General features: G+C 45.3%; 5 protein-coding genes and 1 non-coding gene across 10 annotated transcripts; 4 read left to right on the top strand and 2 right to left on the bottom strand.

The window, feature by feature from the left end:
* Positions 1-16304: 16304 nt before the first annotated feature.
* Tmem61 (transmembrane protein 61) lies at positions 16305-27100 on the top strand. The gene is made up of 3 exons (XM_028888036.2): positions 16305-17998; positions 21485-21840; positions 26670-27100. Exons 1-3 carry the CDS (start codon positions 17984-17986, stop codon positions 26905-26907), a joined length of 609 nt encoding a protein of 202 aa, XP_028743869.1. The 5' UTR covers positions 16305-17983; the 3' UTR covers positions 26908-27100.
* Positions 27101-37170: 10070 nt separating this feature from the next.
* Positions 37171-46343, top strand: Bsnd (barttin CLCNK type accessory subunit beta). Its single transcript, XM_028890254.2, has 4 exons — positions 37171-37627; positions 41693-41784; positions 43244-43501; positions 44413-46343. Exons 1-4 carry the CDS (start codon positions 37451-37453, stop codon positions 44819-44821), a joined length of 936 nt encoding a protein of 311 aa, XP_028746087.1. The 5' UTR covers positions 37171-37450; the 3' UTR covers positions 44822-46343.
* Positions 46344-68885: 22542 nt separating this feature from the next.
* Positions 68886-88471, top strand: Pcsk9 (proprotein convertase subtilisin/kexin type 9). Of its 2 annotated transcripts, none has more exons than XM_028888024.2 (12): positions 68886-69372; positions 73893-74084; positions 76178-76301; positions 77599-77732; positions 77926-78067; positions 80795-80991; positions 81797-81980; positions 82785-82958; positions 83186-83334; positions 83897-84074; positions 85550-85731; positions 87062-88471. In XM_028888024.2, the coding sequence occupies exons 1-12, from the start codon at positions 69169-69171 to the stop codon at positions 87275-87277; spliced, it is 2076 nt and encodes a 691-aa protein (XP_028743857.1). In that variant the 5' UTR covers positions 68886-69168; the 3' UTR covers positions 87278-88471. The 2 variants fall into 2 exon arrangements, with proteins under 2 accessions (XP_028743857.1, XP_037058664.1); XM_037202769.1 differs by having other exon boundaries at positions 76178-76313.
* Positions 88472-89321: 850 nt separating this feature from the next.
* On the bottom strand, positions 89322-232230 carry Usp24 (ubiquitin specific peptidase 24). Of its 4 annotated transcripts, none has more exons than XM_028887991.2 (69): positions 231654-232021; positions 201764-201929; positions 200476-200543; positions 193671-193814; positions 192950-193072; positions 187953-187988; positions 187202-187267; positions 183391-183456; positions 180416-180490; positions 179715-179873; positions 178614-178728; positions 178332-178435; positions 176264-176371; positions 176023-176118; positions 175772-175933; positions 175526-175573; positions 173804-173863; positions 169954-170061; positions 168977-169126; positions 167686-167817; positions 166785-166896; positions 161598-161674; positions 160514-160654; positions 160102-160155; positions 158568-158683; positions 156266-156332; positions 156033-156143; positions 154910-155008; positions 154643-154816; positions 151261-151346; positions 151070-151163; positions 148982-149140; positions 145531-145628; positions 143127-143222; positions 142809-143037; positions 142045-142204; positions 139648-139803; positions 137297-137367; positions 136313-136473; positions 130844-130905; positions 128968-129159; positions 127933-128050; positions 125911-126055; positions 123207-123326; positions 122494-122619; positions 121634-121732; positions 120696-120778; positions 120157-120298; positions 119850-119969; positions 119278-119498; positions 118718-118842; positions 117362-117503; positions 116732-116882; positions 115337-115432; positions 114564-114667; positions 112583-112696; positions 108689-108785; positions 106285-106401; positions 105802-105894; positions 104344-104446; positions 102494-102615; positions 101528-101641; positions 99550-99615; positions 97746-97812; positions 96503-96581; positions 94603-94678; positions 92931-93017; positions 92505-92615; positions 89322-91927 (listed from the first exon to the last, which is right to left on the bottom strand). In XM_028887991.2, the coding sequence occupies exons 1-69, from the start codon at positions 231966-231968 to the stop codon at positions 91865-91867; spliced, it is 7917 nt and encodes a 2638-aa protein (XP_028743824.1). In that variant the 5' UTR covers positions 231969-232021; the 3' UTR covers positions 89322-91864. The 4 variants fall into 4 exon arrangements, with proteins under 4 accessions (XP_028743824.1, XP_028743834.1, XP_028743845.1 ...); XM_028888001.2 differs by having other exon boundaries at positions 201764-201926; XM_028888012.2 differs by lacking the exon at positions 173804-173863 and having other exon boundaries at positions 90873-91927; positions 231654-232230.
* Positions 215918-216024, top strand: LOC114707717. Its single transcript, XR_003736694.1, has one exon. It is a non-coding gene; the product is annotated as a U6 spliceosomal RNA (small nuclear RNA).
* A 29891-nt stretch (positions 232231-262121) lies between the features above and the next one.
* LOC119087428 lies at positions 262122-263416 on the bottom strand. Its single transcript, XM_037202766.1, has one exon. It carries the CDS (start codon positions 263293-263295, stop codon positions 262210-262212), a length of 1086 nt encoding a protein of 361 aa, XP_037058661.1. The 5' UTR covers positions 263296-263416; the 3' UTR covers positions 262122-262209.
* Between the last annotated feature and the right edge of the window lie 24942 nt (positions 263417-288358).

Here is a 288358-nt window from a genome sequence, read left to right as displayed (position 1 = left end):
AGCTAGGCCCCTAATTTTGCCTGGAAAAGGAAATGAAGTAAGTGGTCACCAAAAAATAAAAAAATAAAAAAAAAAATTAAAAAAAAGGATCCCCTGAGTGGTATCTTATAGCAAATAAGATTCTCTGGATAAAGAAAAGGGGAAGGATACATGCAAAGACTCATCAGGTAAGGACCTGGAATTAGGCGCCAGTGTGGCAGGATTATGGAGTACAAGGTAGAAGACAGGTAAAGTGGAGAGACTGGAGAGGGAACCAGATCTGGAATTAGAATGTTCTTGTTATGGTCTGAGTATGGCTCATGTACTGTGGACTGTAGACAGACTTTTATTTTGGGGCTACCAGCTCACAAAAAAGTGACATGGAGACTTATTATTAATTATGAAAGCTCAGTCATAGCTTAGGCTTGTTTCTAACTAGCTCTTATAACTTAAATTAACTCATATTTTTAAAATCTACATTCTTCCACATGCTCATTACCTCATCTCCATTATGCCCATTCTGGTTATTTCACATCTGACTGATGACTCTGCCTTCTTCCCAGAGTTCTCTTTCTCTGGAAGTCCCTGCTATACAACCCGCCTAGCTATTGGCCCTTTAGCTTTTTATTAAACCAGTCACAGTGACACATCTTCACACAGTGTAAAGGAATATTCCGTAACAGTGGACTTGGTTGCTAGCTGTTGGACTTTGGGGGAGTGGCTGGATCATACAGGCTCCGATTTCATGACTGGATTCATCCGTGGCGTGGTTGAGAGTGACGGAGAGGTTAGCAGGCAAGGCGTGGTTGTGGAAACAGGTTACCAGAGGCATCCTCTGAAGGATGGCTCTTTGTCCTTCCACTGTCTTTCCCTGCTTCTTGGGCATCGTGAGGTGGACTCTGCTCTGCCTCCACCTCATGCTCCCTGCTGCGATCTTCTGCCTCACTCTCTCCTGAAACAACAGAACCAACCAACCATGGATGCGAATCTCTGAAACCACAAGCCAATGAACCCTTCCTCCTTTTGAGTTCACTCAGATATTTGTCACAGTGATGCATGTCTTACTAAGAGTTCTTGTTCCTCTGTCTCTGCCTCGGGCCCTCTCCCCAGGATCCCAACACCTTCTGTCCTTGTAAGCACTGATATTCAGAACATGTTAGCCCAGACTCATCCGATCTGACCTTTATAACCACCTGCCAATGTGGGAAGGGGCTATAGATAATTTAGTCTCCATTATTTTAATTTTCTGATTATTGCTGATTTATTTTTAAAATTTAACTCTTGTTTATTTAACTTGCTAAAGTCATCTGTAGTGGATTTTTTCATATTTGCTTTGATGGTATTTTTTATTTCTTATTTTTAGTTCCTTTCCACACCATATTGCATTGGCTAGGATCTCTAATAAAACATCAATAAGCCAGGCAGTGATGGTGTACAGCATTAATTCCAGCTTGGGAGGCAGAGGCAGGTGGATCTCTGTGAGTTCAAGGCCAGCCTGGTCTACAGAGTGAGTTCCAGGATAGGCAGGATTACACCCAGAAGCCCTGTCTCAAAAAACAAAAAAACAGCAAAAACAACAACAAAAACATCAATATTAGCAAATAGCCTTCACTCACTTTTTCTCATCTCTTGGGATTTTTTTTTTTAGCATTTTACCTTTAATTATAACATTTATTATTATTCCATTCTTTTTGTGGATATCCAATTTGATTTCTTTTAAACATATTTTATTTGTCCGTTTTTTGAGACAGGGCCTCACTATGTAGAACAGGCTAGCCTTGAACTCATAGAGATTCATCTGCCTCAGTATCCCAAGCACTGGGATTAAAGGTATGCGCCACCATGACTGGATAAAGTATATACGTTTAAATCAAATTAAGTCTCCTTTTATTCATGTTTTCTAACATTTTAAAAAATTCATCAACTAGTATTATATTTTGATTAAATGTTTCCTCCATACATATAATTTTATGGATTTTTTTCTACTTATTATGTTGTTGGGCTGTTTTATCAGTGATTCTTTGTTTTGTTTTGTTTTTTCAAGACAGGGTTTCACTATGTGGCTCTGGCTGTCTTGGAACTCACATTGTAGATCAGGCTGGCCTTGAACTTACAGAGATCCGCCTGCCTCTACCTCCTGAGTGCTGATATTAGTGGTTCTTGATTGAGGGTAAATCTTGCTCCTAAGAGCATATTGGCAATGTCTGGGGACCCTTATGATGGACTCAGTTATGGGTGACTGTTGTAGAATATTAATTTAAGATGTGTTAGTTTCGATTATGCTGTGGAATATTTGTTTAATGATGCAAAGATGTGTTACATTTGTTTGACTGAATAAAATTAACCTAGAGAGTCAGCAGGCTGAGTCAGCAACTAGCTGACAGGAAGTGGTAGGGAGGAACCATGTGTAGCTAGGGTTCTTAAGTAGGGACTGAGCAGAGGGACGCCCTCATTTTTGGGCAGACACGAGCTCGGAGAGGAGGTTAGCTACTGGCTATTTAGCCTCTGTGAGCGAGCAGGATTGCGCCTCAACCTTTGAGTCCTGAGTTCTATAGAGAGATGGGGATCTAGGTCAAGTTCCCTTTAGCGACGGTGATAGAGCGGAGCCAGAGCCTGAGGGCACAGAATTCCACCTGGCTGTGGCCTGTGTCGCCCAATCTCTACTGGGAGCTGCGGAGCTGCAACTGCCGATTAGGACAGCAGTTGACGAAGGGGCGGCTACTGACTTCAATGAAAAACAACAGGTGACTGTGTGCTACTGGCATCTGTGGGCAGACACCATAATGCTGCTAACCTTACAGTGCACAGAACCGCGCTCTACAGCAAAAACTGTCAATCTCAGTGCCTGAGATTATAAACCCTGGTTTCTTTTTCAAAAGTGTTTTCCGCCCCTCTCTGGGACAGAATTTCTGGCTATCCAGAAACTCTATATGTAGACCAGGCTGGTGTTGAACTCACAGATATCCTCTTGCCTCTGCCTCCTTAGTGCTGGATTAAGGGTATGTGCCATCACACCCAAGCAAGTTTCTTTTCTTTTTCTTTCTTTTTTTTTTTTAAAAGCATACAATTTTTCTAAAACTTAATGGACTTCAATATGACATTTTCACACATGCTTATCATGTACTTTTGTGAGAGCCTAAGTTACGTTTTAAGCTTTAATTACTATGCCTAAGAGATCTAAGAAACAAAAATGCCTCTGATCTGCAAGCCCTTTGCCCAAGAACAGACAGTTAGTTTGCCGGGCGGTGGTGGCACACGCCTTTAATCCCAGCACTCGGGAGACAGAGCCAGGCGGATCTCTGTGAGTTCGAGGCCAGCCTGGTCTACAAAGTGAGATCCAGGACAGGCACCAAAACTACACAGAGAAACCCTGTCTTGGAAAAACAAACAAATAAACAAAAAACAAACAAACAAAAAAACAAAAAAAAGAGTTAAAAGAACAGACAGTTCCTGAAATGCGGAAGGCTATTGTTTATGGAGATAACAAGTCACATTTTTTTTTCCACTCCCCTAAACAAGTTTGTTTGACCCATCTGTACCAGATGTACTTGACCACATGTGGGTGGGAGATTCACAGGCAGGAAACACATCAGGATGTATACTTGCCCCTGATTGGATATAGGCTGGAGGTACAGGATATATACTTGCCCCTGATTGGACCTGATGGGAAATGCAATGGATTATGGATTTTCCTTCTTAAGCTGCTGTAAATTGTGACTTGGAACCATTTCCCAGGAACCTGGGTATGGACCTGGCCAGAACCCATCCACCAAGCTTTAATTAAAGCTTGCTTCAAATTTGGCTTTAAACTGTGGTAGTGGTCTTGTTCTCAATTGGTGGGATTAACACTTCGATCATATTTATCCCCAAGGCATCCATTGCTCCCTCCTCTACTTCCTGGTCCCCTCCCTCTTCCCTAATGTCTCCCTTCCATTCCACTTTCATGTCTGTGTCCGTGTGTGTCTGTCTGTCTGTGCACGTATATAGATAGTCTTCATATGAGAAGGTTATACTTTTCCTTTTGAGTCTGCTCATTTTACCCAATATTGTGATCTCCAGTTGCAATTTTTCTTCCAAATTTCATAGTGTTCTTCTTCTGAGTGTCAGAACAAAACTCCATTGTATGTAGAGCTATGTCTTCATCCGTTTGTCTGCTGATGGAAACTTCTAGACTGATGCCGTGACTTGGAGACTGGTAATAGTGCTGCCTGTGTGGGTGGCCCCGTGGTGAGGTGACTTAGAGCCCATTAGACGTGTCCTCGGAGGGGTTTAGCTGGGTCATACAGTGGATCTGTTTTTAAGTTTTCTTTGAGGAGCCTCCACACTGATTTCCACAGTGGCTGTATTAATATATATTCCCACCGGCAGTGTACACGGCCTCTCTCTTCCTGCATGTCCTCAAGATCATTTGGTATTGTTTGTTTCCTTAGTGAGAGCCATTCTGACTAGAACAAGATTTAAGAATGTCGAGGATTTCCCCAAATATTTGTATATCTGTCAGTTTAGAGTTGGCAATTATTTTTCCCTAGTCTGGCTCTCTCTCTTTCTCTCTCTCCTTCCTTCTTTCCTCCCTCTCTCCTTTCTTTTCTTCTCCCTCTTTGTTCTCATCTCCCATAGCCCAGATGGGCCTTTCGTTCACTACACAGCTGAAGTTAACCTTGAACTCCAGATCCTCCCCTCTGCCTCAAGTGCTGGGATTACAGACATGACCACCACACCCAGCTTGCAGGCTGCTTCTTCGATCCTCCCTGTGCCGTGGAAAGCAGCAAGAGCAGAGGAAGCTGAATTTACTTTTATAGCAAAGCCCCTCCCATTATAACAAAGCCATTCTCGTGATAAACACCCGCCATCCATCGTGATGGTGCCTTGTGACGTCATCTTCTAGGAAAGCCCCATCTCAGAACCATCCTGGTGGTAATTGCGTTTCCGCACGAGTTTTGGAAGAAGACGTCAAACCACAAGGGAGTGGCCCTCAGCAGTCATTTACCTGCTATATAATCTCACTGCTTGGCCTCAAGTGACTGGTCCAGGGGTGGGCACCTCACTCAAGTGATTATCCTTGGGATTACCTTTTAGAACCCAGGGTGTTAGCTGCTCCTGGGAGATAGTTAGACAAAGCCAGGAAATAATACAGCTTGGGAGTGCTCAGCGGACAAGGTTGCAGTCTTAGGTTTCTATTGTTGTGATAAACATCATGACCAAAAGCAACTTTGGGGGAAAGGGTTTAGAAATAAAGCTGAAACGCTTACAGTCTATAGTCTACCATGAGGGAAGTCAGGACAGGAACCGGAGGGCAGGAACTCAGCAGGGGCCATGGAGGACGGCAGATTACTGACTTACTCTCCTGGCTTGCTCAGCATGCTTTTTTTTTTTTTTTTTACATGCCAGGACCACTTGCCCAGGAAAGGCACCGCATGTAGTGTGTGGGCCCTGCCACATCAGTCACCAATCAAGGAGATGCTCCACAGGCTTGCCTATAGGCCAACCTGATGGAGGCATTTTCTCAGTTGAACTTCTCTCTGACGTTGGTGATTATAGTTTGCATAAAGTTGACAAAACCAACCAACCAAACAGTTGCCCATACTGTTGGTTGTTTGCGGCGAGGAAACGTCACGAAACACGACAGAATCCACTAACAAGAGTTTTATTAAGATAAGGGAGAGAGACAGATGTGCACAGGCCTGTGGAAAGACACGTGAGTCAAGAAGGAGCCGGGAATCATGGCGCCGGCTTATAAAGGCTGAGCCGCGCCTGCGCACACAGGCCCATGTGGCTATTCCACGCATGCGCGTAGATCACATGGTTGCACTGTGCACTTTGCGCAACCACACAAAGCCAACGGGTCCTGGTCACACGAGACGTTTTGACCCGGAAATGACTAGGTGGAGGTGACTAGGTTCTACTGGGCATGTGCAACCATGCCCAACCGTGGGGGTGTGTTGTGAATCCATGTCACATACCCTGGAGAAAACTGGTGTAAATTAGGAGATAATTAACTCAGTACTTCATGGTAAATAAAAACAAAGTCTCTAGTGCAGGCGGGAGGGGGTAGCTGGGTGGTAGAATGCTCGTTATGGTTCGAGCATAAAATGTCTCCCTCAGGCTTGTGTGTGGTCCCTAGTTGGTGGTGGTATTCTGAGAGGTGCTAGATGTTTTGATTAGTGGGGGAAACAGTTACTGGGGGCATGCCCTTGGGAGTTTCCCTACCCCTTCCCTATCTTTCTCTGCTTCCTGTCTGCCAAAAGGTAAGCCGCTTGCTCCACCCTCCTCCTCATCCACCACGCTCCTGCCTTTTTATGGGCCTGAAAAAAAAAATGGAGCCAGCAGCCTCATGAGCCAGAGTAAATCCTTCCTCCCTTTAAATGGTTCCTCTCAGGTATTCGTCACAAAAGTCTGATGTCATACCTGAGCGAGCGTGGGGGGGAGCCCTGGGTACTGATTCCAGTGCTGGGAAAAAAGGTGAGAATTCTGATGGTGTTTGAGTGAAGGTCCCCAGACCTTCGTCTTTCTCCCTTTGATCGGTCCTGGAGGTTGTACAACATCCTACCATTAAGCTTGTTTGGGCATAACTTCAATCCAATTGGGTCCCAGACAAGGGACAGGATCTTCAGCAGGGACGCGACACCCGAGGGATGCAGCTGTAGTGAGGTGAGCTGAGAACACGGGGTTAACAGGTTACCATGGTCTCAGGGTTGGCGGAGGTGAAGAGGCATGGAGAGAGTCAGGGCGTATGGGGCTGGAGAGGGGAGGGGTAGATATGGCAGACCTTCCGAGGCCAGATCAGTAGACGTGGTTGTTGGATAGAGGGAAAGGGTGAGGGAGGGGAGGGCGAAGGAAGCGAGGGAGTCCTCTCCTTTGTTGAACACAGGGAGAAGGAAGCCAGGCTTTTCTGGCTGTGCGTACCTCTCTCCACCTGTTCTCTTTAGAAGACCAGACCAGACAAGTGATAATGACCCGTGTCTGATGGAAAAGGAGAGGCTCCCGGGGGTGTCAGATTCCGGGTGACAGCAGAAGAGGGACAAAGGAGGTAGTGAGGTGACAGCAGGCCACCCAGCAGGAGCTATCAAAGCTGGCAGAGGAGGACGCCAGAGATCAGCCCCGGGCCAGCTGTGCTGGGTAGAAGGCGTGGAGCTCAGGGCAGGTTACAGTTTCGTCCTGGCTGGTGTAGGTGGAAGAGCAGCTAGGTAGGAATTAAAAGGAGCAGATAAGGGCCGAGAAGATAGTTCACTTGGCAAAGTGCCCGCTGTACAAGTATGGGGACCAGAGCTTGACCCCTAGAACCCAGGATGCACGAGTATAACCCCAGAACTGGGGAGATGGAGACAAGGGGATCCCTGAAGCTTGCTGGCCAGTGCAGCCTATTGCGTGAGGTGAGACCAATGAGAGGCCCTGTCTCAGAAGACAAAGTGATAGATCCTGAGGAGTGACACCCCAGGCAGACTGCTGGGCCCCACATGTGTGTGCACACATATGCACATGTACCTGCACTCACGTGTACCCACACACAGACACAAACAAACTTCCGGTAGCCTGTTATGTCTCGGTTGTCATTGTCTGAATAGCTGTGACTTGCTGGAGAAGGGTCACTAGTGTGATGGCTAGGGTTAGCTGCCAACTTGACAAATTAGAATCACTTGGGAGATGGGCCTCTGGGCACAATTGTGAAGGATTATCTTGACTAGGTTAATGATATGGGAAGATTCTCCTTAGGTATGGGTGGGGCTCTTCTCTGGCCAGGGATCTTGGACTGTATAAAACAGGGGGAGGGAGCTGAGCATTCATGGCTCTCTGTTCCTGATTGTGGATACAATATGCCCAATTGTTTCAGGATCCTGGTCACCTTGGCTCCCCCACCATGACAGACAGAGCCCACATAAATCCTTTCTCCCCTAGGGTACTTTTGTCTAGATGTTTTATCATAGCAACAGGAAAATAAAGACAACTGCCTAATGCAAAACCTGCCTGGTGAGTGGCCCTGTGCATTGGGGGCAACATTTCAGTTATCAGAGTCCATGAGAATGCGTGGGGTGTGTACCAGGCAGACCTATTCTGAGCCTTGTCCCCATGGGTCAGGCTACATTGTTCAGTGTGCTGGACATTATCACTGGCAACTTCCTCACACTGTGAGTGAAAATATAGGAAATTTGAAGCCAGTAAACATGGATGGAGTGAGGTTGGAGTGAATGCATGCTGTCAGCTGTGGCCAAGCCGGGAAGACAAACCAAGGTGGTCACAGGAAGTGTGGGCATGCCACAGATGCATCTGTGTAGACTTGTCCAGAGTAGAGCAGCGCAGCTTCAAGCCATCAGCACACAGGCTTGTTCCTCTCCTTGCTGCTTGGGCGGCTTGACGTCACACAGTGGGCCATGCTCACTTCCTGAGTCTTGTGTGTCAAAAAGGCAGGACACCCACCCGGTGGGCTACTTACAGCCGCTGCCTCCTCTTCCCCACATCTTGCTCAGGCAGGCAGCAGCTACCCTGCTAATTGGGATGGATTTCAGACTGGTTTGTGTCTGTTTATTATAGAGTGCTAAATGACACCTGTACTCAGTACACATTTAATATATCTCATTTCTGTATAACATACAAGACATGTTTCCTGGAAAAAATAGATTATGTAGTCAATATTGTACCGTATCACTGTGTATCGATAACATCCAATGAGGCAAGCCCTTAAGATTAGGTGGCCCTTGTGTACTTTGTATTTTGCTGAAAATTCATAGTAGTTTGTTAAGTAGATGCGTGTGGGTATTTTAGTGACAACTATAGAAGTTGTCACTTTGTGATTGTGCTTTTTAGACGGTTTGTGGTTAAAATACTATTTTTTCTTCTTAGAATATGAATTCTGGCTGGCCGAGTTTTCTTCAGCTGACCGGGCAGCTACAATAATTAAGCAGCCTTCAGTTGTTTCAGAGAAAAATCTAGAAGCTTCCAGAGTAAGGGAAAAAAGCAAATACAGCAGCAGGTCCTGAGTCAAATGACCTCAGGGACCAGGAGCAGTGGCGAGCTGGTGGAGCTGTGGTCCCACCCTCGCCCAGGATGAGGGGTGATCAGCAAGCAGATGGCACCCCGTGGATCGCCTGTGTCCCCTATCAGGGCTCCATTATGCCTCTTCTGTAACTAACTGGCCCAAATATCCCAGTCATCTGTGGGGGAACTGGAGCCGTAGTGGGGAAAGACTTGGCTGGGGTCATTCCACAGACTAATGGTAGAGTTGGGAGGAAAATTGAAGCACTCAGGCTTGCCACAGCTTTAATTACCATCAACCCAGGCCTCACTTCACCGCTGAAGATTGTCCAGGAAGCCCAGCAGGCCATCCCGAGTGGCGGTTGCTGTGCTAGGGCCTGGTGCTGGGTGGGAGGAGGTGTGGGGTGCAGATGCCTGACTCAGGCAGACAGAGCAGTTTAGGGGAATGGAGGAGTGTCAGGGTCTTGTACTCAGTTGCTTGTAGGCAGGTTGGGGTGTGGGAGGAGGGTGGTGGGTACAGGGCCAGGAGCTAATGCAGAATATGGGGCTTTTCAGAAGACATGGGGTCAGAAAGCAGGTGACAATCCCAGACAGCCTCTACTCCCTGCAAAAAGAGCCCCAACTCTGAACAAAATTTGGGTTTCTATTAGATACCCATGGGAACTTGTAGATTAATAAGCCTAACTCACAAGAGAGGGAAAGAAGAGAGAAAGAAAGAGGATGGACCCTGGGCTAGTGTCTCAGAACTTCAAGGATCCCTGTAGGTGGCGTTTTCCCATCCTGGGAGCCGCTACCAAATGACCACACAGAGGCTTATATTAATTATAAATGCTCAGCCATAGCTCAATAGTAACTAGCTTTTACATTTTAAGTTAACCCATATTCCTTATTTACCCTCGGTCACACGACTGTACCTTTATTAGCATGGCACGATCATCTCCTGCTCCTTCTGTATCTGCTGGTGACTCCTCAGACTCTGTCCTTTCTCATCCCATCATTCTCAGTTTGGCTTTCCCACCTAACTTTATCCTGTTCAGCTACTGGCCAGTCAGCTTGTTTATTAAACTAATCATAGTGGCATATATTCACACAGTGTACAGAAGGATTCTTCCACAGCAGATCCCTAATCTTTACAGATGGAAAACAAGCTCAGAGGGGCAGAGAACTGGTCAATACCACATTTTGTAGTCATGGCCCAAACTCACCCCTGCCACCCCTGTTCCTCCCACCAACTCCACTCAGTATGTTGAGGACACTGGCTGCCACCTTTCTCAGTCCACCTAGATTCTCTGCAAACAGAGGGGGCCCTGTGCAGATTCCTGACCAATCCAGGCGTCCTCTGTAGCCAAGGCTTCCACCAGCTCTTCACGGGGGTACCAGCAATCCCGCATCTCCTCCTGGCTCAGGTCTGCTGGGAATCTTGCCTTGGGACTTCACAGAACAGAGGCCCAGAATAAGCAGTAGCCTGGCTTGGCCATAAGCTGTGTTCCCAGGAAGCTGCGACCTTGAAAAATTTAAATCCTTTCTTACTCAAGGGCTGTGCTTTCCTTTATAGACCATGAACTCAGGGCACCAGTTCCTTGCTTCTCTGTGAATAGGCAGAATTCCAGGAATTGGCGTGGCCACCAGAGGCGACCAGTCGTGGAACTTATGGGGAAGGGCATGTCCCTTTTTAGCTCCAAAAGTCCGAGAAGTTCATCCCGGCTCCAAGTCTGATTCAACTAACACAACAGGCATCTGGAGACTTCCTGAAACTTCACATCACGTACCCAGGCTCACTCTCCCCACGTTCAGGTGACACTGAGCGCCTGTGCACAGAAGCCTCTTCTACAGGGCGGAACTTACCCAACACAACTGAAATCCTTGCTCTCGGGATACTCACATGTCAGGCAGGGGGTGGTGGTCCCAGAGCGACGTTATGTCTTCCAAAGGCAGGAGGGAGCAAGCAGAGCTTCTGTGTGGGTGGGTCTGGATTTAAACCTGATCCGACATGGATGATCCTGGGTAGCTGTTTTGACTTCTCTGAGCCTCAGCTCTCAACCAGTTGAATAGAGAGTTAACTGTGTAATCCTACAAGTTCACTCCTACCCAGGTCATACACCCAAGTGATGGGAGAATGGGGCCACACAAAAACTCGGGCATGAACGTCAACAGCAGCAGCGTTCAGGCTCACCAAAAGGTAGAGGCAACCCCATGTTGATCAACTAATGAGGTGAACTGTGTGTTCATACGGCCTTAAGATGGTAGGTATTCAGCAGTAAGAGCAGGCCATGTCCTAATACATGGTGAAACATGAATGGACCTGGCAAACATAATACGTGAAGGAAGCTGGACATAAAGACCCCCTGCCTTATCTGTTACAGTTTATAGGAGATGTCTGGACCAGGGAAATCTGCAGAAGCAGAAGACTGAGTAGTAGCTCTGGAGAATGGAGGAACTCAGCCACAATGCTGAGTGACATGGGATTCCTTTCTAGGGGCAATTGGTTATAGTGATGGCCGCACAGCTCTGAATGTATCAAATGCCATTTAATTGTGGTGGCATACACTTTAGGTGGATGAGTTTTATGCTGTGTGACTCACACCTCAATAAAGCTGTAGAAGGAACTCCTTCCATGCAGGACCAAGGCTTCTGCGATCTAAGAATATAATGAAGGTAACAACGTCTAGCATCTGGCAGACAGTCTGGATGTTGACTTTTATTCTGTTGGTAATCTTTAACAAGCTGGTTTATGCAAAACCTTAAAACTACATGCCCTCTGGTGACTAACTGGAGCTGTACTTTGAGCAGAGGTCCCTTTTCACCTCCAGGATCTGCTGAAATCCTATGTGTACTGGGATCCACCTCTGGTTGCCTCCTTGGGTGTCCAATAAACATCTGAGATACCTGATACCTCCTGTACTGTCACCAACAAGAAACACTCAGAGGCAGGATCTTGTCACCATCTGGCTTGTTTCCGGGTTCCCTGTGAATATACCATCTGCCCATGTGACACCTGGAAGTCCTCATCCAGCCTCTGGCACTGCAGAAGGCATGGTCCTATTATGTCTTGTGTGTCTACACACACGTTCTCAGTGTTCTTTGGCACAGTACACATGGAGGGCAGGATTCTGAGATGGCTGACCCCTGACCCCTGCTCTCCGGTGCTGATCCGTGAGTATATGATGATACTTACCGAGAGGAGGTTGGTAACTGTCATTAAGGTTCCTAAGTGGCTGATGTTGAGCTGGAAGGAGGGTGCTCTAGCCCAATCACAGATACTTCTCTTTGTCCAGAGGCAGCCAGGGCAAGTGGGGAGTCTGGATGCATCAGTCAGGTTGGATTTGAGGGACTTGAAGTTTCCATGGCTGAGACGCAGGACCTGAGAGCATCCATCGGGAGTACAGAAGAGCCCAGAACAGAGAAACAAAAGCAAGCCTGTAGTTAATCAGTTACAGGACCTCAGTTCAGCCAGCACCTTGAGAGCTTGAGAGAGCTTGCAGGTCCCTTTTCAGCCTCCAAATAAGCCTGGCTTTGCTCTTGGGAGCCCTTGAGCAGAGAGAACCTTGTAGAGTCCACCTGGGCATCTGACCCACATGCTAGGAGCTGGTAAAAATAAATGTTATTTAAGGCAGATTCCTTTGTGATAACCTGCTGTGTACGATAGAAAACTCACACAGCAGCTATCTCTAGAGAGATGGCTTATTCTTGGCGTGTAAAGCATTTCCCCAGGATCACAGTGTATTAGTTTAACCTTTCCCCAGGATCACAGTGTATTAGTTTAACCTCACAACAGTCTTTTTAAAAAGTGTAAAATCCATTTTTTTTTTGCTTTCAACATATTGTTATTCCCACTGATCAAGAATAAGACCACTACCACAGTTTAAAGCCACATTTCAAATAAGCTTTAATTAAATGCTGGCCAGGTGGATGAGCTCTGACCAGATCCGTACCCAGGTTCCCGGGAAATGGCCCAGAATCACAGTTTGCAGTGGCTTAAGAAGGAAAACCCATACTTCATTGCATTTCCCATCAGGTCCAAACAGAGGCAAGCATACATCCTGACTTACCTCCAGCCTGTGAACCTCCCTCCCATATGTGATCAAGCACATCCAGTACAGAAGGGTCAAACAAACTGTCTAGGGGAGTGAAAACTTATGACTTGTTATCTCCCGTAAACAGTAGCCTCCAGCATTTCAGGAACTGTCTGTCCTTGGGCAAGGGGCTTGCAGATCAGAGGCATTTTTGTGTCATGGGTCTCTTAGGCATAGTAATGAAAACTTAAAATGTAACTTTGGCTCTCACAATATATTACCACCACCAGCAACACTGGGGACTGGCGTGTGGCTTCATAGTAGAGTGCTTGCCTGGCATGCAGGAAGCCCTGGGCTTGATCCCTAGCACCTCACTAAAAGCCAAGGAAGGAAGGAAGGAAGGAAGGAAGGAAGGAAGGAAGGAAGGAAGGAAGGAAGAGAAGAGAGGGAGGAGGCAGGTTGGTCTTTGGTCAGATCTGGTCTGCAGCCACCTTCCTCCACCCTCTAGGAGCCTCACTGCTAGCCCTAGATATGGGAGACTGTAGAGAATGTCTCAGAGGCTGGCAGAAAAGCTCTGGACTCCAGAACTCTGAATGTGGGTCCCTGCTGTGCTGAAGGGCCTCTGCCCTTTAGTGAGCCCCCGAATCAAAGCAGGACAATGGCTTTCAACACACTCCTCTGCCCTCCCTCCAACCCAGGCTTTTCTCTGAAGAAAAACTAATGTAAAAACTGTAATATCTGGGCTGTGGTGGCGCACGCCGTTAATCCCAGCACTCGTGAGGCAGAGCCAGGTGGATCTCTGTGAGTTCGAGGCCAGCCTGGGCTACAGAGTGAGTTCCAGGAAAGGCTCCAAAGCTACACAGAGAAACCCTGTCTCAAAAACAAAACAAAACAAAACAAAAATTATTTTAAAAAACCAAAAAAGCAAAAAACCATAATATTGAAAATTAACGAACAGCCCTGGCTTGTGCCAGCTGTGCCTAGGGCCTGAAGCAAGATAGAAAGGTAAGAAAAGAGTTATGTTGACACGGATTGGAGAGCCTGGGTCAGAGAAACGCCCTTCATCCTGGGATCTGGTTCGCATTTCCTGCTGATGGAGTCAGGGAGCTTCAGATATCACTGAGAAAACTCACGTTGCCTGTGGAAGCAATGTAGTACTTTCCCAAAGATAACCCAATCAAAGGTGTCAAACACAGTAAACCAAGTATGCTGACTTACAGCCAAGTCACCTACAGCCTTGAGAGGTTTTCATGACTCCAATCTCATTTCCAAATCTGGACGCTTGCCACTCATAAATTCATTTTACAACTTTGTTCGTAAGAGAAAATTCTTAACCTTTAAACTGTTATAAATGACACTCTAAGCAAGGTAGCTTAGGAAGCCACAGGGCCATTTATACAGCCATCATACAGTCAGGTGCGGCTCTACCTGGAGACGCTATGCCCACACGTGGGTATCTCTCATTCTTTCTCTGAACATCTCTCTTTCTACTAGCTCATGTGCTTAATATCTACGTTAAAGACACCTAAAATAATAAAATAAAAATTCCAGTTTCATATTAGCTGGTCCTGAAATTCTTTTCTGTGTTGAAACTAAGAATCCTGGATTTTCCTTCTTTTTTGAGACAGGGTTTCTCTGTGTAGCTTTGCGCCTTTCCTGGAACTCACTTTGTAGACCAGGCTGGCCTCGAACTCACAGAGACCCACTGCCTCTGCCTCCTAAGTGCTGGGATTAAAGGCATGCGCCACCACCGCCCGGCCTGGATTTTCTTAAATGGAGGTCCCTAAGGAGAAAGGTAATGTTCTGGGCTGCTGCTTAGAGCGGTATTTCCACCCCCCACATTGCTGACAGGCCTACTCCTCTCCTCCGGAGAGATCAGAATCTCTCAGCAGAATGTGGACGGGAACCTTTGACCCTCCAGAGCCTCACTGAGACCTGAACTCTCCTCCACCAGACAGTGGGCACTCCTGAATACAGAAGCTGTCCTGTACTCTGCAGGTTGCTACTAGAAGCAACCCCATATTCACCACAGCAGGAATAACCAGAGATGTTTCTGTAAACTGTTCAATGTCCCTTGGGAAGGCAGGAATGGGCAAGCCCCCTCAGGCTGGGACTGGTTGAGTCATGTCTTAGTTGAAGCCAGCTCTCAGAATCCCGTTCTTTGCAGACACATGAACCAGACTGGCTCTCCCTACACTGCTGGACGACCTTGAGAGGTACTGTGCTGTTGGCCGGGGACAGAGGGGATTCATCATCATCACGTAGCTCATACTGTTCATAGCAGGTCTCACAGGCCTGTTGTGGTCACTCTGAAATGGCGTGGGGGTGGATAAGGGGTAAGGCACAAGACGTCCATGCCTGCCTTTGAGATGCTGCCGGTGGGGGGGGGGCAAACGTGTGAGCAAAGAACACACACACACACACACACACACACACACACACACACACACACACACACACACACACAGGTGCTGGGGGGAAATCGCTCATAGGTAAAGCGCTTGCAAGCCTGAGGGACTGAGTTTACCCCGCAGCACCCATGTAGAAAGCTGAGCATGGCGGCGCTTGCTTGTAATTCCAGTGCTGGGGAGATGGAACCAGGAGATCCCTGGGGCTCAATGGCCAGCTGCTAGAGCTGCATCTTTGTGGCCAAAGTGTGGCACCGTACCCGGGACATGGTGACAGGGGGCTTGGGAGCAGCGTGGAGTAGGGGAGTGAGGAGGTGAGGCTGGGAGGTGGCCAGGGTCTTCTTCACAAGGACATGGATGCTTAATGGCTGGGGTGGCTCTTGGGGTGATGGGGAGCCACTGAAAGTCTAGGCAGGCGAGGGACTGACTGGGAGGCCGGTGTGAAAGCTGAGGCTGGTGCATTGTTAGGGACAGGCAGCTTCAGGGAAGAGAGACAGAGGCAGGGTGGCAGTTTAGGCTCTGACTGGAGAGAAGGCAAAGTCTGGGAGACCCAAAGGACGTGGATTTTGGCCACCTCTTCTCCCCACTCCTCACTAGCCCTGGGCCAAGCACTTCTAGAATCTCCATGATTAGCAGAGGTAACAGGAGGAAAGGCCTTGCCTGGTACCAGATAATGACTAGACATAAATGCCCTTCCCCGCCCGCTTGGTGCAGACGCTGCTGACCAATGGTGGTCTCTGAGTCAACCTCCTGGGGTCAGGAAAGCCTGAGGCTACTTGTTCAAAGAGGATACGCAGGTGAACTCAGGCCCGTGGCATTCAGCACCATGCCTTGGCATCACAGCTCCCCAGGGCTATCCCAGCTTCTGGAAGGGGGTAAGAAGGAAGAAGACGGAGACAATCTTGGCCCAGACCCTTGTATTCCAAATGTGCTCAGTTCCAGTCCCCTGGAGTCCCCGGGACAGGTGTCTGGCTGAACCCTAAGCCTCATGGTACCTCCTTGTCATTAGGGAGGTCTCCATAGGCTCCTGAGAGGAATGCATAGAGCCACTGTGTAATGTAAGACTGTATATACAGACTAGCTTCTTGGGGGAAGGTCTCATTAAACTCCAGAAGCTGCCCTGGGAAGGGGACTCCCCGGGTTACAGAGGACATGGCCAAAGTCCTCTAGCCTGTGATTGGCGGGAGACAGGAACCATAACGTTCCAGCTCTGGCCTTGATTTCCTAACCAGAGACTCAAGTTCAAATAGGGCCCAAGCTGGACCTCAACCTCACTCTGCAGTGACTCACCTGGGGATCACAGGCAGGGAGGGGACACACCCTGTGTGGATGCCTGCACAGCCCAAAGTGTCACGGCTTCCTATCTCTCACCCACATCTCCCCTGAGCACAGCACCAAAGGGCTGCTGGCAGACCTCTGTCTTGATGGGGTATAGCAACGTCAGAGGTCCCTGTCTCTGCTCGGCCACTCAGCTTCTCAGCCTTATACAGGCATGTGGCCTGCTGTAAAGTGGGGACATTTAGGCAGACCCCACACAGTGAGGAAGGTAACAGACAAGGCTCGAAGGACCTCACCAGAGGGAGACACTGATGCCCAGAGAACTCGGGTGCTCTCAGCGGATTCTTTCTTCAGACACAAGCTCCCTATGACTTGGCCCAGCTTTGCACATACTGCCCCTGCTGTGGCCTGCTGTGGCCTGCAGGCACCCTTTAAAGGTGTGTCCTCCCAGAGAGAGCTAACCCTCCCTTCTTCTGGGTCCCCGACCTACCTGTTTATAAAAAGAGCAGGCACTTACCCTACGAGACCTAGCACCCTCCGTGTGCGTGATGCAGGGGGATGCTGCTGCAGGAAAGTCGGTGCCGCAGCCCCTGGCCTCCTCTCTCAGAAGGCAGCGCCCCCAGGAAGGGACACTCCAAGCTGGTCCGCTGACTGACAATGCTGTCTGTCCTGGAAGATAGAGTAGGGAGGCTGCTCTCTGGCCCCCGTGATAAAGCTGTTCCTGTCAACATAGGATGCAGGAAACGCTCGGATAAGTGGCTTTCCCTCTTTGGGCCTCAGTTTCTCTTCCCTGTGCAGCAGGTGTGAGGGGGTCCTGGCTCAGGCCTCCCACAGGTCCCTCCCCCGGATGTCTCTGGGAAATGAGTTTCCAGACCCAAGTTCCATCTGTGGTTTCCGCCCCTCTGGGAAATTGCTTCTCTCGCCTGCCTGTCCGGTAGACTACACTACCGCTTTAAGTTTGGGCGGGGCCTGTTGGACACTGGCCCGGCACCTGGGACCTAGAGGAAGCGCTGAAGCAGCCACAAGTCTTTGAGGTGGTGAGCGAGGACTAGGAGGCAGTGGGTAGGTGGCTGCCCAGCGGGATCCCCAGCTGGAGACCCAGCGGCTGGGTGGGGGGTGACAGGAACAGGGAAGGACCAGTGGCCTCAGCCCTCCTGGGGACCAGAACAGAGACCTCAAGGAGCCTGCGAAGTGCCCAGGGCGCAGCTGGGGACAGCCACCAGAGCCTCCTCAGATGCTCGCTGCCTTCAGAGCTCAGCCACCACCACCATCACCACCACGCCTTCTAATGCGCTGGCCTCTCCCCTGGACCGCTCCCGTGGCGCCTGGACCAGCCCGATGGCTGCACACGAGGTGGGTGCCAACATCCTGTCTCCCTCCCTCAGGGGTACCTCAGCTCCTGCTAAGGGCGTGGCCTGGACCCTTGTCTTCAACCTGGACCGTGCAGAACGGACCCATGGCCTCCCGCCTGCTACCCAGGGCCGCGGGCGCCAGGTTCTCCGCAGTTCGCGGGCGTAGGTGGGCTCTTTACAGGAACAAGGGCCTACAGGGCTCTCATGGTGCCACCGCCGCCGGACAGGACATCAGCTGGGACACTGCAGTCTCTCCCCATCTCTGTCTGTCTGGATGCTGGTGCTCAGATCCCTTCTTCCTCCTCTGGCAGGAAGAGGGCTTTCTTCTCGCTGATTTGAACTGAACACCCCCCCCACCCCCCCACCCCACCCCCCGTGTAATGGACAGCCAGGGCGAGAGTGCAGATGATTTGATGATTTCCTGGTTCAATTCCTTCCCATATGTGGTGGAGTGCTCATTATAGACGGGGGGGGGGGGGGGGGGGGGGCAGGGGGCGCTGGGGGGGGCATTTAGGCAAGGAGACACTGGACAGCCTGGTAGCGTCTGAGCAGGGCCACCCTCTGTGTAGTTCTGTGATCTCACGCCTCAGGTACAGCTCGCTGGACTCAGCTCCATGGCCCCTTAGCCCTGAGAACCAGGGTGTGAACGCCAAGGTGTGGGCCTCAGGAGCCTGCTCGGTCAAGATCCCAGAGCTCACAGACTGACCACAGGGAGGGAGAGATGGACAAAGCCTCCTGGTTGGGAAAGGCCTCCCCTGGCTGGAGGGAGGTGGGCACAGTCCCTGGGAAGGGTGATGCTTGTTTCCTTTTTGAACAAGGGTGAACTGGGGACCCAGTCAGAGGGAGCGGCAGGTCTGGGAGAAAGTTAGAGCAGGGCTAGGGACCAGGGGAGGCTGGCAGAGCCGTGGAGGTGGGACCAGCCTGGCAGGCCCTGACTGAGGGCCAGGATGGGGTGGAACTTCTCTGGGGCTGGAGAGCTTCCTGTCTGCCCCCTCCCCGGGGTTGGAAGTCACACCCTCCATGACAGAGAGCCCTCGCTTCCTCCCCTAGGAAGGTAGAGGGGCTGGAGGCACACCCATGTAAGGGGTAGTGAAGTGTAAGGGGTAGTGAAGTGTCTGACGGCTTCTCAGAAACGGGAGTGGAGGGGTCCAGGGGCGGGACACCCTAAGAGCCATGGCCGGGACCGGCCTGAGGCTGGGCATGCTAGCTGCCATTCCCTGAAGCTGGGAGGAGGGCACCTTGTCAGGGGGAGCAGCCTGGCAGACACAGACTCATGGGCTGGTCTCAACTGCAGACATCTACAACTCTCTACAAAGACCCAGCTGTGCACGTACAAGGGAACCCGAGTTAGGTTAGAGCTGCATCTAAATCCAGCCCTGACCAGCATCCCTGGGATATCACTGTGGTGAGCGTTAAGCAAGGGGACACCTGTAAAGTGCTTGGTATGGTGCCCGGTTGGGCAAATGCCCCCAGCACATGCTAGCCACCGACAATGTGTATGTAGACCAAGGAAGGACTGGGTAGAAAACGGCTCAATGAGGCTCATGCTCGTCTCTGAGGGGCAGGATTCATCCTGGCTTGATTTTGCTTCTTCATTCTCTGCATGATAATCCATTTTTGCTTTCCTGGAAAAGAGAAAGCATCCTGGGTGACTTCAAGTCTGTGTCCAGGTGTGCGCTCCTTAGAGATGTGGATCCCCGCTGTACTCGGCTTTGGATGAGGACCTTCCCCAGTTTGGTCTAGGTCTCCTCAGTTGTGGAATACTCACTCTCCTGCACCACCCACCTGCCTTGGTCATAGGCGTCAAAAACGTTAGAGGTGGAAGGGACTGTCCCCTTGTCAGGGCAGACCCAGGATGTCCCCTGCTGACTTTTTTCAGTGCCTTGTTCCTGCTGGCCCCTCCCTGTGGGTATGGGAAGGGTTTGGAATGGGTCTGTCACCTTTCATGGCCTTGCCTTGATTGGAGGGAGGATGAACTTTCCCAAATGCTAATCCCAGCAAAGAACTGCAGGCCATGGCATCGCTATATGTAGCTGGTGACTCAGTGGTTCAGAAAACTCTAGTTTAGTTAGGGGACAAGCCAAGGAGGGGACAGCTGTAAGAGGTAAGTGGTGTGCTCCCAGAAGGCACAGGAGTCTTCAGAAGTTCCCCACACAAGGGCCAAGCTGAGCTTTGCAGGGAGGTAAGGGAAGTCACCACACTGAGGGATCAGGAGGAGCAGTGGCTTAGAAGTGAGCTTTGGGGACCCGTGCCAGTCCCCTCTGGACTGTAGGCTCCGGGGCCAGGCTTGCTCCCTCTTCCAGTGATTCCTGTGAGTTCAAAACTCACAGAGAGCAAGACACGTGAGTTCCTTCCCACCCCTTCTGCCAAACATTCATGCTGAGCCCAACTTAAAAAACAAAACTCTTTAAAATGTGCAGGGAAGTTCTGCTTGCATGTGTACATGTGCACCTTGTGCATGCAGCACTCAGAGGTCGGGAGAGGGTATAGATCCCCTGGAACTGCAGTTAGAGACAGCTTGCGCTGCCATGTGGGTGCTAGGGACTGAACCCAGGGTCTTTGGAAGAGCAGCTGGTGCTCTTAACCACAGAGCCGTCTCTCCAGCCCCGAACCCGACTTTTTAATGGGTTTATATTGTTTCACCTCGGGGTCAGGACACAGTTCATGGGCTGTCTTGTTAGGGTGGAGATGGCAGTCTCTTTCAGTGCTGTGACTGTGGAAAAGACACCTGTGTAGGTGTCCTGGGAAGATCCTGCTCGATGGCACCACATCCGTCTTCACACCGCCAGCACAGTCGTTCACACTTGTCCCGCTCCCCATGACCCTCCATCTTTTGTCAAATGGCGACAAGAACTGGACCCCGTGAGATGGTGGCTAGGGGGTGAGAGGCAGAGCGCAGCCAGCAAGCCCTGGCCTTTCCCCGCTACTCACAGACTGGCCAGCATAAGAACCATCTACCCATCAGGCCAAGGGTGCTGGGGTTTATGTAGAGGCCCAGATTGAATTTATTAGTGTATGATTTATTATATACTATTATAATATATGATATTATAATCATATATTAATAAATATACATTTATTAGGCCGGGCGGCAGTGGCGCACCCCTTTAATCCCAACACTCGGGAGGCAGAGGCAGGTGAATCTCTGTGAGTTCGAGGCCAGCCTGGGCTACGTGAGCGAGCTCCAGGACAGGCACTAAAACCACACGGAGAAACCCTGTCTCGAAAAACAAACAAACAAACAACAAAACCCCCAAACAAAAAAAAATACATGTATTAGTATATGATTAAGCTCCTGCTGTATCCCAGGTGCAGTACTAGGAAGCTGAAACAGCCTGTCAGTGACCATCAGAGCAGCCCGGCAGTGCCCGGGTATCGCCCTCGCTTCCCAGGCGAGGGAACTGAAGCGCGGGTCAGCAGACGTCTCTGAGGTCTGGGAACATCCTGCTGGCCCGTTTCTTCAGACTCCCTCTCCTTCCCTGTGCAGACATGCGGCGTCAGGGGCCGAGTGGCGTCCACGGCGCGCTACTGCATGACGATCGGCGGCACCGTGGTCCTGGTGATCGGGACGCTCTGCTTTGCGTGGTGGAGCGAAGACGACGACGACGCAGCTGTCCAGCCCGGCTCACTGGACCCCACGGTGGGGCACCCATCGCCCACGATCCCCGTGGTGTGGCTCAAGTCTGTCAGCCTCCTCTGTTGCAGCATGGGTGGCCTGCTTCTGTTCTCTGGCCTGCTTTGGTCCATCCAGGAAAGCACGAAGAGGTCGAGCCGGGGGGACCTGTACCCACTCTCCAGGGGCCTGCACCCCCTGGCTGTGGAGTCTTCTGAGAAGAACTGCAGGTTAGTGGGGCAGGGTGGGGGGACCACGGGTGAGCCACTGCAGTCACACAATCCAGTATTTGCCCAGCAAATTCTCGTGAGATTCCTCCACTGGACCTGGCCTCGGCCTGTACCCTGAGGACACGGAAGCCCCATGACAGAGGCAAATGACAAACCAGAGTAGTGAGAGCCATGAGAAGGGCAGTCAGAGTCCTGTGGAGAGGTGGAGAAATCTGGGAAGCCTTACAGGAGGAGGCAGCAGCCAAGCTCAGCAGAGAATCAGAGGAGTCAAGAGCCCAGCATGGGAAGAGTCCTCGAAGCACAAGAGGGCACTGGCCAGGGCCAGGCACTATGCCGAGTGACTTTTCCACGTCCCAGGTGACGTAGCCAGGACTTCTCCATTTGTGGAGGCAGAACCCAGACCCAGAGACCTTAGATAACTTGCCCAAGGATACAGAGCTATGTGTCAGAACTGGGGACCCCCCCCCCTCCCAACCTTGCTGGGAACCGGTGTTCACCATAGCTCCCTGCCTCAGGAGGCACTGGGGACCATGAGGGAGTGATGTGTGGGCACAACTCAGCCCAGTGCCCAGCACACAGTAGTGGTGGTGTAGGTGGGGCATGGGGGGTGGGGTGGTCGTGGGGTGGGGGGGTGAGTGAGGCAGAAGCCAACAGCTGGATCAAAACAGTTCTCAACCGGTTTTGGTTTTTTTTTTTTTTTTCATTGCCGTTATCCCCAGACTTTTGAACATTTTTTTTTTCTTTCTCATTTCCTTCCCTTTTTGAGACATTCTTACTCTGTAGCCCAGTCTGGCCTAAAACATGTGATCCTCCTGTCTCAAGGGCTGGGATGACAGGCATGTACCACCCTGCCCAGCTTTTTAGCATGTTTTCTTAGACTACGATCCCCATGGATGTGCTGAGGTTTGTGTATGTGTGTTGTATGGGTACATTTGTGTCTTATGTCTGGGGACCGGTTCTGCCCTGTAAGAAAGCTCAATCATGCGTGTCTCCTTGGGCACTTGTTTATTCAACAAGGCATCCAGTGGGCCTGGAGCCTACACCGGTTTTCTGCCCTCTGCCTGCTGGAACTTCTATGCCGGTGGGAGCCAATGTTGCTGTTTACGGTAGAGGGAGGCTTGTGACACTCGGCTCACAGGGGTGCGAGCCTGAGGGCTGCAACGCTTGTGGCCCTCCGTAACATGTCTCCATAAGCACTGCTGTCAGTTCAGTAGGGGCTAGCCTATGCTCCAGGGACCTGCCTGGATGCCTTCCTTCCCTCTGTCAGGTTGACAGTGTCTTCTCAAGTATCTTGCTATCGGCCCATGGCTCCTTGAGGCTAGATACAACATCCAACAGGTACTACTGAGGCCAAGAGGCAGGCCTCGAGTGGGGCATGGTAGGACACACCTGTCGGGCAGCGCTTGGGAGCTGAGATCCAGCCATTGAGTTCCAGGTCAGGCTAGGCTGCAGAGTTGGACCATCAGAGGGAAGGGCACCTTACCCAGACAAACTTTGCACTTCTCAGATGAGAAACCTGTCTCCGAGAGAGTGACCTCCCTGCTCATAAAATGAGTTGGACTCTGACAGCCAGGCCAGGCCTGTCCCCCCGCCCCGCCCCCCCGGCCTCCCCGCCCTGCCCCTCCCCGCCCTCCCGGCCTGAGCAGAGGTGGTGGTGTTGTCTATACACACAGCCATGTTGCCTCAACAGGGCCCAGGCCACAGCTGCGGGTTAGGCGAGCTACCCCCACTCCCAGCCCCCGACCCCCAGCCCCGCTGCCGGGAAGCTGGAAGGGGCCCTTCCAGCTCTGAGACCCAAGTTCCAGATTCAGACGCTGGTGTGACTGGGTATGGAGGCAGCCTGCTTGTCTGATCCTGTCCCCATGGGAGGCGCCTCACTCCCTGGTTGTGGAGTGTTTCTAGCCTGGTTGTGGCTAGAAACAGGCTTCTCATCTGTTGGCTCGGACATTCCTCCTTCCCTGTCAGGTCTTAATCCCCCCTCTTTAGTCACCTGCTCTCCCTGGCATCCATCTCACACCGCTGGGCACCTACCACGTGGTGGGTCCAGTTCCGAGGATTGATAACACATCAGGAACGAGACAGGCGAGACCCTACCCTAGAAGCTGGCAACTGTCAGTTCTGAACAGAGGCCCCCGCGGTCCTTCGGTGAGCCCAGCAGAGAGCGCCAGGCCTGCTCTGAAGAAGGCCAACTCTCTGTCGCTGCCGTTTCTGTTAGAAGCCCTGTGTCCGCGAACGTCCCCAGATTTTCCCAAGTCACCCCTGATCTGTCAGTTGCAGCAGGAGGAAGGGCAGACCTTCTGTACCACAGCTCGCGGCTGAGATACCTGAAAAACCAAACCAGAAAACATTCCGAGGACGGGTGTATCTGGGCTCTCAGTTGGCGGGGATACGCCATCGTGGTGGGAGGACACAGCGACAGGGGCGTGAGTCAGCTGGCCATGTCGCGTCCCTCGTCAGCAGGCAGAGAGATGGACGCTAGTGCTCAGTTCACTTTGTTCTTCCTGTCCAGTCCAGGACCTCGGTCCAGCTGAGGACACACGGCACAGTTAGGGTGGGTCTTCCCACCGTAAGTAGCGTAGTTGAGAAACTGCCCCACGGACATGCCCCGAGGTGTGTTTCCTGGGTGATTCTAGACCTTGCCGAGTTGACAACCATCAATCATTCCTCTCTCTCCCCTAGGATGCTGCAGGGCTTCTGTGACATGACCATGGTGCGTGTGCATGCCACGAAGCAGGCACCCCTTAGCTTTCCCTGCCCTTCTTCATTGCGTTCTCGGTCTCTAACGGGCTTGAGCCTTGGCTGCGTACAGGGAGGGCGTGAGGATTAGGCCTGTCTTACGGAAGGGAGATGTGAGGATGTAGTTAGCGTGGGAGAGGTGTGGGGTGAGCGTGAGCTCTGCCGTTGGAGGGGGCTGTCCACGTCACTCAATCGTCTGTGAGATGGGTGGGGCTCACTCCTGCCCTGCTGGGTTTGGTCTCTCAACAGAAAGCCCGAGGGGCCAGCAAGGAGCCCGTTTCCTGCCCCCACAAGGCTGTCCTGGTCTCTGTGCATGAGACCACTTGGCAGGGCCACCCCCCACAACCACAGAGCTCTGTGTCCGGAATGTACTAGGCGCCTCCTACACACTAGGACGGGACCTGGCAAAGGCCGAGTTCTAGGCGTTCTTGTATTCTGAACTATGACCTTGGGCAGTTAAGGCTGATGAGCCAACAGGCTACTGAGGTGACAGGAGCAGGCCTGAGGGCTGTGGCACACCTGCCCTCTAAGCAAACTTCCTGCTCTGTGCTGAGTGCCGATGAGCACATGAGTACATGAGCCACACGTCCTGCCGGTTGCCGCCTGCTGGCCTGGCTCCAAGCAGACCCAGAACCAGCTCAAATCGTCTGGGGAGGGCAGGGCAAGGCTGGGCGGTATACAAGAAGGGAGAGGAGGGCTCTGGAGCCCCATTACTCACATTCCCCTGAGGGCTGTTAACCCGTTCCCTGCTTTTCCCCTTCTGCATCTGTGGGTGACAACTATTATCCCCATTCCACAGATGAGGAAGAAGAGGCCCAAAGAATGTAAGGACAGAACCCGGGCCCCACAGCAATAGAGTTCAGTGTGTTGCCTCCAGGAACATAGCTTCTCAGCACCCCCACCCTCACCCCCTTTCTTCTTTTCTGATTCATTGTGACAGGGTCTTACTAGGCAGCCCTAGCTGGCCTTGAACTTGCTAGGTAGCCCAAGCTGGCTGCTAACACAAACCCTGCTGCCTCTGCCTCTGCCTCTGCCTCTGCCTCTGCCTCTGCAATACTGAGATGGCACGCATGTATCACCAGGCTTGGCAGACGCATTGCCCTCCTTGCAAAGCTTGCCGTGGGAGCTCAGAGGACGGTGAGCACCGGTTGGTTCTCAGCTGCGCGTCTCCTGGCTGGTCCCCAGCCCTCTTCTTCCATCTAAGCCAAGTTCAAATCCAGGGCCTGCACAGCTGCTCTGTGACCAGGAGGATGAGCCTGCCTCCTCGTGGCCTGCCGTGAGGGTGGCAACCAGCTCAGAGCCCTGGGACAGGGAAAGGCACTAACCGTGGAGGTAGCCCACAGGGGCTCGGAAGCAGGCCATTTGTCCTTGGAGTCTGGCCTGCGAAGCTAGATCAGAGGGGCCTCTGAGCACCCAGTCTTTACATCACACACACCCGTTAGGTGACTCAGTTGCCTAGGTGCGAAGGGTGGGCTGGAGAGTCAGGGGTGGGCCACAATGTAGAGTGAAAGAAGAGATTGACTTGGTAAGTAGTAAGCTCTGTCTCCCTGGAGGCATGCAAGAAGCAATTGCCTGGTTAACTTACCATGTCAAGTCTCAAGCATCCAAGTGGGCAGGTAAACTGAGGCCTCACATTCTCCCCTGAGCATCACAAGTGTGACTTTACAAACGATATTTCAGCCAGCTGGGAGTCTTTATGTCCCTGGACCACCACTCGGTCTCAACAAAACACCCCTAAGCACCTCTTCTCAGGGTTTAGACCGTCGTCAATCTCTGCCCCAAGAGACAGCCACACAGTGTCAGCACAGTGACAGAGCAGAGCAGTGTGGAAGGAAGCTCAGGGGGGAACAGGAAGTGGGAACAGCTCAGAAAATGTCCCCGGGAAGTGTCAAAGTAGCGAGTGGTGTCAACCCAGAGTGTGGGAAGGGAGCAGAGGTATTGTGAAGAGGAGGCGGAGCTGACATTGGCAGGCTGCTCCAGCAGGCGTCACAAGAGCTGTGTGGACGTGGCCAGGCTGACTCCTTTGCCTCCCTGTGGCCATGCAGGAGAGTTTGGGGCCGGTCCTGCTAACAGCTTCTTTCCTGTTCCCACAGGCCTCCGAAGGAGGCTGTCATTCCCACTTACGAGGAGGCCATGTACTGTCCACTGGCGGAGGGTCCCCTGCAATCCCCCGTGCAGCCCGAAGAAGAAGAAGAAGACCTTCAGTGCCACGCCCAGGGGGATGCCCTGCTGGGGTCGCCATCCCTCACACCCCCACCCAGCTACGAGAGCATCATCCTCGCTCCGGGGGCTGTTTCTGGTCCACGTGCTGCAAGCTCCAGCCCAGGTTGAGTTCAGGCTGCAGGGGAGTTACTGGTCTCCAGCAGGCCCTGACACTGGCCCCTAAGCCACGAGCTCTGCTCAGGGCATCCTCCAGGGCTGGGTTCACCGCAAGCACTCAACAGAGCTCTGCTGCTGGATGCTGCTTTTGTACCTGTTGTGTGAAAGAGACTAGTTGGCTTTAAATAAACCCCACTTTATTTTATCTCACCGTTCTATGCGTGGCTGGTTCCTATGGTTCTTCTCCCTACGAGGTATTGAGGAGGCCATCATCAGAGTCCCAACCGAAATAGGACCTCCAAACTGGTGTGCTGGGGGACCCAGCAGCTGACAGCTGGGAGATAATGTGTGGTGAACACACAGGGCCAGAGGCAGAAGCAGATGCCTTCCAAATCTACACAACCTGTTTGGGCCAAGAGAACACAGACGCCAATCTAAGCTCCCATGAGCCTAGGTCCTACCCTGTACCACCACGGCAATGACTTCTTCTCTTGGCCTCAGTTTCCCGTTTGTGAGGTGGAGTTGGCATTTTATAGCAGCGCCAGCCCCTGCCTCAGAGAGCCAAGCGGGAGGACCCGTGGGGTGACAAGCAGCGGGCACTGAGCAGTATACTGAAAGCAGGACCACAGCCCTGGGTCAGAGGCCCTCAAACCGCTGCACGTCTCAGAATTGGCAGAGGTAAAGCCTCCTCTACCAGGGGCCTCACTACTGTCGCTGAGTCTCCAGATGCGACACCCATAGCAAACCTTCTCTCTAGCTGCATCCCGCCCGCCCGCTCCACTGTGCCACCAACTGGTCCAGTTCTGTCCATTCCTCGCTGGTAGTTCCCAGCTCACCCTCGCCCCACCCCCACCCCATCGGCTTGAGCTACAGATCCCGAACTGGCAAATCGAATCCTTTTAACTCGGGCTGTGTGCTCACGCTGAAATGTAAGGGACACACAGCGCCCGAGTCAGGGAGGGGTATGTCGTCTGGGGTCACTTGCCCCTCTCTCAGGGACAGTGTCCTTTCTCCAGTGTGCAGGCCAGGGGCCTTGAGGGCAGCAGCTGTCAGGGGTCACGTTAAACCAGCTTCTCATTCGGGATACCATGTCAGTCTCATTCTCACTCGGGCTGGGGGGGGGAGGGGGGAGGACGACTAAGCGACGTCCCCAAGGCCCCACCACGGCAGCAGGGACTCAAACACTGGCGAAGGTGGGACCCCCAAGGGGCCAGCGGGTGCTAGGCTAGGTCCTATCTCCTCCTCACCTGTGAAGGTCCTTCTTCTTACAGATGTGTGAGGAGGGTCCCCATGTGGGGAAGCAGCCTGTGCAAGCTGAGAGCTGAAGGTACAGTCAGGATGGGGGCTCCCTGGCTATGCTGGACCACGGCGGGGAGTTGTATTGTCACTGCCTGATTCCTGCAGTCTTCTCAGGCCACCGAGAGCCTCTCAATGACAAGTCCAGGTAGGGCCTGGCTCCCGGCTCCCTCGGAAATGGCAAAAGCCCTTACACAGTCTGGGCTGGGAGAAGGCCTGTTCTGCATAGTAACCTTCCAGCTCTTACCAATGACTTCCGCCCCTTGCTCTTTGTTCCCAGCCAGACCCTTGGGCCTCCTATTCTCCCTGCAGGAGTTCTGGCCCCTCCCATTCTGCCTTCCTGTCACATTCTCTCTTCCCAGAAGTTATCCTAGGCCACAAAGGAGTCTGGAGAGGCCTTGCCTCCCCTCTCTGGTGGTGACTTAGGCTGGGCCTGTATTAGACCCTCTGCAATTCCTAAGGGGTTTCCCGAGTGAGGTATTTACCACAGGGCGCAGAGCTAATGAAAGGCTGGTGTGAACAGGTTCTGTCTTGGCGGCAGCTGAAGGGCAGGTGGGGAGGGCCAGCTGGCCACAAAGGACTTTTCTGTCTCTCTCCACAATCTGTTCATCTGGCTCACGAAGGGACAGTGACTTGGTCAAGGTCGCCAGCCTGAGCCTGAGCTAAGGCTATGGCAATCTCACCAAGGCAGGGTGCTGTCCCTTTCTGGGCTGTAGTGGCCTGGCTGAGGAACCTGTGGGAGAAGCCAGCCACCCGAGGCAGATCTGCTCCCTGCAGCCCTGCATGGAACCAGGCTGTTCCCCGCCATTGCCCTTCCTGGGCTCGTTTGCAGGCAATCCACTCACACTTGGATTCGTCTTGATTGGTCACCTAGCCAGCGACACCCAGATGTCAGGGACCTTTGTGACTCAGGCTTTCCATACTTGCCCCAGGATCCTTGCAAGTGTGTGTCGCTTGGTGACCCCTGCCTGTCACTCCAGGCACTGTCCACCTTAAATCTGGCTTTCTAGAAACAAAGTGTGATTCCCTACCCCCGCCCCTGTGACCCCCTGTGACCTCCTGGGTCAGAGGCTCCTGTTAGTTTCAGGAAAATGTCACCTCAGAGCTTTCCTGCCCTTACAATCTCGGCCTCCTCAGTTCTAGTCCTTACATTTCATCTCGCCCTCTCAAACACCATCCAGGGGGTTCCCTGTCCCAGACCCAGGGGACACAGAAGTGAACAAAACTCAGTCACCCCCGCCAGTCACTGTAGTTTGGCTTTTAGTTAGAGACGAACTAGAGACAAAATAGATGATTTGTATGACAGATGGTGATTAAGGCCGTGGAGCACAACAGATTGGGAAAACTGAGGAAACTCCTTGGGGGAGGGCTCCTGCAATCTAGAGTGCAGTCAGGGAAGATCCCACTAAGGTGACCGACCATAGGGTTAAAGACTGAGCAAGGAAGATAGCCATGCATCTGTCTGGAGGAAGGTCATTCCAGGCAGCAGGAAAGGCAGATGCAAAGGTCCTGGGGTATCTGTGCATGTCAGGAAGAGCGTGGAGCCAGAGTGACCTTAGGGTGAGTGATGACCTGGAGGGGTGATGGGCAGGCAGTTTGCAAAAGTGATCTATGGACTTATGGACCACCTCAAGCTTTTACCCTAAGAAGACAGGTCGCTATTCCAGAGTTCTGAGCAGAGTAGTGATGTATGTTGATGTCCACTTGGATTAGAAAGAGACTTGAGGAGTCAAGGTAGAAGCAGAGACCAGTGATAGGGAGATGAGTGATTGGATTCTCGTTTATAGAAGGTAGAGTGTGGTGGTTTGAATATATGGTCCCCACAGACTCATGTGTTTGCTGCTTGACCCATAGGGAGTGGTGTTATTAGGAGGTGTGGCTTTTTGGAGTAAGTGTGACCTTGTTGGAAGAAGTGTGTCAATGCGGGGGCAGGCTTTGATGTCTCATAAGCTCAAGCCATTCCCAGTGTGGCACACAGTCAGTCTCCTTCTGCTGCCCGTGGATCAAGATGTAGAATTCTCAGCCATCTCTCCAGCACCATGTCTGCCTGCATGCTGCCATGTTTCCTGCCATGATGATAACAGACTAAACCTCTGAACTGTAAACCATCCCCAATGAAATGTTGTCCTTTATAAGAGTTGCCGTGGTCATGATGTCTCTTCACAGCAATAGAAACCCTAAGACAGAAGTTGGTACCAGGGACTGGGGTATTGCTGTGATAAGCCTGCCATGATTTTGTTTGGAGGAATGTGGGCTTTGGGAGTTTGAATTAGAAACGCAGTTGAACACTTTAAGAGGGGCTTAATGGGCCATTCTAGTAGGAGCATGGAAGACAGTGGTGCCGAGGGTGACGTGAACTGTGGGGACCTGGCTCAAGAGGCTTCAGAGGAGAAGAATTTTAGTATGTTGCCTAGAGATTGTTCTTGTGATATTTTGGTGAAGAAAGTGGCTGCTTTTCGCCCTTGTCTGAAGAGTCGGCCTGAGGCTAAAGTGAAGAGATTTGGATTAATTCTGTTGGAGAAGAAATCTCAAAACAGTCTAGTATAGACTCTGTTGTGTTAACTCTGATGAAGATTTATAATGAAAAGGAGCAAGCTGAGCAAGGAAAAATACAAAATGTACAGATTGAGAAAAAGGGGCACCAGGAAGTGGAATGGGGATTAACCCTGTGTTCAAGGAAATAAACAGATTAAGAAATGGAATAAAGGGAGTGGTGACCTCTGGGCAAGACTCTACCCAGCTAAGCTTCTAACTTGTGAAAAGGAATTAAAGAACAGCTTAGATCCAGGTGTGGTGGTGCACGCCTTTAATCCCAGTACTCAGAAGGCAGAGGCTGACAGATCTCTGAGTTCGAGGCCAGCCTGGTCTAAAGATCCAGTTTCAGGAAGGACAGCCAAGCTTAGGCCGTGAAGGAAACCACTGAAAATAGAAAGCTGGTGAAGATGGGATTGAAGGAGGGGCCATGTTCCAGCCCCAGCAAGCAGCAGAACTTGGCAGCTTCGGCCATGTGGTTCTGCTTTAGAATCAAGGACAGAAGAAAGGGGTTATGGAATTTGCCTCGGCGACTAAGGAAAGCCTCTGGGGCTAAGCATGTGGCAGGAGTGTCCCTGCATGGAAGTCCAGAGAGGCCATTGTGTGAAGCTGTGAAGGTGAAGCCTGGATTGCCTTGGAGACCCCAAGATGTTGGAGATGCCGGAGCCATGGGATACCTGCTGAGGAAAGCTGCTCACAGGGAGTGGAACCAGCCCAAGAGAAAGAAGTGTGTTGCAGTCAACAAAGCTGAATGGAGTTGGAGATCTGAAGATTATTTTGACATCAGACATGGAGATGCAGTTTGGAGTTGCCCAGCTGGTTTTCGGTCTTGCTTTGATCCAGTATTTCCTCACTATGCTCCCTTTCCTCCATTTTTGAATGACAATTTATATCCTGTGTCATTATATGTTGGAAGTATGTGATCTGCTTTTTTATTTTGATTTTACAGGGGATTACAGTTAAGAGGTTTCATGAGTCTCAGAAGAGACTTTGTACCTTTAAACAGGGTTGAGACTGTGATAGACTATGGAGACTTTTGAAGTTGGACTAAATGCATTTTGCACTATGTTATGGCTACAAGCCTATGGGGGCCTGGGAGTGGAATGTGGTGGTTAGAATAGGATGGCCCAATAGACTCACGTGTTTGGATGCTTGACCCATAGGGAGTGGCACTATTAGGAGGTTTGACATTGGAGGAAGTGTGTCACTGTGGGGGCGTGGACTTTGAGGTCTCATATGTTCAAGCTATGGTCAGTGTGGCTCACAGTTGCTTCTGCTGCCTGAGGATCAAGATGCAGGATTCTCAGCTCCTTCTCCAGCACCATGTCTGGCTGCACGCCCACGTGAAGATAATGGACTAAACCTCTGAAAAATGTAAGACAGCCCCAATTAAATGTTTTCCTTTCAAGAGTTGTCCTGGTCATGGTGTCTCTTCACAGCAATAGCAACTCTAACTAAGACAAGGAGTTAACAGGATTTGGGAGAGAGGAGGTGAGGCGGTGGCCCGAGAAGGACCTGGAGGCAGCTGTGTGTAGCATGGGCCGGCTGGACACAGTGAATCACAATCATGCCAACCAGTCTTCATTCCATCGTTCTGGAGACAATGCAGCTCCATCCCTGAAGCTGTGCCCATCAGCATTGCCTCGACCTTCACTTTGTGAAGAGTGTCTGTACGGCACTAAGCAGAGGAGGTGAGAACATGGTTGATATCTGTTACTGACAGACTCTGGCTCCTCAGGACGAGCCGAGCCTTGTCTTCATAGGCCTAGGTTTCTACTGGTGCTCAGTGTGGTCTATCTTTGAGTATCTTGTGGGGCAGCTCAAGATTCCCAAGATTCCCAATTCCTTCAGGCATGTTCAACTATTTGACTTGCAATACAATGCTGTTATTCACAAAGTTCACACTGAGAACAGGACAACTGAGTTACAAACAAAACAAAACAAAAAAACCCACCACCAACACCAACAACAAAAGAACAGCATGAAAAAGTCTCATGTCTTAAGTAAATTTACATTTTTTTTTTCTCGAGACAACGTTTCTCTGTGTAGCTTTGGTGTCTGTCCTGGATCTCACTCTGTAGTCCAGGCTGGCCTAGAACTCACGGAGATCTGCCTGGCCCTGCCTCTGGAGTGGTGGGATTAAAGACATGTGCCACCACCGCCTGGCGGTGTGAACTTACAGTTTTGTGTTTGGCTGCGTTTGTAGTTACTGGCCACGGGTTGGCCACGCCTTCCAGAAGACAGCACTCCACACACGCCCTCTGCTGGAAGACCACTGACTCCTAGACCTCTCCTGCCGCTCTGACCTCTTGGTGCCAGGAAGCAGGTCCAAGCCAGAGTGGCATCAGGCATGTGAGGGCAGGCACCATCTCTGGCAGAATCTTTCATTGCTCTGAGCACACACTCCCCTTTAATTCTTTTTTGTCCATTCGGTTAGCATTTTTATACATTCTTTGAGAATTTCACGCACTACGCCCCAATCACACACAAAATCTCACGCTGGCCGCTTTGCCAATTCCTCCCCATCCACCCAACGCCGAGCCTTCTTTCTTCCCTTTTTCTTTCCCAGAGGAGTCCAGGCCCCAGTCCTTAGTGGAGCTGGGGAACCCCAAGTGTGGTTGCTCCACTAGGGATCACCAAAGAAAATTGACTCTCCCCCTCCCAGCAGCCAGATGCCAACAGCTCCCCAGCCAGTGGTCAAACCCACTTCCACCCTCCCCACTCCATGCGGGGACCCTGCCCAGCCAGAGCCAGTGCCGACCCTGTTAGTGATGCCACACGGGCCACCAGCTCATAGGTGCAACTGCCCAGCCCTGTCCAGAAAAATCTGTGCCATGCCATCTACCACCTTCAGACCCCACAATCCCCTTACCCATCCCTGAGCAAAGATCCCTGAGCCCCGGGGGGCGGGGGTGGGGTGGGGGGTTGGGCCAATCCACCCAGGGCAGACACTCTACAGACTCTCACCCTCAGCACCCTGAGCAGCCCGCCCAGTGTCCACTACAAAGAGGAAGCCCTTTAATGAGGCCAAGAGACACACCCATCTCCCGGCACGGCAACAAGTCACTAGGAATTGCCTTGGCACCGTGTCTATCCAGGAGAACAACAGCCCTGGACATTTAATTCTTTTCAAATGTTTTTATGAATCCTTTGGGAATTTCATACAATGTATTTTGAATATATGTACCCTCCCTTTCCCACCTCCCCCCATAACGACCATCTCCACTTTCCATCCCTTCCCACACACAGCTCTGAGATTTTTTTTTCCTTTTGTATTTTCCTGTGGAGTCCGGTTTGTGCTGCCCCAGCTAGTCCTGGGGAAGGGGGGGACCCGCCCTATGGCCATTTAATTCTCTACTCCAGAGGTAACTGCTAAGTACCTGCCCTCCCTCTTCCGGCATGGTCGAGAGGGGACCTCTTAAGACCTGGAATGCATATGTGCTCGCTCTCTTGGCTACCTTGTGGGCTTGGATGCTGGATGCTGGTGCTTTGGATCAAGGCAGAGTTCTCCAGAGAACCGCGTTGGACCGCACCTCACCCCTCCGGGATCCTGCAACCAACTCCCTTAGCTTTTGTGAATTAACCCAAAATAAATCCCTTTGATTATGAGATAAACTCTGTGGAGTTGCCTCTTTACTGACTTATCTCAGAGTTTCTTACTCACTGCTACTATGAGGGCAAAGAAAGAAAAAAATCAGCAGAGAGGAGAATGCCCAGACCTCTCTAGAATGTCCAAAAGCCAGATCCAGTTACGTGAGCTCTGGTGGTATTAGGGAAGATCTTGGCTGATCTCTTTCACGCCGCAGGCTTGGTTTGCTTATCTGAGAAGTGGGCATGGTAACTTGGCCACATGTTCCTGAGGCTGGGTGTACAGAGGCAGTGACAACAGGGTGCGACAGCGCCAGGCCAGACACACTACAAGGCCACCAGGGGGCATGAGAAGCTTCTGTGGATGTGGCAGAGATTCATCCTCTGGCTCCTAGGACCGTATCGCCTAGGTCTCGCTGGGCCTCGTCTTTTTTTTTTTTTTTTTTTTTTAATTTCTATGAAGCTTTATTATCAATCTAATACAGAGACAAAGCCCAACACCCCTACCCCAACAAGCAAGCTGAATAACATTTAGCAAAAAGAGCCACTTTCTTAATAATACGGGGGAGAAAAAAAAAAGCAAAACAAACAAACAAAAAGTGTTTTTTTTTTTTTTAAAAAAAAACAAAAACCCCAAAGCCTCCAAATCACAACACTTGGAAGCATGGCAACTGGGAGGTAAAAGCTACAAGTCCCAGGCCAGAGACAAAACATCCACAATAAAAAGTAAGAACCCCAAAAATGCCTGAAGTAGAGGCCGAGGTATTAATGAGGCTGTGATCCCCGGCCAAACCATGACACACTCTCAGAGATACCCAGAAGAGGTTTGGAGCTCCTCCAAGTCTTTCAAAGTTTCAGGGAGCCCGGGGCTCTCCTGCTGCTCCAAGGCTTTCTGAGGTCCAAGGAACCTGGATCTCGAGGACAAAATTTTGTGGTGGTAGGCCAGGAGGCTGATGCGAGGACTAAAGTACGGCATTTGCCTGGGCGGACTTTCCAGGCTGGGCGCAGGCACACCTCCACTCCTCTGATAACGGCAGTGGCGGCAGCCGGGGAAATAAAGGCTCCACTGGCACCCTTGGCTCTCTGGTTCGGGCTCGCTGTCACGTGACTCGTACACGTGGTGACTCAGCTCCTCTCTGAATTTCTTGGACAACTCCTTGGGGTCCTCCACCATGAGTTCTTCCTCAATGTCTCCCAGCTCGGGGTTGACAGCCAAGGCCTTGCATGGCTCCTTGCTTTGGTCTGGCTCCTCCTTAAAGTGTCTTTCCAGCTCTTGACAAAGCTCATGGGTACGCTCGGAGTGTTGATTCCCGCTGGCTGCCAACCCCTCAGCATCCAAACCTTCTTCTGGGGGCCCAGATGTGCACAACTTCGGAGACTCCGCCATTTTTGACCGCGGTCACTTTAGCTCCAGCTGATCAGTTTGGGCCTCGTCCTTTTTACAATGGGTACCAGCTGGGTTCCTCTGCATTCATGGCCTCTCTTGTCTCCAAGTCTCTTTGAGAGGATTCTAACGTCTCCCTAGAGGTCCCTGGCCGGTTACAATCTCAGATGACTTTCCTTCCACTACTCGTCCCTTCCTGGTGTCAGGCTGGGAGATGGCCTAATGGCCACTTACAATCCACGGGCGACAAAACTCAAGTCCGCTGCTTAAGTTCACCCTGGGACTGGAGGTGACCAGAGACTTGGCCCCCGGGCAGTTTTCTCAGGGTGCTTGTTCCAAGTTCCTGTGGCCCTCTACAAACCGTGAAGTGCAGCTGGCCAGAGCTGAGGGACAGCGATGGCGGGAGACAGAGATCGCAGAACTCTCTCCGGGAAGGGACCCCATGGCCAGGCACGCTAGGAGAGGTGCCCGTGTGAGCACAATGGGGCACAGGGGACACGCACAGCCCATACAGGAATGTCCCTGAGTACAGGGTTCAGGGAGCTCACTGGGAGCCCTGATGTCGCACAGGTCACTCACAAGAACTCCACCTGTCATGCTCTGGGTACCTGTGGTGACTGGGTCTCTGCAGTGGCAGCAATGGAAGCAAATCTGACTTTCCCATCAGCCATATCAGAGCTGGAAGTCCTCCCTAGACTGTCCTCCCTAGGACAAAAACGGCTTTCCAGGTGGGGGACCAGGACAGATGAAGTAGACGCTAGTCAGTCTCAGTCAGACCTGCAGGGCCACCGGCTCACCCCGCCCTGGCCCCCCCATGAAAAGCAGGGCTGATCCCACTGTGAAATATGGAAGGGGTGTGGGAGGTAAGGCCCGGAGCCAGCTCTGGTTCTGGGAAAGGCTACTATTACCCCCTGATTTATAGAGGAGGAAAGTGAGAAAGGGCCAGCAAGGTCGTGCACCACACAGCTGGAGACGCAGATCCAAGGACATCGTGGGCTTTGATCCCGGAGCCTGCCCGTGTTCCCACCTACGCTGTGCTTGACAAGGCTCATGTTAGTGGGACGGGCAGCCTCTGGGCTCCAGTCCTGCCCGCTCTGTCACTATTTGGTGACTTTGGGCAGCTTACTTGTCTCTTACGCCCGAGTCCTCATTTGTGAAGTGGCCCCTGTCCCCTTAAATGAACCGAACAGAGACATATCTAGGATGGTGACCGTTCAGTGGGTACAGCTATTCCTGTTGCGCCTAGATGACCAGGTGTCCTTGAGAAAGGGTGTCTTTAGGTGTCTAAACTGTCAGGCTGTGGGTTCTGGACGCCGCCACGGCCCCACCCCTGCTTCCCAGAGCTGGGAGGTGCAAAGCCTGTCTGGGCTCAGCTCCACCGTAGGCAAATGAGATGACGTCAAAACCATGGCTGGCCCAGCCCCTGTGACCTCCCCCAGCCCTCCCCTGCCTCTGTCCCCTGCTCAGATTCACAAGCTCCCAACAGCTGGGCCCAGAGGGAAGGAGAGTGGCCGGAGGGAAGGTAGATGGCTGGGCACTTGGGTCCACTGGAGCGTGTCACCTCCTGCCCTGCAGAACTGCGGGGGGCCCAGGGCTGGGAGCTGGACCTGTGGGGACCCTTCCTTGCTTTGCGCTTCACACTTCCCCCGTCAAGCAGTGTATCATCCCTCGCTGAGAGCCTGCTCAACGTTTGCCTAGGATTGTGGCCAGCCCTCCACCAGGGAGCTGGTCAGCTCTCAGGGCTGGTTAGCCACCATGACTGACGAGAAGACCTTCCGAATCGGCTTCATTGTGCTGGGCCTTTTCCTCCTATCCCTCGGCACGTTCCTTATGAGTCACGATCGACCCCAGGTCTATGGCACCTTCTACGCTATGGGCAGCATCATGGTGATCGGGGGCGTCATCTGGAGCATGTGCCAATGCTATCCTAAGGTAGGGGGTGGCAGGGGGTGGGGAGGGGGGCAGGAGGATGCTTGGCTCTCATTGCCTCAGGTACCAACCCCTTGCCTCCAACGGCTGTGTTCTTCCCATTTGGACTCCCCGTATTCTCTCTGTTCTGGGGGTGGGGGTATCCTTTTCGTTTATCCATCCATCTCTCATTGTGGCTGGTCAGAAGGCCCTCACATCTTGAGCCAGCCAGAACGGGGACACAATGGGATCTATGCACTGTCCCTGTGTTCGAGCAGAAGTTGGCCAGCATTTACTATCTTCCAGACTTGAACCCACAGCTCACCCTGACCGACCCTATCCCAAGTGCTCTGTGTTTTCTGCACTTGCCTTTCTTCTCACAGATCCTGAAGCACAGATCTCAGGTGGCAGCTTGCTCTAGAGTAGCGTTGTGCCCTGGGTGTCCCATAACGGGTGCTCCCTCCAGGATGCTCCATTCTGTGCCCCCAGCTGCTGAGAGCGCTGTCGTGCTGGGTCTTTCCCAGTCACAGTGTTTTCATCTGTAAATTGGCTCCCCAGTCTTGGCTCTGCACAGCCCTGTGCTAACCCAAGGATGACGTGTGGAGGATGGGAAGGAGTACATTCGCAACCGTGCGGTTGTGTTTAGGTAAACCGCTGCCGCCGCTGCTGTTGCTCTCCTTGATCCCCACACAGCCCTGAGGGGTGAACCTGTCAGTGTTGTAAACCTTCAATGTCCGGAGAGGTGGGGTGAATTTTCCAGGGTCACACAGCTAGGTAGAGATAGGGACACAGGGAGAACAACAAGGGTCTAGCCTGTGTTCTGTCTCTAAGTGCTTGGAAGACTGAGCCACTTGGTTCTCTAAGCCTCAGTTTCCTGAACTGTACAGTGTGGGTAGGAAAGGGGGACGGACACCTGAGGCCCCACTGAGCCTGGCTACTAAGAGCCCTACCCTCCCAGCTTCCTCCCCTCTTTGGTGGGGAGTACCCAGAAGGAGTTCTAAGAGTTGGGGCCAGGTCCCAGCCTCTCCCAGCCCTACCCCCTCTGTGGCCAGCCCAGACCTGTCACTTATATCTGGAGCTTGGGCAGTCTTAACTGGTTTGCAGCCATTTACAAAGCCGTTTACAGTCAACTCTCCTCTACGTGCTCAATGTCCTGAGCAGAGGTCACTGGGAGAAGAGGGCCTTGAGGTCAGAGCCACCATGTCACCACCCAGGGAGGGTGGGGATGTTGGGAAGAAAGCATCCTTTCCAGGGGCAGCTGGTGGGGGGACTGAGTAACGGCAGGATGGCTGGTGGGGGGAACAGGGCTGAGGATTAATGGGCAACTGTTAAAGGTTCACGTGCTCCTGTGTGGGGAGATGGTATGGCTGGTGGAAACCCACACCCCCTAGTGTCCCTCAAATCCCAATTCAAGTCCCTGTGCCCTGTGCCAAGTCTGTGACCTTGGCAGAGCCTCCCCCCACCACTGTGCCTTGAATGGGCAAATGGAAGGGAGCAAATGGTGTTATGGGGATGGGAGGGGTCCTGGTGACCATGGCTGTGTGGAGCAGGCGCGGAGATGTTCTTGAGAGGATGTTACCAGCCCTGGGAGGTCTGCAGGGGGAAGCGGGGAGGACACAGGAGGAAGAAAGGGCCCCCACTCTTCACCATGGCTGTTCTGCTGGGTTTTGCATGCGAACCTGGTTAGATTTGGTTCTCACCTGGGCCTCGGGCACAGCTTAAGTGGGAGAACTGAGCCAGGCAATCTAGTGTGGGGGCTTAGAGGCTGAGATGGAGCGGGGAATGAGGAAGAAGGGGTGGAGTGGCAGGGAGAGCGGAGTCTTGGCTCTGCATCCTCTGCTCCTTATTTCTGTCTGCTCTGCTGCAGCTCAGAACCAGGACCTGGTAGTTGAAGGACCTGTCCCCTTTGTGGGCTTCCCTCTCTATGCTTCCTCCCTCTAGGGACTGGTCAGTGTTCAGCCTGAACTCAGATCTGATAGGTACTCTCCTGCTAAAAATTCTTCTGGAGTGCCCGTGGCCATGGAGTAAGGTTGAAATCCTTAGTCTGGTGTTCTGAGGGTTTCCAAGTCTGGTCCTGCCCCCGATCATCAATTCTGCATTTCCTTCCTCTTTCTTTAGAGAAGAAATCTGTGTTCTAGGATGTTGCTTCCTCTCTGTCTCCTCCAAGCTTCTCATGTCAGTGATGGTAGTTGTGATGGTAGTGGTGGTGATGGCAATGTTGATGGTGATAGTGATGGTGATGATGGTAGTGGTTGTGGTGGTGGTGATGGTAGTATGGCAATGATGATGATTGTGGTGACAATGGTAATGATGGTGATGATGGAGATGGGCATGGTAGTGATGATGGTGATAGAGTAGATGGTGATGATGATGATGATGATGATGATACCTGGGCCAGGAAATAGTGAGGAAAAGGAGGTAAATCTTGTTTTTGTTTTGTTTTGTTTTTCAAGACAGGGTTTCTCTGTGTAGCTTTGCGCCTTTCCTGGAACTCACTTTGTAGCCCAGGCTGGCCACGAACTCACAGAGATCTGCCTGTCTCTGCCTCCAGAGTGCTGGGATTAAATGCGTGCGTCGCCACCACCACTTGGCTAAAAGAGATAAATTTTAAAAAATATGGAACCAGCTGGCCACAGAGCATCCTTATTACGGATGTAAGATGGAGGTGCCTCCTCAGGAATGTAAGAGCTCCTTTACCTGCTTCTTTCCATCATCATGAAACTTTGCTGGTGCAGACAGTGCCTCCCTCGCTGTACTCTGTGGAAAGGGACAGAGTGTTGTTTGTGAACCTGGAGCAGTTCAGCAGGGGGTCATCAGGTGCTGCATGAAAAATGTTCAGACTTGTGTGTCCACTGGCTTGGTCTTCGTTGGGCCAGGTTGTGATTTACTGAGAAGCCCTGTATCCTGGTACCATGCTGAGAGAGTCCTCTGCATTGGCTCTGCTGGGACTCGGGCCTTTAAAAACCCCATACAACGTATAAGCACAGGATCCACTGCTTTAACCGTGGGTAAGCATGCAGTTCTGAGGCATCCGGTCCATTCTCAGGGTGGTCAGCCCATTTCCAGAACTCTTTCCAGACTAGGAGATGAAAGCTTGACACCCACCAGGCAACAGCTCCCCATTTCCACTCTCATTTGTCTTGGGGAGTCGCCAGCCTGCTCTCTGACTTCACAACTTGGTACACAAGGGAAGTGGAGTCTTAGAGTATTTGTCTCCGCCCCCAACCCCAATCGGGCCTGTGTCACTCAGCATCAAGTCTTCAGTGCTCACCTTTGCTGTAACGTGCATCAGAACTTCCTTCTCCAGGCTGGCAGGCATGCCATTGTGTACGTCCCTGTATTTTGTTGTCTATCACCCATCAGTGGACCCTGGGTCACCTCCTGGCTGGGGTGGGTACACAGTGCTTCTCTGAGCAAGTGTCTCTTGGAGGCGTCGCTCATTAACCACACGAGTTCAAAGAGGCTCTGGAAGGATGGATGGCTCCCAGGACCCACAGCAAGGACCTGGTAGCGAAGAGACGCCCACCTGTCTCCAGGACCCCAAAGGCAGGGGCTCTTTCTGCCTCACCTGGCTCACTCCCTCTCGGCCTTCCTTCCCAACCCTGGTGGCCACCCCTGTAGCTAGGTTGCTTGTTGTGGGCACACCCACAGCCACCTGTGCCTCTGCCTCCCCCCCCCACAGCTGTGTCCTGTGAAGCACAAGTCGGTGACTGGCGGACCACTCACTCGACAGGTGCCCACACAGCACCCCTTGTAGACACCTCTGGGAAATGGGCCTGGGCTCCAGGGCAGGGCACCTCTCTTACCCATTGCTGGTCCCCGGTGCCCAGATAGTGTCTGCACAGGGTAGGTTCTCGGGATTGTCCGGTAAAGGGAGAACATGGTGTGGACAGGAACCTAGATCTGTCTACCCACTGGGGCTGAACCACACACAGAAACTCCCTCATCAAGCAGAGGCCCTGTCAGGTCCTCCTCTCCTACAGTCTGCGGAGAAGTTTGCAGAGGCTCTGGGCCCAGCAGCCAGGGTGTGGGGCGAGAGCCAGCTCTATCCTTGGTCAATGGCGAAGACCATGTCCTCTCTCCTTGCAGATCAGCTTTGTGCCGGCAGACTCGGACTTTGAAGGCATCTTGTCCCCAAAGACCCTGAGCCTGCTGGAGAACAGGCTCTCGGAGGTGAAGAGGTAAGTGCAGGGGAATGAGCCCCGCAGTCTAGCCTCCTGTCAAAAGTGGGGGGGAGGGGGACAAGGGAAGAGGTAAGGAGGGAGCGGACCAGGATAGCTGGGCTGGGTGTCTGTCTCTGTCTTATCCCGTCCAGCTTCCCCTTGGCCTCCTGTTTTCTGAGAAATCACAGGTCATTTCAAACTCTCGGTGTTGTGCATCTTAACATCATCATTCCCATTTTCTAGATGTAGACGCTGAGGCTCAAAGAAACACAAACTTCAGATCTCGTGGGGAGTCAGGGCTGGAGACAGGTCTGGATCCTGGCCTGGCGTGGCCATGGAGGTGCCAAGGCCTGTTTCTGGCCTGGGGCCTAGCCAAGAACCCTTTGGCTTTGGTTAGTCCCCAGAGCAGTGACTCCAAAGGCCGGCCACAGGCCCTGGAGCTATGGGGGCTCAGAGCCACTCCGCTTTGCTTGGGGGAGTTTGTAATGCTGGCATTTTCCATTCCTGACACCACAGGGTGAAGCGCCCCAGTGGGAAACAGTGGACACACCCCTGTGGGTGGGGCCACCCCCCAAAAAAACATCTCAGGGCCAACAACTTAGCTCAGGCCACCTGGGGTCCCTTCCTTTGTCTTGTCACCCCCAGTCATGTGACCTTAGACAAGGGCCTAGTCCCTGAAACACAGTGCCGGGAGCAGATCACTGTGGCCCTGATCCACCAAGCAGGGTCTGACTCACTCTCTGTATAAGTCAGTTTGCTGTGCCTCAGTTCCCTCGCAGCACCTCCTGGAATGACAGGGGGTGTAGACAATCACTCCCCAGCCTTGCGGGCAAGGAGACTCCAAGCAGCTGTGCTTTGCTCTACTAAGTGTCGAAGCTGTGACTGCTGCAATGAGGTGTGCTCCAGCAAGCCTCCATGCTGAGCCCTCTCCATGCATCCATGCATCCATGCATCCATCCATCCATCCATCCATCCATCCATCCATCCATCTATCTATCTATCTATCTATCTATCTATCTATCTATCTACCTATCTATCTATCTATCTATCTATCTATCTATCTATCTATCTATCTATCTATCTATCTAATGTGCATCGGTGTTGTGCTTGCATGTATGTCTGTGTGAGGGTGTCAGATTCTCTGGAACTGGATTTATAGACAGTTGTGAGCTGCCATGGGGGTGCTGGGAATTGAACCCGGCTCCTTTGGAAGAGCAGCTAGTGCATCTCTCTAGTCCCGAGTCCTCTCCGTCTTACCATCCCATGCCGGGGATGCCTTTCACGACATTATGTGATGTTGACTTGGGATCAGGCCAGAGCTCTGTACACCTAGTTGGGCCTCAATCTCACCATCCGTGGGCCTGGGCACAGCGATGCTCCTGAAGTGTTTCTTTCGAAGTCAGTGGGCCCATGCCCCCAGAGCAGACAGGGGGCCGTGGTGAGAGAACTCATGTCTACCTGCCCGCTTCTCTCCCAGCCCCCAAGCCCCTTACGTCAGGCTGTGGGAAGAAGCCGCCTACGACCAGAGCCTTCCAGACTTCACTCACATCCAAATGAAGGTCCTGGGCTACAGTGAGGATCCCAGGCCCCTGCTGGCCCCTGAGCTGAAGACAGGCGTCAGCAGTGGTGGGGACGGCGAGCCTCCTCGGACTGCTCAGGCCTGGATGGAAGCTACGGTGGTCGTCCACAGGGGCGTGGATGAGACTGAGGGAGAAGGACCCCATACTCAGAGCAGGTGAGTGGGCAGCGTAAGAGTGTGAGTACTGCCCAGGTTTAGGGCAAGTGCGGGCGGGGGGGAGGGGGGCTGTGTGCAGGGACACTTGGGAGTGAGCAGCAGAGGGCAGGAGAGTCACAGGCAAATGAGGCTGGCCTGGGGCTCTAAAGGACCTAGGTGCTGATCTCGACTCCTTGACTCTGTAAGCGTCCGGTTTTGGACTCTCCTGAGCAGTTTCTCCCAGGGGAACAGCCGTTTTCACGACACAGGGACAATGCTCTAAGTGCCCAGCATGCAGTTCTTCCTTTTCCAAATGCTTGTCATGAGCAGCAGGAGGCCAGGAGCCAGAGGGCTTGGGTTTAAATCCTGGCTGGTCTGTTGACCTGCTCGGTGTCTCGGGCAAGTTTTAGTCCCCGCCGCAGCCCAGTTCCTGTTTCTTTTCCAGTCAAGTCTCGGATTGCTCCACTCATCCACATGTCCATCACTGGACACCAGCTCATTCTCAGGCCTCCAGTCTCCTGGAGCTCCCAGTCTACTGCTGGGGGTGGGGAGTGAGGGGTAAAGAAGGACACAGAGGGACCTGCAGTGGGAAATGGCCTGTGAGGGGCCAGAGAAGGATCCCGAACGCCTGCAGTTGTGGACGGGCCATCTGGCTGGCTGTATTGTTTTTGTTTTTTTTTAAATAACATCCCTATCGCTAGGGTACCTACTCAGTGCCAGGCACTGTGTGAAGAAGAGCTGTGAACATTTTAGCTGCTGTACATCTCAGAAGCAACCACATGGGAAGGAGAGGACTCACATTGCCCCCAATTTCCAGGGGGGGAGGGAAGGAGGCCCAGAGATACGCGAAGTTACTGCAGCTAGTGGCTGAGAGCTGGACCCCGACAGTGTGATGCAGGCCCACCCTTCACTCATTCTCTTTGCCTCTGCAGCCCTCCAGGGTGCTCCTCCCCAGGCTCTGCACCCCTGGCCTCCTTCCAAGATGACCTGGACTTGGGTTCCAGTGAGGGCAGTAGCCCCCACCCATCCCCACCCAACAGAGATGAGCTACACCCACAGGTGCCGTGGGCCAGCAGGGGTCCACCGGATCGCTTCAGTGACTTTGCCCTCATTGATGACACCCCCACATCAGAGGACGTGGTCCCGGAGGGGCAGGTGTGGGAAGCAGCTCTGCCCAGCAAGCAGCGGCGGTCCCTGAGGGTGAAGGAGAAGGAGACTGTCCAGACAAGTGCGGAGGAACCCGAGCAGGAGGAGGAAGACCTGTACTATGGGCTACCAGACAGCCCTGGGGACCCCCTCCCCGACAAAGAGTTGGGCTTCGAGCCCGATGTCCAGGGCTGAGATGAAACTGCCTCCTGGGTCTAGCCTGACAGTACTGCTCTCTTCATGTGACCCCATAAGGCCTCAGTTTTCCTCCTCCCAAATGGGCTTGTATGGCAGGTCAGGCGAGGCAGTGAGCTGAAGCATCTTGGGAACTGAAAAGAACACACACGGGAGGCGGCAGTCACCCCCCACCTCCAGTGAGTACCTGCTTCGGATTGTAGCTTGTTCTGTTGACCTGCAGGCCAAGCGGGCTTTTCTGAGCTCCTGTGTTACAGCCAGACTCATGGAAGCCCTTCCCATCTCCTAATGCTGACCTCTAATTGGGCCCATGTGGTGTTACCCAGGGCCCCTGCTCCTCCATAGAGGCCTCTCAGGGCCCCATGTCTACTGAGGTTTGGTCCTCTGACGGGTGGTTTGACTCACCCCTCTCAGAGCTGACGAGGTCTCCTGGCTCAGTCTTGTTAGCAGCTCCCCTGCTCTGGGTTCTGTGACCCTCTGTGGCTGACCTCTGCTGACCTAACCTGACCTCTAGACGGCTCTCTGGTCCCTCCTGTTCCTGCAGCTGCCACTAGCTCGTGCCCATGCCCATGCCCATGCTTGAGCTGTCTTCTTCCACTGTGCTGGGCAAATTCACTCATTCCTATATCCCCGCCTAAGTGACCTGCCAGCTCTCCTGGCGTCCCAACTGCTAGGTGAGAATGCTCTCTCTGGGGAGTGAGCATCCATTTCTGTGGCCTGTTGCTTGCCACTGCCCTGGGACAACTTCTTGGCCTCATTCACCATACTTTGCAGGGGATGTTGGGCATGTGAAGATCTCAGCAGATCCGGGAACCTTTGCAGATGATGTCACCCTCCCCAATTTTGACAAGTATGGCTCCTTAGTCTCTGGCACTCACTTTTCTAAAGGGCTTCTGGACAGTCACAAAACCAGGCAAAAAGTTGCCTGAAGAGCCCAGCAGCAGCTCACGGCACACACTTTTCCCTGGCTTCAAGTGGGCAAAATCCAGCTGCTGGGTTAATTCCACTTGATGTCTTTGGCATTTCCTGAGCATCTGCTGCTATATGCCAGGCATATAGCATTGGAAAGAGACATTGGTCCTTGACCCCCCAAAGGGCTCACAATCTCGTGAGCTTGCTGTAAGTTGGGGACAGAGCATGGAGCAGAAGCTGGGGTCACCCCGGCCTGCAGATCTGGCAAAGCCCTCTGCTCTTAGCCCAGGGTGGAGGAATCCACAGGGAGGAGGATGACTCTGGTGAAGGTCGGAGGTCCCAGACAAGGAAAAGAGAGTGCTGGTGCCGAGTGAGAAGACACCGTCACCCTCCTGCCTTCCAGGACATTTCTACCTCTTCAGTAAAGATGCCTCCTCCACCAGGCACCTCCTCTCTGCTGATGTGACCAGCCATGGGCCAGGTGAATGGAGCAGGCTGCTGTGTACTGCTGGCCCAGGCAGGGATGTCTGTGACCCACATCAGACAGAACTGAGCCAGCACCCAGGACTGAAATAAAAAAAACGTTTTCAACATTAAAAGGTCACCTTTATTTGCCTGCGAATTCTTTTCTGTGAAACTGCCCATTCCCTCCGGGCAGAATAAAATGAGGCTTCATGCCTGACTGGCACTGAGGGGCCTCTCTCAGAAGGGAGCAGCAGACACAGCAGTGTGGCCATGTGGGACAGCTGTGTGTGGGTGTGTGTGGTGGCCCCCATGCCCAGAATCATAGCCGCGGAGGCTTCAGATACTGAGTCTCTCTAGCTGTCAGCCATGGGGCAAAGGAAAGTTAGGTCTGTCCCTCCTTCAGGTGGGGGATCTACAGGTGGGGGGGTCTACAGGTGGCTCCCCGGCCTGTGTGTGCACCCCTCACAGGCATGCAGTGGGAAGACCACGTTCCTGGGTTGCCTGGGATGAGCCCGCTAACACGAACATTTCTGCTGAGGAGTACAGCCACTCACTCAAAGCCAGCTCGTGGCTTGGGTAGGGAGAAACCTGAGGCACCAATTTTGGCAAGAAAGGATACCCTAGGGGATCGGGGCTTCTGTCAGGGAGCAAGTTTTGCTCCAGATCAGGCCGCGTCAAGAACAGGGGGGTTTCTATGATTCTGTGATGCACGGTCCTGGAAGGGGAAGAGCCTGGACGGAGCTACCCTGTGATGAGAAAGCAGCAGGGATCATCCAGAGGTGGTTGGAGCGGGCGTGGGGTGGGGAGGCTGGGGATGGTGTCTGCTCCTTTGTGCCTTGGCCACCATTCACTTTGCATGTGCCTAGTCCAGGCTGCTTTGGCTATCCCCAATCTCAGCCCTCCCTGCTCCGCGCCAGCCTCTGGAGGCTGCGGGTGACCGGGAGGTGTGGGTGGAGGGGAGGGCACTGTGGATTCTGATAGCGAGGCAGGGCTGTGAACTTGGGCAGCAGGGGCAGCGGCCCACTTCCTCCCACTCTCGCCTTCCCTAGCTCCCTGGCTGTTGACTGCAGCTACCACACTGGACCTCCCCTCCCCGTGGCACCTCTGGACATCCCTCTAGATGACCGATGGGATCAGAGGGGAGCAACGATGGCCGAGAGTGGCCAGAAGGGGCTAGAGGAGCCCGGTGGGTGTCATACCCTGGATTCCAGCCTCCAGCCCCAGGTCCTGGTTTGCGCGCAGGGGCAGAAAGTCCCGGCTGGCATTTGCTCTCCCTGTCTGACTGTGGGAGTTTCCACTCTAGAGGGAAAGTCCCTGGGGAGGGGTGGCCTGGGCAGGCAGTTGTCCTGAGGGCCTTGAGCCCTGGCCTGCTAATGGTTTATTGTGACCTGGGCACCCTGCCATCCTCCCTATACGCCCTCTCTCCACATGACAGGCAAGATTGCACCTCCATTCCCCATCCTTGGGCACACTCACACCCTTTATCCCGCCTGGTCCTCAGAAAAAGCCCTGGGAGGGGGCAGTCTGTTGATCACACAAGGTCAATGTCCTAAGTCTCAGACTCTGAGCTCCAAACGGACCTGGGTTCACACTCATCCCCTGCCAGGTCCTTGCTCTACAGACTTGAACAAGTTGCTGTCTGTCTGCACTCCTGTCGTGAAGAGATTCCCAATGGTTGGAGTCATGGGTGAGATGGACAAACGGATACAGTACCCGCTGCACATTGCGGGTATTCCAACAGTGTCAGGCTTCCTCCCCGCTCGGCGCCCGTGTCCTCGTTAGTGAAGTGGGATCCGTTGTGTCTCGCTCTTCAACAAGGCAACCGGTGACTCAGGAGGGAGAGAGTGTAAAAACTCCCACAGGGGCGAAGCTTGAGTGTGTGTGCTAGAGGTGTGCTAGCAGTGAGCGGCGCGGAGCTGAGCAGGGCGTCTCCTGAGGGAGAGGCAGGTGCTTGTGAGGTTCCTGCAGCCTCCCAGGAGTCAGGAAGAGAAAGAACAAGAACAGGAGCCCTGGGCCTTACAGGTAACGTGATGCACGGTGGCCCTGCTCTATAGCCCTGCTCAGAGGCCACGCCTGCTTCCCAGGTCTCCTGCCGGCACTGAGATGTTGGTGCTGCCGGGGCCAAGCTGGGACCCCAGCACAGGTCCTCTGAGTGGCCCCCTGGGCCATCTTGTCCACAGAGTCGTAGGACTCGATAACACACCTGCCCTGCTGTGCCACACGATTTCCTCTGACCCTTACAGCCTGCAAGAATGCATTTCCCCATTTGACGGGAAACTGAGGCTCAGAGAGGCTGAATCATTGTCCTTTTTTTCCAGAGGAAAATCAAGTTGTAAGATTTTCCAACTCCTGGCTGGAGGTGCCTGTAGCCCCAGGCTATTCACAGAAGGCAGACTAGCCAGTCAGGCCACAAGGAACGCCCACCTGGGCCCACTTACTGCTGTGAAGAGGGAGACTCCCACCTCCCATGATTCCCCAATTGTATTCTGTTGAAGGTCAGAGTCCTTAGCCTGGCCTCACAGCCCTTCATCATCTGACCTCTACTGCCCTTTGTCCTTGAATCATTCACTATGTCAAGCACATCCAGCACCGCAGACCTACCTCCGCACTGTCCTGGGTTTGGGTACGCCTGCTCCTGGGTGCCCTTCTCTTCCAGCCCTCAAATTCTCTATCTGCTCCTGGACTCTGAACCAGGGCAGAACGCATCCCCTTAGCAAGCTGTCCTCGAGACCCTTTTCAGCCATGCATGATGGCTCTGTTCCTGCACTTCCCTGGGATGGTTGGGTGATTACCCTTCTCTGCTCCTGAAACCGGAAGTCTTTAGGAGCCTTTTCCTCCCACCCCTTCACCCTTTTGCTCAGGAAAGTGAGAACAGCAGTTCTGTGGGACAGAGTGGAGCTGGAGGGAGCTGGGTGCCCACTCTGCAGGTTACCAGCACAGGTACAATGATTCCCAGCTTGGGATAGAGGGCCAGCTTCAGAGCATCAGCCCTGAGTGTGGGACTGGGCTTCCATCTGGCCTGTGACTATGGCCGAGGCATTTCATCTTTCTTTTTTTTGGTTTTTCGAGACAGGGTTTCTCTGTGTAGCTTTGCGCCTTTCTTGGAACTCACTTGGTAGCTCAGGCTGGCCTCGAACTCACAGAGATCCGCCTGGCTCTGCCTCCCGAGTGCTGTGATTAAAGGCGTGTGCCACCACCGCCCGGTGGCATTTCATCTTTCTGGACTGAATTGTCCTTATCTATAAAGTAGAGGCACACAGACATCAGGGGCACGCTGTAATGATTAAATGGGATGATGTATATGGGGTGGGTGGCATGGGCACGGTGCCAGTGAGCCCTCCACTAACCATGCTTACCGTTACTCTCCTCCCCTGCAGAAATGAGCAGACTGTGTACAGAACCGAGACACTAGGATTCAATGCAGGCACGAGGCTGGCACTCCAACTCTGTCACCAGCATTTCCAAAAGCAGGGGATGAACCTGGTGAGTTAGGGAACGCCCCCCCACTCCCCTCCATCTCCATTATGAATGAGCAAGCTAGAGACTCCGGAGGAATGGATGCTTCTGTGTTTTGTTTTGTCTTTTTTTGATTGGATTGTCAAGGACCACGAGCTGGGACCTAGACAGGGACAAAGGAGAGACAGGGGACCTCAGACAGGACATGGCAGAGGCTAGCTCCGGGAAGGGAAGGAAGGGTGTCCCCCAAACCCGAGGAAACTGGTATGCCTGGAGCAGTGGAAGTCAAGGTCAGAGAGGCAGGCTGCTATGGTCTGGGGCTCCTTGAATTGTTGCACAGAGGCGGATTTGGTCTTAAGAGCCAGGGGACTTGATGACACTTAGAAGCAGAGGAAAGGAATGCTGAAGACCCATATTGTTAACAGGCGTAAAAGGGACCCAAGACACACTGGTGACCCGAGGATGCCTGTGCCCTGGGGTCAGTACTGACTGTCCTCACTGGATGCCCAGTCAGGCCTGAAGGCTCTGGAGCTGTGGTGCCGGATCACTGTTGCTTATCACAGGCCCAGCCAACTCACATAGCAGAACCCAGGGCTTCTCCCCAAGACACCAGAGCCCTGGTTCAGGTCGAGTACAGCTCAGGGATGACCCAGAACTAACCCTGGGTCCCAGGAAGGCCCGACAGCTCCAGTGCCCTGTAGAAGATGCAAGTTCTCAAGCTGTCTGTGTGTCGTCGGCACTAAGACCCGGGAAGAGGAGAGCAAGTGAGGCCAGAGGGTAAGTAGCAATGGCAAGCTTTAGATATCTGCCTACAAGCCTAGCAGGCGGGAATGGACAGGTTCCATTCACTCACTCACTCACTCACTCACTCACTCACTCACTCACTCATTCATTTGTTCATTCATTCTGGCTATAAAGACTCTTTAAACTTCTGCTAGGTGCCACCTCTGTGCCAGGTCCTGAGGACAGAAATGTGGCCGGCCCTGGCCTGTCAGGGTATCTTAACTCTCCTGGAACAGCGGCAGAATGAGCTGATGGCTCTCTGAGGGCTCAGGGACGAGCCGAGGGAGGCAGAGAAGGATAGAACTTGCCTGAGAGTGAGCAGGAAGGAGGTTAAAGGAGTGAGCAAAGGGAGTGAGCAAGGTCCGTTCCAGGCACACATCTGTTCTGTAGGTGGTGTTCCCTAGTGGGAACTCAGGGGAATCCTGCTTGTGCAAAGGCCCGGGGAGAGTCATCCTTCACATCCCAGACTGGCCTGGAAGCAGATGGAAACCCCGGCTAGGGACAGGCATGGAGGGTGACAGGAGAGGATGGAAGAATCGGGGAGACAGGACTGGATTCAGGAGGTTTGGGTGTTCCAGGGGAAGCCAGAGGGTTAGTTTGACAAAGACACAGAAGGGGATTTCATAACACATGTAACAGAATGTGTGTGTGTGTGTGTGGTGTGTGTGGTGTGTGTGTGGTGTGTGTGTGGAGTGTGTGTGGAGTGTGTGTGTGTGTGTGTGTGTGTGTGTGTGTGGTGTGGTGTGGTGTGTGTGTGTGTGTGTGTGTGTGGTGTGGTGTGTGTGGTGTGTGTGGTGTGTGTGTGGAGTGTGTGTGTGTGTGTGTGTGTGTGTGTGTGTGTGTTGCATGGGGGCGATTTGACAGAAGGAGAGAGGAAGCCATCAGTAGGAAAGAGCTAAAATCTCATAAGGAAAGAACTGAAAGGCCGTCAGCTCCGGGAACACGATAGGAATGCAACCGGAAACAACCAGACACAATGCTGCCCGGCAGCTCGGTGACGTTTCTGGAAAGATAATAGTGACACAGAAAGTGGTGTTGGAGATGAGGCAGGGGATTGGCTCTGTCTTGGAGGACAAGGGGTGGGTGTTCTGGGGAGAGCAAGTCTGAAGTGTGAGCTTCGGTCTCAGCGGTGCCACCCCACCCTCACCCGGAGTGCCACCCCTCCCCACCCCTTCCCCCCTCCCCCCCTCCCCCCCCCCCCTCCCCCCTCCCCCACCCCTCCCCTCCCCCACCCTGAGCCAGCGACACCACCACCACCGGGAACTATAACTTACAATAGAAATGTAGCCTAAGGAAGTAGTCGGGCAGTGTGTTAAGAGGGGCTCTCAGAGGGTGTTGACCGATAACGCTAAAACATATTAAGATCTACACGACAGCAAGAGGCTGCTGAAACAATCCCACCCCAGGCAGAGGACTCGACAGATACTCGGCGTCATGCCCCGCACTCAGTGTGGCGACTCTCCATTCAACCCGATGACTCAACACGGTGATGATCTATCTCCTCAGCACAGCGACCCACCGCTCACCAGTGACACCCCGTTCAAATCGGCCGCCTTCCACTCAGCAGACCGACCCTGCACTCAACAGGGCGAGGCCCCTGTCTGTATGACGAACCCCTACTCAACGCGGTGACTCCCCCAAGACACAATGACCCTCCCTTCAACTTTGAGATCCTCCACTCAATGTGGTGACCATCCTGGTTGAATCAAGCCCGGACCTGTTTCTCTGTGCCACACGGTAAAACCGAAGCCACACACCCTCTGTGTGTTTCTCCTGTAGTTACTGCGTGCTTAAGCCCTGCACCCCGTGACAGCGGGGCTCCGTGATGTTCACTGTCACACCCGCAGCGCCCAGCAGGGGCCCCAGAATGCAGTGTGTTCTCAATAAATCATCATGAAATGAATGACTGGGTGTGTTTCTTGGTGTGGATCAATTTGGTAGAGCAGAATTACAAGAAAGGGAACAGGCAATAAAACAGCACACACCACGGGAGACTGTCCCCTCTCTCCACTTGATGTTGCTGTGGCAATCACGTGCACGCGGCTTCAAAGGCACACACGACACTTCTATTTGCTGCCAGGGATATCCGTGTAGGTGAAGTTTTCCGTCTAGACCACTGATCGGCTCTGTCCTGCCAGCCGCTCCCCAAATAACCACACAGAGACTTATTTTTACTTATAAATGCTTGCCTTGGTCTCCTCACAGCTCTTACAACTTGAATTATCCCATTTCTATTAATCTATGTGCTGCCCCGAGGCTCGTTTACCTCATCTATGAACTCTCCATGTTGCCTTTTCCGCCTCTGGCTCCGAGGCCTCTCTGACTCTGCTCTCCTTCTTCCCAATGTTCTCTCTGCCCTGAAAAATCCTGCCTAGCTATTGGCCAATCAGCTTTTCATTAACAACGAGAGCAATACATCTTCACAGTGTACAGAAAGATTATTCCACCACATGTCCACAAGATCAAAGGAGCCCTAAAGAACAACCAGCTGGGGTCATATCTGAAAAGCACTTTGGCTTCCCAAGAGTAAAGTAGAAGTTACTGCCTTTGGTGGTCTCAAATATGGAGGCAATGGGTGGAGCTGCAGCAGCCATGTTGTAGCCATGAGGAAAGTTCTGAGAGAACCATGGAAAGGCTAGGTCTGACACTGCTGAGCCAGTGGACTAATTAGCAACTTTAAACACTCCACCTAAATGAGAAAAGTCTGTTTCTCTCTTTAAACTAATGTACTTGTGGCTAAATGCACTCCCAATAGGTACAGAGTATGAGCCTATACATATCCATGTGTGTAGAAATGAATAGAAAAGTTTTAAGGAATTCCATTTAAGTGTGATTTTCCTTCCCATTTTCATGTAATCAAGTTTTTTTTTAAAGAGAAAATGTATAAATAATAAGAACAAGGTTTATATTTAGAAAATAATAGTGATTCTATTTTTTTTTTTAACTAAGCAAAACATTCCCAGGAAGGACCTCCCATCCAGTCACTTGTTGGCACCTTGAAGAACAAATTCGAGTGCCCCGAGGATGAGGCATGTGATACTAAGGCTGAAAGTGTCCTCACAGTAGGGTGTGATCCCAATCCTGGGAGGTCAGTAGCAGACCTGAGGGTTCCAGGGAGACAGGGATGCCCCGAGGCTCTGAAACGATCACCCAACCCTTTCAAGGACACATTGTCTTTACCCGAGACCAGGCCCCTGGCATCTCTACAGCCAGCGTGCCAGGTGCTGTGGGGCCTGAAAGGTGGGGCTGACAGGTGGTGTTGGCAGTGTGTTCTCTGTAAACACAGGCAGGCAGCGAGCTACCCTGTCGGCTCCTCTCATAACACACGCGGGCTGTCCTGTGAAAGTGACCCTGGGGAAGAGCGCAGGAAGCGGAGGGGACAGTAGGGAGAGAGAGAGACGCCGGTGACCCTCTCCTTGGGGAACGCTAGGGACAGCCGCGGCACCGCTCTGTATGGCTACTGCCGTGGGTGCCAGTCTGCATGGTGGGCCACTTGGGATAGGTGTCCTGCAGAAGCTGGGCCACGGACAGACACAGATGACCAGGTCACTGTGGGATGTGGGGGACACAAGCCCACAGGGACAGATGGCAGCAGCACTCAAGGGCCGAATCTGGTGGTGACAATACATGACCCACCCGCCCTGTGGCTCGTCACTTAGAGGGGTTCAGACCAGCCCAGGCAGCTGGGAACCCCAGTGGGCCTGCTTTCTCCCTGCTCTAACTTTCTCCTCCCCTCGGCCCCTCGAACCCTGGGTCAAGGCCCGGGCCTGAGCCCTTGCTTCTCGCCCACACCTACAACAGGGCCTTCCTATGTCCCAGGATCTCCCTCCATCCTCCAGCCCGAGTGGAGACCTGCTCCCAGAGAAGTCCTCCTCAGCCTCAGTTTCTCTTTTCCTACAGTGGAGGGTAGGCTGGCCGGTGGTTGGGTGGTGGTTTCGGCTGGCTTCCCCGCATCATTAGTGCCCTGGCCTGGAGGGCTGGAAGCCTGCTCATTCACAGCTGTTCTCCCCTCCCTGCCAATTGCCCCAAGGCCCTGGATGCTGGGGATTCCTTCCCGCAACCCTAGACCTTGCCGCACCTGATGCCAACGGGTTCATGCCCTTGGGGTCCTTCAGATCCAAATCCCCAGTCTGGGGACAGGGCTGGGTGTTCACAGGGCTGTGCTGCCATGTGACGTGCACACTGTCCTTCCATGCCGGGCTGATGGATGTGAAGTCCATCACAGGTGGTGGCACCTGAAGTATTTTCCCAGCTGCTCTCACATCTGTCCCCTCCCCTTGGTGAGGTTGGAGTTACTGTCACCGTTCTGTTGACGAAGGGATAGGCTGGGAGTGGGCAAGTGGGTGCCATGGAAACACTGTACAGTTAATAGCAGAGCTGGGATAGATGTCAGGGACTGAAACCTGGGTCTGTTCTTCCCCCCTCCGCAAGGCCCCTTCTCCACGATTCACCTCCCACGATGGCCACTGTCACTGTTCCCACCCTGGCCTGTGTGTTTGCTGGCCTCTGCCTCCGCAGAGATCCACCGCGTCCAGCGGAAAGCCGCTCCTGAGTGATGGCTGGGCTCTGAAACCACTTCATCCAGATCCACATGGAGCAGGAAGGAGAGGCCAGGGAGAGATGCACACAGCAGTGTTGACAGGAGCGTGGAGGAGGGTAGCTTGCAGAGGGTCTGGAAGGGTGTGTGTGAAGTCATCGGAGGGAAGAACCCTGGGAACGGGCTTACAGGAGGAGGGGACAGACATCTGGGGCATTTGCAGGTCCCTGCACAGTCTGAGGAAGCTGACCTACCTCTCACAGGCTGCCACACATCCGGCGCTCTGCTTTGGGCGTCCTGGACCATGGGGAGAAGAAGCACGGCATAAGGAATTCTGCTCAGAGCATGTGGAGTGGACTGAGCCGTAGGAGCAGCTGAGGGGCTGGCTACAGGGTGGCTCGCCCACCCCCTTCCGGACACACAGGCATCCATCCTGTCTTTCTTAGGAGCTCTGGTCACCACCTCAGGCCGAACACCAGACTCGCCACCATCTTTTTTACAGCTGCGACCCAGCGTCTATGATACTTGGGGGGACAGAGGAAACTTTTGTCCTGTTTGTCTCAATTTTAATTTTAGGGCATGAAAGAGATGTGGGCATGCTTGGAGGCGGGTGGGAAAAAGGGAGAGCAGGCCTCAGTTACGTCTTCTCCAAATGGCCTGCAAGGGTTTTCAGGACAGGGTGAAAAGAAGTCATCCAGGGGACGTGGGGAGCCTGAAGAAGATCCTGTGTGTGCAAACATGTGTGCTGTGGGATGTTAATGTATGTCCTGTGGGAGCCCTTCTTGGGTTCCTTGTGGCATTACCCAGCAGGTCCGTATAGAGGATGATTAGGACCATGGGCCTGAGTGCAGGTGTTTGAGATGGTCTGCACTTGGCTGTGCTGGGGGATGGTCTGTATGTCAAGTTGTTCTGATTGGTCAATAAATAAAACCTGATCGGCTGTGGCTAGGCAGGAAGGATAGACGGGACTAACAGAGAGGAGAAATAAAAGGGCAGGAAGGCAGAAGGACTGGCTGCAGCCGCCGCCATGACCAGCAGCATGTGAAGATGCCGGTAGGCCACCAGCCACGTGGCAAGGTATAGATTTATGGAAATGGACTAATTTAAGCTATAAGCACAGTTAACAAGAAGCCTGCCACGGCCATACAGTTTGTAAGCAATATAGGTCTCTGTGTTTATTTGGTTGGGTCTGAGCGGCTGTGGGACTGGAGGGTGACAGAGATTTGTCCTGACTGTGGGCAAGGCAGAAAAACTCTAGCTACACATGTGTATGTGCGTGCACGCGTGTGTAAAGGCATTACTCTCTGCGTAGGGCTGTGGTCAAAACTCTCTTCTGTCCCCAGCCTTCCAGACTCTTTATACTCTCAGGAAAGACAATGCCTTGTCTTGGCCTCAAGAGACACTGAAGACACGCTTCCACCCCGGCCACCCCGGCTGAGCCATGCACTGCACCCAGCATGCGGCAGCCATGACAACTGGACCACAGATCCTGCTTCCATCCGCAGTGCTTAGGTCACCCCCATGGAGCCTGGAGACAGAGCTGGGTCTAGCTCATCCCTGCAGAGCAGGTACCCGCGGCCTTGGCTCTGCCTCCCATCTTCAGGCTGAGATTTCTCACGCATTGTAGTGGGTGCCCTCTGCTGGTCCGCTGTGGACACTGCGCCTGGGCCTCCAGAGCCTCCTGGGAGGGGAGGCGCAAGCTTGGCCATGTCCCTCCTCTCTACCTCACTGTTTCATCGTGCCCTAAACATCCTGGCTCATCGCCAGCAACCCCCTGTCCTCAACAGCTCTCCCCTACATCCCTCTCTCCTTGCTCTAGAATGCCTGGTCTCCTAGAGAACCTGTTCGTAGCCTTCTCTTTCCCGGCCGAGACGTAGAAGCTACCCCTGAGGACCACATCCTCCAGATCACTGTCCTCCGGCCCCACAAACCCACGATAGGTCACCATACCCCCCCCCCATGCTATCCCTGCTGTGTGAAGAACTGAACTGGCTCACTGCTACTTCTATGTCCGAGGCCTTGGGGCCACTCACCTCCCTCTCTTCCCCTCCATTGTACTCTTGACCTCCTCCTTTGGTACCTGGATCAAGTCTTCCAGCCTTTCGGTTTTAAAACTCTCAACCTGCTCTAGTCTGCCCCCACACACCCTCCTCAGCAGCTCTCCTGGCTATCATTCATCACAGACATCCTCTGAGTACACTGCCTCTCACCTCCTTCCACACCTCACCTCCACCCAGTTAACCATGGCAGCTCACTCTTGGAGCCTCCTCTGAGACCGCCCCTCAGCTCCCTGACCTGGGACTTGCCTTCATCCTCTTGTCTCTATCTCCCAAGTGTTTGACTTGCAGACGTAAGCTACCAGACACTGCTATTTATTTTAATTAAAAAAAAACCTGCAGCTGGATAGTATAGCTTATGCCTAGAAGCTGAGAGGTTGAGGCCAGAGGATTGCTGTGAGTTCAAGGCCAGCCTGGGTGACAGAAAGAGACGTTGCCTCAAACAACGACAGCAACGATGCCCGAGTTACACTTGCAGGGGACAGTCTGTCTAAGCATGTGAACTCCAGCACAGTCCCTAGAGAATTCGGAGGCTCAGTCCACGATTCTTATCGCTACACAGATGAGGTCACAGGATCTCAGAGAGGGGCCGTGTGACCCCAGACAATGTTGTCTTGTCCTGGTGCTGGCCCTGCTCCTTTATGAGGCTTCCTAGACCCCTCCCCATCCTTCCTAGCAGCTGACGCCCTGCTGTCCTGTCAGTGAGAAAACATGTACAATACGTATAGAATTCTCTTCCGTCCCCGCCTTGACACGGGATTGTGTGTATCCTTCTGCGTCTTCTGTTGGTGTGGAAGAGGTCTCTACGCCTTCCACAGTGGCTCTGAGAGCACTCTTTCTCCCTGTGGAAGACTCCCCTCTCACCTGAACTGCGTGCTCTTCCCTCAATACCGAGTTATTCCGGCATCCCAGAGTGCTCCACCTCTAGTGCCAGAAGAGAAAAAACAAAAACAAAAAAAAACCAAACCAAAACAAAAACCTTTCTTGATCTCATACACCCCCTCCACTTACTGCCTATTTTGGGGTGCATTTTAAAATTACTTTTAAATTTAGTTGCTACATGACAGGTGTGTGTGTGTGTGTGTGTGTGTGTGTGTGTGTGTGTGTGAAGTACAGTGTGATGTTTAGACACATTTTTTGTAATATGTAGTGATCAGATTTGAGTAATTAGTATATTCATGGCTTCAAGCATGTGCCACCTCTGTGTTGTGAGAAGCATCTTTCTGGCTCCTTTGAAATCTGTGTGATATTTAGCTGCAGTCGCTCCAGTGCAAAAGAACCCGATAATCTCTCTGTTCCAGCATCGCCACTCCTGCAGGAGAATCTCCCTCGGTTGGGCCCATTTGGTGACGTTCCTGTGCTGAATCTGGTTGCTGGACGCCATCTTCTGGTCTACTTCTGCTATAATGGCTCTTGGCCCATGAGTTGCATTTGTCTCTGGACGCACCCACCTCCCCCCCACCCCCCACCCCCCACCCCCACCCCCACCCTCACCCACCCCCTCACCGCCGCACACCTGGTAGACTCCCTCAGAGAACTCTCGTCCCTGCCTTGAGTGCCTCTAATACTCTCAGCCCAGCATCTTTCTGTGTGATTCATGGCATCTAGAGAGTGAATTGGCTCAAGGCGTCGAAAGGGCAAACAGGGAGCCCCAGTTTCCCCAGTAAGAGCCTCTCTCCGGTTCTGTACCAACACCGTCCTTCCGGCCAAGTAGCCCCAAGCACTCTCCCCCTTCTGTCGTCCTCTCCCTTTCTCTCTCTCTAACTCTCTCACTTTTCCTTGCTTGTTCTCTCCCCCCACCCCCCACATAGAAACCGTCAGCTTTCAAAGAACATCCAGGGTGCAACCATGTCCATAGCCATTCTCCTCCCCGGTCACCACCATTGCATGGGCTCATGGGCTCTGGGCCGCTTTCTCGGTTTCCACCCTGGCTTGCTACCCTCTGTCTCCTTAGTAGCAGCAATACTTTAACAATGGGTGAGATAAATTTCTCTCCACTCACAACTGCCTTCATGTCGCCACCTGAGACCCCAGAGGGTGCAGAAGCTCCTAGCACACTACACCCCCCACCCCACATCTTGGGCCCACCTCTGCATCTAGAAGCACAGCTCACCACACTGTGCCCAGGACCCGCTCCCTCCACCCACTTCCTCCAGACGCTTTCCTCGCTGCCCTTTTAAGTCCTCTCACGCCCCTTCCCTCCAACACTCCAGCCTCGTCATCCTCGTGACCCTAAGCACCTGACTCTCCTGTCCACTCTCCTGTAGTGGGGGCTGCACACAGTAGGGTGTGCGTGTGTGTGTGTGTGTGTGTGTGTGTGTGTGTGTGTGTGTGTGTGTGTGTGGCAGGTGCTGATTGGAAGTCCATGCTCATTGCTCTAACCCAGCACCTGGAACAGTGCTCAGATGCAACGTGTGCTTGGAGATAATTAAGTCAAGCGGTCAAAAGGACATGTCAGGCTTGGGTGCTGAGACCCTGGTGCAGCAGAGACAAGGGCTCCTGCTCCCACCAGATCCAGTTTCCGGGGACGACAGGCACACTACCTGACTGGTTTGCAGGCCACCTGTATTTGTCCCTGTCTGATGCAGCCCCTGTTGAACCTGGAAGAAAACGGCAGCTCTTCTCACCCATCTCTGCTCTCAATCCCCACCAGCTCGAGAAAGTGCCCTGGCCTCTGACAGCTGGCCTGTGCTAGACTATCCTGGCCGTGCTCTCTCTGGACCTTAGGAAGCAGCTGGAAAAGGACTCAGGTTCACAGGATGGCACGGTGGCCCTCAGTTTCTTCATCTGTTAAGGAAAGGCAATAGTCTCAGCCCAGCGTGCTCCATGGGGTCTGGAAAAATGACGCAGGGACAAAGGAAACACTCTGGACAAAGGCAAGGTGGGATGTGTCACTACCGCAGACATGACAGACCTATAGGACACAGGCAGCAAGGCCCCCTCTAACCCGGTTTGGGGTCTATACCTTGGGCTTTGTTCTATACATGCAGAGGCAAATGCCGCACATACTTACCTGCTGTGGCTGGTTTATCACGTGGTTATCTGAATGTCACCCCAGGGTCTGTTGTGATTGAGGGCTGGGTCCCTAGGGTGCTATTGGGAGGCATGGAATCTTGGAAGGTGAGTTCTTGTGGGAAGCCCTTAGGTCATTGGAAGATCACATTGGACGAGCTTGTGGGGTTCTAGCCTGTCACCTCTCTGCTTTTCTTGGAGACATGAGCCTTTCGGTCTGTCACACACCTCTTGTCACTGCCATGGGCTGCCTTCCCTAGAACTCAGCCCACACTGGTGTCCCACCCTGGCAGTCCTTAAATGGGTCAGATGCTTAGGCACTGTGGTTGCCCTTTGACCTCTAGGATTTCTTTCTTTTTCTCTTCTTTCCTTTTCTTTCTTTTTTTCTTTGCTTTTTCGGGACAGGGTTTCTCTGTGTAGCTTTGCGCCTTTCCTGGATCTCGCTCTGTAGTCCAGGCTGGCCTTGAACTCACAGGGATCCACCTGGCTCTGCCTCCCGAGTGCTGGGATTAAAGACATGAGCCACCGCCGCCGCCCAGCAACCACTAGGATTTCTTAGGAAGTAGTGCACTCCTATTCGCCACTCTTGCCCATCTTAGGCCATGGATGGTGGGGACACCCCTGGATCCTTGCTGGGACTCCTGTGCCCTTCATTTGTTCTCGGATTTTCACTGTGATCATTTTTGTGCCATTTGCCCCCTTGCCTAGTTCTTTCTTGGGATAAATTCCTAAGAAATAAAGTCACCAGGTCAGAACTATGGACAATGTCACAGTCCGTCACTGATTAGAGCTACTAGTGCAATAAAATGAAGAGCCTGAACTAGACACAGAACAGAAAGGAATCCCTTACTAAGATATCGTTTCTAGTCAGCTGAGCCATCTCTAAGGAACATTAACACTGTTTAGTGTATAAAAGCCTCAAAGCTAGTCTTGAATTTTGAACCTTCTTGCCTCAACCTCTCCAATGCCACAGATGTGTGCCAAGTGTCCCACATTGCCTTCTTGAACTATGACCTGAAAGTGAGCATGCCCAGAAATATGCCTGTCCCCAAGGTGCTTTTCTGTAGAAATATATAGACTCCGCTGATAAAAATCTGCATGCTTCTGTTGCGGAGGGAATTGCTTTAGAAATAATACCGGTATTCTCCTTACCTGATGCAGGTAATGAATCTTCATTTTAAATTATTTTATTATTTTGTGTGTGTTTTGTGCATGTGCGTGAATTCCCATTTGTGAATGTGTGTGCAGGCGACATGGATTGAAGAAGGAAACAGGAAGGGGAATGATGTGTTCACCTCCTCTCTGTCTTGGTGCCCAGCAATGGTTGCGTCTTCAGTCTGGTTTTAAGGTGAGAAGGACATTGTGGAGGAGTGCTCTCCTCTGTGGACAGGGAAGTAAAGCCTCAATGTGAGAGAAATGAAGCACCACTCCCGTTAGCTCCGAGGTTGGAGGTTGCGTGTGATGGAGGGGAGCCCAGCCTCTTCTGCCAGGGAGTCTGTGTGGGAATGATAGCAATAGAGAACCTCCAGGCACCTTTTCTTCTTCCAATGCCTCCACTTGGTTCTGTTTGCTTGGTTTTTGAGACAGGGTTTCTCTGTGTAGCCCTGGCTGTCCTGGAACTCACTCTGTAGACCAGGCTAGCCTTGAACTCACAGAAATCTGCCTACCTCTGCTTTCTGAGTGCTGGGATTAAAGGCGTGTGCCACCACCACCTGGCCACAATTCCACTTGAAAGAACTCACAAAGCAGGTATGTCGCATATGTGAAGAAGCATGGCTCATCCTCACAGGCTTGAATGTGATGGCCAAGGAGAGAGGACATTCGCCAGGCCCAGGCCCTCACAGGAGGATGGTAAAGAACTGTGGAACACATGTGGGATGATCTACAATGGGAAACAGTGGACTAGAGATATTACATAGGAGTCTTCCTCCCAGAATATTAGAAATGTCCATAAATGGATGGAGCCAGCTGGGATTCCAGAGAGTCATTTGGTAGATGGATATGTTTCATTCTGCAAAATTTGGAAAGTTAAAATATGTACACCACACCATTGATACCTATTCAGGATTTCAATGTGCAACTCCTATTCTGTAATTACACGCCTATTAGAAGTCATGGCCTTCATGGGAATACCTATACAAATTAAGACTGACAATGTTCCAGCATATGTCTCCTATAAAATGAAACAGTGTTTTGCTTATTACAATATAAAGCATATTACAGGTATACTACACAATCCAATAGGGCAGGCAGTTATAGAATATGCTAAATAAACAGAAAGGAGTAATAATGACCCCTAGAAATAGATTACATAATGCTTTATTGGCCTTGAATTTTCTTAATGCTGATGAGAAAGGAACAACAGCTACAGAGAGAGACTGGATAACAGAAAAAACTCCTGAGTGAAATCAACCTGTCTACTTCAAAGAGATGTTGACCTCGGAATGGAAACAAGGATGTATACTACATTGGGGAAGGAATTTTGCTTTTGTTTCCACAGGAGAAGAAAAGCTATGGATACCAACAAAATTAATAGAAATTCGATTCAAACAGGAGACATCCCTTGATGAGGAGAAATGATAGCTCATCCACCGATATGACAATTCTTTCTACAAGTTGTAAGGAAAACTCACCAAACAAGGCTCTGGAAAGGGTTCTGTTTTTTGTCTTTACAGGATAATAGAAAATACCCATCTTAAGGAAATCAAAAGCTTTGGACACCTAGCTGTCTAAAGCAGAAAGGAAGGACCTATTGGTACCAATATACTCTACAGAGTAATATCTCACTGCCTAACATCAATATGTCTTTACCTCAAGAAAAGTTGTGGTCCTGATTCAATTATAAATCAAGCTGTCTTTGAAGTTGGAATGTGGCTCTCTCCTTCTCTAAACCCAAGCATGTTGCTAAAAGAAAAAATTCGGAGAGTCTGCCTCATATCAGAGAGCCAATTGATGTGGGACAGAAGAAAGCCAATAATCTAGAGACCATTGTTGTCAAGATTCTGTTTCTCTCCATGTTTATTCTTGATTCCTTAGACTCCTTCTTCACATGTCATGTCATCTTAAAATTTAAACTTTCTGTTTTAATATTAATAATGTTCAAGTTTTCCATAATGAAAAGTAAATCTTTCTAATAGCAATCTCTGAAGTCTCCAGGAAGAACATGGGGTCCCACAATAATGACTCTACCCAGTTCATAATGATGTCATTAAGCTGATAAACATCACTCAATGATCAGCTTTGGACTGCAAACTCTTCAGGACAGTTCCAAGATGAGATCCATCATATTATACTTCTGGCCAGAACTTCAGACAACCCTCACCTGTTGCTCTGAGACTGGCTACAAATGTTACAACTAGTCATGAGACTTCACCATTGTTTTAACTTTCTTACAGGATTCCACAGAGATACTGTCACCCCCTAGACAGCAGGAAGCAGTTTCAAGAAAATGAGGCCCCTGCTCCCAAAGGGTTTTATTTTCTCAGGGTTATGGATAATTGTCATCTGTTAGGGGTTGGTTATAAGTTGTAATAGGGTTGGGGGTTGTAGTAGGACAGGCGAGGAAATTGGCTCAAACCAATTGCCAAGGCATGCACATAATGTACTTCCTTATGAGCCAACCTGGAGTCTTCCTGAGGTCCTAGCAACAGGTGCTGTCAGAGTTCCTGATCATGCCCAGCCAATGGGGGACAGCCACACAATGTCACCACACGGGGACACAGCCTGGGTGCTAGGAGGAGGGTAAATAAGACCTTCCCCATTATTGAATAAACAAGTCTGCTTTCAACTGACTCTTGGTGTCCGTGTCGTTGATGCTGTGCCTTCTCACCCCCTCCCCAAGGGAGCTGTTAGGATCTAGCAATATCAGGTGGAACAATAAAGTTTATACTCAGGATTCCCTTTTGGAAAAGAAAAAAAGGGGAATAGGTAGGTTAGGATATTAAGGTAGATTATTGTATTTACTTGTAAACTAAGTTAGCAAACTATCAGCCTTAGATAATTTGCACTGGTATGGATTCTTGTATATTGATACAAATGTAAACTATTTTTCTATTCTTATTTAAGATAATTTGTATATTGATGCAAATTCAAAACTGTAATTGTCATATTGTACATATGTTCCTACTTTTGTTTGAAATATTTTGTGTGTTGACACAAATGTATAATTATATTTATTATATTGTATGTATGTTCTACATCTGTTGAGGATATTTTGTATACTATACATATTAAGAATATTGTTGTCATATTGCACTATACATTTCTATACTGTCAGAATTTTGAGGTCATTGTCCTTATACTGTACATTTGTTTACAATTTATTTACTGTTAATGTGTAGCCTTAGTCCTTAGGTTATTTAGGTAGATAAGACTTACAGATTAATAGTCACGCATGCTTGTCATAGTTACTGATATGTTAGTTAGGTTTTCCAGATTTATAGAAATGTATGTAAGATGCATAGATAATCTTCAAATACTTCATAGACCTAGAGAATATGGCATTTTAATGCTTTGATAACTTAGAATTCTATTGACTGACGTGAGACACAATTGCTCCTGGCAGCAACAATCTGATCCCGAGAGAATGTTGGGCTTCTAAGACATTTCTGTTTGGAAGTTTGTCTTCTTCTTGGCACAAAATGGCCTGCTGGGTAAAGAACTTCCTTTGCCTCAACTGCAGACAGGATGAACGCTGTCCTTTCTGGATGAACAGGACACAAGGAAAAGCAACTGCTGAACCTTGCCAAGACAGGATAAGATGGTCTTTCAAAATTCCTGCTTCTGAAAATGGTCTGTCAGATATTCTAGGCCTATAGCCCAAAATGGATGCCCCAACAGTGCTGAGAAACATTAGGTGACTGTCCAGGCTGCCAGCTATCTGTCAATTCTTGCAATTTTTTGGAAGTTGCTTGCTTGCACTTTCTGTTTACTCAGGTAATATTATTTTCCTTCTCAGGTCTTTGATGGGGTTAAAGACTAGATAGTTACAGTTATAATCCTCTCATATCTTAGCTAAGAACATTTTAGGTACTAAAGTTTCTTCAAGATAGGATAGCGATTGGAGTAATCTCTATAACTTGCCATTTACCTATGGTCTGGACATTTAATATGTATTTCTTGTTGTTCTTGTTGGTTGTATTTCCATTTTTGTTTATGTTATTACCTTTCCCTTCTCCTGAAAAATACTTGATAGTTGTTCCTATTGTATATAGTTTTTTGTTAGGTTTAGAACTTTCTTATTTAGATAAAAGAGGGAGATGTAGTGGGTACCTGTTCCTCCTATGGCCTTGAGGTACAGCACCTAGGGCGAGGCCTCTGAGCTAGCTTAAGACCTGAGTGGCACATATGACATCCTCTCTTCTGGCCCTCGTGGGCTTGGACAGTGGGGACTGATTCAGACAGCAGAAGCATCATGGGACCAGCCATCAGCCTTCCAGGACTCTGTGACGGATCTGCCTTATCCTGTTTAGCGAGTTGTTCTCCTCAATATAATTTCTTAATAAATAATTCCTTTATCAATAATCTGTGGATTATCTGCAATACCAAAGTATATCAGGAGCACGTGGGCACATGGGCAGCAAAAGACACCAAACAAAGCAAGCCTGTGAGTTTACTGAGCACACCAAACATACTCTCCTCATCTGAGACTGTAAAAGTAGCACCCCAAGACTGAGATGTATCAGACACACCAACCTATCTCCTCTTGTCCAGGACAAAAGGACCTGTGCCTCTGTCCCCAGGCTTCAGCTTTGCTCTGCCCTGCAGTCTGGTCCCCTATGGAGACTTTCCAGTTCTCTTCATCTACCTCCTGGGCAGCCTCTAACCCTTTCCTCACCGACTGAGTCAGCAGAGGCCCATCCGATGCATCACTGTGGTGGGAGATGCTGACAGAAGGGGAGGCTGTGCATCAGTGAGGACCACGGGTGCATAAGGAACTGGGTAGGATTTGTTTCAACTTTGTTGTGAATATAAACTATGCGAAGTGTAACACGTGATCTCAGAGTTGGTAACTCTTAACTTTTTTATTTCTATTGGTGCAGTCAGTGGTGAGGAGATGCCTTAATTTTTTTAAGATTGGAGTAAAGGAATCTGTGATGGCCGGTGACCACTAGGGAGTGAAATCAGGATCACTTGGTGAATTACAACCAAGAAAACTGACATAGCACGTGAATTTGTTGCCTGTTAGTAAGTCCTGACATTGTAGGAATATATGGATGTGTCTGTCTGTATTTCTGACAAGCTGCCTTTATGATGCCTGCAGCAAGAGGTGCAAGGATGGAGTTGGCATGTGACTTTAAGGACCTTGGCTCAAGGTGGAGCCCAGGTATTTGGGACAACAATCTAGCAATCCTTGTTGATGCCCTGGAGTGTTTAAGGTCCCGGCTTGGGTTCCAGCCTGCAGAGGTTGGAGGACCTGCAGCTGGCAAGAGAAGCAGTCCAATGCTCTGTGATTTCAGATGCCCCAGGGTTGGGGTGGAGGGAACTGTGGTGCTCTGCATCTAATGCTTAATATGGTCTCCTTTGACAGGCTCTGGATCACGTAAGAGTCAGGGCTCTGGGGACGTTTGTGGGAGGATGTCTAGACTGAGTAGTTGAAGAGAGATGGCCCCTGGGCTGAATAAGAAACAGCAGCAGCTCTCATCTCTCTCCGCTTCCTGACGTGGAAGCATCGTGATCATGTGATCATGTGATTCTGCAGCTACCCTTCTGCACGACGATGACCTGCGCTGGCAAACTGTAAGCCAAAACAAACCCCTTCCTTAAACTGCTTCTCACAAGTATTTTTCACGGCAAACGGGAAAGGTAACTAATACATAGGATAGGATAAGACACTAGAGCCGCCATCATCTAATAAATAAATAAATAAATAAATAAATAAATAAATAAATAAATAAATAAATGAAAATTAAGCCATCTCCTCACCACTTCACCAATAGAAATGAAAAGCTAAATGTTGAACCTTCCGTTTGAAAGCGTTTCTGTAAAAACACGGCATCTCTGAAAAGACAGCCGAAGTGGGCATCTTCGTTTTCTACAGCTGCCAGCCAGCACAAATGCTTGTTTCAAGCAACAGAAACTTGTTACTTTGAGGTTCTGGAGGCCAGAAGTCTCTGTCAAGGGGGAGTGGAGTTGTGTTATGGGGAGAACCCCGCCTAGTCCCTCCCGGTTTGGGGGGCCTCCTCGTGTTAGCGCCATTCCCGTCCGCACGCTCCTCTTTGCCCAGCCTCTTCCCGGCGTTCCTCTGGCGATTGCCTAGGCCCCTCCTTTTGTTTATCAAAGCAGCCCCCTAAGCAGGGTCAAGGCTGGGTGCATCATTTGAGTGGACATTCTCGAACCTACGACTATGGTTTCAGGAGTGAGAGGAAGAACTTCCCAATGTACGTTTGGGGGGTGGGGCTAGGGGATAGATCTGAAAAGGGGGAAGCGTTGCTTGGGGCAACTTATGGTAGGGGGATAATTAATGAGGGATGAAAACCCAGCCAAGTGGCAGGCACCCTGCTAGGTACTAGGTATCCTTCCCACCCACCCACCCCCCTCACCCCCACCCCCTGGGAGAATGCAGTGAAGGGTGTGGGATGAGACACGACTGCTCCTCTGGTTCCATCTGTCAAAGAGCCCAGGGTACCTACATACCTTCCCCTTTCCTCACCCCACCCCGTCCCCCTCCCCCGACACAAGCTGTTTGGGAGCGCGCGCACACACACACACACACACACACACACACACACACACACACACACACCCCATACTGAATCGACCGTCTTAGACCGACATTGAGAGGTTCTGTGTACAGTTTCAGGGTAAGAAGCCTCAGAGGGAGCATGAGAAAGACTAGCTGGGGGACTTGCTGCAGGTAGCCTTGGGGAGAACGCTGGCCGAAGTCTGGTTCATCATAGCAAGGTGGAGTCTCCAGCCTCTCTGAGTAAATGTGAACGAACTCATTTTCCTGCAATGCTGGGCTATTTGGTGGGGGATAAAGAAACAGAACACAGGCATGACATCAAACTGGCCTCATGGCCTTCCCTTAGCCGACTCCAGAGGATTCTCTGGTGTGAGGTCAAGACAAAGCTGCAATGGACAGCTGCCTCAGACTGCAGGACCTGGATTCACGGTTGAGCAGCTGCAGACTGCGATCCCGAAGCAGCTTGGAGTCCTGCTTCCGAGGAGAGGCTGGCACTGTGCCTTCCCTCTGTAGCACCTGCTCTGACACCAGAGCCACAGGCTCCCCTTCGCGTCTCCTGCCCGGCGCATGGTTAGTGTGCATGGAAAGCTTGCTCCATTGAGTTCTTGGCTACAACGTGCAAAAAAAAAACGAAAAACAAGACAAAAACAAACAAACAAAACAAAATCCCCAAACAGACACAGACTGAACCTTTGGATCCCCCCACCTTGTGCTTACAGTGGAGTCTGGCATCTTTGAGGATTTAAATGTGCAGTCTTTGTCCCTGGAGGTGAGTGTAGCTGGAACCCAAAGAAAGCAGTTTCTCCAGGTGGACTATGGGAGCAGAGGGGTGCCGGCCAGGGAGGGGATCCAGGCTGTAGGGAGAAGTCTGTGGGCGGTGAGGAGTCTGTATCCGATATGGACTAAGGTCGTGGGTCACAGGAAGGAGGAGGGTCCAGGGGAAGTTAGTTAATATTGTTGGAGGGAGAAGTAAGGGGGTGGCTGGCAGACCCCGGAAACACTGAAGAGGTGGGCTCAGCATGGCTCTGACTTGGCACCAGGGCTGAAGATGAGAGGCGGGGGAATGTGGCAGGCCCGGCCTGCAGCCCAATTAGGATTTGGGGTTTCATTCTCCTCTGAACGTCATTTGACGCTGTCTGGGGAGGGCGAGGCCGAAACCCGATCCTTTAGTACCCAGGCCCCGTTAATGTTTAATCCGAGAGGATCTTCCGATGGGGCTTGGGGTGGCGTGATCTCCCGGCCCCCAGGCGTCCAGCACCCACACCCTAGAAGGCTTTCGGCCTCACGTGGATGCACGCACGGCGGGCTGAGACTGGAGGGCTGAGTCGGTGTTTGGCGCCTCGGGGACATCACAGCCCGCAGCCCCCGATCCGGTGCTCGGTACTCCGAGTCCCGCACATCCACGTCCTTCCCACCGCCGCGTCCACCTCTCCTCTCCCCGATGGGCGCCCGCTGCTTTGTGCGGCTGCGGTGGCCGCTGTCGCCACTGCTGCTGCTGTTGCTGTTCCTGCGCCCGGTGGGCGCCGGTGCCCAGGACGAGGACGCCGACTACGAGGAGCTGATGCTAGCCCTCCGGTCCCAGGAGGATGGTCTGGCCGATGAGGTCCCGCATGTGGCCACCGCCACCTTCCGTCGTTGCTCTAAGGTGCGGGCGAGGGGTGCCAGGCAACAGTGTCACTTCGGGGTTGGGGTGGTGTTCTCCGAGGGTCTTCTCTGCTCATCCAGTCGTCTGGCGGTCTCAAAGTGCAGCCCCGGGGTGCGGGAGGCAAGATCCAGCATGCAGCTAGCTGCGCCTTGTAGCCGCATGGTGGGGGTGCTAAAAGCTTACTTTTCAAGGTGTGGGGCGGAGAGCGAGCTACTGGTGCAGAGAGGGTGTCCTTCGAAGTAAGGTGGCCGGAGACCATGGGGAGGCTGAGAACTCTAGGGGCACATCTTTCTAAACTCAATGCCGACAGTCATCCTGGGTGTCTGTTGGGGGCTCTGTGGGCCGTGTACTACGGAAAGGGTGAAAGAGCTGAATGACTTGGGGTGAGTGAGTGGGTGGGGTCAGCTTCCTGGGCATAGCTGTCCCTGGCTCGCGGCCACAGGAAGCTCCTGCCTGAGGTGGAGCAATTTTCTAAGTTAATCTTCCCAGGGTTCCACTTTGCCCGGCTCGGAAATGGACTTGTGGTTGGAGGCGGGAGTCACCCACCTGGCTCTGGATGTCCAGTTCCTTTGTCTGGAGCTTTCGTTGAAAGGGAAGTGACGGTCCTTAGGTGACTGCCTAGGTGATCTCTGGATGTAACCAGGGAAGAGATCACTTGTGGGACTATAGACGGCTGCAGTGTGACCACCTGGCCGCTGCTACTGGGGCAGAAGGGAGAAGGGGGGCTTCCCAGAGCTCCCGGGCCCCAGCCAGCCAGCGTGCTGGTGGGCGGATGTCAGGCTCCTAACTCAGAAACACTCCTTAGATGTTCCCTGAGCTCTGTACCTACAGGGACATGGAGTCATGGGCTAGGGTGATAAAGGACATTTTAGAGGCAAGCATGCCGGTAATCTTGGCTCTCAGGAGGCTGAAGCAGAAGGATTGTGAATTCAAGGTCAGCCTGAGCTACACATAGCAAGGCCCTGCCACAGACAAATAAGACACTTCTAATCATCATTGTCCCCAAAACAACGCTCACAGGAAACCCTGAGTCCCCTATTTTGAGAGGCAAGTGGGAAGAAGTGAATGTGTGTCTGAGGGGGTCAGGAATGGCCAAAGGGTTACTTATTCATTCATTCAATGAATGTTTTGTGGGAATAAAATTTAGAATGAAAATAATTTTGGCAAGGAATTGTAATCCGATCTTTGGTGTACCCCTGGCTCCCAGGAAAGCTCTCATTCCGTTGCAGAGGCCCCTCCCAATGTGTAGCTTTTCACTGGGCAGCAGGCATTCGAGATGGAGCTTTGAAGTCTAACTAGGAGCTCGACAAATGAATGAAGGTGGCGTGAGAATTTTCTGCTAGAGAGGAAGTGGCATGAATGGAGGTACAGAGCTGGGGGAGGCAGAGGAGGAATAAGGCCCGTGTGTCTGCAGCCCCTACACTGCCTTCTGAGATCTGAGATGTTCTGAACCCCAAAGATTCTTTATAGTTTACCTGATGGTAAAGCTGGACCTGATCGGACTCAAGGTTGTTGATAATCTCCGATCACTCCATCGGTGTGGATGTGGCTATCCAGACATTTGCTGCTCTCACCCCTGAGCTCACTTCCCAACCCCCATTGCTGCCTTTCTAAAACCCCAGTGACCCCGAGGACTGGCCTTCTCTGGCTAGAGTCAAAGGCGCATGTGCGGTGATGTAGGCGGTGAAGGCACAGAGGGGGTGGAAGCAGAGGCCAGGGAGGAGCATGGAGATTGGGCTTCAGCCACTGGGTGGAGTGGATCTGTGGAAGGTTCTCCAGCATGGGCCTCTTCCTCACAGTTTCACCTTTGACTCTTCTCTCTGTCTGGAGGTGTTATTTTGCTCACTTTACTGGTCATCTCTTCTGCCCCCATTTGCCAAGCACCCAGTTAGGTGTTGAACACACTCATCTCTTTGGAACACCTTTGTAGGTGTATCCTGGGTGTGTTATGGACTCTGTAACACAAGAGATATCTGGGGTTTGAAGAGGCCGAGTGATTTGCTAGTGGCCAAAAGACTAGGAAATAATACTGGAGGTGGGCTAGTAAATGCTGGAGGTGGGATTTAGGTCTGAAGCCTCTGGCTTTTCTCCTTTGGGCTGCTGCTGGAGGGGAGTCAGAGCTGGGTAGGAAAAAATTGAGTTACCTTGGATGGGCCACTGAACACGGAGGTGTGGCTAGGAAGGCCTCTGGCACAAGAGGCCTTTGGGTCGAGTCAGCTGAGTGGCCAGGCCTTGGTGGATTACCTAGAGGGCTGGGTGTGGTGTGGAGGCTGCCACGTGTGGCCCATGCCTTCCCTCCCTGCTGACTGCCAGGTTTGAAAACCTGTACACCACAGTAACACAAATGGTTGCTTAGCTGGGAGATTTGTGTTCGCCACCATTTCATCCCTTCTCTTTGCAGTGTGTCTGTTCTGTTTCCTTGGCTTCAGTCCTGCTGTGCGGCAGGACTGGGATGTAGCATGCACACAGCTGACTTTCCACACTTTCCTGTTGTGTGAACTCCGTTCCTATAGAGCACTGTTTACTCCCCGGGGAGGAATGCCACCAGAGGAACGGCCTGGGGAAGATGGAGGCTATGCTTAGCAATGGAGGCTATGCATTCAAGGATGTCATGTAAACATCCTTTCAGGCATGGAAATCTTTATGTCTCTGATGATTCACCGTCTGATCATCGTCATGCATTTGTCTCTCAAACCCAGTCCTTTGTCCTCACCCCATAAGACACCTGTCCCGTGACGATCACCATAGAAGAGTTAGCATTTTGATTTTATGCTGTTTGATTAACAGTCTTTTTATGCCACCAATCCTGAATTGAAGGGAGTTAGCAGGTTTTAAGCAAGCCCTGGCCAGCGTGTCCCAGTCATGGGGTACAAGGTGCTCTGTTTCAGCTATCCCTCTCAGGAATTCCAAAGTATAGGGAGATGTAGCTTCAGATCAGGACTTGGCACATTTATTTGTTTCATTTTTCTTTATTAAGAAATTTTCTACTCACTCCACATACCACCCACAGATCCCCCCTCCTCCCTCCTCCCACCCCCAGCCCTCTCTCCCAAGCCACCCCGCATCCCCACATCCCCCAAATCAAGGTCTCCCATGGGGAGTCAGCAGAGTCCAGCACACTGAGCCTAGGCAGGCCCAAGCCCCTTCCCACTGCACCAAGGCTGCGCAAGGTGTCACACCACAGGCACCAGATTCCCAGAAGCCTGCCCATGCACCAGGGATGGATCCCGATCCCCCTGCCTGGGTGCCCCCCAAACAGTTCGAGCCAAACAACTGACTTCTGTATCCAGAGGGCCTAGTCCAGTCCCATGGGGGCTCCACAGCCACCAGTCCACAGTTCATGGGCTTCCACTAGTGTGGCCGGTCATCTCTGCATGGAGGACTTGGCGCATTTAAACCCCTCAAGTGTCCTATAGGAAAAGGAATAGGCTCATACTTTGCACATATCCCCCACTGAGGAAAAACATCATCCACTCTCCCCCAAGGGGTTGGAAATGCACTGGGATCACGAAGGCAAGGTTAGGGACGCCTCGGCATCCTTCCTTTTAAGCTAACCGGACCTCTCAGGATAATGCAAAAGCACCAACTCGTGGGAAGCAGAGGAAGGGCTAGCAGAGGACATTCTGTCTTCTGAATCAGAAGACTGGGAGTGAGGGGGGGGAGGGGCTGAGCCTTCAGCCCCCCTTCTGTCTGAAGAGGCTGTCTGTCTGGTGGTTTCTCCTTGTGCTGATAGGACAGGAGTAGTTTGCAAAGGCTGAATTACTAAGGTGATCAGATTAAAAGGGGCCAGACATTTAATGGGGTCACCTCTCCCTGCCATGAGCTTGTTTAAAATAACACAAAACATCTTTTTCCATTGCTTTATGTGCAATGGACCCAATGGTCGCAGCCAGTAACAGTATGTGTCCATATATTCTGACAGGTCATAGAAATCTGTTTTTTTTCCTCCTTCATGCTTTTAGCATCATGTACAATAAGCACATGTGGTCATCTCTTTTGCTTTTGGTTTGCCCCATGATTATCCTGGTGTCCTGGAGTGAGATTCTTGGGTGCTTTCCAAAGCCATATACCTCTCATTAGATTCCCTATATTTTGGTCAGGTCCCTGTTTGGGTGCCACCTCTTTCAACCTGCCAATGATTAGTGCAACTCAAGAATCAACAGAACCAGGGGCCTCAAGGCTCTACAAGAGCCTTTTATCAGTATTCTGTGGGGTATTTACTTGAATAGTTCAGAGTTCAAAGCAGGGACAGAGAAACCATGGGAAATATACATATTAATTATTGCTCTCACCAGATGTGCCCTAAGCTACATTGCTAAGGAGGGGAGAGGAAAGATCTTTCCTGACGTATTCCTTGGGCAGGCAGAGACATTGCTCCCAGAGAACTAAATGATCTTCTCCAGGAACACAGTTCACGAAAGATGGCGTGGGGGAAGTCTGTCATATGAATGCTACACTGGGTCACTGTGGGTCTCCTGGAGCTCTCATGTTCTCTGCTTCCCTTCCTCCCTGGGGACCAGGAGGCCTGGAGGCTGCCAGGCACCTATGTGGTGGTGCTGACCGAGAAGACACAGCGACTGCAGATTGAACAAGCCATCCATCGCCTGCAGACCCGGGCTGCCCGCCGGGGCTATGTCATCAAGGTTCTGCACATCTTCTATGACCTCTTCCCTGGCTTCTTGGTGAAGATGAGCAGTGACCTGCTGAGCCTGGTGAGCCTCTTGGGCGTGGCGCTTCCCAGGAGGGACGGCCTTCCATTTCCATGTCTAGACTGAGCTTAGCATGCCCACTGCTGAGTCAGGACCAGTGATACCTATGAACTCTTCCTGGGTCACAGCAGTGGTTCCCGGTTCCCCGATAGCTGCCTTGTAACCTTGGCTGTGTCCCAATGCCATGTCTACATTCATTGGAGGACAGAAGGATCACAAGGCAGCTAGCAGGAGAGCTTGGCCCCTACCCAATGGCATGCCTGTCTGCTTTTTTCACTGCCTTTGGGAACCACGGGGACAAGGCCTGGGACATTGGTTCTTTTTGTTTGTTTGTTGTGTGTGTGTGTGTGTTTCTTTTTTTTCAAGACCAGGTTTCTCTGGGTAGCCCTGACTGTCCTGGAACTTGTTCTGTAGACCAGGCTGACCCCGAACTCACAGAGATCTACCTGCCTCTGTCTCCCCAGTGTTGGGATTAAAGGTGTGTGTTACTGCCTCCCCAGCTCTTATAGAGTGTCAGAGGTGTCAGATTCTTCTCTTCTGGAACAGGGGTAGTCCTTCTCCATCACTCCTGAGTGCTGCGCCTTTCTTTTCTGGAGGAGGTGAAAGCGGCATAGGCTACTTCCCGCTCTCCCTCCATCATGGCACTCCAGGTTCCCATCTGCATGCCAGTTCCCTTCCCCACTGGGTGCCTTCAGCCTCCTGCACACACGTAGGTACCAGGGCTCAGGGCCTTGCCCAGGCCCCCATTGTGCACTATGCACACACCCAGATCACCGCTGCCCCAGGGTTTAAAGTGACTTGACGTCTTGTGACTAAATGACTGTGAGGCCTTCATGGGGTGTGGACAGGGCTAGCATGCAGGAGGACATCAATCAGTGCCTTCTGTCTGTCTGCTGTGCACGTCAACAGGCATCTTCTGTGACCGCAGGTGAAGGTGATCCAGCCTTTCCGTCAGGGTTACAGCAAAGGTGGAGACGGACCAGCTGAAGCCAGAGCAGTTAGCTGGTGCCGTGCGCTCAGCACAGTGGGGGATGAATAAGACACCCGAAATGCCAGGTGCCAGGCAGGCGCCTGCTGATCAGGGCAACCAGCTTTGTACAGGCCACGAAATTTGCCTGGGAACTTGAGCCTTGGCATCTCAAAAGGTGCCATGGTCGGCTCAGTGTCCCATTAGTTTATTTAACTTAGAGCAGGTGTCTCTATCTCCCAGGACTAACTGTAAGTCAGATGTAGTGATGATAGCCGTCATTTAAGGACTGGTGGAGAATGTGGAATTTCCTTCCTTCCTTCCTTCCTTCCTTCCTTCCTTCCTTCCTTCCTTCCTTCCTTCCTTCCTTCCTTTTATTTTGTACAGGGATAGGTTGAGACAGTGTCATGCTCTGTAGTTCAAGCTGGCTTCAAACTCATGGTTTCCCCGACTCTGTTTCTGGAATGCTTGTGTTATAGACAGGTACCAACATCCCCAGTTGAATGTGGAGTGTTTAAGCAGATGTTAGTTAAGTAATGAAACTGACTGGTAGGTTACTGAGGCGCCAGAGATGTCTTGCCCCTCCAGGAGGGGAGGATGAGGAGAGGATGTTGAAGCCTGGAGGAATGGCACCTGGGAATGGGACTGCTGTGGGCGTGGTTAAGGAGCAGGGTAGAGGCCCTCTCTCATCTAACTGATGTGGATGCCTCCTGTTAGCTGAACACACTGGAGGCCTCTGCCTGGGAGTCCAGTGCTGTGCTTAGTGCCAAGGATGGGGATGGAGGCAGACACAAAATGACTAGCAGGGCTTTCCTGATTTGAGTGTGACATTTAGGCACTAAGATTCCTGACCACCTGACTCCCAGGTGAGAGGAGGAGCCCAGATCCTTCTGGCCAGACCTATGGATTCAGCCACTGTAGTTACAGAGAACGGTGTTCCCTAACCATAGAGGAGTGAGGCCACCGGCCCCTGGTCTGACTCTGGGCCCCAGGAGGGAGGCTTTGGGACAATGTGGGTAGGTGCGCATTGGAGATGTGGACAAGCAGTTGGCTCAGGTGGGACTGATGTGGGCTGTTGTTAACTGAGGGGCTTTTGAAGCTAAGTTCTATGGCTCTGTGGCTTCTGTAGGCCCTGCAGTTACCCCACGTGGAGTACATCGAGGAGGACTCCTTTGTCTTCGCCCAGAGCATCCCGTGGAACCTGGAGCGGATTATCCCAGCAGGGCACCAGACTGAGGAATACAGCCCCTCCAGTAAGATCCCCAGTAAGCCTCCGGCCCCCACTTGCTTTGCTCTGAGCCCCCTCCCCACTTGCTGGGGCTCCAGAGTCTGCACTGACCTCCTCTGTCTTCTCTGCATTGCTCCATGCAGAATGCAAGTCTTCCCTTAAACGACCCTCCCCCCAGCTTCTCATCCTTGTGGGCTTCATCCTCTGAGTCTTGATAGGCCCCCCATGCTTCACCTCTCTCGGGGAAGAGGCTAGACCTGACTGACCCACTGTCTGTGGGATACCCAGCCCTGTAGACTGGGGCAGACCCCTCGGTAGGACAGACACAGCACACTTCCGCTGCTCCCATCTAGATATCTAGTCTCCTGGCTCCCCTGGCCCCCCACCTCCAGTGCCATCAGGCTGCTGAAGGCTCCCTCCATCTGTCACTGGGTCTCCTCTGCCTAGTGGGTCTTGCTTTCAGAGATGGAGGAAGGTGGCCTGGGTCTGGTGGGATTGTGAGAGATACCGAGCCGAGAAAGGCTAACGGGTACCTGCTTTGGGAAAGGATCGGGTTCTGTGGAGTCTGAAGGGTCTGTCTCCTGTGGAGCTTCTAGTATGCAAGGAAGGTTAATCTATGGCTTAAGTAGACGGGGCATGGACTAGGTGAGATCAAGGAAACCTGGTAGCTGGGAGTGTCCGAGCTTCTTAGGCTGCATCCAACCAGCCAGAGTGCGCCCTGGGGTTAGCCACAGGGCTCTCTGTGCCAGGCCACAGGCTGGGAGTGGCAAGCTAAGGTTCCTTTTCCTTTGGGACACCTTGCCCTGTCCCCTTACCATACCTACCAGGGACTGAAGTTGGCCTAAGGCCTGCTAGGAAAGTACTCTCAGACTTAACCGTATCCCCAGCCCCAGGATGAATTTTTTTAAAAAAAGATTCATTCATTTTTATTTCATGTGTATCAGTGTTTCGTCTGAATGCATGTACAGTGTTCACAGAGGCTAGAAGAGGGCACTGTGTCTTCTGGAACTGAGGTTACACATGGTTGTTGGGTAGCATGTGGGTGCTGGGAACAGAACCTAGTTCCTTTCCAAGAGCAACACATGCTCCAGTCATTGAATCATCGACTCTCTAGTCCCCGAGGCTTCAGGCACTGGGCAGCTCCCTGCTCTCTCCGTGCCTCACTCCTTGCGGTAAAACAGACTCAGTAACATGCAGCTTGCAAAGAGCGTGGGGAGATTCCATGAGCTGTCTAATCTGTAGGGGGGTGGACAGCTCAGTACATGAGCAATAACCTTACCCCCACGACTCTTCTCCCCTCCCACGAATGCTGCCCCGGGAAGATGGAAGTGGCCAGGTGGAGGTATATCTCTTAGACACCAGCATCCAGAGTGACCATCGGGAAATTGAGGGCAGGGTCACCATCACTGACTTCAACAGCGTGCCCGAGGAGGATGGGACACGCTTCCACAGGCAGGTGAGTGTCTCTCTCTGACTTCATCTCAGAGGTGGGTGGAGGTGGGCAGAGGTGCCACCCCCGGAGAATCACGTCAGCACTGCCTGACTTCCCCTGCTATTTGTGGGGTGGGATGTCGGTCTGTCCAGGCATCTACTGATATATCACGGGGTGAGTAAAGTCGTCTCACATGACCCCTGTGTTGACTGAGCAGGCGAGCAAGTGCGACAGCCACGGCACCCACCTGGCAGGCGTGGTCGGCGGCCGGGATGCTGGTGTGGCCAAGGGCACCAGCCTGCGCAGTCTGCGTGTGCTCAACTGTCAAGGGAAGGGCACAGTCAGCAGCACCCTCGTAGGTGAGTGGCACTCTGGGTTCTGCCCTCTGTGTGAAGCTGGCCAAAGCTTAGCAGGAACCAAGGTCTCGTAGTCAGGTGGTCTCTGCTACCGTTGAGGGTGATAGAGTTGGCATGGTCCCAGAGATGGAGAATGCAGGGGGGAAACTGAGGCTTGGGAGGGGACCGGGCTCATGCCAGATGGGTCTCTGGGCTCTTCCACAGCTCCCCACTGTTCTCTTTGGCAGTGTCTTTACATGACTGTCGTTCCTCACGCCGCATTAGACTCGTGGAGCCCTGAGGTGGTAGAAGCCATCTTTCCCCATCTGTGTGCCTACCACCAGAGCCAGGGCGCGCACTTGGTGGAGGGACTGCAGCAGATCTTTCCAGACTTCTGCAGCTTACTCTGTCAGTCCACTCCAGCGGGTACCCAGAGGGCTAGAACTTTGGTGTGTAGGTAGGGGAGAGGGAGGGAGGGAGTACTGGCTTACTGCGTCTCACTGTGCTGGGCACTTGAGTGCAAGGCTTGGCAGACAACCCTGCAGCTGGCATGAGATGGTTGTTACACAGTCAGGAATCCCAGCCAGAGAGGGTGACTTGGCCGGGGCCCACAGCAGAAGCCGACCAGCCTCTGGGGAAGGAGCAGCTAGTTAATGGTTTGACTGTCACCAAACAGTCAGATGTTGGCCCTGAGCTGGCTCAGGCAGCATATGGGAGCCAGCTTGGTCCATGAGCCCTGCCTGGGACTTCAGCTGTTATCTATCTATCTATCTATCTATCTATCTATCTATCTATCTATCTATCTATCTATCTATCTATCTATCCATCCATCCATCCATCCATCCATCCATCCATCCATCCACCCACCCACCCACCCACCCACCCACCCATCCATCATTCATTCATTCATTCATTTTTATGAGCATGAATGTTTTGCCTGCATGTATGTGTGTGTGTGTGTCAGGTACATACCTGGTGCCCACAGAGGTCAGAAAAGGGGGTCAAATCCTCTGGAACGGGAGTACAGTTGGTTGTGAGCTACCATGTAGATGCTGGGATCTGAACCCTGGTCCTCTCCGAGAGCATCGCGTGCTCTGGATCACTGAGTCATCTTTCCAGCCCCGTGCCTGGGACTTTAGAGCACAGTCATTGACCCACATCTAAATCAATAGCCTCTGTCCCATCGGTGACCTCTTGTGCCGGCCCCACCCCCTTATTGACTAACCCCAGTCCAGCTCGCCACCCTGAAGGCCACCGTGTAGAGAAAGCCTGCTCATTTCCTGGAAGTCCTTACACAGGCCAGGCTGCGGCCTCTGGAGGGCTTCTTGTGGGAGAATGTTCCCCTCTTCCAGGCCCCCACCAGTGCATAGAAAGCTCCTAGGACATTACTGGGGAGGGTGGGCCAGCATGAGGGAACTGTTACGTCCACCCTGGCCACAGGGTCCTCTGTATGAAGCTGAAGGGGTAAAGGGGTCAGGTCTAAGCAGTTCTACACAAGCCAGGACCTGATAGCCAGTGGTAATCATAAATGTCACCTACACTCCTGTGTCTAGTTCACTGCCCCTTACCTCCTCCTGGTGGGAGGGGCCTCACCAGCCAACCCTTAGGAATATGGTCCTGGACTCCAGTTCCCAGCTCAGTCACTGCCCCCCCCCCCCCGGGACACCTGGATCTAGAAGGTTCTGAGAGGTTGGCGTGGCCATACTGTGTGCGACAGAACAGGAGCCTGAACAGGAATGAAGCTGTTAGGACAGGGACAGCTGGGTTAGGCAGGTCCAGGTTAGGGTATGGCGAGGGTAGAGAAGGCAGCAGGGAGGAAGCTTCTAACTCCGTTCCAGCTTGATTTCTCTATGTCCTGTGCATTAGTCAGGGTTCTCTCCAGTAACCTAACTTACAGAAAGAATCTCTCTTTACATATATAGAGGACCTGTAAGAATGACTTACAGGGCAGCTAACCAACAATGGTGACTATGAATGGAAAGTCCAAGAATCCAGTAGTTGCTCGGTCCACGAGGCTGGATGTCTCAGCTGGTCTTCAGTAGATGTTGGAATCCCAAAGAAGTAGGCTCTAATGCAGTGAAGGAATCACTTGCTAGTGAGGAGAGAGCAAGCAGGCAAAGAGCAGACACTTCCTTCAATGGCCTTACACAGGCTTCCAGCAGAAGGCGTGGCCCAGGTTAGAGGTGGATTTTTCCAACTCAAAAGATCTGGATTAAAGATGTGTCTTCCCACCTCAAAGATCTGGATTAGAAGTAGATCTTGCCACTTCAAATTCAGCAACAATCCCGCATAGGTATGCCCTCCATTTTCGGGTTTTAGTTAATTCCAGATGTAGTTGACAACCAAGAATGGCCATCACACCCTGCAACCAAAGTGTGTGGTGTTTTCAGCAATGACGTCTTAGCATGTAGTTCTGGGGAACACGGAGCTCCTTTAGTTTTTGGTCTAAACTGAAGTCTAGGGGCAGAATTCCTCCTTCAGGGACCCAGGCTTTTTCTCTCAAGGTATTCAACAGATTGGGTGAGGCCAACCAATGTTGTGGAAGTCATCCTCTTTACTCCAAGAAAGTGAGTAAATGATTTAAATATCAGTCAGATAAAAACAATACTGCAATAAGGTATTGCATTAATTAATTGTCCTAATTGGTTAAGCAATAGGACACCAAACTACCACAAAGTGATCCATCACACTGTGCCTCTGAGGGAAAGAACTAGGGTTTTTTTTTTCTTTTGTTTTTTTGTTTTTTTGCAGGTCTGGAGTTTATTTGGAAAAGCCAGCTAGTCCAGCCTTCAGGGCCAGTAGTAGTCCTGCTGCCCCTGGCGGGTGGGTATAGCAGGATCCTCAACACTGCCTGCCAGCGCCTGGCAAGGACTGGGGTAGTGTTGGTTGCTGCAGCTGGCAACTTCCGGGATGATGCCTGCCTCTACTCCCCAGCCTCTGCACCAGAGGTAGGTGCCAGTCAGTGCCGTTCCCCCAGAACAAAGGGAAGGTGGCAGATGTCCCGCCCCCTCGCTGGCTGAGCTCCCAAGTGGACCCCTGGGGGACTCATGTCTTCCCCACGTTAACCCACTGTCCTGTCCAATCCCTTAACGTCCCTCCTCATTGTCCAGCTCTTTACTCATAACTGGCCCCAGTGAGATTGGGGGTTACTGCCAGTACCAAAGCCCTCATGTCACGACCATCAGAGTATCTACCATGTCATTGGCTGTGGCAGGTGCATCCTGGGAGGGGCTTTCCTGGAGGAGCTGACAGTCCAGCGGGTCCATCCTCATCTGAGGGACACCTGCAGGGCATCTGTTACGCGGTGGACTATTAATGCTGGGAGTGCTGAGGAGGGAGGCACCTGTCTCAGTTCAAGGCCTCCCAAAACCCAGCCTGCCTCCCTCACCACCTCAGCTTACCAAACTGCTGAATTTAACATCGCTAAGGCCCCGCCTGTCTCCTCCATCTTGCCTGTTCTAGGCTTCTACACAGTACCATGCCTGCCTGACAGAAGAACCCTTCCTACCTACCCAGTCTCCTCACGAGAACATGGGCTCCACAGGGACTCAGGAATGGGGTCTGGCACATGGTGGGCAGCCCTGGCTAAGGCGAAATGCCAGTGTTTCCCCCCGAGGAGCTGCATTTCTCATAGGGGACAGCATTCCAGTGGGACATATGTGGGAGCTGGTGTTAGCTCCTCCAGAGGCAAGACCTCCTACCCCCACCATGACCCTCTTCTTTTCTCTGCTACCCACCTCCTCACCTTGCCAGGTCATCACAGTTGGGGCCACCAATGTCCGGGACCAGCCAGTCACCCTGGGGACCTTGGGGACCAACTTTGGCCGCTGTGTGGACCTCTTTGCTCCCGGGAAGGACATCATTGGTGCCTCCAGTGACTGCAGCACCTGCTTCACGTCCCAGAGCGGGACGTCACAGGCTGCTGCCCACGTGGCTGGTGAGTCTCCACCCCACCCTCCTGCCATCATGGCCCTTTGGCAGGCGGCAGGGTCTGTACCCTGACCCTCTGGGACAGGTCCTGTGCCTGAGGGCAAATGTGAGGGTGACCTGATGGTGCCTGTGGTGAGCAGCTTTCTGTCAGTGTGGTAGTGTCTGAGGAGGAGTCGCTTTGACTTGAGGTTCAGCTCACACTCACTGGGCACCTTTATTTTAGGGTGTGCCATGGTGGGGAATGTGTGGCAGAGCGAAACTGCTCAGCAAAGAGGTCTTTTGACCTACGACACACCCCCAATAACCTATTTCTATTAGGACCACATCTTCTGGAAGTTCTGTCTCCTCCAGTGACCAAGCCTTCAACATACAGGGTTTTTTGGGGGGCATTTAAGAATCAAACTATCACAATGTCCTGAAGAACACTGAGTGTACCAGGGAAAGGTGTACAAATAAATGGAATAGAAAGTAGTCAGGGCTCTCTTAGGGGGAACCCCACCAAGGTACCTGTACAGCCTTGGGGTCAGGGAAGCCTCCCTGGAGGAGTTGGATGTGGGATATGGTGGATGGCTTCACCTAGCAAACATCTGCAGTTGCTGAGGCCCATAGGCAGGAGAGGACGTTTTCTCACCTGATTTTCACCAAGTGAGGGAGGGGTCTCAGATACTTAAATTTCCAGATGAGCAGCTTTTGTATGTGTGCAAGTGCATGAAATGTATGTGCATGCATGTGTTTGTTCCTTCATATGCACCCGGGCAGGAGTCCTATGGTTGGGAAGGGCCACCCACCTTCTCTAATTCTGCAACCCCAGGCATTGTAGCCATGATGCTGACTCTGGAGCCAGAGCTCACTTTGGCCGAGCTGCGGCAGAGGCTGATCCACTTCTCTACCAAAGACGTCATCAACATGGCCTGGTTCCCTGAAGATCAGCGGGTGCTGACCCCCAACCTGGTGGCCACACTGCCCCCCAGCACTCATGTGGCCGGTGAGCAGGGCGGCAGGGAGGGCACACTGTCCCCTTCCTGGTTCAAGGGTTTTCATTCCTTGGCTATAGTTTAAGGGCGGAGGCTCTGGAAGGGCTTGCTGACATTTCCATGATGTATTTCCATGGGAAAACAGTGAGATCGAAGGCCCCTCTTTCCTGCCATCAACCGAGGCTTTCCTTAACATCCCAAGACCCTACTCATCTGGTCTACTCATCACTTGTTGCAGGCGGGCAGCTGCTCTGCAGGACAGTGTGGTCAGCACCCTCGGGGCCCACACGGACAGCTACTGCCACAGCCCACTGTGCCACAGAAGAGGAGCTGCTGAGCTGTTCCAGCCTCTCCTGGAGCGGGAGGCGACGGGGTGATCGGATTGAGGTACCCTGGCTCTTTGTGTCTATCCCCCACCAGCCCCAGCCTTCAGCCGCTGCAGCTGCTTGGCCCCTGAGTTGTCTTCTAGTTCCCATTTTTCAGGCTTAAAGGTGTGGCCAGAGATCCACATCCAGGATGGGCAGTGCCCATGGGGCATGCAGGCAGGGCCTTGTGCTGGAATGTCTTAAGAGCTACTTCACTGTGTTGGTCTCTGGAGTCGGGGTGAGGGGCATGCAGATGCTGTGTGACGCTGTTTGGTTGGAGGGCACCACCTGACCAGGAGGGCCAGGTCCTAGGGACAGCTCCTGGGATGCTTTCCAGGCCGGAGCTGGAGCTGGTGTGTCAGCCACCCAATGTCTCCACTTGGAAGCAGAGTCTGTCTGGAAATTTTATACGGAGCTGCCTGGAGATAGAAGTTTGTCTTGGGCCTGGGTGAGCGCCTTGTCTCTAGAGCAGTGGGGATAAGGATGATACTGAGGCCTCCACCGGTCCCAGCTGGGTGCCTGTGTCCCTTTGTCCCAGCCTTGTATTCTTTTCTTACTGGTTCTTGTTTTTCTGTGGCCCTCAGGCTACAGGGGGGCAGCAGGTCTGCAAGGCCCTCAATGCATTTGGAGGTGAGGGGGTCTACGCTGTTGCTAGGTGCTGCCTGCTTCCCCGTGCCAACTGTAGCGTCCACACCACGCCTGCAGCCAGAGCTAGCCTGGAGACCCGTGCTCACTGCCACCAGGAGGATCACGTCCTCACAGGTAGGAGTCCAGTCCAAGCCGGGAGAAAGAGGCCCTGTTCTGAAGTGCTTGACTCCGCCCAGAGCCTGGTCCTCCAGAACCCGAGATCCAGGGCCCACTTCAAGCCGGCCTCCACTCCTTCCATGTGGTGTGATCCTCTTTCTTCTCGGCTTCCTTCTCAAGAGAGGGATGGAGCCAGTGCCTCCTCAGGGGTGTTAATGGCAGGGTGAGGTAGGGCACAGGCTGAGGGTGCCTAGTGCCAACCAAGGGAAGGCTCTGAGGCCTGTCTCCAAGGGGGCAACCTCAGTTTGAATTCTTGCACTCGGCAGCGGGATCAAGTTCTTGATCAGCCCTGTGCTCGGTTTCCTCATCCTGGAGTGCAAAGGGTGTATGTATACCAAGCAGGTAGCCTGGTCCTGGGACAAGGGGCATTAGCTGTCCTTGTCATCTCACTGCCCTGCATCTGGGTTAGGGAGCATAATGGTCACTGTCAGAAACATTCCCAGGCAAGTAGTAGAAAACGCAGGCGAAGACCTTGAGTGCCATTCGGGGACGGGGGCTGTAAGGTCAGGAGACGGAGCAGTCCTGCACGGATGGAGGATGTTAGAGAGGGCATGAAGGGGTGGGACGCGCTGGGAATGGCTCGCTCAGGGGCAGATTCTAGTGGACTGCAGGCTGGGGAGCCACTGAGGGCTCCAGAGCGAAGGGTGGGGTGGTCAGAGCTCTGGCACAGAATGGGTCTGCAGGGTGCAGGCGAGCCCAGTGGGTGGCTGCAGACTGGACGTGGCAAGGTTCCCTGGTCCTGTTGGTCACACCTCTGTGCTGCTCTCTTTTGGATTTGGGAGTCAACAGCTAAGCCCCAGGGCATATTCAGAGCAGTGAAAGCCTTGGACCTTCTCTATCTGCTGCCCAGCAGAGCTCCACTCGCCAGCGAAGGGAGCTGTCCCTCCAGGTAGGGTGGCTCTACTGAGGTCCCGTAGCTAGGACACAGAGGACTCTGGTCCCCAACACTGTAACATGCAGTCTTTGCCATGCATAGGTCATATGCTGGGACTTCACACATATGGCCTCCGTTCCTCTTCACAGTGTCTCTGTGCTCTTGTGCTCGAAATGGTACTAAAGGGAAACTGAGGCTGAGTGGCCGCTATCCATGGTTCTGTAGCTGGTGGTGTCCCTTACTCCCAAGACCAGAGGGAGTCCCTAGGTGTCCCAGGCAGACCTGGGCTCACACCTTAACTTTTGGTGGTAGGAGGGGGAAGGAACTCAGAGGCTCTGAGTACCTCAGCGGAGGACCCCCATCCCATGCTTTTCTTAAGAAAGCAAGGCTCCAAGAGGTGGAATGGCTCTGCCAAGACCACGCAGATGGTCAGCGGCAGAAGTGAAAATCCAGGATCCTGCTGCTCAAACCAGCGACTGTTCTACTCCGAGTAGATGGGGTCAGAAAGACAGGAGGCCCACAGAATCGTGGTGTCTGAGCCGGACGCCCTCTGTTCTAGGCTGCAGCTTCCACTGGGAGGTGGAAGACATTGGGGTCCAGCGGCCGGCTCTGCTGAGGCCCAGACATCAGCCTGGCCAGTGCGTTGGCCACCGGGAGGCCAGCGTCCATGCTTCCTGCTGCCATGCCCCAGGCCTGGAGTGCAAAATCAAGGAGCATGGGGTCTCAGGCCCTACAGAGCAGGTAAGGGGTTGGAGGTGCCTGGGTCCGTGGGGTGGCTGCCTGTGTTGGTGGCGCCCCATGCTATTCTGTGTCAAGGTAGGGGTGGATGGGCCAGGCAGCTTTTACTGTTGTATGTTCAGTGTGTGTGTGTGTGTGTGTGTGTGTGTGTGTGTGTGTGTGTGTGTGTGTTTGCGCATGGCAGGCTGGGCTGCGTTTGCTCTTGTCCAGATAAGCAAGGCTCGGTGCCCACCCTGCTCCGCTCTGAAAGCACACATGGCCATGGCGCGTGGGAAAGGAACACAGTGCCTGAGTACTTTCTGTCTCCGACATTATTAAGGCTGCTGGGAGGCAGCTGGCGCAGGGGCTCTGCAGCATCTGGACAGAGCGATGCAGGTGTCATGGGGGGACAGCTGAGTACGTGAAGGCTGAGGGAGGGAAGGAAGAGCCCTGGGAAGAGGGCCAAGGCCTGACAGCTTGCTTTTTAAGGAGCCTGAGGCAGGAGGGCCCCTCCTTTACAAAGCTCCAGGGGGTGGGGTCAGAGTGAGGCTCAAAGCTGCTCCACGAAGGGGACCCTCAGTTCTGCTTTATCTGTCAGTGAGCGCAGGTACCCAGAGATGCTGGCTCCCTGTTGGTCCAGGTCCTAGGGGAAGAAACTGGGTAGAGAGAGGTTCCTGCTTAGCCCACGAGGAGTGTCCGTTCTGGTGGGAGCAGACAGTAAACTCAGGAAACTACAAAAAATACCAAGAGGATAAGGTGGAGGAAAAAGGAGCAGAGAGAGTGGTGGGTTGAGACAGCCTTGGGGTGGGATGGGGCCTTCACCAGGAACAGTGTTTCTGGCAGAGGAAGCAGCTAAGGCCAAGAGGGGTGACAGGATCATCCAGGCCTACGGCAGGGTGGGACTCAAGTGTGGAGAAAGCACAGGGTGGGGCTTAAGGGCCAGCAGGCCTTAGGGATTGCTGAGTGATGTGCCATGTGAGGTTGAGGGTGTTCTGACCTGGGCCTTGACCAGGCGCACAGCTGAACTGTGAAGAGGAGGCAGGGAACACGTACTGGTCCAGACCTAGGCAGTAAGGGCCTAGGCTAGGGTGGGAGATGGGGGAGATGCTGCAGGTCTGGGTGTGGGTGAGGTGGAAGAATGGGTCCGAGGCTTCTGTTGAGCCTCAGTGGGAGCTGGGATGGAGGGCTGCAGAGGTGCCGACTCGGAGGATGGGAAGGAGGCTGAGTTAGAAGTCCAGCTAACTTGGGGGGAGTGTGTTGGTCATTGCAGCCCTGCCTGGGCCTGAAAGGCAGTGGAGCTTGGACAGTCACAAGTCCCAGTCATGAACTTTCTTTCTCTGGACTCCGCCGGCAGGTCACCGTGGCCTGTGAGGCAGGCTGGACCCTGACTGGATGCAATGTTCTCTCTGGGGCATCCGTCACTCTGGGGGCCTACGCCGTGGACAACATGTGTGTGGCAAGAAGCCGTGACACCGACGTGGCAGGCAGGGCCGGTGAGGAAGCCACAGTAGCTGCTGCCATCTGCTGCCGGAGTCGGCCTTCAGCAAAGGCCTCCTGGGCTCACCAGTGACGGTCTCAGGCCGGGATGGTGCCTGCGCCTGGGTGCAGATATACCTGCCTGGGAGAACTTGATGTCTCACCCTGGATACCCCTTCCTGGTGTCTGTGTAGGGAAGCTTGGCACTCTACCATCAGAGAGGTTAAGTGGTGGTCAGCTCCAGTCCGGCCAGCTGTTCCAGTGTATCTGTCCTGTAGGAAGGTGATGAGGGAGATCCTTGGAGCTCAAGTGCCAGACTGGGGAACTGAGTGTGAAAGCTGCTGGGACCCCTCACAGCCTGCTCACATTGGAGACACTATTTTGGGCTCCCTGATTGAATTTGGATCAGTTCTGCACACCTCTAGGAGTGATGACATCTAGCCGGTGGTGGATCCAGCTGTGAGGCCATGCCTGTATCTTCCAGATGCCCTCTATCTGTTGACCCCAGGCTTCGGCCCTGCTCAGGCTGCCTGGTTGTGAGCCCCCAGCTGACTGCACCTGGGAGCCACACAGTGCTGACTCCACCTCACCCCACCCCCTCTACTACCCTGCACAGTGAAGACCGGCAGCCTCACTTTATGGAGAAAGAAGACAGGACCAGAGGGGGGCGTGCCTGGTGATATCACACAGCCAGTGGTGTCAGGATGTACATCCAGAGTGGCTGGTCCTGACGCCATGCCTCTTGGCAGTGCCAGGCTGGGCACGCTATTTCTGAAAGGAGACGGAGGCCAGTCCACGCCTCAGCAGCGGTTCCTGGATCGCTCCCTAGGGCAGGCCCTCCCCATGACTCCCTGAGCTTCACGCGCACGGACTGTGGAGAACGGAGGAGCGACAGGCCACACAGGCTGACAAGAACAGACACCTCTGTCCTCTTGGCGTTTCCTCCTTTTTATATAAGCTTTCCCATTGGCACTGCTTTTGTAACTTGATATTTATTCTGGGTTTTGTAGAGTTTTTATTATGTAGTGAGTTTTCAGAATAAAAGCAGCTGACGTGACTGCCTGCACTGAAGAGGCTGCCTACTTACCAGGCACAGCTATCTGCTGGATGGTGGGGTGCACAGGCCTGTAATGGGAATGCTCTCCTTGTGCCCATTCTAGGAACATAGTGACTGTCTTCCCATAGCCCCCCGACTCCTCAGAGTCCTGGTACTGTCTTGGGGCACCTCATTCCCTTCAAGCATTCTAGATTCTTCGTGGCTCCTGCCTACCAGCACACCCAGTCCCCAGCCCCTCTGTCAGCCTTCTCTACCTAGTGGCAGCTGCAGGACTCAGCAGTCTTCATGGACTCATCCACTCATGAGTCTGTGGGTGTTTCTGCAAGCAGACCATAGTTGCTCCTGATCTGAAATGAAGCATGCTCCCAGATCTCTTTCCAGTGTGCAGTGTGCAAATATCCCACTCATGCAGTGTGCGACCTCTGGGTGTCACTGTCTGAAGCAAAGTCTACCTCTATATAGTCCATATAACAAATGGCTCTGCCCCAGACCTTCTCCCAGCTGTTTTCTGAACATTGGTGCCACGTGTGGAAAGCACTCTAGTCGACAGAGCTAACGGCTCAAATGTTGGAGCAGCGTGTGGCACCCGCGTTCTGAGCCCAGGGGAGACCTCTGCCTGTCCCCCCATGGCAAAGGACCACAGGCTGGTTGGTCAGACAGGCACGCGAGGACAACTGGCCCCCGCAGGCGGCTGGCAGACAGTCACCAAGAAGTTGGAGGAAGGGCGTGGCCTGCAGGGAGAGGAAGATGTAGTGAAGGGGATGGGACCCCTGTGAACAATGCAGACCACCCGGAATGACTGACCAGAGCAAGGAACTTAGCTTGAGACTCCTTCTGAAAGCCGAGGCTACAGGCCCTGAGCTCGAGATTGCTCTCCCTGTCCAAGGTGTGCACAGAGGTCCTGGAAGGAGAGATCAGAGAAGGCAGGAGAACACAGCCCTGACCGCAGTGTGGCCCTCACCCTCGTAGTGCAGGGCACCAGGAAGGACTTGAGTGCCCCTACACTGCTTCCCAGGGTCCCCCCGTCCCCCCACAGCCCCGGTCCGACATTCGGAGAAAAATGTCTGTGAGACCCCAATTCTACATTTTTGAAAAATTTATTTCCTACTCTTAGAAGCTAAGAACTCCACCACACAGGAACCAAATTTAGAATCCAGAGTCTTTCCTAGTTTATCTACTTCCTTTTGCAATTTTATAAACAAGATTTTGTACACAAGAGGTAGCAGAGGAAAATTCCAGTCTGCTTGTTCCAAGCTCAAAAGATGCTGCACACGCCTCAGTGTTAGCAGGGAGGGTGGGGCAAGCCAGGTGAGTCTGGTAGCTCAAGCTCTGGGTTTTACAGCCACGAGCTGTTGGCGACCACGAGAGTTCACCCGGAGAGCTGCAGGCAAGCTGCCTGTGGGAGGCTCATCTGTCTGTCCCAGGATGCCTTAGGAGCAGGAGAGCAGTCCTGAGGTCAGACTGGACTGCAAGAGCTTCTTGAGAACACACAGCGTTGAGTCAATTGTGCAATTCCTGCTTGATTGCAGACCATTGTAAAAGATTATAAAAACATCTTCATCCAAAAATTGGCAGTAAAAATGACAACTCTTCCAAGGCAAGCCTGCCTAGTGTCACTTTGTGGTACTACATTTAAAAAGGTCCTCAGTAGGTTAGTGGACTGCAGCTGTTGGAAATCAAGTGGTTACTGGTAACGTGGTGAAGATGCTCAATGTAGCAACAAGGAAGAAGATGGACCAAAGCGGACAGAGCTGGCGATCCTGATGCAGCTTTATGTGAGGACAGCAAGTGCAGGGGCGGAAGGCGTCGTTTCCATAGGAAATAAGGGGACTGACTAGAAGTGGCAATGTCACTCCTGAATCCGGGCTCCTGAGTGCAGTTGCCGGCAATGATATCCCACTAAGTATCATCGCCAGCATTTCAATGCATGTCCCACACAATCTTTCTGCAAGCATGGGTGTGAAGAGATGGGGAGTCGGGAAGGGAAACCATGGGATACGGGCGTTCAGATATTCAAAATCAACTTTAGACCCTCACATTCAAAAACTGTAAGAACACTAGAACCAGACCAGACCTGCCACTTGCCTCTGTTTCCCTAAGGGCACAGCTCTGCTCTTACATGCTGGCCCTTCCATCTCTGTGAGTCTGACACTGGCCTGTGGTAGGCGACAGGAGCTACAAGTGAAGCCGGCTGCACAGGACATCCACAGCTCAACAGTGGCATGAAGACCCCTGAAGCCCACAGCAGGGGACGCCACCTGCCTGCCACTCGTCCCCACAACGCAAAAGCATCAAAAAGGCACTTGGGGCTGGCCGTGCCTCTCTGACTGGGCAGATCTGGCTGACAGTGGCAGCCTGGCACTCCCGAGGCTCCTTTAGATCTGTGCCCGGCACGTGGGGAATAAGGCAGAAACGTAACTCAAGGTGAACAAGGCGGTGGTGGAAACCGAGCCACAAAATGACAAGAACACAGGGAACGGCGGGGCAACCCCAGCCTGAGACCAGAGACCGAGGCCATGTTGGCAAATACAACTAAATGGGTGGTGTCTAACTATTTTCTAGTTATTTCAGAGAAAGTAAGGTTTAAATCTTGCCTTTTCAGTATCTCGTCAAGGAGAAACAAAGTCTTGAATTCTTTTTCTGTAGTAAAATTATGATTCATCTCACAAAGCAGCAGCTCCCAGCCTAGGTATTTAACTCAATATACAATCAATACAAGGGCCACAGAAATTATGTTTAAGTAAAAACAAATGATTGCAGATCACATGACTTAAGACTAGTTTATTCAATATGTCTCCGAGCATTAAAAAGATAATTTTATGAAGTCAAACTCAATAAAATTATAAAGTGCTTTTACTTTTGTTGTTTTAAAATTTTATTTTGGGAACAACTCGTCACTTTTCAGTGATTGATCTCAGAGAATGCACTCTATACTTCTAGAGAACATAGCTTTTTTTATTTTGTTTTAAATTTATTATTGCTCTTTTCAGTCTTGAATCAGAAAATACCTTAAAGAGCTTAATAATGCCACAATTTCTGATACTAGTAACATGTCATCAAGATCTAAGATTATGCCGAGGGCTCTTAACCAGACAAAACCAGAGATTCTGTACAAAGAGGGAGACATATTAAATACAAAGGTCTATGTAAACTGGATTCAATTACTATTTTACAATGAAAGGAATTTTACCACATATCTTTACATCGTTCTAAACAGGATATTCCTATTCAACGTTACTGCAGATTAAAAATTTCCCTCACATACCTAGAAATATAAAAACCAAAAGATTCGCCCCCTACCCAGCCCATATGTCACAGAGAAAGCCACAGCTTTGCTCCTCCATCCTCACTCTCCTAGGCTCAGGCGTCCCAAGTTGCCGCCAGCTTTACTTCCTAAAATGATGTGTCAGTGCACATGTTCACCTGGGACAGCTGGTCCACGTGCCAGGATTCTCCCGCTCGCTGCTAAGCAGCCCCCACCTTCTAGTGGCCAGAGAAGGCTTCCCTTGGGAACACATGGTCCTCCATTACACCCCTGGCTCAGACTCCAGGCTCTTGTAAGGGCTTCAAGGTTGAGATTCTGGTTTCCAAAAGGTGCTGAGCATCCCATCTGGGCACACTGCTCTAAGGGTCAACATCATCAAGGTCACTTCTTAATTCACCAATCATCATGGGAGATTCTGAACCCTGTAGCAAAGAAAGGAAGTTAAGGTTCCTGCAATTAAAGTTAGGCAAGAGCTTCCCACACCGACTTCCTTACTTGTGTTCTGTAATTTAAGAATAACCTCACCGAGCAACTTAGTTCTGCTTAGCCAAAGGTAATAAGACACAATGCTAACTATTACTCCTTCTGCAACTCATGATTATGTAGAACATTTGCATTTGTATGGTCTTACTCAGTCACTAAAACAACCCTTGGACTGGCCTCAGCTCTACACTTCTCTACACCCACACAGGCAGACTCACGTTAGGACTGATTAAGCAATGGGAAAAAGCAGAGAGAGAGGGACTGGGCACCAGCGACACTTGACTTCATGCCAGGTCATGCTAGGTCATTCCTGAGTCTACAATTGGGTCCTGTAATCCAATGGGTGGTGTCTGGTTTATGTGAATAATTAGTTGTGAAGATCTATCCCATGCCTTGCCATAGGGCTGAGCTGCTGTCTTTACACCCACTCTCTAAAGCAGGGTCACTTCTTTCTTGACCTTTGGAAGGCCGAAGAGCAAACGCTGCCTTCCAGCCAAAGACAGGCTGCAGAGATACCTGCTGTAAGTGTCTCTCCCCATTCTCATTGGCAGGGCTGCTCTCTGACCCATTGCTGCTTCCTGATTGCTCTTTTTCATTCAGCAAAGCTGTGGCATATGCTAATGTGTCCTGCGGAGATTCAAACACATGAAGACAAATTAGGGGCTGGTCCAGACCAGTCCTGAGTAGCAAGCACACTTGAGTGACATCTGGCAGCACTTCCCCACAGCTGCCAAAGCACCCCACAACCCCTTGTCCTGTGAAACCTGTTAACCAACCTGCAGCAGCGCTTTTCTCAGGCAAATGATTTGTTCCCATTGGCTCTGAGGACACCAGCTCACTGTCTTTCATAAAAAGACAATGGCTGTTTCTGTGTCTCATTTCCTACCCTTCCCTCTCTTCTGAGCGGTGGTTTCAAAGCATGCCAGGGCAGACACCTCTCACCTGAGCTGAGATGGTTCGCTGAAAGGTTTTTCCAGTTGAGGTTTCGTTAGAGACATTGCTCTGCGGAGTCCAATAATGTTCTGACATCTGGGGTAAAAGACCAAGCAGAGGTGATGGGTAAGCCCCCCCCCCCCCAGTACACAGTTCCTTCCCTACACACCCGAGTCTAACAGTCAGAGGTACAAGTCTACCTAGACCTCCACACCCCAATTATTATGGAGGACCATCCCCCACTTTCCAACAGGAAGATACTGCTTCTTAATCAGAGTGCTGGCCTCGACTTTTCATCTCGGGAGTGAAGACAGATGTTAAGTAGCGCCCCCTCACCATACATGCCTGTGTTTCCCATACTTTCTTACTGGTGAACAACCATGGTCCAAATATATGAAAAGGAAAGTTCCAAAAAGAAGTCATTCTTAAGTTTTAAATTGTGTGCCAGTGTGAGTATTGTGATGAAACCCTGTACTGTCCCTCTGTCTGCTCCGGACAGAAACTATTTGTCCAGTGATGTATCTACCCTCTATATGCTACTGGCCCAAGGATCTCTCCACTGGTAACACATCAGCGTTACAAGAGTCATGCAGTCTGCTTATACTATCCACCTCTTCACACAGGCATCACATCATTTCCCATCACCACAAGAAGCATTAGCACAGTACAAAATTCTTTTATTACAGTACACTGTTATCATTTTTCTAGTGTATTCTGTCCCCATTTTATTGTTATTATTAATCTCTTCCTATGCCTAATATCCAGCTAAACTTTATCATATGTATCTAAAAGAAAAACACAGCATATGTAGGCTTGGTACAATCACCCACCTGGGGGCATGTCTTAGATCATAACTCTTTGGAGCTGGAGAGATGCCTCAGTAGTTAAGAACACCTGCTGCTCTTACAAAAGACCCGAGTTTGGATCCCAGCACATCCAGGTCCAGAGGATGTGACACCCTCTTCTGGTCTCCATGGGCACTCACAAGCATGTGCATATACTCATATACACACATAAATAAAAATAAAATCTTAAGAAAAAAACTGTTGTGTGGTGGCGCATGCTTTTAATCCCAGCACTTGGGAGGCAGAGGCAGGCGGATCTCTGTGAGTTCAAGGCCAGCCTGGTCTACAGAGTGAGTTCCAGGACAGGCTTCAAAGCTACACAGAGAAACCCTGTCTGGAAAAAAACCAAAAAGAAAAAAGGAAAACAAACAAACAAACAAACAAACAAAACCCCCACAGCACTGTGAGATGTGAGGGAGAGGTTGTTACCATATTAAGACACAACTTTAATACATGTACATAATGTACTGACTAAAGAAATGTTTGGAGGGCTAGAGAGATGGCTCAGTGATTAAGAGCATGTATTCTACTCACAGAGGACCCAAGTTAGATTTTCAGCAAACATGTCAGGCAGCTTACAAATGCCTATGAAATGCTTATGACTCCAGCTCCATGGGATCTGATACCTCTGACCTCCGTAGGCGCATGCACACGCGCGCGCACACACACACACACACACACACACACACACACACACACACACACACACACACTAATAAAAATAATAACAATAGATCTAAAAAAATTTTGACATCTCAAAGTAGTTTGAGGTCATTCTATGAGTTAAGTTTTAGATTCCTATGTTATAGAGCTGGCAAAGTTCAAAATTCTATTACCTTCTTCTGTAACCACTGTACAGCCCAACTCCAGTGATGGGAATTCTCCTTGAAGTATTCTTTAGCAGCAGGACACCTGGTCATCAAGGATATTATTACTAGTCAAATCCTTTTTGAAAATATTCTTGCTCAGCTACAGCTGAACTTGAAACATGAAGGCTACTTTTATTAAAAGTAAGTTTTCCCTTTATGTTTGGACAGGTAAAACCATCATCTGCTTGACCTCCAAAAGGCAGCCAAGGCAAATACAGTGCCTAGTCTCACTATCTCTAACTATCTCAATAGTTCTGCTAAAATTCGAAGCTGGAAAACCAAACAAACCCAACTATCAATAAACTGTGTATTTAATAACTAATCTTTGTATATAATCAAACTAATCTTTAGTTTTGTGTTAGAAGAAGGGAGAATGAGATGCTGGGGGAATAATTTGAAAGCATGCTTGGGAGCACCTCTCCTCCTTTCCATTTACTTCGCCTATCCACATAACTGTCCTCCATATCTGAAGAGAGCACCGAAGGTGATGTCGCCACTGGTGTGTGTAGACAGGACACGTGAGGACACTGGCAGGCACTGGGCAGCTGCTGGCAGGGGACATGCCATTGGTCCTAGCACTACTTGGAAATGCCCATCTTGACATGCTGCCATTATCAAGTCTAATCAAGGGACCTGCATTTGTGGCAGGCAGACACCTGTGTCCAGAGTACTATGTCCTCTAGAAAAAAAAAACATTATTGCACATAAACCCTACCTACTTTCCTGTTTGGGAAGTTCAAGCACAACAAATTAAGCCCAACAAACTTCTCATTCTTATTCTGATACAAGTCCAAGAATGGCCATTTCTATGCCTACAAAGTGGGGCAAAAAAGATGACTGAGTGCAGGTACAATGTAGTCACTATAGTCACTGACCTGGTCTGACTATGGACTACACAGGGCTAGACATCAACCACAGAATGACACAGCCTGTGGCACATAAGCACAGGAAGGACGTTCTAACTAGAGCATGGACAAACCTCGAAGACACTGCACTACGTCAGGCAAGGTAGTTGTTGGATACATGGAGGCAGAAGTTAGAACGACTGCCAGCAGCTCAAGGTGAAGGAAATGGGGAGTCAGTACTCAGCAGGGGTTCAGAGTTTTAGCTTTGGAAGATGAAAGGATCTAGAGATGGATGGTGGTAAGTACCATTATTTACTGTTTATGTGCCATGGTACACAAGCGCAGGCCTGAAAACAACTCCTGGGAGTCATTCTTCCTTCTACCAACACAGAGGAGCTTCGTTACTCAACTGCACGGACTGTATACTTGTTAAGGTGTTATGTCCCGTCTATTGTGTCATGGTTAAAAAGTACCTTCACTCTGAGGTCAACCTCAAAGTGTAAGTTAGTTCTAAGACGGCAGGGATGCCACTCAGACCATCTGTGCCGACACCTCCCCACCGCCAGGCTGCAGTAAGGATTAAATGAAGTAGTGCCAGCAAAGCACCTGGCACAGAGTCCTGGCTTGTAAGTGCTCTACAGAAATAGGTGACAGGAGTCTGTCTCTTGAGAGTCTGTCTCTTGAGAGACTTTCAAACTGGGGACCTTGAGTTCCAAAGAGCTGCTGGTTCACGGAAAGGACTTCGGGAAAGTTCACTGTTGCTCCTGAGGTCTCCAAACCCACCCGATTCCTGCCCTCCTGACAAGGCCGGTAAGCTACCTTTCCTTCTTTGGAAATTCTGCAACATCGATTACTTTCTAATATTCCCCCTTCAGTTTCTTTGGGGAGACAATCTGAATAGGTTCCTGTAGTTTTCAAGCAGGCATGCCCTCAAATCTGTCAGTTTCTCTCAGGTCCCAAAACAAGGCAGTTCCCACCCCACAGTCAAACCCACTTCCTCTCTATTTTAAGTTTGTACTTACTTTTGAGCAAGAGTGACAAGAAATTTGACACACTGGTAGCAACGACTGCTGTCCACATGGTTACTGTGGTGCATCAATGCTGGAGGAAGACAAGACACACTTTAAAAACAAGGCCCTGGAGGGTGCAGGTACTAGCGACTGTTCTTGCTCTGGAAATAAGTTTGATAAGTGGGTAGGGAACAATTACCTGACTCAACAGAACCATCCAGATTCTGGTGTTTTACTATGTTTAAAAACACAGGTGTATGTAGTAGCTTGACTTCTAGAACTGGAAGAATTACAACTTCAACTGGATGATATTCAAAACTCTCCCACACTGCTACCCAGACAAGAGCAGTTACAACTATTTATCATTTGATAATGGAAATTTATCAAATTTTTCCTATTTTCTATTTTAGCAATTTAAAAATACTCTTTATGTGCTAATGCTTTTAGGTTCCAGAGGACCTGGTATGGCTGATGCTAGGATTACAGTACTCTGCCCCAAACTGGGCTAGAAACCTTTGAGCTTGTAGCTCTCTTCTGCCTTACATGGTGGCTGTTAGGTTTGTTCCTCCTAATGCTGCCATGTGCTGCTTAAGGATGGGGATATATTCTGAGATTTGTTTGGTAGGTGAGGTCTTTGTTGTAAAGATCAGGAGGAACTTATGCAAAGGAGAACCATTAGTGACATAATCTTATGTGACCCCATTTTAGGTATAGTACACCAGTGACAGAAATGTTCTGTGGACCATGATGGTGCACAACAAATCCAGTGTCTATGATGAAAGATTTTTGTGGATGGTAGAAAGTGGACAGGCATGTTTTTACTGAACCATTTCTAATGCATAGTGTATTAAAAATAAGTCAGATTTCTACAAAAGAAATAGAACATGGTAGACAATGGACATGTGGGTCAAAAGACCACACTTCATATATCTGTCAGTACTGTAAGTCTAGGGCATTAGGTTTTCTTCCCATGGCTGCTGAGGAAGAAAAAGATTTGTCACCAGAAAGACCCCTTTAGTGTTTAGAAATCTTTATAGCATTTCTTAACCTTCCCTGATCTGGGAAAGAACCCTAGAATGGACCTATTGCATAGAAGGACAGTCTCCTGGTCAGGATGAGGAACCCCAGTGACAATAACAATCCGTCTAATGGAGCAGTCATCCAAGTCAGGGAGAGCAGAGGGGCCATGCCTGCGGGAATGGAGCTTATTTATAAATTCATTGCAGGCACTTTGCTCCTTAGCCGGTATACTTGCCTAGTAATCCATTTTCTGTCTCAAACACAAATTTGACTCGCTCTACTTGTATGGGATCTTCAATGACCTGTCAGAGGAAGGAGACAAAGTTAGCAACTGACAGCAGCAGCAGCAGCAGCAGCCTGTGCAGAAGCTCCTGGTCTTTCCCACAGTTCTACTCCAGGGGTTAGCTTCTACAACAAAGCAAATACGAAGGGATGTTATGTGAGTGCCATCTCTAATTCAAAACCAAAATATAAAATTATCAAAGATCCATTCATTTCCTATATATGTGTATCTAACAACTCTAGCCATAGTTTTCTGAGGTCTGAAGACAGATGTTTTGTGTTCCTAAGGACACAAGATCATTTTTAATTTATTTAGCAAAAATGTGTTTAAGTTTTGCTGTTGGGTCCCCTCGAGCTTTGCCTGCCCTGAGCTCAGCTGCTCCCGCCAGCCAGAACATAGGGGAAGAGCAGTCCTCGGTGGCCCAGGGGGGTGGGGGAATACCCAGCCCAGGGCCACTCGAGACACAAGGGAAAAAAAAAAAAAAAAAAAAAAAAAACCAAACAAACAAGTTTTGCTGTTGGACAGGCTCTTGCTGCACCTTTAGTTATTGGCATTGAGTGCTGCGTACAACAGCCCGCTGCTTGGGTCTATTGCTGCCCAGTTCATGATACATAGCTCTATATCATTTCCGAATGTTTATAAAACAGGACTGGGGTCAAAAGGAAGAAAGATCAGAAAGACAGGATTTTTAGCACATGACACCCATCAAGTATTTCCCATGATGTATTTTTATATTTTAAGCCATTCAGTGCCTCTGCACTAGGTTTTAAAGGGACACAGTCTCTTTTCTAGGAGGTCCTGGACTAGTCTCTCACACCAGCTCATTCCAAATCATTACATTCTATTAGTTCTCTTACCAACTGATCTGCTCCTTGCTAGCCTTCTACCCTCTGCCTCGTTTTCTTGCCAGGCTCCTGCAAGTCCTCCCAATATCCAACCCTGCTTGTTTTAGTTCTCCCTTCAAAACAATTGCCAAAGGCATCCTGCTATGCAAATGAGCCATTTCATTCTCCTGCTTAAAACATTTTCATGGCGCACCGTCACAGACAGCAGAGGCTGGGAGATGTGGAGATGAGCAAAAAGGCATGTTTCAGAAGTAGGAGTGATGGGAAACTGGAGGCTACATGCACATTCAAGGAAGCATATGGTTACTTCTCTTGATGACTGCCGTTTGCAAGAAATGGAACTAATACGGCTTGATCACTTCATATTCATTGGCTAAATAAAACCTGTGCCCTATAGAAGAAGTTCCTGTATCCTGGCTCTGGCAGCAGAAGTCTTTTGTAACCTGTCTTTGTCATCCTACCGCATCTGCGCCCCCCACCCCTCCAGCTCTCCTACATGGCTCTTCCATCCTTTAGTCATACTAGTCAAGTCCGTAGAGGTCCTCTGTCATAACAGTGTTATACCTGCAAACCCAGCAACTGACCTCTGAGTGTTGCCCTCAGGGTTAGGCACAATGACTCACACAACTGAGGCCTCAATACAAGTTAACTGTCATCCATTGCTCCTCTGGGCTCTGAAGTATAATTGCCTGTGGTTTTGCTTGGCTTTCTCAATATACTGAAAGCTCTTAAGACTTTCACTGCTGCTCCTCTCTAAGTCAATAATGCACGGGACACGTGACCACTATGAAGAAGAGTCAGTAAACGTAGGCAAGCTGAACAAAAACCAGTAAGGAACCAGTGATTCATAAACACATGCTAACTTGTAGACATATAAATGCAAGCGAGTCAGCAGAGACTATGCGACTTACCAATATCTCATGCAGTAGCTGGAATGTATTCTTTAACTCATGGGGTGGAGCGGTTTCTAGCTGGTTCTGAAAATAATTTCGTGAAAGGATAGATTCTGGTAACTTCTCAATGGAAAGCACAATTCTGGAATCAAGTTCTAGTTCTACCACTGTTTGTCTGTCACAGTCTGTCAACTCCTCTCAGAGCCTCAGTTTCCCCAGATCCTTAGCCAGGAGCACGTAAGCCTCTAAGGCTCTTTCAGTTCAGTACTCCACGTTATGTTATTAGGAATGTGAGGAAGAAAGGGAGCATTCTGGGTCACTAACAACCACAGTCTTACACAGCTACAGCCACACTCTACTCTGCTTTCTAGGGGATGCCGGTAGCAAAGAAATTGAAGAGGTAAAACTCTCAGGTAAGCTTTGAGTGAATATATTAAAAAGTCAGCTTATGAAAGAGAAAAATCTGCTAAGATACACTAAGAAAACAAGGTTTATAAAATCCCCTTCTGCATTTTAAAACTGATTTTTACTTCTGTGTATGTATGCACATATGTGTGTGGGTGTCCACAGAGGCTAGAAGAGGGCACTGAAAATTCCATGGAGCTGGAGTACAGGCAACTGTAAACCGCCTGCCTGGTGTAGGTGCTGGGGACTCATCTCTGGTCCTACTCCAGCCTGTTCATAAGTACGGTGGAAAGAATACTGCAGTTTATCAACACACTTCCAAGGCGGCAGGGATGGCACTTATGAAACACTTTGCCTAATGTTGCACGGATCACCACAACTTTGAAGTCCAGCTCTATGTCTTCCTGTTTTGTAGAGGGAAGCTGCTTGGGTTCATAGTCACAGAGTGAGTAAGCAGACGAGAGGATGAGGACCGAACACCTTTTACTAAGAGCCACAGACACACCTCACTAAGTACCTGCTACTTGTTAGCACCAGGCACATCTCTATTACAAACAGGAGTATGAAATTCTACTACACAAAAGAACTTCTGTGGGTAGGAACTAGTACATCAGTGTGAATTTCATACAAAGACCTGAAAGGAAACATGCCTACGTGACAAGATTGCTCCTCGGGCAGAGTGGGAAGTGGACTATGGATGACCAGAAGTACATGCCAAGTAGACTTCGGCCTTATTTGTGTTTTTTCACTCAGAGAATAAAAATGGTGTAAGTATGTAAAGATTTAAAAACTAGTAAAATGACACGCATACTTACACACTTTTCTAGTAACACCCAGAAAGGCGGTGAGCAATGTGGTAAGACACAGTTCACAGCCAAGGTCAGTCCCAAAGCCCTACTCTATCACTGGCTGGCTGTATGACCCTCTTTACTCTGCCTCAGTTTCAATTACTGGAAACCACATCGGGGATTTCATGGACTATTTGAGAAGCAAGTGAGTTAAATGTAGTACATTTGACATAGTTTTTGTGTTTAGTAGCTGCAGTGGGTGAGGTAGTGATTACTGTATTGATCAGTGCTTTTTAATTACTTATATCACTGTTCTAGAAGACATGAAACCCTATTTTTTATTTTTAAGACACTGCAGGTAAAAATAATTACAGCTGTGAGACAATTTCACCCACAAATGATCATCAGAACATTAATATTATTAAAGTATTATCCTGAACTAGTTAAAAATTGAACCATATGCAAATGCTTACCACCAGGCAAAGGGCTAAGTGAATTACGGTACACGAAGGGATGAAATATGGGAAATGACATGACCAAATGAAAGAAGACAGAATTATAAAGTCAATAAGCTCTCAATTATATTAAAATACAAAGACAAAATAAAAAGATAGAACAGAGCATAAATTAAAAGAATGCTCTGGTGGTCATCACTAAATAGTGGAGTTATGAATTCTTTTCTTAATTCTGTAAAGAGAAACAATACTGTTTTTACAATTAGGAAAAATGAGCAAGACCACGCTCTCCTAGGGTCTCCGCAGAGTGCAGGCTACAGCAGGTATGGCTAGGGTAACGAAGTGTACCTTAATGAAGTGCAGCATTGTGAAGGAAAAGTGCTCATTACAGAAACAGCAGTACACCACCATCTCCATGAGTGCCAGCAGGGAGCCGGTCAGCTCCCGCAGAGCAAACATGACCTGGTGGGAGACACAAAGGAGTCAGCAGTCAGCGTCTGTTCCTGCTTTCCCCGGAATTCTCAGAGGTTAAGAACAACGACATTGCCCTAGAACATGGTTTCTTGTTTGAGGTCTAAGGACGATTCCAGCGTGTCTGTACAAACACGCACTTTTTCTCCCCAAGGAGTCACCGTCATCAATTTTCAAATGCAAGCATTCTCATGAGAGGTTAAAATAATGACTAATGATAGGAAAATAAAATTAAACAAAGAAAGATTAAAAAATTCCTATGATATGTTATTCTTATCTCCATGTCAAATCAGATTATGGAAGTCAGAATTCACAGGAAGGTAGCCCTGGGTATAAGGAGAGCTGGCTGAGAAAGCATACGACATATGCCCTGTGCAGGTATGGGGACAGCCCACATCCACACTACTAAGGTTCACATACACATACTTGTAGGCTGCAGTGTTTTAGGACCAGGGACAAACAGACTGGGGACAAAACCTTTTGATAATGAAGTTACTTTAGAGGTGAACTGTTATTCACCTTCTCCTGGGCCTTAGGGGTAGTTGGTGGGGCTGGAATGGAAGTCTAGTTCTTGGACGAAGGTAAGATGATTAGGGCCCACGTAACACATTTAACCATCCATCCACGCAGTGCTGGACATGGAATATGCTGGGCAAGTGCTCTACCATTCAGTCATGCCTTATCTCTAATGTTTTTGAAATGCATATAAAAAAGAATAAGCATTTCTTCTTTTAACAGTATTTCCTTTCACCAGAGTAACTTGAAAAACATATCAACAAAAGGATTTTGCTCAAATAGGAGAAAAGAACATAAGCAAATGTCTTCAGCACAGCAATTACATACCTCTAACAGATAAGGTTTCCCTTCAGACAAGAACAATAAGGCTTCTACTTCCTCGTGGAGGGGCAGCAGAGGGCTTGAGGGAGCAACACTAATAGGTGGCCGTTGTTTAAATATGCCAGGAGCTTTAGGAGACCCAAGAAACAAAAAGAAACATAAAGCACAACTTGTCTTACTCGGAAATGTCCCACGAAACACACGTCCACCAAAGAGTGAAACTCTCAGGTTTGCACACACAATTGCTGAGTTCTTACAACTCAGCCCTTCAGTCTACTGGACCAAGAGCTATGCAGACAATCCCTATTTTTTCTCAGATTTGCCTCAGCTATAGCTTTGAAAAGGTACCCAAAGCTGCTACCAAGAGACACTGAACAAGTCATTGTTCTTTAAACAATTGTTTGTGAATGACCAGCTATGCTAATGCCGACTCAAGCCGCACCAAAGGGCTGATTCTAGGAAAATGAGGATGCACACACACTCTTACTTTCTTTTGTAAAACTGTTTGAACTCACACAATTAGCAGACTTTTGTCTTTTGAGATGAATGAGTCAGATGTAGGAAGCAAACTACTCACAACCATGTGTCATAGTTAGTTTTAGCCGTCAACATGACATAAACCAAGGGTCACAAAAGAAGGAAGCTCAAGAGAAGAATTGCCCAGACGAGACTGGCCTGTGGGGCATTTTCTTCACTGCTAACCTGTCTAGGAGGGCCCATCCCACGGTAGGCAGTACCATCTCGAGGGAGGTGGATGGCCCTGGGTTGGATGAGAGAGGTGGCTGAGCAAGTGGAAGGGGCAAAGCAGGAAGTGGCATTTTTCTGTTGTTTCTGCTTCAACTCCTGCCTTGGCAACCCTTGATGATGGACTATAACCTGTAAGCCACATAAAGTCTTTCCCCACTAAGTCGCTTTAAGTCACTGTGCTTACCACAGCAACAGAGCAAACTGGAACTCCATTCATGTGCTTGCCCTTCAATGCCCTTTATATGGTTTTGAAGTATCCTTCGGCTAGAATGATGCACTCTGGGATTTGTCTTGTTTCCTGCCTTTAGATTTTACTATCCACATTACCACTTGCTGGCTGTGAACTTGTGTCTTTAAGCTTTCTCATCTACAGAAGGGGATAGCACCTCTCCAGTTTCCATGGGAACGAACAGAGTAAATACAAGCACCATGTCAAAGTAGAGGACACAGAGAACACTCACATAGAGAGCTAGCTGCTTTGTGGTACTACTGCGGGATGGTCAGGACAAAGCCCATGACCAGTACACAGGCACAGCACACGTGTGTGACTAGGATACAGAAGGGTAGTTGTGACTCTTCTACTGGTGGGGACAAAATAGAAAATGCTACTGTTTCTAACCTGTATTAAAAATATCTCCCTACTTTACATCTGAACCTCCTTTTCTTTCACAAAGAACTTTGGTATCTTATCTAACTAATCCTTACTATACCTAGAAAGTTATTTTTTTTAATATTTTCATTTTGTATGAAGGGCCATAAAGGTCAGGTGGCTTAGCTAAGTTCACAGAACTTAGAGACAAGAGCTCATACCTTGGCTATTTTCCCTACAACATCAGTTGCGCACACTATGGTGATGAATGAACTCTGAATTAATCTTTAATCTAGAGCACTTTAAAATAAACTTTTCCTTTCCTGCATCAAATCAATGATTAATTTATCTTCTCTTGTTACTGATAAACTAATTAAATAAGGTGAGGTTGAGCATTAATTAAAACAAAAACTTTAAGTGCTCCTCAAATATCAGATAGTCTGTTGAGAAACAAACACTATTCATTCAGTTCCTAAGATCAGTACTTCTCTTCATGCTTCTGATGTATGGTCAAACTTACCAACATTCCTCTGGGAAGAGACATCTGTGTGCAAGACCAGCAATGCGACAGTGTTGTGGAGATTCCCAAATTCCCGTGCTTGTGCTGAACTCCACCGGCGTATCTATCGTTAGAGAAGATTAAAGCATGCCACCATTCTGTGTGGGGAAAGGATCTGCTAGCTGGTAATTTACTGAACCATGGTATCTCTCGATGCCCACAGTAGAGAAGAGGTCAACATATAAAAAGTCACTGTCTAATAAATGAGTCTCAAAGGGTTTGCTGCCCTGAAAAACATTAACTCAGATTCTAAAATCAACCCATTCAAAGTATGTAGTTTAGGCTGGGTACGTTCATGACATGCCAGGTAATTTTCCAGAGACTCTGTGTAATGGGAAAACCCATGAAGCTGGAGGATAGGAGGCCTGGCCCTGTGGCAGCCCCTATTGTGCTGTATAAGTGGGCACGTTCTCCGTAACAACGCTTCACGTAATGGCACACGTAAATAGCTGCTCTGGCCACTTTGTGGTTTTGAGGACCAAGTGAAATATAAGGACAAAAGCACTACAAAACTAGTGTATTCTACAGATGCAAGACAATGTCAAGTGCATGTGCAGGTCAAGTACAGTGAACTCGAGCCAATCATCAGTCCCTGGGATGGGTCTGGACGAAAGAGAAGTACTGCAGATATCAACAGTCAACAGCCCCAGCACACTATGGTATCAGGACTTGCTTTTAACTACTTGAGTGTAACAGCAGCTAGGTGATGTGACAGGGAGCTCAGAGAAGCTTAGGAGCTTAGGTGGCAAGTCTGCCCATGCACAGCATAGCACACAATAAAAAACCTCAGACTCCAAAATCCTTAGAGCTGGGCAGATTCCTGTTTCACCAACACATGTGCATTGTGACCTTGCATAAATTATATGGCATAGTTGTGGTTAAATACTTGTCACAGAATGGGAGTAACACTGCCTACTCTACTGAGTTGCATGTATCCAAACTACCACCATGGTCCACAAGAAGTACTCTATCATTACTGGATTCTAGCATTTTATGTATTTAAAAATCTACCAAACAAAAGAAATATATGGATGGGAAAAACAGAGCTATATAGGAACTTCTAACAGGTCATATATGGACACATCCAACCACATATATAGTATGTTCTGGGAACTAACATGTTCCTAGCATTTGACTGAGAGTATCACACTGCAGTATAATTCAGTTTTTAACAGTCCAGCTTCACAGATGGATTCCAACTACCCTCAAAACATTCACTGCCCTAGGGAAGGAAGGGGAGAGTTCCAAGGCCACCAATTTCTTTTCCCATTGAACCTCCTTTTACTAATCTCCAAAGACCTTTAAGGTCTTCATAAACTACTACCCAGAAGTAAATGAAGTTAAAACATTTACCACCCACAAAAAGAAACAAAATGAAACCCAACAGCATCTCACTGAGAAGAGGACAACAGTCCTTACTTGACTGTTCTGTCGATTGACTCCAAGGAGAAAGCTGATCATGTGTCGCAGTGCTGAGTGCCGCAGAAGAAGATCTCCAGCCCTAATACCTTGCTGTCACAAGGCAGGAGAATGACAGATTATACTCTCAGCCAGATAACAGTTGTTTTAAAAACACAGTCAGATGAGACATATCAAGACACCCCTATGGTAAGTGCTGTAACTTCTGTGCAGTGAATGAATGCCTGTCAGCATCTAATTAAACACCTCTGGAGCCTTACATTGCATCCTGTAGGAACCCCCAATGCTGCCCTCCATGGCTGCAGCAACTGTACCTATTTGTGTAGTAATTCTGGCAAGTCAAATAATCCATTCACTTAGATTTAATTAGAAACACTCACGAAACCACAACATAGAATGGAATCTAATATTTTTCCATGTATGAATTATTTTTAGATTATAAACCTACTGCATTAGGAAATACATTAGAAAACAATAATTTACCTTTTGTACAAAAGTGTTGAACAGGGAAAAGTACTGAGCACAATTTTTACAATTTTCTGGGACATCTTTATCCAAAAGAGCAAGCAGGACTTCCAATAACTGATGAAGGCTTTTTAACTGGCAAGAAGAAAGAGGAAATCATATATATAAAAAAAAGAAGACAAGACAGACTCTTGTCACAGGCTTACTTTGAAGTAAACCACCATAAGAACAAAGGGAAATTAATATAATCCAGTCTCAGATTTAGATGGATTTATGCTTTGGAGAGCAAACCAGAATTATCGTTTTTACCTTCCAGAGCAGTGTCAGTACTGTAGGAGAACTAAAGAGAGGCTATTTTATTTCCTAGGCACCAGAGTCCAGGTCACGATTCTACTGGCCCAGTTGTCACGTTTTCTCCAGAGCTATTTCTCTGTCTTACAGAGAGGTGGGTACCAAGGGGAGATGGATTTCTGAATCCCTCCCTCCACGAGGCTGCTTCTCCACAGCCACAGATGCAGAGTAAAAGACAGACACAGGCAGAAGGGCCAGAAACCAAGCCGATGGAGCAAATGGAGAGCAACAGCCTGACAGAGGACACGGTAATACCGACTCGACCAGGAACTTACTTGAACGCCCGCTGCCGCCTCATGGAAAGCTTTGAAAAACATTTTATTTGTTTAGAAACCATTTTGGTATGACATTGCTTCTGCTTTCCCTCCCACCCCAAAGGTTTCTGGACAACTCCCTGGAAATTCATCTATTATTCAAGCATTAAGACCAGGCTCACTACTCTTCTAGCCCTCTGAAGGTGGTATTCATAGACTTCTGGAATACCCATCCATCCTGTCACACCCATTGTAAATACAAGCTAGCACTTACATAGCACTTCATTTTCAAAGTACTTTACAGTACAGATACAGTGGGTGGCAAGCAGTGTCATTTCCATCATGGGGAAAACAAATACAAAAATACATCAGTTGGCTAGCAAACAGAACTGATTCAGGAAGTGGCTCCCATGCTGAGACCCTCTACTCCGTTCTCTTCCACTACCTGCTCTTCTGCCTTTAAAAGGTTGGTGACGTTCTATGGTCTAACTCTAAGGAGACTGACTGCACTAAATCTGCCTTTTGACTTTAGAGTCAACAGTGGAAGAAGGAGAGCAAGAGAGTTCTTAGGTAGCATTCTTGAGACACCGTAGGCAACTGGAGTGTCTTCAAGCAACGGTATTCACTCTCTCTAAGCAGCTCCCTACTTAGACTGCCCGCACCCAGGTACAGTTTTTGCTTGATGAGAGGTTCTGCTGCTTATACTGATGGAAAACTATTGCTTTACTGGATATGCAAGTCCAGTGACTCCTGGAATTGAGAGGAGCACTTTCAAGACCTTCCTAAAGGGCATGTTTGGCTTCCTGGTTCTCTAGCTGAGCGTCTGGTCTAATAGTGCTTGCTAGAATGGGTGGTACCGGGGAACTAAGGGCTTGGGTACCCAGACACACTGGATCTGGAACATCCTCCTTCAAGGATATGCTCAAAGTTGCATAGTAAAGTCAACATCTGAATTTGAAGCAGTCTTTCCTATAACCTGTAATTCATTGATACACAAGATGCCTGGAGTCAATGTTTGTAACGAGCCAATTTATTCTAAAACTTATTTTTCAAAGTTTTCCATGTGGTATCAGCTGTTTGAAACAGCGAACTTAGGGAGTAACTGTTGCACTTGAGGAGACTTAGTAACGGACTGAACAAGCAGACTGATAATATACACCACAGACTCCCCCATAGTTGGTTTAACCCTGGGAACGGAAGATGGGACTAAACACCATAGTTTGTTTTCCCATGTGTGCTGAACCGAGATTCTGAACATGTGACTGCAGAGAACAGGGTGAGGAAGAAGAAGCTGTTCCCTGGAGGACAGAAACAACACTCAGGGGATGATGAAGACCGTGAAGGAACTACCCTGCCCTGGGATGAATGGCCCTGGTTGGCTGCCAAAAGCAGTCAGATCAGGAAAACAGCTTTTGAGGAAACAGCCAAGGGTGACTCAGAATGTCTGGATTGGTGTGTCTAGACAACTATTAGTCTCACTTCGGAGTCTAACACAAGTCCTTGAGAGAAGACTGGCCAGGAGTATTCTAAAAGGAAAATCCTAAAGCAGATAAAAGCAGACCTGAACTCTTTTCAGTTTTTATCTTGGTATCTGGAATATAAAGAGGGACAGACAGAATGCCTTCTATCTTGGCATATATCAGAAAGTCACTGCGTATGTGCATACACGTGCGCGCGCGCACACACACACACACACATACACACACACACACACACACACACACGCTCAGCCACCAATTTTAGGTCTTCTTTCTTATTATGTACAACTGAGAACATCTGATAAAAACAGAATACATAACATTGACAGTGAGACTGACCTTATCCTGATAAAACAAGGCACTGTCTAAGGTCTTCTCCAGAATGGTGGCTACAGCAACACGTACTTCTCTCACACTGCACTCCAACAAGAAAACCCTAAAATAAAGAGAAACACGTTACAAAGAAGGACACAAGTGTGCAACCCTAACCTGCCCTACACACTTCTAATAGCCATGTAGTAAAATGACTCAGAGGTACTAGTTCAAGTATCCTGAGACCTTCCAGGCTCAGTCATAGCAACTACAGCTTCCCCAGGTCATTCCAAATGCTGTAAATGAGACATGGCAACCAGACAGATGGGTTCTGTTGCAAGTCCCCCAAGACAGTAACTCAAATACTGAAAAGACAATAGATACCCACACAACATTTGCACTAAGGCTTAGCCAGATGCATAAGCTCTTGAGGAATCCTGTATACCTCCTGGTGTAACACTAAAAAAAAAACCATAAAACAAAACAACCCATAAAAGTAGATCTAGAATCGGGGAGATCTAGTGGGCAAGTGGAGACAGGGGATGTAAGCATTGAAGGTTAACAGTCACAAGAGACACATACTAAAGTCATGCTTGAACTTTGTAGGACATGGATCTGTACAAACGTTATGGCCAGACTACATTCTGAGATATTTGGGGGGTGGGGAGACTTAGTGGAGTATAAGAAAATATGAAGGAGTTCTTAATTTTGTTTGGTTTGAAAATGTTAGGGTGCTTATGCTGGGAAAAGCTAAACTCCTTTACTTGATAGAGACACATGTTGAAAAAGCAGAGAATTCTGTGTCTGAATTAGCTTTAAAATAGATGGAAAAACAATTCCATGCATGGAGACTGTGACGTGTAAGAGAAAGCTTTGCAAGATACTTCTGGCTACCTTGATGTCTGTTTATAAATGTCTACAATAAAAAGTCCTTAAAGAATATAAATATTCTTTATGTTAGTGGTTTATGTTTTTTTAGGTCAACCTGCAAACATTCACTATTACAAAACCCACACAGACCTACATAAAAAACTTGTGTAAAGAAAGAAGTAGCATGGGGTGTTGATGTGAAAAAGGCCATCATCATTTTCATATTTCGGTTACAGAAATATTTGTATAGGCTATCTATCTATCCTCACTCCAAAATGTAGTAAAATCTGAAATCTGTGAGTGACTATGTAATGTCACTATTGGAAAATTCTACATCATCAAAATGTTAAGCATACAAAAAAATGAACACTATTGCATAGAATTACCTCCAGATTATGTTTACATAAAACAAAGTGAATAAATGTTTATATTTGTGTTCCATTCTAAGACACACCACTACAAATGCAAATACAAATATCCCTCAATTCAAAGAATTTCCAACACAGTCTGGTCCCAAGCATTTCAGAAAAGGGATAGTCACCTTACGCATGCTCTCTTCTTTCTCTCTGTTCTGTGTGCATTAGTGAGGACACATTTTAATTAGAGCAATGATAAACTATCTTGAAGGCTCTCTGGGCTGAGGAGATAGCTTAGTAAAGTGTTTGCCCTGCAAACATGAGTTCAAGCCTCAGAATCCCCAGAAGGGTTTTTAAAAGCCAGGCACTGTAATAACACTTAATTCCAGTGCTAGGATTACAGCGTGGAGACAGGTGGACCCAGTCTTAAAGAAAGGTGAGCGCCTCTGCTCCCGAGTATGCTTCCTGCCTCCAGACACAAGGGCAGCCAGGTGCACCCACCCACCCACACATACATACATATGCACACACATATGCAAAATAAATATCCTGGAGGTTCTAAAGAAAGAACTAGATAAAAACCATTTAAAAAAAAGATTTTAAAAAAGATTAACTTTTGTTTTATGTGTGTGGATGTTTTGCCTGCACAAACATACACCACACACATGCCTGGTGCCTTAGGAGGCCAGAGGAGGGCAATGGACCCTGGCTCTGGAGTTATAGACAGCTGTGAGCTGCCATGTGGGTCCTCTGGAAGAGCAGCCAGTGCTCTAACTATTGAGCATTTCTGCAGCACCTGTTATTAATCTCAGGAAAGTCACAGCAACTATAAGTAATTAGACCTTATAGAAAAGATCACGTAATTCACTGGGATGCTTGACAACAGGAATACTAACAACTACTACCAAAGGAAGACAATTTCTCAGGAGACAATCAAAATCAAGTCTCCCTTTGTATAAATAAGGCGCTGAATGAAATATTTCCTATGCACTTTACAAATGTATAATCATTCTTTGGCACAGTTCTTGGGAGACCTACTGGGAAAATATTTTCAAGTTGAATTAGAAAACTGGGTAAAAGGCTCTCTTTACCGCACACTTTAAAGGGGTAGTACGTAACTCTTCCAAGAGATGTATATATAGTCTGTCTTCATGAGCCGGATGCATATACACGGTGTGTGTGAACAAACAGTTGAGCACGCGTTATATGGCAGGCCTGCTGTGTGCAGCAGGGAACAAGCAGACTGGATTCTGTCCTTAAGAAGCAAGCTCAACTAGACACACACACAAAACTCTAAGGAGTACACAGAGCAACAGGGCAGGTCTGAGTATGTGTGAGCGGACACATACTCAGGAGCAAAAGGCAATTCCTAAGTCCAGAGCAGAGGGAACCGTGTTCTGGACAGGAGTATCAGGAATAGAGGCTTGCGGCAGGTAAAACCCCTCAGCACGTTCAATGAGCCAGTAAGTCAGGCTGGCTGAGAGGTGACCAAGAGCAAGCCTGGAAGCACAAGTGAAGACTGAGCAAAGCTTGTGGATTTTGCTGTAGTGCGAGGCGGATCTACTACAGACCTTTCAGGAAGGAGTAGGCTTGGGATACAGCTCAGTGGCAGCGTTCACCCACATGTGTGATGCCCTCGGTTTTATCCCAGTAACACAAAAAAATAAAATAAAAATCCAATTAAATTTCCAACTTATCACCAGACTGTGCTCCCTTAGTAGAGAAGGACCTGCATTTCTCACTTTCCTGCTGTGTATCTGTTTTAACAGAGGAAATACCAGAACACACACATCTGTCTGCCGACAGAAGTGACCCAATGGAGGAAGTCTCCCAGGTAAAGACAAGGAGCAGGAGTTAACTGCAAGGCCAAGTTCCTTGGGAAGGCTTGCAGATGCAGATTCATTTGGAGAGGAGAGGATGCCTTATAACCTGGAGATGGAAACAGACTAGAGCAGGTGTGTGGCATGTGTGATAAGTGACCATTTATTAATCACTTGCTCAGTGACACCCAAGGCTAGGTTACTAGTCAGAAGTGAGGTGATCTCACGAGAAGTTTAGAGCCAAATCAGAGGGAAGAAGAGCCTACTGGGACCAAGGAGACAGGATAAGTTCTCATTAACACTGGGCTCCTCATATAATGATGAACTCGTCAAGAATAAGGAAAGTTGACTGAATAAGCTCAGCTGGGAGTAGGAGGAAAACAATAAAAGTGATTGGAGACTCTAGAATTTTATCTGAAAAGGCACCTTCTTTTTCTACTCACAGGTACATAGGCAATGTACTATCACAGCTAACTTTTTTGGGGGCCAGAATCTAAGCACAGATAGTGTACAGTAATAGGGCTGTAATAGTAACCTCGGATTCCCTATTTACTTGTTACCAGACTGAGACCTGAGGAAAAGGACTTGCATGCTTCTCCTGAGCCAGAGCAAGGATTAAGGGTTTGCACTCTGTGAACACCTGGCAGTCATCACCTTACACTCTCCCTGCAGTCACTGAGCCCCTCGCCAGCATCTAGTCCAAAAGATGATTCTGGAGCGGTCTAATTTCCTTACTGCTTCTGTGAAAAGCTTAAAATGGATTTTAATCTCAAAAAACGATTTCAAGTTGAAATGTAACGGGTTTTAAGAAGCTTTACTTCTAAATGATAGGAAAGGACACAAATTTCTTTTAATTAAGAGATCTTGACACTTACTTTACCAATTCCCGTCCTTCAGAGCTAATAAAATACTCAACAAGCCACTGACAAGCATCCAAACTCTTTGAAAGTAATGCTTCAATAGTAGCAATCCATTCTTCAGTATCAACCCTTTTAAAAGAGCGAAGAGCAATGTTAGGCCCAGCAAGTGACCCCAGCGCGTCATTTCATAGTGTGTCACGCCTGTCCACCTTATTCCACTGTGGACAGGAACCAAGGGTAGATGAAATATTCAGTGACTACCCACTTAAATGACTCAGTGTCTCCATGTTAGGTTATTCATGGTATAACTCCTTCTCCCCCACAGGACAAAAACATGTGCAGGTGCCTACATCTTTGACTTCACTTGTATCTCTTTATCAGTCCATGTCAACTGATGAACACCAGATCTGTAACATTTTGTCTGGCACAACTAAGCCAGTGTCAACAGGGCTCACCTTTAGAATAGCTTTTGTCTTGTATTGCTAAAATCATTAATATGCTGAAGCATAATAATGTTTCAAGATTTGGACAGAGAAAAGGTGGCCTGACTATGTTACCCATAATCTCACAACACTCCTGAGACCCCAGTGACCCCCAAACACTACAGACAAAATGGAAACAGTACATATAGCATGTAGATACCATGAATACATTTCACAAATGAAAGTAGCAACTGAATTTCTCTACTTAATCCTATGCAGACTTTAAAGGACAAATACATGTTCTCCTTTTTAACGTCACATAATATTGTTATCACTCAATATACTTTTGGTTGTTACATATAAATGAGGCTCCCATTATTAATTATTTTTCTTCAAGAGTCTGGCTGAAAAACCTTTCCCCACACCCAGACTTGATAAGCATACTTACTTTGCTAGCCAGAGCTCCACTGTCTTCTAACTTTAACCAGTTGCAACTCAAGTCTCCTCTTTCTCCAGGTATTTTCCTACAAACTATTCCTCAGCTCTCTTTCTCCTTCAGTCACATATGAGGGCCAATAATTACTAACCCAGAATCTATAATGATCCAGGCACCTTATCAGGTGTTGGAGATAAAAGCCAGTAATGAAAAAGATGCTAATGATATTGATACCCGGAGCTCGTAACATCATTGAAAGTCCTGCTGCAAACTTTTCCATGAACTGCTACTGACCACAGCCCACACTTCCTAGTCTGGCACCTAGTGATTGGTCTTAATTGAGCCCTGCTGTGGAATGTCATTCTGCATGCTGTGAATGTGTTGCTCTGATTGGTTGATAAATAAAATGCTGATTGGCCAGTAGCCACACAGGCAGTATAGGCAGGATAAGCAGACAAGGAGAATTCTGGGAAGAGGAAGGCTGAGTCAGGAGTTGCCAGCCAGACACAGAGGAAGCAAGATGACAAGGCAGAACTGAGAAAAGGTACCAAGCCACATGGCTAAACATAGATAAGAATTATGGGTTAATTTAAGTGTAAGAGCTAGGCAGTAATAAGCCCGAGCATTTAATGGCCAAGCAGTTATAAATAATATTAAGACTCTGTGTGATTATTTTATAAAAGGCTGCGGGACTGTGGGTGAGAGATTTGTCCTGACTGCAGGGCCCAGGCAGGACCAGAGAAATCTCCCAACTACAGAGCCCCTTACAAGTAAATATACAACTTTCAGAAAAATACAGCTAACTAGTCACACATGGGTGCCTTAAGCAAATCCTGTTTGCTACTCTAGATTCTTCCCTTCTGCCTAGGATGATGCCTTCCCTGTTTGTTCTTTTTAAAATACGCTGACGGCACTGACAGATATGGTTCTGCACAGTTTTCAAAGACATGGAATTTATGTCTCGTAGCACAGCAATTTCTTTATCAACCCTTCTCGTCAAAACTTTCTGAAAGACAGAGGCTATGTCTTGTAAGCTGGGCACATCAGATAGTACTGAAATATTTTGAATTTATAAAGTTATTTTTCCATCGAATTAACCAGTGTTTTCTGTAACAGACTCGTAAAACATTATTCTTACCTGAGTTTTTTCTTTGTTCGTAGGTAAGTTTGGAAAAGGAACTGAATGGCAAGCTGCAAACTCACCTTTGCCATGCAAGGATAATACGGGTGCTTTAGTTTAGTCTACGAGAGGGAGGACAAGAGGATATTTTTCACAAGTCTTACAGATCATTACATATTTATACAGACCTAATCTTAGCACACAGGAAGTAAAAGCAGAAAGGTAAGTAGTTCAAAGTTGAGGATCAACTACATGGAAGTCCTTGGAGATAGCCTGGACTACATGAAATCCTATCTCAAACAAACAAACAAACAAACAAACAAACAAACAAAGCCTAGCCAGCTAGTGATAGTAAACACTCATTTATAGTTTTTAAAAAAGTTAGGATATCTTCATTTTTAAATGAAGCCCTCTCAGAATAGTCTTTGCCCTTTTTGGCAAATTATAACAATAGTACTTTAGACAAGGAAGTACTGGAAAGTTAATTTTGAGTCTGACACTATATGACTACAGATAGGAAAAGTTAATCCATAAAGCATAGGAGCAACTGATAAGACCCTCAGCCACTCAACCTCACAGTTCCTCAAATTTGTCACAAAATCTAAAAACTCAGTTTGTGTAACCCATACCACTCATAATCCACACTGCATAGCCCCAAAGCTGCCTGCATGTTAGTGTTACCCAGTAAGTAACATATGTATAGGAAATGGGGTTTTGCATGTAGCTGAATGCTAACACCTGAAATAAGGGCATCATTTTTTTTAGCTCTTTAGTTACAACCAGCTACTTACGGCATTCAATGATGCTAAAGACAAAACAAAACTGAAATAGTCACTACTGTACACGTCTCTATTCTTCATAAACTTGAGGTTTTCATCTCTCACCATCTATAAAACAAAATCAGTGATTATTTTTAATGAACAGCTAAAATAATATGTGGAGGGTTATTTTTACCAAAATGTTTAGGTAATAAGGGTTTGTAAAAAACAAATTATAATTTATAATTATCTTTTTTCAAGCTTTGAGTTTTATAAAATGAGAGAGAAATCTTCCTTTAAATCTAAGGCACTGTAGAAAGGTAAGCTATCACTTCTTCTAATCTCCTTTGGGGAACTCAGCAGGCTGTGTGAAGAGACAAACAGAACTCCCTAAGCACAAGCATCTCCATACCTCCCCGGCTCAGGTGGCTCAGCTCTTCCTTCTGAAGAAGACTGCACATTTTCCTTATATTCTCTGGCTCTGCCTATCTAGCTTGGGCTGTCTAGTGTATAAGGCCTGGATCTGACAAATGGATTGGTTCTGATATCAAACCCTTGTCTTGTGAGATTGCAGGCCATTTCCTTTTTTTAATCAGCCTTGTTTTGCTCCATTTGAAAAACAGGAGTAAGACTGCCTACAATTCTACAAGAGATTTAGAAAGTTTAATTAATTCATAAAAACCTGTTTAGCCAGGTATGGTGGTGCATGTCTTTAATCTCAGCACTTGGATCTCTGTGAGTCTGAGGCTAGCTTGATCTATACAGTGAATTCTAGGCCACCATGGCTACAGAGTTGAGAACCTGTCTCAAACTATAACTTGTTTATGGTCTGTAGCACAGAGCAAGTATTCAGTAAACAACAGCCATCACTTTTAGCTTAGTCTTAACTGACAGTTCTGAGTCTTGACTTGTTCTCTTAGATAATGTGTTTCTCTACTCAGGGATGATGCTGGCGATCTTGAATGTATGTTCGTTTTTTGTGTTCTCACACTGCGGCACTATCTCTACAGTCTCTCTCTGTGTTATAGAAGACACAGGACAGTTGGGGATGAAAAAGTGGCACATGAAGACCATAAATAGAGAAGACAGGCAGAAGTAATCCGGACTTACAACATGGATTCTGACATTCATCTTGATTTTCTCCCTTAGGGAATTACGTACCCACCCTCCACCCAAAGATTGGTTTATTTTCATTTTGTGTGTCAGTATTTTGCCTCCATTTATGTATGTACACCATCTGTGCCTGGTTCTGAGAGGTAGAGAGGGTACTGAATACCCTAGAACTGGAGTTACAACTGGCTGTGAGCTACCTACCACTGGCTGTGAGTTACCAGGTAGGTGCTGGGAATTGAACCCAGATCCTCTACAAGAGCAGTTAAGAGCTCTTACCAGCTGAACCACTGCTCTATCCGTTTACGTGGTTCTCACCTGGTATATCCGAGCAGGCATTTTCTCCACAAACAGTCCTTTCTTCTCACCTTTTTTAACCAGCTTCGTTAGAATAGAAAGCCTGTCATTATTAGGCCTATGGGGCCGAGGAGAGGATTGAGGCGAAATCTCAGGTGAAGATGGAGCTGACCTGAGAGAGAGAATCGAAGAACTGCTGAGCATAAGGGGTTTTGTTTCAGCAGTCTCTAACGCTGCCACCTTTATATACTGGGTGCTGTACGTAAACATAAACTGCAAACTTTTCTGATTCAATATAGCAAAGGCAAATTCACTAAGAATAAGACCGTTAAAAAACAAAACAACAAAACAAACCCAGTTTTCTGGTTATAGTATTATGGTTTGGGCAGAAAGTGCATTTAGTATGTGTATATATACACCTCAATTCTAAATTGAAAATAAATCTCAATTCAATTTATATGCATATTTCTAAATACAAAATAACTTCATGCCAGGGCAATAAAGTCTTAGAGCAAGAAAGAAGAGATTTCTTATTTTCTTTAGAATTCCTCTTAAGTTTAGCTAATTATTTTTAAGCATTGAGCATTTATTATGAAGATCCTATCAATACCTACTGAAACCACACAGCAAGTTCCATGGCAGAGAACTTACAGAGAGAGATCCTCAGCCTCCTGTCTTACAACGCTGACTCGACTTTTCTTTGGCAATACAGGGGAGTTTTGATCAGACACCCTTTGGTAGAAGAGCATGTAGGCATTCCAGTATCTTCGACGTACATCAGTGTATGGGTTTGCTATTTTGCAAGACATTAAGGGAGAAGTCTTGGTAAATAACATGTTTCTTAGCATGATTATAATAAAGGAACTACAAATTCAACAATTTATTTAGTAAATTTGCAGAGAGCAAAGTGTAAATAAAACATGGGTGTGTTAGAGTGTTGCCTAGAAGGCAAGTTAAGGTACTTTCCTTGGGGCGTGAGGATGGAGGGAAGGCATTTAACACACTGCATAATAAATAATGTTTGGGTCGGGCAGCAGTGGCCCACGCCTTTAATCCTAGCACTCAGGAGGCAGAGCCAGGTGGATCTCTGTGAGTTCGAGGACAGCCTGGTCTACAGAGTGAGATCCAGGACAGGCACTAAAACTACACAGAGAAACCCTGTCTTGAAAAAACAAACAAGCAAGCAAGCAAACAAACAAACAAACACATTTGGAAAGCACAGGTGCTAGAACCGTCTTCTGTAATTATACAGAGTAATTATACCTCTGTGTAAGTCAAATAGAAATAGACAATTTTAGTGGCCAACTAGTTCTAATTGAAATTCCTTATTCATTAGCTTTCCCTAATGTTATTTCATTCACTTGATTTGTTAATTCACATTCTTTTTAGACATTTTTTCCCTCCAAGGGCTTGAGTATATCACATTGGCTATCAAAAAAGTTGTCCAGCCGGGCAGCGGTGGCGCACTCCTTTAATCCCAGCAGGTGAGGGGAAGAGCAGAGTCAGGCGGATCTCTGTGAGTTCAAGGCCAGCCTGGTCTACAAAGCGAGATCCAGGACAGGCTCCAAAACTACACAGAGAAACCCTGCCTCGAAAAAACAACAACAACAAAAAGTTCTCCAATGTAGAGTGGTCAACCTTGAAACCATATACAGAGCACCAATAAAAACAAACTCAGCAGGTTGTATTGATATATATTTGCACTCAAACATAGACATACACACACATATGTAACAATCATAAAGAAAAAGAGGTTGTCACCTTGAGTGTGGAGGGGCATGGGAGGGGTTGGAGGGAGGAGAGGGAGAGGGAAATGTAATGCAATTCTATTTAGGAAAAAAATTTAAAAAATAGAAGGTAAAATAGTTGTGGCTCTATCGCTGGAAGAATACAAAGGAAAAGGACAAAATCTGTTGTTTTTATATAAGGAATATAGCTTCTAACTTGATAGAAAGCTATGTATTAAAAAATAAAATGAATAAAAAATATCTACTTATAAATACTTACTTTGATCATAAACTTTCGGTCTATATTCTCCTCCAAAGCACTCATACTCTAGGGTCTCATCATTTAGGTCAAATTCTTCTATAACGGTGTCATTAAATTTATACCACTTTCCTTTTCCACACCCCCTAGGACCAGAGATCAGATAAACACTATAAGATTTAAAAACAGTTATCTTTATCCCTTGCATTTATCAATATGTACTGTGTATAGATAAAGCAGATGATGGCTACTTAAAAGCATCCAGGAAAATGTAGCAACAGAGGTGTAGTGATTTCAGCTTCTAAAACTTTTCAAATCAAAGGAGTAAAAATAGTTATCCTAAGTTTAAAAAATTGGAAATGCAGAACAAAGGGTAATGTGAGTTCCTACAGCTGGGCATCATGATACCCGCCTACAATCCCAGCACTTGGGAGGCAGAAGCAGGACTGAGGAGGAGGCCAGCCTGGGCTGTAAACCCTGCCTTCCCCTCTGCCCTCCCCAGAAGTTCTCCAGTGGTGGGTGGATGGCAGAGTCAGCAGGGGAAGCGGAGATCACACGAGGCCTTGTGGAAGAGACCTTACCGCCTGTCCTTGATGAAGGAATAGTAATGGCCTGCATGTGCCTGCCCACTGTGTACAATGACACCAACAAGCTCGTAGTTTTCTGTGAGGGCAACTTTTTTCCGTGGGGATCCTCCACCTCCTTGATCCATATTTCTCCCATTTTCACCAACTTCGGAAGACGAGTCCTGGCGGGCCATTCCCGAGACTGTGTAAGGCTCCATATTGAGCATCCAGGGAAACTATGTAACAGCATAAAGAACACATTAATGCTATGTGGGAACATACTTGGCAGACAAAGTAAGAGTCGTGCTCTCCAAAACGAGGGCTGCCTCCTGCCCCATTCACACATAGCGTCTCTGACAGTCCTGTGTGTCACAGAAGCATTTCATTTCACAGCCACGGTTAGGGTGCCTTCAGAAACAAAAGCACCATTTGTCGGTCTGCCTGTCCTGTGAGCGGCAGCTTTTCAAACAAGGGCTGCAGACTCTTCATGCTGCTTTTCTGGGACAGACAGGATGTAGGAAAGAAGGAAAGGAAAGAGGGAAGGGGAGTCATGGTTAACAGAAATTTCAGGAACAGAAAGAAGTTACCCGTATTTGTTCATCGTATTTAATGGATCGTCCACTCTCCCAGTCAAAGCCAAATCTCATCAGGTGAATTACCAACACACTAGGTAAAGACTTAATGCATGTTCTTTTCACGGTTATTCTCTAAGAAAAAGCAAAAACCAATTAACTCCCTGGAGAAAATCAAAGTAATGAATGTAAAAGCTTTTGGTACCCACAGAAAACAAATAATAGCACAATCTATTGGAAGCAGCAACCAGAGCTTAATAATGACCTGTATGCAGTCACAAGTAACACTAATATTGTTTCTTGTAGAGGGCAAATGTGATACCTTTTCTTTACACTTCTCACAGTAGTATGCATTACTTCCTTCTAAAACTTCACCTCTAACAAACTGGTCCAAAGAGATTTCCAAGCTTTGGCAAGAAGTAACTCCTAGATTGAGAGCCATGAAAGCTTCCTCACGCTCGTATCTGGTTGGGAAAAGACAGAACCCATGAATGGAGAACCACTGCGATCGTCATAATACCTGAACTTTGACACCCTCCTCAACAGCCAGGGGAATTAGACAAGCCTCAGCATTTTAAAAGCACACTGACCAAAACATGATTTTCAATAAATACTTTAAGGCTACAGAGTAATTATGGAATATAATTCACTGAACATTTATTGATCCAGTAAGAAATCAATCTACAAGTCAGCAATAAGTTAACATTTATAACTTTCTAAAATATCATTTAAAGATATTTTCCCCCATGGTGCTGACATCAAAACCAGGGTCCTGTACCTGTCAGACAAATGCTGTACCCCTGAGCTACACCCCTATTCCTAACAGTCATTGTTTAATGTAGCAGTGACATCTTCACTAACCTGTGAGGACAATCTTTACAGATCTTCTGATCAGAATAGATGCCCTGGAAAGTATTCTTAAAAATTTGTTCTCGTCCCATTTTCTGTCAGAGAAAAAAATTTAAAGTTTTAACTGATATGCCTAGAATGTACAAGTTGGTTCAGATAACATTTTATTTAAAAATTTCAACTTAGCCATCAAAATATAAAGAGTAATACTGGTAGTTTCAGTTAGAAACTAAAGGAAGGCTAATAAGCTATCATTAGCTCCAGTGTCAGAGCATGCAAACAATCAGAAGAGGAGGAAGAGAGAAGGGTCCATGAGAGCTGATCATGACAAGTCTTCCATTTATGAGTCTGAATTTTTTCCTGTGCTTTAAGTTGCAAGGCAGCAGCAACTCTGACAATTTTTGCTTTTTTCTCAAGGACAGATACTATATATTTGTAAGTTATTTTAAACAGATGAAGTGTAATAATTGTGCTTATGGATAAGATGTACAGTGGCACGTCTAGGCAAGTCTGTCACATGTTTTATTGAGAAAGGCAGAAAGCTTTGAATGTAAGCATCACCACAAATAATAGTCTATCTAGTCCTTTTGTCCTTTTGCTAGAGAAGTCTCCCAGTCCCCAGAACTGACTCCAGGGGACCATCAATTCACTGGGCGCTCTGCAGCCAGACTCTACCTCTAGGGACATTGCAAAAATACACAAGCATGAATGGTCATTTACTCTGTAGTATAGATTAGGAACTACACTGCTCTATCAGCTTAGATGAATAAAGAATACTTCTCCAATAATATGGATGCATTAATTGTAAATGCTGAGTGTCTGAACTGCAGCTGCGACGCTCAAGACGACTACTTCCTGGTTTGTGACTTTCAGTCGCTGTAAACCTTCAGGCATCATTCCTACACTGTAACTAGCTGAAGGAATCAGAGGGCAGTGGAGACTGTCATCACCTTGAGATACTCATCCATCTGATCAATAAGACTGGTGAAGAACTCATACGCATCCTGCTGCTCCCTCACATAGAGCTCCTTGTTCCACATCTTGAAGATCTGTGTAGAAGAATTGAATAGCTCTTTAAATGGAAAGCAGCATGCTCTCAACAAAACACACAGGATCACATAAATGCTTCTGAAAAACGAGCCAGCTATTAGGATCAGGATGTTTTTACTGGAGTGAGACAGGCTTGTATTCTGCTATCTGTGCATTTTCTTGGTCCTTCATATCACAGCAAGTTTCTGAAAGCAGATGTGGGTTCAGGGTGAGCCCCTGGACTACACAACAGCAATGGTCTCTCTTACAAGGGGCCTCTGCTCTGTGAGGCAAAGTACAGCAGCGTCCTTTATTTGGAGGCACTAGCGATACCGGCACAGGTTCAGAGAGAGATGATCTGAATCATCATTTTTAGATGCATTTTCATTATTGTTTTAAATTATGTGTCATGTATCAATGTCTGTCAGCTCCCCGGCAGCTAGAGATGACAGGTGGTAGTGAGCTGCCTGGTGTGGGTGCTGGGAACAAGCCTGTGCTTCAGCAAAAGCAGTGTAACTGCCGAGCCACCTCTTTAGCCCTTTAAACAGTATTTTAAAGAGCTAAATAAGAATCCTAAGGAACAGTCAAAACAGATAAGCAGGTCCCCAGGAATTATGAATGACTGTTCCTAATGTCCTAATTATTTGAAAGTAACAATTTGTTGGACATTCAGATCTTTGATGGGCTGTGAGTGACAACAGAAAACCATTATCACTAGAGAAGAAAGTGGAGCCAAACTCTAATTATTATCCAACCTCAAATCTACAGTTACTATAAATACCTTCCAGAAGTTCTCAGGCACATAATACTGCAGCTTGCTTTCCATCAAATGTCCAAAGAGGGACTGTACTTGGTAAAATACACTGTCATCTGGATTGTCTGTATCATCATCCACTGAAAGAAGTGACTATGAAGAAAAGCATTATTAAGCGAGACACTTTTAACTGCTTCACACGAACCCCGCACATGCACACATGAGTACCCACGCTGGGGTTTAAGTATGCTAAGGAGTGTCTGATGTGGAGACAGCACAGTACAGATATTTAGATATTAGTTTGTCATTTCCTACTTGCTGTGATCAAGGATATAGTATCTCTTTAAGTTCCATTTTATTAGGAAAAACTGGAGCTAATGAGGATTTTTAGACACAAATGCTACACAATAATTATGGAATATTCTCAAAATACTGCCTGTTATCCCACAAGTTGTGACTATGTTAATAAGAAGCACTGAAAATAGTCACATATTCTAGAATATCAAGTGCAACTTTATAGAAGGGTTGAGACTTCTGTATGTACAAAAATTACATTTGTTCAAATAACCAATTAAAATAACATTTTTACAAAAATGTGGCTGTAAAGTCTTCACCAATTCAAGAAGCTAATGAATTTTTAACCACAGCTACAAACCCAAGAAACAATAACGAAGCATGGGACAATCTGCAGACAATCTACACATTCTCTGATGACAACCAGGACAGGGCAAGGAGATCACCTCAGGGAGTCCGGGCTGCATGTACAGTTGCTGGAAGACTGCGTTCATGTAACAAGTGGCACCACCATTCCTCAGCCCCACAAACCCTGAACTGGATCTGCTGTCCACGGGGGGAAGGTACTGGAAAGACAGGAACACAACAGAGGGAGGAGAATGAGTGCTCTACCACAGCACACGTCCACACAGCCACTTCGAATGACTGGCAGAGAAACAACACACTCAGGTTTATCCATCCAGCAGGGAGGAAACCGAACCAACAGAACCTACGTTCGTTCCTCAAGTACCCGTGTTAGGTGCTGCTGCGATGACAAAACGCAGTGGTCTTAAGGTTTCTCTTCTGGTCACAAAATGTGTGGGACAAAGCAGGGATTAGCTCATCTATGTAGACCTGCACTCATTCACTTATCACTCAACAAGTGTTTATTAAGGACCTAGTATGTGCCAGGCACTGTGCCAGAGATTAAGAGAGAACAGAAATGCTCATGGGCCCTGATCTCCAAGAGCTTACAATCTCGTTGTGTAAGCTTTATGGCACTAATCAAGCAGATACATTAGATGCCGCCTACAAACAACGGATGCCGTTTTCTGAATGAAGGAACAATGTTCTAGGAAGTATTTATCATGAGGAACTCTGGAGTCAAGGAAGGCTTGTGTCCTCTTTACACAAGGCAATGTTCTTCTATTCAACGTTTTCTAGTAAGCATACAATTCAAACGACAGAAAAGCACGGCATCGCGTTACTTACAAATGTTATCAAATAATGCAGATCCTAACACAGTGCTTTTCTGGGTAGAAATAATCCAGATAAGGCATCTTGGCTAATGTTCAACACGGCACCTCTCCAAGTGGGAAAGGACAGTACAGTGGAAATGTGAGTACCCCAGGAGCTTGGCTCTCTTACCACAACCACACACCAGTGTCTGTATCCATGTAATAAGCGAACAGCTGACAAAAACAGGTAGGTATTTTGGACCTCAAAGCATTACTGGATCTCACACGCTTCTCATTAACATCAGAAGTAACTGACAGCAAGGTGCTTTCTAGGAGCTAACACCCACTTACATTTGTAGTGCAAAGCACAGATTTTTTTTTAAGTGCTAAAAAGTTAAGTATGTATCTACGAATGCTTTATTCCTTGTGCTGGTATCACTCCTGACTTGAGGCTAAAGCATATCACAAAATAAGCATTACAAACTAAAGCATAAGAAGTGAGCTTTTCCCCAATTCAGAGCTCACCTAGAGCTCTACTCCTCACTGGTGTTATTTCCTCTCTCTAGGACAACTGCCCCCACTGTTCTAACTTGTGTATTCAGGGACACTCAACTCTCACATCCAAAGAGTGAGTCTGACTTGGCATTATGGAAGAGGAGAAAGCAAACGCAGCTTTGACAGTGTCTTCCGGTGCACCTGCAACTTGTCTGCTTTCTGCACATCCTCATCTACAGGAAGAGGCCCCACAGTTTCCCTCACATTCTTCTCCTTGCTGGAATGAAATGAATGGCTTCCTTCTTGCTTCAGTGAGCACCACTAGTCTTTAAGGCTCTATTTCAAGTTTCATCTTCTCTAGAAGCATTTTTTCTTTTGGTTTGGTTTTTTTGAGACAGGGTTTCTCTGTGTAGTTTTGGTGCCTGTCCTGGATCTCACGCTTTAGACCAGGCTGGTCTTGAACTCACAGAGATCCTCCTGGCTCTGCTTCCCCAGTGCTGGGATTAAAGGCGTGGGCCACCACCGCCCCGGCTCTCTAGAAACATTTTCAGATAGCCGATGAAGTGCTACTCTGTGTGAGCAGAGCACTCAGGCCACGTCTCCACCCTACCCCGTATCTCACGGTGCTGACAACCTGCTGGTGGCCTGTCCCCTCCACTGAACATGCTCTGGCTGCCTGACAGACAGCTGGGGGAGTGCGTTCACTTTTCAACTTCCAAAGTCTAAAACCTTCCTCAACATGTGGTAACTCTACGAATTTTATTCAATCTATCTGGCTCTGTAATTCAAGTGCCTGGCACTATGCCAGCATAAATTTACTCAAAAAAAAACAAAAACAAAAATATAAAATTCAAATAACAAAAATGGTTGGAATGCTACTTTTTAGTTGAGGTTAATTATTGGTCAGTTTGAAAATGGCTCAACTCTAACTGGAAGGATATTTCATAATAATATAATGATGAAATATGATAAAATTTTAGTTGATTTTAATATGTAAACATGCCATTACAAAAAAAAAAAAAAGATTGACTTGGTTGTGGTAGGATAATACAAATTCAGTCTTAAGCTTATATATATTTAGGGGCTAGAGAAATGTCTCAGTGGGTAAAGGCACTTGCTGTAAAGTCTGAAAACCTGAGTTTAACCCCCAGGTCCCACATGGTCGTAGACGGTGGGAACCAACTCCTGTAACTTGTCCTAGCCTCCATACATGCTCCTTGTCATGCACATACCTGCCCAAAAAGTAAATATAAGTTATATGTTGAGGAGACCATTCTAAAAAAGTTAAATGAAGGCTGGGCAATGGTTTAGTTGGTAAAGTGAAGACGGGAGTTTGGGTCCCCAGAGCAAGCTGGCTAACTAGTCTAGTCAGCTCTGGATGCAAGTGACGCTTTGCTTCAGCAAAACAAGCGGACAATGACAGAAACACCAACATCAACCTCCAGCCTCCACTTACAGGACTATACAAAGGAAGCACATCTTTAGTCTAAGAACTTACGTCAAACTCTTTGGTGAGAGCAGGGTCAGGCTGATGGTGCATTGACAGCAGTTCTTTTGTAATAATCTGAAGATTGGAAGGTGAGCTGTCGGCTAACATCACAAGAACCTCATAGGCTGCCAAGCGGCTGTTCACTGTACTACACCTAAGAACAAAAGCACAAGCCATAAAAATAACATCTGAAATCAAAATGCAGGCAAAACAATCCCTTAAACAGTGAAGTTAGGCCTATGCCAGAAATCTAGTCATCTATGTGCTCTAAATAAGGCAGCAGGAAGTTGTTTTAGATCTATTATCTTTTTAGTCTGATAATAATCAGCAAAATTCTCTCAAATAAGAAAAAGGAAGCTATGAAAAGAAGAATAGATGTCCATAAACATTTCAAATATGCCCGATGGTCAATAATTCTCCAATGACACTAATCAGCTTTCTACTGTTACAGAAAATGGAGACAGAAATAGTTTGTCAAATCAATTTATGAAAGTGACATGCAGGAAAGCAGACTTCCTCTGTTGCTTGCCTTTCAACCTGGGCAGTAATTCCGAACTATAATCAACACCGACACCACATCACTGAAGCAATCACAGATTAGAATGGATACATAGAAAAGAGGACGTCCAACCTTTGCCTGGGACCACTTATAAAAGTGCAGGAGGGGATTCTGGAACTCTGAGGTTAGCACTGCACCTGACACCAAGGACAAGGGCCACAGAGCTGGCACTGTCCTTTAATTGTTGTCTAGATGCATGGATTGAATAGGATGGGCAAGAAATGAACAGGGAGGCACTACCTAGACACACACACACACACACACAGGTAAAAGCAGTGATAAAAGAACACATTTACTTTCAGAAAGAGTTTTCACGTATTTTTTGCTTCAAGGTTTTGGTGGAAAGGTCACTGTAATGAATGAACAAGTTTAGTACACTGGGGGAAGCTGAAACATGTCTGCTTTTCAATTCCAGGCATTATATACAATTTTATTACTTTTAATAAAAAAGGAGAAGAATTCACTAATATAACTGTTCATTAAAACTGTTAGATATATATTGTTTCATGTTTACTGAAAAACAAAATACTAATAATTTCTGGGGCTTTAATTAGAGTCCCAGGGACTTAGTGCTAAATACTCCAAGACACACCAGACAGGATGAGGATGGAAGCCACAGCCCTAAGGACAGTCCCATCTACTAGTTCCATCTCCCTGCCTTCTGTCCATTCTGCTAATAAGGAGCTCTCTAGCTACAAGTGTTCTTCTGACAAGAGTCCCATGACACTTGATGGGACTCGACAGAGTGCTTACTATACCTTGCCTGTACCAGCCATCTCTGAAATTAAGAGCCTCTTCAGGGTTAGTCAGGTAACTCTGCTCTTTAAAAAATTAAGTTCAGCTTGGAGCAAGCTAAGTGGCAGCTTATTGCTGCCTTTTCTATGGACAAAAGTCTAAATATCATTGGAGCAGGGTCAACAAAACACATGGATATTTCACATTTATATCCCCAAGGATTAATATAAAACCTTGATTCCAAAATCACAACTGTAATAAATTACTAGCAGTTGCAGATATGAGAACATAGTATGACCCAGCAAATGACAAGGCTCTAGACCTTTCTCCTAAAAAATCCTGAAGCCTATACTTGGAGTCTGTTTACTTGGTGCTCAGGCTTGAACTCAAGATCCCTCACATGGCTAAATGTGTGCTTGACCACTGAGCTACGCCCCCGCCCCCATGCAGAATTCCTACCTCCTTTGTTTCACTTGGCATTTGTCACTCAGATCAGCACACAGTTACTTCCTATCCCACCTTGAGGACGAGAACTTACCAGCACACTTCTCTGTGCTCACTGTGGGCCAGGCACACTTCATACACAGCTCATTTACATGCATTTGTTTAAGGGATAGGAAACACAGGACAAACAAACTCACACAATGGAAGACAAACTCCAAGTTAAGAACATCTCGGACTACAGTTGTGAATTAAGAGATTTTACCAAAACTGAACACAACGTGCACTTTCCATACTTTGGATGAAAGTCCTGTTGACTGATGGCGGCACTGCCAGCTGGAGAATGACTATTTAAAATAATTCTAGAAGCTCGGAAAAGGAAGTCATCTAACAACGGTTTAATGAGTGACGAACCTGGAACAGAGCAGAAAGAACACCACGTTGAAGACGAACACAGATTTTAATTCAAAGATCCTATAGCACTTTCTTATCAGAGTAGCAGAGGCTCCTGAGGCCACCCAACACCAATGCATCTGGTTTAAGTTAAAGCTTACGTTTCTGAGTGCTTACTCTGTGGCACAGATCTGTGTAATGGTGGGACTGGGAACAAAGTAAAAAGTAGTCAGGTGACATGCCTTCCCTTAGGAGTCTATGACAATGAAAGGGGTCAAGTGCCAAGACCACCACAAACAGAATGGTTTGAGCGAGCAATTCTTAGCTCTAGGCATCAGGAAGTCCTCCACACAAGAGCTAATGAAACTTTTAAGACTGTCTCCTTCAGACAAAATGATACTCCTTCTTCCTAGTTAAGAAGCACTCTTTTCTATGCATCTTCAATATCCAAAAAGATTCTATGGAGTCTAGTTGGTGCTGTAGCTGTGGAAGTTATATTCCAGTTTGTTTTCTGAATATAATTTATAGCATTTGGATATATATTTTCAAATTATAACTGAATTTCAGGGGAAATCTTAACATTTTCCCAACACTGAGGAGGTAATGGCTGGGGAGTACCTCCTCAGATAAGAATCATCCTTATAGGAATGAAGATATATTATAAAATATGTAATAGCAAAAGAGATAAACCTACTCTGATTTATAACTTTTACTTGATATTAAAAGTTATGTGACATTCTCAGTGTGGTTTTAATGACACAGGGAGAAGACACCCTATGGTTTGCAGTCACTAAAACTGCAGACAATCCCCTACTCCTAACAGGTCAATTTTTCATGGGACATTCAGCAATTATCATATTGTCCCAATTACACACAACACTGGCAGTAACTGAGAACAAAGGTACTCTCTCCCCACAATACAATGAAGCAGCAATTACCAAGCATTTCCTTTTCTGCCCCACAGAGTGAAAGCAGGGTCTTGATGAGCCGCAAGTGTCCTGCCAATAAGATGTTGTCTGCCTCACTGGTCTCACATTCCGCTGTTCGGTTAGGTTCAAAGTTATCCAGCCATGTAATCTCATCTTCAAGCATGGTGGCTGGGCTGATTCGTAACTGCTCCATTTCTGAAGCTGAGAAGAGGGTAAAAGTGAGGAGGTGGAAATCTATTACAAAGAAAAACTTTTATTCATGGACTCAAAGTCCTGAAGAAAGAAGCGAAGTCAAGTCCTAATCTTCCCACCATGGAACTCACAAACCTTGTCATTAATAATCTTCTGGTGCAGGTACAATCAAGGCTGTGTTCTGCATAAACTAAACACTTGATTGTATCCTCTGTGCGGACCACCATGCTACACATTATGAGACAATGGAGATAATCACTGCTCTAACAAAGCACCTGGTTTAGGAAATAAGACTTCCTCAGAAAAGGGAGGACGGCTAGTAATTAGGACTAAGGTTCTCCACAGTGCTTCCTAAACCAAAGAGACAGATATATGAAAGAGAAAGATCAAGCATTATAATCCTACATCTCTAAACTATGAACAAAACTCCAAGGAATAATTTTGTTTTTGTAGCAAATCTCTCTTTTACCCTGCCAAACAAGAACTGACAACCAAATTCTGTACTGGAAGCACGGCTGAAAAGTACCCATTAGGTTAGGTAGTTTTATGGACATGGTCCCATTCTCTACATATAAACACCTTAAATTTCACAGTCCAGCTATGTTTCTCCAGTCTCCAACAAATCAACCTCATCACACTGCTCAGAGACCGAGTGCTCATCTGAAAGCCACGAAAGCACCTGCGTGCCGAGCTGTGGCTGAGGCGCACCAGTCACCGGACACCAGAGCTTTGTGACCGTTTGCAGGAAGAAAGATTTCGGCATGCAATTTCTTTAGAATGAAGTGCGGGAAAGAAAATTTCCTTCTTTGGAGAAACCATTCTGTTCCCTTTTCTAGGGCACAGAGAACCGCGTGCTGTCTCCTTTAGCTCTCCAGGGACCTCATCACCAAATTCTGAGTGGGGCTGTACAACTTGTATATACAGAGAGGCTGTTTATTTCACCTGGTTTTGATGTTCTACTCCAATTAATATTTTTGTTGACCCTAAATTATATTACTTGTAATCTGAAGTGAATCTGGGGGTAAAGAGTAGGGAATATATTAAACACTTGGTCCGAACATCTAAAATTTACATAGGACACCTGCATTATTTATAATACATTTACATTATTTGAAAGTAGAGATAGGTAAAATCTCCATTCTAAAAAGCAAGTTCAGGCACTGACTGACCTCTATCACTATCAACATGCTTCAACCAATTCCCCAGCTCTTAAACAACCACCCTACTGTCAGAACAGGGGCTGGAGAGGTGCTCAGTAGTTAAAACCACTGACTGCTCTTCCAGACGACCTAAGTTCAGTTCCCAGTGTCGATGTCAGGTAGCTTACAACAGCCAGTTAACTCTAGTTTTAGGGGAATCCAATACCCTCTTCTGGCTTCTACAGGCACTCATACACACATGCATTCATTCACACAACACACACACATGTACACAAAGTAAAAATAAATCATGGCAGAATAAATAACACCAGAGAGTAAGACCCTTCATGTTAATTCTCTCTTAGTTCAATTACAAATGAGACTGGCAACTATGGAGTTAACAAACCTTCTCTGTACACTGGCTGGGTATGTAAGAGAAGCAGAGCTCAATGGTACATAGATTTCCATGCTATAAAAATGACCGTCTTCCTGCTTTGTGACAGGAAGGTCAGGTACAGTCTACCCCGGCCCCATCCCAGTGAGTGTGTACTTACTTGTCAGGTCATCTAGTAACTGGCACCGCAAATCAAAATACTCCATGCACTGAGACAGCAGTCTACAAACCAGACAGATTCCAGTTACTGAAAAGAGGCCGATTTAAAAGAAAGCATTTGTCTTTTCAAAGTAAGTCCACAAAGCAGTTGAACAAGGTAATTTTCCTAACCATACAATTACTTACATTAAATACCTATTTTAGCATGAAAGAAATAAATAATTTTGCTAAACTGTAGTCTAAGAATAACTGTGTAAAGAGAAGGGAAGCTACTAAATGTATCATGTTTTAAAATAACATAAATACTGATTGCATTTGTTCATTCAAATGTGAACCATTATCTACCACTTAAATGTTAAATGCATAGAGCTATTTTAAGAAACACCGAATTAAAAAAAAAACAAAAACAAGAAAGACTGATAACAATTAAATATCAAACAAGCACGAAGAAGAAGAATAAAACAGAGGAAGAAGAGGAAGAGACAGAAATTATATAGACTCTTCAAGGTACTTCTACAACTCTATCATAGTGGGTAGGGGCACAGGCTCTAGATTCAGACTGTATTACAGTGGGGAGGAGCACAGGCTCTAGAATCAGACTGTATTACAGTGGGGAGGAGCACAGGTTCTAGAGTCAGACTGTATTACAGTGGGTAGGGGCACAGGCTCTAGAATCAGACTGTATTACAGTGGGGAGGAGCTCAAGGTCTAGAGTCAGACTATATTACAGTGGGTAGGGGCACAGGTTCTAGAATCAGACTGTATTACAGTGGGGAGGAGCACAGGTTCTAGAACCAGACTGTATTACAGTGGGGAGGAGCACAGGTTCTAGAACCAGACTGTATTACAGTGGGGAGGAGCACAGGTTCTAGAGTCAGACTGTATTACAGTGGAGAGGAGCACAGGTTCTAGAGTCAGACTGTATTACAGTGGGGAGGGGCACAGGCTCTAGAATCAGACTGTATTACAGTGGGGAGGGGCACAGGCTCTAGAGTCACACTGTATTACAATAGGTAGAGGCACAGGTTCTAGAGTCAGACTGTATTACAGTGGTTAGGGGTACAGGTTCTAGAGTCAGACTGTATTACAGTGGGGAGGAGCTCAAGGTCTAGAGTCAGGCTGTATTACAGTGGGGAGGAGCTCAAGGTCTAGAGTCAGACTGTATTACAGTGGGTAGGGGTACAGGTTCTAGAGTCAGACTGTATTACAGTGGGGAGGAGCACAGGTTCTAGAGTCAGACTGTATTACAGTGGGGAGGAGCACAGGTTCTAGAATCAGACTGTATTACAGTGGGGAGGAGCACAGGCTCTAGAGTCAGACTGTATTACAGTGGGGAGGAGCATAGGCTCTAGAATCAGACTGTATTACAGTGGGGAGGAGCACAGGTTCTAGAATCAGACTGTATTACAGTGGGGAGGAGCTCAAGGTCTAGAGTCAGACTGTATTACAGTGGGGAGGAGCATAGGCTCTAGAGTCAGACTGTATTACAGTGGGTAGGGGTACAGGTTCTAGAGTCAGACTGTATTACAGTGGGGAGGAGCTCAAGGTCTAGAGTCAGACTGTATTACAGTGGGGAGGAGCACAGGTTCTAGAGTCAGACTGTATTACAGTGGGTAGGGGTACAGGTTCTAGAGTCAGACTGTATTACAGTGGGGAGGAGCTCAAGGTCTAGAGTCAGACTGTATTACAGTGGGGAGGAGCATAGGCTCTAGAATCAGACTGTATTACAGTGGGGAGGAGCACAGGTTCTAGAGTCAGACTGTATTAGAGTGGGTAGGGGTACAGGTTCTAGAGTCAGACTGTATTACAGTGGGGAGGAGCTCAAGGTCTAGAGTCAGACTGTATTACAGTGGGTAGGGGCACAGGTTCTAGAATCAGACTATTACAGTGGGTAGGGGCACAGGCTCTAGAATCAGACTGTATTACAGTGGGGAGGAGCACAAGGTCTAGAGTCAGACTGTATTACAGTGGGTAGGGGTACAGGTTCTAGATTCAGACTGTATTACAGTGGGTAGAGGCACAGGTTCTAGAGTCAGACTGTATTACAGTGGGGAGGGGCACAGGCTCTAGAACCAGACTGTATTACAGTGGGGAGGAGCACAGGTTCTAGAGTCAGACTGGTTTCATTCAATCTTGGCTCTACTGCTTATAGCTAGTGTCCATCCATGGACATCTCCTTTCTCACAGTCTTCTAATTGTTAAATGTTTATTATAATCTTATAGGATAAACATGTACATATATTCAAATAGACATAAATGGCTCAAGCAAGTATAATGAACCAATATTTTTAAAAATAACAAATAATAAAATATCCTAACTCAGAGTGTTAATAAACAGACACAAAAACCTTGGTAAATTATGTGGCACAGTAAGATTTGGTAATTGCTTATTATATACCAAACTAAGACATTTTTAAAATGTTGTGAGATATAAATTTCAAATTTATGAAGAGTATTACTATTCAATTGTATATAAAATTAAACGGCTTCATAAGTTGGTATACTGTCAAAAAGTTATTAAAATCTCATCTCATGGTTTGGTCTTTTTTAGAAAGTATTTACTCATTTTATCTTACATGTGAGTGGTTTATCTGCATGTATGTACATGTACTATGTGTGTGATTGGTGCCTACAGAAGTCAGAAGAGGGCCCCGGACCCCATGGAACTGGGGTTATGATGTTGCCATGTGGGTGCTGGGAAACTAACCCAGGTCCTCTGCAAGAGCAACAAGTGCTCTTTACCAGAGTCATCACTGCAGCCCCCTCTGCTGTGGGATGGTCTTTCTGTATGCTGTGAGTATGTGTGGCTACCATTGGTTAATAAAGACGCTGCTCTGGCCTATGGCAAGACAGGTTATAGCCAGGCGGGAAATCCAAGAGAGATACAGAGAAGGAAAGTGGAGTTGGGGGAGATGCTAGCTGCTGCCTGAAAAGCAAGATGTAATGGAACTCAGGTAAAGCCATGGGACACATGGCAATACATAGATTAATAGAAATGTGTTAATTTAAGATAGCTCACTAGTTAGTAATAAGCCTAGGCCATAGGTCAAGCAGCTTGTAATTAATATTAAGCCTCTGACTGGTTACTCGGGAACAGGTGGGCGGGGGAGATTTGTCAGTGTACACCCCTCCATTTTGCTTTTTTCCTCAAGTGTAGAGAAATTAAGTGACTCTCACAGTGAGGACAAGCCCAGTGGCTTCAACTTCTTAAATAACTGAAAACTTCCGCTTGAGAATCACTATCCTTCAAATAAAAACATTTATGCTTAGGAAAACTTCACCTAGGAAAAGTTCCAATTCCAAAGTCAAAAGTAGTCAAGGGAAAAAGAAGATAACTACTTTTAGTTCAGATACCTACTAGGCAAAGCTACTTCCTAAAAATTAGTTTTAAACTATTAAACAATTATTTTTCATTACTAAAAATATACAGCTAATGTCCACTTCAGGCTCAATCCTGATGGTAAGCTGCAAACAGAAGTTTGGGCTGAAAATTTAACAAGTCACCCATAATGATCTATTTTCAAAATAAAAAATATCAACTTCTTATTTATACATTACTAATTTTAAAACCTAAAAGTCCAGTGCTTCAAAGCGACATGTTGATACTTAGCTATGTGGACCAGGGATTTTCATACATTAGAAAGTGTACGAGAGTATAACAAATGTCGACAAACACTGTTAATCTTGTAATGAACCCACAAATGACAGGTAAGATCTTAACACAACTGAGGACACTGTCTCATCTAGAAAATGTATTTAAAGGCTCAGAAACACCTAGGTAAATGTATTTAAAAGGCTCAGAAAACACCTAGGTATCTTTAGTTAGATCGACAAAAACCAGCAAAAAATCCTCAAAAACATCAAGTATTCAACTTCGAAATGAAAGTGAGAATGTTGCCATTGATTTTACAGAAAAAAGACTACCATAAGCAACTGTTCACAAAAATTAATATTCCAGATGAAATTAAAAAAATTCTAGAACTTAAACATTAACAAAATAGAACTAAAAAAACTCCCAACTAAGAAAGTACTAGGCCAGGAAGCTTTACTGGTAAATTCTATCAAATACTTAAAACATAACAGTGATCCTTCTCAAACTCTTCTATGACCCTGAAGAGAAGGTCTAATACCAAAGCCAAACAAAGATTCCACAAGAAAACCTGAACGTAATGTCTCTCATAAATGCTAAAGCAAAAATCCCCACTTTTAGCAAGCTGATACACTTAAAGGATCATGTAACATGAACAAGAACTGATTTCTTGGAATGTAGTGACAGTCAAACATTTAAAAAAAGAAAATCACTGAACCACCACAGTAACAGAAAGGGAGTGAAGGAGCCCACACACCTCAGCTCTAGTGATACAGTCAAGAGCATCCCAACATGGAGGCTGAAAGAGATGACTCAGAGGTTAAGAGCACTTCCTGCTCTTGCAGAAGACCTGGGTTTGGTTCTTAACCTTCAGTGCCAGATGATCCCCTATGGTCTTCTGGTCTCTACAAGCACCAGGAACACAGATGGTGCAGACACATGTGAAGTATAGCATCCACACACATTGAATAAAAAGGACCTGACCACCAACTGCAGCATTGCTCTGTGAGCAAAATACCGATCCAAGTAGGAACCGAAGGGCTCTACCTCAACATAGTAAAGGCCACCTATGAAACTCCACGCGGCCCTCCCATTCAGTAGTCTAAGACGGAAGCTTTTCCCAAAGAGCACGCTGGTCACTTTCATCATCTCTATTCAACAGAACACTGAAGACTCTAGCCAGAGCAAGTAGGCAAGAAAAAAGGCATCCAAATTGGAGAAGTAGAAATGGACTTATCTGTCTACTAATCTGACAAACTTATTAATCTATTAATATATGGAAAACCCTAAAGATTTCACCTGAACCCTGTTAATTTAGCAAAGTTACAGGATATAAAAGTCAACAAACAAAAGTAACTTGTGCTTCTCCTACCAACAGTGTAAAATGTGAAAAGTAAACTAAGACAATTCTATTTACAATGGTAGTAAGAATAAAATACTTGAGATTCGACTTATTCATGGAGAGAAGTCTTATACAGTAAAGTGGGAAACACCGCTGGAGAAATTAAAAATGACATAATGAGAAATCTCATGTTTATGAATTAGAAAACAAAGTCAAGATGCTTAAACTACCCAGAGTCATCTACAGACTCCCATAAAATATCAGAGCTGAGGAAGCAACATGCAAGAGGACAGCAGTGTGACCTCGACCCAGGGAACTGGCTCAAATATAACCTCAGGCTCTTACCAATTAGGGAGAGCAGGGTGGGAGTGAGGATGGTGGAGAGGAAGCCTGGTGGTGTTTAACTCCTGTTCTGCTTGGGAGAAAGCATGAAGAGCCTGGATGCTGGGTGGGGAAGGAGAAGGCCTTTTGTCTCAAGAACCCACATGGGCTTCACAGGAGGAGTACAGTCACTTCTCCATTCTCGTTGTATTACATACCTCTGATTGACTCCTCTCATGATACTGGTTGGGGACCAGAGAGGCAGCTGAGCTGTGAGAATGACACCTAAGAGGAACTGATTTGGCTTCTGCACTTCTGCATGGGCTGAAGTGTCTGTTTGACTGAGAGTATACAGCTGATCACAGGCAACCCGGCGGATCTGAAATGTCACCAATGGTAAAGGACAGATGTTATCAATGTCAAACTACTTTAAAAAGCAACACTGTGAAAATCCATACCATTTACTCATTCATGTGACTGAAAGATATTAGAAAGGTATAACTCTTCTAATTTTGAATGCCAAAGATTCTGCTGAGTAAATGGATTAATTTATCGGTGGTGGTACACACCTTTAATCCCAGCATTTGGGAGGCAGAGGCAGATGATCTCTGTGAGTTCAAGGCCAGCCTGGTCTACAGAGCTAGCTCTAGGACAGCCAGGGCTACACAGAGAAACCCTGTCTTGAAAAACCAAAGAGGAGAAAAAAGAAGAAAAAGAAAAAAAAAGTGGTTTGTAAACTAATTATTACTTTACTTGAGTCAACAGGTTTTTAACTCAATGAAAATAAAAGTCAGAAAACCCCATTTTCAAGTATTTAAAAACTTCACCGTTCATGGTCACATATGAGAGAAGTAAAACGTGACGAAAGTTCATGGTTTGAAGGTGATCTCTCCAGACTCTGACCAACATGTTGAAGCTTAATTCCTGCTGCCTTGCAGGTCTCAGATGCTCAACACCAGAGGCTGCTCTTTGGTCACCATCATCAACAACAACAACAAAACCAAACATCAAGCAGTTCTAACCCCAGTGCTGAAACTTCTGTTGGACTGTGGAGAAGAACCAGAAGGCAGGCGGTAGTCCAAACGTCACTCTTCCTCCCGAGTGGCGGTGGTCTGCAGCCATTCCTTCTATACTCCACAGGCATTCATGAAAAGTCCATAGCAACAAGACCAAAAGGCTTCCTGAGTAACAGAAATCCTTACCTCAGCACTTGGTGATCCCAGCAAAATGTCAATGATAAAATCAGCAACACATGGCAAGTTATAGAAAGACGCTGAGGAGGACAAGGAAGGAAGGAAGGAGAAAGAACTAATTAGGTGGTACACTTACAAAAGGTTGCTATTTGTGAGTGATTTCCTAAGCTCAAACTTAAGTAGGAAATGTTCTCTTTTCTGCATAGAGTCAAACCCTAGGACATCTACAATGGCCTCCCCTGTCTGTCCAGTAAGTCCAGGGAACGTAAGGTGCAGCATTGCACATCTTTGCATCACTGCCTCGTGTGTACCAGTTACAGAATAAGGAAGTCTTAGCTCAATAAACTACCAGTGCTAGTAACACAAAATACACCCTCAACTAAGTTTATACATGATAAAAAATAAAGATATGGAGAAGTTGTATTTTTTTTTTCAACTTGAAAACCTCTAAATCAAACGATACCAGGAAAATTAAACTATGAGTATGGTACAGGTTTAAAAAGCCATTTCATATAAGGGCTTATGCTTCTCATATAAAAATCTTCAAATGCATTTGTTCTCAGAGAAAATTTCTGAAGGTATTACTTTAATTAATTATAAAGTTGGAAATAAAGATGCCTAATTTCTATGTTTATCTTGATTAATTTTCACTTCTGATTTATACAATTAGTCTGGATATTAAAAAAATATACCATTGGGGCTGGAGAGAGAGCTCAGTGGTCAAGAGCACTGGCTGCTCTTCCAGAGGACCCGAGTTCAATGCCCAGCACCCACATGGCAGCTCACAACTGTCTGTAACTAGAAATACAAGCAGGCAAAATATCAATGTATATACAACAAAAATAAGTAAACTATAAAAAAATACACCATGACCATCAATTCTGTCTCTCTGGTGGCCTGAAACAGGTAATTACAGCTAAGACTAACAATAGTACACATCTGAAACTGAATGGCTAAGATTTTGTTTCTGAATATTTCCTGAGAGCTTCCTTTGGCAGTGCTTAGGTGCTGGAGATTCAGCAGGGAACAAAATGAACAAGTCTCTAGCTTGTAGAGCTCAAAACACAGTTAGAAAAGGGGATGATGGCAACACCATGATAAATAAGTGTATTATACTGAAGGCTATAAAAACAAATGATGTTCAAAGAATAAGGGGAGGGGATGGGGTTGTGTGAGGGCACAGGGAAAGATGGTCAGAGGATATCTAACCAGAGTACTATGTATGCAAAGACTTGCAGATGAGGAAAGAGCATTAAGAGGAAGGGGGAACAGCCAGTGCAAAGGGTCTGTGGCAGGAACATAGCTTGTGTACTGAGGAAATAGCAAGATGCCAGTGAGTGAGGGGCAAAGTAGAAGATGGGAAAACAGATTCACTGGTATAGTGGACGGTGTTGGGTTTGGGGGCTTCATAAAGACTTGGTCTTTACTAGAGCTGAATAGAGAAGCTTGGAAGTTCTGAAGAAAGAATGGCATGATATAACCAATACATTAAAAGGCCCTCTCTGGGGCATGAAGAATAACAGCAAGGGCAGAAGTAGGGAGAGAGATCAGGTCAACATTGGTACAATCCGATTAAGAGACGGCAGCATTCTGAAAGTACTAACCACAACAGGTACAAATGTGTGGACTTTAAGTACGGTCTGAAGGAGGCTGTGCTCCCAAAACAGATGCAGATACAGTAAAACACAGTAGTTATTCCAAGGTTCTTAGCCAGAGTATTCAAGAGGTTGGAACTGCCCATAAATTGGGAGAATTTTGAGGGATATAGGTAAGATCAAAGTCCATCTTGGACAGGTTAGATGTGAGATATCTCAAGTAGAGCTATGAGGGGAGTGGCCCAGGCCACAGACTCAAACTAACATGTTGGATATCAGTGTCTAGGTAGATTTAAGGCTATGAAACTGGATGGAGTCACTAAGAAAGAGAGAACAGAGAGAGATATTGAGGGACTAAAGCCCAGCATCCCCACTCACTTGAAGTCAGTAAGAAAGATTATAGAGCCAGACCTAGGTTTCATAAATTTTAATGATAGGTCATTACCAGGAACATATAATTTATTATAAACTAGTAACCTGGGTGTTTCAATTCCTTAGTTCCAATCATCTCTAACAGGGTCCTATTAACACCTGATGTAGAATTGTGTGTGTTGACACAAATGCACACATATGTACACAAAAGCCTCAATAAACACTCAATTATCCTGCAGAATCAACCACTCTAGCGCCATTTCCGCCGTGCCACATCCTTACTCTCCCACCCCTTCTCTCACCAAAAGGAGATATTTATAAAGCAATATCCACTCCTAACGGAAATCTAGCTTTTCTCTCAAAGAAATGAATTACTAATAAGCCGCCTCCTACCCAGTTGCTGACTCCGAAGCTGCAGGCACGTAACGAGAAGAGACAAAGCTTCTCCAGCAATCAGGGCGTCTTTGGTGGACACAGACTGCTGCCGGACACAGATGCCAGCATGCAGGGCTGCTGGCTCTCCTTCACTGCCGGAACTGCAATTGCTTCCTGAAAGCAGAGGACGTAAGTTTAGTGTAGCTCCTAGGACCATGCAGTGTTTTAATGTAAGACCCAGAGTCCCTGTGCAACAGTAAATACTGCAAGAAAGCATTGTTAGGGAAAAGGCAATGAATCTCTGTATTGGATGCACACTAACTGCTCTGTCCTTAAACACATTTACAGGGATTCAAAAATGTTTTCGCAAGACAAAACTACTTTCAGGTGGGAGAATGTCTTATATCTTGTTAAGATAATCTTGATGTATTACATGGATATACAAATATCATTTATCTAACATTTCTGCATATTATATGTCATAATTTAAAAAACCCTTTTATTATTAAGCTGGGTATAGAGGCACACACCTTCAGTGTAGCAATGGAGAAGCAGAGGTAGACAGATCTCTGAGTTTGAGGTCAGCCTAGTCTATATAGCAAGTACCTGGCCAGCCAAGGTTACAATGAGAGCCTATCTCAAACAAAACAAAACAACCAAACAAAACTAGAAAAACCTTTTATTGCTGATGTATTTATAAGCATACAGAGCAGGAAAACCAAACAAAGTTAAGAAATAAAACTACATAAAAAGGCTTAATAGAAAATAAGTTGACAGGCCCTAGAAGGATAACTCAGTTGGTAAAGTTCTTATTATGAGAACTTCAACTCAATATGCAGAACTCATGTAAAAGCTGGGCATGGTAACACATACTTGTGCTGGGGAGGTGGATACAGGCACATTCCTAGGGCTTGCTGAGACAGGCCAGCCAAATGGGTGATTTTTGCCAGTGATAGCCTCCTTACCCCAAAAACAAAGAGACCAAGAAATACCTGAACAACAATAGTCTTAGGTTGATCTCTAGCTCACACATACACTATGCATCTCTCTCTCTCTCTCTCTCTCTCTTTCTCTCTCTCTCTCTCTCTCTCTCTCTCTCTCTCTCTCTCACACACACACACACACACACACACACACACACACACACAGGTGGGCGTGGAACCCTGTCAAACCAAGAAAGGAACTGTTTGCTATGTTAGACATCTGAGGAATTTGTGTTTCAGCCACAAATTATAGGCCTTGTAACACACTTTTATGCTCAGGAAAGCTAAAAATGGTTGGACTTGACATCTCTATTTATTCTATGCATTAATAAATGCCCTTTCTTGAGATACCTTGATCGAGGGAGACATCATGGGGATAGGGAAAAACCTGATGCTAGGGAAAATCTCAGGAATCCACAAGGATGACCCCAGCTTAGACTACTAGCAATAGTAGGGAGGATGCCTGAACTGGCCTACCCTGGTAATCAGATTGACTACCCTAACTGTCACCATAGAGCCTTCATCCAGTAACTGATGGAAGCAGATGCAGAGATCCACAGCCAAGCACCAGGCTGAACTCCAGAAGTCCAGTTGAAGAGAGGAAAGAGAGATTCTATGAGCAAGGGGCATCAAGATCATGATGAGGAAACCCACAGAGACAACTGAACCAAACTAGTGGGAACTCATGAACTTTAGACCAACAGCTGTGGAGCCTCCGTGGGACTGGATGAAGCCCCCTGCATAAGCAAGACACTTGTGTAGCTTGATCTGCTTAAGGGGGCCCCTGGTAGTAGGATCAGAATCTATCCCTGGTGCATGAGCTGGCTTTTTGGAGCCCAGTGCCTATGGTGGGACAATTTGCACGGCCTTGATGCAGGGGGAGGGGCTTGGACCTGTCTCAACAGAATGGACCAGGCTCTGCTGACTCCCCATGGGAGGCCTTACCTTTTTGGAGGAGGGAATGGGGGGTGGGTTGTGGGTGAAGTCTGGGGGAGGGAGGAGGAGGGAAGAGAGGGGGATCTCTGGTTGGTATGTAAAATGAATAAAAATTTTCTTATTTAAAAAAAAAAGCCTTTTCTCTTAAATAAGGTGTCAAAAATGATGAATTTTTACTCATGTTCCAAAGCAAGAGAAAAAAAAACTTCTTTTTATAATCTGACAAATCTGCACATGGATTATTCTTACAGTTACCTCTTGCCTAATGTTTTATTATTGTGTTTATTTTTTGAGACTTTTCTACATGAGTACTGTATTCACATCATTTCTATCTGCATCCAACACCCCCACTCCCTCTCAAATTTATGGACTCTCCCTCTTTAATTATTATTGTTATAAATACATATACATATATGTACACACACATACATACACAGACACACAGACACACACACACACACACACTGAAAAGCACCGTCCCATTCTAAATCAGTACCTGAACTGCTGAGTCTGTTTCTAATCCCAGCAGGAAACAGAGAATTACTTTCTTTAATTGGCTGGCTACTTCCAACAAGGTCAAGCCGCCCTGCAGCTGCAGCCCATGACAGTCTCATGAAACAAGCGACAGTGGCCGTGAAATCACTGGCTTCCATAGTCTGAGGAGGTACGGAAAGGGAGTTAGGAGAAAGGCAGTGTTGCTCTTGAAGACATCCGCTGACTTCTCTGACCCTGTGGCCTCAGGTTACAACTCTTCCCTCTCAGATCAGCCAGGACTGCCCTCTCACACTACCACACTGCTTAGTTTTAAGATCAATTAACTGTAGCCTCCAATCTCCATGATCAACTTAGGTTTTTGCCATTTCCTCTCCTGAAGTGTACATAGCACATTTCAGCTTCCATGTGAGCTTAGCTGGAAGCTCTGGTTTTGTTCTTTTTACTTGAATAAGTCTCCTCTCCAACCCCCTCATTCTGTGAACCATTTGGTCTTTAAGACCTAGCTCAGGCGCCACTTCCAAAATAAAGTACACACGGCAGCAAAGGTGGAAGACCCCACACTGCTGAGGCTCCCAGAATGCTTTGCTTCTGTAGTTGTACACTTGATACTTCGCCTTGATTAAGCTACTTCTGTACCTGTAGTCATTTTCTTTCCTACTTCTGCTCAATTGCTTGAAAGCAGTGTTCACACTGGAGCTATTCCACACCCAGTTCCCTCTCCCAAGCAGGAGGTACTGAATACTTCTATATTCACCAGCCACTTACTTGGATGGCAACTCGAGCAGCAGGGATGATTTCCTCAACCCTAATGGAAGACCTGTCAGATACTGACAACTGTCTGTAGGATGACTTTTCTGGGGTCCCACATAGGGACATCTGTCTGCTTGTCTGCCGGCTGACATTTCGGAATGGACGGGAAGAAAGTGCTTCTATGCCATCTTTGGTGAGGTCTTCATCTAATGATGTTGGCATTGTCTGTCCAACAAGCAGAAACCTTAAAAATAAAAAGTAACACTTACTCAGTTATTTCATACTATTTTAAAATGATAAAATTTGTGAGAATAATGTAATACATTTGCATACCTTGCAAGTTGTAGACAGATAGAATAAACACCCTGCCTGGTCTCATAGTCTACTTCTGATGGGATGGAGTCTCTCTGCATGACATTTACAACCAAACTTCAAAAGAAACAACAAAGAAAGTATATGAAAGACATCGATTTTTTAAAAAATAGAAAACTGTCCATAACTAATGCAATAGCCCATAAATGTTCTTAGTAACCAAGTTTCTACATATAAATGATACTTTTTGATAAAAATATGGACTTCCATATTTTTTTTCACAAGGACTTTCATAAGAATTAGACTATGGTTTAGCCTAACAGATAACCCAGGTAGTGTGTTCAGGTAGCAGCCTGTCTCACTAGTTGGTTTGGCATCACTGAGTAATTTCTATCTTAATTAGTGGAACTAGAAATTTAAAAAAATATCAAGGACTGGTCTATTCAGTCAAGCTTGTTTCCATCTCTACTACACATTCATTACTCAAAAGCTTCCTCATTTTTCTGGCTTCCATTCTTATCTCTCCAACCTATTCTTAGATGGTCACCCAGAGCGATTCTTTCAACATATGAATCAGCTCATGGTACCTGCCTGCATGAAGTTGTTCTATGCTTCCTCCATGGAAGGAAAAGGCAGGGTGTGCACAGCAGAGTATAAGGTTCTACATGTCCTGCTCTTGAGTGTTCCCAGAATGCCACATTCTACTTCTCGGCCTCACTCATTTGGCCTCAACCACTCTGGTGTCCTACATAGGTCACTAAGCTTCTCCACACAAGAATAGAAACTAGCTACTCTTCTGGAGACCAGTCCCTAGCTCTCTTCAAGCCTTGCCTCTTTGTGTTTTTCAAGTGGACATTTCCATTTTGTTTCTCTCTATAGCTCTTATCACCCTCTAACATAAACCTTTCCTCATTGGCCTACTGTTTGTCTCCCTCGCTAAGACTGCAAACCTTATGGGAACATGGATTTCGTCTACTTTACTTACTGCTCTGTACCCATTGCTTAAAACAATGCATGACAGATGAACTAACAAATACACACAAATAAGTTCAAGTATAATGCTTGGACCATCACAGACATGCAAACTGTTGGGTAAATGAATTTTTGTTTGTTTTTTTTTTGAGACAGGGTTTCTTTATGTAACAGTCCCGGCTGTCCTGGAACTCACTCTGTAGACCAGGCTGGCCTTGAATTCACAGAGATCCACCTGCCTCTGCCTCCCTGAGTGCTGGGATTAAAGGCGTGTGCTACTATACCTGGCTTTTGAGATAAGTTTTTAAAGAGGAACACTTCTAAAATGCAGATTGAAAACTGGATATGGTGGCTGTAGCAAAGCTGTTGAATTGACATAATAAAGGCAGGCCTGAGTTAGAAAGTTAATTCCAGGCTAACCTGGGCTACAGAGTAAGACCCTATCTCAAGGAAGGAGGGGATGGGCAGGGATAGGAAGGCAAGAGAGGAAGTGGGAGAAAGAAGACAACAAAAACTTTCTTGTATGTACCAGACCTTCCACATTCTTTTTTAATATTGATTTTATGTGAATGTGTACACTTGTAATATCCTGTGGAGGTCAGAAGACAGTGTTGGATGCCCTGGAACTATAGTTACCTTAGAGATGGTTGTGAGCTGCCACGTGGGTACTGGGAACCGAACCCAGGTCCTTCGTAAGAGCAGTAAGCACTCTTAGCCATTGGGCCATCTATCCAGCTGCTGCTTGGGAATTCTTTGAACCCTCATTTCCCCTCTATCTTCCAGGTCCCTGCCTAGCTTCTCTTCTATGCTCCTCTTCCATAGAGAACGTGTATTAAGCATCCTTTGCTCAGACTTCAAGCTGGTCTTCACTCCTTCCTGCCTGAGCACCTTTCGTCACTTTTTACCTTCTACTCAAGTCTAACTGCAACACAAGAGACAAACAATACATTTGATGCTTTTCACTCATCTGTCCTCTCCTTGGATTAGAACACTCTTTCTTGGCTTATTGAAAATTCTACTCATTCTTAATTCTCAGCTCAAAGACCCCTTTATGGTAAAGGGATTTCCTAGCCTTATTACCCCAACTTTCTCCCTCTCCTCAGCACTGGCCATACGCCACCTCTTAAGACCATTTGCCTACATCCAGGCTAGCTAGCTGTTACTCTTTAGGCCCAAGCCTGTGATGAGAAAGCTTCTGCCCAATTAACCCCACGTCACCAGCACCAATATTGCTGCAGTGTGGGAAACAAAACTGATAGGAGACTTCATCGGAGGTGGCCGCTTCACCAGTACTCTTCCTGAAAATTCCCCCCACTACTAGAGGGGAGAGATACATACCATTGCTTTTTGTTTTAACCCTCATAATGCTTCACACAATACACTGAAGGAATAAGCAAGGCTTCTGCGAGAGAACTAAACTACATGACCATAAATGGTTTTGCAACTCACAAACCTCAAACCTCCTGCTTTGAGAAAGTTCTCACAGAAGGATTTTGCACAGCTTCTTGCCATGTCATCGTCAGCTGTTGGCATGAGTTTGGAGCTTAGAACCTGGGGAGCAAAGAAGCAAAGTTAATCGCCCTAACATTTTCTGTAGAAATAACTCAAACCAGAATTTCTTTAATGCCACATCTTAGTTTCCCCCAGATTATGAAGGCTGATTTCCCCCCAATAAAGACAATCATTTTTCAATACTGCATTTAATTAGGATTTCTTTTTCTAGTTTTGAACCAAATTTCCATGAAATGCCTTCAAGCTTAGATAACAACAAATAAATTTATGTAATATGCAAAATAAGCTCTTTAAACACATATAGGACAGAGTTTTATAAACAGCCCCCAAACCAAACACGTGAGCTGAAGTCCTTGAAGAACAACACAGCTGCTATTCACTGGACACATGCTCTGCACTCGGCACATGCCCCTCACTTTGTGAGTGAGGGCTGAAGGTCTCAAGATGACAATTCAAATCTAGGTGGGTCCTACTCTAACACCTCTGCCCTTCTCTGATACTGCAATAACTACCTACAGCTTAACTGAATTCTGTGGTGGGTGGAGGATTCTATTTCACAGATCACCACGACCCAGGACCAATTTAGTTTGTGCTCTAATTTTACCAGCTACAAGCTGAGAGATCATATACATGTCATGTTCGTATTGCCTCATTTTCCTCATCAGCCAACGGAGGATTATGATTATACACATCAGTAGACTGTCAGACTAAGTAAAATACAACTTTAAGGTGCTAAGTGAGCAGCAGTACCAAGAGTTCAGGAAACAATAGCTCATTTTGTTGTTACGATTTAAAAATCTCTTACAATCATAGTTTTAAACTAGATATTTTGAACTCAAAATACTTTCTATTCTAAAAATTCTACTTCTCTCAATCTCTGGGCACTCTGAGCTTGTGTTCTGAACGTGGTTTTTAATTAGACACTTTCTTCCTAGGCTCTCTTTGGGGAAGGGAGCTCCTCAGTTTCAGAGTAAGAACAATGAGGGAGAAGGGGAGTCCTCTGCTCTGCAGTCCTTCCTGGGAGCACAGTATCTGCTACCGTTGACACACATCCCATTCTTAGTGAGCCACAGTTTAGTAAAAATCCATTTTCTTGAAAGGAACAGGTATTTATAGTACCAAGTTTGAGGTTTCCTGGTGGGCTAATGAACATTCATGAGCAAAATTCAAGGAAATGATCATTTTTAGGTACTTGGAAAAATAAGTGCTTTTGGGAGAGTTAGATTTTCCACTTATTTTGTACAATTTTGTACATTTGAAGCAAAACATCTATCACAGAATTCACAGTTATTGCAGCCCTAAGATTATACTGGAGATGTTTTAAATTACACTGTGATACTTTATAACCACGGTGCTTTGGTTATAAGACAACGCAATTGAAGGGGATGGTGATGAGCTCCACCCCACTGCTGGTCTTGCTTTGCTAGGTGCTTTCAATACAGATGATGGAATTACACCTTAACTTTCAGAAATATCCATTCAAAAGCAGTTATCTAGTAGAAATTACAAGATAAAAAAAATCTTAAGTTTAAGTAGGCCAAAACCCTCTAGACTATTTTGTCTTGGAATATTGCACTTATTTTTAAATATCCATGTTATACAAGGTCATATTTCATTTTTAAAATGTTTGACTAAATATTTTCCTTCTTAAAACTAATCTATCTTTTCACAAAGATGAATACGTCAAGGCTAGTATGTAATATCATCATACTTTGAATACATAAGGAACAAGTGGAAGAAAAGAAGAGTAAAGTTATATACTCCAGTTAGATTAGATGAATAAACCTCAGGGAAAAGACAGGTTTCCCTTTACTGACTATGACATTCGTTATGATTCAAAATCTATTCAAAGTACATACTACTCAAGATACCGGTTATCTATTTAGGCTTCAGGATACACTTAAGGCTGCTTAGTTACTGATGTGCATATATATCTCTAGGATAAAGCCAATTCATTCAAGGTTTTATCTTCTACAAATATAGTGATTGGAGGGTCTGAACTAGGAGACCTTGGGAACAGAAGTGTCTGTACCCAGACACCTCCCACTTTGTTTATACACTGCTTCCCTGATTAAGTACATCCAGTATCCCATGTGTCTTACATAAACCTGGAAGCAATTTCTTTGTCTTTTTTAACCACTGTAATGATTTGCACACAGGAAACAAGTAGTGTTTGGTGAATTAAATTTATTCATTTAAATCTATTTTTAATGAGAGAAGTAATTGTATTAGGCTGAATGACTGTACACCCCCTGTGGTAGTTTGAATGTAATTGGCCTCCATAATCTCATAGGGAATGGCACTATGAGGAGGTGTGGCTTTGTTGGAGTGGGTGTGGCCTTACTAGAGGAAGTGTCACTGTGGGGGCAGGCTTTAAGGATTCCTATGTTCAGGATTCCGCTCAGTGTCTCAGTCAACTTCCTGTTGCCTGCAAGATGTAGGACTCTCAGCTACTACTCCAGTACCATGTCTGCCTATGTGCTGCCATGCTCCCCGTCATGATGATAATGGACTGAACCTCTGAAACTGTAAGTGAGCCAGCCTGATTAAATGTTTTCTTTATAAGAGTTGCCATGGTTATGGTGTCTGCACAGCAATAAAAACCTTAACTAAGACAACCCCTAATTTCTCTTTTTGAAATTTAAATCCCCAGGGTGTACTAGAAGGTAGAGGCTGTGGGAAATGATTAAGTCATGAACGTGACACTTTCCCGATGGGGACATCAGAGAGCCCTTTCACCCACTATCTACCAAGTGAGGCACAGTGAAAGCACAGATACATGTCTATGGACCAGGAAGAGGGGCCCCATCAGACACTCAATCAGCTCATGTTTTGATTTGGGGCTGTCCACTCTCCACAACTATGAGCAATAATAAATTGTGGTTTAAAGCAACTTCTGTCTATGCATTTATTATAAAACCCTAAATGACTAAATAAAAGATACTGAGAGATAATAAAAATAATTGCTCTAATTCATTTAATAGTCTTCTTAGAACTTGAAATAGTAATGTTAGTGTGCTTTTTGACAAACTCTTCATAAATCTCAATGTCAACAAACTACAACTTAAAGAAGTATTATACTGTATGGAATCAAGAAAGTGAAAGATAACTCCTATTCTAAACTTGCCAAGCTTACAGAGGAAGGCAACAAGATGCATGACATATAAGATTTCCTACTCCTTTACCTAGGTGCTATTTTGTATAAATAGAAAAAGAAAATTAAGAATTTTCAAAGGTGAAAAGTTTCAATTTATCCCCTTTTCCCCTACATTGATCTTCTAGCAGATCATCCCCTAATAAAATCTTTCACCTGTTTCTGGTGTCTGAAAGCATGACTCTCCCAACCAAAATGGGCCTGTCCAACAAAATGCAAGGGAAAGGGCGTTTCTTACTTCCAGGTTGTAGAGCACCCTGAAGGTTGACATGCCGGGAGCAAAAGAGCGGAACAAACTCTCTAGGATGGAGCTGGCACTGGGCTGCTGCTGCTGCTGCTTCGACGAAAGGGACGGAGACTTTGAAGACTGGGAGCTTGCTTCCGAGAGCAAGGTTTTCTACGTTTAAAAGGGTGGAGAAGAAGCACACGTCTTCAAATCACACTTCAAGGAGAAGCAGATCTCAAGGCTTTGTGCTTGTTTCCTCTTTAGTGTAAGCCACAGTAATCAAGTTCTCAAAAAAACCAACCCACTTTGTAAAACCACCTAATTCTCTACTAAGAAAGCACACAACTGAGTTTAATGAATGATGGCCAAGCACCCCATGGACGCTTTGAGACTGCGTTCTTAGAAACACTAGCCAAGTCATTTTAATTTGTTTCCATGTTTAAACTGTGTGCTTTTAACAAAACTATAAGATTGCTAACAGAGGACTCTTGAGGGTTATTTTCAGCTGATACAGCTGACATATTTCAGTTACATCAGTTCTCTCTCAAATTAATACCTAAGCTACAGATGACATGACTGAGCAGATCCAATTTTCAACTACTAAAACATTAAATACAAAACTCAGTTTCAACAACTTTGTTATAAATGAATTTCTTCTGAGGATGTAATTCAAAAATATGACATATAAAATCGTTTATATGTAAATCTCTTAGGGAACAATATCCTGAAAATTAAACAAAATTAACTTCATTATGTCTACTTTTTCTTTGCAGTGATAGGGACTGAACTCAGACCTTTGTATGAGGGCAAGTGTCACAATGCCCAACCCTTGTTCTTTTGTTCTCTTGATATGTAGTTCAGGTTGACCTTGAACTAGATCTTTGTGCCTCTGTCTTGAGTGCTGGGATTACAGGCAGGCACCAACATGCTCAGTCAAAACAAATTGAAGCATTACTTGTGAAAAAAAAAAAAAGTAATGATGACTCATTTATACAAAGACTTCAGACAGAATAATCAGATCCAGGGAGGCATCTTGTTGGGAGCTCAAAGGTCCCTGCACTCACAGATCTATAGGGAAACCAGGAATGTTAAGCACACAGGATTGTCCTCTCAAAGGAATACCCTCTCAAATGTATAACCTGTTCTTCCATCCAGGAAGCTAAGAGTTAGAAGTAATTAATATCCTGGTGATCTGCATTATCTGTTGGTCCAGGCCATATCATGCTCCTACAACCAGCACCAGAGGTGGCTAATAGCCCAAATGACCTCTATGCTATCTGTATGACCGAGACCAGGCCAGATCCTTCCCAAGGCCCTTAAGCTAATACATGTAGCCTATCTCCAGAACCCATCTTCATGGAAGAAATGACATGTACCCTGAGTTGAGTTTTGATATAGTTATGCCTCCTTGTGCACTGGGGATTGTATTATACCAGGAAACTTTTTTCCAAATTATACTGTGTTAAAATTTGTTGGCAATAAACCACCTGGCATCAGACTCCCCAAGGTTTAATCCAGGTTAATAAAGTCAGTATGAACCGAGTTTTCATTCTCACTTCTTCTCGGATCATTACCTGCACTGACACCTGCAGAGACCCCCTCAGTATCTTAAAAAGGAAAACATCTCAACAGCATCAGAATTGCCTGATCCCTGACAGTTAAGTATATCTCTTTGGGCATCAGTCTCCTCTTTTATACCAGGCAAAGGCTCTTCCTAAAACTTTACACATCTTTTTGGATCTTTACAAGGCAATACAAAGTTCTAATTTTAACTTATGGCAAGGGTATTTTTCTTTCTTTCTTTTCTTTTGGTTTTTCAAGACAGGGTTTCTCTGTGTAGTTTTGGTGCCTGTCCTGGATCTCACTCTGTAGACCAGGCTGGCCTTGAACTCACAGATCCACCTGGCTCTGCCTCCCAAGTGCTGGGATTAAAGGCGTGCACCACCACCGCCTGGCTCATGCAAGGGTATTTTTCAAAAGGGAAAAAAAGTATTATAGAAAGATGCTATCATATTACCTTCATAGGATTCAGGCAATGCTTTCAATGAATCATGACACAAAATTTTAAGCTAGCTAAATAACTATCAAAAACATAAATACCTTTCTGCCTAAAGAATCCAGCTGATCAAGGGCTTCCTGAATGGCTGGATCAGTAGGTATCAAGAGCAGAAGCTTCCGTACTCGTAGAGTTATCCTGAGAAAATTTCAAAAATAAAATAATTATTTTCATATAAGCTATAGCTTCAGTAATCTCTCTCTCTACACGCACGCACGCACGCACACACATTTACCTTGGCTCCTCTAGATTGGCAAGCTGATATAGCATGTCAAACACATTACATACAAGTGCCATCACCACACCAGGGAGAGATTTCTCCTGAGGGAAAAAGAAAAACAGAAAACTACAAATACATACTAACAATGAACTTCAGTTTTCTAACCAAACTTACAAACAATAAAAATACTCCTGAAATGTTGGGAGAAGACTGAAGACGGAGTGAAGGTCACTGCCTTCCAGGGGTTATTCAGCCACCCCCTCCCCCTGGCTGACTGTCTGGACTAAGGCTCGAGAAGTGGGCAGCAGAAGTGAGGTACAGTAAGGGCACACATAAGCACCACAACAGAGAGCAGGCACCAATAAACTGCTCAGGGACCTTTGGGAAACAAGGTAATGAATGATCTGAAAACAAAATTAAAGTAGTATCTACGTGTGTCCACTCACATCCAACACATGGGTAGTAGGTGCAATAAAGATGAAAAAGGTTACTCTGTTTTTGCTTAAGATCAGGGAACACAAAGTGAGCAAAACCACAAAAAGAGATTGAGATGTAATTAAAGATACCTGGTCACAGGGCCCAAGAAAAGAAATGACATCATTTTTAGCATATATTTATATGGAGATGACTTTTAATCCATTCAGGATATAAAACTCTGAATACATTAGATAGTTTTGAATTGTTGAATTTAAAAGCAGCACATATACTGTGTCTGTTGTTAGCTGTTAGGATACACTGAATTGAGGTGGAAAAGGCCCAAGCGCTAGGCCACTCCTTAAGCAAACAATGAGCTGTAACATGTGCAGAAAGCACTCTGGCCAGACAAAACCTGACCCGTAAACTCCAAACTGAAAGATAATGACAAACTGAAAGATAATGACATGCAGCCTGGAGCCAACCAAGAAATGCCACAGCATCTGGAAGCAAAAGCCAGCCAAAAGCCACATACACAACCCTCAGCCCTTTGTTTAATAAAGGAGAGATTGCTTGCAAATCTCCTGGAGTCTGTGTTGTTGACTCTGAGTCTACCCACCCCCTGCCCTCAGGTATCAGAGACATTCTAGCGCCCAACTTGGGGGTGAGACGTCCTAACTTCTTGTCATGAAGTAATGCCTTTACTGTGCACCCTGAAGTGCCCTGTGTATCTACATTGATACTGTTGTCAAGTAGAAAGAGAATCAGACTTTACATAGAGAATTCAAGGACTAAATGCAATAAACACACACTTTAGAAATACTTCCACTTCACATGAGCTTCTTCTCTAGATATTAAAACCCTAAAGTTCAGAACAGCCTTCTTCAGTTCTGTGTCCCTGAAGCCAGCCTCAGTCTTAACACAGAGAAATTATAAACAGATCAGTTACTTCATGAAATCATTCAAGTATTGACTGACCCATTCTGTTCCAGGTACTGTTGCAGGTGTTTTGGTGTGGCAGCAAACAAACAAACAAACAAAAAAAAAAAACCAGTTTACTCTCATGGACTTTAACGTTTTACCAGAAGATAGACTATATAACAAATAGTGTAGTATGTTCATAAAAATATAAAGCAGATAAAGTAGAAATAGGGTTGACAATTTAAACAGGATGTCAAGAAAGGCTCAGAGTAGTTAGTATCTGAGCAAAAGCTGAAGAGAGAGTAAGCACCCCAGTGAACATGGTAGGAAACAGTATTTTTGGTGCATGCAAGAGAAACGCAGCGGGGAAGCAGTGCAGCTGTAAAGGTGTGAGGGAGAATCATAGCAGAGGGCCTCAGAGGCGCTCCACGGGTGACAAGAGGCAGATCTGAAGGTCTCAGTAAAGGCTCTAACTTTTGCTCTGAATGAGATGGTAGTTAGTAGAGTGAGTTGACAGACACAGTATGACTTTGGGGCTGCTGCGTGCCATGCAGAGACTCCTGACAAGGCAGTAATGTTAACACTCAAGTCAAGGATGATGGCTGCCCAGAACAGTATTAGAAGCTATGGAGGAAGAGCAAAGTAGCTAGATTGTGAACATATTTTAAAGGTAGAGCCAAAGACTTGCAGATGGATATGGATGTGAGAAAAAGGATCTAAGGCAGCGGATCTCAATCAGTAGGTTGCAACTCCTTTGGAGGTTAAATGACCCTTTCACAGGGGTCGTCTAAAACCATCAAACACAGATATTTACATTATGATTTGAAAACAGTAGCAAAATTGCAGTTATGAAGTAGCAATCAAAATTATTTTGTGGTTGAGGGTCACCACAACATGAGAAACTATATTCAAGGGTCACAGCATTAGGAAGGTTTGAGAACCACTGTCTAAGGGCTCAGGTACGAGCAACTTCCAAGAACAGAGATGCCATGATCTGAGATGGAGCAAGACTAGAAAATGAGACACTTAGGAGTGAGGGCACCGGACAAGAGAGGGACAGCGAGGAGCTTGGCTTTGGGTGTATTACCACTGGGTGTTGAGCAGTCAATGAAAGGATACCGAGTTAGTAGACAGATCATTCTCTGGACTTTATGCCATTTGAGAATAAATACAGGGAAAAGGAAGGTCTAAGAACTAGGTTTGTTAAAAAAAAAAAAAAAATAGTGCAGAGGCAGGGGCAAGTACTGAAGACCCAATGAAAGAATTTTTTTTTTAAATTTATGAGAAAATGACCAAAGAGAAAATGTTCCCCTAAAGCATCAAGAAGATGAGGCTTGAGAGGTAGAGACACATGAACAGAAATAGAGTCAAGGACAGTGAGAGAAGATGAAAGGAAGTTAGAAGTGAGTTTAAACCACTCTTTTCAAGAGCTCTGTTGAGGAGAAAATGAGCTAGTACTTGGTAGTGAAACTTTTTTGGACAAAGGTATGTGCAAGCGCACATGTGTGCAGGTAAATATACACTTATAGGCCAGGCATCCACTTCAGGAGCCATTTACCTTGTTATCTGAGATAGGATGTCATACCAGCCTGGAGCTAACTGAGCGCGATGGGTGGCAGTGTGGGACTCAGGCACCTGTCTGTCTCTGTTTCCCAAGTGACAGGACCATAAACATGCTATCACGTCCCAATGCTTATGCGGGTGCTAGGACTGAACTCAGCTCCTCATGCTTGTATGGCAAACACTTCGTTCAATGATCTTCTGCTTGCAAAGTACTACGGTAGCACAACATGTCTGAGTATAAGAATGAATGACCCGATCAACCAAGAAAGATGAATGAGAGGACAGCAAGAGGTCAGGCAGAATGACCAAGTCAGTGCTTCAGAACTCAGAAGACTGGTAAATTATCTATCTTCTCTGCCTTGAATAAGTTCTCAATTACAGTTTTCTTTATTCAGACCTTGCCAGACTTAATAGATGTGATCACTCCAATCTGTATGGACCAAAGGCAGAGAGGCAGTAGTTGTTAAATCCGTTTCTACTCTGCAGTTGCTCTCTGTACCTGTTCCATGGCATATGATGAACTAAAAACCCCGCTGCTGCTGCTGCTGGAGCTGGTTGAGGAGTCTGCAGAGCTCCCAGAGGGGGTCCCACTGCCAGAAGTCTTCACTGTAAGAACTTGTTCATCAGCAAATCCCAGCTGGTGGAGGAGCTTCTGATCTTTATTCACTGTCAGCTGCAAAAGGTGGTTTCTCTTAGTTACTGAGAGGAAGGAGGAGGAAACTATTCAAACTGGGCTAACATGCCAACAATTGATGTTTAAACACACCAGGCTATCGTTCGTAAATATCTGTATGTTGTCCACAGGAGAGCACAGCTGTTTGGCTATCTTCCACCGGACACTGCCTATGGTTTCATTACTGTGAGCCTAGAAAATAAAACCAACACGGGGTGAGAGGATTTATTTATTCACTTCATCTCATTATTCTCTGGAAGAGCAGTAAATGCTCTTAACTGGTGAGCCATCTCTCCAGCTTTTTATTACTTAGTCCTTTGAACAGTTCTGATCATCTGCTATGTACTGGACTCTTTTCTAAAAGCCAGGAAGACAGCAAGTCTTGGCAAATGCCCTGCTCTCGGGCGGTTCCGTTATGCAGGTGTTAGGTGCTCGACCGCATACTTCCAGTCCTCCTCTGTGTATGGAGTAAGATCTGAAGCCATTCCCTGGAAGTGTCTTCTCTTCTTAACCTCTCTCATCACACCCCTTCTCGACAGCCACCCTGAGAGCCTTTATACCGCTGCTCTCTGTGTGAAAGACTGTACTAATACAAGCAATTACTCTGCTGTTTTCCAAATCCCTGCTCAAATATCACCCACCTCAGGGATCCATCTTTATCCAAGATATTTCATGAATACCTTCATTTTTTATCAACTTATTATCCTTTACTATCATTTATTCTTTATAAAACTTATCTTCACTTGACCTATATTTTACATTTACTTATATATCTGCTTATACTCCCTGGTTTCCTTTCATTTCAGGCTTACTTTATGTGTGTGTGTCGTGTAGGAGTTTATGTGTTCATGTGTGAAAACCAGATACTGATGTCAAGTGTCTTCTTCTACTGCTCCCCACCTTATTGTTTGAGACATTCACTGAACCTAGAGCTCACTGATTGGCTAAGCGATCTCTAGGGATCTTTCTAGACCCCACCCCCAGGTTTAGGATTAAAGGTACATACTATCATGCCAGCTTTTCACCTGGGTGCTAGGGATCCCAGCAGGTCCTCATGATGGTACGGTGAGCATTAACTGAACCATTTCCCCAGAGATTTCAGTCTTTACTTTCAATTTGTTTATCAAATACCTTTGAGAACAATCATTCATCTCCATCAACATCATTCTTATGAAAATAAGACATGAGAAAGCTATTGAACTTAGTATAAACCTACCTCTACAGTGAAGGTATCTTTGGTAGACTCATAGGTAACATTAAGAGTTAAAAGATGTCCATGAAATGAGGCACCGTGAGGTAGAATAGTTCGTGGAACAGAGTAAAAATCCTTGAAAGAGATAAGCCAGCCCAGTCAGATGCACTGTGGCACAACAGAACATGTCAAACACATGCTTCACCTGCCCCGTCTAGCAACACGAATAAAGCTGCTCTAAAGAGAAGAGAGCATACCTCTATTGTGATCACATAGCGTTCGGCCAGAAGAAGCAATCTCTCGATTATCACAAGTTTTGTTGATCTATGAGTTAAAAACAAACAAACAAACAAAACAAGAAAGTCTTTAAACATATTTGAAATGAATCACTGACTTAAGCTCAATCCTACTCTGTTTCACCAAGAGCGCAAACACAGTCAGCACTCACTGGTCAGAACTGAACATACAAAGATTAGACTTCCCTGTTACCTAATGAGTCCTAGTTAAATCCACTCAGAGCTGCCATGCTCAGATGAAATATGGGAAGAGAAGCCTGCCCCTTCCCATGTTTCCTTTACTTTTCAAACAGTCATTCCATTAAAACAGGACCTAGGTCTCCAGGCCTATATGTTCACCAACTCACCAAGAATGCAAACACTTATCACATTTATACAAGTTGTTAATTGAAAATGAAATCAGACGATTATGAATGACTTTTGAAACCTTACTTGTCATCTGAGATAATAAGACTGCAATATTCAATAGCTTATTTTCAAAGAGTTTCATATGCTAAGGATTAGAACCTCCAAGTGCCCTTGCTTCACACAGCTGTCACCCCAGAAAGTGTTAAGAGGTCTATCTGAAAGCCGAGAAGAGGTACTACCACTTCCTGACGGTTAGACTGGCATGCTAATTAGCAGTATGGGAATGTCCAACTGTTAACAGTCGTTTAAGCACACTTTAACAGTTCTACAAATATACTCAATCACACTCTATCCTTCCAATCTATGGGCAAGAACTAGAATTCAAAGTCAATGAAAAGTACCCAAGACCTTAATAAATAAGAACTGAGCACTCTGTTCTAATTCTGTCTCAATAACTAAATCAATTACAGATAGCATTGTGATGGTGAGAATATGATAGAAAAACCCAAAGATTACAACAATTACAGATCCCAAAAAATTCTTTTAAAACTATTGAAATTCAACTATGAAATACAGTTTATTAACACTACTTCAATAAGAACATTTAAAAAATTATGTGGTCTCTTTAGCTAGCTATATATGAAAAGATTCAGAATAAAAAGCACTTGTTAAAAAATACATTCATTTAAAGGAGCAGTTCAGAAAACTCAATCCAATAGGTCATAAATGATTTATTTAATAGAATTGTTAAGGAAACGAGCAACAGAACTGAACTAAATTTTAGAAGCATTATAATAAGAATTCTTAACATAAATTCTATTTGAAACACACACACACACACACACACACACACACACACACACACACACACGAGATGGGAAAAGCACTTATTCTTATCATGAACTTTATAATCATGTCTACCATCTAAAAATGAGGTGGGACGGGCTGAGTTTTGTTCCATTTCATTGTATTAATAAAATATAACATCTAATGCTCAGATCATTTTTCTAAAATCAGATATTAAAGAATTTGGGAAAAGACACTATCTTGATTACCTTTCTTAAGGAAGGCTTGGAGAGGGGAAAAAAGTATTATCTCAACAAGTGAAAACACATACAACTGCTCCAGTAGAAAAGGACTGTACACAGAGCTACCTGCAGAGGGCAGCAGAGTGATACTCAGAGGAAGCTCTTCTCTGTGCAGCACCAATGATGTGAGGCTGCTTATGAGTAATGAAGTGCTTGTGACACCCCAATTTCAGGTGAGTAAACAGTGTTTCTCTTCACTGTTTTAAAGAACTTCAGCAAACACTATACTCAGAGTCTACTAACACTTTAAAACTTGAAGCAGCAATGTGAAGGTCAATTCAAAGTTGTCACACAAATATTATTTGATGATAAAGCTCTCACTTTTTTTAAAAAGTAATTTTAGGTGAATATTTTAGTGGGCTGTGATTGTATTATAGAGCAGAATTTTAATCAGCATTTTTCATTTCCTTTTCTTTCCTCCACGCCTTGGGACTACTCAAGGAGAAAACCTTTACCTGCGTAAATATTTCAAACATGAAAAAAAAATCTTTGCCCAATGAACATACCTTTATGAAATCCTTAAGTGTAGGCTACTCAGTTATACACAGTCAAAGTAGTAGAAAATAAAGTAAAAACAAAAGAATGTGTCCACAGGGCAGATGGATGGAATAAACAATAGTAGAGTGACTCGGCTGAGGACCTACTGATTTTCACAGCACTGACAAAGGTGGACATTAGGACACACAGTTCTCCAAGATACAACAGTTTGCAGAAGCTAAGACACGAAATGAGGACACCAGTGAAAGATGTTGGGTTTGGCACAACATCAACATTTTTAAAGCATACGTTTGTGTTCTGTGTTCGTGTTGAGTTTTGAAGCCACTTACCTGTATGGAGACTGAACTGATGTTGCTACAGTTGGCATTGCTGTTGCAGTGAGCATTTTTGTTGCTCGGGTCACAGCATGTGTTAGAGTGGGGCCACCGAGTGCTGAACTGGCTGCCTGTAAGGTACAAGTAATCATTCATCATTCCAGATCTGGTTTCTCAACCTGGCCTCCAGCACTGGGGCTAACTTCTCATTGCAGAAGCTGCCTGGACATTGCAAGGTGCTTGGCAGGATCCCTGGCCTCTAACCACTAGGTGCCAACAAGACTCCTTCCAGTTGTGACAATCAAAGTCTCCACCAAATAATCCCTAGGGGGCAAAATAAGAGCTAGCTGAGGGCTGTGAGATGGCTCAGCAGGTAAAACCCTTGCCAAGAAAGCTTGATGAGCTGAGGTGAATCCCTGGAACCCATGTAAAGAGAGGAGAAGTCATTCTAGAAAACTACGTCTTCTGACCTCCACATAGGCAGCACAGCATGCGGTATCCCTCTAGTGCTACCACACACACACCACACACACACCACACACCAATCATCAAGAGTATTAAAAGGAATAGTTGAGATATGTTAATACCTTACTGTACTTCATATATAAAGGAACTATATTCAGTGTTTTTTAATGAAGACATATTTGTATGGAAGTCACATTTTGGGGAATATTGCATAAAGTACAAGGAAGATTAGCTTATTAGTAACATCTGGGTACAGTGGCATTTCATACTTTTGGAATACTCCTATAAAACTTAAGCAGATTTCAACTGAACATTAATCTTCAGTGCTTTAACCATAATATGATGGTTAGATAGAACTAAGACGATCAAAATAAATGAGATATTAAACCATAGGCTTCTAATGTACAAAGAGATTCAACATCATTTGCTTCCTTTCAAGTCTCCTACTGCTGTTTTAAATGGCATTTATTATATAAATTATGTGAAACACAGATACTCCACTACCAAAGTGGAATATACAAACAGTAGATAGTTCCTTATGTCCCACAAGTGGGAGGTAGGTAGAAAGAGGTAAGAGAGGGAAGGGATGAGATAGAGGGTAAGATTTTCTACTGAGTGCATTTGGTGGGTGTGTGAGCATGCATGCACAGGCGCTCATGTTCATGAGTACGTGTGTGAGCACATGTGTGTGGAGGCCAGAGGTTAGTATTAGGTATCCTCCTCTATTGCTCTCCACCTTGTTTTATGATACAGGGTCTCCTCACTGAACCTGAAGCTCAGTGGTCTGAGCTGACTTGCTGGCCAAGTGAGCCCCTGGATTCGCCTCCAGTACTGGAGTTACAGACCCAAGTAGCAATGCTAACAACTAGATCTGGATATAGGTCCTCATGCTTTGCAGCAGCACTTAACCCCGGGCCAACATCAATGCAAATCCCTATTCCCATACCATGACATGGTACTTTTCATCAATTTTCCAAGAGTACCTAGCCACATATACCAGCATGATACATTACCCCCAAATACAAACTTATAAAGGGGAGAAGAGCTCATTTAAAAGGCAAGAAATTAAAAACAAGTTACTCACTTCTAGTCTCGTATAACAATCAGCAATAAATTTCTTATGTAAAGACACTGAGTCCTGAAAGTAAGAGGTATGGAAATTAAAATTAGACTTTGGCATTTAATTGCAAACATTAGTCAAGACAAAATACCAAAGTAAGTCAAATTGTGGTACAACAAGGACCACAACTTACCAATAACAAATACACACACACACACACACACACACACACACACCCTGCCCCCAAGGCAGGGTTTCTCTGTGTAGCTTTGGAGCCTGTCCTGGATCTTGCTCTGTAGACCAGGCTGGCCTCGAACTCACAGAGATCCACCTGCCTCTGCCTCCCGAGTGCTGGGATTAAAGGTGTTCAACACCACTGCCCAACTTATAATTTTTTAATTTTTGTGTCTGAGTAACATTTCCCTTGGATACTCACCTTCTTTAACCTAGGATTTAGATTAATATAACTGTAGTTTATGATTAATTGAATAGCTTCATTAGCAATTTCTTCATCAGGTGATTCCATGGCTATTTTCCAAATGAAATCCATTCCTATCAATTCCAGCTTTTCTACATACTGTGTAAAATTAAAATATATATAAATTAAACAGCACACTATTATTACAACATCACAGGTAATTATTTTCTGTACATCACTGAGTCTGAACCTCTAACAAAATGAAGATGCTTTATCAAAAACCACTACTGTACTGATGCGGAACACTCAAAACCAACCAACCACAGCAACAACAGGCACATTCCCTGGCAATCAGAATAGGTGCAGAGATGTTTCTCCAGATGTTCCCGACACAAGACAGACATATACCCAGAGAAGCTAGTCAGTCAGAAACTGAAAAGTGAGACAAATAGCATCTTTATGGACTTCTCTTCAAAAGAAACGAGTCAAGAATGAAGTGGCTATTAATTCTGGGAACCTGATCCAGCTGTTTCCAAAGCTGGGTTAGAAATAGCAGGATACCACACTTACAGTATCTTATAAATATTCTGACCACCTTAGGTAGCAGGATCTAAGCAACAGGGACTTAGAAAAGACTAGTGCTTTTCTGTCTTAAGGACAGAAAATGTGAATATAAGCATTCTATGGGTCCCCACTGTCCTACTTAGTAAGTCTGTTCCCACATTTCCCCCAGCAATCCTTGCCACTGACATCCTAGGATGAACATCTTTGTCATTCTCAAGTACATGTGAATTGCTATGTGGAAGCCTACTGGATCAATGCTCCTAGAAATCCACCTGATAACCACAGGTTCAGGGCTGCTCCTAGATGAGAGAGATGGAGAGTGAGCAGACTTCCTAGGCAGCTGCTGAAGGGAGACAGTATTAGGCATGCATCTACCAGTGCCTTCAAAGGGAGCCTTTGCCACCAATGCCTGAGTCCAGAGGGAAAAAGACCTCCTTATTTAAACAAACATGTTTATGTTTTCTATCCATTAGAAAATGGGCTTTTTTCTTTTCCTAAATATCAAGCTATATCAAATAATTCAAAGTATGGTACATACCAATTGAGCTCCTTGTCTTTTCAATCGATGATCACAGAGATTCACATTTTCAAAAAAAGTCTTAAATAAGTTGAAACCTAAAATTATAGAATGCCAGTCAAACCCATGCACTCAGATACGACAATCGATGAAGAGTAAAGTGAATCAGAAGTGAAGGCTACAATGCTCCTAGCAATGGTTTCTTGAATAGGAAAAGTGCAGTGGCTATGTGCGGTGCAGGCTGTGCAGTGCAGGCTGTGTGTGGTGGTGCAGGCTGTGTGTGGTGGTGCAGGCTGTGTGTGGTGGTGCAGGCTGTGTGTGTGCAGTGCAGGCTGTGTGTGGTGCAGGCTGTGTGTGTGCGGTGCAGGCTGTGTGGTGGTGCAGGCTGTGTGGTGGTGCAGGCTGTGTGTGTGCGGTGCAGGCTGTGTGTGTGCGGTGCAGGCTGTGTGCAGTGCAGGCTGTGTGTGGTGCAGGCTGTGTGTGGTGGTGCAGGCTGTGTGTGGTGCAGGCTGTGTGTGTGCGGTGCAGGCTGTGTGTGTGCAGTGCAGGCTGTGTGGTGGTGCAGGCTGTGTGTGTGTGGTGCAGGCTGTGTGTGTGTGGTGCAGGCTGTGTGTGTGTGGTGCAGGCTGTGTGTGTGCAGTGCAGGCTGTGTGTGTGCAGTGCAGGCTGTGTGGTGGTGCAGGCTGTGTGTGTGTGTGGTGCAGGCTGTGTGGTGGTGCAGGCTGTGTGTGGTGGTGCAGGCTGTGTGTGGTGCAGGCTGTGTGTGTGTGGTGCAGGCTGTGTGTGGTGCAGGCTGTGTGTGGTGCAGGCTGTGTGTGTGGTGCAGGCTGTGTGTGGTGCAGGCTGTGTGTGGTGCAGGCTGTGTGTGTGCGGTGCAGGCTGTGTGTGTGCGGTGCAGGCTGTGTGTGTGTGGTGCAGGCTGTGTGTGTGTGGTGCAGGCTGTGTGTGTGTGGTGCAGGCTGTGTGTGCAGTGCAGGCTGTGTGCGGTGCAGGCTGTGTGTGGTGGTGCAGGCTGTGTGGTGGTGCAGGCTGTGTGTGTGCGGTGCAGGCTGTGTGTGTGTGAGGTGCAGGCTGTGTGGTGGTGCAGGCTGTGGTGGTGCAGGCTGTGTGCGGTGCAGGCTGTGTGTGGTGGTGCAGGCTGTGTGGTGGTGCAGGCTGTGGTGGTGCAGGCTGTGTGTGTGCGGTGCAGGCTGTGTGTGTGTGAGGTGCAGGCTGTGTGGTGGTGCAGGCTGTGGTGGTGCAGGCTGTGTGCGGTGCAGGCTGTGTGTGTGTGGTGCAGGCTGTGTGCGGTGCAGGCTGTGTGTGGTGGTGCAGGCTGTGTGTGGTGCAGGCTGTGGTGGTGCAGGCTGTGTGGTGGTGCAGGCTGTGTGTGTGCGGTGCAGGCTGTGTGTGTGTGAGGTGCAGGCTGTGTGGTGGTGCAGGCTGTGTGGTGGTGCAGGCTGTGTGTGTGTGAGGTGCAGGCTGTGTGGTGGTGCAGGCTGTGTGGTGGTGCAGGCTGTGTGGTGGTGCAGGCTGTGTGTGTGGTGGCTGTGTGTGGTGCAGGCTGTGTGGTGGTGCAGGCTGTGTGTGTGGTGGCTGTGTGTGGCGGTGCAGGCTGTGTGCAGTGATGCAGGCTGTGTGTGGCAGTGCAGGCTGTGTGCAGTGGTGCAGGCTGTGTGTGTGGTGGCTGTGTGTGGTGGTGCAGGCTGTGTGTGGTGCAGGCTGTGTGTGTGGTGCAGGCTGTGTGATGGTGCAGGCTGTGTGTGGTGGTGCAGGCTGTGTGTGGTGGTGCAGGCTGTGTGTGGTGGTGCAGGCTGTGTGCGGTGCAGGCCTGCAGTCACATCTACCCAAGGTGCAAAGGTGTGAAGACTGCTTGAGCCCAGAAGCTCCAGGCTGGGCAGCATAGTCAGATCTCATCTCAAAAAACCAAAGACACTTTTAAAGAAGCACAAGCATTTCCCTGATGACTAAGGATGTTGAGCAATTCCTTAAATGCCTTTCAGCCATTTGAGATTATTCTGTTGAGAATTCTCTGTTTAGTTTGGGACCTCATTTTTAAATTGGATTATTTGGTGTTCTGATGTCTAGTTTCTTAAGTTCTTTATATAATTTGGAGATCAGCTCTCTGTCATATGTGGGGTTGGTGAAGATCTTTTCCCATTCTGTAGGCTGCCATTTTGTCTTATTGACCGTGTCCTTTGCCTTAGAGAAGCTTTTCAGTTTCAGGAGGTCCCATTTACTAATTGTTGGTCTTAGTGTCTGTGCTACAGGTGTTATATTTAGGAAGTGGTCTTCTGTGCCAATGTGTTCAAGACTACCTTCCACTTTCTCTTCTATCAGGTTCAGTGTGACTAGATTTATGTTGAGGTCTTTGATCCACTTGGACCTGAGTTTTGTGCAAGGCAATAGGTGTGGATCTGTTTGCAATCTTCTACATGGTGACATCCAGTTACCGCAGCACCATTTGTTGAGGCTGCTTTCTTTTTTCCATTGTATAATTTTGGTTACTTTGTCAAAACCAGGTGTTCACAGGTAGGTAGATTTATGTCAGGGTCTTCGATTCAATTCCATTGATCCACGTGTCTGTTTTTATGCCAATACCAAGCTGTTTTTATTATTATAGCCCTATAGTAGAGCTTGAAGTCAGGGACGGTGATGCCTCTGGAAGGTCCTTTATTGTACAGGATTATTTTAGCTATCTTGGGTTTTTTGTTTTTCCATATGAAGTTGAGTACTGTTCTTTCAAGGTCTGTGAAGAATTGTGTTGGGATTTTGATGGGGATTGCATTGAATCTGTAGATTGCTTTTGGTAAGATTGCCATTTTTTACTATGTTAATCCTACCTATCCAAGAGTATGGAAGATCTTTCCATTTTCTGATATTTTCTTTAATTTTTTTCTTCAAAGACTTAAAGTTCTTGTCATACAGGTCTTTCACTTGTTTGGTTAGTTACCCCAAGACGTTTTATATTATTTGTGGTTATTGCAAAGGATGTTCTTTCTCTGATTTCCTTCTCAACCTGTTTATGCCAGGGAAACTCCCAGGAATCCACAAGGATGACCCCAGCTAAGATTCCTAGCAATAATAAAGAAGGTACCTGAACTAGCCTTCTCCTGTAATCAGATTAGTGACTACCCTAATTGCCATCATAGACTCTTCATCCAGTAACTGATGGGAACAGATGCAGAGATCCAAAGCCAAGCACTGGGCCGAGCTCTGGGAGTCCAGCTGAGGAGAGGGAGGAGGGTCAAGATCATGATGAGGAAACCCACAGAAACAGCTGACCTGAGCTTGTGGGAGCTCACTGACTCTAGATGGACAGCTAGGGAACCTGCAGAGACCAACTTAGGCCCTCAGCATGTGGTCGACAGTTCTGTAGTTTGGTGTGTTTGTGGGGCCCTGTCCATAAGGTGGCTTTTTGGAACCTACTCCCTAGGTGGATGCCTTGCTCAGCCTTGATGCAGGGGAGAAGAGCTTGGTCCTGCCTCAACTTGATATGCCATGCTTTGTGGATTCCCATGGGAGGCCTTACCCTTTCTGAGGAGTGGATGGGGGGGGTGGTAAGGAAAGAAGAGGGGGAAGGGAACGGGAGGAGAGGAGGAAAGGGAAACTGTGGTTCGTATGTTAAAAAAAAAAGTAAAATCCTTCGGGGTTTCATACTGCTGTACATCAATCACAATATGTTATTATCTGTACTATATAGCAACTATTAAATACTTTTAATTAAAATAACAATGATATGAAACTAAAGGAAGAAAAATTTTATCTAAACCTATAATTAGTATAATCCTATTTAACAAAGAAATAAATGCTCATTTGTTGGGAAAAGAAAGCACAGGCAAACCATACACCTTTAATCCTGGCACTCAGGAGGCAGGGGCAGGCGGAGGGTGGGGGGTGGGGGGAGGGTGTTTCAAGGCCGGAGTGGCTTACATAGCAAGTTCCAGACTAGCCAGGGCTACATAATGAAACCATGTCCTAAAAAACCAAACAAACTAAAGCAGTAACAACAAACCATAGCAGCAAAAGAAAATCCACGTAAAGTAGACTTTTTCAAAATTTAACTTTCGTGCTTCAAAGGACACTATTAAGAAAAGAAGACAACATACAAAATAGGGATTTTGATAAACTACGTATCTGCTAAAGAGCTAATACCTAGAGTATATAAAGAGCCCTTACATCACAACAGCCTAATCAAAATATAGTCGAAAGTGCAACGAGGCATTTCTCTAAAGAATCTATACACATAGACAAAAACCAATCTAAATAGATAGCTCAGTATCATTAGTTATCAAGAAAGAGCAAGTCTTAACTACAGGACATAACTCACTACCCACCAGGACATCTTTGAAAAGGCAGATAATAAGTACTGGCAATGCAGAAAATTGGAACATTGCTGGTGGGATTATAAAATAGTGTAGCCCTTTGCAAAAACAGTTTGACAGATGCTCAAGGTTAGGTTTCATGGTAACGTGACTCTAAAATTCATAACCGAAAGAAATGAAAACACAAAAACTGCTACATGAATGTTTATAGCTCAAAGTGGTAGCCACAAATGTTCATTGAACGATACATTAACAAAATATGGGACATCTACAGTGAAATATTATCCTCCTAAAGTAATACATACAACAACTGGGTGTGCCTTGAAAACATTAAACTCAATCACAATCAGAGAAAACAGGAACAAAAGATCCCAAATCGTATGTATGATTTCACATATAGCAAATGTTCAGATTGGCCAATCCAAAGGGGAAAAAGGTTAAAGGCTGGGCAAGGGAAGGCCCGAGAGTGGCTGCCAACGAGCACAGAGCTCTTCTTTGGGGTGACAATGTTTATATGTTAGAAAGAAGTCAAGGCTGCATGAGTGAGTGCAGACTAAAAGTCGCTGACTGTATATTTACAAAGTGAGTTTTATGGCACATGAACAGAATGTCAATAAAATAAATTAGCCAAAAGAAACAACTGAAAGAAAGCATTATATACTTTGATATATTTTTACCTAATGAATCTTATTTATTAAGGAAAACCAGAAAAATAATTTGACAATTTAATCTATTAGGCTATATAATTTTAAATCTCAGTAAGGTACCATGTGGATATGCATGTAAAGAATTCCACAAGGATATTCCAAACTGTTCAGCTGGCTCTGAGAAGTAGGATTAAATTTACAAATGAAATCTCTTACTGTAAAAACATCTAAAACAAACAGTTGTAAGCTTTCCCTACCATTCATGGTGATCTCATAGGACTCCAGTTTCAGAATTTTCTCCTTGAAGAGCTGCTGCTGAACGTCACTCTCGAGATCATGCTGCCCTTTTGTAAACCACTCAAAGCACATCTGTGGATCAAGACAGAAGGGCCCTAAGACCAACCCCAATCCACTGCACACAAGCCACAGCACATCTAGACAGGAAAGAGACCACTTTCAATCCTTCTAACACTTCTGTAACTGCTAAACTACACTCAAAAGCAGAAATGTCTGGAACTCTGGAGCGAGTGGGAACAGTCAGCAGGTCTTTCTCCTGGTGACTGTGCACTTCCACTTTTCACTGGATTTTATACTCGTCTTCCCAGCAGCAGGCAATCAAGCCTCGCATACGCCAGGCACAGTGCTAAGCACCGTCACAAACTCAGTCCTCTCAGCAGGCCTATGAAGTTGTTACTATTACTCTGTAAATTGAGAGGAAACCGAGACTCAGTTAGCAACTGCAAACGTCAAAATAAGTGTTTCCATTTGTTTTAGCTGCTCTTGACTCATGTCACCATTTCTGGGGATACAACATCATTTTGAGGAACTAAGTTGTTTAGTAGTGATTTAAAATTAGTTGATTTACTATAAATAAATAAAATCAGTTTCACAGGAAAGGAGAAAACTAAATTATACCCATAATTCTTCATCAATATTCATTTTGTAAATTTTAGTATTTGACCCAGAACTGAATCAAAATGATCAAAGAGCTTACACATTTACATATATCATGGATTTCTTTTAGGACATTTTTTTCCTAGTACTTACAGTTCCTACTCTGCCATTAATGTTTATGGAAACAACACAAACAGAGGATCCAAAACATGAACAAGAAGAGACACACAGCAAAGTGCCCCATTTCGGCGCCATCTTACAAACCTCTCGATCTAACTCGCAGACATCCTGGCCAGTCACAAGGCACTCCCAGATTTCTTTGGCTCGGTTCCACCCCAGATACAGTGTAGCTTCTTGTAAGAAAAATGCTAGAAATTTCAGATGTGCCTCTAAATACTGAAGAAGAAAAAAAAAAAGCAATAATGCAACTGGTTATCCCATTGGAGGCATTCACACCTAAAAGAAACATTACGATAAAACTTCACAAAACAGGTTGACACCCAACACTTCTCATGGAATTTATGATAAAGTAAAGGTGAGAAGTGGACTTATCAGCCAACAGTACAATGCAGCAGAAGCAACCTCAAATTAATTACAAAGTCAGTTGATTTTAGATGTAAATCAAATTCAATGTCAGTAATCTCAAAAGGAACCACCATGCCTACAAGTGGTGAAGTAAGGTGTTGTTTCTGGTAGTTTTTTGTTGTTGTTTTGTTTTGTATGAGACAAGGTCTTACTCTGAATTCCAGAATAGCTTACAAGTCAATCTACAGCCCATGGCATGAGTTCACAAAAATCCTCCTGTCTCAGCCTACAGCAGCAGTTCTCAACCTGTGAACCACAACAGCTTGGGGGAGGGGTCGAATGACCCTTTCACAGGCGTCACACATCAATACCCTGCTGCACATCAGATATTTACACTAGGATTCATAAGAGCAGCAAAATGACAGTTATGAAGTAGCAACAACATAATTTTATGGTTGGGGGTGTCACCACAACATGAGGATCCTAGCATTAGAAAGGTTGAGAACCACTGGTCTCTGGAATCCTGGATTACTGGTATGTGAGGCACTATACCCAGCTAAGATTTTAAAAACATCACTAGCAATCAATTGATCTAAAATCAAAATGCATGGTCTACAGAGCTAACAAATACTATTTTTCTAAACTTCAATTTGAAATTATAGTTAAGTACTGGAGGGATGGCACAGTGGTTAAGAGCACTGACTGCTCTTGCAGAGGACTGGGGTTCAATTCCCAGCACCCCCATGGTGATTCACAACCACCTGTTACTTCAGTTCCAGGGAATCTGATGCCCTCTTCTGACCTCTATGAGTGCCAGGTCCACTTGTGTTACACATATACCATGCAAGCAAAAACACAAATTAGTAAATCTAATGAAATTATAGTTAAGATTCAAAACTGTTCCCTCATTACAAAGATAGCTCACAGTATCCTTTTACAGTTGTACCCAACAAATATTTCTTTTATAGTTCAAATAGAAAAAGTTCAATGAATGCTGAAAACCACCAAACAAAAGCACAGTGCCTGATACCTCCCGGTAAGTGTAGCGGCCATCCACCAGTGTCAAGCCAGTTAGGCCTCCAGGCCCAGCCACAGCTGCTGCAAGTCGATGACAAGCTAGTAAACTTCCTGTAACCAACTTGACTATTTCAAAATTTTTCTTCAGGTCTTGAATAATGCTCTTAACAAAAACAACAACAATGAAAGTGGCGTGAGACTGTAGTCATTTGGTCAGCTTAATATAGCTTTTATTTTACAATGTAGTCCCAGATGAAAGAGCAAACAGGAGACGTCCCATGACAGTTGACAAATCAATCTGGTATTTTATTGGGTATTGACTTCTTATTACCCTTATTAATAAGTACCCTCCTCCCAGGGAACTAAGACATTGCTATTATTTTGCATCTAAAAGAAAAATGAATCCTTGAAGAGACCTACTGCACTTATGTGCTTTCCTGGATCTAACCCCCAAATCTTTGACATTGAGAAAGTTCTACCCAGCTCTTAGACAAAGTAATCTTTTTGTAAAATAGTCAGAAATCTTTTCAAATTTTGGAGTTGCCAGGCGGCGGTGGCGCACGCCTTTAATCCCAGCACTCGGGAGGCAGAGGCAGGCGGATCTCTGTGAGTTCGAGGCCAGCCTGGTCTCCAAAGTGAGTTCCAGGAAAGGCGCAAAGCTACACAGAGAAACCCTGTCTCGAAAAACCAAAAAAAACCAAAAACAAAAACAAAATCAAATTTTGGAGTTATCATTATTTTTTTAAAAGCTGGTCTAGTTATCTTAATAAATTAAGCAATCAAAGAGAAGGGTTAGGACAAAAGAAAAACCTCCTCAGACATGAAAGTAGAGTGATTGAAATTCAAGAGATCCAAATGATAAGAATCAGTGACATTAATAAACATGTCAGTGAGATGCTATCAATGCAACAACCTTAGCCAGGTTTGCTTATTACAATTATTACAAAAGGCTATGCACACAAGAACAAAAAGTAAGAAGTATGCTCCTACCTTGTCTTGCTTTTGATAGGTCTGTTTTATAAATGAACGAGTGATTTCATGAAGCTGACGCAAAGCGGGCACCACCCATACAAACTGCGGATTATTAAGTTGAGATGACTAGGGTTAAAAAGAAGTTATATTAATTAAGTCTAGAAGTAAATGGCAGTCAGTTATTAGCTATAAAACATTTCCAAGTCAATTATTTCCTTGATGCACATTCTACTGTTTCCTTTTCATGTTACTTATTTTTAGCTTATCTCCATGCAATCACAATTCAGTCCTCAACTTCTTATTCTGCATGCAATTTCCTAAGGCCAAGAACTGCAAACAGGAGTGATGTGAAATGACAGTAAATGTACAGGGGGACATCAGCAAAATACAGACGACAAGGAATTAGCAACTTCAGAGGACAGATTAAGTAGCACAGAGCTGCCAAGACATGTTCACTCAATAAAGTAAATTGATGGCAAGGCTTAACATTGAACTGGCTAGCAAGGAAAATAGACTAAGAATATGGCTTTCTTTAATTATGTGATTAAGGTATCAATGATCTGATCAAGATACTGACAATGAGTTAAGTAGTAAAGAAAATACAATCTGTTTACATTTCTACTTAAGATAATTTCATAAAAGGTAATTCTGCTTTAATTATTAAGGGGCTTGGGTGGAGCTCAGAGGTAGAGCCCGTGTTTAGCATGTGTGATGTCCTGGGTTCAATTCTTAGTACTTCCCTTCCTCCATCCAACCCCATTACTATTTTTATTAAATATTATAACCATTTTACTCAGACTACACTTTAATTTCAAAGCACTTGAAATATATTATTTCTGAAACTGGTATGACAATCAGATCTTTGTGCTGCAGATCAAAGACACCTGATGTGCATGCAATTCTCCTTAAAGAGAATTGGCCTTTAATCGATAGCATCTTTTGAACTATAAAATCTCGTAATAAAATCGCTAAGTATCAGACTAAATGCTATTAATCAACTGATTGATTATTAGCCAAAACATCAACTAAAGCCTTAGTATTCATTTAAAAGGCTGAAATTTTTGAAGTAATTTTATCAAATCTTTCTGCAAAATGAAGATCCTAGTTGAAAGAAAGTATTGTAGTCTTTTAAAGAAACACATCTGCCACTATAGGTTACTGTGTGCAAGCTACTGCCAAATCATACTTTTTTCTCATCTCAAATATATGAGCCAAATAAGCCAATAATGACCAAATACCATATTTCCTGGATTCTAAGACACATTTCTATGACCTTTAACATTTCTCAAATTGATACTACTCAAAAGACACTTACCAGCCACTAAGCATTAAGTGTAAGCTTTTGTAACTGTCCATAGCTTTTATATACAAACTTACCTATACACAAAAGGCATTTGTTCATCTACCTGTTATCTGAATTGAGCTGTTATTTATTATTGGCAGTACCAAACAAGGATGGCCTTTAAACCTCAATTTGGGTTACTAGTTTATTGTTTAAATGTTATCAGAAACATTATATCATGACATAACATTAACTCGCCTGTTGTAACTCAAAACAATTCAAGTCATTTTCAAAGCCAAAAGCTGGCATGCAGACCCTTCCCTTGCTCAGGGCTCTACCACTCAGCACTGGTGCCTTCTCTGCCTTAAGCTGCACTCTAATTCACAAGAAGCTGCTCAACCTGTACTATTCATCACTCAAAGAAAAAGTCACTTTCTGAAAGATAAGCACATAAAACTCCACATGCTTCAGTATGCCCCAAGGACTACTGGGGTGTAACATACTTGCCTACATGTCAAGGCCCAGACTTAATTCCTAGTATCCCCAGTACCAAAGATTTCAGAGTGGTTCAAAACACTACTACAGATAATGATTGTTAGTGTTTTAAGCTGAAATTACACATAATTGATAAAACAAAAACACGCTTACATTTAACCTCTGACTATGAGTCTAAACAATGGCTGGTAAACGTACTTTTCTTGGGGTTGGGGCAGAGTCTCAGGTACCATGCTGGCCTCAAACTAACTGTGTAGTTGAGGATGATCTTGAAAGTCTGCTTCTCCTGCCTCTGTTTCTTGAGTGCTAGGATCACAAGCATGTGTCATCACACTTGGCTTGTGGGGTGCTAGGGATGTGACCCTGAATCTTGTTCATGCTAAATAAGCACTGTACTAACTGGGCTAAATTTCAACCCCAAAGTTAGTTTCTGTTTTTGTTCTCTACAAATTTCGTAACTCTGTAATGCAGGCTGCAATCTCTGGCATCTTCAAATCATAGAAATAAGGTATGTATTAAAGGCCAACTACTTCTGAAGTTAGCCAGAATGTTTTTTGCTCAAACAAGACTGTAAAAGACAATGATCAAAACTGTGAGGCTTAATTTTGAACCGACACCTTCCAAAAGGATTACAATAATACTAATAATACTACTAATACTAATACTAATAATAAAATACACACACAAATTCTTTAGCAATAAGTAGAAACATTAAAAAAATACAGTATGACTAATTAGGTATATTATGGTTAAAGGAAATTATACTTTGAATGTTACTCTTTATACAATAAAATTAAAAGAAAAATCATATAAATTGGACTTTAAGACTCATTGCTGAGATAGTCTCTCTGAAGGTTAGCAATCAGGAAAAAATGTTAATCACTGTTATCTAAGATATTATATTGTGAAGTTATAAGAAAAATTGAAAAGTACTCTCTTCTGATTGCTAAGGATGGTTGAAAATAAACTGAATATATCTGATAATTTCACTAAATTCAGTGTGTTGTCCAATTACAGTGCCATCAGAGGAAGCTGCAAACCTCTGTTTCTACTCTCCTCCTTCTGTCCAGACACTTTTCACTGGAATGGCCACTGACTTCTCACACCTAAACACGTCTCTATGCAGTATCTCGGAAGACACAAAACTAAGTGCACCCCGTTTCTTCATTTTTACCCTCTAAGGGCCTAAAGAAACCATTCATATTCTTTGAGTTCTCTCTTCTTAGGGCTGAACATCCCCCACTTCTCATCTGTCTTGCTTTTTCAGTTTTAGTTTTTATCTAGAAACAAAGTAAAATTTTTTGTACAGGAAGAAAGTCTTTAAGAAGACTTTTCTCCTCCACTAACTGAACCACAGTGAGACTACCTGCACTGAGGACATCTTGCTAGCTTTACTATATTTCGGCAAACAGAGGCAACTCCCTAACAAATGGTCGACTGTCCTGAATCCAAAAATCTGAATTCTACAACTGACAGCTTTTTTGAGTGCTAAATATTATGTTCAAAACTTTTCTTATTTTGAATTTGGGATGTTCAACCAGTAAAGTTTATGTAAATATTCTAAAATGCAAAAGGCTCTGAAATTGGAAATACCACAGGTCCCAAGTATTTCAGACCAGGGCTATTCAACCTGGTTACATGCAGCTTTGTGTGTCTTCTTCATAGGGTGCAGGGGAGCAAGAGCAAGAGCAAGAGAGCTGCTATATTTACCAGAAGTCTGCCAGGTGCTCTTAGGAGCCCTAAAGATGGCCTATGGAAAGTGTAAACACACCACTGGAGTTAACATAATTTGACTTTGGTCTAGTAATGATTTTATTGGATGAGAACATTGAAATCTTTTACCTGAAGGAATTAAGAAGTGAAATAAGAGACAAAGGGTTGGGGATGGACAGTGGAAGCAAAGCAAAGAAAGAGGACCGAGGGAGCTGAGGTTGCCTTGGCAGAGTCTACAGAGATAAAGGTCAGAGTTTCTCAACAGGACAGTGGAACTTGGGAACTTGGAGTGTGAAAAGCAGCAGGAAGGGGAACCAGTTGGGGAGAAGAGGTAGCTGAGGGCAGGAGGGGAGTAAGAGGTGGGTGAGCTTGTCTTACCCTTCGCTTAGTTTCTGTGTAGCCTGGCAGGGAGACATAATCCCCAGTCAGCCCACCTTGCTGCCTGGCAGGAAAGGGCATAGCATAGAAAAACACCTTTAGTGCAGTAAATACTTCACTCCCCTGCCAGGGGGCTTTGATCTTCCCACTGCCCCCCTTCAGCAACGTGTACTTTGAGTATCTGGGAAGCACTTAGCCAACTGGCAAGTGCTACATAAAACGTAAGCTATTGTTCCTTGGAAAGAGCAACGGTGCACTAGGATTTCCTCTCTGGGAGCAGTGGGGGGAGGGGAGTAAAAAGGAAGAGGATTCCTTTCGACTCTCACCAAATGGCCAGATAGTCCCCTCCCTTCCTTTCTTCCTTCCTTCCTTCCTTCCTTCCTTCCTTCCTTCCTTCCTTCCTTCCTTCCTTCCTTCCGCTACTGTCTTGCTCTACATGTAGCAACAGACATGAACGAGTGACTGCAAGAGAAGCAGTGAAGACGACGCAGGGACGCAGCTGCCTAGAGAGCTGTGGTGCTCAGCTGGGACAAGGAGAACAAAGGGCCAAAGCAGGCTCTGGATTTAGGAGCTATTTCCCTGGAGGAGAGGAGACGTCCCTTCAGCTTCGACCTGCATGTCTATAAAGAAAAAATGTCTGTTGCCTAGAAGAAAAGAGCATTTCCTAGAGGCCCCTTTTCGTTTACTGATACTATTGAAGGATAGACATTTCAATAACGCAATGAAAATTAGTCAATCATAAGAAGAGAGAGTGCTAAATTGTCTGAGTTACTGAGCTGAGGGAACTGGAAAATTTAAATTCCATCTGAGTAGAAAGCAAGCAAGGCTGTTGAATTAAACATTCGTCATTCCTTTTAACCCCAGCGTTACTGGCTCTGGTTTGTGAATGCTTTTTAAAATCACTAAAGCTAGATCTCATGCAGAAAATTCCAGGGATCAAATTTCAGCATCAGAAATATGAAACACCACATTCTTATACCCCCACCTAAACTTTATAGCCAGATTAACTGAAGTGCACAAAAGCTCAGTAATTGCCAAAGCTTGTTAGCAAGAGTTATGTGTCTGTGGATATACAGATGAAAGCCAGCAGTATCCCAGCTCCTTTGAAGAAATACCAATGGAAACCAGGGAAAAGTTTGGCTGATGAAATACCAAGCCTCTATCTATTTTTACCAGAAACATTTCTATGTTATTAATACCAAACTCCAAAACCAAAATCGTTCCTGTCACTGCCTGGGCTTTAAGGCTGGGCTAGCTGGAGTGCTGCCCGTTCTGGATCAGGGCTTTAGGAGAACAAAGGCTTATGCATGTGTAGGTGTGGCAAATACCTAAAGCCAGCATTACATGCACCTTTCCCTTCTTTCTCTTCTATCCACGAATACTCATTTTTTCCTTACGGGAGAAACATGGGGACAGACTTTACTTAGAATTCAATGTACTTTAAAAATTCTATATACTTTAGATCTAACTTCAAAGGAAAATAAAGCTGAAAATTATACAATTCCCTAAGAGTTATAAAAATTACTTTTTCAATAGAACTCTAATTTTTTCCTTTTAAGGGTAAACAGCTACCAACTTCTAAATAAAGCCCAGCTCATAAAGATCACATCTGTATATTATTAGTCTAATAAATATTCTAAATATTTTAGAAGTATGATATAATTTATTGAAGGTAATTATAAAATTAGAATACCTTAGTTGATTCCATATGCAAATACTTACCTTGAATCCATCTTTCTTGTTTTTTTCCAAACCTGACCATTCTCCAGGCTGCAAATTCATTTAAGAGAAATGTAAGTGACTTGGTAAAAACAAAACCTACAGCCCAAATTTGTACTCTAAAGTAACAGCTTCCAAACAGGGCATTCCTCTTAGTTTTACATAATAGAGGAGGAAAATCTCTTGGCTCTAATCACTCAGACAACATTATTACTCTGATAACAAAATTAGAGGGAAGCCAGTACCAACCCTTTTAATGTCTTCTATGCACTTGATGATGTAGCTCCTCTTGATTGCTTCCTTCACTGCGTAGGCGTCGCTCAGGATTGTCAGGTGCTCCTCCAGGGCTTGCTGAATAAGGCTACTGGGCAAGGTTGGAAGGTGAGCCAGTTCCCAGAGAACGTCTAACACCTGCAATAGCACCATTATGATGAGCCACTCATAAGCATGTAAGACTGTTGTAAGCATTTGTAGGTACAGAAATCCATTTGATTCCCTGCCTTTCCAGAAGTGGCCTCAAATCGAGCTTCTCGGCCGATCCGTCCAATCAGACTCAACAGCTTCTGTCTTACCCTGTCACTCTCCGTCTCCCAGCTCTGCACAAGAGAACAGACAGGACACAGGGCGGGGTCACGGTCAGGCTGGTGAAATCAGCAAACACTTAAAATGTGAGCTAAGAATACGGTAAGAGAAGTACACGTTGTCACAGCTACTGGGGACGGGCTAGAGTTTCACTCTTACCTTCTGAATGAGAACAAACAAGTGATTAAGCTGATCTGCGTTAAACTTCACAGCTGCTGCAGCAATAATAGTGTGAATGTTCTCAATTACCGTAGATGACTGTCCTGACTGGAAGGAAGGAGACATCGGGAGCAAGTTAAGTCCTGGGACTTGGCAAACCTAAGTCTTCTTCCTGACAGTCTATACAAGCGACGCGTAACAAAAATGAATTAGACTCGAGTCTCACTGGCATTCACTTCCATGACAACCCTGGCAGGATTATGTGAAGCAACTATTACTAATGGTTATCAGCTGAATGCATTTCAACTCCCAGCAGTACTGACTTTCACATGTAAAAAAGCACAAGAATCAAGATCTCTGACATTTATTTTAGGAAGAGAATAAAATATTTTCAACAAAAAATTTATATTGATTTATTTTGAACTGAATAAATTACAAGGCAAATACATTTTCAGTGTTTTCACAGATGGTGATCAGGGTTGAGAGTATTATCAACCCCATTTTAAATGTCGATAACACACTCTTTGTTACTTCAACTAATACTTATTGACCCTATGGGCAGTAAATCTCTGCACAGCGCTGTAGACCCTACTGTGGATGACTGGCACTCTCTATAATCTCAGTCACGGGACAGTCATGCCTCACTATTTACCTTGAAAGGCAGAATAGTTGTAGATTCAGTTAACTTTCCCCATACCCACTATGCATATACAGTTGTTCATCAAATGTAGTAGGAATGTATGAACATACACACACATACACACACCTCTAATCTTCAACCTCATGTGGATTCAAAATGCACACTCAGGAAACAACATTATGTGAGAGTATCCAACTAGGGACCTAGGACTGCTTTTCTTTAATCCCATCCCTAACTGCAGTCTGCTCGGTAATGCTGGGAAGCCAATCAGCTGATTGTATTCCCCACAGTCCTCTGTCGGCTAGCTCCTCTAATACTCTGCCAGTGAGTATTAGAGTACTGGAGTACTGGGAGAGGAGGAGGTAGAAGGGAGGGAAGGAAGGAAGGAAGGAGGGTAGGAAGGAGGGAGGGAAGGAAGGAGGGAAGGAAGGAGGGAAGGAAGGAGGGAAGGAAGGAAGGAGGGAAGGAAGGAGGGAAGGAAGGAAGGAGGGAAGGAAGGAAGGAAGGAGGGAAGGAAGGAAGGAGTACTCTGGGTTCGGGCTCAGAGAATGAGTGTCGGGCTGGTGAGGCAGCAGGGTTCCGGCAGTACTAACGGGAGTGGCCATTCCCAGCCTCAGCACCTGGAGTGAAGGCCCCTCCCAAAGCAGGTACCCTCCGTGGACTTGATGCTCCGCTTTCTATCCGTTCTTCCCACCATTCTTCCACCTTAGCAACACCATTTTTGTTATTTTTTGTTGTTGTTGTTTTAAATTAAAAAAACAACAACAACTTTATTTTATGGGTGTTTTGTCTGTATGTGTGCCTGTGTACCATGTACATACCTGCTTTGTAAACAATTCCCCAGGGTAAATTCCATGTGTCTAAAATGCCTAGCACAGTTTGTTTCTGACCAGATTTTGACTGATACAGACAGATTAGGTGGACACAGTTAAGAAAAGCACCAGATTTCACTATGGTTTAGTAATTAGGCGAGCCACATACATATGCTGCACTGCTCGGTCCGAATTAGAGGAATGATTCATAGTCAGCAACAAACAAATGTAATTAAAGCCATAGGAGTGGGTGAAACTGACTAGTGAAAGCTTTTGTGGTGAGAAAAGGGCAAAAGATTAAGGCTTGAGGGGAAAAAAAGCAAAGTAGAAAAGAATAAATTAACGGGAAATTTCAGAAGGAATACAAGCTGTGCATGATAAAACACAGCTATAATCCCAACACTCAGGAAACTCAGGCAGAGGGTTGCAAATTTAAGTCCAACACGAACTTAACCCTTATATATATGCAATCTTAATCAACTGCAAACCAGATTAGGTATAGGTCTTCTAGTTAAAATCAGATGAGGTCCCATTTCCCAGCCCCCTCACCACCCTACCTCCTTTCCTATGGTACAAACTTATCAGAAAAAGGCAAAAATAATTCTGCTCAACTTACTTGTATCTTCCAAATTTTAGTGAGTTCATCTAATGACAATTTACTGCCCAAGAGTTCAATAATTCCCTTTATGCGGTCACAGTATTGTGCTTGGTCTATGTTGCCTAATGGAGGAAACATCAGAGGAGAGACCAAATACAGTGAATAATGATTCTATGAACTCAAAGCAATAATAACTTCATAAGATTATTTAAAGGCTAATAAAAAGTAACAAAATTTTTGCACCTTTTAAAAATAAAAACCATGTACATGTCAAGTAATTTTTTTTCAAAAGCAATTTACCTTCCAGTGCAATTGACAGAACCGAGTTTTCAACTAGCCAGTCCAGCAATCGGTCTGTATCTATGGCATTCTTCACAGACTTGGATAAGGTACTGTCTTCTATTAGTTTGGTTACCTAAAATGACAGCATTTGCACAACTGAATCAAATACACATAATCAAAATCTTCTCTCATACATGTACAGTCATTTTTACAGACGTATCTAGTGCATTTTGATAGTTAAACAGAATACTTCAAAACCAATTTACTTCTTCAAAGCTAACACTCCTAATGGTAAGGACTCTTTCAAAAGAACATGGAATCATTCTCAGCTCTTCACACCCCTTAGACCACCCATGACTGGCTTGCTGATGAGGCTCTAACCCAAACTGCAAGCACAACTGCCCTCCACATTTTATAACCGAGAAGAAAGAGGCAGCAGTCCCTCTCTGGAGACGGGCACTTCCGGTTACTCAGCTTGTAAACTGTCCATGCTGTGGATGTGGACATCCACAGGACAGATGGCCTGGTCAAATTGTACTTGTTCACACGTCTTTGCCGAAGTTCATGGTCTGATTATTCAACTTTTCACATATGTGAAGTAGCTCAGTCTTCTTTCAGTAAATTCTTCTTTCGACTTAAAATGGTCCAGGACGAGCTGATTTGACTTAGAGGCCAAAATCCCGAAACTAAAGGAAAACTAACGGGTATCATGGCCAAACGGTACTGGCTTAACCTGTCAGTCACTGAACCCAATCACACTGTGCAGATCTAAAGTGAACTTTAGGAAGCTGAGGAAAAGTATTTTCACATTTTGTCTAGACTCATGCTAGTGTTAGTCACTTCATTTTTGTCCTAACATCAGCTAAAAGATAAAGTTATATCTGAAATAAAAAGAATTGTCCCTTAGTAAATGTCTAAGGACGATACTATAGGAAATTTCATAAAGCTTTTCAGAGAGCAAATCTTGAAACTACAAATATAACCTTTCTAACAGACAATTCCCATATAGTACCATTGTTATCTCTGTCTCACATGGTTAAGAGAAACTCTTCTTTCTCCACCCACCTTTCTATCTAGCCACATCTGAGTGAAGTCTTCTTGAAACAAGTGCAAACTTACCTCTTTGAGGGAGTTCATTTTAGCACTGAAATGTGGTGACTTCAGCATGCGCAGCAGGATGTCAAGGCGAAGGTCATCCACAATCGTCACCAGATCCGGTTGGAAACGCATGCAAAGTAACTTAATGGCAGATAAGAGCTCAGGGATGCTAACCAATCTCTTTCATTTAATAAAAACAGAAAGACAAACAAACAAAGAAACAAAAATTGTAAAACATCCTGATATTAATTCTCATAACACACACAGTATAGGGTAACAGTGGCCAGGGGACAGCTCGTACTTTACATGACCATTAACTACATTTGCTTCTAAGCAAAAGTTAAGTTAAATTGTTATAGAAGGGATTTAAGGTAGGACAGTCTTCCTCAGTGTTAAAACTGCTCTAAACTACTTCAGATACACTAAAAATTCAATATTATTCCAATCTATTCTGATTATAACACCATCAAAATCATGTTTAAAAAAACTCTGAATGGTATCACTCACTCATGAGAATACCATATTCTAGTTACTGAGATAACACTATCCTCAGTTGTTTTGAAAATAGCTTTTTTGGGATGGGGTCAGGGAACTTCAAGTTAATCTGATGTGGACAGCATGTCATCAGGATCCGGAAAGCAATGGCACGGGAACTTGCCAAGACTTGGCTTGGCTAGCATGGACTAACGAGCATAGGCTCTACCTGGCGAAGGAGTAATTACCTTGTCTTTGAGGTCCTTCTCCTCCACACTCCGAACATCCTGAATTGTGGTAAGGATGACTGGGTCCAGCATAGGCTGTAAACAGAAAACACTAGTTAAAAAGAACTCCCGGATTTGCGCTCGAGCAGCTACTTCCTTCCCTGTCATTCACAAAGGAGAGGGCACAGTGACAGGTGTCATTTCTAGCCACCAGCCTCACCACTAACTAGCTGACCATCCCAAGTGCCCTCAACTGTTTCTTCAATGTTATTAATAGGAGCCAGTTCCTCTCACCACATCTTCTAAGAGCTAGCTGAAGAACAATGCAAGATACATGACTGCCCTTTTAAAACAGCAATAGGTATAGCTACCTTTTTGTTTGTTTGTTTGAGACAGGGTCTCACTATGTAGATAGACCTGGCTGACCTGGAACTAGTCTGGTTTCTAACTTAAAAATCTGCCTGCCTCTGACTCCCAGGCCTGGTATGACTGTTTTTCTAACAAAATAAATCTTTTATATCTAACTTTTAAAAATGGATACAAATAAGCACAGACTATGCAAAACATGCTACATACAGACTAATTTTGTTATGAATGAGATACATGACACACTGCTCCAGAAAAGGAACACAATCATGTATTTAACTCTAAATTATTTTATGAGAAACAGTAAAATATTAGCTAGAGGTAAACTGACCCTTCCAATAAAATAAGAAAATTAAAAAAAAAAAAAAATAAGATAAGAAAAACAGTATTTGGCTGTCAGAGGCAAGAATACATGGCCAGTGCATGAAAATGACATCAGACAATAACCCAGATAGACTTTCTTCCTTCACACAGATGCCAATAGTACAGGGAGGCTGTGGGCTGTGAGTCAGGATTCTTGTCAGCTTGTGCCAGGCCACTCTGAGATAGGTGCTGCTACTGTCACCATTCTACAAGAGGGGGGGGACAGAGCAGAGTCTTAAAGTCACACAAAGGAGCAAGTCATGGAGGCAATCTATGCCAGCTGACTTGTACCACGGAGTGTGTAGAGATGACTGAATTTAGGTCTAAACAGCAGAACTAAAGATGACAGCAGCTGTATCTTCCAGTTGTTACTTTTTTCTGAGTGTACTCTGCTCACATATGTGTGTGTATGTACACACAATCTACAACTTCTCAAGAACTCAACTAATTAGCATTTTGAGTATTTATGCTGAATTTTCTTCCACGGAATACATATATTTAAAATCTAGCCCTGAGTTTGATTCATTAAGTTAATTAAGTTATTATTAATTATAATTAACAATCGTTTCAAAAACTCAAATGAATTTGTTTTTCGTGTCTTAGTGTTTCAGCTACTAAGTTACTGAGTAGAGCTGGAATGCAGCTCAGTTGGTAGAGTGTCTGCCAAGGAAGCGTGAAGCCCTAGGTTTGAGCCCAGCACTGAATAAACTTGATGTGCTGTTATATACCTGTGAGCCTATCACTCAGGAGGGGGAAGCAAGAAGATGAGGAGTTCAAGGTCATCCTTGACTACATGGTAAGTTTGAGGCTAGCCTGTACTACATGAGACTTCATCTCAAAAATTAAAGGATAGCAAACAACTTTATATCGATATGCTTAATAAACTGATAACATTAGATGTTTCTAAAGAACTTAATGTACAGAATTAAGAAAATATCTAAACATTACCTTGTTTCCTTAAGAATTTTTACATACTACTTTGATGTTTAAAGAAAGCACTTAACATTTAGAAATGGTAGAAATTTCTCACACATACTAGAGAAAATGGTATCACTCCAGTTAAACTGTCCCCAACAAAACAGTATACTTGCAAAAAGGAACAGGATACCCAAGGGACACTATGCTTGATATGATTTCAACAATCTATGTAAGCTTTCACAGACTTACTTACAAATACAATTAAAATTGGAAGTATTCTGATAAGACATTGTTTGATAACTTATTAACTGAAACAGAGAGAAACCAGAAAGTGTAACAGGCCTTCAGCATTTAGAAAACTGAATATTCAAGGGACAAGAATGGTGCGCCAATGAGTGCCGGGCTTGCTGTACAATTATAAGGATCTGGGTTCAGATCTTCAGGACCCCTACCCCTCTTTAAAGTGGCAGTGTATGCCTGCAATCCCAATGCCTGGAGACGGAAAGATCCTGGAGCTCACTGGCCAGCTAGACAGCCAGTCAGTGAGCTCCAGGTTCTGTGAGTGACCCTGTCTCTAGTCAACAGACAAACAAACAAACAAACAAAGAGAGGTAGAGAGCAGGAGGAAGAAAGCTGGTGTTGACTCCTTGGCCTCCACGGCAGTGTTTGTACACCTACAGGCACACACACAAAGACGGCAGTGTGTGTACACCTACAGGCACACACACAAAGACGGCAGTGTGTGTACACCTACAGGCACACACACAAAGACGGCAGTGTGTGTACACCTACAGGCACACACACAAAGACGGCAGTGTGTGTACACCTACAGGCACACACACAAAGACGGCAGTGTGTGTACACCTACATGTACACACACAAAACTAAACACTCACAGCTCTGACTACGTTAGACTTGATGACTTGTAATTCTCAAAGGAAGGAAGTCAGACATGACATGCTGCCAAGCTACTATTCAGAAGAGAGAGACTAGGCAGTAAGCATGCCCAGTTGATGGTCCAAAATGACCAAGTAGAACCCATATGGCAACAAGCCCTGAAAGTATTCTGTGAAGAAGACAGGGATACACAATTCTCCTTTATAGAAAAGATAAACAACAATACCAAGAAATACTATTTGATAAAAATCAATCTTTTAAAAAAGCCCCAATGTTAGAGGGCTCTCTATACTTAGAAAACTGTTACTTTTCTAACAGTATTTTCACTAAAAGTGCAGCCATTTTGAAAACCAGAAGTTATTCTGTATTAAGCACCACTCTGAACAACCTAGTAATAAAAAAGCCAGTATTTGTCACGTCTTGGGCAGCGACATAAAATGGTGTAATCCTACCTGTACCACGGAGGAGTTGAGGTACTCTGCACACACCCCTAAGGGCTGTACCAGCGCTGAGACGGCCTGAGGAAGACAGTGAAGACCACAGTGAGATGTGAGGGAGCGTTTCACCTTTTAAAATTAAACTGAGAAAAATGTAAATGGTGTCTTGGTCAAGTCATGAAGTAATGATTAGATAAACTAAGTTTCTGGACAAAAAGACAACACACTTAGATTAATATAGACTTTTAAATTAGAATGTCAACAAAACCACCCTGAAGCACTGAATGAAATGATTCTAAAGTTTAAAATGATGAATATTGAAACATTTTATTTTGAAAAGGACAGAATATTTGAGGAGGAAGTAAAATATCCCCTAACCCCCCACCCCCAAAAAGTTAAAGCTTATTTGAGGGGAAAAAAGTTAGTAAAATACATGAAAGAAAGCCCAAATAAATGAGGGAGACATTGTGTTCCTGGGTGGGAAACATCAATTATAAAAATGTCAATTCTCTGTTCACTGACCTACACATTTAATGCTATTTCACACATGGCCTCAGTGACTTTTTTTTCCTGACATGCTGATTATAAAGACGAGTGAAAACTATCAAATAAGACAGATTTTAGAGAACAGTGACAGTGGGCAATGGAGCCCGGCCAGTAACTAAAGAGCGTGCACCGCAGTGAATGAAGAAGGCAAGAGGTGTCCAGGAACAAAGCACACTCATGGGCTCTGGAGATAAGACAAAACCAGTAGTGCCAATGGTAATCAAGTAAGAGTTAGTCAGAGGAGCTTGTTCAACTGGTCATTTATTGGAAAGAAAAGTACTGGATCCTTGTCATACAATATATAAAAACAAACTGAGTAAACCAAGAGCCAAGTTTTTTTCTTTTTTCTTTTTTTTTTTTTTGGTTTTTCGAGACAGAGTTTCTCTGTGTAGCTTTGCGCCTTTCCTGGAACTCACTTGGAAGCCCAGGCTGGCCTCGAACTCACAGAGATCCACCTGGTTCTGCCTCCCGAGCGCTGGGATTAAAGGTGTGTGCCACCACTGCCCGGCAAGAGCCAAATTTTAAAAATTATAAAAGCATAAAAAAATTATAACCTTGAAGTGGGACAATGTTCCCTAAGCAAGTCTGAAAAACTTTGAAGCCATTAAGGAAAAGTATGATTATGTTGAATTTTGTAATTTCTGATATCACAAATACAAATAAGGCTGGCAAGGAGGCTTGGAGGTAAAGGTCCCTGCTGCCAAAGCTGACAACTTGAGTCTTATCCTCCAGACCCACATGGTGGAAGGAAAGAACAGTTATCAAGCTCTCTTCTGACCGCCACACACGTGCCACACACCTTCCCATACAGATTCATGTACATTCACACAAAATTAGTTCACTATTAAAAGACTTCCTAAAAGTTAAAGATGACTACTTGAGATCTAAAAAGTCAATTTACAGATGAAATGCAAATGGACAGTAATCCTATAGAGAAATGCTCTAGTCACACAATAGCAGAGTACTGCAAACTAAATAGCAAAATACCATTTTTGTTAATTATATTAGAAAATCACAGGCTAGGGCCGGGCGGTGGTGGCGCACGCCTTTAATCCCAGCACTCGGGAGGCAGAGGCAGGTGGATCTTTGTGAGTTCGAGGCCAGCCTGGGCTACCAAGTGGGTTCCAGGAAAGGCACAAAGCTACACAGAGAAACCCTGTCTCAAAAAAAAAAAAACAAAAAAAAAAAAAAAAAAAAAAAAAGAAAATCACAGGCTAAAAAATATTTAGCATTATCAGTCATACTGTAAATTGGGTCTGTATGAGTACAGACTGGTGGTATAGCTTTGTGGAAGGAGATTTAGCAGTCAAATGCAATTCTAAAATGTATAGTCATTAAGAATTGATTCTGGGCCGGGCGGTGGTGGCACACGCCTTTAATCCCAGCACTCGGGAGGCAGAGGCAGGCGGATCTCTGTGAGTTCGAGGCCAGCCTGGGCTACCAAGTGAGTCCCAGGAAAGGCGCAAAGCTACACAGAGAAACCCTGTCTCGAAAAAACCAAAAAAAAAAAAAAAAGAATTGATTCTGGGCTGGAGAGATGGCTCAGAGGTTAAGAGCACTCACTGCTTGTTCTTCCAAGGGTTCTGAGTTCAATTCCCAGCAACCACATGGTGGCACACAACCATCTGTAATGAGATCTGGTAAATAATAAATAAATAGATCTTAAAAAAAAAATTAAAAAAAAAAAAAAAAGAATTGATTCTTGCCGGGCGGTGGTGGCGCACGCCTTTAATCCCAGTACAAAGGAGGCAGAGGCAGGCGGATCTCTGTGAGTTCGAGGCCAGCCTGGGCTACCAAGTGAGTTCCAGGAAAGGCACAAAGCTACACAGAGAAACCCTGTCTCGAAAAACCAAAAAAAAAAAAAAAAAAAAAGAATTGATTCTTTACAAACATGTGCACATGAAGACACACACACATACAAAGATCATTTTCTGTAGCAGTAAAAACTAACAAACGATCTAACAACAGTACCAAGCAAGTGCAACAGGGTTCAGTCTTCACCCAAGTAACCTGGAGTCACTGAGAACATGAGTGGCCTCTAATACGACAGTGAAAATGTACTACTGTGCACAGCCTGACAACAACTCCTCTTAGAGAAAGGGAGAGGAAGAAGAAGGGAGAGTGGGACAGGAACACAGGGAGTAGATGGATGTATAGGATAGACCAGTTTCATTTTCCAGTGCAGGTGGTTTTTAACTGGTGGGAATGTGATTGTTTTTCCCATTATTTTTCAAGTTAAAAAAAATATGACTTAAACAGTCTTATCATATGGCCTAAATTTATTCTGGGACACAGCCACCTTAATTGGTCAGAAATCAGGCACTTATCAAGAAACTTTAATTATACTGATTTTGAAAATGAGAGCCGAGTGCACTATCTCCTCAATGTACAGCCCCCTCCCCCACAACCACTGCTGCCAGGAAGAGTATTTTCGAAAATGGTCTGACCTAAGGGAAGATTTTAACTCCAAACATTTAATATCAATAGAGAATAAGCCTTCAATCCTGTGTGTGTGTACCCTTCTCCAATGTTCATCCAGGTAGGGTAGATATTTGGGGGTGTTGTTATTAAAGGCTAGAGAAGTTTTGACCCTTTCCAACACTCTTGAGAAACGAAGTTAATTTCTAACATCAACCAATGCCTACACAGCCAGTTTGTGAGAAACAAATACGCTAGACAAAACTTTCTCTCAAGGCATTTTTCTTTCTTTTCTTTTTCAAATCACTATTATCTTTCATGTCAAAAAGCCATTTTCAACCTACTTCATATACTCGATAGGGATCAGATGCCAATCAACAGCCTAAGCAACTTGAGACAGGGATCGGAGGCTTCCCAGCGTGTGGCAGCAAGGTCAGTTCCTATTACCACACCACCAGTTTCTCTTCCTGATTAACATTTTCCTTCTTCCAAAGAGGGACCAGGGAAGCTGATTAGTCATTGTCTCACAGGAACTGCCCAATTTTTCACACGTAGGGATGGTATTTCAGCACATCATTTCTGCATAGAGCCGATTATGGCGAGCAGCATGTCCCAGTGATCTGCCTGTCTGTCTCATAGTGCAGTTATTACAAGCATGTGTATCGTGCCTGGCTTTTTATGTGGGGGCTGGGACCAAACTCAGGTTCTTATGCTTGCATAAGCACTGTAACGAACGACAGCTTCTCCCCAGCCTGATTAACTTTAATATTTAACTCGCTGTATTCAGACCATGTCCCCTAGCTGTATACCAACTCAAATAAAGTGTATCTGCGCACTGAGCACAGCCCGTGGTTTAACTCACCCCAAGTTCTATATCTTCTGAATGGAGTTTGGCTTGGATTGCTGCAAATCCACCTAATTCTCCAAACTGAAAAGAAAATAGGCATGTATATATTTAGAAATGCTCCACAGCAATAATTTAAGCAAAGAATTAAGGCTAATATTTTACTTTACCACTATGCTCTGTGAGATTGCTTTTGGAACACTAGGAATGCAATTCTAATGTTCCTAAGGTATACTGTAGGAGATGTGCTAACCCAAAACTTGGTATCACATACACAAACAGAGAAGGACCCATACAACATTCCTCCTCAGTGAAACGTTCTTTCTGTGGTGGTTTGAATGAGAAATGTCCCCCATAAGTTCATACATTTAAACACTTGGTCCTCGGTTGGTAGCACTGTTGGAAGAGGCCATGAAACCTTTAGGAAGTACAGCCTTGTAGAGAAAGCATATCACTGGAAGCAGGCTTTGAGGGTTTGCAGCCTCATCCCACTTCCTGCTCTTGCTCACTGGCTCCTGTGTGTGCCCAGGATGCGATCAGCCAGCTTCCCACTTCTGCCTCCTGCCGCCATGCCTTCCCAGCTTTATGGACTCTGCCCTCAACTGTGACCCACCCAAAATTAACACTTCTCTACACGGCTCTGGGTCATGGTATTTCATCACAGCAACAGAAAAATAATTAATACATGTTTAAAATACCCAACTACCAGAAATCACACTAGAAAATGGGAATAGTATCTCAAAAACAAAGTGATAATAAAAGTGTATACCTTATTTACCAAGTCCACAACCCATCCATGAGGCTCCTGCGAGAAAATAAGGCCAAAATTAATATGGTAATATAAGTTTCCTCATAATTAATCTTCGCATTTTTTTATTTCCTAAATGGGAAATATGAAGAAAAAGCATTAAAATTTTGAACATACTTCAAAAGTCTTTCCCAAATATTTAATATAAGTCTTTGACATTATTGTATACAATTTTTGAAGCATGTAAATTTAGATTTTCAAAGTCTCTGACATATTTTTGAAGCAACAAATCTAGACCTTCATGGGATTGTCACATGAGGAGCATTCATGCATTTGGGAGCAGCTGGTATTTGTTAAGTTCTCCAGGAATAGAATAACTCAAGTTAAATTCTCTAAGAAAGTTTATTTTATTTATTGTGGTTTTCCAAAACAGGGTCTCAGGTAGCTCAGACTGCCCTTGAATTTGCTAGGCAACTGAGACTAGCTTTAAATTCCTTACTCTCCTGCTTCTACCTCCCAGGTGTTGGGGATGTCAAGAGTACATCACCACACATGGCTGAAAATTTTATTGTAGAAATTAAAAATTATTATCTAAAAGGTAGACATCTAGAATTCCGAGATTAAAGTTCAGTCCCAGTTTTATCATAATACCCTTAAACAAGCTCTTTCCTTACTCTCCCTTCTCTTCTCTCTTTTCGTTTTCTAGGCCCTTGGGTCTTAGGTTTAGACAGGAAGGGATGTCACACCCACTTGACAGAGCTCATATTTCAGCAGTTAAAAACCAGAAAATCACCACATACACAAGCAATTCAAATTATGATAATCCATCCTATAAAACAAAAGGCAAAGGGTCCTTTAAAGACTAGAAGGAGGTTTGTCTATAAGGAGTGGAGTTCCTGAAAGACCTGTACAACACAATAAAGGACAGTTGGTGCAGAAACAGCCAAGACCATTTGGAGAAGGCAGAGTCCACTGTGTAAAACACTATGAGAAATCTCTCCCAGGCTGCATGTGGTGAGCTGTGGAGAGCGGCCCGGGTGACGGGGGCTGTGGAGAACGGCCCGGGTGACGGGGGCTGTGGAGAATGGCCTGGGTGACGGGGGCTGTGGAGAGTGGCCTGGGTGACGGGGGCTGTGGAGAGTGGCCTGGGAGAAACGGCATACGGAAGTAAAGGCCAGGACAGCAAGCAAGCGTTTCAAGAAAGGGTAGTGTGGGTTTTACAGTCTGGACAGTCATTTGCAGCTCTGCAGAGAATGCAATGGCATGAAAGAATGGAAGACTGGGAAGCGTCCAGACAACCAGTCAGAAGACTAACTAGGACAGGGGGGTGTGGAGCAGAACAGCTGCAGAAGACAAGAGTCTGGAGGCAAGACTGGAAGCAAGACTGGGTAAAAATCAAAGACTCCGTTTACGGTTTGAACACAAGGACTAAGAAGACAGGATGGTTTTGATAACTCTGGTTTAGCTTGAGCACTGAGACAGATAGTGATGTTACTTACTCAGAGGTAAAGAAGAAGCTGGGTAGGCATCAGCAAGACCTCTGGAAGCATGTGACTGTTGAGAACCGTGTGACAACTAAGAGGAGGTGGCCAACTCCTTACTCAGGTGTGCTCCAAGAAGAGTTTGAGTCACAAAGATGAACTGAAGTTATCATCACTAAGGTGACATTTATAACAGCGAGAAGAGGACATTCTTTACAGAAAGTATAGCAGCAAGAGAGGAAGGCCTGGACCAAAGCTGGGTAGCAGTGAAGGACCCAATCACAAAGAGACACAACAATGGAAAAGATGAAGTGACATGGAAGACAGAATGAGACAGTCTAACGTATCTAATCCAAGTCCCACAAGAAAAAAGACTGATAGAGAAAAAGTAATTCACTAAAAGATAATGGCTGCAAAGTGCCAGAACTCATACAAAATATTAAGCACAAGAGGGCATTAAAGGACTCAGTTGGTAAGGGGCTTGCTATCTCAACAACATGGAGAGCAACCATGACATCAACCTCTGGCCTACATACACACATGTGCACAAAGACCTGCTTGTGTGCAAATCCACATGAACACATGTACCACATACCTAACCCCTATCTACAGACACCTCCCCTCGTGTGTGTGCATGCACACAAGGTATTAACCAAATTGTTTGTTTGTTTGTAGACAGGGTTTCTCTGTGCAACCCTGGTTGTCCTCGAACTGGATCTGTAGACCAGGCTGGCCTCGAACTCACACACATCTGCCTGCCTCTGCCTCTCTAGTTCTGGGATTAAAGGCGTGCACCACAACTACCCAACTAAGAATATCTTGATCAGCCTCGTGAGAGTTAAAAAGAGAAGCATCAAGGAAGAAGAGTCTAAAAATGAAGCCAGTGAGGAAAGAAGCTCATTAAGAATCCGACTAGCAGCCAATTTCTTGACTGGCCCAGTCAAAGCCACTGCAATGCTAATTTATTATTCTGACAAAAATAGCTATCAGCCCAGAATTTAAAGGCCAATGAAAATATTAAGAAGTGTGAAATAAAGGTTCAGGCCATTACTAACAAAGTCAATCACTAATGGACACCCAACTAAAGCATATTTTACGAGTGAGCTACCTCTTTTATAGGTTTAAAAAAAGTCAGGAAATGACTAGGAGATTGTACACTAAAGATAACAGGATAGGAATTAAAAGTTGGGGGAAACCACAGGAAACAAGCTAAGGTTTATATGCATTGCTCAGAGGAGAATAAAGATAGTGGAATTCAGGTTCTGTTTGGTCCGTAAGTTAAAAATTTAGGGTAGTCACTGTGAATGACAGGGGAAAACCTGGAATTTTTCATGAGGTTTGGGTGTGAGAAAGAGAAAGAAAAGAGAATCCATGCTGAAGGTATAAAGGATGTGATATTAAGGGCAGAACATTCAGCAACAGGAAACACCAGAGCATGCTTAATGAGAATAACCCAACAGTGAGGGAAAGACTGAAAAACAGCAAAGAAGAAATAGGGGCTCTAAGAAGCAAATCTGGACAAGGCAGAGGCCAGGAGGCCAGGACCTTGATGGGAGAAGTAATTCCCCTTTGGGAAAAGGAGGGCAAAGACTGAACTGTTCTGGTCTCAGCAGCAGACAGTGAAGAGAGGAGAATGTCCGCTGAGTACTTACCTGCAGTGAACCATGAAGTGCAGTGCTTTTACACACATTTGCCATGTCACACAACAGATGTGAAGACAAGACTTCAGTGTTTAGGGAGAGCATACTCTATAAGTTAAATTTCATGACTGCATAAACTCTTCTTACTGGGACTTGGCCCTGGTGAAGTACTTAGGTGGTTTTAATTTCTCGTGGGGGAAAAGAGAATAAAAGAGTACCTAACTCATAAGAATACTGTGGGATTAAACTCGCCATCCTTGACCCTCAGTGCTAGTACTGTTCACGGCAGCCCTGTACTAACCAATCCCTCCTCTACATTCTACACATAGGAGAGAAATACACTGAATGTTTACTTTACTGTAATTTGTTATTTTTCCTCTGCTATACTACTGTACTGTACATTATACTGGTCAATTGTTATGCTTTAAGCTTGTTGAAAGCTGACTCTGGGAATAAGGAGGCTCTCTTGTCTCCTCCAAAGTTTCCTGTCTCGGAGTAGGCTGGTCCCTTCATTCTGTAAGAAGGACAAAGGAAAACAGCAAGCAACTGACAGTATTAAAATCATTGTGTCCTTGAGGACAACTGGAAAGTAAATTATTCCCAAGCCAGGTTCCTACTGTTTATCCTATAGCACAAAAACACCTGCAGTAAGGTGAAAAGCTCATCACGGAGAAGAGCTCTACCCAGCCTGGGACTTTCGATCAGGAACCCCAGTTCCTGTTTATCTGTTTCAAGGTTTTCCTAGTCAGTTTCTGCTGGGTGACTGTAAATGGCTGAGTCACTATTTCGTCTTTTACTTGGAAGCCTTACCTAAGGAGATACTCTGCTCTGCCTAGGACACTGCACTGGGAACTCCAGCTGGCCTCAATGGAGGCTTCCCCAGTGCATTTCTGCTAATGTCTACAAGCCCTGGTTTGAGGTTACCTTTCGTTTGCTCTCACAATTGGGTTGCTCTAATCATCACTGCTGGATGTTGTAAGGGCCCAACTTGATGATGTTTTGCAATCTGCTACTCCCTATGTATTATTTTAATTTTGTTTGCTATATACTTAAAAACTCAAGTCATTCAAAACTGAAAGCAAAGCTATCAAAGATAGTTATACTGTTGAGAACAATCATAAGCCAAGAACTGCATAATATTATACTTTTTGATAAAGGCAAGGAGTATTGTTACATCTCCCAGACTTAGACTAATAATCCCAGATAAGCAGCAAGTGGTCAATAAATGGCTGTTAAAAATCAAACTTAAGCAGCAAGTGGTCAATAAATGGCTGTTAAAAATCAAACTTCTATTCTATTAGGGTAATAGACACCTTTCCTACAACTAAAACTGACTTCTTTCAACTGTTTCTTAAAAACCAGTGTTTGAATTAGAAGACTGTTTAGATTATGCACTTCTTGTGGGTTTAATGTTACTGCCACACTGCAGACCTTTCTCTATCAAACAGATACTGGATCTGGAACTGTAAGAACAAAAGTTCCAATGCTTGTGGTGCTTGCAAAAAATTCTAGATAACACTGATGACTAGTTTTAGTCTGTTTTTTTAGGTAGAATTAGTTATTTCAAGTAATTTAAAATGCTCTACTCTCTCAAATACCTCTAGGAAACTGGGACATCAATTAAACTGTGGTTCTGATAATCCAGTATGTAGGGCACTGAAGTAATTTCTTTCACCAAATATAATTTCAGATAAAAAAAAATTCTTCATAGCATTACTTAACAGCTACAGGAACAAATAAGTCATTTGAAAGAATTTTAAGTTCTGTAAACCACACGGAATGTGTATCCTTTATTTCCAGATGATTTTAACTCTTCTATGCAAATTGTCAATTTTGTAGCACAGAAAAATTTTCAATACATTTGTGGATTAAAAAGGTGAAAAAGAACTGCATTTACCTTTTGGAAAGTAGATACAGGTGAAATAGCAAACATATTTCCCTCTCCAAACACCTCTGCCCAGTTCCTCTGAGACACTTTCATTCTGTTTTTAAAGTGGTATTCATTATCAGGATTGAAAGCCTAGATTCAAAGAGAACAGAGAAACATTACCTATTTTTATAGCAACATATTAGCATTAGAAAAGAAGATAAAAATACAGCTTTTGGTTCCTCCTCTAATGGAACTGTTTCAGAACACTGGCAAAACTCAGGCTCTGGCTAGTTCAGGAGCGAGGACCTGGCACGGTGCTCCCCTGCCCTGCTGCCGTCATGTTAAGGGGGATGGAGCTAGCAGGGGAGGGGTCTGCCTTCAGGCTAAGCAACACCAACACCCTTGAGTGCAGGGGCAGCAGCTCAGGTACAGCAGAGGACAGAAGTGGAGACAAGCAGGAAGCTGAGGAGAAAGCGAAGAGCTGAAGAAAGGCAGAACCCCTGTAAATGTGTTTAAGACAGGAATAACCCGAGTCATCAGGGAAAGCTTCTGAACGTCTGTTAAAGCCTCAGAAGTACTTCTTCCAAACATGATGGCTGCTCTGCTGTTAAACTAAAAGGCAAGGACTCTGACAGCTAAGTTCATATTTTTCATGACAGAATGGTTATCTTCTGTTATTATAATTACAAGTGGAAGAGTAGCAAATTATCTTCAATTAAATCAAGATTTCGTTTTCAAGATACTATACCATTGTAAGCACGCCTAGGAGACCAATGGGAATTGGATCCTGCTTTATTCTCTCTGCAACCAATTCTATTAGTAGCATCAACATGTTGTAGATTCCTTCATGAATTTCAGTACCCCACTTGTGAACAGCACTTGATGTCAGGAGCTACAAAACAAAGGGGAATCCAGAGTCTAACTTGGAAAACAGACAAGAAACCCAGTTTATCAAGTAAATTTCAAGTAACCAAAAATGTATGACCAAAATGCCCTTTTGAATGCATATGGCTTTAAGAACAGTAACCGTGACCCAACTTCTTTAGTATCTCAAAGTCAATACAAAGTTTTGTTTTGAACTTTAATTTCTTTATATCAAAGCAGCTTGTTTAAATGCAATTTTTTTCAGGGTCTCTCTATGTAGCCCTGGGTGCCCTAGAACTCACTATGTAGACCAGGCTGGCCTCAAAGTCAACTGCCTGCCTCTGCCTCCTGAGTGCTCACCCAGGCCCAGCATTAAAAACATCTCTTTTTAATTTGCTCTTCTGTTCTTTATTACTTCAGGAGACCAAGTAACACAGAGCAAGCAGAAACCTGACATCTATGGAAACTACTGGTTCCCAATTCAACAAAGTCATGAAATTCTCAGAGACAAGGTCTTCATTATTATATTACAAATAATAAAAATATCTCTAATGATGGGTAATTTCTGCTCATCTCACTACAATGTTATAAAGATCAAAAGATATAACAAACATGAGAGCATTTATAAATGTAAGGCATTATTAATATATGCTGGTAAGCTGTCAACATTAATCGGTGGGTCTGGAATCTAAGATATGGGTGATGTGTTTGTTTCAAGGATTCATACATATTTCCAATTTGCATTTTTCACATCTCAGAAAAAAGGACTGCATCTTCCCACTGGTTGGCTAAATAAGAACTCTCAACATAAACAAACTTATAAATAACTAATTTACTATGCCTTTATTTCCCTTTTTTTGGTTTGTACAAACGTAATAGTTAACTTTTTAAATGGCTAAGCAAATGTAAAACAGCTCAAAATAATAAGATATTGCAATCTGTTTTTTAGGTATAAATATTAAATATAAAAAAGGTCTATCATAAAATCAGAGCATGTCTTAGATTTATTAAAAATAAGAGAAATTGGACCCTTCAACTCTTCAGTTCTCAGGATGTCTAATTCAAGACTAACTCCAGATCAGGGAATGAGAAAATAAATGAAGGACTACACGCAGATGTGTAGAATGGCTTCACAGGCAGGTATGTTTAGTTGGCTGATGTTTTCTTTTTCAATTGTTGTTGGCTCGGGGACTTTGGGGTTTGATTTTTGAGGTTGAATCTCAGGTCAGGATAGCCCCTAACTCTGAATCCTCCATTTTAGCTTCCCAAATGCTGCAGTTGCAGGTGTGTGCCACTAAGTTCTCCCTAGTTCCATGTTTCTGGAAGGTTTCCCTTTAGAGGGAAAATATTGTGCAATAAAAACTCACTTTGGTCACATTGAAACCTGAAAAAAAAAAAAGGTAGCCTGGACAAACCCAGATCTCAATAGTTACAGAGAGGGACTTCAGTTCTGCATTTTCAAAACACCCATTAGCTCCACTGTTGGCTCAAATGAGCAAAAATCCAAAGACTACGAGCAAAAATCCAAAGACTACATTTACATAAACTGGTGAGGCACCATTTTTTCCCAAGATTGACTATACACTGCTCCTATACCTAAAAATCACACATTAAAATGAGGCACTGACTGCAAGGCTTCATGTGATTTCAACATTGAAATGCACCACTCCATCGTCATCTCATTCGTTCACTTTGAACATGAAATTCTGCCTTCTAGAAGAGGTGGGAGACAGGGGCACCTTGTGTAGAAGATGGGCATGAGGTTTAATTAAACCAATCATGCTCTGCAGCCACTTGGACTACTTCCTCGGGCGGAACAAGTGGGCTGGAAGGTGAAAAGTGAGGAATACAGAAATAACAACAAAGCCCTCCCTCACCCTCCAGGCTCTCCGCACCCTACCATCTACAAACGCTAGAGGCAGGAAGAGCCTCACACTAGGAAGTTCAGCTAGAGGAGGTAGCACCAAATCAATTAAATCCTGCCAAGTTTTCTGGGGGTGCATACAACTCTGCTGCTCTTCTGACTTAATCAAAGAAAGCATGCTTAATGTTAGGAAGGAGAGCCTTCTTCATAGTTCTAAACCATGAGAAAATTTAACTTTTGGGAATTCATAAAATTGAATCACACAATTCAGCCTATCTGTGCTCAGTTTCAGAGAAAAACAACCAACCAGCATTTGATTGTTCATTATAATGCCATTATCAGCTAAGGGCATAATATAACAGCTCTCCCAAGCAGTTCTATTCCAATATGAATGTTACACACCAAATATAAAACTCACTACAGAACTTTCTGGATCTGGAGCTCCTCAACCAAAAAGTTGTTTTCTTTCTTAAAGATATGTTTGATGTTTTATTTATGTGCATGTGTGTGTCTGTGTGTTTGTATCTGCAGGTGTGTGTGGATGCCTATGGAGGCCAGAAGAGGGTGTTATGTCCCCTGGAGCTAGAGTTACAAGTATTTGCCTGACAAGGGTGCTAGGAACCAAACTCTGGTCCTCTGCAAGAACAGCCAAGTTCAATTAACAGCTGAGCAAACTGTCTGGCCCCTAAAGGTTGTTTTTTAAACTAATAAGTTGTTTCCCATGACTAAGTAAAACACACATTTCTTTCTCTGGAAGCATATGCTCATACTATGACATATGTCAATGTATGATAAAGAAGCCTCATATTTTTAAAGTTATTATATTTATAAAGAGCACGTTTTATTCAAAATTATAAAATGGTGAACAAATGCACATCTAATAACAGACCTCGATTCTAAATCATCTCCACCCAAATGACAACTTCAAGAGATTTATCCCTTTCTTTCAAAGATTAAACCATTTTTGTTTCTCAAATTAACACTGTCATTGTTTAAGCCTTAGATCAGGGGAATTCATACCGAAGTGCATATGGGAATAACTGTTTACAAATAGAGCATTTGTGTCACCGAGTTTTAAGATGAATACAAACTTCATCTATCTGTGAGTCTAGTGACTTCACTTGCATATGAGACAAAAATGAATGCAAAACCTTAAGTACAAGACAGTGGGACACTCATTCATCTATTCAGCTAAGGGCACTGAGCACTTGGTTTTGGCTAGGGAAGCAGCTATGTCTATGACATAGTCCTTTCTCTTGTGAGGACTGACTCAGGTCCTGAACAGGGAAGTACGCTGAGTCAGGCTGCCTTTAGAAATACAAGCCTGTGGTCTATTTGCACTCTGAAGAAAACTGCTGTCTGAGAGAATGCTGTCTAACAGAATGAAGAGCAGACCTACCACTCTGGTTTTGACAAGCAATGTTCTCATCTGTCATTTGTTTCGGAAAAAACAAGCTTTTAGTAGTTTAAAATAGGTTTCTGTCTTAGTAAAACAATAAACATAATGGTGCCCAAGCCTTAGGTACAGGGCTTGGGTCATAACTGGGCTCCAGAACTCTGCATTTTGATTGGTTTTTGTAGTAGTGGTCTCCATCTGTTACAAAGAGAGGTTTTCTTGAGGAGGGTGAGGACTGCACTTATCTGGGTAAAAGGACAAATATTTAGAATGTAGTTAGGACTATGCTGGTTCAGTAAAGTGGTGGTTGTAGGTTGTCCTTCAAGATCTATGACTTCACTAGCTCTGGATTATCTGGCTAGATTTCCAATACCAGGCATGATTTCCCTCTTGAGTGGGTCTTACATCCAATTAGAGGTGTTAGTTATCATCAAGGTACATGAATAACTATTGCAACCCTTAGGGTTATGATGCCATGCTGGTCATTGTTGTGGTTTATAGGTGTCATAGCTGGGTAGGACTGCTGATTTCTTCCCTCTTTTGGAAGCTTGCATGGAGCCTTCTGCTACCAGAAAAGCTGGTCCTTAGGGAAGAGGCACTCAGGTCAGAACCAGCACAGGGGCCTCTGAGCCCTGTATCTGAAGTGCATAGTGTCTTCTTCAATAGGGACTTAGCTCCACCTGTGTGGGGCTACCAAGGGGAATAGCAATAGCCTATATGTTTTAAACAACCCTGGGTTTCTCATGTCTGCTGTTGAGAGTTCTGTTAGATTGTCTAGGGCTTTTGCGGGGAGCACTTTCAACTCAGATGGTAAATTTTCATTTAAACTATATATGTGTATTTATACACCAATTTCTGTGTATAATGGGTTTTTTTTTTTTAAGTTGACAGGTAATAGTATGATTCCTTATGGATTTTTCAGACATCCTTACTCTCTTCCCTCTTTCTTCTGTATCTCTCTCCTCCACCTCCCTAATTAGAGGAGTCAGAAAGATTCTAAGAGCCAGTGGAACAGGGAGTTTGCTGTGAGACTGTGTGTCTCCTAGAAATGTCAGAAGTTATACCCATAAAGTCTCACCACATGGCTGCCTAAACATGGGCTGAACAAGGCTGATGCCAACAGACACGCAAACATGAAGAAGGTGGAAACCTTCACCCCGCACAAAGAACTCCGACAACTAAGGAATGCTGAGAGCAGGAGAATAGTCTTCTCCAGGGAAGAGCACACTGATACCAAATAGTCGTCCTGAAAACATATGGACTAAGCACGCTGTAGTTGTGTATTTCATGGCAGTCCATTTTCCTAACAATTGCGATAATGTGCTGTGAAAGATTGAATTTTTTTTTTTTTTTTTGAGACAGGGTTTCTCTTGTGTAGCTTTGCGCCTTTCCTGGAACTCACTTGGTAGCCCAGGCTGGCCTCGAACTCACAGAGATCCGCCTGCCTCTGCCTCCCGAGTGCTGGGATTAAAGGCGTTCGCCACCACCGCCCAGCGAAAGATTGAAATTTTGAATATGTACTGTATGTGGCATAAAATTATGAGTCAGTGGAATTAAGGATTGTGAGCATTTGATTGTTATGTGAGGTCTTAGGGAAAACTTGCCAAGTTTAGGATGGAACATCACTGGAATAAGTTCAAAGAGAAACAGCACATGGCTCTTTTGGGTACGTGAACACAATGTATGACTCTTAGAGTCTGGGTCCATGTTTTAAGAATTGAAATGTCTGTGTACTCAACCAATAAAGTCTTGTCACACCAACTCCAGTGTTGTCCGTGTGACATGAACAATTATGTCAATAATAGCAGATGGGAGATATGTGTCCCATGGGACTAAGCTCCCTGGAGGTTCCTGGCAGAGTATCCGCGTTATGTTTCCTTCTCAGAGAAGATGTACTTCACAGATCACGAGCTCCCTGGGCTATAGGTTTTGTATAACTGCTTTTCTGATAATATTCTAATTAATCTATGAAGCACAGCCAAAATTAATGAATGCTTGGGTTGTGAACTATGGAAGAAAGGGAAAGCTGGACATGGATCTTAATCAGATATAGCAGAATGAGCTATTTCTTAAAAACCCCAAGCCACTACATAAAAAAAGTAAAAAGGTTCAGACACTTCTAGGGAATAAACACTCACCCACTAGGAATCCTTTGGGAATCCCAACTAAAATGATTTATGGCAAAAGACGTTATCTCATAGGAGGCAGATGATGGGCCCCTCTGTTGAGGGAGTTCAGCATGGGAAACTTAAAGACTACAACAGGACCCTTTCCCCTTACAGGTGTAAAAGTACAAGAGTCCATATTCCAACAGGTAAAAAGGTTTTATATTAATAGAGATATATGGTGGAAGAACTGAAGAAAGACTTAGAGAGGGTCTGCAGCATCCAAATTGACTAAGTGGGTCATGAGAACCAGAAAAGTAGAAATGTATAATGAACTAGAAAACTGCTGGGATAAGATAAGAGACACAGCTGCAACCGCAAGAAGTCTACACAAGTCTAGGGACCGTACTAAGTTTAGAAAACACAGACTGCTCTTTGGGTCATAAAGTTCTTGTGAGTGAAGGGATATGTCTTGTGCCGATTAATAATTATGTGCTTGCTGTTTTTTAAATTATTGCCAAGCTCTTGTTGCTCCTTGTATGACTTGACAGTTTTCTTTTCTGTATATAAACTACTGGTTTACAGAAGTAAAATTACAACAGATTCAAACCACTTCTGAGTTTGTTGTCTGTCTGTCATTCGCCGAATCCTTGGCTTCCTGACTACCCAAGCCCTGGTTTTCCTATGGTCGTGGTACCCCCATGGGCCAGTCCGTGGCAAAGTCTCAGTTGTGAAAGAAAAAAAAAGAATATCTGTCTTTCTATCTATCTACGTACCTATGTATCTAGACACTCACACACGTTCATCTATCTATCTATCTAGATACACACATATATATGTGTATATATAACGACAACTAAAGAAAAGAGAGGCTATGAATTTCAAAGAAACCAAGGGGTAAGTACATAAGAGGGTTTGAATGAAGTATAGATTTGGAGGGAGAAAGGAGGAAGGGAAATGATATAATTCTATTAATCTCAAAAAATTAAGAATTAAAAAAAACCATGAAGTGGCTATTTGGGTAATGAATACTAAATTTTCAAAGTACCACAACCTGTAAGCTATACAATCTCTTACTATAATTAAATTAATCTATTCTTTAGCAATTAAATATTAGAAAGAATTAACCAAAGGTAAATGTAAATACTTGAATATAATAGAAGTAAATTATTGGTAAGTTTCAATTTCAAAGCTTATTTCATATTAGAGGATTCCTCAGTTGAACAAGATTCATGAACTGATTTTATGCATAAATATCTAAAACTAAAACCAAACGTTCAGCTGCCTTTGCCCTACCAGCAATCAAATCAGCACCTTTCCTTACCTTTTTAAATGCCTCGGGCATACACCGCTCCATAAATCTTTTGCAGTTCTCATCAGACTCTGAAAGACCTTGGTTAGATAAACAAGAGGATATAACTTATGTAGATTTCAAGCTTTTTGTAGACATTGCATATTTGTTCCAAATCATAATATAGATCTTTATCACAAAACCTTGTTTCTTAAGCAATTATTAAAAGCTGATGCAGACATTCTGCTATATATAGTAGCAGGCTGAGAAATAATCATAGCATTCAATAAACACTAATTAAAACTGAAATTGATGGTCTTATGTCTCCATGTCACAATAACTTATGTGACCTGATGAGATAATACAGCAGCAGCTACCTAAACAGCCATTTATAAAAGCACAAATACTTGAAACAAATGCCCAAATTACTCTTCTAAAGCACGTGGATGAACTATGTAAATAAAACAAAGAGTTGTGTCTGCAATAACATATACAGCAAGTAATGAACACTAAGTGAATGGAAGAACCTACTGTAAAAGTTATTCACAGGAAGAATGCATTGCTTTTTTGCTTTTTTTATTTTTACTTGTTTACAATTTATTTACTGTGGAGGCAGGTGATGTATATATGTGGAGGTTGGGAGAAAACTTAAAGGAATAGGGCCTCTCCTTCCACCATCTGGGTCTCGGGATTTGAACTCAGGTTGTTAGACTTGGAGGCAAGTGCATTTACCTACTCAGACAATTAACTCCCTGGGTCCAAAATGCTTTTCTCTCTTAAACTTAGTAATGAATTTTACCAGTAGGAATACTGATAAACAATTCTATTTTTGAGAACTCCTGCCTAGCATCCTAACAGACCCTTAATAAATGCCAGTGTCAGGAAATCAATACTACGGAGCATAAGTGTCTGTTGGGGTTAAATCTAGGACTTGTCAAAATATTTCCTTTGATACATCTTACATTTAATCATGATTAGTAAACTATGCATTCTTCCCGTCTCCTTCCCCCTTCCTTCCCATTCTCAGGGAAGCACACTGCCAGAATTCTTCCTAGTCTTGAAAAAAAAAAGCTCTGAATTGAGCCCAAATTGAAAGTGCTCCAAGCTTCTAGGGAAAAGTTAATTTTAGTCTCCACAAAGCTTTTCAATTATATTACAGATACTCTACTAGAATTGAAAACAAACAGCTGATTTAGTTAAAGCTTTTATCCCACAGGGAATAACAGAGACTGAGAAAATAAATCACACAGACAATGACACACACAAAGATGAAACTTTGGGTCCTGTAGCAAACATCTGAGGGATGACAGTGAAAGCTTACCAAGTCTTGCTAAGTAGGTAGAAGCCAAGAGACATTTGCCTAGTGATTCCTCCCGCTTGTATGGGATAGACCAATGATCAGTCAAAACACGGCTTTCCAGTTCATACAAATTTGTTGTGGGGAATTCAATTCCTTCCCCTGAGCAATTTCCATTTTCATCATTCTTCTGAGAAAAAAGGGAGAAGAATAAAAACAAACACTCCAGTTAGTGACCTCTCCAAATACTCAGAATTTAACAAAGAACAGATAATCAATGGTAATTATGTATACCAATAGTGTGGATTGATCTTTCTCAAAACTACAATTTCACCAAAGAGCAGAAATTCCCAACTTACATTCTGACATCTCCCTTCCCTCTCAGAGGTTATCATTTCTTCAAAAATGAATTCTCATTTTCTCATTATAAAATATTAAAACTACCACCATTGTCAACCACACTGCTCTAACTTAACTTTCTAACTTCGAGGATAAACTTGAAGGAGGCATCTAATCTATTATCATCTCCTTGCCTGACAAAAATTACTAATAATACCACAATCGGGATCCCAGAGTCCTTACCCCCCCCCAAATGACTGCTATTATGGTTATGACTGAACTTTACATTTATACACCTTTAAACCAATGACTATGTTTCAATCTTTCCCCAGTACTTCTCAGGAATATTTGAGCTTCTGCCTAACCCTCCTCTTAGAAAACTAGATTTTCTTCCCTTATCCATGCCTAGCTGTGGGTTTGGTTCCTCCTGTTGGGCCCCTCCTTCTGTATGTCCTCCCCTTCTTAGCCACCAACTACATGAGTCCCTCAAGCCTCAGTACTAGGCCCTCTTTTCTGTCCCAGGCAATCTCGGTGATTTACCTGCCCTTCAAATCTCAATTATAACCCACAGACAACTCATAAACTTCTTTTGGTTTATAAAGTTTTAAACGCGCGCGCACATGTGCTGATTATGGGCATGTCCATGTGGGTACCCAAGGAGGACAGGAAGACACTGGATCCCCTGACGTTACAGGTTGTCATGGTACTCCCAAACTCTGGACTTTTGCAAGGGCAGCAAGAACTCTTTAACAGCTGAGCTTTCTCACTATCCTTAGATGATTCATAAATTTCTATCCCCAGCAGAGACCACTCTTCTGACCTGCAGGCTCACAAAGGCAGAGGCCTATTTAACATCTTTTCCAATTCAATGTGTGTCCCAAACCAAGTTCACATGCTTCTCCTTAGTTCCAGTCCACTTCTCTTCTTTTCCACCCTGGCAAATGGCACATTTGTCTGGCAGCAAATCAGAATCCAGGAGACCATAGTTAACACTTGTTTTCTAATTTCCATCCTCAAAAGCTAGTGATTATGCCTAAATTCCTTCATTCCTCTCAAATCCACACACTTCTGTCTTCATCATAGTCACCTCCTGGCCCACTTTACTCCCGGGTTATTTTACATGTTTCCTAACCAGTAGGAGGAGGGGTGAGAAAGAGACCACCCATATAGCTTGCCAGGCTCATCTTAAAAAGCACAAATCTAACGTTAACCCCCAAATATTTACTATCCTTAAAATCAGTTTTTAAATGTTCTACAAGGCCTTGCGAATGACCTATCTCCTCTCTCCCACTCTAGCTTTCTGTTCTCTAGTTTCTCTAGGACTACCAGCTTCTTGAGAGGCACAACACAGCAATACTTCTGGTGTTAGCAATGTGCTACTCTCTTGATCAAAAGATGACAATTATTTCCCTTGGCCTTGAAGTAGGGTGAGGCTTTGTGTCTCTGGCTTGATGTCCAAGCCTACGTCATGAAAAGGGAATAACCTCCTGGCTCTCTCTGGAATAGTTCCCTGGACTCTTTTGTTACGAAAAAACACTATGTACTGAGGAAATCCAGGATAAATGAAGAGATCACCTATGTGTGTCCTGTCCAATAGCTTCACTTGGGCCCCACCAGACAGCCAGGGAAGGAGCTCCCAGATTCGAAGAGATCACCTATGTGTGTCCTGTCCAATAGCTTCACTTGGGCCCCACCAGACAGCCAGGGAAGGAGCTCCCAGATTCGAAGAGATCACCTATGTGTGTCCTGTCCAATAGCTTCACTTGGGCCCCACCAGACAGCCAGGGAAGGAGCTCCCAGATTCGAACCTCTAGTCATTGTCTTCAGCCTTAAGTCTTTCAGCTGAAGTCTCAGAAGTCACAGGGCAGGGACAAACTGTTCCATGGGGAGAAGTCTGAGGCTGTTTCCTGCAGAACCACTGTGCATAATAATGCTATTTTATGCTACTACTCCTAATTCATCTTTGCCCTCTTAAGCCTACTTGACTCCTATACATACTTGATTCTTTCCGAGAGGCTCTCTAAAAGTTCTAAATGAGGCTAAATTTCACCCCAAAATTCACTCTTGCCATTCTGAAGTACTCCCTCATAACACTCACTACTCACAAATGTAATTTTACATTTATTTATGGGTTTGTTGTTTGTTAACTTTTTTGGGACAGGGTCTCACCAGGCAGCTCTGGCTGCCCTTGAACTCAGACATCCATTCACTTGCCTCTGCCTCCCAAGTGCTGGGATTAAAGGAGTGCACCACCATGCCAGGTGGATTTATGGTTTATGTTTGACCCCCACAAGACCAAGCCCCATGATGGCACAGACCTTGGTTACTTTTGATCACCTTTTATCTCCAGAGACTAGTGCCTAAGTCAAAGTCAGTCCACACTAAATACTGCTAAATGGGAATTGGCCGTGCAAACAAAGATGCAACTTGTAACAGGCTGAGGGAAGACATGCCTTTCGTTTTCACCTTGCTGACCTGTAAGAGAGCAATCAGAACCCCAGCTGTCCAAAACCTACTAGGTTTACTGGGTTGTTTAAAACCTAGTTTCAATCACTGCATAATTCACCCAGGACAAAATAATGAAACCATTCCATAAAAAAACTCTCTAACTTCAATAAAGGAAAACCCCACCATTATAAGAAAGAAATAAGCCGGGCGGTGGTGGCACACGCCTTTAATCCCAGCACTCGGGAGGCAGAGGCAGGCGGATCTCTGTGAGTTCAAGGCCAGCCTGGGCTACCAAGTGAGTTCCAGGAAAGGTGCAAAGCTACACAGAGAAACCCTGTCTCGAAAAAACCAAAAAAAAAGAAAGAAAGAAATAATAAAGCACAAGAAAATGATTTTAAAATTCTGTATTAACGGTATCTAAAGGAATCTAACAGCATTTTCCAGGCTGAACTGATATGACAGTAAGTGGAAAAGCAGGAAGGTATAAAAGAAAACGTAAATTGGGCAGTGAAATATGAGGGTGGCAAGTTAAATAGATGAGAATCATAATAAAAAAAAGCTGGGAGTGATAGTACACACTTATAATCCCAGCACTCTGGAGAGAGGGTGGTGGATCTCTCTGAGTTCACAGTCATCCTGGTCTACATAGTGAGCTCCAGGACAGCCAGGAAGATATAGAGACTCTGTCTTAGAGAAAGAGCCAGAGCCAGAACAAGAAGGGGGATGGGGAAGATAGATAGGGAAAACACTATTCATGTTGTATAACACCTCGGAAATACACAATTCATAAGTACTGTAAAGAAATAAATTTTTTTCTTAAAAAAACCTGAGGTAATATATCAAATCACAGATGAAGTCACATACTGTACCTGAGTTGTGTTGGAGAAAGATTTAAAAAGAATACCTCCAATGTCTTCAGCATTATAGGGTGAATGGTATTACCCCTCAAATGCATGTTCCAGTCCTCACTCTAATGGGAATATACAGCTGTCCCTCAGTATCACCATGAATTAACACCAAGAAACCCCACCCACATGGATGCTCAAGATTTATAGAAAATGGTGTTCTACTTGCATATAATCCACACATACCTTCCCATAAGCCTGAAATCATCTCTATTGTAAATCAATTATTTACAATACCTGATACAATGCTCATGCTATATAAACATGTGCTATTTTGTATTGTTTAGACACTAATGACAGGAAAATAAGCCTGGACATGTTAGCACAGACACAATTCTTTTTCAAATATTTTTGGTCTCTGAATGGTTGATTCCATGGATAAGGCCACTGTTATGAAAGTGAAAAGAAAGCCCTGTATTATGGCTCATGCCTTTAATACTATCACTTAGAAGGCAGAGATAGGCAGATTTCTGAGCTCAAGGCCAGTCTGGTCACAGAAAGGGAGCTCCAGGACTGCCCAGGCTACACAGAAAAACCCTGTTTGGGCAGGGGTAGCAAAAAAAAAAAAAAAATTACAGAATGTGAGAAGTATTTGAAAATATGAAAAGGTACTTAATTCTAGGATATAGAAGAACTTACAGCCAGGCAGTAGTGGTGCACGCCTTTAATCCCAGAACTCAGGAGGCAGAAACAGGCAGATCTCTGTGAGTCTAAGGCCAGCGTGGTCTCCAAAGGGAGTTCCAGGAAAGGCGCAAAGCTACAGAGAAACACTGTCTCAAAAAACCAAACAAAAAAACTTAGGATTCAAGTTTCAAATGGACATTTCTCCAAAGAATATCAATGAATGATAGGTACATAAAAAGATATTCAATATCATTAGTCATTAGAAAAATGCAAATCAAAACCACAAGATAGTACTGTATCACATGCCTTGTGGCAGCCAAAATATGAATGGCAATTGCTGTGGCATGGTCTGTATGTCAAATTGCTCTGATTGGTCAATAAATAAAACACTGATTGGCCAGTGGCTAGGCAGGAAGTATAGGCGGGACTAACAGAGAGGAGAAAAGAAAGAACAGGAAGGTGGAAGGAGTCACTGCCAGCCACCGCCATGACAAGCAGCGTGTGAAGATGCCAGTAAGCCACAAGCCGCGTGGCAGAGTATAGATTTGTGGAAATGGATTAATTCAAGTTATAAGAACAGTTAGCAAGAAGCCTGCCACGACCATACAGTTTGTAAGCAATATAAGTCTCTGTGTTTACTTGGTTGGGTCTGAGCAGCTGGGGGACTGGCAGGTGACAAAGATTTGTCCTGACTGTGGGCAAGGCAGGAAAACTCAAGCTACAGGTAATAGTCAGTATTGATGAGGATGTAGAAAACTGGAACCATCATATCTTGCTGATGATATTATAAAATGGTAGAGTTGTTTTTGCAAGATAATCTGGAAATTTCTCAAAGATCAATAGTTATTACAAAAAGATACAATAACTCCTCCCCTTGTTATATATCTAAGAGAAATGGAAACATATTCATACAAAAACAACACAAATGTTCACAGGAGCATTATTCAAAGATGGGAACTTTCCAAATATGCATCAAAACTCATAATTTAATATAACATTACAAAGGTATATCCATCAAAGGAATATTTTCCCTAAAATGAAAACATAGGTATATATTAAGATATGAGTGAACTTCAAAACATTATGCTAAATCAAAGAAGTCTGACATGTAGGTCCATATACTGTACCATTCTGTTTCTATGAAATGTCCACAAGAGGCAAATCCACGGCCACACAGGAGAGGTTAGCGGCTGGTGGCGGAGAAAGAGGAAGGGGGTGAGTAACTGTAATGGGTATTACAGATGTGATGGTTCTCTTTTGTGTGATGAAAATACCTGGAAGTGGTTGTGACGGCACACACAACCCTGTGCACAGATACTTGAAAGGGAAAACTTTATGGCATGTGAATATGCCATTTTATCTCAATAAAATCATTAAGAGAGCTAACAAATTAAGGATAGCGATTATAGTTTCTCAACCAAGAATTTCAAAACAGAGTTGAACTTTATGACCTGTAATAAAATATAATACCTATGACCAGTAAGACAGTTTTAAAACAGCATTTTAAAAACAGTAATTAGGGTCTGACATGTGAAAATAGCATGCAGCCTACTGAGCAGTTAACATTTTTAGTCTTAAAAAAGGAGGGAATAAGAAGAGTTAGGGTGCATACATATACTACACACATGTATGAAACTGGCAAAGACTACAAGACGCTCTCTGGAAAAGGAGGGGAAAGCTATGGAGGAGGCACTTGGAGGAGGCGACCGCCAGCCTGGAGCAGGAGCTTCCCAGGGGAGGGGAGAGCGGTGCGAACCCGTCTCTAAGCTGTTCTGAGCCATCAGTTTGAGGTGGGCCTGTTCTTGGCAAAAACTCTATATTGAGCAAAAGAAAACACACAAAGGAGTTTAGGACTGTCCTACTGTAACACAGTTCTCAACAGACATAACATATAGGAGGCATTTAAGAAAAACTCAGGAATGTAGTATATTATTTTCTTATTAGACATCAAATCTAAATGATAAAAGTAACAATAACTACTCATTCTAAGTTGATTAGAAATAGTTTATTGAAAGCTTGTTATGTTTCAGACTTAACACTCCACAAAGGCAATTCCTGTCTTTATGGGTTAGGGTATATGTGAGTTGGGGGAATGGACAAAAGGTGGGGGTAGGCAAGCCTCCCCTGGGAGGAAGGCACAGAGCACATTTCAAACCAGGAATACTTTATTTTTCAGAAGTAGCAATACCTCAGTATTTTTAGATTTTTATCTTTTTTTTAAATTTATTTACTTTTACTTTATGTGCATTGGTGTTTTGCCTGCAGGTCAGATCTTAGAGTTACAGACAGTTGTTAGCGGCCATATGGGTGCTGGGATTTGAACCCGGGTCCTTTGGGAGATCAGTCAGTGCCCTTAACCATTGAGCCATCTTTCCAGCCCCCGATTTTTATTTTTTTATATAACATGAAAGGCTATCTTATTGAAAAAATATATTTCCTTAATTTCACTTAAAACTAAAAATCACTTATTTTTAAAAAATGATTTTCCAATGCTTAATAAATCCAGTGTTTGTTAGAAATGCACAGTTCTGATACTAAGGCAGAGGGAAATGAGCCTCCCAACAACTGAATGACCCCTTTAACTGACAAAAATCACTAATGATAGTAACTCTCTATTCAGTCATCTAGTAGAACAAAATGCACATGAGCTCATGGACACATTATAAATGTGCTTCTAAACTGGCCAGATTGGAATTAAAATCAAAGCGATGAACACTGCTATATACACATACATCTTAAACTGTTTCCTAAACATGCAATTAGCTCATTACTATAGATATAAAAAAAGTCTAGTTCCCATATTTGCTAGAATCTGAACACTAAGGCAATTTAAAAGGTGACTGTCACTTTATCTGTCTGCAAACTGTCCAGACCAAGGGACATTATTTTCTTACGTTGTCACTGTGTGGTATGACTCTCCTGCCTCTGAGGTCAGCAAAGACACTTATATTTAGCATATGGATTCTGAAAGAAATTTGTGTCTGCATAACTTCTATATTATAAATTATAATTAGCAATGGCCATCTGAGTTTTACTCATTATCTACAAACTTGCCTGTTTGAAAAAGGCAAATGAACCAACTTAAATGGAGGCAACATCTTTACTGGGGGCTGAGTTACACAAATTTACTTGACATATACCAACAAGCTTTTAAATTACTATCATAACTTTAGTCTTTATTTAGGAAACCATCTTTGTAGAGTTAAAAATGAAACAGCAGCTGGTTCCAGAACTTGCCCAGGGTGTGTTATTTAGAAGTCAACACCCCTTTGTTGAAAAAGCAAGTGAAATCTACTTGAGGAGGTCCTGGTGCCTGCTAGTAAAGAGATAAGCTTCCATCAGCCCATTTCCTGAACAAACACACATAAAGATTATTTGAATTAATGGAGAAAAGACTGTCAATGCTGCTCAACATTTATTTTAATATTAAATTCATTTATTAAACTATCCCATTAGCAAACAATGTAGTTAAAAAAAAAAAAACTTTGAAATTTTTGACCAGGTATAGAAAGATGAAGATGGCAAAATTTCTCTATGATGACTTTAAATAATCTGTCTGTAACTTAAAGAAGACTACTACTACATGCCAATGGCGTAAAACATGAAAACCATTAACCTTTGATTCCAAGTTACTGATTTACAAAAACTTTCATAAAATCTTAAGATTGTCCACTTTATTTATTAACTATTTTCCAAAGCAATTCAATTGCTTACAGGTTATTGTTATTTCCAGCTACAGAATAATTCCTAAAATACTGCTTCCTGGAAAAATGAAAAGTTGATGGACAAGTCAGGGTAGGCAGTCCCCACGCCAACACACTGTCCCAGGATGGTGTGCACACTGGTTTCCCAGAATGCCTTTGCACTCAGGGTTATGTTCATTAAGTTTCCTACAAACACTGACATTTTGTCCGGTGCTTGCATTAACCCGATGGTTATCCGTGCACTCAGAAGTTATCTAACTCAAAGGCACATATATAATTTCAAAGCTCAGGAATAAAGCGCTGGCAGTAGTTGCTATTAGTAACTGAACCAATGGGCCTTCAGTGTGAAGCTGGCAGGAGGAGGGATGGTGTGACAGAGGGGAGCGGAGTGAGCGAGCAGGAAGGGAAAGTCGCATACCTGGCAGTCCTGAGCTCACACACTAACAGAGCAAACAAACTGGGCTCAGGGAAGACATGTTCCTCACCCAGAGTCTCACTCTGGACAGTGCCTTTCCTATAATAACAGTCACTCATATGTTTGGATTAGACGAAATTTTGTTGTGGCTGGGAGAGGTGGTGCACATCTTTAACCGCAGCACTTGGGAGGCAGAGGCAGGCAGATCTCTGAGTTCAGTTCCAGGCCAGCCTGGTCTACAGAGCGAGTTCCAGGACAGCCAGGGCTACACAGAGAAACCAGCATACAAAAATGAAGTTGTGTCCAGTGGGATGGCTCAGTGGGTGAAGGTGCTGCCAAGTCTGACAACCTGAGTTTGACTGTCGGGTGCACAGAGTGGAAGGAGTGAACTCCCTCTCCCAAGCTGTCCTCTGCCCTACACACACACACACACACACACACACACACACACACACACACACACACACACGAGTAAATACATGTAATAAAGAAAATTTTAATTAAAACAAAACGCTTAAATTTCAGTCCCCTCAGACCTAGGACATGCATAACAAACTTTCCAGTTTTTCCTTGGACAGATGGAGAGGCAAGGTTTCCAGAGTACCACTCCAGAACCCAGGCAAATGTTTTCACAAGGAGCAAACAAGGTGCTGGAGAGATGGCTCAGTGGTTAAGAGCACTGACTGCTCTTCCTGAGGACCTGGGTTCAGTTCCCAGCACCTACATGGCGGCTCACAACTGTCTGTAACTCCAGTTCCAGGGGATCTGATGTCCTCTCCTAGCCACCACACGCACCAAGCATGCATGTAGTACATAGACATAAATGCAGTCAAAAACTCATACATGTAAAATAAAATACTTGAAAAAATCTGTTTCAAGTGCAAACAGGATGGACATGGCTGCTCATCCTGCAGTGCCAGCTATGAGTGAGTTTCAGGACAACCTGGCATACAGAGTGAGACCTTGTCTCAAAACCAAACCCAACAAAAACCACAAACAAGCAAGCAAACTGAAATTTATAAAATGTCCCTACAATTAAGATCTGGGCATGAGAGGATTACCAACTAAAATCTCTTTTCTTCCAAAGCATTAGTATTTTTTTTTAAACTAAAACGATATTAACATTCTTGCTAAGAGGTTATCTAGCGTAGGCAGCTGGCATTTGTTCTTAATTTTGGTGTAATTTCATTTTCTAGGTATTCTTAAATGTGGATTCTGTCACCAACACTTGCTAACTTTGTGACCTTAAATAAGGTCCCGAGTCTCTCCTGTGTGCCTTAGTTTTCCTCAATGAGAGACAGGGACTAGGATTAGTACACAGCCAAGACTCCAGGTAGCAAGCTGAGGAGCCGACAGGAGCACATCATATAGCAGCCCAGCCTTTCTTCAGGTTGCTGGTAACTGTTCTCTCTCAGATGGACTGACTAGTCCTGGTATCCTAAAGTTACTTCAAATGTCCCACATCCTCCAAGAACTAACAGTTCTGCCTGAATCTGTTTCCTTCCTCCCTCTCCTTCCTCCTATGGTGGTGTGAATGATAATGGCCCCCACAGGCCCATATATTTGAATGTTTGATTCCCAGTTGGACTATTTAGGAAAGACTATGAGGCGTGGCCTTGATGGAGGAGGTGTGTCACTGGGGGCGCGGGGGTGGGTGGGGGTGGGACGGACTTTGAGGTTTCAAAAACTGGTGCCAGGTCCAGTCTTGCTCTCTGTCTGCCTCCATCTTGTAGATCAGATGTAAGGTCTCAGCTACTGCTCCAGTGCCAAGCTTGCCTGCCTGCCACTATGCTTCCCACCATGGTGATCATGGACTAGCCCTCTAAAGCTGTAAGCCCCCCCAGTTAAATACTTCCTTTTATACTCTTCACAGCAGTAGGACGGAGACTAAAACACTTCCCAGTCTCTAAGAGTTTGTGAAATTTTCCCAACCAACTGGTCACCTGACCATCTCAGAGCTCTCAATAGCTCGTTAACACGGCTTTAGCTGACGACTTTCACATGCTGCTTAGACTGATACAACACTCACGTAACTGCCATCCCTTGGCCTGTGCCCTTCTCCTTACTTCAAACTCTACCTGTCTTAATTAGGGTTTCTAGGGCCATGATAAAAACCATGACCAAAAGCTACTCGAGGAGGAAAGTGTTTATTTATTTGGCTTATATATCCCGGGCTCATAAGTCCCTTGAGGGGAGCCAAGGCAGGAACCTGGAAACAGGAGCTGAAGAAGAGGCCATGAAGGAGTGCGGCTAACTGTCTTTCTCTGTGGCTTGCTCAGCCTGCTTTTTATACAACCCACAACCCAGGTTCACCTGCCCAGGGGTGGTACCTCCCACATCAAGTGAGCTGCCCTACATCAATCATCAATCAAGAAAATGCCCCCACAGACTTGCCTACGGACCAGTCTGAGGGAGGTAATCCCTCACTTTGCGATTCCCTCTTTTCAGATATGTCTAGGTTTGTGACAAGCTGAGTTTGTGACTAGCTGAGTTTGTGACAAGCTGAGTTTGTGACAAGCTGACAACACACAAACAAAAGGAGGCTGAGCCTACCATTCCCTCTCCATTTCCTCCCCCTGCTGCCAACCAGTGCCTAAGGAGAGCTTCTTTGCTGCTCTGGGTGCAGGCCCTTCCCACACTAACACACGCACACACTGCACACACTCAATCGCACGTCACTCTCCAAACCCTTCTTCTGCTCCAGCCCCTGGAGCACAAGGTCCTGTCATGAAACCATGCACCTTGGGGATGATCTTCCATCTACCCAGAATGCCACACTCAATTAGAATGCCCTTTCTCAGGCTAAGAAATTTCTGCTCCCACAAAGCCATTTCAGATATACCTCTTCCAAATTTTCAACATTCTTCCAAGCAAGGAAATGTCCTCTGTCTTCTATTTTTACAGATAATTAGCATTCTGTATTTTCTGGAAGCTGTGAATAACCTAAGACAGGTTCTGACTTGGAAGTCTGGAGAAAACAATTAGATAAGAATCTAATTTCTTGTAAAGAACATGTTACTCTAGGGTGCTATGAAAAAACATGAGGGAACCATTCAGTCTTTTTTTTTTTTTTCCTGTTCTTGGTTTTTTGGGGGTTTGGTTTTTTTTTGTTGTTTTTTTTTTAGACTTTTGTGTGTGTGTGTGTGTGTGTGTGTGTGTGTGTGTGTGTGTAGCCCTGGCTGTCCTAGAACTCACTGAGATCCTCCTACCTCTGCCTCTCAAATGCTGGCTCCATTCAGCTTCTTAAAAGAAAGAAAATTTTAAAAAAGAAAGCATACCATAACATGAACAGACCCTGAGGTTAAAAGAAATAAGCCAGTTCCAAAAGACTAGTCTTATGCGATTCTACATATAGAATACTATAGTATATACTAGTACTATATGATATACTATACGATATACTAGTACTATAGGATTCCACATATAGTACCTAAATTAATCAAAAACTGAAATAAAGTAGAGTGGCATTTGCCAGGGGCTAGTGAGCAGTAAGTTTCTTAACAGGTATAGAGCTTATGGTTTTCGTAATATAAAAAAGTTCTAGAGATCTGTTTCACGACCATGTGAACATACTTAGCACTACTGAAATGTATACTTTAAAAAAGGAATTCCCTGCAATCACAGTTGAAGACAACCTACTATGTGAGAACATATATAAGCCAAACCCCAACAGACAACTACTTCATTGCAGTTGTATACTGTACACGTGGTTAGTTCCTATTCTTATCAGGCCTGACCCACCAGCACCATTTAACTCTGCTGCTCCCTGGCTCCCCCATCACCAGGTTCTAGGACAAAGCCCCTGCCTAGTTTCTCACCACCCAGTGTCTAGAAATGAGTACCTTGGAATCCAGTCTTCAGACCTCTTCTCTATTCATCAACACTTACTGCCTGTGAGTGGAGTCTACTCTAACGCAGTTTTTCCACCTTGTGTGCAACATTCTCTCTCTAAAGCACCGTTTCAGAAGTTGAATTATCCCATTCCCCATGAAACTGAACACTGAGGAATAAAACTGCCAGGTAGAGCTGAGCTTTGGTTTGACTCACTGAGAAATCTCAGTGGTTGGTTTTTATTGTTGTTTATATCCTCCCTCAAAAACCAATTTTTGCCCCTCTGGAGAATTATTACCCTGTTGAGAATGCAGGTCCCAATGGTGCTCTAAATACTACTTCTGGGCTGAAGGCTTCCATTTTGGGTACAGTCAAGAACTCTTATCTGAACTCCAACCATATCACCAACACCCTTTCTGACAATTTCACTTGAATATCCATAAGGCATTTTAACATGCCCTCCCTCATCTCAAAACTCCAAGTCCTCCTATTTTCTGGTCTAAAATCGTCAACCCCTTCCTTATCTTCCTAAAGTTGAAGAACTGACCTCCAACAATATTTGCTTCCCTGATGTGCCTCAAACATACCAGCCTTGTTCTTAACTGGAGTCTTCTCACTAAGTGTTCCTTCCACTGAAAGGAATTCAAATGGCATGACCCACTGCTTTTTAGATAAAGTTTTATTGGAACACAAACCTATTCATTTGTTTACATTTGGTCTGGTTACTTTCCTATGAGGACAGCAGAGCTGAGCAGAGACAGAGACTTTATGGCTCACTAAGCCTTAAATGTTTACTATGAGACCCTGTAGAGCACAACTCTCCTATCCACAGGCAGTGCCTTCACCTTCTTCAGGTCTTCGTTCACACATGACCTCCTCCACGAACGAAGCCTTCCCTGAACAATCTATTTGAAAAGCAGCCTGCTCTTGTCTACTTACTCTAGCAAGCTCTCTCCCCTGTCCACTTGACTTTCTCCCACACTACTTAAAAGCATCTAAGTCGGGCTAGAGAGATGGCTCAGAGGTTAAGAGCACTGGCTGTTCTTCCAAGAGGTTCTGAGTTCAATTCCCAACTACCACATGGTGGCTCACAACCATCAATAATGAGATCTGGTGCCCTCTTCTGGCATGCAGAAAGAACACTGTATACAAAATAAATAAATCTTTAAAAAAAAAAAAAAGCATCTAAGTCTACATTTTACTTACTTATCTTGCTTTTTGCCTGTCTTCCCTGGACAAAGGCTTTAGCAGGGAGATGTTTTGTTGCATCATCTAAGCTAGTGTCCAAAACAAAGGTGCTCCATAAATATTTATGAATCAGTGAGTGTATGTTAGGTATCTGATAAATACTTGCAAAAATGAAGAGAAGAGGAAGGGATCCTGGGCACAGAGAACTCTGTGTACTCAAGCTTTTCAGAGTGACATATTTAAAGTACATTGCCTATCTTTGTAATATCAAATCTGAGCTGTTTTAAACCATCTATTTAGACATTTGGCACCTCCAATCAGACTATGTTACACAGTGGGAGGAGCTTTGTCTTGTCTATTCAGTTCCCAGTGTCTATACTTTTATTTGATATTCAGCTGCTCCCTTACACAATTACCTCCAGAAATATCCCAGAATGCCTGCCTACACAGGTCTAGCACCAAGTGCTTAGGTCACTTTGAGATTATCTGATCCCTCTTTGCAGATGAAATTTTAACTAAAATCTATCTCAAAATAATTCTAATACCCACCAGAGACAAAGCAATGTCCCTGGAATCTCTATTTACTAACTTGTGAGGGAAACATGTCATTCACTGCTTTGCTTCCAACTACAAGTGGTATGGGAGGACTGAGTAAGACCACTTTCTAGTATGAACAAGGACTCTCCAGCTCCACATATATATTTATATTTAAAAAGTTCAAGAAGTGCTCGCTTGGGCAGCACATATACTAAAACTGGAACGATACAGAGAAGATTAGCATGGCCCCTGTGCAAGGATTACACGCAAATTCGTGAAGTGGTCCATATTTTTTAAAAAATAAAAAAAAGAAAAGAAAAAAAGTGAAAGAAAATGCCCTGAAAACTCAAATTTCAAATGAACAAAAGTAAATCGATATACCCTAAAAGGTTAGCTACACAAATATCACTCTACTATAGGTATATAGGAATATAACTCCATTAAAGGTGCCTTTATATTACTCCCTTTAGATAGAGATTCAGTGTTCACTCAAGCAATGCATTCTAATTTGCCTTAATGTTCATAGCTGCAATAATTCCTTAGGCTTAAGAAAAAGATCCAGAAAGTGAGACCTGAGGACAAAGGTGAGTAAAAGACAAAAAGGAAGAAAACAAGGTGCTATCATTTTTGGTGTGGAGAGAACACAGAACTGTTAAGTCCAGAGACGTAGCAAGGCAGGTCAGTGCTGTCCAGTCAGAGAAGCTTCTGTTTAGAGGGAGTGCTGGTCACTGCAGAGACTCACAACTGGTCCAGGTGCTGAGAAATGTGAGTGGGTGAGGATGCTCAGGCATATACAGGGCATCTACCTCAACCTCTACACGGCTCAAGGGAGACTACAGAAGAGAGGGTGGGAAGAACGCAGAACCCACGACGGGGAGGGCAGCTGTGAAAGACTGTCTTCTGGACACAGCATGGCTGCTGTGATACCATTCACAATCCACACAGGAGGGGTCAATCAGTACTCCAGCACGGAGGAAAGCAAAGGGCTCGGAGGACTGCCTTTCCGGAGGAGCTGCTGGCAGTTGGCGGCTGCTAGGCAGAGGGGGGCATTTCTCACCAGTGGTACAGCCACTGTTAAAATGTCCTTACTCCAATACATTTGCACCTATGCTACATGCAACCCTAATTCAACAACGGGTCCCCCAAAACAGGCAAGAACAAGAACCAGGCAAACAAAGACATGAAAATAGGAAGAGGACTTGTTGGGAAGGAAGGATTCAGGAATAAGACTGAGTTAATTAAGAAAGGGTGATGGGTGTTTGTGTGAAAAAGATCCAAATACATTATATACATGTATGAAATTATCAAAAACATTCAAACAAACAAACAAACATGGGGTTGAAGTCTCACCATTTGTATGACTTCAGAGGGAGATTTCTTAACACTGGCTCAAATGATATTTGTTGGAAAAACTGTCCTGTCCACTGAAGGATGATTAACACTGTGGTACCAAGACTATCTTAAGTTGTGATAGCTATGAGAGTCTAGACATTGCCAAAAACAATGTCTACTGCCGTGCACCACCATACCAAGTTTATGTGGTACAGGGGACAAACCCAGAGCTAATTCATACTAGGAAAGCACTCTACCCACTGAATTACATCCTCAGCACTCCTAGTTTAATTGTATGGTAGAATGTTTTCTCTTTCTCCACTAGAAATGACAATCTCTGCAAATAATCTCCTTACTCATGTCCCAACTAGGCCATGCAATGAAGTTACAGAGAAACGGCCTGGTGAACACCACTTCTAAAAGTGAAGATTGTTCTTAAAGCGTCTATTGTGTTCTTTCCCATGCACACTGTTGTTCTATGAGCTACAGAAGACTATAAAGCAAAGGAAGTGGTACAGAATACCCAAGATCAAATGGAATGTGTTAAGTCCAAACCTGGTTTGTTATAAAAACACTGGAAAAGTTCAGAAAGTCCATTCCCACAAGCTGTAATAGAAAGGAAACACCCAACAGGGATCTCCTCAGACTCTACATTTAAATGACCTTCAGCTACTGTTTAAAGTCTTAGGCACCCAGCCTAGACTACAACATGAGTTCCAGGACAGATAGAGCTACATAGTGAGACCCTGTCTCAAAAAATAAGAATAAAAATAAAGTTTTAAGCAACACAACGTTAGAGGGTTATGTGATATATATGAATGGAAGAATATTTCAAAATGGTGATGGCAACAAATAGTTTCAAGAGCAGATTCTTTCATTTTGCTTTGTACCTCCACCAAGAAATGCTACCTTAGACTTGATGAAAAATAAAGAAAACCAACCCAGTCCTCAAAGCACTCACAATTCAGTATGAGTGAAAAACCATAGTATCAATATAATGGGATAAGTGCCACAACATGTGTTAATGTTGCATGAATTCCTAAATGGTCTTTTAATAAAAGCCTGGAGCCAGATATTGGGGTCAATGCTGGAAGATCAGAGAGACAAAGGAACAAGCCACAGCTACTTCTCATCTTGCCAGCTCCACGAATCCTCTGACTGAATGCCTCTGAGTCCTCAGCTGAGAGGACTCTAGTTCAAATCTCCTCGTGCCTTATATACCTTTCTCCGCCCAGCCATTTCACTTCCTTCCTAGTGCTGGGATTAAAAGTGTGTGACTCCCAAGTACTGGGGTTAAAGGTGTGTGCCACCACTGCCTGGCATCTATGTTTAACCTAGTGGATTGTTCTGTTCTCTGATCTTCAGGCAAATTTTATTAGGGTACACAATATATCATGTTAAGTCTACTTTGTAGGAAAGGATAAGAGCAGATCAAACTGACACCACAAGCAGTTCTATGGATTAACTCTTACAGTCCAATACAGCAAGAGGAGGAGAAAGAAAGGGACAAGGTGGGTCAGACAGGAGAAAACACTTGAACAGACAAGGAGTCACAATGTGATCATCTGTCGTATTTGAAAGGTGACTTCTTAAAGTATCCTCTAAGAGTTCATTAATTTGTAGTTTTATTTCTGCAGTTTTTTGTTTGTTTGTTTGTTTTTTGGTTTTTCGGGACAGGGTTTCTCTGTGTAGCTTTGCACCTTTCCTGGAACTCACTTGGTAGCCCAGGCTGGCCTCGAACTCACAGAGATCCACCTGCCTCTGCCTCCCGAGTGCTGGGATTAAAGGCGTGTGCCACCACCGCCCAGCTATTTCTGAAGTTATTAAAATACAGAATCTAGGTCAAGTGTTGTTTTTGACATGCTAATACTGTTTCAAGTTAGTTTTCAAAATGCTTAATTTCAAATCTACAAATGTACACTATCTCTCAGTGGTCTTTTTGATAGCCACTAGGTTTACAACGTAGAGAACAAAGGAGCAGTTAGTTCTAAAGAACTGAAGGAGACACATCTGGAACCGTTTTTAAGCCAGGCTACATACTGGCCCAAGATTTTACAGCTCATTTTCAAGTTCTCAGTACCCATGCTGACTGGGTACAGTCGGGCAGGTGCCCAAGAGTGCTCAAGTGATAGGCTGATATAGCATCTTGGGATGTGACAAGAACTAAGTGCTCGGCCTCCTCCTCCTGAAACCCACCACCCTTCATTAACGCATGAGGAATTACAGATGGAAAATTCCTAAAGAAGAGAGCAAGGGGGCAGGGTTCCATAGTGACTTTGACCTTCTAACCCAAACAGTAGTTAACAAAGGGCATCATAATGACTAAGCACAGACACTTTCAGAGGAAGGACATATTTAAGGTGACCTCCAGTCAAGTACTTCCTCATGTCACAAAGAAATACATGGCTGTCATGGTGAGGCAAGCCTCTAACACTCAAGAGGCTACAGCAGGAGGATTGCTGCAATGGAGGGCCAGCCTGGGCAACACAGTGAGTTCCAGCCAGCCTTGTCTACAGAGCAAGACCCCCTCAAACAAACCAACAAACTTGAGGGTGATGGTGCATGTGTGTAATCCCAGTACTTGGGAAGCTGAGGCAGGAAGATTATTGTACATCTGAGGCCAGCATGAGCCAGAGTGAGACCTTGCCTTTAAAAAAAGAGTAAGAAGACATATGACAAAGTAAACAGAATCCACCTGATTTTGATAATGAGCCAAAAGTCAGGACAAGTGACAAGGCTTGACATGGTCCCTTCTAGGCCTGAGACAAATCTTCTATTTCTATTAATCCCTAAAGTTATAACGCTTAACTTTGTTTGCTGGGATAAGAGGAAGGGATGGCGGCAAACAGTCAGTTCTGTGGATAAGTTTTCTGTTTTGTAAGGGCTATCTTGTTATGTGGCCTTGATACTTCTCTCCAGATTATAATCACTATGCACTGGGTGAATAAGAGGCAATGTTGCATCATTTCTGATCTTTGACCCTTAGTGAATGCTTTGAATTCCTTTACTACAGACCTGTTCTAGACTTCAACCAAATAAAACTGGGAGTGATGAAAACCAAATAGGACTTGCTTGCTATTCCCTACAGATGCTTGAGTGCCTCTCTGTACACATATTGTAAACTATTGTTTTTATGGTAGAAATTACATATATTTGGCTTGCATCATTTCAATAGGTACCAAGTGCTCATTACTCACCTGATTCATCAAAACAAATATCCACTTGTTTCTGTGTGTGTAAGATTGAAGTATCAATGATCTGTTGCTACTATAATTCACCAGAACATTCCAAAATGAGGCAGGTAACATGAGAAATACATCTCACAAAATGAATATACCATTGTGAATTATTTTAGCACTCCAACAGAAAACATACCACAAAAGTCAGAATAGGAATAACAAGGCAGCGCCCACTTTAAGTGGCCTCTGAAAGATTTTCATTTTACAGGGCTGCTGCTACTTCCATCTCTAGTAAGCCTTTCCAACATTCCCAGCACTCTGGGAGACAAAGGCAGGTGAATCTCCGAGTTTGAGATCAGCGTGGTCTACAGAGTTCCAGTACAATCAGGGCTAATAATGAGCCCTGCTTAAATAATTAAGCAATTTCTTTTTTTTACATTTGTGCTTTTTTAAAAAAATAATTTAAAAAATGGCATAATTTTTAAGAGACAGTGGTTGGTTGAGACATTATCTTAAATACTCAACAAGTAAGTAAATACAAATTCTGTACATTCCATGGCACTAAAAAAAAAAAAAATTCCCTTAAAAGCTATTTGGTTTTCTGGCAATGGATACCACTATAGATAAACTGCATCACAAAAAATTCCCAAGGCACTACCAAAATCCTTTGATAAATCTATACTTCTTCATATTTACCTCATAATTTTAAAGTCTCCAGCTTCTAAAAATCAAATATAGTTTTTTACACTTCAGACATAAGAAATCTACTAGGCTTAAGGCTGTACTAAAGAAGTATGGTGGTTAATTCTTGTCTAGGGCATCAGGGAAGCACAGCTTTGTGTCTGTTTCTGGAGAATGAACTGAGAAGACCTGGCCTGAATGTGGCAACAGCAGCGCTGGCTGGGGCCTGCAGCTGAAAAGAAGGGAAACAGGAGAAAAGCGACTCTTTTTTTCTCTGCTTCCTGATTTTACTCAGATAAAAACAAGCTGGGAGCCTCTCCTGCGGCCGTCCCTTCCCTACATGACAGACTGTGTCCTCTAACCCGGAGACAAAATAAATGCTTCCTCTTTCAGCTGCCGCTGTGAGTCTCGGTCACAGCAATGAAGAAAGTCCTAAGGAACTGTGTCGGCTTTCTTCATCCTTGTGTTTACTCTCAACACCCACCTCAGTGCTTAGCATACACACAAAGTTCTTGACAAAAACTAGCTAAGCTCAATGGCTAGTTTCAGTAAATGGGTGTTAAACTATTTTGCTGCTCAATATAATGTGTGTTGTTACTAATAAAATTTAATTTAAACAATTACTTAGATTTTTTTCAGTTTTTATTCAGCGTTTTGATTCAGAGAACTCCTTCTATTTAATAAAAACAACAAATAGCTGTTCTGCTCTTTTAAGAATGTACAATTTCTGCATATAAAGGAAAGGATCAGGTGAGTGGAATCCTTAAAAACTGCAGATAGACGGGACCCTACCCATGACCTAACAACTCCATCGCTGCTAGGGGACACAGGAGCACAGAAACACCACTACCTGCGCCAGCCAGGGTCTACCTGTATCCCTCTGTACTCTATCCTTTACCTAAAAACAAAGCCTCCAAATAGCTGTTTCAAAATACAGTCACGGACCTCCAAAAGCTGGCAGGTGGACAAGACAGATCAATCAGAACACACAGCACGAGTTAGGAGAACAAAATGCTGTGAGATAGTGGGGAAGGATGCAGTGTGGGAGCCCAGAAAGAAGCAGGCAGGGCAGGAAGAGGAACTAAAATGCTGCTCACACTCAGACTCAACCTGGATAAACACTGGGGAATCAGTTTTCTTATAGTCAGGAATAACAACAGATAAAGATAGCTAGATAACCAAATATGAATCCTAGTTTTTATAAAATAGTTTCTGTGATGGCTAATCTCGGTTATCAACTTGACTAGATTTGCAATCAACTAAAAGGAAAGCTGCTGGGCACACCAATGTGGTATTATCTTATGATCTGAAGGGGGAAGACCCATCCTAAACATGGCAGCACCTTTTGGTGGCAGCAGACACAGGAGTACAGAAAGAAGGAAACTGCTTTGTGCACGCTTGCTTTCACTCCTGGTGAGTTCATCTACCTACTGTTGTGGTGGCATTCCTCCGGGGGATCGGGCCAGCGTCCTGGGCCTTCCAACACACACTGAAGACCAAGAGTGCTCCAAGACACCCCCAACCCGCAGCGCCAAGCTGGGACTATATGTCTAATAGCATTACAGATTCTCAGCCTCTCCGTGTGAGACAGCCACTGCTGGTCTACAGACAATACTGTGTAAGCCAATCTAATAAATTCAATATATAATTCTCATTCTCCAGCTCAATTACAAGAGGGGAAGCAATAAACTTTCTTTTATACTTCAGTTAGGAAAAAACCAAGTATGTCTCTTGTACTTAACTTTCCTCAGATCATTCTTCAAGTAATTTTAGAGTCTATGTCTAAGAACTGTTAAATGCTTTAGACTTTTTAACTACTTGCATTTAATGGGCAGACAACAGTTTGGTTGTCTGTATTTTAATGTTTATTTTATATTAATAAAACTTATAGGCCATGAGAAACTCATCAAAGAAAACTGTTGTGGAACATTAGTTTAAGATTGTTACATTTATTTATGCTGTGGAACATTTGTTTAATGATGCAAAGATGTGTTGCATTCTTTTATGTTGCATTTGTTTAACTCTGTAAATCTGTGTTACTTTGCCTGTCTAAAACACTTGATTGGTCTAATAAAGAGCTGAACGGCCAATAGCTAGGCAGAAGAGAGAAACAGGTGAGGCTGGCAGACAAAATAAATAGGAGGAGAAGTCTAAGAGGGAGAAAAGGAGGAGAGGAGGATGCCAGGGACCAGTTACCCAGCCACACAGTCAATCATGATAGAGTAAGAAGGAAAGAAAGATACACAGAATAAAGCAAGGTAAAAAGCCCAGAGGCAAAATGTAGTTAAAGAGAAACAGGGTAATTTAAGTTAGAAAAGCTGGCTACCTTAGCCAGCTAAGGCCGGGCATTCATAAGTGTAGGGCCTGAAAAAGATAGGGGAAAACAAAACAAAACAGAGAGAGAGAGAGAGAGAGAGAGAGAGAGAGAGAGAGAGAGAGAGAGAGAGAGAGAGAGAGAAGATACAGCTCCTTTAAGAAACTCTGCTGTTCAGCAGAACACTTAAACTGCCTTTTCCACACTAATTAGAAACAAAAAACTAAGTAAAAAACACCTGCCACAGTGCAGGGCACTGGCGTTCCAATGTTGGGGGGTTGAATGCAGTTCTTGGTCACCTACCTCCGACAGGGCCTGCAAGCTTCAGGCTTGGCTCTCAAAGACCCAAGAAGTGGGTAGAGCCAACTGCCAAAGCTGCGGTGGAGGTCTTAGCCACACTGCTTAGTTTATAGGCTCATGTGGTCAAAAAAGACTAGAGAGGTCCAGATGGGGAGGGGAAAAAACAACTCTAAACAGGTTCCAGTGTGTTTAAAAATGTGCATAGGCTTAAGAAAGAAAAGAGAAATGATATAGACAGTCACAGAAAGAAATAGTTTAAAAATAATAAAGTCTTTAAAGAGAATACATGCATGTGTGCGTGTGTGAAAAGAATAGCACATAGAGACGGGAAATAAACAGGAAGTCTGGATCCTGTATGTTGCTGTATTAACCTTGAATTTTTTGAATGCTGATGAGCAAATGACAACTGCTGACAGACATGGGATTGTGAACTGGACTGCTAAGCTGAACCAACCTAGATACTTTAGGGCTATCTTAACTTTAAAAAAGAAAAAAAAAATTACTTTGGGGAAGAGGTTTTGCTTTTGTTTTCACAGTAATCAAGAGGCTGTGGATTGGTTCCAGGTTAATATGGATCAGGTTTGATCAGGGGACACCTCCTGAATCTTGACAGGTCATATATATCAACAAAGGTTACAGCTGGTCTTCCCAGGACATGGCCATTACCTAAATTTTCTTAGGGACTCCTAAAGATGCCTTCACCCAGAGATAACAGGAAGTAGTCTAGAGAAGACAATGCCCACATTCCCAAGAGATAAGTTGGGTGGTTGTTGGTTATTTGGTGGGTTATGGATGTTTGTTATCATTTAGGGGAAATATAGGAATATAAGATAAAAAGACCACTATTAATCTCAGATATTTTGCAATGGCATGGATTTTGGTATATTGATACAAATTTAAAGTTATTTTGTTATACTGCATACATGTTTCTATTCTTTTGGGGTATCATGCTTATGCAGCTAATTTAAATTGTTAATGTATAATTAAGAAATGAGGTTAGTAGTTAATCTATAATAATGTTACTTGTAGTAACATTAGGTATGTTTTCAAGGTTAAATACATATATTTTAGACAGACAGATGATTTTCAAACACTTCAAAGACCTACAGAATGAATATGGCATTTAAGATGTTTAATAACCTAAGGTTTTTCATGACAATGAGCCACATCTGCTCCTGGCAGCATCAAATTTACTTCATAAAAGGATGATGGGCATCATTGAAACTCCATATGGAGTTTGCTTTCGATGTGGTAAGGCTAGCCATTGGGCAAGAAACTGCTCTTGCCTGGACTCCTGACAATGTGCTGTGCAGACTGCACAAATGGGACAAGGGAAAAGGCCGTGGAATTTTGACAAAGCAAGGCAGGGCAGCCCTTCCAGATTCCTGCTTCTGGAAGAGTCTGACAGACATTCTGCAGGACACAGAGGAAAGTGACTGATGGACTTTGCCAATACAAAGCTGGACAGTCATTCAAATTTCCTGCTTACTGAAAAGAATGCCAGATATTCTAGCAGGCTGAATATGGATGCCTCAACATTACAGAGGAACTTTGGGTGACTGTCCAGGCAGCCATATATCTCTGTTGTTAGGTAATACTACAGGCTTCTGGGATCTTTGATGGAGTTAAAGACTAAATAGTTAAAGTCCTAGTTTTCCTTAGTTATGATAAAAAGTAAATTAGATATTAAATTTTGGAATGACTAAGATAGATTTTTCTCTGAATTTGCTAAATACAAATGTACTGAATACTGTAAATGTAATCACTTGGTAACTGTTTTGTTATATATAGTTTTACTATGTTAAAGTTAAAACCTTTCATTTTTATTTAAACAAAAAGGGGGAAATGTTGTGGAATATTAGTTTAAGATATGTTACATTCATTTATGCTGTGGAGTATTTGTTTAATGATGCAAAGATGTGTTGCATTCTTTTATGTTGCATGTGTTTAACTCTAAAACTGTTACTCTGCCTGTTTAAACCACCTGATTGGTCTAATAAAACGCTGAACTGCCAATAGCTAGGCAAAAGAGAGAAATAGGCGGGACTGGCAGTCAGAAAGAATAAATAGAAGAAACCAAGGGGGGTTAAAAAGAGGAGGAACGAACGAGAAAAGGAGAGGAGGACACCAGGGGCCAGCTACCCAGCCAGATATGGAGTAAGAAGGAAAGAAAGATATACAGAATCAAGAAAGGTAAAAGCCCAGAGGCAAAATGTAGTTAAAAAGAAACAGGATAATTTAAGCTAGAAAAGCTGGCTAGAAACAAGCCAAGCTAAGGCTGGACAGTCATAAGTCTCTGTGTATGTATTTGGGAGCTGGGTGGCAGGCCCCCAAAGAGTAAAAAACATCCAACTACAGAAAACTTCAATTCATAAAAATCAGCCTCATCATCTCCAAATAACGATATAAATATTTTATTATTAGCTTATTTTAAATAGTGTGTATATACTTGTATGCAAACATAATTGGTTCTACAGTTTCTAACTTCTCAAATGGGTCAATAAATAAAAAATAAATTAAAATGAAGCCAGATATGGTGGCACACACATATAATCTCAGCACTTGGGAGGTAAAACCAGGAGAATCAAGAGTCGCATAGCAAGTCTGAGGACTGCCTGAGTACCTGAACTACACAAGACCCTTCCTAAAGGGGGCATGGGCAATGGTGAGAAGAAAAAAAAAAGCTATAAACTGTCCAACATGTATGTGTGTGTGCGCGCGCGCTCGCAGGCCAGAGGCTGACATCAGGCATCTTTTTTAGTCACTCTTCACTCCCTACTTACTAATGAAACAAAGAGTCTCTTGCTGAACCTGGAGCTTACCTATTCAGCTGCACTAGGGGGCCAGTGAGCTCCAGGAATCTGCCTGTTTCTGCTTGCCATATTGACTTAATATGATGTTCTGGCTAATTTTATGTCAACTTGAAACAAGCTAAAATTATCTGAAAGGAAGGAACCTCAATTGAGAAGATAACTCCTTAAGATCCTGCTGTAAAGTGTTTTCTTAATTAGTAATTGATGTGGGAGGGCCTAGCCCTTTATGGGTGGGGCCATTCCTGAGCTGGTGGTCCTGAGTTTTATAAGAAATGCTAGCTGAGTAAGCCACGGGGAGGGAGCCAGTAAGCAGCTCCCCTCCATGGCTTTTGTCTGCATCAGCTCCTGCCTCTTGGTTCCTGCCCTTACTGCTTTTGATGCTGAACTGTTATACAGAACCGTGAGTGAAATAAATCCTTTCCTTCCCAAGTGGCCTTCTTCACAGCAACAGAAACCCTGACTACAACATGTGGGTTCTAGGAATCCAAGCCTAGTCTACATAGTGAGCTCCAGGTCAGCCAGGGCTACAAGAGACCCCGTCTTTACAAAAATGAAATCAAAACAACAACAACAAACCCTGAAATCTCTTCAAATTACCAAAGCAGTACAATAAAGTTACAACAGTTATTTTTCTAATATTGAAACTAATTTCAAATCCTAAGCTAATAAGCTATATGATGCTGTCATGGTCTATTATGATTAACAGACTAAAAGCATACACTCAGGACACACAGAAGAAGTCCCTTCATACCAATTACAAATATTCTAAAAGCAAATGAGGGCTAGGGAAATAGCTCAGCAGGTAAGGTCAGAATGATGAAAGCCTCCAGGGCCAGGTTCGACTGCCCAGACCCACATAAAAAGCTGGAGAGCTGGCGCCACAGTTAGGAGCAGCTGTTGCTCTTGCAGAGGACCCGGGTTCAGTTTCCACATGATGGCTCACAATCACCTATAATTCCAATTCCCAGGGATCTGGTGCCCTTTTCTGGTCTCCGTGGGCTACAGACACACACACAGTGCCCATACATACATACAAGCAAAACATAAAAAAAAAAAAAAAAGCTGGACACAGTAGTATACATCTGTGAACTCTAAATTCCTATGGCAAGATGGAAGGCAGAGATGCAGAGACAGGTGAATCTCCCAGCTCATGAGTCAGCTAGCCTGAGGTACTTCATTCAGTTCAGCAGCAGAATCAAGAGAGATTGCCTCAACAAAGTGTAGACAAAAACAATCTCAAACACACACACACACACACACACACACACACACACACACACACACACCACTAAATAAATAACTGAAAAAGTCTTGAAGCAAATGACAGGACAACTGAAAAGAACCCAACCCTTACATGAACTCATACATACACCTAGTTCCCAAAGGAACAACACAATGATCATAGAGAAATGTTTGCTTTAAAAACTATTCTATGCCGATTTATTTTTCAGACTCCTTATTTTTATTTCCTCTACTTTCAACTGATCTGAGGATTATTTTTTTCCTAAATGGTTTTTTTTTAAAAAAAAATGTAGCAAACCATAGTAAAGCAAACTACAGATCATAGATTCAGATCACTGTTAGCCAAAATGTATACTCATTTGATATTTATACTACAACATACTAGGACTGTTATATTTTAGAAAAAATAAAATTATTTTAATAGAAGCCTCATTTATAACTGGGGAAGGGGGCCAAATGTGATAAAGTAAAAGAACTACAAGTCAAGGTGACTTTAATTCCCATGTGTTTTACACGTACCGTATGGCATGACTGAGGCTCTTAACCTGAGAAACAAAACCAAATAAATCAGAGAACTCTTGCAAATACTTCTGACACAATCCTACCAAAGGGATGTGTACATTCAATAAAAAACAAAACAAGAAGCTCACAATGACTTGGCTGATCAGAATATTATAGACATTTCAGAGTATTAGCCGATAGAAATGGACAGCTAAGAAAAGTTATTTCTTTAGTTAATGTGAAACTCCTTGCAAAAACTTTTAGCATTTTCTAAAGACAGAAAGGAAAAGATATATTTCATAATTACTAAAATGTCTAAGATGCCTAGGATACCTGGCCAGGACTTCTACAGACTCTTTGAGCAAGATTATGAAGACCAACTCCAGAGCTCTGTGGAGAGCAGAATTGGGGACCAGCTCTCAGCAGTGGCCAGAGGGGCACACAGGGTTTACTATGGCCACAGAAAACAATGAAGGCTTCCCACAGTGGGGGTCGTTAGAGCTCAAGAGAAGTTATTTAGAGCAGTTGTGAGATCTCACACTCTTTAATAATAGAACAGACTCCCTATTTGCCATGGAATGGTTCTGAAGTACTGCCATTCAAATTCACAATTAGAAGGGTTCTTAAGAGTCCCTTCCAGACCCCAAGACCAAGAACCACATCTACATCCACAGTCAACATTAACAAAAATAAAGCAGCTTCCTTTCCAAGGCAACACCTGTATTAATTGGAGGACATTACAAAGGCTTTCCATGTAGTCTAGGTGTTTTACAGGCTATCTGGTCTCTCTAAATGCAATTCTCTTGCTCTTACTGAAATGCAACATTCATTTTTCTAAATTTTAATTTCTAAAGCAAATTCTAATTACAGAAGGGCCCCAAATTACCAAACTGATTCTAGCTGTATGACCTTGGAAAGTCTCTTGCTGTAAAATGAGAGCGTGAAAGTAAGATCATTAGAATGTAAACTCTATTCTGTTGGCCGCTCCACGCTCTGCTACTGGGACAGGTCAGGCATGAAATGTTTACTGACAGTATCACTGCTGTCCCAAAATACATACATGTCAAATAAATATGACCATTGGTTTAGCTTTTTTTCCTCCACTATTTTTTATCCACGTGCTAAGTAAGGATGGAGTCCAGGGTTTCATGTACACTAAACATATTCTACCACTGAGCTGCATTCCTGGTCTTACTTTTTTCCTTTTTAACTTTTAGTCTGGATCATCTCAAAAATTTTTTTAAAGAACCCTGAAAATAAGATGTCTCATGCAGAAAGCAAAAATACATCTATTTTAAAATAAGGCACTCAGCTTTTAGAAATAGGGGCAAATTAAAGAGAGCTGGCAGGGCAGTCACCACTGTTTTTTACTCCAGTTCTGTCCCTTTGACCCATTACTGTATTCTGTTTCTTTTTCGTATGTAAGGGAAGCTGCTGGTCCTACTGGCTGCCTCTGTGAAGACAACTTCCCCTTTGGGGCCTGAAAGGCCACATCTGTAAAGCAAGGGGACTGAACTCATTATTAATTTCTAAAGTCTCTGCTTTCATTCTACCATTAATGTAGTCCTGATGCCTTGAGTCAGTGCTTACCACTCCTAGAATCAAAGAATAGCCTCCCAATTCGCCCTTCTCCAAACTGTTTCCTTTCCGTTATCTCTACTGGATCAAAGGAATCCAACCCTAAAACTATTAGATGTTCTAGGTGAAAAGCTCCCCAGCTTTTGATGCCAGAGACCTGGATTGGAATGTAGGTTCTGCTACTAAATACCTAAAATAGTGATGCAGCAACTATTTTTCTGAGGATTAGTAAAATGTACAGAGTCCCTAACCCAGAGCCTGACATACCTTTTAGAAGCCACAGTTTCCCACTACATATGTGACAAGGGTGACGACTTTAAAACCACACCTCTAGTAGGGTATCAGAAGCTGGCCTGTTCTCTGCCAGTACACCTCATGAGCAGAGCAGCCCGATTGCTCAATCGCTAGCCCTCTAGAACTCTCACAAGTAAGTGGTACTGCCTCCCACAGTCCAAACCACGCCGCAGGGGGAATGAGGGCAAGACGTTCTTTCAAAAGATAGAGTCTCGGGATTTTACCTGAAAGCAAACTTCTCAGTCTGCTGTTCACCTAAGAAGCCACTCGAGACTCTTCCAACTTCAATGTACAGGAAGTAAGCTAATGTTAATGTGCCACAAGTATTCTAACTTATTTTGATTTTCACTCATCGGAGATTAAAAGCAGGAACAGAAAATAAAATTTCTCACATAACGAAAGCACACTGAGCTTTGTAGACTCGTACAAACATGTTCAGGAAAGTGATAGTTGGCTTCTTGATTTCAAAATAGGTCAAAACTGGGGAGAACAAGGGAGGGGTGATGGGGACTGGCAGTTAAGCGACTTCAGGTCAGTGGCGCACACCTTTAATCCCAGCACCAGGGAGGCAGAGGCCAGCCTTCTCTACAAATTAATCATTAGCACTTCAGCTTCTGGGTGATTTTTCTTGTCCTGCCAAGCCTGTCCTCCTCTCCCATGTTCCTTGCTCACACTGTAAACCAAAGCACCAAAAGGCCTAGTTTTCACTATTTACGATCTGAAGTGGCTGATCAAACGCACTTGAGTCCCTCCCTTCTCTAGGCTGTTCAGTCCTGTTCCTTCTCCTCTCTGGCCCACGCCCCTCCCACCCCCATCCCCCAAATCACGCACATGCTCACCTCCCTGGGGCTACATCCCTTTCCTCAGTCTAATTTCCCCTCATCTGTGACCATACTTACCCATTCTGGGTCCTATTCCTGACCCCATCACTGTCTGGTCCTTCCTTTGCTCCTGCTCTGCCCAGGCTTCTCACTCATTTCTCAATCCACTACTTGTCATCAGACCTGACCTTAGTGAAGCCCGGCCCTCCAACCCAGACCTCGTAACAGACAAACCTGCTCCTCTACCTTGTATGCATTCCCACCATCCCTGGTCCTGTCTAGGCCCTCCTCATTTTGGACCCTGTCCTCTTTCTGACGGTTGGCGTAAAAACCCAAACCCTAATTCTAACCCCAACAGTCCTCCTGTGTGACCCGGCAAAGGCCTCTAGGCTGGCTGGCCTGTCGCACTATTTCTGACTCTGAACCTGGTGCTTATCCCAGTCCTTCACTGAAATCAAGTGCCACAAATACCCACTCCACTAAGACCCCAGTTTTGACACCTGATATTCATGTCCTTCCCATCTCCCCAAGCCAGGCGAAAGTGGAAACGTGGACCCTCCTCCGCACGCCACCAGGGACCCCTACCCCCTTACTCAAGCAGGTAGCCCAGGAGACCCCTCCACAGTCTAGGTCCGTATACCTAACTCCAGGCGGGCAGATTCCTCCCCCAAAGCCCTTCTCCCCATCTGACCCCAGCCTAATGACCCCGATCTCTGACCAGAGCCCGTGCTGTTATCTCTGCACCCCCAGTTTCCTTACAGCCCCCTCCTCCCAAGAGTCCCGCTGGGAGCCGGGCGGGCTGTGTTCCTTGCCCACGGGACTCGAGTGCAGCCGCCTCTCCCGCGAGGTCAGGGGCAGCCCCACTCACCTCCGCGTCCACCACCTCGTGGTAGGCTGGCGGGGGATCGAAGCCGCCGCTCCCCCCGGTGCTCCCGCCGCGGGAAGGCCCGCCGCCGTCCCCGCCGCCGTCGCCCCGTGGGCCGCCGCCCGGTCCCGGGCTGGGGCCCCCGCTATCCATGGGCTCGTAGCCTCCGTAGTCCAGGCCGGGCCGCTCGTTGGTGAGCAGCGCCACGGCCTCGTTGATGTCGTTCTTGGCCAGGCGCAGGGCCTTGCGGATGGTGGCCGGGTCCGAGAAGCCCATGCACAGCAGCGTGGTCATGTGCTGCTCCTCCTCCGATTCCATGGCTCCGGCCTCGGAGCCGCGCGCCGGCCGGCGGGCGGGCGGCGAAGCGGCGGCTGCCGGGCCTGGCGGGCCGCGCCGCGCTGCCTCGGCGCCGGCCCCGCACCCGGGCGGCGGGCCCCTGCGCTCCTGCCCCGCGCGCTCCGCGGCCGCGGGCCAGGGTGGGGCGCGCGCGTGGGCGCCGCGAGCCGAGCCGGAGCGGTGCGGGGCTCAGGCGCGGCCGGCCGGCCCAGCCCTGCGCGCCGCCATGTTGGCCTGCTCCTCCTCCTCCTCGCGGGGCCGCGCCTCCGCTCCCGGAAGCGGCACTAGCGGCGGCGGGCGGCGGGCCGTCCCCCGGGCGCGGGCTACGCGGAGCCGGGTGTGTGTGAGTGTGTGAGTGTGAGTGTGTGAGTGTGTGCTTCTCTGCGTCGAGGGCCAGGGAGGGGCGCGCGCGCGGAGCGTGGCTGAGGTGAGAGGCCGCGGCGCGCCGAGCCCGCCAGCGAGCGCGAGAGTCCGCCGCCGCCGCCGCCTCCGCCCGCCCCTTCCCCGGCAACAGGTTCCCTCTGGGACGGGAGGGGCGGGCGCGAAGCGGCTCGCTGGCGGCGGCGCTGCTGAGGTTCCCCGGCCGCCCGGGCCTCGGTTGACCTGACCCCACTCGTGTCCCATCGCGGGCGACTCCCCCAGCCGCCCCCGGAACCCTTGCCCGCTCCTCCTCGAGGGCTCTGCGGTCCGAGGAGCGCGGTCCCACGCGCCGCCGGAGCCCCGCTCGCCGCCCACGGACCCCGGGGCCCGGATCCGCACGGCGAGCGCCTTCCCTCCCCGCGCACCGTGGGCCTCCGACCCTCCGGCCCTCTCCGGAAAAAACCTCAGACCTTGAACTCCCTCCCTCTCCTGACGGAGTCTTCGTAATGGCACTGACCACCTGTCCCACCAGACCCGACTGAACTTCATCAGAGTTTTCGAATGAAATCCATGGAAAAATCTTATATATATATAATTTTTTTCCCAAGCCGAAATAGAAATCTCGGCGCTCAGTATGAAAACATCTGAAAAGTCGAACTGCGTTGCTGTCCTCCACAGACACATGGGACATTCGAGGCGCCTATCCCATCCTGATTCTGACCACCAACCTGCCTTTCTACCCAAGTCTTTGGCTCAGGGGTCTGTCTGTCTGTCTGTCTTTGGGGCTCACCTCTGTTTCTGTCTGCCGGCTTCTGTCTAGCTCTTTGCCTATTTCCACGTCAGCATTGGCATTACAGGGTCATTTTTCCTAGTTCCCACTGCCCTTATACCCTCTTCAGTTTCCTCTAAACCATGCTTAGTTCGCCGCCTGGGGTCCTCCCTCGTACTGGTTTATTCTTGAACCCCAAGTCCACCAACCTTTCTTCCTCACACTGTCAGACCATTTCTGACGGGTTAACAGTCAGACCTCCACATACCCCAAATCTGAACTTACTAACAGTACTCAGAACTTTCCTCTGCATTCTCTCTGCCAATATATTTTCCTTCAGACTCTGGTGGCTTCTTGCCTAGTAACTTGACACTTAGTTTACAAACACAGGCGATTTGATTTACTGGGCGAATTACCATCATTTATATGTAAGTAAATATGTACTCTCTCTGTTCTTATTAAAGACAAGGTTATTGGATTTGGTCACAAAGTGGACACCTACATAAGGTTTTATTAAGGGATAACAAGTTCGGAGGTGAAGGGAAGTGTCAATGAAGTTTTAAGTACACATAGTGGATAAAGAACAAAGTATTGAGGCTGGGAAGATGCCTCAGTGGTTAAGAGCCCTGGCAGCTCAAGAGCCTTGGCTGCTCTTTCAGAAGACCTGGGTTCATCTCCCAGCGTGCACACATGGCAGTTCACAACTGTCCAGTTCCAGGGGAATCTGACATCCTCACACAGACACACATGCAGGCCAAACACCACACACCAATGCACGTTAAAAAAAAAAGAAAAAAGAAAAAGAGCAAAAGTACTTTGAGGTAAGCAACCTGTCATAGAGTACACACCGACACAATAGCTACCATAGGTCAGGATACCTGCAATCCCAGCTGAGCCAGGGGGATCTCAGCTCAAGAGCATCCTGAGCTGCAAAGCAAAACCTGGCCACAAAACAACCAAGTGTACCGTTACCATTTACCAAGTCAGGTGCTGTTTGTTACTGGTGATGCTGCCACAGGGAACAAAAAGACCATTTGGTGATCGAAGGCCAAGTGAAAGCATTCTATTTCACCCTGTGTTTGCAGAGTTAAGCCAGCAGCTGAATTACTAAATGAATAGATGAGCGGAGAAAGTAACAACAACAACAACAACATGTTTGCCGGAAAGATTGGAGCTAGAACTGAAGAGGTAATGAGACAGAGCCGACCCATTCAGATGGCGCATAAAAAGACTCATCAACAGTGGCAGGTTTACAGAACATGACAGAGGAAACTGTGCTTAGCTGAGAGGAGGAAGCAGAGAAAAACAAAGTCTGTGATGAAAACTGGAAAGGAGCCACAAAAGCCTACAAAAAAAACAAGGAAGGCCATTTTTGAATCAGATCCTGGACTGACTGAAAAGCCAGAGTGTCATTTGAGGATGCAAGAGTAATGCCAGGCTTTTTTGCATTTTTTTTTTTTAAAAGCAAATCTTGTTGAGTAAGCCGGGTGCGGTAGCTCATGCCTGTCATCCTAGCATGCAGGCTGAAACAGGCGGGTCAAGAGTTCAAGATCACCCTCAGTTACATAGTGAATTTGAAACCATTCCAGGCTACAGGAGATTTAGTCCTAAAATACTTACATACATACATACATACATACATATCCTGTTAAATTGGGGCAGTATAGGTGGATCCTGTGGTATGGATATTCATGTTTTCATTTACATTTTTCTTTTTCGTTGCAGAAAAATCCAGAAAGGTTAAAAATTTTTTTTAAAGATATTTAGATTACACCCGTTTTACAGATATCTTTAGAAACCTAGAGAAAAGCTAGAACTAGAAGTGAGGTATGATGGACAACCTTGAAGACAAGTCATGAAGGACTCTACCAGTCATTTTTACTCAGGGCCTATTCTGAGCTAAGATGAGGACATTTGTGAGCAAATGTGCAGCTTCTGTCAGTAAACTATGATCGATGTTTTGATAGAATTTCATGGGGTAATGGGCAGAGAAGTTACCAAGGCCAGGGCATCTAGAAAGGAAGTGGCATTTTAACTAGAGTGTGAAAGAAAGGAGGATGAGAAGAGAAAGTTCCAAGGGATAGAAATAGTATGTGCAAATACCCCAGGGTGGGTGAGAGTAAACCAGTTTAGAGGAATTGAAAGCCGGGGGACTGTGGTTGAGGTACAGAGTTCTAGAGACATGAGGAGAAAGGAAAGCTACAAAAACACACAGACACAAAATCCTAGAAGGTCACGTGAACTGTGATGAGTTTGAATTTCATCCTGACAGAATAGGAACACATTAAAACACGTATGCAGAGAAGAGAAATGCTGCTGTTGGTTTTAGGAAGTAGCCACTTTGAAACAGAGTTGAGTTTTGTTCTCTGACCTAATAGACACCTTTTGATTTTGTCCCCCGCCCCCCATGCTGGGGGTCGAAGCCAGGGCCTTGCACACACCAAGTGCTCTGTAGCAGAGCTCTAGCTGTCCCTCATGCTCTTTCTTTGTAGGATTTTTACCTTGGTGTATCGAATTGTACCTTTCTTTAGGTCTATCTTCAGTGAAGTTTGTAGAGCTTCTTCACTATGTGGCTCAAGATCTCAGGAAACTGCTGTTCGTTATTATTGTATTAAGACATAATCTCATTGTGTAGCCCAGGATAATCTCAAACTTGTGAGCCTGCAGCCTCAGTCTCCTGAGTGTTAGCATTGAAGTGTACCACCAACACAACTGCTATTTCTTCACATATTTCTGTTTCATCATCCTCTCTCTCTCTCTCTCTCTCTCTCTCTCTCTCTCTCTCTCTCTCTTTCTCTCTCTCTCTCACACACACACACAAACACACACACACACACACACACACACAAGACATCAACTACATACACATTCTATCCTTCTTTGCTAACTATTCTTTTGTCGCTTGATGCCTCAGTCGAGATAATTCCTTTGATTCTCTGTTCTAGTTCACGAATTTTCTCTTCAGCTGTATCTTTTCTGTTAACTGTTTACTGAGTTCTTTTTTTAGTTGCTGAATGTGTAAGCCCTTTGTTTGTGTGTTGATACAGGGCCTCTTTATTCAGTCCTCAATGTCCTAGAACTCACTCTGTAGACCAGGCTGGCCTTGAACTCACAGAGATCCTCCTGCCTCTGCCTCCCAAGTGCTGGGTTTAAAGGTGTGCAATTCATAAGTTCTTCCATTTTACTTTAGTTGTTTTTTATGGCTTCTGTATCTATGCTGAAACTATCTTGATATTTAATTCCTTGGAATATTAGCCATAGCTATTTTATATTCTCTGTCTGATGATATCTATAGCTGGATCTCCCTTGGGTCTCTTTCTATTGTCTGATTTTCCTCTTGTCATTTCTTGTGTGTTTGTAAGCATAGTGGAGTTTTTATTTTAAAAGTGGGCCTTGCATCTTACAAAACTACAGAGATGATTTTGTGTGTTTATACTATTTTGCTTTAAGATTCTGTGGTTCTAGTTAGCTGGGGCTGCAGGATCAATTGTGATTAATGAGATATTAGAACTACTAAAGCAAAACCTTTGCTTTGCTGGGATACTTGATGCTGCTCGGCTAGAGCTGAGAATTTAGTGGTGATTAGGAAAAGACCAGCATTGCTGAGGTGAAACCTTCTGGGAAGTGTTTCCTAAGAGTCAGCACACAGAAGCAGTGTTCCAGAGGTGGCCAAGGTTGTACCTTGTGCTGGCAGCCAAACTTGGTAATGTGTAAGAGTCACCCAGGTTGAACTGGTTTTGAAGGCATGAAAGGGTCATGGAGAGCAGCTGAGGCTTGGTACTGTGAGAGGCCATTAGTGAAGGAGCAGCCTCAGTAGCAGTTGAAGACCCATGAATGAAGAGGCCATAAAGAGAAGCTAAGGTTTGGCACCGTGAAGAGAGCCTATGAGAGGTTATTGGTGAAAGTGCAGCCCAGTTGCAGCAGATTTAGCCAGCTGGTTTTTGGTCTTTCTTTGGTCTGGAATTTTCTCACTATGTTCTCTCTCTTCCCCTTTAGAATAGCGATGTATATCCCGTGCCATTATATATTGGAAGTACGAGCTGATTTTTTATTTTTATTTTATAGGGGATTATAGTTAAGAGATTGCCATGAGTCTCAGAAGAGACTTTGGATTTCTATAAACGATGGGGACTTTTAAAACTGTACTAAATGAATTTTGCACTATGTTATGGCTACAAGCCTATTGGGGGCCAAGGAGTGGAATGTGGTGGTTAGAATAGGAATGGCCCCCATAGGCTGACAGAGAGTGTCACTATTAGGAGGTGTGGCCTTGCTAGAGGAAGTGTGTCACAGTGGGTGGGCTTTGAGATTTCATATGCTCAAGCCTGGCCAGTGTGTCACAGTCTCTTCCTGCTGTCTGTGGATCCAGATGTAGAACTCTCAGCTCCTTCTCCAGCACCATGCCTGCCTGTGTGCTGCAATACTTCCTATCATGCTGATAATAGACTAGACTTCTAAACTGTAAGCCAGCCCCATTTAAATGTTTCCTTTATAAGAGTTGCTGTGGTCACAGTCTTTCACAGCAATAAAACCCTAACTAAGACAGCAGGTAATTGGAAGTAGAGGTGATTAAAAAAGATTTATGTTTATTATTATTTTTAATTATGTGTGTGTATGTGGGTGTGTGGGTGGAAAATGTGCACGTGAGTTCAGGTGCCCCTGGAGGCCAGAGGCATCAGATCCTCCCAGAGCCAGAATGTAGGTGGCTGTGAGCTTCCTGATGTGGGTGCTGGGAACTAAGTTCAGACCTTCTGAAGTAACATCCCATGCTTTTAACTGCTGAGCCCAGGGATAATAATTTTTAAAATATGGGCCTCTTTTTAGTTTTCCTAAAGTTTATTTGTTTTGATTCCCGACTATTTTAATTGTTTAATCACTATATCTCAAAACACTTCAATATTTGTGGCTTAAAACATTGATTTGTATTTTTCTTCTAATTCTTTGGGTTGGTAGAACAGTTTTTTACCCCAATTGGATTGTACCCACATACATACACATAATTTAAAATAATAATAAACATAATTTTTTTTAAAAAAAAAACACCTCTACTTCCAATTACCAGCCAGAGGTAAACACACAAAATCAGCCCTGTAGTTTTTAAGACATAATGCATAGTTTTAAAGCAACCAAGAACTTCACTGTGCTTACAAAGATACAAGAAGTGAGAAGAGGAAAATCAGACAATAGAAACACTTTGGTGTTGGCTGGGACCACTCTTAAAGATCCATTCATCTGGGAGCTTGGCTGTGAAATTTTAATGCCTTCCACATGATCTTTCCCTCAATATAACGTCCCATCTTGCAGGCCTTATGGCATATCTCCCCCCTTGGAGTAACCTTGACTTAGTTTGAAGGCTGGATCCTAAAATGCAACCCCAATCAGCAAGAGCATATGAAATCTCTCTGTTTTAAAGAGATTTGTTTTGTATTAATCTTATTTGTGTATGTCTGTATAAATGAATGCCACATTAGTGTGGGTGCCAGTGGAGGCCAGAAGAGGGTGTCAGGCCTCTAAGAGCTGGACATGGTTACGAGCTGGTTATGAACTGGGTTGGATGCTAAAAATCATACTTGGGTGCTCTGGAAGAACACTAAGCATGCTTAACCAGTGAATTATCGCTCTAGCCCTTTGAATCTCTCTTTATGTGAGCTTTACTGATGTACTGTTGATTAAAAAAAAAAATCACGTGCCACTTCCAGAGCCACTGTGAAGAAGACTTTCCAAAGATATAAATACTAGAAGACCTGGTTCATTGGGAAGGGGTGGACGGGACACACCACCAATATAACATATCCAGTGAAATTTTAGGTATCCTCTTTAGTGGCCTTTGATTTCCAAATTGTCATCTTAGCCCATTAAGACTACCTAGTGTTCTCTGAGTTGCATATTGAGAGTCAACAGATATATCAAAGCAGTGTCAAACGATTGACAGGTTCGTCTCCATGTGCCTTCTTTCTCTCTGGGGTTTGACCCTTCAAGTGCTCCCTGTCTTGGAAACTTGGCAGGTTCTTCAAACACAGTCTTGCATTCTCCCAGGTTTTCTAGTTGTCCTCCACAGATGGCATTAGCTTCAATGAGCAGGTCTGCCACCGCTGGAAGCAGAAATCCCATAGAGGAGAGAAGATGGCACAGAGAACTTCAGAGTAGAGGCTAAAAACAATAGGACAGGCTGGCGAGATGACTAGTGAGTAAAGGTGATTGCTACCCACGCTGATGACCTGAGTTTGCCCCCCAGAACCTACATGGTGGAGGGAGAGAGCAGACTTCCTCAGGTTATCCTCTGGTCTTTACACATGATGCCAGGGCATGTGTGTACCCACACGTATAGACACATATGAAATAAATGAGAATTTTTTTTAGTAGAAGCAGTGAAGGGGGCACAATAGGGTAGGCCCCTGCCAGAGTAGACTTTCCTAGACTAGCAGGAAGCTCCTGTGGAGGAGGAAGAGCCTTTTCTGGTGCCAGTGTCCAGGAAATAGAGAGAGTTCACAGAAAGATGACCGTCTGAGCTCTAGGATCTCTGGGTTCCCTCAAGTTCCCCAATCTCTAGCAAGACAGGGAGCAACAGAGCCACCCCCTCTTGGAGAACCCCAGCCTGTGCAGCTTTAGACTGTGAGCCTTTCAGTGCTAACCAAGGACCAGAGGGCCACTCCATAATGCTGCTGCAGAAGTCCCCTATAATCAGAATAAATACCTGTGGCGTTAGGAAAGGGAACCCAGATTATGACTATAATCCAGTGTTGTGGAACTTTGGAAAATAGTTTTCAGAAGAATTTTATTTTAAAAATGTCTTATTAACTGTTCTATTGCTGTGAAGAGACACCATGATGAAGGCAATTCTTATGAAAGAAAGCATTTAATTAGGGGTTGGCTTACAGTTTTAGAGGTTTAGTACATTATCATCATGGTGAGAAGCATGGCAGCATGCAGGCAGGTACTGGAGCAGTAGCTGCAAGCTACATCCTGATCTGTAGGCAGAGAGAGAGAGAGAGAGAGAGAGAGAGAGAGAGAGAGAGAGAGAGAGAGAGAGAGAGAGAGAGAACCAGGCCTGACATGGGCTTTTGAAACCTCAAAGCCCACCCCCAGTGACACATTTCCTCCAACAAGTCAAACCTCCTAATCCTTCTAATCGTTTCAAATAGTGTCACTCCTTGGTGACTAAGCATTCAAATATATGAGCTATGGGGTCCATTTTTATTCAAACGATCACAAAAAAAATGTAGAATAATACTAAATGTACTAGAGTTTAGTCAATTCAGATCCATGCCCATTATGCATGTTAGAAAGGACAAAAACAACTAGAAAGCTGATACCATTGAATGCACTAATCTGGCATTGACTGGGGGAAAGGGCACAGTTACAGCTTTATTAAAATGTAACTCACACCAGGCAGCAGTGACAAACATCTTTAATCCCAGCACTCAGGAGGCAGAACCAGGCAGATATCTGTGAGTTTGAGGCCAGCCTGGTCTACAGAGTGAGATGCAAAAAAGAAAAAGTAACTCACATGCCAAACAACTCACTCATATAAAGTGCACAATTCCATGGTTTTAAGCATATTTACAGATAGATATATGCAACTATTACTGTCATTTAGAACACTTTTGTTACTGGTTTTTCCTTTACTGACATCCTTGCATGTATATTAGGGACCATTTAAAATGGAGAACTATAAAGTATTACTTTAAAAAAATGACTATAAATGCTTCTGCTAATGCTGAGCTCTAGTAGCCTGCATTTTAAGTCTTTGGAAATTGTAGGTAAGTCTATAATTTCAAAATAGCTTTTTAAAAGCAAAATTTGAACCAACTCTTGCAGGGGTCCTTTGGTTAAGTCTATTTGGAATTAGGTTTAACAGTGACCACGGACTAACAGTTTTCATGATGCTTGCATTAACTTCTTATCTACTTAAGTTTTCAGTTTTTTATAAAACTTGGTTTCGAGGAACAAGAAGCTGTAAGTAGTGTTAGCTGGACAGAAAAAAAATCATAGGCTAGAAAGCATTCGAGGCAATCTCCTCCGGGAATTAAAAGGCACACGTTCCAACTCTGCTCAGATTTGAAGTTAGTTTAATAGAAACATATTCCTAAATAATTTATCTTCAACTCTAACGTTTAAATGAGAGAAAGTGGAGAGGGCAAGGTTGAGAGAAACCCCGTAGAAAACAGGCTCTCTCTCCTCATCTCCCCCTCCCCCAAGTAACAATCAACCTACTTTCTGTCTTTACACATTCTTGCCTGATCTAATAAGACGTGGCCTTTTGTATCTGGCTGCCTTTACTTTTCCCTTTCAAGTTTGGTCATGTTGTAGCATGTTTAGCACTCACTATGTATGGCTGAATGAAACTGAATTGTATATGGACATGCTAAACTTCATTTATCCTTTCGTGGTGGATGTGAGTGTTCATCCGCCTCTGGGGGATTATAAGTAGTGCTTCAGCAAGCACTCGAGTTTTTGTGTGGGCAAATGTTTGCATTTCTCTTAGGTATGTACCTAGGAGTTGAACTGTTAATGTTAATTCTGCTGAACTTTTTTAGGGATTGCCAAATTGTTCTCCAAAGGGGCCTCACCCTTCACAGCCCTTCCTTCTAGCAGTGTTTGGGGGTTTCTAATAAAACATGTGTGCATGTTTTCTCCTTCCTGTTTTCTGACTGTTTAAGATTAGCGGCCGTCAAGTGGTCCCACATTGTGGGGGTGATTTGGCTGCACTCTCTGATGACTGATGATGTCAAGTGTCTCTTCCTGCACTTATCACCTGCTTCTCTGTCTCCTTGAGGAAAATCGTCCCCTTCAAGTCCTTTGCCCATTTTTGAACTAGGTTATTTGTCCTTTACATTCTAGAGGCAAATATCTTGTCAGATGTATGATAAGCGGATTATCTTTCATTCCGGGAACTGAGGAGATGGCTCAGTGAGCAATGTGCTGGAGTTTGGGTACCCACCACCCATGCAAATCAGGTGGCAGTGAGTGCTTATACATCCATTGCTGGAGTGGGGACCTGACACAGGAGGATCCCGGGGGCTCTTTGGTTGAAACAGGAAGCTCCAGGTTCAATGAAAGACATTGTCTCAAAAAATCAAGATAGAGAACAATAGAGGTAGACATCCCATATCAACCTCAAGCTTCTCATGCCTGTGCATGGGCAAGCACACTACATACACATACACCACCAGTGCAAACACACAAAATTTACTATATTACAGTGTATAATTAAATACAGTCATATTGTTAAGTACAATCAGATGGTTAACCATGACTTCCATCCATTTCTAGAATCTTTTTTTTATTCAAGGTGATAATACATTTACAGAACCAATTAATAAGTAGGAGAAAATATCCATTCATGATGGACAGGAGTGGTGTGAGATAAAGTGTGACTTCATTCTTCTGCATGTGGCAATCTAGTTGACTCAGCACACTGTTCAAAAGACTTCTCTCCCAACTGAATGGTCTTCACACTCTTTTCCAGCATCAATTAAACATAGACTCGTGGTTTATTTCTAGACTCTCAAAGCTGCTCATGCTGTGTATCTTTACCTTGATGTCTGTACTACACTGTCTCCATGACTCACCAGTAAGTACATTTACTAACGAAGTTTTCAATCTAGTGTGAATCCTCCAAGTTTGTTCTTCACTTTAAAATTGTTTTGGCCATCTGGATCTCTTGGAATTATATATAAATTTTATAATCAACCTGTCAATTTCTACAAGTAAGTTATCTATGGTTTCCACAAGATTGCTTGGAAACTATAGATAGATTAAGGGAGTTTTGATACTTTAATAATAATAACTCGTTTGACCCATGAATATCAGATGTATTCCCATTTATTTAGGTTTCCTTTAATTTGTCCTATTGTTTTCAGAGTACAAGTCTTATATTTCTTTTGCTAAGTTAGTTCCCAAATACTTTACTTTCTTTGATATTTTTGTAAGTAAAATCATTTTCTAAATATTATTTTGAGTTATTATAAGTGAATAAAAATGCAGTAGAACTTTGCATATGGATGTTATAACCTGCAACCTTGCTAAACTTACTGGTTAGTTCTAATGGTTCCCATAGTGTATTCTTTGTAGATGTGAAGTCATATGATCTGTGAATAGAGTTGGTTTTATCTCTTCCCTCCTAAACTGGATGCCTCTTACTTATTTCTCTTGTCTACTTAAACTGACTGGACCCCTCAGAACGGTGTTGAACAGAGCAGCCTTCTCCATCTTACTTCCTGCTTCTTATCTTAGAGGAAATACATCTATCTAATCTTTACCATTAAGTATGTCATAATTATATTTTTCATTGTTGTTTATTACCAAGTTGAAGGAGTTTCTCTCCCTTTTTCCTTTTATCATGTCAAATGTTTTTTTTTTTTCCCCTCATCTAATAAGATGGTCATATGGGATCTTCATTTCTTTTGGGCCAGGGTCTTGTTATGTTGTTCAAGCTAGCCTCACAGTCTTGGCCTCAAGCAATCCTCTTGCCAGCCTGTCGAGCAGCTGAGACTATATGCATGGGCCACTATGCCCAGAAAGCATGTAATTTTTAAAAAGTTATGCAGGTATGGTATATTGCATTCTTTGGTTTTCAGACATTAAAACAATCTTGCATTTGGAGGATAAATCCTACTTGGTCATGTTGTATAATTTTTTTTTAAAGGTTTAATTTATTTATTGTGTATACAGTGTTCTGTCTGCATGTATGCCTGCAGACCAGAAGAGGGTGCCAGATCTCATTACAGGTGGTTGTGAGCCACCATGTGGTTGCTGGGAATTGAACTCAGGACCTCTGGAAGAGCAGCCAGATGCTCTTAACCGCTGAGCCATCTCTCCAGCCTGTATAATTTTTTATTTTGACACTAAGTTCAGTTTGCTAATATTTTGTTTTAAAATGTGGTGGTGAGGACTGGGGAAGTGGCTCAGTAGGTAGGGGAGTACTTTCTATGCAAGCATGGAGACCTAAACTTCAGTTCAGCATCTGCACAAAAAGGAGGTCGCTATGTATTTGTGATGGATAATGACAGGAGCCTCCCTGGGGCTTCTGGCCACCAGCCGAGCCCCAGATACAGCCAGAGACCCTGTCTCAGGGTAATAAGGAGGAAAGAGGTGAAACAGGACAGCTGCACAGAGAAGTGTGCCCACACACATGTGCATACACTACACTACACACACACACACACACACACACACACACACACACTACTATGTATGTTTATGTATATATACATAATATATATGTAATATGCATACATATACATATATAGTGATAATATAGGGGAAAGAGCATTTACTCTTAGAGGAATGCCATTTCTAAGTATGTACTTCCAAAAAAATCAATACAGACACGAACAAATGTTTACTCATTCATACCAGATAGGACATCCACAACACAAACCAGGACATAACTCTACCCAAGTAGCTTGGAGAACCAATTAGTTTAATTGTTTTTCATTCATTCATTCATTTGTTCATTCGTCCGTCCATTCATTCATTCACCCATCCATTCATGCTTATAGGCACAGGCTGTTGAAGGATTTTTCTCAAGCTGTACCTGGCCCTTGCACACACTGGAAACTGATTTCCCATTTGTCCTTCTTCAGATGTGCTTGCACGTCGTTCAGATGTTTTTCTAAACATGTAAAACGCTCAGAGGTCAGCATCATAAAATCCAGGAACTGAACCCATTTTGGAAAGGGTGGGAAGAACCTCTGAAGACCCACCACTCACCATCCCCAAGCATCTCCAGCTGATCTTGGGAGCCAGAAGCTCAGGGATTCTACAGGAAAAAAAAAAGTTGACAAGGTCAAGCTTTCACAACGTGAAATGATTCTATCACATGCATTGCTCCTCCAGAAGATCAGTGTTGACGCAGCAGTGGGAGTGGGAGCCATTTATTTCCCTCCCACAACCTCAGTCATTTACCATCTTCATCCTGGGGCGCTGCCACAGGGCTGCCGTGCCTCTTCCCGCCTCCAATGTGCTCTGTCGGGCTGAGGCTAGCTTTTGCTACTATAAATGGGCTAGAGGCAAGGAGGAGCATGGCCCATGCTCTCACCTGCTGTACCTGCCCAGGCTTCCTGGCTTTGATAGGCTCTAGGCTCAAGCTGTGACTTGCTGTTGCCCCTCCAATTGTCTATGCGGAGCTAAGTGAACATCTTCCAACCCCCAGAACACTTTCTTCAGGAGAGGAATGTATCCAGCTTAATCTGAGTGATAACTACCCACCCTGGGACAAGCTTTAGTCTTCACCCACACTGTCCTGTCATTGATAGCTCATAAAACTTCTGCTCAAGCTTTAAAGCCTTCCAGAGGCTCACAGGCACTGAATTTCGCTTTATATGCATGTGTTTGTTGTTGGTTTGTTTGTTGTGGGGGTGTTGGCCGGGGGGGGGGGACACATGTGTATGTGCATGCATGTGGACGCCAGAGTCAGAGCTGAGTGCCCACCTCAGTTGCTCTCCAGCTTAGCTTTGGAAGCAGGGTCTCTCACGGATTCACCTAGGCTGCCTGGATAATGAGCTCCACGGGTCTGCCTGTCTCTGTCAATAATTCCTAATGCTGGGTTACAGCCGCTCAGCACCACAGCTAGCCTTCCATGTGTGCTCTGAGGATCTGAACTTGGGTTCAACCTTTTCAATTAAAATGAACATTTTAATCCTCCTGTAAACACAGTTTTATCTGGCCCAATGAACTTAAGCACATTAAGCATTATGCTCAGTTTTCTTAGTAATGCCTGTTCCTCCTTTAATGCCTTTTAGTGAGGGAGGGGGAAGGCGAGCACCATGACACATGTGTGGGGGGCAGAGGACAACCGTTGGTGTCAAGCCTCACATTGCACCTTGTTTCACACAGAATTTCTCGTAGCCAGGCCTGCTCACCCTGAGAGCAAACGGCACCAGGCTTTCACTGGGCTCCTCAGACCTGCAGGGCAAATGCTTTATCCTCAGAGCCATCTCCCTACCTTCCCACTCACATTCCTATAAGTAATTCACAGTCTTTTAGTGGAAGAGCTTGCAACTCTTCCCTATTCTAGAACAGACAGATAATCCTGTTAGGAATATGTTTACCCTGGTAACAGTGTTGAAATAGAAAGATGAACTCCCTATGTTTGCCTGAAAAATCAGGGTCTAAGACTTTTAAAGGCTTCGGCCCTGAGGCTTCAGCTGAATTCCAACATGATCTAGAAGTCTGCTTCGTTTCCCTGATGTTGAGTCATTAGGCTGGATTGATTTTTCCAGGGTGTTATGCTAATTATACGTTATAGGAGCTAATGGATTAAATAAAAACGGCAACAAGTGAAGAAGTAGCCGAGCATCCTGGCTTCTTCTCCAGTGTAGGGCTGTTTATAACCTCGCAATCGTATGGTTACTATTAATTAGTAAGCATCACAGTGACCCTCAATCTTCTGAGGTGTCCACCATCATTTCCCAGTTACTCTTTCCAACCATTACTGTATTTATTTTTTTACACAAAGGGCAGAGTTGACGAATTGCTTGCCTGAAGTCATGTCTGTGGTGAGGCCAAAATTACACTTTATATGTTATGAATAATAATAAAAATAAAGTATCTGTGATGTACTTCACAGTTTTCAAAGGACTTCCTCCCTCGTTATTTTGCTGATGCTTACTAAGCGTCCTGGGGAGGTTTCCTGTTTAGTCGTTGAAGACAGCAGAAGAGAGTCCATTTCATAGCTGGCTTGGTGAAATGGGAACTAAAAAAAGACTGGACCTTCCTTGTGCCTGAGGTCTGTACTATATGAATTTCACCGTCTATCACCTCTTTGGGTAGGATCTGGGCTTTCCAGGATCTACAGAGCAAACATTTAGTCAATATGTGCCGTGTGTTTTATAAGACCTTCATTTTGTTTTTATCAGACCTTATAGTGTATAAATCCCCAGGATTCGATGTCAAAAAACCTAGATTAAGAGCCAGGCCTGGTGGCACAAGCCTGTGACCACAGCTCTCAGGAAACTGAAGTAGAAGATTTCTATGAATTTGAGACCAGCCTGGACTATAAATTAAGTACTGAGCAAGCTAGGTAGGGCTATATAGCAAGACCCTGTCTCAAGCAAACACAGCTCAGTTAAGTAAAGCTGAGTTAATCCAAAGACTGCTCACGCTAGATGTGTGAATAAAATCTCTGGAAATCTGAGTTAGATCTATGAACTGCAGTATACCATTTCTGCTCACTTTCTCTTTCTTCATTCCCTCCCTCCTTCCCTCCTTCCCTCCTTCCCTCCCTCCCTCCCCCCTCCCCCCTCCCTCCCTCCTTTCCTAGCTTCTTTCATCTTTTGCTTGAGACAGGGTTTCAAGTAGCTCAGGCTTGTTCAAACTCTTTATGTAACCAAGGCTGGCCTTGAACTCTTGATCTTCCTGCCTTCACCTCCAAATTACTGAGATTATTGTCATGAGCCACTGTGCTCAGTACTACCCACTTTTTCTTAAGACCTGGACCTGCCTTGCCCTTTGTAGACCCAGCATTCACACTTCCCATTCAGTCCTTCTGGAACCTTTTATAATCTCGTAACAAAGAACTGCGTGTATTTTTTTTTAAGACATGGAGTCCATGCCCCTTATAAATGGAAGAAGTGAGGCTCAAATAGTTACCTTCTAAGTCTCCCCCATAGTAATAGTCAGACCAGAGTCAAGACCCCACCAGACCTTTGCTGAAGTAGAAAAGGACAGTGTGACAGTGTTTGTCCAGCACAGTGACTGACAACACATGCAGAGAACCATTTCCAAGATGCGTCCATATTCATAGGGCCTCCTCAGCATGGGGTTTTGTGGTCACATTACTTGGCTTAGTTGGAAATTCATGATGCAAATTAGAAAATTGGGGACTCTGGAAAGTCCCTTGGGAAAGAATCTGTTTAACCAAGCATTTCTCAAAATACTTCGTCATCCTCCCCTCCTCATAGGAAGTCTAATTACAGCCTATGAAATTAGTGTTCCGTGGTGATAATGACACATTGACAAACTAATGCTGTCTTCTGAAACGGGGCAGTCACAAGCTAAGTCCTCTGCTCCCAGATATTTTCATCTGTACATGAGCTTGGGGGTAGGTATTGTCAAAAACAGCTGGTTTAAACCAGGTGTGGTAGTACATGGCCTGTGATCCAAGCATTCTGGAGGTGGAGGCAGGAGGATCAGAAGTTCAAGGTCATCTTCTCCTATCAGCTACATAGGAAGTTTGAGGCCAGCCTAAAAATAAACTAGAAAGGTTGGTTCAGGATTCCATTTTTCTATTCAGATGAAAATAATGAATAAGTATGGAAAATTTCCTTTGGAACTGGCAGCCCTGACCTCCAGAAGCTTTTGGGGTGAACCCTCATGTACAGACTTCTGGCTCTAGGCCCCCAGAGTCAGGCTTCTGACTCCAAATTCCCAGGTAGAAACTTATTGCTTTGGGCTCCCAGAGCCAGAGGCTTGTGGCTCCAGGCCCTTCAGAACTAGAATAGGCTCAGAGCTTTTGAAGCCAGAGATTTATGACCCTAGATGCTTAAGTAAGAAGCCTGTTGATCTAGGCTTTGAGTGTCAACAGCTTGGCTGCTAATGTCATTGCTCTGAAGTTCCCGTGATAAGGAGGCTCCCAGTTTTTAACTTTCAGTGGTTCTTCTGAACATTTCCAGCACTGGGGTAGACAGATCTCCAGGCTCTCTGTGCATTTTTGCCTTCTGCAGCCATGTTGGCTCTTTCTTTATACCCGCTTGCTTGCCGACAGTCTTAGCTCTTTACTGCTCACCCTCTTCACTCTTTGGAAGTCCTTCAGAGTTTCCGTAATCTCACCCCCAGCCGCTCTCTGGACTCTTCAGCTGCTAGCTGAGTAGTAGCTGCTGCAGGAGCCCAGGGCTTAAACCTCCAAAAACCTGCTGTCGCCAGGCTACACCCTGCTCTGAGTTTGTCCGTTTGTGTAAAACAGTGTTTTCACTTGTGCTTTGTCACGGGAGACTTCATTTTGCAAACTTTCTTTCTTAAGTCCGTTTTGAAGGTGGAAGATGATTGTATGCCTAGGTGGACTGGCAAGCAATACCATCTGTCTGGTACTACGGAGCACAGACTAATTCTTGGGAGTAGAAAGGGTGATGCCCGATAAACTTAAGAGGGTAAACTGAGAGTTTTAGGGGCACATGAGCATGTTAAAAGTCACAGCAGGGCAATCAGGCCCAAGAACTTATTGGACTTGCCAGACTGAGTAAAAGGTGTAGCTCTCAATTGGAAAACAGTGGATACGTAGCACTGTGATGGCATGGCTGCCCTGACCTGTCATCTGACACCGTGTGTGTGTGTGTGTGTGTGTGTGTGTGTGTGTGTGTGTGCGCGCGCGCGCGCGCACGCGTGTGAAGGACTGACAGAGAACTCTTGACTCTTCCCAGGGCTTCAACTTGGCTCCATCCCCCGCAGTTGGTGTTGATTTCTGAAGGTGACTACATCTTCTTTTTCAACTCTTGAGTCTTTGGCAGCCTACAGAAGCTTCTTCCCGGAAGCTGGTCTGGATCTGTTAGCTTCTCAAAACAGACTCTATATGCGTTTCTGTCAGCCCACTTCTGAGACCTCTGGAATTCTGCTATAGCCTCTTTGTAACTCACATACAGATAGATGATAGATAGATAGTAGATAGATAGATAGATGATAAATAGACATGGAGAGATAGAGACAAATTTACCAGGTGTTGTGTGATATGAGTTAATATTAGTAATTAAGATTGGAATAAAAGAACCTGCATTTGCCTTGGCCAGGTTACAGGAGATAAGATCATCTGGCAAACTGAAACTATTGTACCTTGTAAATTTACTTTTCATTGCTTTATTCTTATTATTTATAACAAAGTGCATTCATGTGTGTCTGTGTGTAGATATCAGCTCCCACAGAGGCTGGAGGCATCAGATCTCCCTGTAGCTGGAGTTATTCTCACCATATGGGTGGTGAGAATCGAACTTGGGTCCCCAGCAAGAGCAGTGCATGCTCTTAACCGCTGAGCCATCTCTCCAGCCTGTGGATTAATTTTTATGTAGTAAATTCTGACACTGGAAAGACACAAATGTGTTCATTTATGTTCTCAACAAGTCCCCATGGGTTCATGGCTTTGGGAATTGCTTTCAGCTGCTTATAGGTGCTGCGGCCGGGTACCTACGGTGGCAAGGTCATGGTTTTCTTAGTGTTACCAACTCAGCTCACTCCTACCTGTGATAAAGATCACAGGGAAGCAATAAAAGACCCCCCAGAAGAGACCTTTAATGGGGCCAACTGTTGTAGCACAGGAGAGGAGCCTTTTGGACTCATCCAGAAAGAGTGGAAAAACTGCTGCTTATAGAGACAGAAAAATGGGTTTGCTTGTATACAGCTTTGAGTTCCACCAATCACAAGCATTTTGCTGAGTCACTAGGGTCCCTCTTCCTGGGCATGACTAGCTGTAGGTTTGGTGGGGTGGGCCCTCTGGAGTCCACAGAGGCTTGTCATGGCAAAAGCGAAGTCTCTTGGCGTCACTGCAGGATGTCTGGGGCAGTTGTGATAAAGGAAGGCCTCAAAGCTGAAGCTGTGGCTTCTTCACTGCGATGGCTTTAGGCTCTTTGCAAAGGGGAATTTGCTCAGAGTGACTGTCGTAGAGTGTTCAGAGAAGCCAGGCTGGTATGATGACAGTCCAAGAGACGTTGCTGGGTTGACAGCTCTCCACTTGAGGCAAAGGAAGGGTCTACCAGCTGTTGGTCAAATGGCCTACTGGCTTACTCTGGATAGATAGCTTTGTAAATTTAAAACCCCAAGAGTGCTTATAATAAAGACCTAGTAGGAAATTAATATTCTCAGTAGTACTTAATAGTGCCCAACTTTCCCAAATACCCTTGGGGAGAGCTGGGTAGTGCCTAACTCTTTCCCAAATACCCTTAGGGAGATCTGGGTAGTGCCTAACTCTTTCCCAAATACCCTTAGGGAGATCTGGGTAGTGCCTAACTCTTTCCCAAATACCCTTAGGGAGAGCTGGGTAGTGCCTAACTCTTTCCCAAATACCCTTAGGGAGAGCTAGATCTCTGATAGATCTCAGCATTACTATCCCTACTTACTGGATGAGTTGGGACTCTGGTTGTCTCTAACCAAAGTTGAGCTGAAACTTGCTTAAAGAAAAAGGGCTAGAGAGATGGCTCAGTGGTTAAGAGCACTGACTGCTTTTTTAGAGGACCCAGGTTTGATTCCCAGAACCCGCATGGCAGTTCACAACTGTCTGTAACTCCAGTTCTTTCTTCTGGCTTCCTGGGCACCAGGCACATATGTGCTGCACAGACACACGTGCAAGCAGAAACACCCACACACATGAACGAGGGGTGGTGGTGTTTTATTCACAGAACTGAGACGTTCAGAAACATTGAAAGCAACAGTTCGTTTCCTTATCTCTGCTTCCATGTTTTCTAGGTCCATTCCTCCCTTCTGCAGACCAATGTCCCCAAAAGAACGAGGGCACTGCTGAGCCACTCAGCAGCCAGAGAGGAAAGGCTTGCTTCTGCCAGCCTCACCTACCAAAATCCGGAGAGGCCTGTGATGGCCCCGCAAGTCTAGCCCCTGCCATTCACATCCGTCACTGGGAAAGCGGTTCCCAGTGATAAGAGAGTACCATGTCTCAGGTTACATAGTCAGAGAAAAAAAAGAGTCTAAATGACTTAAACTCCGTTTAATTTTCTCTGTAGTTTATTGACTCAATAAGCTATAGTCTCCACCCTGTAGGAAGTAACAGTCCGGCAGGACAGTTGGAAAGCCCTGTAGGAGGATGGGTGAGGATGGGTGGAGGATACGAGAGCCATGGCATTCAGAAAAGGGGGAGATCACACAAAGATCGTATCATAGTCTTTGGGGATTATGGGTATCTTTAAAAATCTGTTGAGCCCCATGGACTCTTCTTTTTTTCTAAACATATTCACATGCCCCCACCTCCCTCACCCACCCCCCATACCACACCTCACATGCTTTAAATTTTCATGAGGGGTTTTTTTTTTTTGGCTTGCATTTTAGGATGTTCATCTTTACTTCTCCAAGGTACTTGATATTTCAGACTAAAAATTGCTGTTCTGAAAATACACTTAGCTAGAAAAACCTAAATATCTAGATGTAGAGATCTAGCCCTGTTATAGAATATTGGTACCAGCAGCTCCTGGCCAGTCTCAGATGTGAACATCCCAGTGTTAACAAGGAGGGACTAGGAAGCCCAAACTGTGTGGTGTGAGGATGGGCTAAAGAAATCATGACTTCCTTGGAGCACACTTTAGGGTGTACTAATTCCCAAATGCTAAAATGGGCAATCACAACAGCCAGAGAGTTATTCGTAGATGTTGCCAGTTATCACTACCCTTTTAAATGTAGTAATAGAGTCATAGTGTTCTGGTCTGATCTTGTTTTAAAGAAAAAGATGTATTGAGCCACCAAAGAGATTTACCCAAAAGCAAATCAACAGTCTTCATACCTGAGCTGAACAAGGACCACTGGATGTAACTGTCCTATGCTTTCTTTATTCTACTTCATCACATAGTAATAATACCACAAGCAAACAGCTGGATGGATGTCAATAGTACTACTCACTTATGATACTCATCTCACCTTCTTGTAGCCTGTCTTAACTGTTTGCCTTCTCTATCAGACTATAAACTTTATGAGAATGGAAATTATACCTGCTTCTAAAATCACTGCTACAGCCAGTATGCTTGTAATCTTGGCACACTAGAGACTGAGGCAAAAATAGTAATAGTAGCACTAATAATAATAGCACTAATAATAATATTAATAATAATAATAATAGTAGTGAATTTTATACCAACTTGGGCCACCTAGTGAGGCTCTGTCTCAAAAGAAAATGTCTCTACCCCATCTCTGTAACTAGCTCACAGTTGACACTCAGGAAGCACCTCCCTCCCCAGGGTGACTGAAGAATAACAGTTACAGGAGTTCCATTTCTGCACACAATGTACTGTTTGCTGTTTTAGAAATTTCTACACTGTGGCCTCTCACTTTACCCCTTCTTTCCTCCCTTGCCATTTTATGTGGTTTCCTCATCTTCTTGACTCATATCAGGGAAGCCTCCCTCTTTCACAAAGACCCACTGAAGTTCTAACTCCTGCTTGTGTTCGGGTTGGCTGAGTAGGACTGGAAACACTGTTCTTTCCTCCATTCTCTCTGGATGCTCATCAGGAGAGGCCTAGAGTCTTAGTTGCTTTTCTGTTGCTGTGGAGAGACACCACGGCAAGACAACTTATAAAAGAAAGCATTTGTTGGGACTCAGGGTTCCAGAGGGTTAGAGTCCATGGTCATTATGGTGGGGAGCAGCAGGCAGGCAGGCAGGAATGGCGGAAAGGTGCTGGAATGGTAGCTGAGAGCTATATCCTGATCCATAAGCATGAGGGAGGGAGAGAGGGAGAAGGGGAGGGAGACTAACTGGGAATGGCACGGGCTGTTGAAACCTCAAAGCTGGAACCCAATGACACACTTCCTCCTCTAACAAGGCCACACCTCCTAATCTTTCCCAAACAGTTCCACCAACTGGACCAAACATTCTAATATATAAGTCTATGGGGGCCATTTTCATTTAAACCACCACACTCAGTGTGATCTCAAAGAAATACGCTAGAGTAGCTTGCCTGGTTGAGGACCATCCCCACCCAAGGTAATGCCACCCCAGTTCTTAGCAGACTCCACCACCCCATCCTGAAGGACACAGAACTCTTTTTTTTTTTTTTTTTTTAATTTCTTTGAGGTTGAGAACAACTTTAATAAAGGGAAAGTTCTCCCTGGTATTTGTCAATCAAACTGAAAGTTCTCAGTTGCTTGGCAGCAGGCAGGAATAGATGCCACATCTTTCAACTTGCAGCTTCTTCAAACAGGAAGTCCGGGCAGTGTGATGTGCTTTTAATATCCTGTAGAAGGGCAAGTGCTCAAGCCTTTGAACATTTACATTGAAATTAATTTTTCAAGGTCTACATAAGTGCAGGCTATCAAATCCTCCTTAAAAACATAAAGTGAGATGAGGTGTGATGGATTATACATTTTTGTAAATGTCACTCCCCACAGTGGTGTTGTGAAGCTCAAAGAAAATGGAGTGTGAAAGGCACCCAGGACCGTGCTCAGTAAGTCTGTTGTCTTTGCTCTTGTTCCCTTCCCAGATCTGAGGGCAGAAGCAGCCAGAACAGATGACGCTCCTGTGTGTACGGAGTGAGAGTGCCTTTGGCAGTAAACAACAGAAAACTCAACATAAGATGGTTAAAAAAAAAGTGAGAGCTTTATTTGTTTTAGTTTAGGAGCCTACTCAACTCATGGCTGATAGATCTTCAGTTTTCTTGGCTTTGCCCTATGTCTATTGCTTCACAGTTTCAAAATAGTTACTGTGACTCCAGTAGTCACATCCAAGGCGGGGAGGGAGGGTGAGAGATTCACTGAATTGGGGTGATGGTGCTGTTAATAGTACTGTAGATTAAATTCAGGGCATCACTGTGCTAGACTAGCATTCTGACATTGAGCTATACCCCATTCCCAGCGCTCTCTCTCTCTCTCTCTCTCTCTCTCTCTCTCTCTCTCTCTCTCTCTCTCTCTCTCTCGTGTGTATGTGTGTGTGTGTACATGTACTTGTTTAATAACTCTCCACCTTAATGTTTGAGACAGAGTTTCACCAAACCTGCAATTCACAGATTTGGCTCTTCCGGCTGGACAGCAAGACCCATGAGTCCTGTCTCCTTTGTCCCAGAGCTGGATTACAGGTACATATAACAATGCCTTGTTTTTTATTTTTATTTTGTTCATTATTAGTTCATCTATCTATTCATTCATCTATCTACATCTCACTGTGTACCTGTCCTGGTGTTCACTGTGTACATCGGGCTGGTCTTAAACACACAGCCTCCCGCTTTTTAAACTGTGAGTATTGGAGCATGAGCTCAGGTTCTCACACTTGCATAGAAAGCATTTTACAAACCGACCCATCTGCTCAGCAGGCCCAGCCTTTTTACTTTTTATTTTGGAACAAGTTCTCACTTGAACTTGCTTTATAGCCCAGGCAGGCCTTGAACTTGAAATTCTCCTGCCTCAGCCTCTGTAATGGCTAGCATTACAGGCCTCTGCCATCAAGACTGCCCCTGTTAGCAACTCAACCTCACAAAAAGTGGAGAAATGAACGCTTCTTTTTCCGATCTGTGTAGTAGAGGTAGACAAAGGAAGGCAGGGAAGGGGTGAGTCTTGGATCAGCTGCTTGGCAATCAATCTTACTGCTGCAAAGCCTTCAGTATGAACGTGATTTGTTCCCCAGAGCTGGAGAAGGGAGTTGGGGATCACTTAGCAGAATATGACTTGACTTTCTCCCCTTAGTCTAGCTAAAGACCTTGCTTGCTCCAGTTGCTTCCTGTCTGGGAGATGTTTGGGTCTAGTAAGTTGGAGTCTGTGAGGTACTGGAGGTGGCTTTTACCATCTCAGCGGAATGAAATAAATAAATACATTTGTGAATAAACCAGCTTATAAACTCAGCCAGTATTAAAACTTATAATTAAGTAAAGTATATACATTGCAAAAAATAAATGTTTCAAATTTGTCACCTCCTAATATCTCCTGATTGCTTCTGCTCTGTTATTTGTGTCTATTGTCCCTGTCTGGTGTTTTAAATGGGCTGCTCTGTATGCCTTCCCATCTCTATGTCGATAGCTTTAACTTGGCCATGAAAGCATTTACTCCAAAGAGTAAATCACTAAATGCTACAAATCTGTCTTTTTACTTACTGAGAGTTAGGTAGTAAGCATTCACCAACATATCCCTATATCCAGTTCTAGAAGATGATGATATGGAGAGAAGCTGAAAATGCATGAACATTTGGGGCAAGCATGTAAGCATTCCAAAACGACCTCCAGACCCCTTCCAGAGAGATCACAAAAAGACAGTTTCTGTGTTCACACAAGCACATTGAATGTGTTCTATATGTTGCCTTCTTTCTGTAGGGATGTAGAGAGAAGTGCAATTTCTTCAGCCTCTGGTGTGAATAAATTATCCCTACATAACTTTGTCCTCCTCTATTGCCACTACCATCATCAATAAACATCTACTGAATATCAATAACTCAGCTTCCAGTTTTAGCTAAGTTATGTAAAATATGGTCTGTATGCTCAGGAAACATTCAGTTATGCTGGGGTATTCACAGACAAATTAAGAGTAGTTTATTCTAGATGCTCCATAATTTCTCTTCACAGGGCTTATCTTGATGTATATTTAAATGCATGTATATATACATACATATATATACACATATATACACACACACACACTGTATCTATATGTGTTCACACATGATTATATAAAATTTTGGTTAATGTTGTATCTTTTGAGACTGAGTTAAATTAATGACAGCATCTGCCTCTCTTTTGTTCCCAGCTGTATCCTTGTATTTTCAAGATCTGATGGATAATAGGCATACAGTTGCTGTTAGTTGAATGCACAAAGGAAATGAGTGGTATGGATGATAAGAGGGGGAGGAGGGAGGGGGGAGAAATACCAGTGACTGGAGCAATTAGAAATGCTTTCAGGAGTTGCTGAGTCTTGAGTGGGATCTTGAAGGAAGGGTAGGACAGAAATGAGGTGCCCTTTTGCTGGAGTTGGAGCTAACAGCTGGAGTGTAGCTATTGATTGGGGTCACCAGGGTGACAGCCACTTAAAATGTGGTGTCACCCAGACTCTAAGGAGGCGGATGCAGCTTGAGAATCCGTATGGTTTTAAATGTTCCCAACAAGCTCATATGGGTGAACACATGGCTCTCAGCCCATGGCACTGTTTTGGGAGGTTGTGGAACCTTCTGTGGGTGGAGCCTAGCTGGAGGATGTGGGTTGCTGGGAACAAGCCTTGAGGTTTATAAACCTTCTAAATCCTGCCCCCACTTTCTGCTGTCTTTGCTTCGGTCCTCTGAGATGTGAGGTGATAAGGAGTCACAGTGAGAGTCATGCCTGCCCTACCATGGTGAATTTCATTCTCAAACCCTCAGCCAGAATACACCCTTCCCCACCACGCTGCTTTCTCTCAGGTAGGCGGTTGCAGCAACATGAAAAGCTACTAGTACAGGAAGCAAATACAGACGAAAGCTGGGAAGGGAACTCAAGACTAAAGGAAAAGAACAACAGCTGCTCTGAGATCCAAGGGATGATTCTGAGGTTGTAGCCTTGAGACCAGGGAGCCAGAAAGTCAGATGGTGTGGGAGTCTAGATGAGGCGGTGTCTGATCTTGGGCTTCGAGTGTTTCCTTTTTTCATCTATTCTCGTTCCCTACCAGTCAGGGTTCTCTAAAGCAACAGAACTGATAGAATGAATGTGTAATTTATATTACATGTTATATAAATGTTATTAATAATATAACATATATTAAAAGAAGATTTCTTAGAGTGGCTTACAGGCCATGGTCCAGGGTAGTCTAACAATGGCTATCTCACAACGGGAAGTCTGAGAATCCACTAGCTGCTTAGTCCATGAATCTGAATGTCTCAGTAGTCCAAGACTGTTGCTGGAGACCTGGAGGATTATTGGAGAGCTGTTGGTCTTCAGTTTACATTGGAATCCCAAAGAAGTGGTGGCACACACCTTTAATTCCAGCACATGAGAGGCAGAGGCAGGCAGATCTCTCAGTTCAAGGACAGCCAGGGCTACACAAAGAAATGCTTCCTTGAAAGCCAAAACAGAAAAAATAAAGCAAGTTTAATAGTATCTATGTACCCATCATGTACATATGTATGTATGTATGTATGTATGTATGTATGTATGTGTCTATCATTTATCTATCTTTATGTGTTATGAGTATTTGCTGCATATATGACACAGAGGGTGAGTGGTGTTCATGCGCAGATCTTTGTTCGGTTCCTTTAGTATTGTGTCAAAGAAGCATGTCAGCTGAAAAGTTACTTAGAAAGCACTTGAAGTTGTCCAGACATTACAGATATCAACAGAGAAGTCAGATGCAACTTAAGACCCAAGTACCAGGGAATGCTGTCACCTTCCTTAAAAATGGGTCTTCCTACCTCAGTTAACCTAATCAAGAAAATTCCTCACAAGCATGCCCAGAGATTAACCTAATCTAGATAGCCCTCACAAGTGTGCCCAGAGATTAACCTCATCTAGATATCTCTCATAAGTGTGCAGAGACTTGTCTTAGAGTTGATTCTAGATGCTGTCAAGCTGACAATTGACGTTAGCCATCACACCTTACTATTAGGGAAAAACAAGGGTGCCCATTCTCATTAGTCTTATCCAACACCATACTGAAAATTCTATCCAGCACAAGGCAAGGAAGAACACAAAAGACATATAGTTTACAAAAACAGAAATAATTTGTCCTGTTTGTACACACTATAACTATTCCACGGCATCTGTAGAAGCTGCAAATTAAACAAAACAAAAACTCCTAACAAATTCAACAAGGTCACCGAGTGTAAGATGGACATATTAAACGCTACATCCTAACAAGGATTATGTAGAAACTAAAATAAAAAATGCAGCAACAAACTGGGCATGGTGGCCCACACCCTTAATCCCAACACTCAGGAGGCAGAGGCAGGCGGATCTCTGGGTTCAAGGCCAGAGTCTACAAAGCAACTCTACAACCTAGTCTACAAAGCAAGTTCCAGGACAGCCAAAGCTGTTACACAAAGAAACCATGTCTCAAAACAAACAAACAAACAAACAAACAAACAAACAAACAAACAAAACCCCCCAAAACATAGTAGATATAGATATGCATAAAAGCCATATGGTAAAAATAGTAAAATACAGTTGAAAGAAATTAAAGAAAATTTAAATAAGCAAGAGCTATACCATGTTCATTGATGAAAGACAATGTAATAATACCATTCTTTTTCTAAATTGCTCTACAGGGAGCTAGAGATATGGCTCAGTGGCTAAGAGCACTTGGTACTCTTTCACAGGATCTGAACTTGGTTCCCAGAATATACATCGAGAGGCTCCAGGGGATCTGACATCCTCTCTTGGCATCTGTGGTTACCTGCACACATATGGCACAGGGTTGGGGGTGGGGTAGAGGGAGGAAGGAAAGAAAGAGGGAAGAAAGAGAAATCTTTAGCCAGGCAGTTGTGGTACACATCTTTAATTCTAGTACTTGAGAGGCAGAAGCAGGCAGATCTCTGTGAATTTGAGGACAGCCTGATCTACAGAGTAAGTTCCAGGGCTGCACAGAGAAACCCTGTTTCGAAACAAACAAACAAAAAACAAACAAACAAACAAACACAAATTCTTAAATAATTTATAAGTTTAATGGAATTTCCATCAAACCCTTGGCAATATTTTTTTTTTTTTTTTTTTTTCCACACAAGTCACAACTTTATTTGTCCACACTAGGATTCAGGTATGTAACACGAACAGAGGTGGTGGGTGGTTGGCACAGACAGACAGCACCTCAATCACTCTGCGGCCTTCAGGGGGTGTTGACCCTACCATCGCACCCCAACTTTTTACTGGACATGCCATGTCCACTTTCTCCTCAAGTATCTCTTACAGTTATCAGGGCCCCTGGGTTTGCCAATACCAGCACTCAAGCGCTACGGGGTCTCCTTCCCCACCCCTGTTACATTCCAGTGCCTACACATCTAAATGTACATTCATCTGTGTGCTGGATCCTCACAACACCCCTGTGAGGTAGGTAGGACGGACAGTGTTAGTTCCCACGCTAGATGAAGAACCTGAGTTACAGAACTGTGAAAGGCTTGCTGGAGGAGGTAACGGTAGGCCGAAGCTCAGGCCTCTCTTGCACATGGCCTCCACCACTGCACTGTCTCTTAGTATTCTGCAGGTTTTCTTGTTAACTCCTCAGGACCTTGAGTTTTATTCTTATTTTGGTTACTCTGCCTACTAGGGTTTTCAAAATACCCCAATTTAACTCCACTTCTGTCCTTTAGCATTTCTCTCATGTCAAATACATGCCCATCTACATACTGTCACCATTAGATTTATATGGCACAGGTCTAAGTCTCCTTAAAGTACTTCTCTGGGTTTTTTTTTTTCCAGAAAACTTATCAGTATTAGCTTTATTGGGTTACAACAGATATGCATCTTTCCATGGCCTAAAACAAGAAACAACATACACTTATATATCCACTTCAATGAAAGAAAGGCATCTATGATGTTCAGTATGATGCTCAGAACTTTCACCAGCATATCAATAAACATCAATACCATAAAAGGGGTCCTTAAGTACAATTGTAAACAGTATTTCAAATATACATTAATAGCTGCCGACTGAAAATATTATAAATAGCTCACCTCCATTTTTACCTTTACCATGTTATTTAAAATTCTAGAACTAACAGGTACTATAAAAATTATCTAATAAAAATTCCTCAACTTAAGAGATTTAAAAAATTGAGGCACAAAAAGGCTAAGTGGTCCACCCAACGGAAACGGCGGTGGCAGGCCTGGAGTGCGGGAGCTCTAAGCAGATTCCAGTGGCGTCCGTCCACAGCACACACCGCTCATGCAGCTTGCTCTCTGTCACCTGTCATGGTTCCAGGGAGGTCCCGGCCCGGGTTTGTCCTTTTCTTTACTAATTTGCATTTCCAGCTTCCACGTAAGCACCTGGCTGCACTGCATCCTCCCCCAAACCTCAACATACCTACCTGCTCATTTCCTCCCAAGCTTCCTAATTGCCGGAGGGCATTTAAATCCAAGCTTTTTCCTTGTGTTTCCTAAAGTACTACAAGACCCACTAAGAACCAGTTCTTGCAGAGTAGCGTATCACCACTACCTCCCCTTGGGGACGGGTGCCTGGGCGAGGGCTTGAGCTTAGAGCTCTCTCTAGGGAGTATTCTCAAAACTACAGGGCAAACAGGGCTGCTCCCTTCCACCACACCCATGAGCCCTATGAACTATTGTTTACATCATTTAGATGAAAAAAAAAAAAAAAAAAAAAAGGAACTCTGGATCTAGACTTGCCCTCAATAACAAGTTAGGGCCCAAACCAAACACCAGCTGATAGAAACAAAAGCAATCAGCCACAAGCGGATTGATTGGCAATGGATATAATCCAGGTGGTTCCCATGTGCAAACCACAATGTAAACATACAACCTGCGCATCTAAAGGGGCTCAAATAACACCAAATGCAAGGAATTTACTTACACTTTCTGCTTTATAAAACAGTCACTATTTTACCACATCAAAGCCTACCAATAGGAACCGTTTACCCCCCCCCCCCCCCCAGCGCTCAATCAGATCCTCGCCTCTACAAAGACCAGGAGCTAGTAAAGTGAAGGAGGGGAGCTGGTTTGACTGGAGTGCATGCTGGTAGGTATGTCAAAGACACAGCAGTCAGAGTGTAAGAGACACAGGCACAAACACAATTTTCCCTAGACTAGTGACCACGGAGAGGGTAAGAACTGAAGATCTCAGTCTGAGAGGCAGACAAGTTAAACTGATCAAGATTCAAGCAATGAGGTCATGGGACACCCCTACACTCCTGTATGTTGTAAACGGACTGGGACACCCCTACACTCCTGTATGTTGTAAACGGAGTGGGACACCCCTAGGCTCCTGTATGCTGTAAACGGAGTGGGACACCCCTACACTCCTGTATGTTGTAAACGGACTGGGACACCCCTACACTCCTGTATGTTGTAAACAGAGTGGGACACCCCTACACTCCTGTATGTTGTAAACAGTATGCTCCCCCAGCTTCGCCTTAGCCAAGGGCAGATGCATTGATAACTGGCACGTGTCTAGTGCTTCCAAACTTTAAAACCCTTTCACATCTATAAGCCACCTGATCCTCACAACAACCCTGTGAGGTAGGCAGGGCAGGGGTGACTACTGAGCCCCTCAACAGACGAAGAGAGTGCTGGAGAGGTAAAGAGGATTGCCTCACTCTAGTGAGGAGGAAGCCAGGACAAGCTAGCTATGGATTTGTTCCTTCTGGTTCCTACTAGGCTACCCTTCCGTTCCTCAAGGCCTTTCCATTAGTGGAGAATCTTAGGAAAAGGAACTCACTACCGTTCTGCGTATCAGCAGTTCATCTATTCTTTTTTTCTGAAGACAGAAAGGGAGCCAGGGTTCCAGAAGGTAGTTGTTCGATGTGGGCTTGTAACAGTCTGGAAAACATGTCCATTCAGCCAGTCCCTAGCTTTTGGTATTTGAAATCAATCTCTGAAGCAACTTCTCAAGCCCTAGCTGAAAAGCTCCAGTTGCTTCTTCCACCGCCGTCGCCAAGCGTCTCACGGCAATGACAGCGTCCCTGCGCAGCTCATTGGCAGTGTCTTGCTGGGCACTGGCCTCCTCCCCAATAGCAATCAGCCTGTCCAGCTTCTCTTCCTCTCGCTTGGAGAGTTCTCGCGCCAACCTCCTGTTCTCTGCCAACTCAGCTGCAATGGTCCTGGCCACTGAGCGCCTTCTTCGCCTTGCCCACCGTGGAGGGGGCTCACTGGTCAGAAGTCTATCCCCACCAGAGATAAAGGCAACTCTGGAAGAGGAGCCTGGAGGCTGTGGTGTGGAGGCTGCCCCAAGAGGGTTTCGGCTGGTGCTGGTGCAGGGACTGGACTCCCTCGACACACCCAGTCTGGCCATGGGGCTGCTCTGACAGGGAGCAACTGACCCTCTGAAAAGGTGGTGGGAGCTGCTGTAGCTGGGGGTCCCTTGAGAGCACCCTGCACCCGAGGAGTCATCCCAGGAGTCCTCAAGGTCACTGGCTTCTGGCATCCGGTCACTGATTCTCAGTTGACAATCCTCATCTGATTCCTTAACTCTTTGCAAAATGTGCTGATGGCCAGCTGCCTGAGTCCTTTTTGATTTCCGCATGCTGCTTCCCTCTTGCCCTGGGGTGTCAGAGGCCACTAAATTCTGATCACAGTGCTTGGCCCAAGCACCAGCCTCCATTAAGTTGTCTGGGTCAGTCACTATCTGATTTCGAAGAAGCTGATCCAACATATCATAAAATGGACAGTGCGGTGGATCCCCCATACTTGTGGCATGGGCCACATAGGCCTTTAAATACAATGCCTTCAGAACTTTAAACTTGGAGCGGCACTGGCGTTCGGTGCGGCGGAAGCCCTCCTGCTGCATCCGCTTAGACACGGCCTGATAGACATCTGCATTATGATGCATAGTATGGAGGCGTTGGATGTACTCTGCCTCGCCTAGTATGGAGAGAAGAGTTCGGGTCTCCTGTCTGGACCAACGGATGCCCGCACTGCTATTGGTGGTGGCCATAGTGGGCTGGGAAGGCTACTGAAGCAAGCTCCTGGGCAGCAGGGTACAATTTTGAAGGCGTGGGGAAGTTCTGTATGCTCTCAGCATATTTCCAGGAGGAGCCAGCCGGTTCTTTCCTCTCAGGGCTAATTGCTGAGAAGCCAGGTCTGAGGACAACACTTCTGGCTTCTGCCAAGGATCTGCTTTACTTTCACTACTGTGCTTGAAATATTTCTTATTCTACTTTGTTTTGCTGCCAGACCAACCACCTGTTCATTTTCCGAGTAAGCAACGATGGCTGGTGTGACTCTATCCCCTGCATCATTTGCAACCACGTCGGCCCGGCCATCCTTGTAGACAGCCACACAGGCCGATGTGCAGCCCAAGTGCACGCCGATCGCCGCCATGAGGCGGCGGAGACCACGGCAGCTCAACGAGGGACCCTTCCGCAGCCACAGCTAGCTTCCTCGGAGTAAGCCCATCAGGCACTGCCGGCAATATTTTTTATAAATTAGATTTTATTCTATATGGCAGGGCAAAGGACCTTCAGAATAGTGAGAACCTATAGAATAGTGGGAAAAAATAAACAGAAAGAATAATATGGGGTAAAAAAAGTATTATTATTATTTTTTTGAGACAGGCTCTCATGTAGCCCAGGCTGGTTTTGAATTCTTCATCCTTTTAGCTCTGCCTCCCAAGTGCTGGGATTACAGAAATGCACCACCTCTCTCTGCAACATGGAGTAAAGTCCATGGCAAGTTTTCTATATAGCCAGTGTATAGCATGAATCTTAAAGGTACTTACTAATAAAATCAAACCCAGGGTCAGGTATTAGAGTGAAAGCTTAAAGATCAGAGAAGCAGAACAAGCCACAGCTACCTCACCTTGCCAATTCCTCAGCTGATCCTGTTTCCTCAGACTGGACGCTTCTGAGTCTTCATCCAAATGGAACTCAGCTGAACTGTGTTGCTCAAAGCCTAAAACCTTAGCCAGCCAAAAGCTTCTAGTTCCTGGTCCTCACGCCTTATATACCTTTCTGCTTTCTGCCATCACTTCCTGGGATTAAAGGCATTAGTCATCATGCCTGGCCTCTTTATCTAGTGGCTGTTCTGTTCTCTGACCCCAGATAAGTTTATTAGGGTACACAATATTTTGGGGAACACAATATCACCACACTTCCCCTTTTTTGTCTAAATTTTTTAAAAAAGCTTATAATACAAGAAAAACTATATCAAATAAGTATATACAATATAAACAGCCAAGAATTACACTAACAATGTCTAGTCCATTAACATTTGACAGATTCAGACAAAATACTTCATTATATATATTAACAATGTCCAGTCCAGTAATATTTGATAAACTCAGATAAAAAATTTTCATTACTTATCCTATGTAAAAAAGTAGTTCCTTTTTAAAAGTAGATTCAATAATCTGCCTTTTTATCTTATATCCATATCCTCTCTTTTTTCTTTTCATAATAGATTCAATAATCTACCTTTTGTCATTTTTATATCTTCCCCTTTTTCTCTTTAGAAAGAGATCACATTTATAATCAACCTGATTTAAATAAAAATATTGATTTTTTTTTGTTTTGTTTTTGTTTTTCGAGACAGGGTTTCTCTGTGTAGCTTTGCGCCTTTCCTGAAACTCACTTGGTAGCCCAGGCTGGCCTCGAACTCACAGAGATCCGCCTGGCTCTGCCTCCCGAGTGCTGGGATTAAAGGCGTGCGCCACCACCGCCCGGCTCTGATTTTTTTTTTCCTCTGTCCCACACCAGAGGGCTCTTCTGATACAGGACACAAGAATCTCTTAACCTTTTCTTTTAGTAATATGCTTGGGTTTAGAGAAGGAGTGAGCCAATTCCATCTCCAAAGCCAGCTTGGTATATCAATCCTGATACTGTTCCTCAGATGTCATTCACTTTGTTTTTGAAACAAAGGCTTGTTGTTGAATAATCTTTTTGTATCCTGTGAAGATGTGTCCCTTGGACTGGTTTAATAAAAAGCTGAATGGCCAATAGCTAGGCAAGATTTTTTTGGGGCATAAGAGGACACTGGGAAGAAGGGTAGAGATGGGAGGAAAGATGGAGGAGGCAGGAAAGCAAGATGGACAGTATGTAGATGAGGTAAATGAGCCTTGAGACAGCACATAGATGAACAGAAATGGGTTAATTTAAGTTATAAGAGCTAGCTAAAAACAAGCCTAAGCTATTGGCTGAGCTTTCATAATTAATAATAAGTCTCCAGGTCGTGATTTAAGAGCTGGCTGGTGGGGCAGAGAAAGACTTGCTACAGGTCAGAGGTCAACCCTGGTATTGTTCCTTAGATGCCATTCACTTTGGTTTTGAAACAAGGGCTCTTTCAATGGATTGGAGCTTCCAGTTAGGATAAACAGAATGACCAGAGAGCTCCAGGGACACCTGTCTCTACTTCCTCCATGCTGGGATTACAAGCCTGTACTACTTCCTGAGGACTATCTGCTAAGCTATCTCCTCAGCCCTAGCAATTTCTTTTAAAACCAAAAACGCACTCACTATACAGTGTAGTGATTGTATTCTTGGACATTTATTCTAGAGGGGGGGGGGAACTATGTTCATGTAAAAACATGTACACAAATGTTCTTATTATTCAAAATAGGCAAGAACTAGGTGGAACCTAGACCTTCTTCCCTGGGTGAAGTAGAAAAACAATGGTAATCCTTATCAGGGAATACTACTCTGCAATAAAATGGAACAGCACGTTGGATGGGCCTCAGGGAAATTCTGCTTAGTGAAAAGACTGGTTTCAGAAGGGCCCAGCCATGGGACTCCATTTATACAGCATCTTTGGAATGCTGTAATTACAGAGATGGGAATTGGATCACTGGTTTCTTGCGACTGGGATGGAAGCGGGGTGTGTGTGTGGGGGGGGACGACGACGGTGTGGGGGGACGGGACAGGAGTGGTTACATTGGGGTAACACAGTGGAGCCTTGTGGTGATGGCGGAGCTGGCATCTTGATTTGGGTGCTTGTGGGAAACTATGCATGTTATAAAACGGGCAACAACAGCCCCCTGTCTCTGCACACACACACACACACACACACACACACACACACACACACACACACACACGGGTGCAGGTAGGACCTGTGAGATCTAGTAAGCTCTGTGGACGGTAGCCATATCAATCAGTGTTGCTGTTACACTTCTATAACGATAATGAGCTGCTAACGTGGGAGCAAGGTGAAGGTTTTAAGACCAGTCTGTGGGTTTTTTTTGTACTTTCTGTGAATATAAGTAGAAGTTTAAGAAATGTCAATCAGACTGTGTCCCGTCTCTTATCTGAAATTCCTTCAAGACTTCCCATTATAATGAGAAGAAAACTCAAATTCCTCCGTTTGTGTCCTGCCTGGCATCTCTTCATGCTATTAGTTAGTTTATGCCACCCGCCCCTTGCATACATGGTTGGACTCACCACACTCTTTCCCACCTTGGAGATGTTGCCCTGATTGATCCTTCCAGAAAGGCTTTTTGTCTGTATCACCCCCATATCCTGTTATCATTCAGGCTCACAGCAATGTCTCCTCAGAGAAACTTCCCCTTAATCCCTTCCTCAAGCTGCTCCTCATTGTCCTTGTCAGTCACAGTTCATTTGCTGTGCTCCCTAGTCCCTGCCCTGGTGGAATATAGTTTTTGTTTTGTCATGCAGCTTTTTCTTTTTTCTTTTTGTTTTTTTTTTGTTTTTCGAAACAGGGTTTCTCTGTGTAGCTTTGTGCCTTTCCTGGAACTCACTTGGTAGCCCAGGCTGGCCTCGAACTCACAGAGATCCGCCTGGTTCTGCCTCCCGAGTGCTGGGGATTAAAGGCGTGCGCCACCACTGCCCGGCCTGCGCCACCACACCACCCGGCCCTTTTTCTTTCTTCCATGAGAATGTAGACTTTGTTAGAACTGGGCCATACTGCCTTTGGATTTCTTTCTTTTTTTTTTCTTTCTCTCTCTTTTTCTTTCTTTCTTTCTTTCTTTCTTTCTTTCTTTCTTTCTTTCTTTCTTTCTTTATTTATTTATTTATTTATTTATTTTTAAGCAGGGTCTCTCTACATAGCCCTGGCTGTCCTGGAACTCACTCTGTAGCCCAGGCTGGCTTCAAACTCAGCGATCTGCCTGCCTCTGTCTGCTGAATGCTGGCATTAAAGGTGAGCGCCAGCATGCCTGTCTTTCCCCCCTTTTTTGACCACCCTGTCTTACATGTCTCTAGTGGGTTAGACCATGCCTCAACAATTTCACACATGTAATAAAGGGCCAAAAGCACAAGAGAGAGCACCACCGTGGTTACAGGGAGGGGCTAGTTTATTAGCTAGTTTATCAGGCAAACCAGGGAGCCTTAGCCACCAAGCAGCTCCGGATCCCATTAACCTCTCCTTCACCAGTGCCTGAATCACAGGGATGTGCTAATTATTCTATGGGTGAAAGAGGACAGAAGAACGACTGTGACGAATTTCTGAGTCCTCACCTGTGTGGGGCTCCAGAAAAAGGTACCGAAATAGACCTGCTAATTTAAAGATACAGGTCTCCCTGGAGGATGTGGGTGGGAAAGAGTGGAGATGCTGGTAGAAGGAGCCTGGAGAGCATCCCTGGAACCAGACCCTGGCAGTTGTCCAGGGGAATGTTGGAACATACTTTCTTACTCCTCCATCTGCTCATTCACCTGGTGCTATTTTTATTATCTGGGGGAGGCGTGGGTGATTGCATTTTCTGTGACGCAGCTCACTTCACTACTGAACACGACACAGTATGAAGCAATCCATCAGCCTTAATGGAGTTTGTGTCTCTACCATACTGCCTTTCCTCAAAAATAATAAAATTGCACCTCACATGTCTACTCGCGTGGAATTTTAAAAATGCTAGGTCATGAGTTATGAACCACTAACCCAAGTGTTTCCTTTAATAGAAAATAAAAGTTTCAAGGGCGACCAGATTGTCTGGGACAGTCTGGCCATAGTTGTGAATAAGAGATTTAAAAAAAAAGGGGGGGGGGTCACTGTCAGTAGACTCAATGGAGAACATAAAACATGGCCCAGACAGTCTATGACCCAAATCCAGAGATTGAGGGAGAGAAGACACAGCACAGCAACCCCAAGAAAGAATCCTTTTCTTTCTTGTCGAATTATTTGTTTTTAGTGTGTGTGTGTGTGTGTGTGTGTGTGTGTGTGTGTGTGTGTGTGTGTGGTGTGCATGCACCAGCAAGTTCAGAGACTACTGGCATTGAATCTCCCTGGACCTGCGGTTACAGGCAGGTGTGAGGCACCTGATGTGGGTTCTGGGGACTGAACTTCTCTAAACTGCTGAGCCTGAGAAACTAACTTTCAAGAAGGATGAAGTACTGTTTTCACCACTGGATTAAAACATTGACCCAGTATTATTTGATATTTAGATCCAACATTCCTTAGTGATTCTCCATTCCTCAGCTTTTCCAGGTGTCCACCTACATTTATCTACCTACCTACCTATTTCCTCTATTTCTTTCCCTTTTTTGTCTCTCTTGTGTTTCATGGCCATAAGGCAAAGTTAAGCCTACCTATATGTGGGTTGGGGCAGGGCACAATGACAGGAGAGATTGCTGTCCGCAAAGCCAGAGACACTGTTCGTTTGCTTTAATTGTTCACCTCAAGAGTTGATCTAAGCCTGTTTGTAGAAACCAACTCATTTGCATGGCATGCCTCTGTGTGTCATCTACGCTGCTCAGTGTGACCAGGAAGGTTTCAACCACGATGTTTGAAACTGGATTTCAGGCAGGAATTTGCCACATTGATAGAAACTCATGGCTGTCATCCTCTAGCCCACGAGGAAGTGTTTTAAAGGTCAAATCTAGGTATGACACCTCACCTCTGTAATCCCACAGCATGTAGGAAGTTGAGGCAGGAAGATGGCCTATTAAAGGATGGACTGGGCTATATAATGGGTTTTGAGTCACCCTTAGAACCCGCCTCAGAACAAAACAAAAGCAAAAGACAGCCAACCTAACAAACAACAAACACTGGAAACAAAACTGAAAGCAAAGTAACAATGAACGCTTTAAAAGAGTTAAAGGACTTTAAATATGAGTCTTGCTGAGCCTGTACCTGAGAACCTGTACTCAGCCTTCCTCTAATGTATTTATTGTTGTTTGATTCACATTGTCAGTTAGCCTTTGGACTATCGCATCCCTTGTTCCCTGGGTGAAAGTGGGGGCAGGGCAGGGGTGGTTGGTACATCAGTCAGGGCCCTGCATCTCAGCTAGGACAGGAGGAGATGGTGCATCAGTCAGGGCCCTGCATCTCAGCTAGGACAGGAGGAGATGGTGCATCAGTCAGGGCCCTGCATCTCAGCTAGGATGGGAGGAGATGGTGCAGCAGTCAGGGCCCTGCATCTCAGCTAGGACGGGAGGAGATGGTGCAGCAGTCAGGGCCCTGCATCTCAGCTAGGACGGGAGGAGATGGTGCATCAGTCAGGGCCCTGCATCTCAGCTAGGACGGGAGGAGATGGTGCATCAGTCAGGGCCCTGCATCTCAGCTAGGACGGGAGGAGATGGTGCATCAGTCAGGGCCCTGCATCTCAGCTAGGACGGGAGAAGGCTTTGTAATGGGTAAGGATGGGCCTAAGAAGCAAATCTATGCAAGCATTCAAGGACAAGATGTCACCATCTAGGGTTCTTGACTGGACTTTCTGCCAGTTACATAATTAAGAAGCACAGCCCGCAGTGGCAGAGGAAGTCTCAGACACAGCAAACACAATTGGCCATTGAAGGAAGGTTTTTGTAATGACGGGGGAAAAAAACACACACAGCATGGCACACAGAGGGAAAGACCCTCTGCAAAGTGGGGGCGGGGACTGTAGAAGCTGAAGCCCACTCCCTCCTTGAGGGATGGAGGTTTGAGGGTGCCTCCCCCCCAGTTTAGGGTTGGTTAGTTTGAACAAGGACGAAGAGGCTGATAGGACTGGTCCACAGGCAGGAGAGCTGCTTGCTGTACTGGTCAGGGCGGGGTGGGGGTGGGGAGCCCACTAGCCCTTTATTTTGAGCTAGCCCCTCTCCAGTCTGGAAGGTGAGGAAGAAGCCAACCATCTTGGAATTTCACCATCTTTATTACCTACACATAATCCCTCTCCCTGTCTGCCCATCAGGGAATCTAACGCCTAGTCCCTCAAGGTCACAGGGAGAAATCGCTATCACCTGCTGGCCAGTGGGACTGGAGTCAGGGAGGGGTCACTCAGCAGGGACTAAGGTCCCAGAATGGTTTCTAAGAGGATGCTGTTGCTAGGGTACTGGTGGGGAAGCACAGAGTGGGGATGTTGCTCCATGGCCTGTCCCGAGGGACATGGTCCCTAGTAGTTAGTGCGTTGGAGTCCTGAGCAGGGCACAGAGGGAGGATTGCATTTCTGGAGGCGGAGAGGATAACAGAAGAAGAGATTCTTGCCTTTTAGCATGGGTGAACTTGATATTCCAGATGGGAGGAAATTTCATTCAGGAGGAGAAGGTAGAAGCAGATGAGAAACTGTAATTACTTTTTTCTTGTAAAGATCAATGAAATCACTGTCTTCGTTAAGGTTTCTATCGCTGTGATGAAACACCATGACCAAAATGCTACTTGGGGAGGAAAGGGTTTGTTTCACTCATAGTTCCATATAACAGTTCATTATCCAAAGCAGCAAGGGCAGGAACTCAAACAGGGCAGGAACCTGGAGGCAGGAGCTGATGCAGAGGCCATGGATGGGGTGCTGCTTACTGGCTTGCTCTCTATGGCTTGTTCAGCCTGGTTTCTTATAGAACCCAGGACCACCATCCTAGGGATGGCACCAACCACAACAGACTGGACTGTCTGTTCCCCAGCAATAATTAATTGAGAAAATGCCCTAGAGCTGGATCTTATGGAGACTGTCCTGGCTAGTTTTATGTCAACTTGACACAAACTAGAGTTATCTCAAAGGAGGGAACTTCAATTGAGAAAATGCCTCCAGAAGATCTGGATGCAGGGCATTTTCTTAATTAGTGATGGGGAGAGGGCCCAGCTCACTGTAGGTTTCTGCCCTGTTTGAGTTCATGTCCTGACTTCCTCCAATGATGAACAGTGATATGGGAGTATACGCCAGATAAACCCTGTCCTCCCCAACTTGCTCTTTGGGTTTTGGTGTTTCTTCCTAGCAACAGTAACCCTAACTAAGACAGAGACATTTTCTTTCAGATGACTCTACCTTGTGTCAAGTTGACATAAAACTATCCAGCACAGTCATCAGGGCCCGGCTATTTGAGGAGTAAACGTAGAGAAGACTGCATACATGGTTTATTGGTCTCGGGAGGCAGCAGACAGCCCAACTCTGAGGCAGCTGCCTAGTCTGGCACAATTTCTGGCCCGTTCCTGCCTGAATGCTGCTCCGTTTTGTGAGGAGTTTTGCTTCTTTGTAAAGCTAAGGTTGACTTAGGTGGAAGGTCTTCATCGTTGGAGAAATCACGCTGCCCAAGGAGCGGCGGACCTCACTCATCGAGTCTTCTACTCCCAAGAGTGAGACTTTATCACAGAGCACCCTCTAGCTGGGTGCTTCAGCCGGGACCTGCCACACAATACTTACTTCTGGGCTTTCCAGAAGTCATTCTGATGGAGAGACGCAGCTTATCTCCCCCCGCCCAGGGATGGCTTCATGGGCGCATGGAGAAGTGAGTGAGGTTTGATGGAAGGTGAAAAGTTCCTTGCGTGCTCTGGCAGTCTCTTTCAAAAGTCCTTTCCCTAAATTATCTTTGCCGCTTTCATGCACTAATTCATTCTATAAATATTGATTGAGTACCACATATGGCTCAGTTCCGGCACATTGTAACGTATACGCTGCCGTGCTTGGTTCGGCTCTACACTTGGCCCAACCCACATAGAGATAAGCGAAATACTGTCTGTACCCTTTGAAAACATTTGAAGAACAAGGCAGATTCAATACTGGACGTCCTCAGCAGACGCAGGGGAAAGAGCATTAACATGGTCCCTGGCAGTGTAAGAAGGCTAGACGGTCCCACAGCATCTTTTACTTGGGCTAAATCATCAAATACTTGTTTAAAAAAAAACATTAATATGTCCTGGAAAGTGGGTACTGTTAACTTTATACTTATAACTGTAATTGTTATAACTGCATAAATAATTTTCAGATAGTTTTTTTGTTTGTTTATGAGACAGGGTTTCTTTGTGTAGCCCTGGTTGTCTTGGAACTCACTGTGTAGACCAGGCTGGCCTTGAACTCGGAGATCCACCTGCCTCTGCCTCCTGACTGCTAGGATTAAAGGCATGTGTCACTCCCACCCAGCAATTCAGACCTGTTTTACAGAAAACATTCAGCCGCTTTCTTCCTCAGAGTGCTTTTCAAACATCTAAGAATGCTCAAAACTTGTCTCGTCCCAATCAGTTTCTCTGGTCTCACCTCCTTCTGCACTCCAGTTTCCTCTTTCTCAGCACAGCAAAACTTCTCCACGGAGTCACCACTCCCAATCATTCCTCCTCTCCCAGCTCACTCCACCCTCCCGATGCACCCCATCAACATGAACATTAACACTCCAGGTTGCTAGAGCAACCAGCAACTTTTCTGTCCTTAGCTTGCTCAATTCCCAGCAGTGTGCCTTGGAGACTGTCAACATTAGCTGCTTCCCAACACTTGCTGCCCTTGGCCCTGGGGCCTCCTGCTCCTGCTTTTCTTCCCTTTTCTGTAACTATTCCTTCTTAGGTTTGCTTGAGGGATCCCCCTCCTCTTGTGACTTCTGAATGTGATTCCTAAAGGGTTTCTTCTAAGTCTCTTTCTCTTGTTCCTCAATATTCTGCCTGGGGTGGGTGGGTGGGTGGGGGTGAGGGGGTAGGGGGTGGGGAGACTGTCAGTGATCATCTGTATTTTAATACTTAAATCTATATCTTTAGACCAATTCTTTCTTTTGAGCCTCAGACTCATATATATTAACCACCCCCCTCACTGGAATGTCTAAAAGGTACCCCAAATTCAACTTAAAGTTACTTACTTAAAGTAACTTCTATGGAGTCCTGTCTCAAAACTGGTCTTTCTTTGGTGGAAAAACCCATCTATATACAAGTGTAACTTCATTCTTCTTTTTTTAGAATTTATTTATTTTTTGTTTGTGTTATGAGTGTTTGTCTGCATGTATGCATGTACATCTCTTGCATGCCTAGTGTCCATGGAGGTCAGAAGAGGGCATTGGGTCCCTGGGAACTAGCGTTCTATAGGCCATCATACGGGTTCTGGGTATCAAACATGGGTCCTCTGCAAGAGCAAAAAGTGCTCTTAACTGCTAAGCCTTCTCTCCAACCTTTGAAGTTTCATTCTTAACACCTTCTCTCTAGTCTCCCCAAACTTAATTCAGTTTATTCTATATAAGTATCTCTCTGTTATGCCCACAATTGTCTGAATCCACCCTCTCTTCTAAATGTAAGCTGTCATCATCTTCCCTTGTACTCAGCATGGTCTACTAACTGATTTGCATATTTCTGCACTTGCTGGCAAATTCTCCGTGGGACCATTCACAAGATCACTCCTGAATCAGTATAACCACGTCTAGAAAGATAGTTCAGAGGTTAAGAGCACTTATTTTTATTCCAGAGGACCCAAGTTCAGATCCTAGCACCCTATCAAGCAGCTAACAAATGCCTCTAACTCTAGTTCCAAAGGATCTAATATCCTCTTCTGACCTCCATGGGCATCTGCAAACACGTATGAGCATACACAGACACACAAATAAAATACAACAAGAGGATTCCACAATCACATCCTGAGCACCTCCCCAGGTAGTGACCCTCACCCTACCATGACTCTGTGGAAGCCCAGTTGGGAGACCGGCTCCCACATTTTATGACAGGGTACTCTTGAGGAGAGAGGAATAAGAGATATTAGGTAGAAGGATAGAGGGGAAAGAAACAGATAGAAACACAGGATAGCCTCGGGAGGGCCTGGATCCTTATCCACCGGCTCCTTCTGTCTCTTCTAAAGGGCTTTTTATAGGAATGCCAAGGGGTGGAGCAAAAGACCTCCCCCTTAGCACAGCCAAGTGCAGATCCTTTCAATCACCTAGTAACCATGCACATGGTCAAGCAATCCTCTAAATGCAGTCCTGCTAGGTAAAGCAAGCTCAGATCTCACTAGGAAACCTTTGTGGGCCTCCATATGACTCCACCCCCACCATCTGGGAACTGCTGGTCATGAGCACCCTGCCAGGTAGCCTCAGTCCAGGGACTGTGCATTCTGTGAATACCCCCAGATACTGACAGCCACAACCTGATTCCTGCTGCCTAAGGTCCCTACATCCTGTGTAGCACAACCCACATCCCCTGTTACAACTACACCCTTGCTTCCTGAGGGTCACAGGTCCAGGACAACCTCTGAAACTCTGTGAACCTTCCACAGACTTCTGAAGGTCTCCATGAATCTTCTGAACCTACAGAAAGTTTGCTTCTGTACTTATAAGCTTCACCCAGCTCCCGCTGAGCTGGGAGTACTTCTGATACCCCATTTGCACATTAACACTGAGTGGCTCCAAGACTAAACCCCAAGCACCATTTTCCTGGTCTATAACTGACACATTAGAGTAATAACAAATAGAGATCCAAATGCCTACTCAACAAAGGTGGGATGAAGATGTCAAATAGAAATTATAAATGTTTAAAGAACTCAGAGATAAAATGAATAAACACCAGAATAAAGACTGTGTGTGTGAGGGGGAACCAAGTAAAATAAACTATTCGAGATCTAAAAATAGAATTCAATAAAGAAATAGAACTTCTCAAGGAAACCAAACTGAACTAGAACCTGAAAAGAAAATCTCAGGAAGTCAAAGAAAAAGCTCCATGAAAAGCCTTACCAGTGGAATTGATCAAATGGGAGAGAAACTGGATCACTCAATCAAAGAAAAGGTTAAAATTAAAAACTCCCAAATGGAGCAAGCAGAAATTCTGGGAGACCATAAAAAGACCAAACATGTGAATCATCTGCAGAGGAGAAGAAACTCAGGGAAAGGCATGGAAAACTGTAGAAGAAAATCCCTAAGTCTAAGGAAAGAGAAACCAAGGTGCAAGAGTCATACAGAACACCAAACAGACAGGACCAGAGAAGGAACTCCCCAGATCACAGAAGAGTAAAAACAGTAAATGTATGGAAGAAAGAACATGTATTGAAAGCTGCAAGAAAGAAAGACTAAATCCCGTACATAGGCAGGCCCATCAGATAACATCTGATTTATCAATGGAGTCTATGAAAGCCAGAAAGGGTTGGAACAATGTTCTACAGGTTATGAAAGAACACAGTTGCCAGCCCAGGTTATTATAACAAGCAGAACTATCAGTTATGATTAAAGAGGAAAGGAAACTTTCTATGATAAAAACAGATTTATGAAATTTGCTGCCACTAAGCCAGCTCTACAGAGGATACTGGAAGGAATACTTAAATCTGAAGAGAAGGTTGACGTGTTGGTTAGTTTTATGTCAACTTGACACAAGCTAGAGTCATTTGAGAGGAAACAACTTCAATTGAAAATGCCTGTGGAAAGTCCGGCGGTGGTGGCACACGCCTTTAATCCCAGCACTTGGGAGGCAGAGCCAGGCGGATCTCTGAATTCGAGGCCAGCCTGGGCTACCAAGTGAGTCCCAGGAAAGGCGCAAAGCTACACAGAGAAACCCTGCCTCGAAAAACCAAAAAAAAAAAAAAAAAAAAAAAAAAAAAAAAAAAGAAAAGAAAATGCCTGTGGAGCATTTTCTTCATTAACGATCAACAAGGGAAGGCCCATTCAGCCCATTGTGGATTGTGCCAGCCCTGGGCAGGTGGTATAGGGTTCTGTAAAAAAGCAGGCTGAGCAAGTCATGAAGAACGAGTCAACAAGCAGCACTCCTCCATGGCCTCTGCTTCAGTTACTGCCTCCTGCTCTGTTTGAGTTTCTGCCTTGACTGCTTTAGATGATGGACTGTAATGTGGAAATGTTAAAAAAGAATACACCCCAGTTGCTTTTAATTGTGGGTTTATCACAGCAATAGAAATCCTAAGAAAATTAAGCACACCCAAAAAAGGCATAAAGAACAAATAAACAATTGCTAATGGTGAATAAAAAAAATGGTCTACTAGAACACTACAAAAGACAGGAATTAATACACAGCATTTAATAATAGCTCTTAATATTAATGGCCTCAACTCCCCAATAAAGATACACAGATTAGCAGATTGACTAATACAATAATGCACTTGAAGGCCATGGAAACAAGAGCAAATAATACCCCAAAACAGTACATAGGAAGAAATAATCAAAATCGGGACTGAAATTATTGAAATAGAAATACAAAGCACAAAGAGTCAATGAAATGAAAAGCTGTTTTTTTTTTTTTAAATACCAACAAGATTGATAAACTTTTAGCCAAACTAACCAAAAAGAGAAGAGAGAAGACCCAAATTAGTAAAGTTAGAGATGAAAAGAAAAACATTACAACACTGGAGAATTCAGAGAATCCTCAGGACATATTCAAAACCCATATTCTAGTAAACTTGAAAATCTAAAAGAAGTGGATGAACCTTTAGGTATATAAAAAAACTACCAAAGTTGAATCAAGATGAAATAAATAATTTAAGAAGATCCATAAGACCCCCCCCCAGTAGAAGTAGTAATTTAAAAATTTCCAAGTCAATGAAAGCCCAGTGCCAGATGGGTATAGTGTGAAATTCTACCAGTCCTTTAAAAAAGAACTAATATTAGTATTCTTCAAATTATTCCATAAAATAAAATAAAGGAACACTTGCAAATTCATCTTATGATGCCGGTAGCCAGTATTACCCTGAAACCAAAATCAGATAAATACTCAACCAACTCTCATTGTAGATCTGCATGAGATTGATCACTAATAACCATGTGACAGAGTCAATGTTAGGTTGTCTTGAAGTCTCCTCTGCCAATGATATTGGCCCAAAACTCTTCAATTTAGCCTCTGGCAGATTTTTTTGGACAAGGTCAGAAAGCAGCAACATTGTTTGCTAAAATGGCACACTAATGACTTATAATATTATTTCCCTCTGGAACCTCTTGAGCTGGGCCTCCATGATTCACACTGCTTCCAGCACTGCAGTTTTCTAACCCATTAAACCCTGTTTACAATGTTCAACTGTTTGGTTTTTTTTTTTTCAGTCCAAAATCTCAGAGTCTTCCATATTCTTCCAAACTATAGCATAGTCAGGTCTGTCACAGCAATATTCCGTCCATGGTACCAACTTCTGTCTTAGTTACTGTTTGTTACATTGCTTTGGAGAGACACCATGACCAAGGCAACTTATAAAGGAAAAGCATTTAATTCAGGGCTTGCTTATGGTTTCAGAGGGTTATCCCATGATCTTTGTGGTGGGAAGCTTGGCAGCAGGTGGGCAGACAAGCATGACTTCGAGCAGTAGCGGGGAGCTTCCATCTTATCCAAAAGATGGAGGCAGAGAGAGAGAGAGCAAGACTGGGCCTGGCATGGGCTTTTGAAAGCTCAAAGCCCACCCCCAGGGACACACCTCCTTCAAAAAGCCACACCGCTTAACCCTTCCTAACGGTCCACCAACTGGGAACCAAATGTTCAATCAGATGAGCCTATGGGAGCATTTCATTCAAGTCCCTGTTAATCCCACAGTTTGAGCTGAATTTGAAGCAAGCTTGATTTTTATTGGGGTGCACTCAAGAGCTGGCCAGAGACTGCCTCCTAAGTCAGGTTAAAGAGAGCAGCCTCAAATCCACCTCTTGGGCCCCTTTTAAGGAGTAAAATCATGAGCAGTTTTACTGAAAGGGAAGACAAGGGGGCAATAAGGAAATAAAAAAAAAAAACCTTAAAAAACATCATGTGATCACCCACCATGCGATTAGGAGGGGTCAGAGAGGGTCAAGGAGAGTCAGGGAGGGTCAGGGAGGACCAGGGTATTCTCAAAAACAAATCAAGATCATGGGTTGGGGAAGGTCAGGTTCCAGGAAACAGAGCTACTTAACTCATAGTAAATAGAAACTTATTCTTAAAAATATAGCATATTGGCTCCTGCCTTTAAAATGGAGTCAGGCAGGTTCCTCATCAACACAAGGCCAAAAGTATACATTGGAGAAAAGACTGTTGTGGGTCTGGGATCATTCAAAGATCCACCAGTCTGCCTGTGACTGTATTTTAACAAAGAGGCTTTCGTTTAGACACTGGTGCCATATACTCATGGCATCAGGACTGTACCCGAGAGCGCTCTCAAGATGCAGTTCCGAATCACATGAGTCAGGGGTTGGTAAAGGCAAAATTCACAAGGCTGCACTACAGACTCCATCCTTTGTGCGATCAGGCACACATCCCACCTGCGTGCAGTCAGGCACACATTCGGCCTTCATGCAGCCAGGGGCAAGCAAGCGTGTTTACAGAAGTGAAAAACGCTTGGTTTGTTATCTTACCCGAACAGGATCAGGCAATTACAAGAACAGCCCCCAGCATTTCTGGAAGTTATTTGCCCCTGGGCGAGTGGGGCTCACAGGTTGGAGGCATCTTTGTTTTATAGTTCTCTTAAGCACAGTCACTTTAAACTTTTAAACATAATGTTCACCATCACATGACAGCATCTTCAGTAAATCATGCTGTCAAAGTGGACATCTACATGTACACTAACAAAACTAACTCCTCATCTCTGACCCTGCACAAAACTCAGCACCAGATGGGTCAGTCTGTTAAAGGAGGAAGTAGGGAATCTACTTCAACTTCTGGGCACAGGAAAGGAGTTTGTTAACAGGACCCTGGCAGAGCAGGGATTAAGACTCACTATAGACCAGTGGGTCTTCATGAAACTAAAACACTTCTGGACTGCAAAGAACACTATCACTCCAGTGAAGAGCAGCCTACAGAATTGGGAAAATTTCTTTAACAGCTATACTTTTGTCAAGGATTATTGTCTAGATATACACAGAACTAAAAATAACAAATATCAAGCAACCCAATTAAAAATTTAGGCATGGAACTAAACAAAGGTCTCAGAAGATACAATATAAATGGCTGAGAAACATTTTAAAAAGTGTTCAAAACTCTTAGCTATCAGGGAAATGTAAATTAAAACTACCTTGAAATTTCATCTTACCCCAGTCAGAATGTCCAAGGTCACACAAAAACAAACAAGCAAACAAAAAACAAAACAAATGACAAATGCAGGCGTGAAGATGGGAAAAGAGAACATTGTTGTTGGGAGTGCAAACTGGTGTCGTTTCCTCAAATAGCTACAGTGAATCTACCACATGATCTGGCTATACCACTGTTAGACATATACCCAAAAGACTCCATGTCCTATTATAGAGATATCTGTTGTTTCATGTTCATTGCTCCTCTATTCACAGTAGCCAGGAAATGGAAACAGCCTCGCTGTCCATCAACTGGTGAATGAATAGTGAACATGTGGTACACTTACACATGGAATATTATTAAGCTTAAGAAAAGTGAAATTGGGGTTGGGGATTTAGCTCAGTGGTAGAGTGCTTGCCTAGCAAGCACAAGGCCCTGGGTTTGGTCCTCAGCTCTGGGGGTGGGGGGGTGGGGTGGGGAGAAAAGTGAAATTATGAAAATTTCAGGTAAATAGATGGATCTGGAAATAATCTTTCTGAGTGAGACAACCTAGACCTAGAAAGATGAATGCCATAGGTTCTCTCTCATATGTAGATGCTAACTCTGAATGTTCAGATATGTATGTCTAAATTGGAGTACCCATAGAAGTCAGGAAACTAGTAAAGGGCCGTGGAGGTGCTTTCAAGGGAGAGGAGCTCAAAACCAGGTAGTATGAGGAGAGAAAGGAACTGATGGAGCAGGAAAGATTAAGCAGAGTGGAGGATGGGAAGTCAGAGAAGAGGAGGGAATATAAGGAGAGATAACTAACGGTAAAGACCTTTGAAAAGGTCTTATCTCTGTGGGAGATTCCTGAAATAAGTACATACACGCACACAAAAAGAGTTTAAAGGGAATTAGCCTGCAAGCTGAGACAATACTTATCACAGACACCATAGACTATAGATAAAAACCCCTTGCCAGGATGAGTTCTCTCTCTTGGAGTTGTTGCTTAGTGGATCCCATAGACCCTTCAAACGATACAAGTTATTGTCATTGCTTCTGGTTATCCTCCAGAGCTTGATGGTCAAACCATATTGCTGAAGACACTGTATACTCGGGTCACAGAACATGGAGAAATCAAGCTGGTACCAAGCTGGAAGCTTTATCCCTACTTTATCCCTGGCTAGCTTTTATAGTGCTGTAAGAGTCTATGAATGCTACTAGGGAGAAAAGTAATCACCACTTTTATTCAGCTGTGAACCGTGAAAGCTACAATAAATGACCCGTCGGGCAAGATAGTTCCACCGGGTACAATAGCGGCACAAATGTTATGAGTGTCACCAGTCACTTTCTAATCAGATTTAAGTCCTGTTTTGTAAGACAGCACTTGAGACTAGCACTGTTAATCAGTCCAATAACCCATTGTTCAATACATCACAGGCTCTAGGGGAGAACCTACTGCTAGTATTCTGCTAAAGGACTTAGCATTAAATAGACTTCTAGTGACTTACGGCTATAACGACTTCCTCCTTCCAGTGCTCAGAGATCATTGTGGGAAGATTGCAAGAGCCAGAGGCAGTGGAAGACTACAGAGAAACAGTGTTTTCTGGACCCATCAGGGCAGCAGAACATATGAATTTACAGCAGTTATGACAGCATGCACAAGATCTGTGTAAACTCAAGCCAGACAGAATCCCAGCACGGAGGAGGGAGGTGATCATGAAGTCTCAAACCTAGCTGAGGAGCTATTGATGGTTGTTGGGAGAGAGAGAGTCAGTTTTCTTCAAGGATTTGGCTCCCGAGAGACTACCCATGATCCTTAGTATGACTCTACACCCAGGCATATACCAGCATCACTAAGTGGACTCAGTGGGTCTAAAACAAAACAACAACAACACAAAACGACAACAACAACAACACAGGACACTGGAACACAACAGTCGTGGGGGTGATACTGGAGGAACTGGAAGGGATGGAATGGGGTGGACTTTAACAAAATATGTTTGCATGCAATTCTCAAACAATAAAAAATAAAAGTAAATAAATTAAGAGAAGAATACAGTGTAACCATATCACCCCCCCCCCACACACACACACCATTTAAAAGCATTTGGTGGCTTCCCGCTTCCTTGAGGGTCAAAGGCAAAACCTTTCTCAAGGCCTAGCGGCCCTAAGTGGGTCTGGTCCCCACCTCTGTCCTTCCCACCCCTTGCCGTCTTGCTGGCTGCACCGACCCTTTCAGCTGCTCCCACTTTGTGTGTGTCCTGCTCAGGATCTGTGCACTCAGTCCTTCCTTTGGGAAACCCTCCTTCCTTCTGTTCACTACATTAACCCACTTTTGGGTCTGAGCTCAACCTATATATCTTCAAGGGGCCTTTCATGAATTCAGGCTTGATAAGACCCTGGTGCCAATAGCCAATACTTTTTCCTTTCTAATTCTCAGTTTTCAATTATCTGATTAATACTTTTTCCTTTACACTAATATTTGTGATGTCTGGGTTGACTTACATTTTCCTCGTTACAGGAGCCTTAGTTGGTGCTAGGTACACAGTAGGACTTCATAAATCCTTTTTTCTTTTCTTTCTTTCTTTCTTTCTTTCTTTCTTTCTTTCTTTCTTTCTTTCTTTCTTTCTTTTTTTTTTTTTTTTTTGGTGTTTTCCAGACAGGGTTTCTCTGTGTAGCTTTGGCACCTTTCCAGGAACTCACTCCAAAGCCCAGGCTGGCCTTGAACTCACAGAGATCCGCCTGGCTCTGCCTCCTGAGTGCTGGGATTAAAGGCGTGCGCCACCACTGCCCAGCCTTTTTTTCCTTTTTTGGAAGGAAAGTTAGAGATAACTTATAACCCAGGGTGTCCAAAGGGAAAGTGACCGAGGGGAAGTAGGTTTACCTTGAGAATGGCTCGGGAAGACACAGTGATTTCTGGACCTGTGGGAGTGGAACTGGATTGCATGTCTGAGTGCCATGTACATGGGCACTGTCTGTAAGGTGTGCCCCACAGGAGTTAAGTACACTAAATGGGAGTCAGGGACTGCCTTCTAGGCCCCATCTGTTGGCAAATGGCCACATGTTCTTTTCCTCTCACTCTTGGTTTCGTTTGAAAAGTAACAGAATTATTATTATCATTTAATTTTTAAAAACTGAGCTTGCACCTTCCTTTTTGTTTTAGGATGTGTGTCCTGGCATTAGTCAGGCATGGCATGGTGTGGGTCAATTATCATAGTAGTCCAGACTCTTAGTGCAAAGCATAGATAGTGCCCCTGGGCCAATGAAACAAAAACAAACACAAAAGGAAGGGAAGAAAAAGAAAAAAGAAACGGATTGAAAGGATATTGGCCAACCCCTCACTAGCGGCAGCACTTGGGCGAATGGGCCCTCCCACTTCTCCTGGGCAGCACAGTAGAGTTGACCCTGTAGACAGGGGCATGGGTGAGCCAGCTCTGAGTCTACATAGCTGGTACCACCTCCCTCAGCCAAGGTGTGGTGGTGGGGAGGAGGGAAAGATGCCCTGCCTCCTTGTCCCTACTGCCTCCAGCTGGTGAGGGAGATGACCCCTTTGCCAGCTGCAACACTTGGAAAAGTAGGCCCTGTGCCTTATCAGGGCAGTGTAGCAGAGCTGACCTTGTTGACAAGGGCACAGGTGAGCTGGCCCTGGGTATGGGAACATAGGAGACCTGACCCCACCCCTCATCTACCATACACTGGCATGGGTGGGGGAGAGATGCCCTTCCCCCCATCAACACCTGAGGCAGGTATGAGAGCTGGCCCTGAGGTCATAAGGGCGGGAGAGCTGCCCATGTGCCCCACCAACTGTAACACTCGGGAGAGCAGGCCCTGTACCTCACCTGGGCAGCACAATAGAGCCAACCCTGTTGGCGGAGGTGTGGGTGAGCCAGCCCTGAAGTTATGAGCATGGAAAAGCTGTCCCCATTACTCATCTGTCATGTAGGGGCATGGGTGCGGAAGAGAGATCCATCTGAGGCAGGTGGGAATGCTGTCCTTGCCCCACATCAGATGCAGCACTTAGGAGATTAGCCCCTATACCACGCCTGGGCAACACAGTAGAGCTGACCCTGAAGGAGTAGGTGTGGGAGACCTGATGCTGAGGACAATGAAAGCTGGAGAACTGGCCCCGCGCCTTGCTTGTCTCTTCAAGGAGTGAACTCTCCAGAGCAATGCAGGAAAGCTCATCCTGGTGGGGAGGACTGGGGAGAGCTGGCGGGCTGACCAACCCTGCAACTACTCCAGGCCCAGAACCAGGGTTATGAGTTGGCCCACCCCAACATCCACCCCATCTGTGATCTTCTTGAGCATGTAAAGGATCAGTCCTGCAGACCCAAAGCTGCAGGATCTCCACAACACAGGGCAACAGCAGAATATCCAAGAGGAGTCCCAGTGAGAGCCCAGAATCAATAGTGTAACAGAAAGCAGAGGCCTCGAACCAGACCAATGACTCTCTGAAATGAACACTTGCAAGATATATGGATAAAAGGGTTTACTGCGTGACTCAGTGTGTCACACTGCAGCTTCCATGACAAGATTGGTTTTTCCTTTTTCTCTCTCTTAAATTTTATTTTAATTTATTTATTTTACTATTTTATTTTGGGAGGAGGTTGCAAGGGCAGAGGGTGGATATGAAGGGACAGAGAAATGAATGGGCTCAAAGTGCATCATGTGAAAGACACAAAGAATAAACAAAAAGAAAGTTTTTTTTAAAGAAAGGATATTGGCTAGCTCACAGGAGGACTGGGCCCAGAGAGAGGGAGGACCAAGGAAGACTGCACAGGCGAACCAGGGCCGGACTCCAGCAAGGTCACAGACATTTAGCTGTTCTCATGTGGAACATCTCAACTTACCTGTGCCAGGAATAGGCATCAGACACCTCTATTGGCAACACTGATCTCATGGCCCTTGTGGAGGAGATGCTTCGGGTTTTGCTGCTACACTCGGAAAGAATTCCCCACCCCACCCTCCATCTCCTTTTTCTGCGTCACCAACTCTTCATTCCAAAACCTGAGCAGATGCAAGCGAATTCCCAAGCTGGGTCACAGAGTTGAGCCCCGGCTGCCAGTGGGACTAAGAAAACAGTGTTTTGGGGAATGAGGCAGGCTGTGACCCCCAGCTACATTCCTATGGTGGCGAGTTTAATTTTCTGGAATAGGGATCGGAGGGCAACAACACTGGACAGCCGGTAGACATCACATGTCCAGTACCAGGCCATCCCTAAGGTCCTCTCAGTGATGACCATCCGTGTCTCTACTGTCTCAATGAGAAAGGACACAGTGGTTGCTCTGATCCTCTCTTCCTGCTCATCTCATCTGCCTATAAAAGCATAGTTGCTTTGTCACGGAAAAGTGTGCCCTGCCCTCCAGGTTCTTTTTTCTGGGTGCTATAGAGATGTATTGTAGAAGCCCTTGTACTCTGTGTTTAATGAGCCACTGAAGCCGGCTTGTTTTCCTGACTCCCTGGCCCTAAAAATAGGGCATTATTGAATAGCCCAAAAACCTGGCCAGAGTTTTCCCACTGCAGTGAGCCTGAATGTCGATTCGTATGTTTAATGGGCAGATGCTGTATCTACTGGAGTTTCTATTTTTAAACTTGCTAAATGCCAATTCTCTCTCAAATGTCAATTCCCATTCTCAAAGCATGTGGGTTTGTTTGTTTTCTTAGTAGAAATTACCATGCAATGTAAAAGACACATTTATCATTATTTTTTTTGATAGAAATAGCTTTTAAAGAATTTTTAGTCTTACCCTTACTATCTTTTATTTGACAAAAAAGCTGGGAAAGATGGATGAAAGGGGGTTTCTGAATAAAGAACACAGGATGCAGGATCTTGTAGTAATTTATGCACCTTCTTTACATGCGGTTTCCACCATATCTGCTTCCTCCCCCACCTCCCCACCCTGCATTTAAAATATTCAAGCTGCAGAAGCTTTCTAAAATCATTCAGCGCGAAGAGCTGCTTCCGGCTTAATTTGTTACTACTCCAAGGTAACGCAGAGGTGTGAAGAGAAAGTAATGTGACTGATGCCCTACCTCCCGCACCCCACAGCTGACGTTAAAATGTAATGCTGAACTCCAAGAGTCCCCTCGGAAAGGCGTTGGACTCTGTCCAGAGCAGTTTTGGAGTGAGCTTCCCAGCTGTGAATGACAGCACGTCCCTGTGCTTTGGGAGCCCGAGGAGTTAGCTCAGTTGCATATTTTAGTTTCCCCTCCGCTGCTCTGACAAGATCCTGACAAAGCAGCCGGATGGAAAGACAGTTCATTCCTGCTCACAGCTCAGGGGTATGACCTGTCAGGACAGGGAAGATGGGACAGCCGGAGGTGGAAGCAGCTGGTCACAGTCAAGAAGCCAAGAACATGCTAGGTGTGGTGGTACACTCATTTAGTCTCAGCACTCAGGAGGCAGAGGCAGATGGAGCTCTGTGAGTTCAAGGCCAGTCTAGCCTACATAGCGAGGTTCAGGACAGCCAGGGCTGTGTAGAGAGACCCTGTCTCAAAACAAAAACAACAACAACAACAACAACAAAAAACAAACAAACAAAGAGAACAATGAACAATGCTACTTCCCGGTTGTCTTTCCCCAGTTAGTATAGTCAGAGATTCCCAGCCAGGGGGATGGGGACACCCACAGTGGGAGGGTCTTTCCACCTCAAAGAAAGAAATCAAGATCATCTCCCCTAGACATGGTCAGTCTAGATTCTGCTAAATTGACAGCTAACACGCACCATCCCAGTGATAGCTACGGTTTGGCTCTAGTTGCAGGGAAGGCATGCAGATGGGCCGGATGGAAAGAGTGTGAGCTTCATTGTCAGGTGAGTTAGGCTCCGATCTTCTCCACTTTCAAGCTTGGTCATGTTGCTCTAGGGCTCAGAGCATCAGATTCCTCACAGGTGAAATGGAGGAGATTACACTTTTGCTGTTGTGAATATTGCAGGAATTAATAATGTATTGTCGTGAATGTTACAAGAATTCCTGTGCAGAGCCCCGACACCTCCTGAGAATTCAGGAAATGCTGACACCCTCCTCTGTAATGTCTCCACGCTGTGAAGCTGCTTTGCTCTCCTGCTCTCAAGCACTCCTTGTCTTTTTTTGTCTTATTTGTTTGAGACAGGCTCTTCCCAGTGGCCTAGGCTGGCCTTGAACTCAACATTCTCATGCCTCAGCTTCCTGAACTGGACAACAGGCATGTGTTACCATGCCCAACTTCTCTGTGTGCCTTTACTGATGTTCTTCCTACCCCGTTCCTCATATTTAATATCACGTCTCCCATCTTGATACGTTCAAATCCAATTGTTCTATGAAGGTCTGGCTCAAACACAAACAAATGGTGTGTGAATGTCTGAGGCTAGCCTGGACTACATGCGACTGGGTTTCAAAAAACAAAAACAGAAAGGTTAAGCATTTTGCCCAAGGCATCACATATCTTTTTTTTTTTTTAGCTGAGGATCGAGGTGTCACATATCTTAAGCAAGTAGTAGGGTTGGGTTTTGGGCCTAGACTACCAGCTACCAGGGTCTGCGCTTCACAATGTCTACACTATGCTAGACTATGTAACCCATTACGTCATTGCATTCAAGTTCCACTGTATTCCTTACTTTTCTGTTGCTGTGAGGAAACACCATGACCACAGGGTGTGCTTGGGCTTACAGTTGCAGGAGGGTAGGAGTCTGTCACCATCATGGAGGGGAGGCATGGCAGCTCACAAGCATGGAGGCTGGAGCAGCAAGCTGAGAGCTCACATCCTGAACTGGAAGCTCAGCACAGAGAGATCAGAATGGGGATAAAGGGAGGCCTGAAATTCTCAGTCTGCCCCAGTGAAGTACTTCCTCTAGCAAGGCCACACCTCCTAAGCTTCCCCAAACAGCATCATCAACTGAGGACCAAGTGTTCAAACACATGGCCGTTCAAAACCATCACATCTGCCTTGATCAGCAAGTTTTCCATGCTCCTCATTTAGAGGCAGCGTCTTCTGAAGCAGCCTCCTGCAGTAGATGGAAACTAATAGAGAGATCCACAATCGAATGTACAGAGAGCGAGAGACGTTAGAACACTGTCCTAAACGGGATGTCTTCTTCAAACCTGTCCCCTAAGGGCTTGGGGAACTATTTTTTTTTCTTTATTGGTTGGTCTTTTGCTTATATATTATGGTTTCTGATTTTGTGTTTTTATAGATTTTTTTGTGTATGTGTGCATATGTGTTTCTCATGCTTTTTCTTTTTCTTTTTCCTGTTTGTTTTCTAAAGAGAGAGAGAAAGAAGGCCTGGAGTTGGATGGGTGGAGATACTGGGAGGATCTGGAGATAGATGAAGGAGAAAGGCCACCATCAAAATATATTGTATGAAAAAGATTCACTTTCAATTTTAAAAAAAAAACCCTTTCTGCCTTTGAATTTCACATTTAAAAAGCCTGCCTAGTGAAACATGTCTCTTTTCCACACAACGCTATATTCTCTGGTTTTATCTCTCTGCTAAGCCCAGTAGGGAGTACTTCCTTTTCCCCATGAAAGTGTTTTATTGGGGGTGGGGTTTAGATATAGGAGTTGTAATGCACAGCTATGTTTAGAACAAAACATCATATCCTACAACACAAAAATGATTGCTTAAAACTGAATCTCCATCACAGTTATGCATATTTTTCAGTTATAGTACATGCTGAGATTTCAGTCTGGAGATATATTTTATTTTTTAACATTTTATTTATTCTTTGTGATTTTCATATCATGCATCTTGATCCCATTCATCTCCCTATCCCTTCATATCTGCCCTCTGCCCTCGCAAACCCCCTCTCCCCCCACCCCACCCCCCGTAAAATAAAACAAAATTTAAGAAAAAAGAAAAAGAAAAATCTCGGCGTGGAAGCTGCAGTGTGACACCGTGAGTCACACAGCAAACTCTTTAGTCCACATATCTTTACCTGCAAGTGTTCATTGCGAAGAGTCAGTCTGGTTCGAGGCCTCTGGTTTCTGCCCCACTGTCGATGCTGGGCCCTCACTGGGATATCTCTTGGATACCCTGTTGTTGCCTTGTGTC

The sequence above is a fragment of the Peromyscus leucopus genome, chromosome 2 (assembly GCF_004664715.2).
Source record: "Peromyscus leucopus breed LL Stock chromosome 2, UCI_PerLeu_2.1, whole genome shotgun sequence".
Taxonomy (NCBI): domain Eukaryota; kingdom Metazoa; phylum Chordata; class Mammalia; order Rodentia; family Cricetidae; genus Peromyscus; species Peromyscus leucopus.
This window is presented reverse-complemented; position numbering and strand designations above follow the sequence as displayed.

Bases quoted from the DNA above. Each gene is read 5' to 3' on its own strand.
- Tmem61 (XM_028888036.2), top strand. The intron at 21,841-26,669 runs GTTAGTGGGGCA...CTGTTCCCACAG, and splicing joins TCTTCTGAGAAGAACTGCAG to GCCTCCGAAGGAGGCTGTCA.
- Bsnd (XM_028890254.2), top strand. From the start codon at position 37,451: ATGACTGACGAGAAGACCTTCCGAATCGGCTTCATTGTGCTGGGCCTT. The intron at 41,785-43,243 runs GTAAGTGCAGGG...CTTCTCTCCCAG, and splicing joins AGGCTCTCGGAGGTGAAGAG to CCCCCAAGCCCCTTACGTCA. The intron at 43,502-44,412 runs GTGAGTGGGCAG...TTGCCTCTGCAG, and splicing joins GGACCCCATACTCAGAGCAG to CCCTCCAGGGTGCTCCTCCC.
- Pcsk9 (XM_037202769.1), top strand. From the start codon at position 69,169: ATGGGCGCCCGCTGCTTTGTGCGGCTGCGGTGGCCGCTGTCGCCACTG. The intron at 78,068-80,794 runs GTGAGTGGCACT...GTTTTTTTGCAG, and splicing joins AGTCAGCAGCACCCTCGTAG to GTCTGGAGTTTATTTGGAAA. The intron at 84,075-85,549 runs GTAGGAGTCCAG...CCTCTGTTCTAG, and splicing joins GGAGGATCACGTCCTCACAG to GCTGCAGCTTCCACTGGGAG.
- Usp24 (XM_028887991.2), bottom strand. From the start codon at position 231,968: ATGGAATCGGAGGAGGAGCAGCACATGACCACGCTGCTGTGCATGGGC. The intron at 151,347-154,642 runs GTACAGAGAGCA...TTTTTCCCTCAG, and splicing joins CATCATATGCCATGGAACAG to GAGAAATCTCTCCCTGGTGT. The intron at 104,447-105,801 runs GTAAGGACTGTT...CTCTAACGATAG, and splicing joins TCAATCGACAGAACAGTCAA to ATACGCCGGTGGAGTTCAGC.
- LOC119087428 (XM_037202766.1), bottom strand. From the start codon at position 263,295: ATGGCCACCACCAATAGCAGTGCGGGCATCCGTTGGTCCAGACAGGAG.